The sequence below is a fragment of the Diceros bicornis genome, chromosome 5, assembly GCF_020826845.1.
Source record: "Diceros bicornis minor isolate mBicDic1 chromosome 5, mDicBic1.mat.cur, whole genome shotgun sequence".
Lineage (NCBI taxonomy): Eukaryota > Metazoa > Chordata > Mammalia > Perissodactyla > Rhinocerotidae > Diceros > Diceros bicornis.
The window spans coordinates 9,125,131-9,413,488 of NC_080744.1; the positions used below are offsets into that span (position 1 = coordinate 9,125,131).

The following is a 288,358-nucleotide window of genomic DNA, read 5'->3' on the forward strand; positions in this document are numbered from 1 at the left end:
GTTGCTGGAAGGGGTAATTGAGAGGGCAAGAGGCTGAGGGGATTTTGATGATTTTGAAAAACTAAAGTGACCAAAATTGATGTCCAGGGCTTATCAAGGGTGGAGAAAAACCTGGTGAACCCTCTATGCTTTAGGTTGGGTACCTAAATCTAGGAATTTGGGTCTGCAATCTAGGAGGAAGGATCAACCAGAATAGGTTTTTCATAGCCTGTACCTCATGTTTGAATATGTAAATCTATGAAATTACATAAAGGCGATCCTAGATTACAGGTGCCAATAGACACCTGGAGGAAGCACACTGAAATACTCCATGGAAGAAGATAATACTATCCTAGTTCTCAAAGTTACTTCTACAAATATTTTACAATAAATGTTGGACACATATACAAAAATTATCAGAACCACAAAGAGAAAAGAGAGCAGGGACAAAAAAACAAAAGAAACAACAGAAAATAGATGGCAGAAACAATAGACAATAAATAAAAACAACAATTGAAACAGAAAAGGGAAGAGATATTGGATACCTCACATACACTTAAAATAGTGATATTTACTATGTTCAATGAAATAAAAGACAAGAAAGAGAATTTAAGTAGAAAACTGGAAAATATAAAAAAATAAATAAATAGAAATCCTAAACTTGACATATTCAAGAACCAAATCAAGAATCAAATCAGTTGATTAAACAAAAGATTGGATAAATGGAGAGGAATTAAGTCAGAAGAAAATATACTTAAGCAGGGAGGTTGGGAGTGGAGACATAAACATTAGAAGAAAAAAATAAGAGTCATAGGGGATAGAAGGAAAAGATTTAATATTTGTTATTCAGAGTACCAGAAAGAGAAAAAAGGGAGAAGAGGGCAGAAGAAACACTATGTGAAAATACAATGTGTGAACATTTTCCTAAACTGTTCAAAGATATTGTATCTCAGATTGAGGAACCTCTACAAACCCCAAGCAGTGAAATTATAAAGAAAACCAACCTAGGAACATCACACTATATGCCACACTGTGGTGTAACAAATTACCACAAACATAACAGCTTAAAATAGCATCAATTTGCTAACTCCCAGTTCTGTAGGTCTGAGGTCCAACACTGCTTAGCTGGGTTCTCAGGGCATCACAGGACTGAAATCAAAGTGTTAGCAGGGCTGAGTTTTTATCTCAGGGAAGTATGCTTCCAAGCTTATTCTTTTTGTTGCTTTTCTTGTAGTTGTAGGACTGAAGTTTTTATTTCCTTACTCACTCTCGGTTGGGGATCTCTCTAGAAGCCCCCTCCATTTTCGAGCAAGCAATGATGCATGACCTTCCTGGTACCTCAACTCTCTGACCTCCTGTTCTGCTACAAGCTCGAGACTCTCTCTGCTTTTAAAGGGTTCATGTGATTAGATCCAGGCTCACCCCTCCCTAGAGATCAACTAATGAGACCTCAATTACATTTGCAAAATCTCCTATAGGAGTACCTAGTTTAGTGTTTAATTGAATAACTGAGACAGGTGTGTATATATCAGAGACCGGGAATCAAACTGTTGAGAGAGGGAAACAAAAAGACAAAGAGAAAATATTAAAAGCAGCCAAAAAAATCAAATTATCTTCAAAACACAGCTCAACCTAGTATTCTATACTATGTGAAAATATCTTTTGGGAATTTATTGAAATAAAGATAATTTCAGACAAGTAAAAACGGAGAAAACTTATTATTGTCAGATATGTAATACAAAAAATACTAAATGGTGTTCTTCAGGCAGAAGAAACAAAGAAACATAACCATAGATGAAAGTTCAGGAATTCAGGAAGGAATGAAATAAAACAGCTACATCTGAATGAATATTGAATAAATAATAATAAAGTGTCCTGTGTGTTAAACAGTCATAGAATTGAAATATACGGAAATAATGTCAAATAATTCAAAAGGAGGTAAATTAAGTGTTTTGATGTCCCTTGCATTATCTGGGAAGAGAGTAAAGTACCAATTAATATTAGATTTTGATAAGTGAAGGATGCAGGCTGTAATTGCAAAGGTAATCATTAAAAGAAATGGTAAAAAGTACATACCAAGTTAACATTCGAAAAAGTGGAATAAAAAAATAATACAAAAGATTACAAGAAAAAAGAGAAACTTAAGACAGGCGGGACAGACAGAAAGCACATATTAAGATGTTAGATTTAAACCTAAATACATCTGTGATCATATTGCATAGAAATTGGTTAAAGAGGCCTTAAAAGACAAACTTGATCAGACTGGATTTTTGAAATCCGCAATATATGCTACCTACATGAGACACATCTAACGTATAAGTTTACAGAAAATCTGAAAGCAAAAGGTGAGAAAAAGTGTACCATGTAAACAACTAACAAAAGACAGCTGGTGTAACTATATTAATGTCAAGCAAAGTAGAGGTTCAAAAAGAAAGAAGACACATGACAGTAATAAAATAATAAACTACCAGGAAATATAAAAATTCTAAATCTGTCTTCAGCTAATGACATATGCTCAAAATTTATAAAGTAAAAATTAACAAAACTACAAAAAAGAAATGAACAAATTCACAATATCACTGAGGGAAATTTTTAATAGACCTCTCTCAGTAGACAAGTAAATAAGTAAGTAAAAATAGATTGCATGAACAATGTGTTTAGTCTAGTAAGACATTTAAAAAGGAGGAAATTAGAATGGATTTAACAATTGATGTATTTTACTACATTAACAGAATAAAGGAGAAAAATCAGGTTTATCTCAATAGCTTGAGAAAAAGTGGTACAATTCAAATTCATTTATGATTAAAAACTCTTTGCAGGGGCCGGCCCGGTGGCGCAAGCGGTTAAGTGCGCGCGCTCCGCTGTGGCGGCCCGGGGTTCGCTGGTTCGGATCCCGGGCGCGTACCGACGCACTGCTTGGCAAGCCATGCTGTGGCGGCGTCCCATATAAAGTGGAGGAAGATGGGCACAGATGTTAGCCCAGGGCCGTCTTCCTCAGCAAAAAAAAAAAAGAGGAGGATTGGTGGATGTTAGCACAGGGCTGATCTCCTCACAAAAAAAAAAAAAAAAAAAAAACTCTTTGCAAATTAAGAATAGATGGGACTTTTATACATCTTATAGAAGGTGTCTACAAAAATCACAGACTACTCGGGGCCGGCCCGGTGGCGCAAGCGGTTAAGTGCGCGCGCTCCGCTGCGGCGGCCCGGGGTTCGCTGGTTCGGATCCCGGGCGCGCACCGACGCACTGCTTGGTAAGCCATGCTGTGGCGGCGTCCCATATAAAGTGGAGGAAGATAGGCACCGATGTTAGCCCAGGGCCGTCTTCCTCAGCAAAAAAAAAAAAAAAAAAAAAAGGAGGAGGATTGGCGGATGTTAGCTCAGGGCTGATCTCCTCACAAAAAAAAAAAAAAAAAAAAAAAAAATCACAGACTACTCATCACACTTAATGAAACTTTTTTTTTTTTTTGTGAGATCAGCCCTGTGTTAACATCTGCCAATCCTCCTCTTTTTTTTGCTGAGGAAGACTGGCCCTGGGCTAACATCTGTGCCCATCTTCGTCCACTTTATATGGGACGCCACCTCAGCATGGCTTGCCAAGGGGTGCGTCTGTGCACGCCAGCGAATCCCGGGCCCCCACAGCGAAGTCCGCGCATTAAACCGCTTGCGCCACCTGGCCGGCCTCTTAATGAAACTTTTAAAGCGTTCCTTTAGAGGTCAGAGTCAAGACAAGGATACCTGTTCTCACTCATTATGTTCAACATGACGCTGGAGGCTCTTGGCAAGTCATTAAGGCAATAAAAAAAACCCCAAACTGCAGGTTGTAAGCATTGGAAAGAAGAAATAAAACTATCATTATTTTATGGTTATGTACGTAGAAGATGAAAAGAATATTCAGATATAATATTAGAATTAATAAATGAGTTCACTTAAACAATTAGTTGCACTCATGCTAAATGTAGTGGATTCTTTATTCAGTATGCCTAAAGCAGTGATAAGTGTTCCTCCATTGTTACACACTATCCAGTTCTTTGGATGTCATAAGTGAGATTGACTTTTAAAAACGTCCTCTTTCTGATTATAAAATAATACATATTTTTAGAGAGAAAAGATTAGTGCCCATACATTTTTCTCAAACCCTCATATGCTTCATTTAAAATATTTTGGGGGGGTGGCCAGGGGGCGCAAGCGGTTAAGTGCGCTTGCTGAGCTGCAGCCGCCCAGGGTTCGCCAGTTCGGATCCTGGGGGCGCACATACGCATCGCTTGTCGAGCCATGCTGTGGCGGCATCCCATATGAAGTGGAGGAAGATGGGCATGGATGTTAGCCCAGGGCCAATATTCCTCAGAAAAAAGAGGAGGATTGGCATCAGATGTTAGCTCAGGGCTGATCTTCCTCACAAAAAAAATAAAAAAATAAAATAATTTTTGGACAATAATTATATGAATTAAAATCTTTTTACTTTAATCATAAAAAAGATTTTAGTCAAACCAGTTAAGAAATTAGTTTAATATCTGGTGGTTGACAATAAAACCAGACGTTGAAATTGATGTATTTGGCTACTTTGTGTTTTTCACTTATTTTTTTAAATCTTAAAATTCCTAAGAAATTTCATGTAAAATCTCTGAACAGAAAACTTACAACAGAATTGAGAAATTTAATGTGGACTTGAAAAATTGGCAGGCTGTGCCCTGCTCATGATTTGTACGACTCAATCCTTACAATTAAAGATGTCAATTCTCCCCAAATTGAGCTATATATTCAATGCCATCACTGTTAAAATTCCAATAGAAATTTCGATATTGGCAAACATTCTCTAAAATGGCAATTTCCAGCAGAGCCAAGGCATTCTTCAAAAAGGGAAACAAAGCGGGAAAACTTTCATTATTGGCTAACATAACTTATTATAAAAGTCTGGTAATCAGGCAACATGCTATTTACACAAAGACAGACTAATAGAATTGAATAGAAGAGTGAGCCCTAAGATATACCCATGGATATCTGGACTTTTGATTTATGAAAATTGTGCTAGTATAGGGCAGTGGGGAAAGGAAATGGTGTTGGAGCAATTGGCTATACAGGTGGGAAAAGATTAAAACTTGACCCTGTCTCACATCATCCCCCAGAAGAATTGTTTCTGGGGTGAAAAATGATAAATTTCCCCGAGTATAATATAGAATACACATAATGACCTTGATACAGGTAAAAAGTAACATACACTTTATAAAAAAGATTAGCCACAAAAAGTTCTATATATTGGACTAGGATTGAAACAAGAACTTCTGTGTCTCAGAAGATACCATTTAGAAATTGAAAACTTAAGCCACAATGTGGGAAATTACATTTGAAACACATATTAAGAACTTCTAAAATTAATGAGAGAAGGTCAAAAATGCAAAAGAAAAATAATGGCAAGAACTTTAAATAAGCATAAAAGAGGATATCCAAGTGATCAGTAAACATAAGACAGGGCATTGAATCTCCTTAGCGATCAGGGAAAAGCAAATTAAAATCACAGTGTGAAACTACCGAAAGCCCATCAAAATGGTTCAGATTTAACAAGAACACTGTGTAGATTTATTGAGTAGATGGAGCAATAGGAACTCACACGCACTGCTGATGGAAGAGTGCATTGTATGCATGAGCAGCCACAGAACAGGCAAGAAGTTTGAAATCCCAAATCCCCTCGAGCCATTCTTGCAAATTGATGAAGCAACATACCCTTTTTCGCCTCTTGAAGATTTCAGCTATGGCTGAGTTGTCTCACAAGAGGCTGCCAATTTTCCCTAAAACCAATCTTCATCTCCTCCAGGTTCATGAAGAGTTAAATCCCAACATAGACAAAGGCAAAGTACCCAGAACAGTATGGGAAAATCTAACTGCTATACCAAAAGAGGTGTAAGACTTGAGCAATTCCTATTGGTAGGAGGCTGCAGAGTGTTATGGGTTGAATTGTGTCCCCCCCAAAAGATACGTTAAAGTCCTAACCCAGTACCTCAGAATGTGACCTTATTCAGGAATAGTCTATACAGCAGTAATCAAGTTAAAATGAGGTCATTAGGGTAGGTCCTAATCCAATATGACAGGTATCCTTATAAAAAAAAGAAATTTGTACACAGAAGCAGACACGCACAGAGGAAAGATAATGTGATGACACACAAAGAGAAGATGCCCGTATCACCCATGTGATGTAGCTAAAACCCAAGGAACACCAAGAATTGCAGGCAAAGACCAGAAGCTAGAAGAAATAAGGAAGGACTATCCCCTAGAGCCATCAGACGGTATGGCTCTGTTGACACCTTGATTCTGAGCTTTTAGCCTCCAGATTGTGAGACAATAAACGTCTGTTTTTTAAATCTCCCCAGGTTTGGTGGCCTTTCTACAACAGCCCTGGGAAAGTAATACAGGTAGTGTATATCGGGTGGATTCTATGGACATTAGATGAGGGAAATTGAAATACAAGATTAAATGGAGTCAAATTCATGGGTGCACTCACTTGGGATTCAGGATTTAACACAGTATCTTGTGCATTTGGGAGTGATATTAATAATCTACTAAACTGGTTAATTCATACCTGGACTCATTGGCGCCCTTATAGTTAATGAGGGTGAAATGCCAGAGTTTCTCTGGAATGCTATAAAAGGAATCTTAATGTTTAGGAAGATGATAATTTTGGAATGAATTATGAGCAAATTGTTCAACTATTCCCTCATCACACTCTTCAGTAGGGCCCAGAGGATATGCTCTTTTGCTAAGATATGAAATGCAATCATGAAGGGGCCTTGATGTGTTCTGTTGTGGCTGTCATGGGAAGCCAGAGTTGACTGTGATAGATTCCCTGACCTTATGGAAATAATGAGACTCATAAGAATAGAATTAGATGGGGGCATAATTATCAAAGTGAGCAGGGAGTAGAATAATAAACAGACTATTTTGACTCTTTGGCATTTTTGGCAATGGCAAATTAATCATTAATCTCTAAGAAAGAATAGACAATCCTTAACATACATAGGCCATATACTAATTATCTTTTGCTTCATAACAAATTATCCCAACATTTAGCAGCTTAAAACAATACATATTTATTAAGTCACAGTGTCTGAGAATCAGGAATTTAGGAGCAGCTTAGTTGGGTGGCTCTGATTTCAGGGTTTCTCCTGAGGTTGCTGTAAATATGTCAGGCAGGGCTTCATTCATCTGAAAGCTTGAGTGGGGCTGGAGAATCTGCTCGCATGCTGTTGGCAGAAGGTCGAAGTTCCTTGATGTCTGTTGGCAAGAGGCTTCAGTTCCTTGCCACAAAGACCTCTCCCTAGGGCTGCTTGAGTTTCTTTTATGACATGGTAGCTGACTTCCCCCAGCAAGAGTGATCCAAGAAAATGAGCAAGGAGGAAACCCAAATCCTTTTATGATCTAGTCACAGAAGTTATGCAGCATCATTTCTGCCATATTCTTTTCATTAGAAGTAGAGTGGCTGTATTTAACAGCCCACAGCTAAGGGGAGGAGAATTAGTCTTTACCTCTTGATGGGAGTCCTTATACATCTATTTGCTAGGAAGATACTTAACTTGAATCACCATAGTGGAAATGCAAAGATTTTTGCTGAGCTTTGTACATACATTTGTTCACAGACTTGAGGCTTTTCAAATGGTAGGAAGGTCAGAGTCCTTTGAGTAAGAACCTTGAAACATAGCCAAAAGCATACACTGTGACTTTTTTCTCAAGTCTTTTCCATTTACTAAGGTGACTGTGCACCGGAGAAAGGGAAATGCCTAGATTTCTGGAAGATATTAGGTACTGGTTCTGAGCTACTGCTAATCCCTAGACACATGAAGTGCCATCATGGTCTACTGTTCAAAGTGCCAGCAAAGGAAGTCTGGTGATGCTAGACTCTGTGTTCCAATTCTACCTCATAGTAAGAGGCTGGTGAATCAGTAGATAGCTGGGTCATGAATTTTTTCATTGTGGAGGTTGGTATTTTCATTCAGACAAATGACAAGAATAGGTATTGACAGGCAAAAATGTTAGACTCTGCTAGACACTCCCTGATTGTCTCTCGAGATCCACACCTTACCCTGTCTCACCCTGCTTTGTGCCTGGGAAGGCTCGACTTTAGAGACTGCATCAACAGGGTACCTTGTCCTATGTATCCCAGTTAGGTTTAGCCAATGGTAAGCACTGGTAGAAAATCAGAGGGTAGGAGGAGAGTGAAGTTTAGGTATTTATTCCCTTGAATCCATGTTTATTCTTCCTTCTCCTTTTTTCCTTAGACAGGCAGTGGCTACTTTTCTCTGTTGAAGGCCATGGCTACTATAATGACAGCTCTTTCGCTGAGTAACTATAGCAACTATTCTCTTTGGATGATTCTTTCCATTAGGATATGTTGAATTCGAAATATGACTATATCAAGCAGGTAGTTGGATATATGGCTTTGAATCTCAGGTATGATATAAGAATCATAGAAAAAGATATGAGAATCATCAGTTTAATGATGATAGCTCAAGTCATACACGGTGATGGAGCATACTCTCAGACAGTGTACACAGTGATAAAAGAATAAGGCTGATGAGTTTTCCTGGGGGGGAAAACTCATGGGGTGTTTTACTGATAGTCTCAGGAGAAGGACTTGCAACAGAGACGAAAAAGACGTGGCCAGAGTAGAATAAGAATGACCGGTGTCAACAGATGCCAAAGAACATTTCTAAACTAACGTTATAAAATGATGTGAGATCAAGTAAGATAAGAACTCAAAGATATTCAATGAATTTAGAAGTAAGGAAGATCTAGTGAACTTGCAAGAACAATTTCAATGGATTAGCGGTGGCAGAATACAGATTCCAATAGTTTGGGGTCAGGAGAAAATAGTGAAGAAGTAAAAACTGGGAACGTTTATTTCATGAATCTAGCTTGTGAAGGGGAGGAGGAAAGAGGATTGGAAGACTGTTTAGTGGGGGTGGCAGGAGGATGAAGAATAATTTTCCCTCTACCCTTCTAGGTTCTTGGGTGAGACTCCTCTATAATAAAAAGATGAGTAAAAGAAAAAGAGAAGTTTAGTAACACGTTTACATCCTGCATACATGGGAGATATCCAGGAAAAACTGAGTAACTCCCCAAAATGGCCCAAGCTACCACCTCAAATACCATCTCCAGCTAAAGACAAAAGAAAATGTTGGAGGGTAAGGAAGCCAGTTATGGGAGGCTATCAGGAAAAACACAGTAAACAAGGGTAAGGTTATTATGCAAATCTAAATCATTGCCTTCTCCATCTGCAAGAGTTTCTAGAATTTTAGTCATCCTTCTCTTCCTGATACAGAGAGGGGAGACACCCTTACAAATGGAGATTTCCCTTATAAATGTCAATGTCACTTACAAAAGGGTAACTTCTACTCAGTTTTCAGAGATTTTCCCATGTCTGCTGTTTCTTAAAAGCAATCAGCCTAAAATAATCTTTGTGCCAACCTGGCATATTTTGGGGTGGTAAATTCTGCTCTCCTTCAAATACATATGTCTATAAGATAGATGAAAAAAGAAATACAGAGAAAAAATTCTGAGATAAAAGACATGGAACTGTTAATTGACTTTCCTGCCCTCCACTTTGAAGAAACACGCATCTTAGATTCTGTTTGGACCTTCGATTCACAGTACATATATCAGGTAACTGTTGTTTTTTTTTAGGCCATTTGTCTGTATTTTGACTTTCAACTTCCTTCCCTGTTTTTACTATCCCTTTATTACCTAGACCTTCAGGTTTGCTTGGTACTTCTATACTAAATTAGTTTAATGATGTATTTATTATCTCTATATTTTTGGTGAAGTAATCCTAAATTTCCGTTCTAAGCCAGAAAAGGTGGCTAGAGGAAAGAGATTCTATAACCCTTCTACAAATTCTATCACTTTTAACAGTGGCAACCAATGTCTCCTTTTCTCACCTGAACTCTAAGTGATACCTGTAATCCAATTATTCGTTACAACAGAAATCAGGCATTCACAATGCTAAAGAGAGAATTATTCTGACACTTGTTAAAATGGTAAGCAAGACTTTGTTCAAGACTATTGCAATAATGGTCAACACTACTGCAATAGGGAAGAGAGGTTGTGCTTAACTACAAATACAGCAAAGACAACTGGAGATTTACAGCCAAGAGCAGAGTAAGGGGGTCAGTGGATAGAAAATAACTAAGAGAAGACTTCAAGGGTGGGAAGTTTCTTGCTAAACTGACAACAGAATTCTTGCTGAAGTCAAGCCAAGGTGATCAAACATGGAGGGTGGGGGAATTCTTGATAACCAACTTAGCAGCATTCTTTGCTGAAGGTAGGCCCAGGTCAAAGCCTAGATGAGAAGAGGGCTCAGAGGAGCCTAAGTTTAGCCAAGGAAGAAGTTTTATCAATGTTTATGGTGAGACAAACTAGTCAGATTGACTTGAATCTGATTAAAAACACATTTGCTAATGGAAGCCAGACAATTTCATGCTAATATTTTATGATTGAACAATGTAAAAAATTATCTTTTGTAAAAATATTTTTTAAGCATTTTTTTTTTTGAGAAAGATTGGCCTTGAGCTAACATCAGTTGCCAGTCTTCCTCCTTTTTTCCTTTTTTCTCCCCAAAGCCCCAGTAGATAGTTATATGTCATAGCTGTACATCCTTCTGGTTGCTCTATGTGGGATGCCACCTCAGCATGGCTTGATGAGTGGTGCATAGGTCCTCGCCCAAGATCCGAAGCAGCGAACACTGGGCCGCCTAAGCTGAGTGCAGGAACTTAACCACTACACCACCGGGCTCGCCCCAAAACCTATCTTATTGTATTGAGTACTATAGCATTATGCTGGAAGGAGTTCATGCTACCAAAGAAACAAGGAAATAAAAATAACGTAACATCCAATGTAATTACCTTTTATTATTTACTAGATAAAATAGAACTGTTTGAAAAATCACTCAGAAACACATTTTTTCCCATAAGAAATTTCCCCCTTCATATTAGCTACATAAATAAGCTGTTTGTACATGAACTTGTTCAGGGAACTATTTAGTCAAAGTTATAACTTTCTTTTTCTTGTTTGTCTATTGTTTACTATTGTGAACAATAAGATAGAAGTAAACTATGAGAGTTAAGTCACAAAAGAAAGAAGTGCAAAACTCCAGTCAACTAAAATGAATTTTTCTGGTTCCTATAGAATGTTATTTCTTTCCAATACATTATTGGAAATAATGGTGGTACAGTCTATGCAAATCAGCTTTTTAAATAGTTTCGTATTTTCTGTGCATATCCTACCGCTTAGAGTCAATGAGAAAGAGGGCCTCAAAAGCAAAGTAGCAACAGAACTTAGTAGTTTTTAGTATTGTTCTGTTTCTGTTAGACTTAAGAGAATACACATTTTAATAACTTATTTATTTGCCTGTCAAATGCTGAAGGCATAAAAATGTTATAGTTTTTTTCCAAAGCATTGCACGGTAGACATCATTGTACTTAAATTTTTTTTCATATTATATTCATTAATTGCTTTCAAATGGGAAGATAATAAGAATGTAATTAATCTTTCCAATTCTGATTAAGGAAATAACCATTCATTAAAGTCAGCTTAGGGGCCGGCCTGGTGGTGCAAGCAGTTAAGTGCGCGTGCTCCGCTGCAGCGGCCCAGGGTTCGCCGGTTCAGATCCCGGGTGCACACCAACGCACCGCTTGGCAAGCCATGCTGTGACGGCGTCCCATATAAAGTGGAAGAAGATGGGCACGGATGTTAGCCCAGGGCCAGTCTTCCTCAGCAAAAAAGGAGGAGGATTGGCAGATGTTAGCACAGGGCTGATCTTCCTCACAAAAAAAAAACTAAAGTCAGTTTAGTTCTAACATTTATGAGTATTTTGCTACTTACTCATATATTCAAACATTTACGTACTTCAGTGTAAGCAAACCAGTTAGTGAAAAATACTGAGGGATCTTTTATAGAGAACTCTACAAAATCTGTCAACTTTTTACATTTTACAAGTTAAAAAAAAATCCCCTCTGGTACTTTCCGTTTCTTTTTGTCGTGGAGACGACATTGCATTTTGCAGAATTAAACCAGATGGCTGGTAAAAGGAATTTATCACCGAATTTAACTAGTGCGTTTCATAGAAGTCTTTCAACCTATACACGGAAATTTTGTGAAATATTTCTTCTCCAGACACTTATGTAAATTAGCACAGGCCCTGAGGCCCAAAGTTTGAAAAAAGTTAGGCCAGACTTGAAAAGCACCAGGCTGTGGAGAGATAAGAAGCATCAAGTGAAGCCACAGCACTAAGCTACACTGAGGCCTTCAACTGACATTAACTGTTCTGGCTCACACTCGGTCTGGTCGTGATTATGCACAGAAGTAGTTACAGAAGGTTGTAGACGGAGTGAGAGGATTAAAAAATAATCTTGTCGGAGTAACCAGCCTAAAGCCTTGTTATCCTTTATTGTCATCGCTTTTTCATGTAAATAGATGATTTCCATAGTTAGCCTTGTTAGCTAGTTCCCCAGACTTGGCCTTTTCTCCCCATTGCTAGTCACTGATGTTTTCTCTTCCTCCATGTTTCCTTGGAATTAATATTTATAGCCTTGATGGTATGAGCGCTCTGATGAGATTCGGCTATTTCCAATCTTCATTTTGTTGCAGGGTGCAGCTTCAGAGGGCGAGGAGTTGATCAGGTTAGCGTTTTCTCTGCCAGGAATTTTTATTCAGAGACTTTAAGAATAGGATGTGAGAAAGATGTTAATAATGAAATACATTGTCCCTTTGTATTTAAGGATGATATTGTGACTGGTATTGTCCCAGGTTTTTGGGTGTGGCTGAAAACCCGGAGCCTTTGTAGCAGCTTTTTCTATGTTGTTAGAATGTTAAAGACAGCCCTTTGGTCTGCAGCTGCTGATACAATTCACTAAGCCCCGATGCAGCTTGGAATTGTTTCCATTTCTTTTTCAGAAATTAATTCAGAACATAGAAGGCTTTTAGAATGAGCATATGTCAGCAGAGCACACATGGTAATAATGTATCAGAGAAAAGCCTCTGGTGGTAAGTAACAGAATATGACTCAGGCTAAATTAGAATAAATTTATTATCAGGACACTAGGAATCACAAAGAATTTTTTAAGTCTGAAATACCTATATAGTGATGAGGATAACCCAGATTGAAAGTCAGGAACTGATAACTAGTCTCTCCCACATTGATTTTGGAAAGACAGATGAATGGCCTGTTGTCTTTTTACCATGATGCTTGAGATTCAAATTCTAGGAAGAGAGAGAATTTGATTGGCCTGTTTGGAGTCACAGTGAATGACCACTCCACCAGAATACCGTGGAGTTGTGTGGGGGGAAACTCAGGATTAATTGATACTGAAAGAAAATAGAAGACTATTGGTCTTATTATTACACTACTGCTACTGCTCTTTGGATAATATGGTCAATTATTTAAGATTTGTTTTTGGATTCTGGTTCTCAACGACTTTCCAAAACATATCAAGCATTGGACCTACACCCACCAAAAATATTACTAAATCTGAAATAGAGCACTATCCTACATGGGTAAGGGAGTAAAATGCATGTAAGAAATAATACAGAGAACCAACATTTCATTCTATACTGATGTAGAATTTGGGATAAATATACGATATAGGAAAACTAAAAGTGGTTTTGAGGGCCTCTACTAAACAATAACATTCCCAAATATAGTGATACTTGATATATATCATATTGAAAACGCTTAAACATTTGTGGGAAAATAAACTATTTATTTGATTTGTCAAATTTTTACAGACAAAGCTGATGAGTTTTGACATTTCCCATTTAAAAATGGGAAGTGCTACACTGTGGGCATTTGTGCCACTGCAGTCATGAAAACGGTCTATCTTTCCACTGTGACTCATTGCATTTTTCAGTGATGAGAACATATGTAGTGTTATGCTGCTGAATCGAAAAGATTTTTTCTTATTTTTATATATACCAAATGTCCACAAATAATCTTCTTAAATGCTCTGGTAACCATACTAATAAGAATAATAGCAATGATGACTAACATATTCAATGTTAGGTGTATGCCAAAACTTTAAAACTATTATCTTATTTCATCTTCACAGCAATCAAATGAAGTAAATCAGTTTTCTCAACCTCAGCACTATTGACATTTTGGACCAGATAATTCTTTGTTGTGTTATGGGGAGAGGGGGATATCTGGTACATTAAGATGTTTAACAATATCCGTGGCCTTACCCACTAGATGCCATAGATGCTGATAGGACCTCCTCCCCCAAGTTGTGACAACAAAAAAGTCTCCAGTCATTACCAAATGTGCCATTTGAGAACCAGTGAAATAAATACCATGTAGTCTGCCCCCAGAAAAATCTGTAGATCGAGAAAAGTTCACTTCATTAAATTTACTGCAGTAAGGGAGAATATCATTTTGATAGTATTATCTCAACAGATAGAAGTTTAGGCAAATTTATTTTTGGATTTTTCTTGCTTGGGCTCAAGAAGTTAAGGTGAACCTTTTAAAGTAGAGAATTGATTAGGACCGGGTAAAGTTCACATAAAACAGTTCAGGACTGGAGGACACAAGGAGAAGGTGTGAAGGTGAGTCTTGATGAGTAAATTGTTTTATTAACAAGAGAGCTGTTTCCTGAGATGAGCAAACTGTTTGCCCAGGTATATTGATTTTCAATAATTTCCTAACATAAACAGTAAAGTTATTCATAGATTTGAAGTCTCATCTTTCTGGGCAAGAATTTCCTGGTGCAAATCATTAACTTATATTGATACAGGTAGTCTCAGTTTTCAGTACCACTAGTTTAGTTATGTTGGTACAAATGATCTCAATTTGCAGACCTTCATTTTAACCCTTCTCCAGCCTGAGCTGGAGGATAGATAATTACTATGTGGGACCTGATTGATCTGGATCTGTACTGCTGTTTGAGGCATTATCATCATGTATCATGTTTTGTAGAATGGTTGTTTTAATCTCTATCAAGTTTTTCTGTTCTCTCTTTCCTTCTCTCTGTCTCAATGATCATTTGGTGGAACAACTTCTGTGCACCATTTTGATCACTATAACTATTATGGACTGAATGTTTGTGTCCTTCCAAAACTCATTTGTTGAAGCCCTAACATCCCCTCATGTGGTGGTATTAGGAGGTGGGGCCTTTGGGTGATAATTAGATTTAGATTAAGTTAACCTCCCATCATGAGGTTGGGATTAATGAATCTGCCAGCACCTTGATCTTGGACTACTCGGTCTCCAGAACAGAGAAATAAATGTTGCTGTGTAAGCTACCCAGTCTATGGTATTTTGTTACAGCAGCCTGAGCTAAGACAGTAACATTGACAAATTCTAATAAAAGGATTATGATTATAGTTTGTTGTGTACTTTAAATTAGCAGACTAACATGCCCAAACTAATCCAAGACAATGGATCCAACTCCCAATTTGAACAGCCTAGAGGAAAGTAGTTTAAGGGTATTAGCTAAATTACTCATTTTATTGATTTCTTTATTTGTCTTTCTGGATCTTTTTAGTAATATTAAAGATACTAGAATGTCTCTAAGGATTAGGTACAACATTCTTTGCCTAAGATCACACATATTTTACCTTGAAAGAACAATATTATTTTAGGACTCCTCTCCTCTGAAACACCACCTGTCCAATCTCGTGAATTTCAAGGGCAAGAAAATTTATAGTCTTAGTAGCATTGTCTATATTCCATGCAATTCTCACATAGGATTTTTTTCCCCTAATTTTTAGGCCTCTTATAAGCATTAAAGGGTCTGGAAGACAGAAGAAATTTACACCAAGTTCCTTTTTAGTGGCTGTGATTTTTGGTCTCAAATTGAGACCTATTTTCTCTTTCTTTAATTACGTTATCTTTGGATCATTTTTGTTAAGAGGGAAAATTGATAGGCCAAAGTGGACTCTAGGTGAAATCAGAATTGAATTGAACACACACATCAGCTTACTGAGAAGACAAATCCCTGACCTCCTTGTAGAGTTTAGCCAATAGGCTTTTGTGGAACAAATCTAATACTATTTAACTGAGTGGGGGTCCCCAATCATCTGATTTCAGCCACAATACCTTTATAGGGTTGCTGGATCATATTATAGAGATAGGGTGCTGCGGAAGAGTGGACTGACACACAAGTGGTGAGATTTATAGTACAGAGATTATCAAGTGGATCAAAGCAGAACATGAGGTTGAGCTTAAGTAAGGGGACTTCCTTGTAAAGTCTGTAAAATGAGACAGCTTTCACATATAAACCAGTTTCCTAAGGACACTTTCTAATCTCCATTTCTGTGAAAGTCAGTGGCAAAGTCTACAAAGTCTAAAAGGTACCCAAGCATGATTTTAATGGAGATATCAACCTCTCTTTTTAGGTGTGACATGATAGGAGATTTTAAAATTTTGGATGTCTGGCCTATTGTGGTGTTTTCACATAAAAATCACATTTGAGGTAAGTCCAATTGCCTAGGAAACATACTTATTTTTAAAAGGAACTTGTACTAAAGAGAGCTAGGTGGACCCTAAAAGAAAGTAGTACAAATCCATTATTTGGTTTGATTGTGTTCTTTAGCCAGTCATAAGAGAATCTGTCTCCAAGACATTAACCAACAAAGAGAAAAGAAAATAACTATAAAAATAAACATGTTCATGCTTATTAAACCTGACAATCTGTGGTTCCATTCATCTCTGTCTTATTCTGTAAGTCTGTGGTGGAAGTTGTCTCCTTGTCAAAGAAAATCTGCTTCTGATTCCTAAAAATCTTCAGCTTAAGGTGTCTAATTGAGGTACTATTTCAGTGATCTGAGGGTGGCTTATGTCTCCTTTATCGAGAATCATGGACCCAAGGAACAACTTTCTAGAGTTTTCCTGATATTCTAATTGTTAACATTATCTGATATGGTCCTTTCAACTGTGTTTCAAGAGCTGTCTTTATCTGGTATCTCTTCTAGAAGACTAGATCTTTAAGACTCAGATCATGTAAGAGTTATTTGGGAGGATGTTGAAGAAAGGCTGATGATCAGACATGTTGTATATCATAATACCAATATACCAACTTGATAGCTGATGCCAAAGAATGCAATTTATTGCCTTGCAATATTCAGTCATGTCTGCTTCATGGGTTGGCTTATTACTTAACCATGAGGAGGAAATCAATGTATCCCAGAAGAAGTTGAGCTTGTTGTCATTAAAGCCAATGGCATTACCTTTCACCACAGAAATTTGAGTGTCTCTGAGTGTTGATAAATTTAGTTTGACAATTCTATTTGTTCTTTCATCTTTCCCAATGATTGGGAGTAATATGGAAGTGAAGTTTCTGAATTGGTCATTACAAAGCTGTTAATGACCATCTCTCTAAGAGAGAGAAGTTGTATACTAATGGAATTAAAGATGGTATTGTAGTCTCATTAACAATATAATTAAAATGTGAAATGTTTTCTTCAATATTTAGAGATATTTCTCCTCATTAGCTTAAGGGCAAAGTTAGAAATTTGGTTCTGGATTCCTCCTCAGAATATTTTTATTATTTCCTCCACAATATATGTTGTGTTGTATATATATGTTATAACTATCATAATATATAATATTGTGAGGAAAAGTAAAGATATGTATACATACATATATTCACACACACAGATATATAATATTATATATATTTCTTAGTCACATAGCTAGCTAGCAAGGGCTAATTGTTTTGTCAATGTCCTTTAGGCTTATTATTATTTATAGGTGACTTTTTCTCCTGATGATATGGGAGTATCTATTTATTTTATTTGCCAAGCCCTTAGTGTTTTCTGGATCTTAATCTGTGTTTGTTTCAAAATTTTCAGTGTGGTTTTTGATGAGGCAATTTCTCATTCCTGTCTTTGATTGCATATTAAATTGCTTCATTTTAGCTTTAGGCAATTCACAGAAAGTGAGGAGAGAACCAGGATCACATTTGCTTAAGGATGTACACCTGAATTCTGTCTAAATTTGTTCAATAATTTATCCTTTAATTCTCCAATGGATTTATCTTTTTTCTCATTGCACAACTGTATTGGAATATAATGTAATCCTAAGAATATCATTGAGATTACCCTCCAAAAGATCTCACCTAACATCTATAGCTCTTCTAAACCCCTCTGGCTTCTTTTATATGTGGGGTCTTTTAGATCACGGGGTCTTTTGGATTTTCCCAGTCTGCCTTTACATAGTATATACAACCTGAGTTATGTTTAGCTCTCTCCTTCACTCTGAAAATTTTCCTAGTTTGAATAATAAAATACACATTCATTCTCTCTCCCTCTCATTTAAACAGTTCCCAGTCTGCTGTCTGGTTCTCTTTATCTTTATCACACCAACTCAGATCTAAGCCGTGAACGTGTTTTGTGCAGATCACTGAAATAAACTCCTGTTTGGTTACTTGACTGCTCCTGCCACCTCCACCTCTCGACACGTGCTCCATCCCACTCCACAATAAGGATTACCTTATCTATTCTGTATCCAAAGAAACCTTTTCAGATGACAAGTCTGATTAAGGACCTACCTATGTCCTCTGGTTTATGTGAAAAACCTCTCCCTGTACTCTATGATAGCATTATCTGAACTGACATTCTTTCCTTTTATCAATGTATGGTGCTCTCTCCCGTAATAGACTATTTTCGTATTCTCTCCCTTTTCCTCTTGCTGTGATTAACATCTTATCCACCAGATCTAAGATCAAGGATCATTCCCAGGGGGAAATTTTCTCTTACCTGCTGTGATCGGCTGAAAATAGTCCCCTAAATACATCCACATCCTAATCTCCAGAACCTGTAAATGTTACCTTGTATGACAAAAGGGACTTTGTAAATATGAATAAATTGAAGATCATGAAATGGGGAGATTATCCTGGATTATCCATGTGAGTCTGATGTAACAAAAATGGTCCTTCTAAGAGTTAAAAAGGAGGAGTCAGAGTCATGGGGAAGGCAATGTGATGACAGGGGCAGAGACTGCAGTTACTGGTTTTGAAAATGGAGGAAGGAGCCATATCCAAGGAAGACAGGAGGCCTCAGGAAACTAAAAAAGGCAAAGAAATGAATTCTCCCCTTAGAGCCTCCAGCAAAAAAAAACCCTGATGAAACTTTGAAATTGACTTTGGACTTCTGACCTCCAGAACTACATGAGAATAAATTTTTGTTGTTGTAAGCCACTAAATTTGTGGTCATTTGTTATAGCAGCAATACATCTCCATATATTAGATCTTATAATTAGAAGTACTATGGCATCACCCAATTCTCCTTTATCACTGTGGAGGATCAGAATTTGCCACCTCAACATGTGTCTCTTTGTCTTGATTATTATTATTTTTTTTTTGAGGAAGATCGGCCCTGAGCTAACATCCATGCTAATCCTCTTCTTTTTGCTGAGGAAGACTGTCTCTGAGCTAACATCCTTTGCCAATCCTCCTCGTTTTGTTTCTCCCCAAAGCCCCAGTAGATAGTTGTATGTCATAGTTGCACGTCCTTCTAGTTGCTGTATGTGGGACGTGGCCTCAGCACGGCTGGAGAAGCGGTGCGTCGGTGCGTGCCCGGGATCCGAAGCCGGGCCACCAGTAGTGGAGCGCACACACTTAACCGCGAAGCCATGGGGCCAGCTCCTGATTATTTTTAAGAACAAAAGACTCAGAAAGAAACTTTGACCTTCTCCATAACTGCCTAAATAATTTAAAATAGAAGGCCTGTTCCAGGAAGGAGCTATCACCATAGACAACTGCAGTATCATATGAATTAGGTGTGGTAGACAGGGAGGAACCTAGCAAGGCCCATTTGATCAAATTCTTATCCATGTCCCATTGTCTCTGCAAGGCATGGCAAACATTTGTTAACCAAACATTTGCTTTTCCCTCTGTGTATGAATTGTCTTCCTCCCCTATGAAGTCCCCAACCACTACCCCCAACATTCTCCTTTGTCTTTAGCTGAAGATGGTATTTAAGGTGGTGGCTTCAGCCATTTTAGTGAGTTACTCAGTTTTCCTTGGTTTCTCCCATGTATACATGTTATTAAATTTGTTTGATTTTCTCCTGTTATTCTGTCTCATGTCAATTTCATTCTTAGACCAGCCAGAAGAATTTAGAGGATAGAGGAATAGTTCTTCCTCCCCAACATAACACTCAAAATCAGCACTTTTACATTTGATTAAGTATTTATTTTTTAAATACTATCTGTTTCATAATCTATAAACTATATAAATTATAAACTCCAAGAAGATAGGACTTTTAAAAACTTGCTTTTGTATCTTCAGTGTCCAGCAAAACTCCTGGCATATAGCAGACATACAATAAATATTTTTGTTGTGAATGGATAAATTGATAAATTTTACTTTCTAGAAATTTCTTTAATATATAAATGTAATGGGGGACCAGCCCCGTGGCTTAGCAGTTAAGTGCGTGCACTCCGCTACTGGCAGCCCAGGTTTGGATCCCGGGCGTGCACCGACGCACCGCTTGTCCGGCCATGCTGAGACCGTGTCCCACATACAGCAACTAGAAGGGTGTGCAACTATGACATACAACTATCTACTGGGGCTTTGGGGGTGAAAAAAAAAGGAGGAGGATTGGCAATAGATGTTAGCTCGGAGCCAGTCTTCCTCAGCAAAAAGAGGAGGATTAGCATGGATGTTAGCTCAGGGCTGATCTTCCTCACAATAAATAAATAAATAAACAAACAAACAAACAAATAAATAAATAAATAAAGGTAATGGGCAGTCTCATAATAACGTGAAATGTCTCATTTATTCTATGTCTTTTTCTTCGGCTTTTTAAGCAATGGTTGTTTCCCTATAGACCGAAATAGAAGTACAACTATTTCCATCCATCAGAACTGTTCTCCCCCTTCCCCCCACCTTCGGTTTTATAACCAAGTTTATGGAAACTTTCCTACCAAACAAAGATTTCTGTTGGTTAGTCCTGAATCATATATTTCAGGGCCATTAATAAATCTTTGCTATGCATAAAACTTCTCTCTAGTTTTGAATGATTAAAAGAGAGATTAGAAGTATTAACTATATGGAAGATATTTTTTGAAAAATTCCTGTCACACACCATTGACTATGCTGTTTAACTTATATATTTAATATATTTCCCTTGATTGGGGCTTTCAAACTTTGTCATCTTGTTTAATTTGAGTAACTACTTGAATGATTCAAAAATTTATCTAGAGTTTAATGCATGCCATTCTTTTAATGAGCAAGTTTCACATTTCCCACCAAAACATATTTTCATTAATTCCATTGGGCATTATTTCTAAACTTTTTTCCAATTTCCTCCTCATCAAACTGTGATCATGGATTTCTCACACTGAGATATATCTCAGAGATATTATCTCACACAATGAGATAATAAACTAGCAGACATTTTTATGTTTGATTATTGCACAGCTGACTGTAGTACTCTCTACATTGTATAAAAATGTGCTAAGAATAACATAATATTTTTTGCAGCAGAAGGGGAGCAGAATTTGCCACCCTAAAATATGCCTCTTCAGCATAAGGATTATCTTGAGTTGATTATTTTTAAGAAACAATAGACGTGGGAGGAGCTCTGAAAACTGACTAGAGGTTACCCTTTTGTAAGCTTTGTAAGGGAAATCTCCATTTGTAAGGGTGTCTCCCTCTTTGTGCTGGAAGAGGAGGATGACCAAATCTCTAGAAACTCCTATCAATGGAGAAGGCCCGAATTAAATCTGCATAACAACCTTATGTACTTTTCCTGGTAACCTCCCATAACTGGCCTCCCCCGACCCCCAACATCTTTTGTCTTGAGCTGGAGATGGTATTTAAGGTGGTAGCTTGGGCCATTTCAGGGGAGTTACTCAGTTTTCCTGGGTATCTCCCACATATACAGGAGGTGTACATATTATTAAACTTCTGTTTGGTTTTCTCCTGTTAATCTGTCTTTTATTACAAGGCACTCTCAGCCAAGACCCTGGAAGGGTAGAGGGAAAATTATTTTTCCTGCCCTACATAGCTTTTATTGACTTTGAATCTGTGGACATGAACCAGACATGAGCTGAGATGAATGAGCTCAGCGAGAAACCCTCATTACTTCTCGCGAGATGTCCAGAAACTTCACCTAAAGACAATAAGGTGGAGGTACAGTCTCCTGACAGATCAGCTGGCAATGAACTCTGTCACTTTGGGAATAGTGTTTTGGATCTTTTTCTCTTAGATTTTTATTTTAAATATTTACAGCCATTTTTTAAATTGAGTGAACTGAATGTTTGTCCCCTGCCATTGAGAATAGAATTATGAGTAAATTCCTATATTGATGGTTTTAATGACATAACATCCTAATTATCATATCTATGCTCTCGCGGCTATTTTGTATGACGTTTCAGTTTTAAATGGACATGGAAAAGGAGGTAATGATGGGGACTGGAGGATTACAATAGAGTTTTCATGCATTAGGGCTGGCTGATTATCTTCTGTTTGGTAAGGAGCCATGCTCCTCTGGAAAATACACATAGGACAGATGGATGTTTCTTCCACATTTGTCCCTTTCTGTATCTGCTATTTAATTTCAGAGCATATGTACATATGCATTGAATATTAAAATTTTCTCTAATTATATTTTGTATGTTCTGTATTTAATAGTAATGTTGTGACTTTGCTTTTCTCTATCTTAAATCATGCGTCCTTCATGGTTGGTTCAAGAACCCTTAAAGATTTGATCCTTTATCTGTTCTGAAACTTTCATGAGTTTTTCACAGCAGGAGTGACAATGTGTATCACTGTGTCTCATATAACCACTTATCAAATTGAATTTTAATTATTTGCTCATTTATCTGCCTATGGTCTTCTTGGGGCCAACTGTACCTTGAATATCTTTTAGTCTGCCCCCTTTACCCACTTCCAAGTCATCTCAACAATACACACAGTGACTGCAAATAAGTGGCAAGATCAATTCTTCCAATTCCTGTTTATGTCCTTTTTTTCTTCCCCATTCTAAGGAGACCATCTTTGATCAGACAGAGAAAAGATACATATACTTTGTTAAAGTATACATCAAATTCAGATGTGGTCCATATTACCAAGCAAGAGATTGACTTGTAAGATATTTTACCTGGAAGAATGAGAGAGACTAACACCCCTTCCATTAACAGACCCAAATTGAACCTACTCTCTGAAAGCTAAGATCCAGTGGGTTGAGTGGGGATATGTAAAATGAACAAATAATTTCACGAGCAGACAGAGGAAGAGATCAGAGAGATGGTCATTTAAGGTTGACTTGATAGAAAATTTAAGGAACAGGCATGGAACAACTTCTATACATCAAGTATATTTTTAAAAATAAGTTAATGATAATACTTTCTTTCTGGTAATGGTGTTTTTCATCTCACCCTTCTAGATATAATAGACAAAACTAATAGGTCACACAAAGAAGGCACTTCCTAAATTTTTATGAAATAAAAAGTTAGTTTTACTTTCAGAAAACTATGTACAAATGTGCTTTGTTTGTCACAAAATATGTACTCCTAAAAAAGTAGTTTGTAAATAAAACATCTATTAACAAATATTTCTTGGTTTAAGAAATATTATGGAGTTCTTTTGTAAGAGCAAATATTCATGCTTTTTACGTTTTGCAAATACTAACTATTATTGTTCTTCGTGGCTTGCTTTTAAAAATATTCTATGCTTGGTGCCGGCCCCGTGGCATAGCGGTTAAGTGCACGCGCTCCGCAGCTGGTGACCCTGGTTCGGATCCCAGGTGCGCACAGACGCACCGCTTGTCAGGCCATGCTGTGGTGGCAATCCACATAAAGTGGAGGAAGATGGGCACTGATGTTAGCCCAGGGCCAGTCTTCCTCAACAAAAAGAGGAGGATTGGCATAGATGTTAGCTCAGGCCTGATCTTCCTCACAAAAAAAAAAAAAATTCTATGCTTAAAATGCACATAAACTATAGATGGGAGCAGGAAGGTTCAGAGCGTTTGCTTATGAAAAAGTGTTCATTTTCTAGAAGTTTTCAGAGTGGTATTATTTTACAAAGCCATCTCTTCTAATGCATTTAAAATTATGTGCTTGATTTTAAAAACCTAATTTATACGATTTTATAAAAAGCACATCTGGTATACAAAGACTAAATATTTTAGTCTTATTTGTTACTATTTTACTTTAGTAGATATTTTCACCAGTTTATATGAATATGTTTTCACTATTCACTGACCTTTAATTTTGCCATAACCTTTAATGGATTGATTATGGCAAAGAAAAATCTCAGATTATTATTCTGTGTAATACTGAAGGGGAACGGGTAGGGCTATCTGTCTTTTATTTTTTGAATTACAATATTTGAAATATTATAGAAACACCAAAATAGCCTAATAATGATGCTTACAGAGTTCATGAAAGCCTAACTATGGTTCACGCACTTTGAATTTTCAATTTTTCTCTGAGAAATTGAGGTCTGCTCAACGGTGTGTATTGAATTGAATCTTTTATCTCTTTGCTATCAAATATATCTAATTTTTGTTTTTAAAAAATGCCTCTTGGCTATATGATTATTAAACATAATTATATGCCAAGAGATCCATTCAAAGATTTAAAATGAGTGTTCTTGTGTTAAATCACACTTTTAAAAGAAATAAGGGCTCACTTTCTAGTCTAAGCAAATAAAGTCCACTTTTTCTTCTATGTGTTAATTTTTCTGGTTTGCGTTTCAAGACAGTTCAACTTCATAATTTGTTAACCAGCAGCTTGGCAATATGGCCATATTATAGTATTTACTAAATCTAGAGGAAATGCTAACCTCTGATACTCATATAAATGATCCCAGTACCAGAGTTACTCATTGGTACCTGGGTTTTATTTTTAAGGTCATCATCAAAACTAGAAATTGTGATCATATTGTGTTATTTCCTGTCTTTCAAAATCATTTCAGCAAAATATGGCTACCAATAAATCACAGCATCTGGCCCAGGATTACCTCAATATAAGAGGAGAATTTGATTTTTATATTATTCCCAAAATTGAAGCTCATTCTTTATATAACTCAATTCTATTATTCTTTTAAAATTCTTTGATAGGAAGATATATGTATGATTTGGATGATAATTAACATAATAACTACTGATTCCAAACTAGACCACTGTGCTTTATGATCATACTGTATTATCTGTGTTATTGAATTTTATATCATGTTACTTTGGGAGGTGTTTATACATTCTTAAATTTATCATCTTCTCATATTATAGAAGAACTCTAACTATTTTAATGTGCTAAAGACAAGACAACAGGCCCAAAATGGAGTTGCTTATGCTAAGCCTCACATCACCGAAACTTAACTTAATTACGGTTTTGGCTCTCCCAGAAATGGAATCTTAAACCAGTCAGTCAGAAATTGCCTGATCAGGCTTAGATAGGTAATCTGCCTGATAGACTCCCACCATAGCCTATAAGGAAAGTAACTTTGCTATGACCAACTCACTTTTTTGTCATGGACAGCTTCTTTGTTCCTGCTCCCATCTGCCTATAAAATCTCTGACCTTGCACAGCTCTTTGGAGCTCCTTTCTATCTGCTGGATTGAGAGCTGCCTGATTCATGAATCACTGAACAAAGCTAACAAGATCTTTAAAATTCAATCAGTTGAATTTCGTTTTTAACAAATGGAAGACAGTTAAGTCTAAGAGAGGATTACGACAGGTATTTATAACAAGGTTTCTTATTTTGGGGTTGATTGATCTTTCATAAATGTAATTTAGGCAGTTTGTGAAGCCTTTGAAACTATCTGCAGATTTTTATGTGCATGTACATTTTTTCTGAAAAATTTATAATCTCAAAATGTTAAGAACTGTGTTCTTTAAGTTAATGATCTTTACAGCCAAAAAGAAAGTAAGCAAGTTAGGTACCTATAAAGGTTTTATATATATATATATATATATATATATATATTTGTTTGGACGGACAGTAGAGAATCCTTAGTTTTATTTACTACGCTAGGTCGTTTTATGTAGTAAATACGTTGAAGTTGAAGAAAAGTGGAATCTTTTAATAAGAATCACAATTTAGTCTAATGCACTGAATGAATTGCATACCTAAATGTTATAGGCATTCTAGAACAGTAAACGTTACATTTTCATTAGTAGGAATGTTTTCCGTTGATCAGAAGGATCTGAGCAAATGCAAAATCTTTCTTTCTCTGCTTCCAATCTTGCTAACACCCCATCTAGTCTATTCTTCACATAGCCGCTGGAGAAAAATTGTAAAACCCTCAAGCAGATCATCACCCTCCCCTACTTAAAGGCCTCTGGTTGCTTCCCATTCCAATTTAGAATAAAATCTAGATCCGTAAGTATGTCTTGCAAAGCTATATGTGCCCCCTGTCTATTTCTCTAACTGCATCATGTACAGATCGCCCTGTATGCTTCAGTGGGAGGAGCCTCTCCAGCTTGCCCTCCTTTGAGCCTTTGTACCATCTATTTACTCCGCCTGAAATACACCTTCTCCAGATCTTTGCACGGTCTACTCCCTCGGCATTCAAGTCTCTCTGAATGTCATTTCCTAGGAGAGGCTCTTCTTGACTACCAAATGTAAAGTTGTCTCCTTGTCTACTCTATCACTTCTCTTGATTTATTTTCTTCCTGGCACTTATTGTTGGTCATAAAAAGCTCGTGTATTTGTTCGTTTGCTCACAGTCTGCTTGTGGACACTTGAAAGTAAACTCCACGAGAGCAGGAGTCTTGTCTTCTTCAGTTTACCTCTGTATCTTCAGCGCTTGGAATGTGCCTGGAACATAAGAGAAACTCAATACGTATTTCTGAAGTGAACAAATAAAATAAAGTTTCATTGAATAAAAGATTATACTTATCTCCTAATTGGGATGGTTACAGAAGATTGGGGACAGGGAATAAGAAACGGTTAAGCCTTTGACAATAATGTGCTCAGCTTTGGTCATATCAGAGGGACATTTATTACACGAGAACTGCTTGGCGGTTCTTGTTCATATCCTACATCTTTATCTCTCTCTCCAATCTGATGTCTGTAATAAAATAAAAACAAGTATGAACCATATAAGGAAAAGAATAAACCGTCTACTTTTCTCTGAATGACTTTGAAAATGGCACGGATATTTGACACTTCTTAGTCTCCTCCTTCACTCTCTCTCTCTCTCTCTGTATGTGGAAGTGTGCCTGGTATTATAATTTGATATTTGATAAATGACTGAAAATCTTGTCATTTGACAATAAATAAAACTTACCTGGATTTGAAGACTGATATTTTTGTACTCTTTGTACAAAGGTTGATAAACTTTAAACATAAATATTTCAAACTGCTTATGAAATGCAACCTCAATTCCTAAGAAGGTAGTTATCAAAACATAACGTTTTTGGGGCCGGCCAGGTGGCACAAGCAGTTAAGTGTGTACACTCCACTTCAGTGGCCCAGGGTTCGCAGGTTTGGATCCTGGGCAGGCACCAATGAACCGCTTGTCAAGCCATGTTGTGGCGGCGTCCCATAAAAAGTAGAGGAAGATGGGCATGGATGTTAGCCCAGGGCCAGTCTTCCTCAGCAAAAAGAGGAGGATTGGCAAAGGATGTTATCTTAGGGCTGATCTTCCTCACCAAAAAAAAAAATAATAAAAAAAATAAAACTTTTTTGATAACAATGACTAAGCTGCCTACTTCACAGGAAAGCCCATCTAGTTTCTAAGCATCTTTAATTTGTTAAGAGTTTACGCCAACACTGGGAGTAAAGTGGCTTTTCTCTAGATTTGGTTAATTGAAAATTGATGTTAAGTTCTTGCTAAATTGCAAATGGTTTGAATGCTAGATTTACAATTTTTATTCTTTCACTTAGCAAATATTTATTGAGCCTCTTAATGTCAGTATTGTGGATATAGCATTTAAAAAAATTGACAAAAGACTTGCTGTCAGGGAACTTATTCTTTAATAATATCTGACACACAATTTCCATTCAAGTGAACCTAGGTTTCACTTCTAGTAATAGTGAACTATTTAATTAATCAAACTTTCACTAAAAAAAGTTTAAAACTTGAAAGAAATAATTATTTTATAAAACTATCAAAGAGCTAATAAGACAGAGCAGCATTATTTGGCCAAAGTTCCAGGAGAAGGTGGAAATCCAGTGACGTGAACGTGGCATTTGAGGCCACTTTTGCCTTGAGAGAGTTTGCTAACCTACAAAAGGTGTCTGGGGACCTTAGCACAGCTTTGAAAGCCTTATGATACAAGGAAATAAAAGATGGAGTCCGAATGCCACCAAGAGTAGGGACTGTGCCTAGTTACTCCATGGTTGGACTGAGACCTGGGAAGATGAAGTGCAAGAATAAAACAGGACTTGCAGAGTAGTCAGAGACTGCAACCCAGCCTGGCTTTGTGTTTTCTGGGTGGCCCAGAACATCTTGAGATCTGTACTTGGATTACTGTTACCCCAGGTTCTCAGTGCTTCTGGGTGACGGTCAAAACAAAAATTCTCTTTGGGGAAAATAACTCCATTCTAGACCCCAAATTATTTTTACAAATGTGTGCATGTGTCTGTGTATGAATATATACATATCCCAGCACACAATCAATGATAATCAGGCAATATAAAAAAGATAGAAGATGACATAAAAGAGAAAGGGCAGACAACAGAAACACATTCCTTAGGTCTCCAGATGATAGAATTATCAAATTAAACTGTAAAACAACTATGTCTACTGGGTTCAAGTAGATAAAAGGCAAACTAAAAAATTTCAGCAAAGAACTAGAACCCATACACAGTGACATGGCAGATTGGAAAAAAAAATCAAATAGATATTCTAGAACTGGAAATTAAAATGACTGATATTAATAGGATGGGCTGCACAGAGATAGTTGTGTAATTCCAATTTTGGTAGATAACTTGAAACTGTTTTCCAAGGTAGTTCTACAAAATTACACTCTTAACAGCAATATGCCTAGGTTTCTACCCACAAAAATGTGTGCAAATGCCTTACTAGGAAGCACATACAAGGGTGTTTATAGTAGTGTCATTTGTAATAGCTAAAAATTGTAAAAATTGCAAATGTTGATTAAGAGAAGAGATAGTTAACTGTGGTATCATTATTATAATAAAATATTAGATAACCATGACAGGACACAAACTATAGCATAAACAACAACATGGATGAATTTCACAAATATAAATTTGGGTGAAAGATACCAGACATAAAATAGTTTATAGACTGCGATTCAAAAAGCAGGCCTAACTTACTGGCATATTTATAAATGCAGATTTATCGGAAAACTATGAAGAAAATAGGAAAGTGTTAACCATAAACGTCAGTATAGGTAAGTAAGTAAAGGAAGGGTGCTGTGATTTTAAAGGCACATACCAGGGTGTTCAGGGGTGGTGACCATATCCTATTTCTTGACCTGGATTGTGACTACAGAGATTTTAATTTTATAGTAATTTTTAATTTGTACAATTATATTTTATACTATTTTCTTTTTGTCTTTGATATTTCAAAATTAAAACAACCTAATCCTGAACACTGAATAAATATTAGATATAATATTACATACACCCTATAATATAAATATTTAATGGAATATAATGCACAAATATCCCTAGATATATACTTAGATAATATAAAAGTATAATATTTTTTATACATTATATCCCTTAAAATATTTGAAGATTTTTCTGATGTCCTCCTGAACATCTTATCTTCTTTGGTCACTGAACAAGTTCCTCACAAAGTGCCTTAACGTTCTTATCACCCTCTTCTGGATAAACTCCAAGTTTTTTATTAGCTGTTGCAACAGTGACCTGAAAATACTGTCACCACTGTGTGATATCTAGTATTAAAGAACAGAGTGCCTAGTGAACGCATACAGTTTCCTCTATCAAACATAACTTACACATCTCCTTATGAAGATTAAACTCTTAAGAGATTTAGCAAACCATTATTTTATTTGAAGATGATCAGGTAGGGTACACTAGCCAATTAACAATATATCCATAGAGTTTATCAGTAGTTTGAAATGATGGAATTTGATCTCATCCCAGGAAACAGTCTAGTGTGGGTATTCTTGGTCTTTGTGTGGCTTTTCCCCAAGTGACGATTCAGGGACCAAGACTCCTTCCAGTTTGCAGCCTTGTCATCCTATAGGGATGGACATTTTTGATGCACCACTTGCTGTGTCTGACACAAGGGGATGCCATTAAAGAGAGGAATTGTAATCATGATTTGTTTTGATTTGGGGTTAAATAAAACCTTGGATCCACTTGAGATCGATCGATCGATCTATCTATCTATCATCATCTTCTGTCAGCATTGGAATGTAAATGTCCTCTAAATGCTTCTTTCTCCACTTGTTGAGAAGAAAAATGTAACAAAACTTTTAAGTGTGTGTTTGTATGTATATATATTAAGTATATATGTCAACGAGATTATTCTATTCTGTTTTTCATTAATATAATTGAAACATATTTGTATATCTAAATGCATAATTTCTAATTACCTGAAAGATAAAGCAAAAACACGTTAAGAATAGGAATGTCAGGATATAATTGAACCAATTCCAACTAAATTCATTTATAAATTAAACGAAAAGTGCTACTAATTTTTCTGTTGGCAAATGGGGAAAGTTGACTATGAGTAAATCTTAATTGTCTCGAAAATGTAACTCCAATGACCCCTTTGTTGTACAAGCATAAACATAGTGCAGGCGTCTACTGCCTTGAATAAGTAAACCCTTTGCTCTGTGGAGCCACTCAGAGCTGAGGTTTCTCTTGGTTTAGGGATCTAGAAAAGAGGGTAGACTGCTTTGCATTTGGTTCTTTCGTCTACCGGTTAAGCACATGGCTCTGGAGTCAGAGCCTGATTCAATTCTTGGTTCCATCTCTTCCTAGCTGGGTGAGAAGGAGCGAGTTTCTTAATTTCCACATGCTCAGTTTCTTCATCTGAAAAATAAGAGAGTAAATGAGAGAATACTCATAAAATGCTAAGGATAACTTCTGGCATGTAGTAGTGTTCAGTACATTCTGGCTTTGTTAACTGGTATTATTTTAAGGTCAGGATTTTCTCTTCCAGGAGGACTTTCTCTGAAAGGAATGAGGCCGCAAATTTTCACATCATGATAGGTTACATTAGGGGAATCTAACGTATAATGATGGTTTGATCCAGGTCTAGAGATAAGTAAAAACCTCAAAGCCTCTGATGAGATGGTGAATCTAGTCTGGGACTCCGGTTTAAAACAAAGACCTAAGAGTTTACATCAGAAGGTTGTCTTCAGCACAACGCAGACAATGCTGGAAGCTCCTCAATACCAAGCCAATTCGCCACAGTGGGACTGTGGAAGAACATACATATGTAAATTAAAAACAGTTTTAAACTTGGCAAGCAACACAGGGCACTGCTACAAGCTGAGTAGGGAGGGAACTGGACGAGCTACTATAGAAACACTTGTCTGTAGATCTGGGCTTGACTGTACAGCACCATAGATCAGTAAGAAGGAAGGTCACCAGCACTAATGACAACAATGGGCTCCCATTTGCTCTCCTAGCTTGCTGTTTGCAAACAGATTTAATTCCCATTGGATCCAGTAAGCTTCTTAATATCATAGGTCAAGACTTCAAAGAGGAGATGTGAGACTTCCAGCTAGTAGGCTCGGTAAACACAAATAATGCTGTATATATATACGCACATACATATAAATATACATATATAATATATGTACCAGATTTGTACTCTGAATTAGTAAACAGGCTTATCAATTATGCATTTCATTATGCAAATTCCAAAATTATTTTTGAAACAGCTGCTCAGTGAAAAGGGTAATATGGATAACGTTACATTAGAGAGTAAAGTGTAGGAGTAAAAGGATATTGAACCATGTTACTCTGAACAGTAGTATTTATAAGAATGTATATTGAAGAATGTTTTGAAAAGAGTAGCAGTAAACTCCTGGCATGTCCTTCCAAACATTGAGTACCATGTCAGCATGAAGTAATTAGATGTCCAAACACAGGAAATGAGGTAAACAAGAAGGAAGTACACACTACGAGACAAAGCAAGATGACAGATATAGACAACTGTTTATTATAAAAAGGTAGTACTTTGAATATTAAAAAGGACAAGTACGGGGCCAGCCTGGTGGCACAGTGGTTGGGTGCACGTGCTCTGCTTCAATGGCCCAGGGGTTCACAAGTTCGGATCCCGGGCGCACACCAACGCACTGCTTGTTGAGCCATGCTGTGGCGACGCCTCATACAAAGTAGAGGAAGATGGGTGTGGATGTTAGCCCAGGGCCAATCTTCCTCAGCAAAAAGAGGATGACTGGCATCGGATGTTAGTTCAGGGCTAATCTTCTTCACACACACACACAAAAAGGACAAGTAGGTGAGAACATAGAGAAAAATAAATATAAAAAAATTTAAATGAACATACACCTAAATAAGTTAGAGGGAGAGCAAATATGTAAAAGGAAACAGGAGAGATAAATTGATGAAAGCAGAAATAAATGAATTAGAAAATATTATTATAGCATAAATTTGATAAGTAAATTCAAAGAGTAATGTATTAACTATTTTAAAGTAGCCAAATTACTGTTAAAATTAATTTAAGGAATAAAAAAATAAATCACTTAGAAGTCATGAAGTAGATAATATCATAATTGTGGGTGAGGTTAAAAATAATAAACTAGGGCCGGCCCTGTGGCTTAGCGGTTAAGTGCACACGCTCTGCTGCTGGCGGCCCGGGTTCAGATCCCAGGCGCGCACCAACGTACCGCTTCTCTGGCCATACTGAGGCCGCGTCCCACATACAGCAACTAGAAGGATGTGCAGTTATGACATACAACTATCTACTAGGGCTTTGGGGGAAAAAAAATAAATAAAATTAAAAAAAAAAAACAGATATAGTCCTTATACTTATGGAATTTAAAATTTATTAGATGAATGAGACAATAACAAAAAATATTAATTATACATATTGCAAATTGTGACAAGTACACTAGAGAAAACAAACAGGATACAGGAAAAGAATATTAGACTGTATCAGATTTACAGAGGTCTATCTGAGGAGGTGTATTTAGGCTGATAGCTAAAAGATGAAGGAAGGGAGTAAGGCCACAGACAAAGAAAATAGCACGTTCAAAGGCCCTGAGACAGGCAAAAACTTGGAATGTTTGGAAAACATCAAAGTCAGCATGACAGAAGAAGGGGCCATGTTTACTTCTCTAATAAATTTGAACAGATTCAAGATTGTCTTTATAATAATATCATTTTCACAGACTTGGATACTAATATTTCTTATGTATATGAAAATGATAAGGGCCAGCCCTGTGGCTTAGCGGTTAAGTGCGCACGCTCTGCTACTGGCAGCCCGGGTTCGGATTGTGAGCATGCACCGACACACCGCTTCTCCAGCCATGCTGAGGCTGCATCCCACATACAGCAACTAGAAGGATGTGCAACTATGACACACAACTATCTACTGGGGCTTTGGGGGGAAAAAGGAGGAGGATTGGCAATAGATGTTAGCTCAGAGCCGGTCTTCCTCAGCAAAAAGAGGAGGATTAGCACGATGTTAGCTCAGGGCTGATCTTCCTCACAAAAAAAAAAAAAATTCCTCTTTACCTTTGTGTTATGATTTGTAATTAGCCCTTAACGATGTGTTTTTATGATCCTGTTATTTATTTATATTTGTGTCCTTGTCATGAGTTTCCCTTATAGGGTGATCTGTATCTGTGCTTGAAAGAAAATAAAGAATGCTTTCAGTCTTTTTGTACTTTTAGTATTCCTTCAACCTGAAAAGAATCACGATATAGTGGAGACAACACGATCTTTAGAGATTGTCAAAGGTGGACTTAAATCCTGTTTTTTTTCCCTTTTGATGTTGATGTATGTGTGCGATGTATAAAATGTTAAGAACATTTTTAATGATGAAATTTAAAAGTCACTACGTCAGTGAAATAGTTTTTTGATCAGGAAATACTATGAGCTCCTCTGATATCTCACGATTCATCAACCTGCCTATACGACCCTTTGAAAATGGCTCGTGTGTGTGTCTTCAGCATTCTTTTGCTTTCCTTTCTTCCATGTCTCTTATATTCCTATTGAAAGAGACTAATCTAGTCTGCACTTTTAATATATCTCCTTTTGCTACCGCTGTTCAGTCTTTTTTCAAGAAGCCTAACTTCTTCTGGTCTTATTTCTGCCCATCAAAATTGTGTTATTTTTTCGAGGTTTATCTCAAATTTATAATCCTAAATAAAGACTTCCTGGGTCCCCGATTAGCTTCTCTTGTGAATGTCCACAGACCTTATCCAAGACACTGTGATTCTTTTTCAAGTGTAAAAAACAAAGTGCTTAAATGTCTAGTAAGTTCCTTCAGAGTTGGCCTTGTTAAGCTTATCTGCCCGACCTACACTTGTGGTTCTTCACCAAATACTTTTTTGCTCTTTCTCAATTTGAGGCTCTTCTGATGTTATTCTTCACTCCTGGAACGCTCATCATTCCTCATTGCTTCTATCTGGCATTTCTAAGTCGTCCTTAGACACCCCTGTCCCCGGGAAAGACTTCTATGTACTTGGTGTGTCCCAGGCTCTCTCAGATCCTTCTACTTACTTTACACAAATGACTCCCTGAGAGCTTTTGTCACATTGCAATGTATTTCCTCACTTATCTGGCCATCTCCTCCGCCATAATGTAAGCTTTTCTAGGAAACAGCATTTGTCCTGTTTTCCATGGCATGCTTGAATGCCTGGCATAGTTCTGGGTACACAGGAATATTGTGTAAGCACCCAATATGTATGTTTTAAATAAACAATTAATTACTATTTAATAAAGTGATGACTTTTTGTATTCTTATTTGAGACGTTTTTATTTACTCTACTATTATAAGTTCCTTAAAGTCAAGGGATTTTTAAAAATCTTAATTTATTTTTTCCAATCTAGCCTAGTGAACAATTGACATCTTTTGAATTTATGTTCTAGGAGTTTATAAATAAGATTTTTGTAGTTACAGAAAATATTGTTTCATAATCTTTTGAATTGTGAGAAGCTGATGTCAGTGCTCTTAAAATGGGTATAAAGAATGTACCTTTTTGATGCTATGGTAGCAGGCTGAGCAGTTGACATACAAAGAGAGAGAATAAACTCCATGACTAAAGTTTTTCTCTTACTACTGAGAGAATAAAGATGTTTGTTTCATAATATTGATGCCTGAATTAAGATGAGGAAATGCTTCTGTTGAATTATTTGGAAGAACTTATTTAAAAAAATTAGATAGATTTGCATGGTTTTTTAATCACTTAAATAAAACTGGATTTATAAGTAAATATTAAACTTCAGAGAACAGTAAACCAGAAGTTTGTAACCGGGTTCTAGTCCTGGCTCTACTAGTAACTGTAGAATCTGCAGCGAGACATTTAACTGTTCTCCGTATCTGCAAGAATGATCTCAAAGCAGATGATCTTTAAAATCCTTTTCAGCTCTAAAATTATGACTCGACATGAGAAATCAAAGGATGAGCATACGATGAGCTCTTAAATCATACAGTTTAATTTTACCTCTGTGTTTCATTTTAAGTCGACTAAAGTCTTTTTTAGTAGTTAGAGGAAATAGGTGGAATTTAATTATTAAAAGCATAATAAATATAGAATAATAATGATTTAATGATACTTGCATGCAATTTAACGACTGAAAAACTCTCTCTCATATATTCCTAGAAATTTATTTATTCTTACTCAATTTTTTACTACCCTCTTCACATACCCTGGAGAAAGTGTCAGATTAAATTGGTTATCACCTGCAGGGTATAAAAGCTTTAATAAATAAGATGTCCTAGAGCTTACTTATTTATTGAACCATTCTATATTTTTATAATATCTGCGTAGTGACTACACAGGAAGAATCTTTTATTCTTCATTTCTCCATGGGGTGTGTGTGTGTATGTTTGTGTGTGCGTATATACATATAATTTTTTAAAACTCCATCTATAGCTACAAAAACATTATTGTCATGAGATAAGAGAACAAAATATGCTAGGAGCAAAATTCTCTGAAAAGCAATTCAATAACAGTGATGCCACTCCTAAGAATGTTACAAATTTTATCAGATGTCCATTTCTGCTAATGTAATCAACTAACAAAGAAACAAAATTATTCAGCCTTATTCAATTTCTAGGAGGGAAGAAAAACAAAACCTTGATGCTTAAATATTTCATAACAACTCTTAATAAGGGCAGCCAGCCTTTTTGAAGATGGCATTATGATGATGTAACAGAAAACTCTTTGTTTCTCTATTTGTATTTATATGACATAAAACATTTTACAAACTATAGACAAATAAAATATGTTTTTAGTGGATCATTAAGGGCAGATAATTCCTGTTCACAGTCATGTATTAGTTTGTTTTGTCTCTGTTCGCAATAGAAAATAATCTAGTGATCTATTCAATCAGATCTATTCAATCGGTGTTAACTTCCTCTGTTGAAAACGATCAACAATCTCAAAAATATTTTTTTGTGATACTATTCCTCTGGAAAGGTCTCTGCTGAGTGACTTTGTTTTCACTTGGAAAAATAGCAATCCACATGTTTTAAGCTAGGATGCATCAGGATGCCTTTGGTAAGTAATGTTGTCAAAATATTGGCCCAACTCAGAGGCCTTTCTTATTTGCCCCTCAGAACTGAGCCAGGGATCAATGAGCTCTGTGATCTGCTCCAAGGTTTTTAAGGCTGTTCTCTCAAAAGAGTCAGTAGCAACGGTGGCTTCAGAGATCGGTGTCACTGCCTAGAATCCAACTGAAGAGAAGAGAATCTTGACACAGCTTTTTTACCACTTTGAAATTTTTTTCAGTACCATTAACTGATTATCCTAACAAACAATCATAAAATTCTCAATTTATTTTATGGACAAGTCATGTGTATAATTTAAACTCTCAAACTCACTAGGGATTTTAATTTTTTTCTTGATTTATGAGAAATATTAGAGATGAGATGAATGGTGGGACAATGATGTGGGCACATTAATTGATTATTAAAATAAGGTGGAATTTTTTTATTGTTATATTTAATATATAGTTAAATTCACAGATTTTAAATGCATTATTTGATCAACTTTTACAAATGTATACAGTCATGTAGCCATCCTCCAAAGATGAAGACATAGAATATTTCTCTTACTCTGACATTCTCTGATGTTTTTTACCTAGTCAGTTTCACACTCCTAGGACCAAGCCATCATGGTCAGAGCAGTGGATTTTCTTGAACTGCATATAACTGAAATCATACTGTATACTTTTTGTGTGTGTCTGACTTATTTTGCTCAACATGATGTTTTGAGATTTATCCATATTTTTGCTGTATCAGCAATTTTCTCTTTTTATAAGTGAAGTATTATCCTATTGTGTGACGGTAAAACCCTTTGTCCAATCATTCTCCATTTTAGAGACATTCCAGTTGGTTCCAGTTTTTGTGTATTATGAATAAAGCTGATATGAATGTTCTTGTAAAATAGTTTTATCAGGAAGCCTCTGGTGAACAATTGTAATTCAGACAAATTAAAGGAAATTATAGTTCATGCCAATAATCAGAAAATTGACTTGGGCGAAGCCAAATATTTATTTGCAATAACATGCAATTTGTTTTCAGATAGCGTTAGATTAACACATTTATGTACTATTTAGAAGCTACTTGACATTGGTCAACCCACTTTAACTCTCTGATCTTCAGTTTTATTTTTGTTTTTTAAATGAGGATAATAATACCGACAGTGCAGGGTCCTCGTCATGCTTTGAGATGTAATATGTAGAGTGCGTAGCAAGTTCTAATTAATAGTATGTGTTACAATGCTCGTGAGGAGCACGCTGCTTTCTTGCTCTCAAAGTTGTAAGCAGTGTTCTAGTGGAAGGGGATGACAGGGAGAGGCTCTTTTAACAAACCGCACAGAAGTTCCTCTAGCGAGTTGGCAACAGAGGGATCTGGAGTCAGCTTCCGTTCCTCAGGAAGGCATGCAAGCTTCCGAGTGTATAAAATCTCAGTACCAGATCAAGTAGTTTTATTTGGGAATACAAGCAATAATATCCATGCCTGTGTTCAAACTGAACGTTTGTTAACCTTGCTGTGTGCCAAATAGAGGGAAATGGCACGGGGGTGTGACCTCTGCACACTAACAAATCTACAGGTGCACACTCTGAATGTAGGTGCACGTGAAAACGCTCACGCTTTGCAGCCAAATGTGAAGATTTATAACACAGATCCTTTAGAGTACGAATAAAAATTTAAAAGAGAAAAAAACCTAGGTTGGTTTGTTCCTAGATAAAGAGTATATTTTGATGACTGCTTATACCGTTTTTTTTCCAACAGTTTTTTAATGAGAAAGCTACACTGAAAGTAATGTGAATTTTTAATGTAAATTTTTATTATATGACTTATATACCTGGACTTATATAACGACATTTACTGCAGTACATTTTAAAAATAAAAATTGCTTCCTCTACTCTTTCCTTTCATTTTTTATCATCAGAAACCCCTTATGGACTCAACAATGCCACAACCGCCTATCTGCTTATTTTAAAACAAACACATAACGACAGTAAAACAATCCAGAATAGTTCATGTAATGTAACAAGAACAAAAATTGATCATCTAATTTATTATTATTTTTAATTGTAAAGCTTATTTTATGCTTTTGAAGGTACAAATTCAACTTTCTTGTTCCTTCTTCAAACTATTTCTGATGGAAAAAATACGCTGGGAAGATCATCTAGATGTCAAGATCCGTAGTTTCAGTTCTTCTGCCGTCTTCTGGGAGATCAGAAAAGCCTGCAGCATGTGTATGCTTCACATTTTTCTGTTTCCTCGTTCTAAATGAGGAATTTAAAACATTGTGCCACTGGGGTGTTGAGATAATGTTTTCCAAAGCATTTTAAGTCTTAAATCTGAAAATTGCATGGACAGGAAAATTGCTTTGTATAACCATGGCTTTAACCTTTTTTTATTCTAGGAGAAATTACAAAAATATTATTCTTTCATCAAGAACTAAATATATTCTTTTATTTTTCCAAAGCGTAGTCCCTATGGCCAAGGACAATTGAACACAGTTAAAAAGGAAGCAGCTTTTAATTTATTTTCATCCGGCACCCACAAGAATGGGTTCTTTCTCTTATTTATTTTTTTTATTTTTTAAAGATTTTATTTATTTATTTTTTCCCCCCAAAGCCCCAGTAGATAGTTGTATGTCATAGCCGCACATCCTTCTAGTTGCTGTATGTGGGACGCGGCCTCAGCATGGCCAGAGAAGCGGTGCGTCGGTGCGCGCCCGGGATCCGAACCCGGGCCGCCAGCAGCGGAGCGCGCGCACTTAACCGCTAAGCCACGGGGCCGGCCCGTCTTATTTATTTTTATTTAATCTATGAAGCTGATGGCTCCCTAGTGAGAGGATAATATGAATTCAGCAATCAGGACACTATTTTAACGTACCTTACATGCCATATTAGGTTTCTACATAGCGTTGCCTGTTGCAGGCAGAAGATAGAATGAAGAAAAGTCTTTTGCAGCATGACTTTTGAATGTTTGCTCCTTCTTTGGATACATCAGAGGCTCCAAGATGACCTGAAAATACAACCAATCAGGTAACATGTGTTCCAGAGAAGTTAAGTGGCACTGGCACTGTGTCGAATGTGGAATTATACAGGTATATTTACTGCATTTCATGATATCAGAGAATCTTGGGCATATAAGAGCAGCAAGATTATGAAAATCCTCGCATGTTATTAAGGAGTTTTGCTTTTATTTTAAGTACAGTGGGAAGTCATTGGAGAGTAAAAACATTAATCCAAGGGTATATATTTTTAAAAAGTTATTCTAGTGGCTTTATACAATTAAATTAGAACAGAAAAGAGATATTTATTTCACTCCAAATTCTGTTTGTTAAACTTATTTCATTTCAGCTTTCCTGATGAATTATTCTAGGCATATTACTTTTCTTAAGACAAGGGAAAATAATTCTTAGAGTCACCATATTCATATTCATTTCTAAGATACATATTTCTTAATTATAATAAACATGGAAATACTTGAATTTGTCAATATATAATGCCTGTGAATTATTTTCAATTATATTTAAGTGCAGCAAACATTATATTACCTAATTATTCTAAAATAAACCAAGTAAAATCTGGCTTTTTCTGTGTTAATTTCCCTACTGCTTTCTGAAACATCTTGTAACTATTTATTTGTCTCTATATCTACAGTAAGACTGCCAAAATTCAGTGTAGAAGGAAAGGATTTATTCTTCAGTTCAAGAAGCTATTATTGAATACATAGTTCATTCAAAAGTCTCTGAAGACCTAGACCAGAAAATCTGGAGAGGGGCCTATAACCTTTATTTCACTATGGTTGGTGCTGAGCTGCTCTTTGGTCAGTCCAAGTAGTCTGTTTGAAGGTGGGTAGCTATACTTCTATGGACAACCATTTATAACGCATAACTTTTGCGCTTCTAAAAGTATGACCATTTAGAAATATCCCATGTATGAGAAAGAAGGACTTACGGGTCAATTATAAATCATAAAATCTATCTATAGAGAATAATCTTCATCCTTAAGTATCCACTCAATAATGAACTAAAAATCTTAGGCTGAGTTCCTCCATAAGCAGACCCTAAAACAAGGATTTGAGTACAGGTAGATTATTTAGGGTGATTCCATGGAATATTCAGTTGAACAAGAAGTGGGACTGAAATGGTAGAAGCCAATCAATGCATGTTAATGAGTAGGCTACCACTATTTTCAACTGGGGTTAATTCCTGCTGGGGCCTTTGGGAGATATTTGGTTTGTTAATAAGGAAACTGCAGTAATTATCCACCAATTTCTGCTCATCATTGATTGAGGTTTCTTCCTGAGACTGTTAATTCTTGGCAATTCCAGCCTGCTCTGCATGAAACTAAGCATGCTCTTATGACATTGAAAGCTCCTGGGCAGAGACCCATATGCTTACAGTAACATTGAACGCTGAGAAGAAAAGTGCAGGGCATGCACAGCATCTGTTCTAGTGTTATTTAAAAAGTCAACACATCTACCTCAGAAGCCAAGAGAAAGTATTTAATCATACCTTGGGTAAACTGGAGTATAAATCCTGTCCTACCTGGATCTGTGTATCATAAACTGACAGGAAGCACGAGGAAGGAGAGACCAGGTGTGAGGCAGAATGGGGATAGGACCAACTGCTTCAGAACTGTAGACAGTTAAATTTCCAAGCCTTTACATCTTCACCTCTAAAATGGGGACAAAGATGTCTGTCCCATAGATTTGTTGGGAGAAATAGAGACCGTTGCTGGCATATAGCAAGTTCTTCTAACTGATTAATGTTTGCTAAGTTGAATTTTTGCTGGAAGAACAAAATTGACACAAAAAGTTAAAGAGAAAGCTTTGCCACATTCAAAAACCTTAAAAATTTATTATTTATCAAAAAGATATTAATTTTGTAATATATATTTTTCTCTGGTCAATTGCTACTGGTCTAGAGAATTCTAAGGATTCAATCTGAAACCTTCTTGTTATTTTAAGAAATAAGTTTAAAAAATGTACTTTAGATAGACTGAGCTGTAAAATCCAAATCAACATACTCTGAGGAGTTTGTATTATGCACATTTAAAAAACATTTTTAGGAAAATCGGTCACATAGCTATAAGTGACCATTTTCTTTTGACTATTTTCCTCATATAAAGAGAAGTAAGCCAGAGCCCAGGAGAGTTAAGAGGTTTATTCCAGGTAATATAGAAATTTGACAGGAGATATTAGGTGTCTATTTTCAGGTATTTTCTATTGTTGTTGATAAATTCAGCAAACATGTATTATTACTAACACCTGTTAAGACTTTGGGATCTGTTCTGCCCTTCACAGAACCTAAGCAAGACCCCCTGAACTCCACGGTAACATCAATTGTTCTCAAGTTCTATTTTCCTTAGGAGTGTTGTTCTGAGTGATAGTTTCTGAGACCTTTTACTAAGTAACAATAAAGAAATATCTTATCGTGTGTTATGTCTCTGTTTACCTTAGTCTTGGTCCTTAGGCATTCATCACTCAGATTTATTCCCATATTGCTCTATATATCCTCTTATCTGATTCAATCTCTCACCAAACTGCCTCCTTCCCCTGGTAAATGTTTCCACTGTGCCTCTTGGACCTAATGGTATGTTCAAAAAATTTTCCACACCTCGCTTCCCTGAATGTTCACCAGATCCTTTTCTCTAAATGAAACCTAGATCTCCCCTGGGGACACTTCTTCCTCATTCAGTGATCTCAAATAGCGACTGCTTTAACATTTTTCCCCATATTCAATGTACACTGGACCTGGAAGTGAACATAGGATTATATTTGCCCCTCATGGTCACTTGTAGACCATTCTCTATCCACCTCCCTCAAAACTCTCAATATTTTTGAAGTACACTTGAATATAGCACGTAAAGAAACGAGAACCATGAATAAAAGTCAGCAGAAACAACAGTAGAACAAAAACAAAAACAGCAAAACACAATAGATTTAATTTCCAATAATTTAAGAAAATAGAATTCAAGTGGTGAGAGTGGGCATCCTTGTCTTGTTCCCGATTTTAGAGGAAAAACTCAGCTCCTCACCACTGAGTGTAATATTAGCTGGAGACTTGTCATATATGGCCTTTATTATGTGGAGGTACATTCTCTCTATACCCACTTTGCTGAGAGTTTTTATCAGGAACAGGTGTTGAATTTGGTCAAATGCTTTTTCTGCTTCTATTGAGATGATCATATAATTTTTATCCTTCATTTTGTTAATGTGGTGTATCACATTGATTGATTTGTGGATATTGAACCATTATCCCTGCATCCCTGGGATAAATCCCACTTGGTTGTGGTGTATGATCCTTTTGATATATTGTTGAATTTGGCTCACTAATTTTTTTTGAAGATTTTTGCATCTATATTGGAGATATTGCTTGTAATTTTTTTTTTTGTGGTGTCTTTGTCTGATTTTAGTATCAGAGTAATGCTGGTTTTGTAAAATGAGTTTGGAATTGTGCCCTTTTCTTCTATTTTTGAAAGAGTTTGAGAAGGGTTGGTATTAATTCTTCATTAAATATTTGGTAGAATTCACCAGTGAAGCCATCTGGTCCTGAAATTTTGTTTGTTGAGAGGTTTTTGACTATTGATTCTATTTCCTTACTAGTAATTGGTCTGTTCAGATTTTCTATTTCTCCATGATTCAGTTTTGGTATGTTGTCTGTTTCTAGGAAGTCATCCATTTCTTCTAGGTCATCTACCTTGTTGGTGTATATTTTTTCATAGTAGTCTCTCATCATCCTTTGTATTTCTCTGATATCAGTTGTAATGTCCCCTCTTTCATTTCCAATTTTATTTCTTTGAGTCCTCTCTCTTTTTTTCTTGGTAAGTCTAACTAAAATTTTTTCTATTATTTTGTTTACTTTTCAAAAAAACAGTGCTGTTTCATTGTTCTTTTCTATGTCTTTCTTGACTCCATTTTATTTCTCCTCGGATCTTTGTTATTTCCTTCACAAAAAAAGGAGGAAAAAAAGCTCTCCTTTAAAATCAGGAACAAGACGACAGTGCCCACTCTCGCATTTTTATTCCACACAGTACTGGAAGTCCTAGCCTGAGCAATTAGACAACAAAAGGAAATAAAAGACATTTAAATTAGAGGGGAAGAAATAAAGCTGTCTATATTTGCAGATGACAGAATATTACATATAGAAAACCTTAAAAACGCCACCAAAAAACTATTAAAACTAATAAATTTATTCAGTAAAGTAGCAGGACACAAAATCAATATACAAAAATCAATTATATTTCTATACACTAATAATAGTAGTAAACTATTAGAAAGAGAAATCCAGAAAACAATCCAAATTACAATTGTACCAAAAACTAAAATACCTAGGAATAAATTTAATCAAGGAGGTAAAAGATCAGTGCACTGAAAACTATAAGCATTGATGAAAGAAATTGAAGAAGATACAAGTAAATGGAAAAATACTCCGTGCTCATGGATTGAAAGAATTTATATTGTTAAAATGTCCATCCTATCCAAAGCAACCTACAGATTCAATGCAATCCCTATTGAAATTCCAATGGCATTTTTCACAAAAATAGGAAAAACAATCCTAAAATTTGTATGGAACTCTGGATAGCCAAAGCAATCTTGAGAAAAAAGAACAAAGCCAGAGACTTCCTAATTTCAAACTATATTATAAAGCTATAATAATCAGAACAGTATAGTTCTGGTATAAAAACACACACTGAGATCAATGGAACAGAATAGAAAGCCAATAAATAAACCCATGCATATATGGTCAATTAATTCACAACAAAGGAGCAAAGAATATAAAATGGGGAAAGGACAGTCTCTTTAATAAATGGTGCTGGGAAAACTGGACAGCCAAATGCAAAAGAAGGAAACTAGACCTCTATCTTACACCATAAACAAAAAATCAACTCAAAATGGATTAAAGATTTAAATGTCAGACCTGAAACCATAAATGTCCTAGAAGAAAACATAGGAGGTATGCTCTTTGATATTAATCTTGACAATGATTTTTTGGATTTGACAAAAAAAGCAAAGACAACCGAAGCAAAAATAAACAAGTGGAACTACGTCAAACTAAAAAGCTTCCGCACAGCAAAGGGAACCATCAACAAAACGAAAAGGCAACCTACAGAATGGGAGAAAATATTTGCAAATCGTATATCTGATAAGGGGCTCATATCCAAAATATGTAAAGAACTCATACAACTCAATAGAAAAATAAAACAATCCAATTAAAAGATGGGCAGAAGAATTGAATAGACATTTTTACGAAGAAGACATACAAATGCCCAATGGGTACATGAAAAGATGCTCAACATCATTAATCATCAGGGAAATGCAAATCAAAACCAAAATGAGATATCATTTCACGCCTATTAGAGTGGCTCTCATCAAAAACACAAGAAATAACAAATGTTGGCAAGAATATAGAGAAAAGGGAACCCTAATGAATTGTTTTTGGAAACATAAATTGGTGCAACCACTATGGAAATCAGTGTGAAGATTCGATTCCTCAATAAATAAAAAATAAAACTGCCATATGATTCAGCAAGTCCATTTCTGGGTATATACCTGAAAGAACTGAAATCACTATCTCGAAGAGATATCAGCACCTCCATGTTCATTGTAGCATTATTTATAATAGCCAAGATGTGGAAACAACCTAAATGTCCAATAGATGAATGAATAAATAAAATGTGATATGTATATATATATCTTCATATATATATATGAATACTATTCAGCCATAAAAAGAAGGAAATCCTGCCATTTGCAACAACATGGGTGGACTTTGAGGGCATTATGCTAAGTGAAATAAGTCAGACAAAGAAAGACAAATATTGCATGATATCGCTTATATGTGGAATATGAAAATTCTGAACTCATAGAAACAGAACAGATTGGTATTTGCCAGAGGTGGGGAGTGGAATTTGGGTGAAATGACTGAAGGTGGTCAAAAGGTAAAAATACAGGTTTAGGATAAATAAGGTCTGAGAGTGTAATGTGCAGCATAGTGGGTATAATTAACAGTACTGTATTATAGACTTGAAAGTTGCTAATAGAGTAGATTTTAAAAGATCTCATTACAAGAAAAAATTTGTAACTATGTGAGGTGATGGATGGTAACTAAATTCATTGTGGTAATCATTTTGCAATGTATACATATATCAAATCATGATGTTGTACATTTTAAACTAATACAAAGTTATATGTCAATTGCATCTCAGTGAAACTGGATAAAAGAAAATAGAATTATCAGATATATGAAATGTTCAAGAAAATTGGGAGGTGAACCTAAAAATAGTGAGTAAAAAACAAGCATGTATTCAAATCACTAGGAAGATCTGAAAAAGAACAAAACTTTTAAAACTAAAAATATTTGAACCTGGAATTAAATACCACACAATGAATGGGTAATTGATAATTATGGATAGATGGAAAAAGAATTTGTAAGCTAGAGGAAAGAATTACATGAAGAATCTCCTCAGAATGCAGACCAGAGAGAAAACAAAATGTAAAATACGAAAAAGAGTTTAATGGATTTGATGGATAAAATTAAATAGCCATTTTCAGAAGTAGAAAACATGAAGAATGGTTGAGAATTTTCCAGAATGGATGAAAGATATGCATTCAATAATCAAGAGAGAATAATTAGATCAACTCCAAAGGAAAGACAATTATGTTGCCAATAGACTTCTCAAATGCAGCAATGGAAGCTAGAAAAGTAACACAATATCTTACAGGTGCAGATAGAAAGTTCAACCTTGAATCAAGTGCCAAGCAAATCTATCTTTCTCAAACAAGATCAACATTTTTAGATAAATAAGAACTGAGAGAGTACTATCAACAGATGCTCAGCAAAAAAGTATCAAAAATATACTTCAGGAAGAAAGGAAGTTAACCATAAGGTAGGTTTGAGGTGAAGAAAAAAAATGATAAATAAAGAAATTTGTCAACATATGCAAACAAATCCCAATAAACATTGTTATAAAGCAATAATAAGATATCTAATTTGTGGACTGAAAAAGAAAAAAATCTTGGGGCCGGCCTGGTGGTGCAGCGGTTAGTTGCACATTCTGCTTCGGCAGCCTGGGGTTTGCGGTTTGGATCCCGAGTGCACACCGCCGCACAGCTTGTCAAGCCATGCTGTGGTGGTGTCCTATATAAAGTAGAAGAAGATGGGCATGGATGTTAGCCCAGGGCCAATCTTCCTCAGCAGAAAAAAAAAAAAAGAGGAAGATTGGCATAGGATGTTAGCTCAAGGCTGATCTTCCTCACACACACACACAAAATCTTATAAAGTGGTTTAACTAAAATTACAGCCTACTATAACTAGAGCGAACGACAAAGGATGGAGATTATTAGATTTAATTGTGTTTTACTGCTTCGGGGAGGAGTGTTAGAATAGTAATTAAACATAAAATCTGTTTAACATTATCATGAATTGTTTTTGGCTTCCTGTAACAGAGATCCAAAGTAACTGCCTTAAATGGGTTAAGGATTTATTTTCCATCATTTAAATAAGACAAAAGGTACACAAGTCTAAGACAGAGATGGTCACTCCATATGGTTATCAGAAATGAATCCACTGTCTTTTGTATTCAGTTGGAAGTCGGTGACTGCACCTTTTCCCATCATGGCCAATTGTCAGGTATCCAGACAATGAGATAAGGTAATAAGAAGTGTCAAGGAAATGGGCCTCCCCGTTAACTCCTACCTTTCTTTCTTTTTTTTTTTTTTGTGAGGAAGATCAGCCCTGAGCTAACATCCATGCCAATCCTCCTCTTTTTGCTGAGGAAGAACTGCCCTGAGCTAACATCTATTGCCAATCCACCTCCTTTTTCTTTCCTTTTTCTCCCCAAAGCCCCTGCAGGTAGTTGTATGTCATAGTTGCACATCCTTCTAGTTGCTGTATGTGGAAGCCGCCTCAGCATGGCTGGACAAGAGGTGCGTTGGTGCAGGAGCGGGATCTGGAACCGGGCCGCCAGCAGCGGAGCACACGCACTTAACCGCTAAGCCACGGGGCTGGCCCCCCGACCCTTCTTTAAAGGAAGTTTTCATGGAAGCCCAAACCCCAAATTTCCACCTATTGGCTGTATACTTACCTATAATTGCTAAAATTTAACAGGAAATTGAAGAGTGGAGTTTTCAAACAGTCTTCAACTAAATCAAATTTCTTTTAGAAACAGAAAATTAAAAAGATGAATATTGGTTAGAAATGCAGCAGTCTCTGTTTCTGGAAAATAGAGTAAAATATCTAGAGCTATCACTAAGATATAAATGAGAAGAAACAACTTCCAGACCAGCAGAGGGAGGGAAATGTTCCAACTGTTGAAAACACTATTCTTTCCCCAATGAATTACATTGGGCCCTTTGTCGAAATCAATTATCCATAAATGTAAGGGTTTATTTCAGGAATGTCAGTTCTATTCCAATGATCTATGTATCTATCCTCATGCCAGTATGACACTGTCTTGATTTCCATAGCTTTGTAGTAAGCTTGAAATCAAGGAGTGCAAGTCCTTCAACTTTGTTCTTTTTCAAGACTGTTTTGAATTTTCTGGGTCCTCTACCTTACCTCTATGTTTTAGTATCAGATTGTCCATTTTGGTAAAAATATTTGCAATGATTTTGATAGGGACTACATTGAATCTTTTGGAGGAGAATTGCCATCTTAATAATATTGAATCTTCCAATCCATGAACATGAAATGATTCTTCTTTTCTTTAGATCCTTTTTTTCCCTTCACAGCAGTGTTTGCTAGTTGTCAGTGTATGAACTTTCACTTCTTCTGTATATTGATCTTGTATGCTGCAACCTTGCTAAGCTTGTTTATTAGTTTGTGTTTAGTGTGTGTGTGTGTGTATTCCTTTGGATTTTCTATGTACAGAATCATGTCATCCATGAATAAAAACAATTTTCATCCTTCTTTTATAATCTACGTTACTTTTATTTCTTTTTCTTGTCTGATTGCATTGGATAGAATCTCCAGTACATACAGAATTAAAAAAAAGCAAGAGTGGACATCTTGCCTTATTCTCAATATTAGAGAGAAAGCATTCATTATTTCACCATTAAGTATGATATGACATGTACACTTTTTTGTAGCTATCTTTTATCAGGTTGAAGAAGTTCCCTTCTATTCCTAGTGTGTTGAGAATTCCCCCCATTTAAAAAAATCAAGAATCAGTGTGATTCTGCTTCTATGATTGCATTCTCACTGATAGAAGCAGAAATGACTTTTTCCTACTTGTTTGTCTTTAAAAATGAGTAAACTTTCCAAGAACCACCCCAGCACACTTTTCCTCATAATGTCTCAGGGTATTGTTTACAATTCATCAAAACCCACTTTCTGGGATGGGATCAGTCTGTCTAAAGCACATAGCTGCATGGAGTAAGTGTGGATACCTATCACTGAGTCTAATGACTCTGAGATCCAGGTAGCCATCTCTTAAATATTCTTTCTGTCTGTTTGCTCTCCTTATTTTTGGATTTAGCCTAAGTCTACCCTCACTTTGTAGTTAAAAGATAGTTGCCAGTGGCAGTTAGAACCACATGCTTCTTTCTTCATGTTCAATTGATGAAAGAGAGAAAGAAAAGAGAGAAAGAGAGGTGGGGAGAGAGATAGAGAAATGGAGTTAATATCTCTTTAATAAATAGAGATATTTATTGCTGCTTAAAATATTTTAAATGAGTCATTATTTACAAATGCGAATCTTGACAGACACTTAGATAGAAAAATAATTAGGTGGACTAGAGGGCCAGAAATAGAGGGTGTTCGTGATTTTATGACTTCCTAATCAAGTATGAGGTAAAAATGTGGAGAGTTAAGGCTGCATGAATGGTGGAGGGGCTTTCGAGAAACTGAAATAACTCTTGTTGGAAATGGGAGAGGGAGCTGAGTGAAACTATGGCTTGGAGAATGATATTCTCATAAATAAATGAAAGAATGAACCTGCTAAATTGCTGCCAAGTTATTTGAAAGTGTTCTAATGTCCTGAGAGAAGTTTTCAAACTAATTTCCACAATTTCATTGATTTTGAAGGAGTATTCTGACCTAGAATATTGTCCATTTCAGTTTTAGGATCAATACCACAGACTGCTTGTTGAAAATAGTTGCTTTGAGTAATGTGGTGTTGAACATGATAAGGTTTCTGAAATTGCTAGATTATCTTGAGTTTTGTGCCCTAAGGACCAAAATCTTAAATTATTTTCAGAATTTGATCAGTATCAGTTCAGGCCAGGAAGTACTGATGTGATGTGACCTCAGTGTTCTTGCCCTCTCAAAGAACTGTAATTGCCCCAGAAACATCTGCTTGTGGTGGAATTGGAAGTATGTGACTAATCTAAACTAGAGGCAAAGGTGAATGCGTTAGCTAAAAATCTAAATTATAGCAGGAGTTGACAATGTACACTTAGAATCAGAGATTAAAGATGACATTTGTTTTTTTAAATTAAGCACTATTTCTGTGTAGAAATGGAGAAATTCATCTTTCAACTGCCCAAGAATGTGCGTCACCTTGACCATCTGTGCACCGCTTCCCTCAGTCAAGGGTGAGGAAATATTTCTTGTCAGAATTTCGAATTCTGTTCCCTAGTCACTTAGCAACAATTTGGATTTTTATCATAATTGAGTATGAGCCAGCTGGATTTCAGTGAGATTGTTAAAATGAAATAGTTTGAAGACCGGTTGTGGAGAAGATGTCAGTCAGCTAGAGATCATTTCAATTTAAGTGGCTTTGCCAAAAGGAACCTGAGGAGAATCCTGACATTCATAAGGAAAATCGCTTATAATCTTTTTAAGACCTCACATTTGTGAATTGCCACTTAAGCATACATGGAGTTGTGAAATCATGTTAAAATAAATTGTGCCATGATGCAAATGTTTTCATAGACTGTCTGAATGGAAGACTAGAGTTTTCTTTTTTTTTGGTCATGAATTAGATTAACTTGATTGGACAGCAGGCACAGCTCAAGCATTCCACATTGCCACAATGTGAGAATCAGTATGCGCTTCACTGCATTTAATCATAATGCTCGCTTTTCATAGACATTTTGTTATAAAACTAGGTGAATTTTATAAGCGTTGAACTCTTGCTCCTGCTTACAGCCCTTCTTTTCTGACTCCTTGCCTCCACCCCCGCCGGCCCCTCAGGAAGAAACACTAATGCTGTCTTTCTTCTCTCCTGCACTGTCGCAGATGAAAAGAACTCTTTGAAACAGACCATGTTTCCTGGGACTATATAGCTTCAAAGGATGAGTTACCTGCTTTTCAAATTTCGTGAAAGTTCTATCTCTGCTATTGGACAACTATTGCAGTGGTGGTAAAACTCCATAAACTGTTTTTATTGAGTGAATATATAAAATGATCTTGAATGTCATAGATCTGGACCCTTTGAGAGTTGGCTATTCTACTCTTTATTCCAAATTTTTTTCTGGATAAGAAACATTTTAGTCTCTTAAAGTTATATCCAAAACATTATTAAGTGTTTTCTTTTTAGCCTATAAAAATAAGATTTTATTTTTATTTTCATGATTTATTTTCATGATTTCATGATTTCCTACATAAAGATAGGAAGAGAATGAGGAAACCAGATTGAAAGCTGGGTACTGGATGGGAGGCCAGGCTTCCTCCCAGATATAGGCCTCTGTTCCATGTCAGCCTAATGCCTTATATGTTTCAGCAGTTTTATCACTATTACAAATTATTGCACTCATGGACTTTCTGAGTGCTTTATAATTTCCTAAATCCACCAATTCTTTACCAAAGTCTCAGTTTTCTTAAAGATTTTTAGAGCCAGCAATACACACGCTACTCTCTTCAATACTGTCAGCTATAAATTCAAGGTCTTAGAACTTATTCTCAGGTTTGTTTCAACCTTTAACTTAATTTGACCTAGACTTTAGGATAATATTGCTCTATTACCACCTTTAGTAGAAAGGGAAACAGCATAAAAAAGTGGAAAAAACTATGATTTCTAGAGTTAGGTAAATGTTTATATATTCTTTACTTATTTTTGAGTGCCTTTACATGTTACTTAATTTGTCTTTTCTCTGTAAAATATAAATAATTAAAACAGTTATATTTAAGATTAAGTGATATAGTGCTTTATATTTTGATTGACTGTGTACTTTTCTATCTGCTTGTTCTAGGAAAGATGTCAGGTGGCTTATAATGCACATAAAGTATCTAGAATAAATGAAAAGTGGAGTGAAGAGAGAAAAACAAAGTTGTAGTGAAATGCAGCTTTGAATAAAGTAAGATACTTACAAAAATGACATACATTTTCTATAAGTGAAGCATAAATTTGTCACAACTTGCAAACACTCAATTTGAAAAAAAGGAAACTTTATTATTCACACGATTTATTACATTCTTGAGAGAAAGACAAATTTCTGAGAAGACGTAACATCACAAGGTGCTATGATCATTTCTCTTGGGAGAAATTAATGCATAGTATGATAACGATGTAATGAATAAACAACCTCAACAATATATTTATAATAGATTTAATTAAAAATCTCATAAGACCATTTCTCACAAGAATCTTCAATATAAGCAGATGTCATTATTTAAAAAGAGAATTAAAGAAAACTATTTTTCAGGGGACCAACCACATGCAGTTTTGATATTTGTGGAAGTTTCTACTTTCTATCAGAAAAAGAGAGAATGGATGTTTGCTCTGACACAATGTGTCTTTTTGAACACCCAACTCTCCGTGCATTCCTGCCAGGTCATTCCTTCTTTAAGACAGACAAAGTTCCACCCAAAGTCCTCTAATAGATGTGTAATCTTTCCCTTCAGTCTGATACAGTTATCATTAGTCTAGAAACACTCATTTGCTCTTAGCATGCTCAATATAAAATGATGACATAGACCAGAGGTCAGTAAAGTTTTTTTGTAAAGGGCCAGATGGTATATGTTTTCAGCTTTGTAGGTTGTACTGTCTCTGTTGCAACTATTTAACTGCCACTGAAGGGTGAAAGCAACCAGATACGAAAATGAATGGGAACTGGGGCTGTGTTCCAATAAAACTTTACTTACAAAAACAAGCAGCAAACCAGATTTGGCTTGTGGGTCATAGTTTTCCTATCCCAGCACATACACAAAATAAGCATGAGATTCTCATTTGGGGAAAAAGAGAATGGGAAATACATAGTAATTATAGGTCCATAGTAATGATCAAATCTTACTGTACATGAATAATAAAGTATAACTTTGGCTAGTCCACCTGGACTGGGAATTTCTTCTTTGACTATTTTCTACCATGGTCATATCTTAAGTGAATGTTGTCAAGAATGTCCTTTTTGAGGACAGCACAGCTTTCATAGCCAGCATCCTGGTGATGCAGTTAGTATGCATGTAGGGGGTTGAGGGGAGGGCTGTTAGTCTTGGTAACTCTAGGAATTGAACAATTACTGTCTTTTGCAAGCCAAGATTGGTTCTCTGTCAAAGTGATTCTCTGAAAACTTAGTTTTAGGACTGTATGTAAAGTAATTGAAGTTAAAGGTCTTTCCTAGTTGTAATGTTTGAGTCTAAAGACTGTGATCTTTTCTTACTGATGTGTTCTCTCCAGTGCCCTCCATCCCAGTCCTTCCTCTTCCCCAAAATAGTAACAGTTATTTGGAGCCATCTGGTAAAAAAGTCTCAAGTGAGATGGCACCATGTTATTCCAATCTTTAACTGCAGGCTTGGGTTCTTGTATGCCTAGGTAACTGTTTATTCTTCCAAGACTACCACTAAGAATGCCTCTATCACACAAGCACACTAGTGCCAAGAGAATAGAAATTACAGTATTTATCCTGGATGGTGATGTGTCCAGCTGAAAGTCAGGGGTTTTTGTTTTTTGTTTTTTTGGATTTTTGGTGATTGGGTAGAATGATTAACAGAGAATGAGTGGTCACTGTCAGTGTTGTATTCATTGTGATATGGCTTGATCTAGGGTATATTTTAGAATACTAAAAGGCAGATATGATACATATATTTTTATGTAACATGAATATTGTTTCTATTAACTGAGATTTTATTAGATTGTTAGTGAGCTCAAAATCATACTCCCTAACAGCCACCTGGAAAGACTTATTCTGTGTTACTAGTTGTACAGACACGCACACTTGAACAATCAAGCTGAAAGTAGGTTACTGCCATGGCATTTGTTTTGTTGTTAATGGAAGAAGAGGCAGCTCCTAACATAGGTACCACAGTAGAAGTTGTTTCTTCTTTTAGTCTTAGGTGAGCTTAGGGCACAGTCACGGAAAGAGCCTTGATTCTTTTAGATAATTGTTTTGACTCTGTTCCAGTTTATTGAAGGATGAGCAAGTGACACTCTAAAGTTTTTTTCCATTCAACATTGCTGACATGGTTTTGTTCAGAAGATTTTTAAGCCAGGGGTGATCCAATATCATCTGAGCCTAAACAAAATCTACGTAAAGTATCCATCGAGAGAGTGTGTCACTTTGGGCAATATTATTTTACAACAAAAATTCTGGGTGTACTTTTGGGAAATATACACCAAGGAATACAAATGAGTTATCTTATTGTAATAGAATGTGGTATTTATAATCCTATTAAATATTTTAAATGTGCAACACGATTTATTTTGGTTTTGGAATAGTTGATCCATAGCCCTTGTCTGCCAATTGTTAGAAAACAAATTGTTAGTTTTCTTTTCAGATTACATTTATTTCTAGAAAATAATCTTTCATTATTACTTTGATTAGACAGACTTGGAATTAAAGGGCACAATTTCAATAATTCACTAGAAAACTCACAAAACTCATGGAAAATGACTATACTCATGGAAAAAGATACACTAAAATCAGCTAAGGGAACAGATGCATAGGAATCTTCCAAACTCAAAGCTTTCTTTATCCTCAGAATTGCGTTACCCTCGGTATTGACAAGTGATAATGCACACAGAGCATTGTCAACCCAGGAAGCTCACTGAGCTTCAGTGTCCAAAGTTTATATTGAAGCTTCAGTACTGAGGTGTGACTGATTGATTAATTGCCCACGTTGTTGAACTCAATCTCTAGGTCCCTCCTTCCCCTTAGGTGAGATGATCTCACATAATCCATAGCCCTCACCCTAAACTATATGGTTGGTTACTCTGATATGGCCAGCCTCCATCCTAAAACTATCAGATGTGGCCAATCTCACCTACAGTCATCTCATTAGCATAAAAAATAAAATTTTATTAGCATAAAAATAACATAACATATATTAGCGTAAAATTAGCGTGAAGAAAAAAGACACTCCTATCACCAGAGAAATTCCAGCGGCTTAGAGGTTACCTCCAAAGAGCCAGGAAAAAAGCATGACTTCTCTTTGGGTAAGGCCAAATTTTTTACTATACAACTATCTATACATACTGACCTGCGTGTAAATGATGATATATTGATCTATGATCTGTAACAGGTGAGCCTTATACAAATTGGTCAAAAGATAGTTCACATATAACTTTTAAGAAATAAAGAGGAGAATAAGAATCTCTTTTACATCTCTTGACATTTCTACCTGCTCCATCTAAGTGATGTTCCTACCAAATCTGATTCTGCAAGATAGTAATATGACGCAGTTTGGGAGTGTTGGCAATGATCATGGTCTTCTTTGAGCTTGGGCAGACTGAGCTGCCCCTGAGGCTTCATTTACCAGATCGGTGCTTCAACCCACTGATATCTCAGCACCTGCTCTCCACGCCAGGACTCAGAGCTCCAATTCCCAGTTGCCATGAAGTTTTTATTTTCAAAGAGAATTTGTAAATATACCTAAAATTTAATATGTAAAGTTAGAAAATATTTCAAATATTCCAAAACTTAGAGGCAATTATACTGATTAGAGATTATAGAGACATCAGCATTTTGCAATATTTGTTTAAAATCTCTCTTTTTCTATCAAAAAATAAAACATTAAAGATAAAATTAAGACCCACATAAGCATCTTTTTCACTTCCTCCCTCGCTAGACATAAGTCCTATCCTGAGGTTTGGTAATACTCGCACGCATATTTTTGTATTTTACTAAAACTAAACTTAGTTGATCCTCATTCTCCATGGACTATCTATTTGCAAATTCGCCTGCTCCCTAAAATTTATTTGTAATGCCAAAATCAAAACTTTCAACACTTTTGTGGTTATTCATGGACTTACAAAGAGGCACAAAAGATATGAGTTGCCCAGTGCGCCTGTTTCCTGCTGAGGTTGAGAAAGGTCGTGCTCAGTCTTCCCGTTTCAGCTCTCATACTGTAAATAAGTGTCCTTTTTGCAGTTTATTTAGTGCCATGTTTTTTACATTTTTGTTCCTTTTTACATTTTTGGTGAGTTTGCTGCTTAAAATGGCTCCCAGGCGTAGTACTGAAGTGCTGTCTAGTGTTCCCAAGTGCAAGAAGGCTGGGATGTGCATTACAGAGAAAATACACGTGTTAAATAAGCCTCGTTCGGGCATGAGTTACCATGCTGTTGGCCACGAGTTCAGTGTTAACGAATCAATAATATGGTATATCCAGAAAAAGGAAAGGGAAATTTGCTGATTGTACGTGAGACAACTTTGGAAATTGCTAAAGTAACATCTATAGTGTGTTATGAAAAAATTGATATGTGGCTAAATTTATGGATTCACGAGATGGCAACCTATTAAAAACAAAGTGTAGTGGACAGCATTGTGAGGCTGAAAGCCAAAGAAATTTATGGTCACATTATCGAGGGTCAGAAAAATGGTAACCACTCTCAGCTAGTGCTGGCTGGCTCACATGTTTCAAAAGGTAATATAGCATAAATAATGTGAAACTTGCAGGTGACGCACGTTCTGCAGACAAATAGTACTGCCATGAGCATTGTTTTACATATCTCCTTATTCACATGTGTGTGGGTTTGTCTAGGATAGACATAAACAGACTTCCCAGGTCATAGAGTATGTACATCTTCCACTTAAGAAATTATATTGACTAATTCCACTCATTTCCACAACAATGATGTGTAACAAGTCATTGCAGAATTCAGCGGCATACAGCGGAAGACATTTATTTTTCACATATGTGTCTGCAAGTTGCTTGCTCTACAGCGATCTAGGCTACACTGGCGGGGCTTTGCTCTAAGCTGAGGGGTGGGTCAAAGTCCTCACCGCATTTATTTTATCCTCCTTGGACCAGCAGCTGCCTTAGACATGTTCTTCTCATGGTAGAAGTAAGGAACACTAGAGGACAAGCGCATTTGAACTCTGCCCACGTCACATTTGCTAACTTCTCATTAACTATAGCAAACCACTGGCCAAGACTGATATCAAAGTTATGGTGAAACATACTCCTTCTATGGACATTGGAGGGGAAGGAGAAATAAATATTTGCTAAACAATAATCTAATCTATCACATTAGTTAGTTCCCTTTGTTTCTATTCAAATGAATGTGAACATTCCAAATTACATTCTCAATATATAATCTATAACAGCAATACATCTGAGTTTCTTTTGCCTATGTCTGTGCCAATAATAAATGTTATTGGTATTTTAATTTTCACTCATATTTTGTTATTGGATGATACACATTATTTTATTTTGCACATTTTCATGCAAGTGTGAGAGTGAGAGGGCTTGCTTGGCAGCATTGCAAGAGATTCCTCTCCAGCATCTGGATAGCAGACAGAGCTGAATATTAATTTTAGGAGTGGCAGAATTTCAAAAAAGGCTTATAATTTAGCTATATATATCAGGGACCTAAGAGAAAGGTGATTGGATGTGAGATTTGGGATAGGGATCCCGGAAAATGCAATTAAGAACCTTGAACCTTCAAATTCCCACAACTGGATAAATTCTTGGCAGAACCCAAAAGGAGTATTTCTGGGCTTATGAAAGGAAGAAAGTCTTATGTTATAGAAGCCGTAGGATCTGGCTAACATCACCAGCAGGAACTGTGAGAATATGCCTGAGAATCTGAGCATGGATCTTGAGAGGCCTGGATGAAACAGAAAAAAAAAAGATAGGAAGGTGTTTGTTTATAACTCCAGTTGGGCTATGTTAAGATTTTTCTCTAATTTGTGAGTTTGCTTATACGGGGGCTCTTTCTTGTGACATAGGATTTAAATCCTGGAAAGGACCTAGGAGATTGTTCTAATACACTGCTTGGATGGATCTTGGAATCTCGATAAAAGTGATGGCAAACATTAAATGATGCCAGAACTGCTGTGATAGACTTTAGAGGAAGAGGTGAAAGGGTTGGAGAATCAGGCATGCTGGAATGGGTATACTCTACAGGACCCCAAACTCCCCAGCTGATTATATTCCACAGGAGGGCTGGAGGACACTGTACTTACCAAGTCAATAAGGAATGCCCTGATAAGAGAGGCACAAGCATTACTGAGAAGCTCATTAGTTGTTGCCCTCTGTAGGTCAAGTTGATGGCAGGAAATACTATTAAAGAATTGAGTTTTCTAGTAACAATAGGGATAATAGGATTCCAGACTTGTGGGGATTAGTGGAAGCACTTAACTCTTAGAAGCAATGTGGTTGTAATTACTAAACAAGTAGAAAGGTTGAATGGCAGCAAGAGAGCCTTGCTCTATGGGAATCTTTGGAGCTGGTTAAGAGAATCTGGTATTTATAGGGGCAAACTATATGGGCAGCCAGCAAGGATATCTATATCTGTATCTCTCTCTATATATCCATATCTACACCTGTATCTATATCTGTGTCTATATCTATATACCTATATATTTCTATATCTCTCTATATTTGTCTATTTACATGCCTATGTATATACACACACACACATATGTTCTTGATCTTTTATACATTTCATATATGTGCATACATATGTATATATGTACATATATGTGTGTATGTGCACACAAACAGAGAAAGCTTACCTCAGCCTTTGGCTCATCCATTCTTGATCTTTTCTGTACCTACAGAATATATGTGTTCTGTATATATTTATTGTGTATGTATGTTCTATATATACAGAAAAGATCAAGAATGGTTGGGAAATAAAACACCTAGACTTTTGAAGGTTACTGCATACAAGGTCTGAGTTGATACTGATACCCAGGTAGTTAGTATAATCATAGCCCCATGTTGGCTAAGAGTTTTTGGGGGTCAGGTAACATTTGGAGTTCTAACAGAAGCCCATCTCAAAGGGTCCATTGTATCTTTGGCACACCAGTTGTCATTTTTTCGGATCATGATGATATAATCGCAATGGGCTTAGCATTTGGCAGGGCCGTTACATTGGTTTCTCAATCAGTAGAGTCAGTACTAACGTAATGGAAAAGACCAAGTAGAAACTCTGGTACTTCCCTCTGCAGCGGCAGTGGGCAAAACACCATAGGACATGTTGGTTCCACATACTGCACCATTCTGAACTTGCCGTCAAATAGTGCTACTGAAATACCTATTTTAGATGTAGTGGAGATGCCAGATTGAAGATGACACCCTGTGTGAATGTGGCATTATCCTTCAAGATGCAATGGACATCTTGCCACAGTCATTTTATGTTGTGTGTCTGTCCCTAAGTAGAATACATGGTTCTGGAAGCCAGGTGGTAAGAAGTAGTTTCCCTACTTACCATTACTTCCAAAGACCAGCAAAGCTGATTTGTACTCCTGTCCCTGGAACTTGAGGATCGTGGGTCTAGTGGTGCTAAATCCCAAGGGAGTGATACTTTTCCTTTGAGGTAAGGAGGAAAAATAAGAAGACCACTAAACTTAAAGCCTTAGCCTCCATCTGTTCAAGTAGGGCTTCTTGTGACAGTAAACCATCAGGGACAGAAAGGAGTTATGACATTGTCAGAGATAACTGACTTTGGTCATCATGAGAGGTAGGATGCTGCCCCATAATGGGGCCAAGGAGGAATATTTTTGGTGCTTAGGTGATCTACTGGGTCCTCTTCTGGTATCTCCTCCTCTATTGGTTTGTTCTTGGTTTTGCACAACAGAGCATCCTCTTTATTACGGGCTCAAATACAGAACACACCTCAAACACACATGCCCACACCCGTGCACATTTCCCTCAGCATTTCCACGTGAGGGATTTAATGTTATTCTAATTTGCCCTAACAGAACCACAGCTTTATGATTTACAGATCAGAGGTTGTCACATTTAAATTTTGTAATAACTCACTAAATTTACTATGGGTTTTTTCATACCTAATCTTCAAATATCAAGCAAATGGGGACTATATTTTCTATGAAATTTCACAATTACTCCTGGCATTAAGTTACTCTTGATCTGTTGGTAATGAGGAATATGTCCCGAAAAACACCTGTGACAGGGCATTTAACAATCCTCATAGAATAATAACACAGCTTGAATGTACTCCAATGCAGGTTCACTTTCACAACACCCCATACTCTCAAGACGAGCCCTGTATTCTGGAATGTAGTCTCAGGTTAAGAATCAAGAGCAAGGAATTTCCATCAGATCCAGAGCACTGATTCTAAGAATGGTAGGTGCCCAGAGATAGGGAGAAGATGATGAGTGAACATGGAAAATGGTAATCTACGGTATTGGCCGCCTGTTTGAATCCAAGGGTGGCTTTATAAACATGCTCATAATAAATGTTATCAAGTTCTATTTCTAAGCAGGTTTCTTCAATATTTTTACTTTAGATGAATATATTCCCCTTTGAGGGCCAAGCAAACTTCCCATTTATCAATAACTGCAATTGGCATCTGAATAAATAACTACAAATGTTTAGATCTTCCATGGGGTAGTAAGAATTAATGTATTCTAAATTTTCACAAAATGAACCCAGGTATGTATCTAAACAAAATAAATACCTCCTGCAGAGGAAAACACCTAGAGTAAGTCAAACTAAATCAACCTTGCTAGGGATCTGAATCAAAATAAGAAAAGATCCTTGTCTGAGGTAAGGAGCAGGCCAAGAGAGATAAGGGAAGTCAATAGAAATTGAACTGGGACAAAGCTTTTCCTGATTGCCAAAGAGCTTGCACTCCTAAATTTCTGAAGATAGGGAAGTAAATACTTTAAAACTCAGGGTTTTTGCAGACACATCCTATTTTAATCTATTAGTGATTACTTAAAGTTAAGAATGATAATATGTATTTAAACCTACATTTTTCTAATTACCTATACAAAAACTGAAACAGTATCATTCTTACATCAAAAATTTAGCACAATTTTTCCTTCTTCCTTTTCTTCTTCTATTTAATTTTCCTATTAAAAACATAATCTCAACTTTTAGATGCAGAATAATTTTATTAACTTTGATTCTACAATGTTTCTCAAAGTTGCTTTGATATTTGTATTAAAATTTCACAATGATTATTTTAGAATTGATTCTACATTTTATATTTTTTAATATCCTTTTTTGTTAGTCACCACTACTTTTGTACCCTGATTTCTCTATTCTTGAATCGTATATCTGATTAAAAGGAGTATACCTTTCAGTATTTTTTCCACCTGCAAGTCTGCATGGAAAGTCTGTTTTCTGAAATATGGATATATATATCTATCTCTTCTCGTGCTTGAATAGGAAGAACAATTTGCTGAAGATACATTGTTGAGTCTCAACTTTATTCACACAAAACACTGCAGAGGCACTAGTCGAAGATCCAGACTTTGAAGACAGACAAGGGCATCCTGGCTCTGCCACTCATAACTGGAACTTTAGAAAACACTCCCTACCTTTGAGTAGCAGTTGTTCCCAGAGATAACAGAGGCAAAGGGTTACTCTGAAGGTTATTTTTATTATTATGCACTCTTCTTTATTATGACCTTTTTACTTGCTGAGAAGACCGAGGGCAAAATGCTCTCTTGTTTTCTTTCTGTTGCTCTGGCTCTTCAGAGGACTTTTTAAAATCGAATCCTTGAAATTAAAAATTTACAGCATGATATGTCGAGGTATCACCAGTACTATCCGTATGTTCACTAACGAATGTTGCCAACACGCAAAATAACCTTTCTTGCTTTAGCAATTTTTTTCTGAATCTTCAACAACTTCGAACTCTAGTACCACAGGTGACATTCCCTCTTATCTTGTTGGGATTACAAATTAAATGTTTTATACAATGATTTCCTACAACTTTGCAATAACTCTATTGCATAGGAAAGAGCTTATTCTGATTATCCATGTATAGACATCTTAAATTTATGTATATTTTTCCCGCTCATCCAGAGAGTGAAAAGACTGGGCTTATCAGGAGCTGAGACAAGAGTTTGTAAATCCTGATCGGTGAAGGAGAAAAGGCTACAATGAAGAGGAAGAGAGTTCAGATTTGTTGTTATGTGACTGCTCGTTCAGCACTAAGAGCAGCCCTAGTAGAGAAGAAGTGTACCACGTGGAGGCAGCCGTATCACTCAGCTTTGGCACTGCAGTGAAGAAATGTTCTTCTCTGTCTCAAGTAGTCAGCAGTTGGTTGCCCGGCATAGCCTCCCTCATTAGAGTCAGCAATAGTAATGGTTTGTGCTTGGCACATCCATCTAAATCAGTGGTCTTTGACCTGTGATGTCCTTTCTAGAATAACTGGTTCTACCCAAAAGCGCTTTCTGACTGCCCCACATTTTGTCTTTGTTTTTCAGGTTAGGAGGAATTACGGAGATTTCGTGAGGTTATGGTCTCTCCCATTTAACACATAGGCAAGCTATTCCTTCACAGATAGGATGTTACATTTAAGTCACCCTTCCTTTACTATGGTCAATTTAAAAAACTTGTATAGCTTAAATTATTTCACTCTTCCAGCAAGTGGTTGCTATCCATCTCTGTTTTCTAGAACGAGTGAAGAAACTATCAGAATGAATGGTGGTTCCTTTTTTGAAATTGCCCTTGTGAAAGTACTTTGTGCCGGGGAATACATATACCTGTGGTAATTTTTGTTGAAGTAGAAGTCAGTAAGTAATTTCAAATACCAGCTAATTAACCCAAAAAGTTGAACTTAAACTGTCAGCTAATCAGCCTGTGAGGCTGAGCTATAGACCCCTGAGAAAGGATCTGAAGGACACAGGCTGTAAGAAGAGGTGTCCTTCTGCGACAAGTAAGGGCTTTGACTGGGTATTGAGGTGGGGTCTGGTACTCTTTCTTTGACAATAATACAGTTGAGTAAGCTGAAGGATAATTGATAATTATGATTTTGTTTACGAATATGTTTATTTAAAATCAGGAGTTATTCACTTTTCCTCTTTTATGAATCCCTTGTATATATCTTTTACCCATTTTTCCACTGGGTTTGTTATCTTTTCTTTATTGATATGTAGGTGTTCTGAAAATTGCTCTCACCTATGTGAGTGGCAAATATATTTTTCTAGACCGTTGTTTGTCTATTAACATTTTTTATGAAGTCTTTTCTGAACAGAGGTTTTAAATTTTCTTGTAGCTCAGTTTATCTATTGCTTCCCTTTATGGTAAGTACTTTCTTTTTCTTCATTAGGAAAGACTTCTCTATCTCAAGATCATAAAGTTGTTTTACTTTATTTTCTTTTAATTGTTATAAAATTTTACTTTCCACATTTAGGTCTTTGATCCATCTGGAATTACTTTTAGTGTAGGAGGTAGTGATCTAGGTTTATTTGTTTTCCCCTAAGGAGACAATTTTGTAAAATATGATGTACTATATGTCTGTTTTCCCATAAATGACTAACCTGTCCTGTACCGAATATTCACAGATAACATAGGTCTGTGTAGTAGCGAATGCAGCCTTGACCAAAGAGAGGTTTGGCGTTAGCCCTGGCTCCTGGGAGGTAACCTCTACACTCTTAGATTTCTCCAGTGATGGGAGTGTCTTTGTTCTTCATGGTGGACCCCTCCAGCCACACCTTATAGCTTATGCTAATGAGATGTTGAGCAACCATCTGATATCAGCCTGACTCTGGGGAGGGGACTGCTGGAAACTGATTTCAATCCATGGGCAATCAATTAATCACCAGTGTCTACGTAATAAAGGCCCAATAAAATCTCTAGACACCTGAGCTCATGTGAGCTTCCCTGGTTGGCAATACTTTGTGATTATCGTCATCTTGGCCGGGAGGAGGTAATGCAGCTCATGATCGCTTGGAGAGAGGATGACCTGACGCTCTGCATTTGAACCCCCTCCCAGACTCTGCCCTACACACCTTTTCTTTGGCTGGTTCTGATTTGTATCCTTTCACTGTAATAAACCTTGTAACCATGAGTATAATAGCTTTCCGTAAGTTCTTTGAAAACTTCCAGCAAATTATCTAACCAAAGGGTAGTTTGGAGAAACCCCTAAACTTGCAGTTGGTGTCAGAAATGAGAACAGTGAGAACAGTTGGGGACTGTACCCTCCAATCTCAAAGTTTGTCTAACTCTGCTGATGGTCTTTTTGTGGACCTTGTATTCTGCTTCAATACCTACTTTTCTGTTTCTGCACCAATATCAAACTGATTTAATCAGTTTAAATTTGATATAATCAAATGTAAAATATCTTGATATATGATAGAATGATTCACCCACTCTTTGTTCCTTTTTCAAAATTGTTTTAACTATTTATATAAGCTTAGTCTTCTACATAAAATTTAGCATCAGTGTTTTTCTCAAAAAGTCTTCTGTTTGTGTTTGTGTGTGTGTGTGGTGGGATTATATCAAATTTACACATTAATTTGATAAACCAACTAACTCCTAATTACCATGTAAAACTTGGAAATTAGTTCAATCTTTATGGTGTTGAATCATACCATCTGTAAACATTATTACTTATAAAGTATACATTTATATATTTATATCTGAATATTAATTAATTCAGCAAAAATATATTGTATACTTAGTATTTTTTTTAGGCACAGTCCATACCCTTGGAATAAAGAAACGATCAAAACAAACTGAGAGCTTATCTTCGGCAGGAAGAGACAGTAAACATATAAATATCTGCAATAATTTCAGGTAATGGATTAGTGCTGTGAAGAAAAGAAAAGCAAGGGAAATGGAAGTAGCTGACAAGGAGAGTGAGCCTTTTATAGATGCTATGCTTAGGGAAGTTCTTTCTAATAAACTGATATTTGATCAGAGTTCTGAATGAACTCAGGGAAGAAGGTAATTCCATGTGCAAGAAAAAGCAAAATCAAAGACTTTGAGGCAAGAAAGAGTCTGTTATGACCCACAGACACAGAGGGTGGCTGAAGCCAAGTCAGTGAGTGGCATGAAAGTGAGCCAGGTGAAAGACGAGGAGGAGAGCTCAGGGACTCAGTGTGGAGGGCCGAGTCTCAGTGTGACCTTAACTGTCATAAGAGACCATTGGGGATTTTTGGACGGGAGAGGGATGTGATCTGTGTATTGTTTAAAAAGGAAAGTGTGACTCTGAAAAATAGATGACCTTTAGAAACTGGAGACATGCGGGCCAGCCCCGTGGCTTAGCGGTTAAGTGCGTGGGCTCCGCTGCTGGCGACCCGGGTTCGGATCCCGGGCACACACTGACGCACTGCTTCTCCGGCCATGCTGAGGCCGCGTCCCACATACAGCAACTAGAAGGATGTGCAACTATGACATACAACTATCTACTGGGGCTTTGGGGGAAAAAAATAAATAAATAAAATTAAAAAAAAAAAAAAGAAACTGGAGACATGCAAACAAACTCATTTTTATACAAATGAATGAATTATTACAAGTAAAAATATTTTATTTGTAATAAAATCATAAATATTTCCTCGATATTTCAAAGCTTTGCCCAACAGGTTTTCCTTCATCAATTCATTCATTCTTTAACTTACTCATCTATTCATGTATTAAAAAATATTAAAGCTCTGTTCTGGTCTTGCACTCTGCTGGATGCCAGAAAATCCACAGAAAGAAAGAGAGATGTGATTTAGATGGAGAAAATGACAAATAGGCAGTTATATTAACAACAAAAGCATGATAACAGTGCAAGTCAACAAATGGAACTAAACAAATAACAAAAGAAAGACAAGGTTACTAAATTTTTATTTTTATTAACTTGTGTTTTTCTAGTCAAGCTCCCTCACTCTCTCCTTCTGGATGGAACTTTGACAGTCTCCGCCCAGTCTTAGGCATTTTGCCTTTATTTCATGTTTCCTGCTTTGTCTTCTCCGATCTGTTTGGGCTTGCTGCAGCTGTTTGGGGGGCTTTAGAGCCTTATTAAAAGGACTTAACTATGTGTTTGCAGTTTATTAGAGAGAAAGTGTTAATTCACTTCTTAGCATTTTTAATTAGCTCTGGAAACCTCTAGGCAACTTCACAGTAATTCCAGGGAAAACTTGGGCTTTGCAGTGAAGAGAATGATCTTCTAATTACCCTTTCAGACTTTCTGACCTGATTGGCCTTGTAAGGTAAAAATAAAAAATGAAAAAAAAAATCAGGGTTCTCCTATGCTTGTTTGCATTTACAGTTTTGTTTTATCCCACTCAAGGGAGAATTCTCTTGATAATAAGAGTTATATCACCCCAGATACCTTCAGCCATCTGATCTTCAAGACTTGGTTTTGTTGTAAAAGTGATTATTTTTGAAATACTGAGGATTATTCTTTAAGTAGGCTATACATTCTCAACAGTTTATGAGCTTATTCTCTGTGTGTCTGAGCAAAATAGAAATTTTATAATAAAGTCATTATAATTAACTAAATCATATTTAAAATATGATGTCCAATTTGTAATTTCTATTTAGTTGCATTTATTATGTTAAAGACTAATTGTTAAAATAGGGCATAATCATGGTTCTTGTACTTGCATAAAGTGAACATATGCCAAAAATTTTATTTAACTTATTTATTAAGAAGGAAACTGGTAATAGATAACATACCATTAGTGCAAAGGAGAATTTGAGGAGCAGAACCATATAGTGGGAATAAGGAACTCTGAAGTAAACTTACAAATAGATGCAAAATGGATATCCACAGGGCAATAATCGATTTCATTCCACAGGACACAATTGATTTGAAGTTCTACAATCAAGAAAAGTTTGCATTAAGTTTGCTACAATTTATAGAATTATAAAATGGCTAAAGACAATGAAATGCAGAGATAATGAAAGGATAATCTGGACAACACACCTACTAGTCTTATTTTACACATTTCAAAGTCTTTAACAACCCACCCATCCCCATCTTGTGATTATAATAATCCCAAAGAAATACAACTCTTGATCACAAAATAAGGCTCGTCATGTTAGGTTTGGCCTGATTAATTACACAGGTATAGAAAGAGTTTAATTTACCATATACGCCTCCTTAAGTTTGCTTTGTAAACTCTAGAGCCATACAGTATTGAACAATGACTAAGACCACAAAGTTAACTTCCATTTGGAAGTTTTCATAAGGAATCCCAGATTGGACTGTTAAAAGCTTCTATTATTTGATATCCTGAGGCTAGGAAACTAAGCCCAAAAGACTCTCTCCATCACATTTCACTATTACAGAGTCTATAAGTAAAGTCAACTAAGTTACTTAAAAGTGGCTTATCATACCTGATTAAAGGAGCATGATTCTCAAATATGACATTCCAGGTCAAGCCTCTCTTGTATAATTTGTTTAATTATAATCTGGTGAAAGGAAAACAGATTCTTATTGAACATATATGTACAAATATATTGCATGAAAAGTAAAAAAAGACTCAGTTTAAATTTTGGAGAATAAGATACGATTTTCAAATGTTTCCTTGTAGTTTATAAAAGCAGAATCTACTAAATTGTAATGAGTTAAAGAATAGCTTAAGAAGAAACAGAAAGGGCTTACAAATCTGGAAAACAAAACATTAGAACCACATCAAAATATTTCAAACAAATTGACACAATAAAATTTCCTTCATCAGTTAATTCAGTCTTTTGTAATTAGTTATGTTCCACTGGATCTTTGGTTAGCAATCTCAGGAAGCTGTCTATTTCTTGAAATAAAGAAAAAAAATGGGTCCTGAAAATCCTGACTCCACATATTAGTATGGACTGAATGTCTCTAGGCAACATCAACCCAAAGCCCATACCCAAGAATCTGTTCTTTGAAATGTCAACAGTTGAAGGTACCAGGTCCAGTTGTCTCCACAAGGCTATGAGACTGTTTTTGCTGAAGAGACCAACTGTCGCCTATAGCACAGCATTTAGTAAAACATTAGAATAAAACGAAAACTATTTGTGGATAGCAGAAATGTAATGGTAATTGTTATTTTGTTATTGAAATTTTTCAAATGTGAAGTCTGTTGAGAGTTCGTGGTAAGAATAATGCAACTGACAAGGAAATTTGTCCCCCCTCATCCCCAGTGGAATGCAAAACAAAGAGAAGAAGCCATTCAAATAAAAAAATATAGACAAAATATTTCTAACAATAATGATTAAAATGATTGTCCATTTTCAAAGCAAAGAATGTTATATGTGATTTATAGAAATGAATTAGTAATATATTATGAACACGACATTTTTGTACTATGATAATTTTCTGATTAATACAGTTACAAGTTATATTTGTATTTGGTTATTTTTTAACGATCTTTTAGAAAGAAATAAATTTGATTCCCTTTTTCATTCACAAACTTCAATTTCTAAAGAAGATATTTTTACCTTATTCTTAAAAGGAGCTAACCATCATTCTTAAACCAGTATAAGCTGTTGCCTTTATCATCATCATTTTTTTGGTTTTAAAAATATTTTCTTCATATCCAACTACAGATATTTTCTTAAGTTTCAAATACAGCTTCTGATTCCTAGAAACCAAATATGAATCACGAATACTCCATATTACACTTTATGTAATGAATATATATACAAAATCTTTTAAATATCTGGTTACATATATCTATACTTTATTTTAATCTTTTATTGAATTTATGATAGTTATAAATAACTCTAAATGTTGAAGAATACATCTTCATAGTGCATTAGAATTTTACATACGGTTTGTGATTCTCCCTATACCAATATAACTTATTTTATAAAATGAATGTGTTTCTGAAAACTAAATTAACTTTCAGAAATAAAATGATATTTCAAATATTGTTTGAATCTCATTAATTACATGACTGATAGAGTGAATTTTGGGGTGAAATGAATGATCCTTATACAGACCAAAAAATTTCAAGCCAATATTTGTGCCTTAAGAATTTGTATTTTCAGATAAAGAAAAAAACCTGCTTATAGTGGAGAACACCTAGAAAGTTCTTTGTAAGTTACAAATCTTTTGAGATTGTTAAGGCTTTATGATAATTAATCATATAAAATGGTGTTGATTTAACTTCTAAATAGTTGCCAAAATGTACTTTGCTTAATTGCTTAACTTTTTTTTTTTTTTTTCATGAGGAAGATCAGCCCTGAGCTAACATCCGTGCTAATCCTCCTCTTTTAGTTGAGGAAGACCAGCTCTGAGCTAATATCTATTGCCAATCCTCCTCCTTTTTTTTTTTTCCCCAAAGCCCCAGTAGATAGTTGCATGTCATAGTTGCACATCCTTCTAGTTGCTGTATTTGGGACGCGACCTCAGCATGGCAGTTGAAGCGGTGCTTCGGTGCATGCCTGGGATCTGAACCCCGGCAGCCAATAGCGGAGCGCGAGCACATAACTGCTAAGCCACGGGGCCGCCCAATTGCTTAACCTAAAACCAGAAACTCATTTAAATATTGGTAGAAACTTTTTAGCAAAGCACAATGATAAAAATTTTGATAAAGGCTATGATTTATTTTTAAATCTACATTAACATCAAATCATATCTGTGATGATACATTTTACATTTTGTATGTCATAATATATGTATTATATAATATATATATATATGTATAGACACACACACACACAGACACACACCCCTTGGGAATATATTTATACATATTCCACAGAAAACTCACTTTCAAATTGAGTTTTAAAAATTAAAACCACTAGAGGGAATTAAATTTAAATGATTGTTGTATAACACATCAGTTGATTAATCTTTATTTTATGTAAGCAAAACCTATAAAATTCAGGAAATGTTGAGGTGAAACAGGAAAACCAATATGATTACTAAACTCAAACCTTAATCGCTAAACAATGACCTCATTGTTGTGACATTCAATGTACCTATCCCCTTTATGGGCTTTTAGAAAATTATGTCAATATACTCAAGGAAAATGGTACCACAAAAGCTATGCACTAAGATTTAATTTGCTGAAGTAGTTCTAATGGTTTTCAATTTTAGCTGTCAAAAATCGGTAAACTGTGTCCCTTGTTTAGAAACCTCCCATGGCTCTGGCCTTGCATGAGTGCTAGAGATTAAATCATTAAAATAAGGATAATGTTAGACTAAACCACGTGGTGATTATGGTTTCTCCTTTTTAATTTCTGCTTGAAATAGATAACCCATTTGAAATCAATTCTGGTGGTAAGAATTCTGTTTCTACCTACTGTCTCAAGTTGTTCTCTAACCTGGAGAGAGTCTGCAGTGCAGTGAAATATGCTAGCTCCAAACTGTGGGTCCTCGTCCAATATTGTCAGCTCACCAGCTGGGCAACCCTGGCAAACTTACTTCACTTGTTTAACCTCAATTTCCTCAACTGTAAATGCAGAATGATCATCATGATACTTTCCTTGTAGATTTTTTATGGAGATTAAATAAATCATGCATTTAAAATTGACAGCCCAGGGCCTGGCATGTGTAAGTACTCAATTACTATTATCATTATTTTTATTATTATTTGGTTCTCTGTTCGTTGGTTGTTACATGAAGTTGGTAACACAAACTCACTCTCATACTTTTCTAGCTGTTGTCAAACAAATATGATTGATTTGTATAAATACCACTACATCATGTAAAAAATTCTCTCTAGGGGCTGAGAGGCACACTTGAGAGAGCACTGTCAAAATCAAAGGTATAATTGATGGTCAGGGAAAAGAGAACACTTATTAACAACTATGCTAACCCCTACAGAGTACATTTCTTGAATATATTATTTTAACCTTCAGATCTTGACTCTATTTGCAGAACTTTCTGTTTCTATATGAACACAATAAATCTGTTGTTTTCACTGACTTGATGGGTATCATTCGGGCCCATGTCAATTTAACTTGGCTAAACACATGGTCTTGTTAAATTGGCACAGTCAAGACAAAAATCTCAGAGTCTATCTCTCAGTGTTTTACTTAAATAGAGAAGAATCATCTTCCAAATGCAAGAAAAAGCAACACTGGGAAAGGCCATCTTAAAATGCGGCCAGGGACAGACGCCGGCGCTTGTCTGGACTGGTGGCTGGGATCACGTCGCTTAGGTTACTTGCTGCAGATGTGCTGGAGCAGGGATGTTGGAACATCTCTGTATTCTATACAAAAACATCTCCTTGTGTGTACAATTCCATTCAATAATTTTAAAAGTAGAGAATTTTCCCCAAACTTTTCATCGTATTTTCTACTGAATAGGGAGTGATACAGTATCTTGTGACACTGCTAACCTAAACTTACAGTTTGTTTATCATTTACAAAGAGGGATGACTAGTCTTGAGCACTTGTTAGAATAAAGCCATGTTCTTCCCTTTTTTCCACTGAATTTTGTGCAAGTATGAAGACAAACTGGAAACTAGCTCTGGAGTGCCCTATAAAGAATATGTAAATTTAATAGCAATAATCGTGGACAAGTGCCCTCATGTGAGACTTGAAGTTATGACAATTGCATTTATTTTCTTCTAAGAGTAACAACAAGTCCATTTCCGACAGGCTAGTGTTTAGTTAGGCATGTAGGATAACCTTTTTGGTAGGCTGAATGACAGCCTCCAAAGTGTCCATGTCTTTATCACCAAGACCTATGAATGTCACCCTACACGACAAAAGGGACGTTTCAGGTATGATTAAGTTACAGATCTTGAGTGGGGAGACTTTCCTGGATTATCCAGGTGAGCACAAAGTGGTCGCAGGGTCCTTACAAGGGAAAGAGGAAGCAGGAGAATTAGAGAAAGAGATGGGATGATGGAAGCAGAGATTGAAAGCAGAAAATTATGGCTGGAAGGAGGCCTTGAGCCAAGCAAAGTTGGCAAGATCTAGAAGCCAGAGAAGACGAGGAAACCAGTTCTCTCCAAGAGCCTGCACGAGGAACCCAGCTCTGCCGACAGCAGACTTTAGCTCAGTGAGACCCATTTTGGACTTCTGACCTCCAGAACATGTGGCAATAAATTTGCGTTGTCACTAAATTTGAGGTAATTTGTTACACAACAATGAAAGCTAATGCAGTCTTCTTGATTGAACTCTAGTGTTTTTCATTCAGCAGGTTGTTGAATTATGTCTGTCCCTGGTTTAAATTAGCCTTTGCTGTATCATGACTTGTAAATTTATCAGTCAGATTTTTTTGACCTATGTTTGTTCCTCATCCTTTCCCATTTTATATTGAATAATTCAGGTATTTTTTTTAAATGAACACAATATTTAACATACTACTGATAAGGTTTAATAAGGGTAATCACTTTCTAAGTTGATGAGAATCAGAATTATTTAAACGCTCTTTCTCTTCCGTATTTTTACTAAAGAGGAGTCAGTGCTACCTCAGGAGCCTGGGATTAGTGTCACAGGAGGTGTCACTCACTCTTTAGGCTCTGCTCTTAATAAATCTACTTCTTCCATGTTGCCTTTACTTTGCAGTTTGCCAGGAAGGCAGTGTGGAAGAATTCACAGTGAGGTCATAGCAATAGCAACTTAAATTCAGTGTTCCCTCCCAGTGTTCTGCCCTCCTCCAGTTTTATCTTCTGTATTAAAGGAGCAGAAAGAAGTAAGCATAAAACACTGCCAACTTACAAATTAGAGGGCAATTTCTTTTATTGCATTAGGTAGTCCTTTGAAGAAGGTTAACAATGAAAGAAGGTAACCAGCAGGAAAGGACATGCTAGCTGTGTGCTCAGGAGTCTCACCAGAGTCATTATTTTATTGAACTTCCCAAGGGACGGATTCTGGCCACAAGCATTACCAGCTGAATAAATTTGGCTGCCCTATAATTTTTCTAAAGGAGAGATTTTGAGGGAGCAATCTCTGGTGGACTGGAAGAGTCTATAGGACTTATTTATAAGCTAAGGTTTGCATGGCAAAAACACTGAGTTCACTTAGATTTTATGTTTACTTGGGATGACAAAGATGGAAAATTTTGAAGAATGAGCAAGAAATAGAACCAACCCTCACTATACTAACCCTGTTTGTAACTGCAGATCAAATATCTCAAACTGTTAAATTGAGAATGTATTCCCTGCTTGGATGTAAATTCAGACTTAGCAGTCTCACACAACTGATTTTAAAACCAAAACAAATCTTTGTTACCAGAAGTATACAGAATATAATAGTCTGGTTTTAGACAAATCTTGGTGGCTTGAGATCCTTCTGTCTTTTCAAGGTGACTATATGTTTGTGACAAAGTTCGATAATGTGTATACATGGGAGAAACCCAGGAAAACTGAATAACTCACCAAAATGGCCAACGCCACCACTTTTTTTTTTAATTTTTTGTTTATTGCAGTAACATTGGTTTATAACATTGTAAAAATTTCAGGTGTACATCATTATATTTCTATTTCTGCATAGATTACATCATGTTCACCACCAAAATACTAATTACAACCCATCACCACACACATGTACCAAATTATCCCTTTCACCCTCCTCTCTCCCCTCTTCCCCTCTGGTAACCACCAATCCAATCTCTGTCCCTATGTGTTTGTTTATTGTTGTTATTATCTACTACTTAATGAAGGAAATCATACGGTATTTGACCTTCTCCCTCTGACTTATTTCACTTTGCATTATACCCTCAATGTCCATCCATGTTGTCACAAATGGTTGGATTTCATCGTTTCTTATGGCTGAGTAGTATTCCATTGTGTATATATACCACAGCTTCTTTATCCATTCGTCCCTTGATGGGCACTTAGGTTGCTTCCAAGTCTTGGCTATTGTGAATAACGCTGCAATGAACACAGGGGTGCATGTACCTTTACAAATTGGTGTTTTCAAGTTCTTTGGATAAATAAACAGCAGTGGAATAGCTGGATCATATGGGAGTTCTATCCTTGATTTTTTGAGGACTCTCCATACTGTTTTCCATAGGGGCTGCACCAGTTTGCACTCCCACCAACAGTGTATGAGAGTTCCCTTCTCTCCACATCCTCTCCAACACATATTGTTTCCTGTCTTGTTAATTATAGCCATTCTGACGGGCGTGAGGTGATATCTCATTGTAGTTTGGATTTGCATTTCCCTGATAGTTAGTGATTTTGAATATCTTTTCATGTGTCTGTTGGCCATCTGTATATCTTCTTTGGAGAAGTGTCTGTTCAGGTCTTTTGCCCGTTTTTTAATTGGGTTGGTAGTTTTTTTGTTGTTGAGATGCATGAGTTCTTTATATATTTTGGAGATTAAGCCCTTATCAGATGTATGGTTTGCAAATATCTTCTCCCAATTGTTAGGTTGTCTTTTCGTTTTGTTGATGGTTTCCTTTGCTGTGCAGAAGCTTTTTAGTTTGATGTAGTGCCATTTGTTTATTTTTTCTATTGTTTCTCTTGCCCGGTCAGACATGGTGCTTGAAAATATGTTGCTAAGACCGATGTCGAAGAGCATACTGCCTATGTTTTCTTCTAGAAGTTTCATAGTTTCAGGTCTGACATTTAATTCTTTAATCCATTTGGAATTAATTTTTGTGTATGGTGTAAGGTAAGGGTCTACTTTCATTTTTTTGCATGTGGCTATCCACTTTTGCCAATACCATTTGTTGAAGAGACTTTCATTTCTCCATTGTATGTTCTTGGCTCCTTTGTCAAAGATTAGCTGTCCATAGATGTGTGGGTTTATTTCTGGGCTTTCGATTCTATTCCATTGATCTGTGTGTCTGTTTTTGTGCCAGTACCATGCTGTTTTGGTTGCTATAGCTTTGTAGTATATTTTGAAATCTGGGAGTGTGATACCTCCAGCTTTGTTCTTTTTTCTCAGGACTGCTTTAGCTATTCGGGGTTTTTTGTTGTTTCATATAAATTTTAGGATTCTTTGTTCTATTTCTGTGAAAAATATTGTTGGAACTTTGATAGGGATTGCATTGAATCTATAGATGGCTTTAGGAAGTATGGATATCTTAACTATGTTAATTCTTCCTATCCAAGAGCACGGAATATCTTTCCATTTCCTTGTGTCTTCTTCAATTTCTTTCAGCAGTGTTTTATAGTTTTCGGTGTACGGATCTTTCACCTCTTTGGTTAAGTTTATTCCTAGGTATTTTATTCTTTTTGTTGCCAATGTAAATGGGATGGCATTCTTAATTTCTCTTTCTGCTACTTCACCAATGGCACCACTTTAAATGCCGTCTTCAGCTAAAGACGAAGGAGGATGTTGGGAGTAGTGGTTTGGGACTTCAAAAGGGAGGAAGGTAATTTACACGGAGAGTGAAAAGCAGATGTTTGTTAAACAAGTGTTTGCCATGCCTTGCAGAGATAATGGGGCATAGGGAGGACTGATCAAATGGGCCTTGCAGGGTTCTTCCCTGTCTACCACACCTGGTTCATATTCTACTATAGTTATCATGGAGATAGCTCCTTCCTGGAACAGGCCTTCTGTCTTAAATTCTTTTAGGCTGTTAGGAGGAAGGTCAAAGTTTCTTCCTGAGTCTTTTGTTCTTAAAAATAATCAAGCCAAAGAGATACGTTTTGAGGTGTCAAATTCTGTTCCCTTACATGACCTTGTGTTACCACTTTATGATAATTCTCTATTTTAAATCTCAGAGCAGTTTTACTTCCTTTATTTTGCACTTATTTGAAGAGAACACATGGTAGATTCTATATATCAGCTGTAAGTTTCTTTTGGGTCACTAGCACAGTAAAATAACGAATCTAATTATTTATCATTATCTAGTGTTTAAAACCAGCAGAAGTTGGCTTGACCACCAAATGATATTCCATCTCAGATATGTTTTTCCTCCAGGATTGACTCAGGGAAGATTGTGATGGCAAATAAATACAGTAGCATCTAAAGAGGAAGCTGCTGTTGTTCACCTCTGATATATCCAATTACTGGCAAAACCTTAATATCTCTCCAAACTATGCTTCTCTCCCATCCCTGCTGCCATGGCATAACTCAGGCCTCGTTATTTCTTATCTGGATTAATGCAACAACCTCCTAATTGGCCTTGCCTGTCATCAATCTTGTCCCTCCTCCTCTAATCACCAGTGATCCTTCTTACATAGCACATGCAACAGCATCACTTCTTTTCTTAAAATTCTCCAGTGCCTCCCAAAGTCTTCAGCATAAAAGTTCAGACTCTGAGACATGTTGTACAGTCCCTGGCTCACATAGTAACCCTAATGGGTTACTCTCTGATCTCCATATATGCTATTCTTGAAGTTCTTTAATTACTCTCAGTTTTTGGAAAGTGTCTTGCTCTTTCTATTTTTGTTTGTTTGTTTGACCTTCACACTTGTATCACTCACTGTCTGGAATGCCCTTTCCATCCAAGCCCTCCAGACTCATCTTGGATATCACCTAGCTCCGATTTTCAGCTTTTCTCTTCCCTAAGATTTACTTTTCCTCTCATAGACCTTAGCACGATGTATTGCGTTTACCTGTTTGGTCACCTTTCTGCCTGTCTAGTTTGATTGCAAGATCATTGTCTGTGGAAGTTTTGTCTTCAGCCTCAAGAAAGTGTGAGGCTCATTTTATTTACTTTGAGAGTAATAAAGAGATATTTGAATATTTGAGACTTCTATAAATATGTCAAAACCACAAAATCAAAGTAACCTCCCATATATCAGATACCTGTACACTTGTAGACATTCTCCTTCCTCATATTTCCACCAAAGTGGTATATGGTAGTTAGGAGAGATTGGACTCAGGAAAGAAATGTATCCCAACATTTCAATAGCTTAATATAATAAGTTGTTTCCTGTCCACAGTCTCAGTTGAGTGGTCAGGACAGAGGCACGACTTACCTTCACGCGGTGATTTGGGAACCAAAGCTTCTTATATTTTGTGGCTATGTCATCCCCTAGGAACACATAATTCTTTGCATGCAGCTGGTGGAAGGCAGAAGAGATTGAGGAACTATGTATTAGATTTTTAATATGCCAGAAATTGGTTTCCGTAACTACCAATCACATTCCATTGGAGAGAATTCCATATGGCCATACCTAACTGCAAAGGAGGCTGGGAGATTTCTAGCTATATGCCCAGGGATTGGAGATGGATTTCAGTGGATGACATAGCTGTCTTTCACAAGAGGACCAACAGATATTACCCATATATTCTATTTCTCTGGGGTTGGCCCTTTCTTTTAATATGTGTATATAAAATAACATGAGCTTCCATCCCAGGTGCTTGCTCGAAGCCCAGGCTTTCCCTAATGGTTCCTAGAATTCACACATTCTTGTTTTGTAACTATTTACTCACTCCTGTTGGTCACCTGTCACATATTGTTCTGAAAGTTCGCTTCAGGCTCATTTATCAATCACTTTGGATTCTCCTGTTCTATCTCGCCCTCTTTACCAGGCTGCGAATGAGGACTGCACGCCATCTTCCAAGTCACCATTAAACAATGTGTTGTGTGGTACAAAATTTTCATGAAATTTTGGCTATAATGGAAAGAAATTAAAGCACAGAACAGTAACCATTTTGAACAAACATCATCACAAGTTTTCCTAAAATTCTTGGGTACATCCATCTTTACTGATAGCCAATTATTTAGGTCCCTACCTCATTTCCTGGCCCTGAGAAAAACTTCCCAAATGTTTTATTCATCCCTGACTCCCTTTATCCATTCAGATCTCCCCAAGGCAACAAACTAAAACATAAACATAAAACTCAGAATTCCTTTCCTCTAATACGTAGATCAATCCAGCTCAATCAACCTGTCCTCGTAAGATTATTGTGCAATAAGAGAAAATCCTCCCCTGTTACAGAATGCTGAATGGCTGTAGTGAGTGTTTTTTAAATAGCGTTACTTTTTCCCACTTTTCTTACAGTGCTGGAAGATTATTGTGAAGCTCTGTAGAGACTTGATTAGAACAAGAATTTGCTCTACTGGCCATGCAGTTACGCTAGTCTCCTGTTCTTCCAGTTCTCAGAGAGATGATGAACTCCATGAGCCAGATGCTGGAGAAGTGCTGCTCAGACAGCAATTGCATCGGAGCGACTTGCCCTTCTCTTTGATTTTCTTGCATTTATATTACAAAAAGACAGATTTAAATTAGTGTAATTTGACGTTAATCTGAATGGTATGTCTGCATTTTTCTGAGTTCTCATCATCTCTTTGAGAATTTAGGAATTGCTCCTGTGCCTGCTTTTATGTGTTTACTTTCCAGCCTGTACAACACTCCCCAGCACAGACCTCTGCAGCTTTTGTAGGGGAAGGCTTCCTCTCCCAACAAAGCACATGGTATAATAAATAGAAAATTAAGCAAGGAATGGAGAGGGAACAATGACAGCAACTGAAATAACAAGATCGTTGGGGCCACTTTTGTTACAATGGTAGCTGGCAGGCATGGAAGATTCACAGTCCATTCGTATATTCTGATATATTCAGAGAAATTACTTCAAGATCATACAACACAGGCATTCTTTTCTCCATCAACTAATTCAATAAAATTTGGGTTGCTGTGAGCTCCAGGGAATGGATTATCATAGACATCTGCACCTCTGTGATCCTCAGGATTAACTGTGTTATTTTGATGTGCCCACTTCTACCACACCAGAAAGAAGAATGCTTCATCAAGAACAGAAGTAGATGGCCAGCCCCATGGCCAAGTGGCTAAGTTCAATGCACTCTACTTTGGCAGCCCAGGTTCATTTCCCAGTCATGGACATACACCACTCATTGGTGGCCATGCTGTGGCAGCGACCCACATACAAAAATAGAGGAGATTGGCACAGATGTTAGGTCAGAATGAATCTTCCTCAAGCAAAAAGAAGAAGATTGGCACAAATATTAGCTCAGGAAGAATCTTCCTTAGCAAAATATATATATATGTGTGTGTGTGTGTGTGTGTGCAGAAAAACACACATTAGGGGTATTGTACACACTTAGAAAACAAGATATTTTTTTCACAGTAGAAGGAAAGAGAACCTGAATCATAGTCATGACTGGTCTTAGAAAAATAGGTTTTAAGTTATTTTCTCACATTCCCCTTCGCCATCTATTGCACTCCCGTGCTCCTCCATTTACCTGTAGAAGTCTCTGTGTAGGTGTTCATGTGTACTCACATGGGTATCTGAACCAGGGGAACTGCCATATGAGTTAACAATCTTCTATAATTGAAGCATTTAGTTATGCTAGACAATATGCTATGATACAGTGGTTCAAATTTAGGCTTCTTTTTCCTCCTAATTTAGTCTAAGTCTTTGATGCCTTTTTTTTAAAATTACATGTCATTTCCCCCATCCAAGCAGACTTCACAATGTCCTCTTTCTTGCTTGCTTTCTTCTCTCTCTCTGACCATCAACACCCTCTCAATTTCTCTCCCCTGAGAGAGGGCAGAAGATAAATATTAAGGTTTGGGCAAAATACATAGTTGGTTCAATGATCATGGCTCTCATAATTCTTTTTTCTTTTCTAATATTTTCTGACTCTTTGGTCAGATGGTAGAGATAAAATATGATTTCAGTAAACTTCTTTAGAATAAAGATGTCTATATCCAAAAGTCCATGATTACATTTTTAAAACTATGTATCCATAAATCCACAAAAACAAATATCTAATAACAGAGGTTAATATTTTAAACTTAATATTTGGAATAATTTCTTAAGACCTAAATTTTTTTGCAATAACTCTTAATGCTAAAGTGATTTATAAGTCATTTATGAAGTTAAGAGCTAATTTAATGATTTCATTATTTTATTGTAACACTTTCACCAACTTTAGAAGTAAATAACCATTTTTCTTTGAGAAATAAAAACTATTGGAAGAGAATTAACTTTTTCTGTACAAAAATCTTATAAATAAATATTGTACTCAGGATACTTTGAAGAGAACGTTAAAAAATTATGTTTTAAAGCAAAAGCATATATAACAATATGTAAACATGAAATTGAATTATTTTTGTAGGTGTTAGGAAACAACAAAATTTTCTTTTTAACACAAATGGGCAACAAAGAAAGAATGCTAAATAACTATGATGCTTTATACATGCCTGTGCTAGTGATGTAAAGTTTGTTGATTTCACAATTCTGAGTGCGTGTGGTATGTGTGAGGGTGGGATAGGAGACATCTATGTGAGAGTGGTGAGCAGCGTGTGTGATGTGTGTACGGTGATATGGGTGGGTGTGTGGTATGTTGGGGGTGTGGGTTTTGTGTAGTTATGTGTGGTGTGTTTGATACAGGTGTATGTGGATGGTGTTTATGTGTCTGTGTGTGTCTGGGCATGCTGTGTTAGTGTGTATACACTCATATCCCATATATACACATACACCCTGTGGTGTACTTAATATCCTTAGCTATTTGTTACTTTTGATAAAATATTACTGTGTTATATTTACATGTCTGTGATGGGAAGAGACAATAATTGCAGCCAGAGTATTGGAGTATTGGAGATACATGTGAAATTTGAATAGCACATTATCACCTCTCCTCTTGCCTGGTGGAATGTCGCTTATCCGTGTCCTAATGTCCAGTCGTGTCCTAAGCCACTCTTTCTCCTGGATGCACTGTTTTCTGTCTATTCCATCCTGCCAGCCACCCTTCTCCCATGTCTGGCTTTACCTACAATCAAGATTGCACACTATGTTAACAGATGAGAACAGAGAGCTGAGGTATAGGAAGACATTTAATATTTACAAGCACAAAACTAATAGAAGTCCCCAAAGTACAGAACAAGTGTGATAAACACGAGGATAGAAGTTAGAATGAGGCAATAGACAGGTAAGTAAAAATCATTTAAGATAAAAATGAATTGTGCTGATATCAGGCAGAATATATTTCCACACCATTTTCAAAAATAAACATGAATAAGTAAGTTACATATCGCTTTGGCAGCTGACTTTTAGTGCAAAGCTGGACTTCAAGTGACAGCAGGTTGAATTTTAGAGTGAACTAATTATTAGTGAGAGGACATGACAGCTGTGCAGTAACAACATCCATGAAAATTTCTTCCTCAAAAAAGAAAGGAAGAATGATGATCCATCAGAAAATGATTAGAAGGAGACACATTTAAATAAACAAATATGGCTCCTTTTAGAAGTCTTGACACCAGGGGTCTTTAAGCTGACCATAATGTGTTCTAGCTTTTTCAGTCCATATTACCTTTCACTTATTAATAAAAAATCAATTAAAAAGCTGAGTAATAGATTTTTTAGATATAAAATGACCATTGGCTTGTTAGATATTAAATTGATAGTTATTAAAACTTAAAAAAACTCTAAACTTCACAAAAAATTTTATGTTTGTTGGGGAGGGGCATTAACATCCAGAATCTAATTCTGATTTTTGTCAGAGTCCATCGGACCTTAGTTAGCTATAGACATAAATATATATTTTTTTCTGCCTGAATAATGACTCCTAGGGCAGTGGACATCAAATTGTAATCATTGGTGTCATAGCTATAAATCGCAGGAAATATTAATGTATGTGAATAGGAGAAAAATTTCTTTGGTGGAGAAAAAACCTTTAGAGCAGTTGCATCATTCCTACTCCACGCTACTCCTCAATCTTTTTACAGGAGAGGCTATGTCTGCTATTAGTACTTCCAAGTTCTAACACCCTCAGTACAAATTAGGTCGCATTTACAATATCTCGCTGCTTGATACTTTGCATTAGAGACTTCCACTGCTCAGCCATGACTTCTCGTTGTAGTTAGATGGTGTCATGTGAGTAGAATTGGCAAAGGCTTTGTGGATGGAAGTAATGTGCCATTTCAGGACCAAAGCCTTTAATTACTGCAGGGAGACAATTCCAGCACTGTCTTTCTCTTCCACGTAGACTGGGAGACTATGCGTTCCAGATAGAGCAGCTAGGGAGTGGTGGAGACCTCATTATCCTGGATTGCTGAGTTGTCGCAAAGAGAACAGTTGCCCTGGAGAGTTGCTTAAAGCCTCAGCCAACTTTGCATAAACTAAAAATAAACTTTTATTGTATTAACTCAATAAGACTTGTAAGACTTGGGGGTTGCTTACTATCTCAGCATATCTTCTAGGTTATCCTAACTAATAAATGCTCCAAGTCCTCTATCTTGACCAGCAGGAATTCCAGGCATTTTCTAGGATTTCCAAGCATGTCTAGAGTTTTGCTTACACATCTTTTGTAACTGTTCTGGTTTTATATAACCACATCTGATGAGATGGGAATCCTTGAGGGCATATTCTGTAACTTCTGCCCTTCTGCAAGTCTTGAGAAGGAAATCTCTCAATCTGTTCATCCCCATCTTTCGATCTGGTTTTGTCAAGCGTGGCTCAGCAGAGAGTTCGAGATCAGATGCCACTAATTCTTCCGCCTTGCCAAAAATAAAGAAATAAATTTGTCAAGGGTAATGCCTTATAGTCCAAGATTTTATGGATTAAACTGGAAGAGACGAAAAAGGAAGCTGTTTCGGTCATTTTCCATACCTACTGGCTTTAATGTAAGTGTAGATTTCAGCGGATTTGCCCAGGCAGTAGCTGCTCCGTGAAAGGAGAAGGGTGCTCTCCCTCATCCCCAGTTATCAGTTGAGGAACGTGCCATAATCAAGTGGCTTGCGGCATTAAATGTTGCAGCTATTAGTAGAAGTAGCTCTTTCCATTCCTACAGGGAGTTATTTCCCCAAAGCATTTTTTTGAGTCCTACAGTATTTAAAACAAGCATCTTACCGGGGTTGGAATCACCATAACCTATACAAACTTTTCTCAGACTTATCTTAAAGTGTCCCCAGAATCTTACCGGTGTGCAGAACATTTTCAGTCAAGTTCTTCAGCTGCTGACTGGGGGCTTCCTATGATCTCTGCTGTACCAATATCCTCTTTCTTGGAGCCCTTAATAAGAATAATGATCCTCTGGGTGCTAGTTTGATGACCATCTTCATTTATAGTTTGCCAGACTGTAGGGGGTAAAAAAAAGTCTCTTGCATATCTATGATTCACTTGTCTCCTGGAACCTGAAGCATAATTATTGTTCCCAGGGCATCACACAATCTTTGGTGACCAGAACTTCTATGAGTCTGGCTCCAGGCCACAATCCTATGCATGACCTTTCACGCCTGACGGTAGGTGATCACAAAAGCTTTGCCTGATGGGCCTCATGAGAGAAAGCTGCCTTCCCCACACCAGACTTGGTGCACAGCAGGTGCACTGCAGTCTCTGGAGGGAAGTGCAGTCAAGGGCTCAGGCGGCTGTCTTCCCTCAGGCCAGAAAGTCTCACACACATGTATGTGTTTCCACCTCATTTGAAAGCTTCCTTTATCTGGAAGGCGTTGCCTGAGGCCCTTTTCAGCAACCCTGACTAGATCTTCTTGTTGAGTAGCCTTGACACATTTTTATCCACTCTGACTTAATACTTTTCCACTCCTAGGCCTCCCCCTGGCAGTCTCCCCCACCTCTCCAGGTCCATAAAACAGCAGGAACATTTTGTTCAGGGCTCTGCTGCAGTGAGACATTTTCCACGTCTGCACTGCATGTCATCCAACTGACCCACCCCTGATGCTGTTTGGTGGGGAAAAATGGAAAATTTCTTTTTCTTTGCCTCTTACCTGCACCATCACAGTAAGTGCACAAAGGCTTGATTGTTGCTTTTAGATTTTGGATTGTCCTAATTGTCTTAATCAATCACTTTGACACTTGGCAGCTCAGCAAACTTTTTCAGTGTTTTCTTCCAATCTTTCTCCTCTAGTGATACAAAACCAGAAGGCTGATTGTGTTTGGGAAGAGGAGGATTGAATGCTCTATCCAGTCCATTGTTCTTTTATCCTCTCCCTTACTGTTTTTTTGATGTAGAACAAAAACAAACATAAACAGAAAGAGCCAATAGTTATATTCCTCATTAGCAAAAACACAAGATCTCTACAAAATAACAGACTGCAAATAGCTATAACTATTATACTGTATATAAAAAGACCCCTACCTGCCAACGGACCCTATTATTTTTTCAGAGAATCAATTGTAATGTTGCTATCTGTTGTGAATTCATTAGTGTTTGTTATTTCTTTGTGAACCTCATCAATTAACCATTTAAATTTGGGTGAATATTTTCCATCAAAGGAATCTGTCTCTACAATTACCAGGGCAGAATTATTTATCATCTTTAGCTAAAATCAGCTCTACCTTTTTAGGACTCTCTATAAATAGATACTTACATTAACAAATTCAGGTGAGAATAAACGATAGCTTAAAGAGATATAAAGCCTGCAAACCCAATCTATTGCAACCAAAAATTTATTGGGGTGAACTTATATTCAAAGCCAAGGGAAGCTCTTGGAAGTAGCAGGGTGAGGTTAGAAAGCATACCTCTCTGGATGTTATTGCTCAGTTGCCATCTTACTAATGTCAGTTACATAGTTTATGTTCAATTAATATTTTTAAAAAATGAAGGAATGAAAAGAGGAATAGGTACATATTGAAATCATGATAGCCAAAGGTGAATGCTCCTCTTAGCATTAGGAATTTTTTTCTTGACATAAAAATCATTCCCTATTGTTCCTCTGAAAAGAATATTGAAAAATAAAACACTATTTTCATATCAAGTAATATGGTTATACTACAGAATCTCATATTCAAAAAACACTATGAAACATTATTTGTTATAAACTATTACTTGCAAAATTGGCTCAAAAAAGAGCAATGCAATGAGATTTAAAGATCTATAGAAATATATATTGATGGTTTGAATTATATTCTCTTTAATTTAAAAGAATAAGTTTGAATTATTAATGACAGAAGAAAATATATATTAATAGTTTTAGCATATAGACTCATATTCAAATAGACTATTTACTTTCAAATGTCAATTGTGACAGGAAACACGTTTAATTAAAAAACAAAATCCTCACCTATTGAGCATTAATTACTTTCTCTAAAGATACGGAACAAACTAAAATTTCTACTGAAGACTTACTCTACGAACAACATGCTTACCTTTAATTTGGACATTTTAGAGCATCAACATACAGACAAACTATATATATATATATATCATGGTTTATTACTCTAAAAGAGAAATAAAAATATAGCTGAAATGAAAATTACTAGCACAGAATAGGAACACATTTAAAACCTAAAAAAAAAAAAAAAAAAAAACAGAGATGGATAAGTCAAGTGAAGAATAAAAACAACAAAAAAACCCCCAGATGTGTGCAGGTAACGGTAACATAACTAAGAGACCACTAAAGATACGAATTACTTAATTTAAATACAATTATGGAGATTAAAATCAGCCTATCCGGCTGACAGACAGCACACACACAAATACACACAGAGTAAAATCAAAATAATTCAATGCAAATCTTCACCAGTTATGGAACGACTTCAATGTGGCAAGTCTCTTTGAGAATGCTCACTTCATTAAAAAAATCAACTAATCCTTTAAAAAAAATTTACTCAGTTTATATGGAACGAATTGCAGATTATGTAGAACGATGTTGCGTAAGTAATATGTTTTTATCTTAAAATTATAAATCTGATCATTTAATCATCTCATTGGCTTTGGAGTCTGAGTACCTTACCAGATAGACCATATTATTTTCTTTATCAAAATATCTCATACTTTACATGATAAATTTATTTATTTATTTTCTTGACAAAAATTTATAAATAGACGTGAATTTTGCGATAAGAAAGCAAGCCTAGGAGCTGAGAGGTAGCCGTTATCTTTGCTTCACTGATTGCTTCAGTGCAAACTTCTCAGGTATTACACGACTCTTATGCTCCATTTCAGGTACTTTGGGTTCCCTCTCTCCAGGACGTTAGGTCATGTGTTCTATACACGGGTAACACTGCAGTAACAAAGTCTGCATATGCTCCAGATAACTACATGAAGGCACAACCCTGTAATAGTTCACCTCATACCATGACACACTTCTTGCTTCCTGCTCCGGGCCCTCTAGTACGTATTGAGATGCCATGAAATCTACTAGTCTCAAAGTATCAGAAAGTGCAGGGGAATTAGTGCTCTATGGAGAAAACCACTGATCAACAGGAAATGAGAGCTAGTAAATAAAAGTCTTTCACCCATTTCTCCAACAGACTGTCCAGAGAAGCAACCTTTATATAGTTTAAGCGATGACGTAGGGCGAACGTGATGTTTAGGTACACGTGTGTGGTGATGGATTGTAATTAGTCTTTGGGTAGTGAACATGATGTAATCTAGGCAGAAATAGAAATATAATGATGTACACCTGAAATTTATACAATGTTATAAACCATTGTTATTGCAATAAAAAAATTATACCGCAAAAATCATAAAATAAAATAAAAATAAGGATGATGGTCCTGATATTTAAGCAGTTGGTTGCACTTGATGCTAAACAGTGTCCAGCTTGATAAAACTCCCTGGTGTTGTCTTTTCCTCTTTTCTGTTTTGCTTCCCTTTTTTCTCATTTCTGTTCTTTGGGACTGCAAGTGCTAAGAGAGCAGAAAAGCCTCTGCCTCAGGCGCTACGGACATGGAAACTAAGGCTACGAGGGTTGGAACCTGGATGACCCTAGAAAGCAGTCCCTGGGGATAAGATTTAGAGCCAGATTTTTCACTAGTATGGCGAGTAGGACCTTATCTCTGGTGATAATACTTTGCATGTAGTGGCGTCACAGTTACCAAGACTTCAACTTGTGGTTGATTGGGACAGTCTGCAGGTACAAGAAGTGTTGAGAAACGCTATGGACATGGTAACTGAAAGTATTGAGGTAATGATAATTAGGACACTATGGATCAGGATGGCTGCTGTTGTCAATACCAGAAGCTTTGAAAAACTAACAAGGTGGGCCCAGTGCAGCCAACTGTCAACTCTAAGATCTTATAAAAGCCGTGGGCTACAATGGAGTATTTGAAAGGCAGACTGTGCCAAAAAATAGGGTCCAAGATCTCATTGTAAAGATGGCAGAACTACAAAGGAGACTAAATGTATATTTCCGAGATCTGAGACAGGAACAATTGGGTTCACGAGCCTGAAAATTTAACACCAAGTGTTTCCCTGAAACCAATGGAAAGAAAGAAGAAAGTGAGACTAAAGCAGGAAGGGTCAAGAGGAAAATCCTGAAACTGACCTTTCCACTCCAGCCAGTATAGTAATTAGAAACAGCATTGCAAGAGGGAAGGAATTCAGAGATTAGTGTTGCCATAAAATACTTAAAGGTGTAGGAGGTGGTCCCTATCATATCCTTATTTAATCACCTATTTTGGCCAAGAGAAACTAGATGGATCTTGAAAAAGGGACGTGGACTGCCATAAACATAACCCTGTGGTAGCCCCAAATGTAGCTGCTTTGTTGAGTTTGATATGTTTATCTGAGCAGGTAAAACACAAAACTTCTAGTTCTTGATATACGGCCATTGATGTGGCAAATAATTTCTTCTCAAACTCCATCAGTGGGGGGGATCAAACACATTTTGCATTTACATGTCAATGACAGCAATGTAAAATCAATGCTATTTGTAGATAATTTGCTCATAAATTACCTAGCAAAGGACAGGGATTATAGTGAGTGCTAAATAGAGTGACTGTTTTCTTATTTTCCTTTTTAAACACATTTGTATAACATTTTCTAATTATTTCATGATATCATGAAAGGTCCTAGTTCGTTATTTCTTTGATGGAAAGCATTATATTAACAATTTTGGATTTCCATAGAACTTCTTCCATAGTTGTAGCCACATATAAAACTTCTGGTAAAATTGAATTTTAACTTTAAGAATTTTTGTGTTTTCCTTCAAGATTTTCTTCAAAAATTTTATTTTCATTCAGAAACACTTTTCTAGTCAGAATTAACTTTGTGCCTAATCTCTCTTCCTTCCATCTCGTAAGGATCACACATCTAAACCAGGTTTAGAACATAACGCCATTTTGGGCCCTTGAGAATGAATCTTACATTCCTTTCAGAAGGCGCTCTCTGATCCCAACCCCGTCTGATCAAAGAACTTTATGTGTATTTGCAACTCAATCTATCACTGTAATAATCACTATCCTTTTTCAAAACCTATTGCTGCTGAAGTTATACACGTGTTAGTATGATTAAAAAGTTTTCTTTACCAGTTACACTTAGCACACTAGAGAAGTATCCCATTAATTAATATTTATTTATTTTTATACATATTATTTTTAGCAATAATCAATGTACTGAAGATTCTCCAGGTTTGTTTCCCAAAGAGTTCAAGCCTAAAATGAATTAAACAATGAGCTACACCCTAAAGCGTACTTCTTTTTTAAAAGTTTGGGTTTGGTTGAAACGAACTTGAATGTACACCTGAGGGAGAAACAAAAGGCAAAACACTTCAGCGTAAAGGTAGGAATGGAAAGGAAAGTGTGGTGAACATAAAAGAAATGTGGAATTTAAAATATCTGGGTTCAAGTCTGGACCATGATATTTTCTAGCTGTGGAACTTGGGAAAACTACTTTAACTCTATGAAAGTTGGCTTTCTAATCTATAAAAAATATATAATATTTTACATATTATTACATAATATTTATTTACATATTATTACATATTATTTATTTACATATTATTACATATTATTACATAATATTTAGTTATATGGAATTTAAATAAGGCTTGTGGGATGCATAGTAAACTGAAAACTTCTTCAGATACCAGCTTTAAACTGGCCTTGGTAACTGGCAATTTTTTTTTTAGGCATTGGCTAGCTGTAGCTGCCATGATTTTTGATTATTGTTTTCACCTGTAACACCAGATGTGTTTAATGCCTGTGTGGGAGGTAAATTATAGATGATGTATTTATGTCATGAGAGCACTCTCAATATAACCACAGTAGTTGCTCATCTAATTGACATTCTCTCTTTTCCTATGAAGAAGAGCTCTAGTTTTCTTTGGGTGAAGATATGCTAATGAGAAATATTTATCTTCTCACATTAATTTGAGTCTATAGAAGGCCATTATGACGCTGTTTTGGCCAGTGGACTTCAAGAAGTTGCTGGGTCAGACTTCCAGGGAAGTTTTGATAAAAGGAAGGACAGCTTGTGTGCTCACTCTTTATTTGCTCTTTGCCTTTTCCCTTTTCTCCTTTCCTTTTTTGAAATGAAAACTGGATGCTGGAAGTGTGCCTGCCATCTTGTGAACGTTGGAATGAAAGCCACAAGCCAGAAGTAATAGAGCAGGACAATGGAAAGGGCACAGGTGCCCAGTGACGTGGACGAGCTTCCACACCAATATAGACTGCCCACCCCTGGCCTTCTTGTTGTGTAAGACAAATAAACTCATTTGTTCTAAGCCACTTTTGTAGTATTTTCTGTTATTTGTGGCTGAACGTACCTTAATTAATTATAACATTTATGTGGTATAGCATCTGACTAGGTAATACATCATTGACCCTATGAGAATAAGCATGTACAGGGAATCATTCTTTCAGGCAATTTATGACAAGGATAGTTAAATTTATCCTTTAGGAACAAATGAATTAAATTTAAGAGTTACCTATATAGATGTATTAAGAAATAATTTAGACAATTTATAAACTGTATACATATAGAAATGCATAGAGATTTAAGGAGTTGTTAGGGAAAAACTCTACCTTGAACTTACAAGTCAGTATATCAATCTTGTTTCTTTTCTGCCTTAACTCACCTTGTTCTCTTTATTACTCTGATTGTCTTTCATTTCATGATCCTTATTCTTATAAGTTACACTGTTTTTTCACTGCATATGGTTTGATGGATAGGAATATAATCCATTGTTGAACATTAGCATAAAAAGGGATTTCAACCCTAATATATACATTTATATTAATATATGCTAATATATATAATAGACAATATTTTATGCTCCTATTACGGTATATATTTTCTCCTGCTTATTGGTACTAGTAATTTACACCCTGAGGAACTGAGTCTCTTTTCAGACCAAACTTTCCTTCTATTGGAGGGTAAAAACATAGATTACTGATCACTCACAGTGATAGTCAAATGAGCCAAACCTGGGACATTTGTAGTGTTTCAAATACATGGTTTTATTAAATTAATCCATTTTAGGGCAGTTAGAAACTTTCTTTAGAAGTTTTAATACTGAGACGGGTGTTTCTCCCATGTAATGTTGTAGAAATAGTTGATCCCAGGACTGTGCGTAAGCATATTTCTAGTTCTATGGTGAAAACTGAATTTAAAATATGAGATTGACAAATGGAGAGACAGACAGACCGCAAACAAAAACAGAAAACTAGACTCAGTAGTGTTCTTGTCTCTCTCTCCAGTGGTAGCTGGAACTAGACTATTTTGACATAGCCAATTCCAAAGTTACTTCATTGGATTTTAGCTGCTTAAAACAAAACCAACTCCTATTTCCTTAACTGGAATTGTTTCTTTTTTAGTTAGTTATATTTGGTGTTTGTCTTTATTTTATGATGCTAGAATTGCTCTCACTTTTACATAGGAAACACAACCTGTACATAAATATAAAAAGGAATATTCCTCTCTAAGAGGCATTTTTATCTAATCTTGAAGGAATAGTTTTCATTTCTGAAATAGGCCATTTAGAAAGCTCTCCACCCAGGATAACCTCAGAGAGTGTCTCTGAATGGTTCTTTATGTTTTGATGGACCTTTAAGATCAAAGAGGGCTCTCTGACATGAGACTGGAATTGCTAAACTAGCCTCATTTATATTATTATTTAAACTATCTTCATGTCCATTTTAATCATCATAATCAATTAAAAATCACCAGGAGCGATGTTATATACTTTGTAAAATTAGCTTTAATCCACCCACCAAGCTTGCATCATTGGAAGAATGATGAAACTAGAAGACAAGCAACATAAACTATAGTCACAGTGTCAGAGCTCTAGTAAGAAATCAGCAGAGCACAAAACTGAACCCAGGGCAGTCCAATTTCAAGACTGAGTATTTTCAGGTCACCTAAAATATGAGAGGTGGGGAATGACTGACCCTGATTTTCCATATTTCTGCCACAGAATATTCACTTGGCAATGCTTCATAGAGTAGTCTTTCAGTTTCCTTAGAGTGTAATCTCTTAACAGTTCCACCATGTGGAGTTTGCTCCTCTGTCTGTTTGCAGTTCATAACCTTGATGCTTTTTCTCCATCAATTTCACCATTAAATTACTCAGAACATCGGCTTCCTCTGAAGAGATAAAATCCCTCTGGCTTTGTGAAACTATAAAGCAACGTTTAGATTCAGGTTTGAAGTTGACCCACGTTTGTTTCATCCTCACTGTTTATTGATGCTTTTGGATAATTCAGCAAATTTGCTTTTAGATGTGGGATTCTTTCGGAAAATAATTACTTGACATATGTATCTTATTGCACATCATTAATCAGAACAGGAAAGACCTTTTTTATTTTCCTGATAAATGCAATTTTGAGCAGTGATGTTCAGGCATAGTAAGTGCTGATCATATAACAACGTCGCTGAGGTAACTAACGGGGGAAGACACTCTTTCTGCCGTATTGTGATAAATATCGACAGGAAAGTGATCATGAGCCAATGCCACACAAGGTTCATCACAGAACCCTTTTGAGCTTGACAAGAGGACATGCTTTATAGCAGAGGAAACAATAAAAATTGAATATCGGCGCTATGACATTGAAAGCTAAAATATGAATCAGTCTTTATTGTAGCAAAAATGAAAAAATAGTATTAACTCCTTTCAGAGAGGAAAGTTAGCTTCAATCTACTTTACCACTTTAATTGAAGAAAATCGTACATATGGAATTTGTCTGATACAGTTTATTAACTTTTAGGACACTGTATAAAAAGGATTAATGTGAAAGATGCTGATTTTGATTTACTAATTTTTATTTTGATGGTATTATTGCTACAATTTTAAAGTTCATTAATATCTTTGACTACAGAAAAACCTACATGATCTCACAATCTCAAACTATAGTCAATTCATTCAAATAGATGCTTTAGAAAATTGAAACAGTCAAATGTCCATTGTCCATTGATTATTTAGTCCTACAAATATATCTCTCTCAAACAGATTAAATGTTGTCGAGATGTCTCAGCTTCTATCTGCTTAAATTCCATTTTTAAAAATGTTTTCTAGGAAAAATAAAATTATTTTAATTATTTTGATAAAGATGGATCTTTTCTTTAACATATTTTTGTGTTGTTGTTAAAATAATACACAGGCATGCTCTCACTTTCCATCTGTGGTTGGTAGTACAGATAAACCAGGTTCTAGTTTAAATATTGTCACTGAGATTTTATTGCTTTGCCTTACCATTTAGCTTAATTTTACTAACTAGGATTAAATTTTCCAGAGATTTTCTTTCCCTTGCAGATACAGATGTGTTAAATCAGAAATCACTAAATTATGGGGAATGAATGAACTGAGATATTGCTGTGACTCTTTGGAAGGACATGTAGAAGTGACAGGGTCAAATAATTTTCACTATGCTTTTTCATTAAAACTGAACATTATTCATTGGGTAATCCATTATACCATGACCCATTCTAGGCAGTCATTATTATAGATGTGTGAAGGTCATTTTATAATGTATTATCAACTTACACTATATTTTCATATGTGAAGGGAGACATAAAAAGGAAAAGAGTGATCAAAAGTTTTCCTAATGTGTCAAAGACATTTTCATTTCAATATTAGGCTATCTTTTACAGAGAGTGCCTCTTCAATGTTAACTCTGAGATGTTTAATTTAGCTTTTAATCAGAAATATTGTAATATACAATTTCTCACATAAGTACTTTATCACTGCACTAAGAAATAGTATAGAAGTGTATATACTGTATAATCAACTTAGAGATATGTCAATACACATTTTTCCTTTCAATAGACCAAAACATAGTCAATTAGTTATCCTATTAAGCTCTGCAGAAATAGTTCCTTCCTCATGAGAGACTTCCTCCTTGTTTCTAACATTAAGTAGTATCTATATAACACATTAATGAATTAAATGAGTGGTGAGAACGTAAATATAGCTTACTGTTTCAAGAAAATGTGGAATCAAAGAGAAGGTGTGTTTTTTGCATTTTTACTATTTGAGAGAACTGAAGTTGTTTGTAATCTGAATGAAAAGAACAAGTTGAATTGCAGAAGCTGATATTACTTAGAACTGTCAAAACCACCAAAGGTTGGGGGCAGCTTGTGTTCCGCGTCATCTGTCCAGACCGGGGTCTTTGGACATGCCTCAGGACCCGGTCCACAAGGTCCTTTTGGGTCTAGCAACATTCTGTACATCTTCTGCGTATTCTTGCCTGCTCAGAAATGATTCTGCGCTCTGCTGTCATGTGGGAGCACAGAGAACCTCAGGAAGGCTGTCTGAGTCTCTATCTTATAAACACACCAAGCTGCATTTTTTGTTTCTGGAATATTGCTGCTTCCCTAGTTCCCTACCCAGGAAGTGAGGTTACCTGCCTTTATTTTGGCGATTTGTACAGAATAGGTTTTTGCATGAATGGGGACAAGATTTGGGGAGAAAAAGATATGAGGAAAATTGTTAATATTTTAAAATATTCTTTGGCAAAATGGTTCTCCTTCTTAAGAAGCTACAATAGTCCACATGGCAGAGTGTACAATGCTTTTCATGATCTACCTTCTGCCTACCTATTCAGCCTTCTCTCTCGCCATGTCTAAGCAGTTCCTAAGCTTCAGTCTGGTTATTTTTGAGACTCAGGTCTAATATTAAGGCCTCAATGAAGACTTTTCTTATTGAAAACAGTTTTTTCACAGTATCTGCACACTTCAGTGCACCGATTTGGCTACATAGCTATTTCTACCTACAATAAGAGTAGCTGATTCTCTCCAATTAGGATACCCTTGAGGGCAGTAAACTTGCTTTATTTCCATTGCCTACTGTGTCTTTCAAATAGAGGGCACAGTACTTTTTGAGTGCCCTTTGCATGCTGCGGTGCTAACCTTTCATCTGGAAGAGCCCCTGCTCTGCTCTCATGGAGTTTCAATAGACACGTTTTGAATAAATGAAAAACGTGTACTCTCTGGTACTCCATATTGCCCAGGTTAGTTTTCTATCCAAAGCCCTTTTTTCAAACTTCCTATGCATTGATCTTTCTACAACTGTTATCCCTATTGATCAGACTCTCCTTCCTGGAACTCTCTCTTCCCTTAGCTTGCCTGATGCTGTGTTCTCTTTTCCTGTGATTGCTGCTGTGTTTTCGCCTATATCAATGCCTCCTTTTTTTTTTTTTTTCCAAATGCAGTTACTCTGCAGGATTCTACCTTCAATGCACTTGTTCTAACACACTTTCTCTAGAGGACCTTTTCCATTTATGGAGCATCCACCATCAGCTTTAGTAACTTCCTAATTTTTGTCTCTTGCATGACTTCTTCCTTAAATATCAGAATTACTTTTCTGATTGCCTGCAGAATTGTTTTTACAGAGGTGTTAACTGATAACTTAAATGTGAGAGAAAACGAACTCATCCTTTTTCCCATTGGCGTGTTCTTTTCCTATTCAGCCAGAGTGAATATTTAAGCACTGTACTTAGTCCTTCTTTCCTTTTTTCTCCCATTCCAGTATTCATGAACCATCATATATTGTGTTTTGTTTTTGTGTGTGTGTGTGTGTGTGTGAGGAAGATCAGCCCCTGAGCTAACATCCATTGCCAATCCTCCTCTTTTTGCTGAGGAAGATCGGCCCTAGGCTAACATCTGTGCCCATCTTCCTCTACTTTATGTGTGGGATGCCTGCCGCAGCATGGCTTGATAAGCAGTGTGTAGGTCTGTGCCAGGGATCCGAACCTGTGAACCCCAGGCTGCCTAAGCAGAGCGCATGAACTTAACCACTACGCCACCAGGTGGGCCGCCATATATTGTGTTTTATAAACTCTTTAGAATCATTCCTCTCTTTACATTGCACTTTTGCCATCCCATTTTAGGCCATTGATTCCTTATGCTAATTTCTTATCCTAATGGTTCCTCATCTCTATTCTCTTCTCTCTAATTCATCTACCGTAAAGTGATACATTACTTTCTCTAAAGCATATTATTCATCAAGTCAGTATGTTTTTCAGAAAACATTTGATGATTTTTTGTTACCTATGAAGTAGAGTTCAAATTGCTTTGCTGGCACAATCTGCCATAATCTGACACCAAACTTTATTTCCTTATTTTTCTTTCAAATTTTTCTCCATCACAAATATAAAGTAGTCCTGCAAACGGGTTATTAATTCTTTGTCAAATAAACAACATTTGGAAGATAGGACTAAGCCAGAAGTGTGGATTTAGGAGTCATTAGAATGTAGATAAGAGTTTACATAATGAAATTATATCAACAAAAAAGTGTGTATAAAATGAGATACTCTAAGACAGAATAAATAAAATTTGATTAGAGGGTGTTAACAGTGGTGGTGCTGCTAAGGGGGAGGAAACTAACATAATAGTGTTATTTCAAAAGCCATGCGAAGGGAAAATATCAAAATATCAATGTTTCAGAGGACTTTCTTGATGAGAACCTACCAATGCATTGGATTTGGAAGTAGAGAAATATAGCTAAATTGGACTAAACCATTTCAGTGTTTCATTTTTTTTAAAACAGTTTTATTTATTTATTTATTTATTTATTTATTTATTTTTTTGTGAGGAAGATCAGCCCTGAGCTAACATCCGTGCTAATCCTCCTCTTTTTGCTGAGGAAGACCGGCTCTGAGCTAACATCTATTGCTAATCCTCCTCTTTTTTTCCCCCAAAGCCCCAGTAGATAGTTGTACGTCATAGTTGCACATCCTTCTAGTTGCTGTATGTGTGACGCGGTCTCAGCATGGCGGGAGAAGCGGTGCGTTGGTTCGGGCCTGGGATCCGAACCTGGGCCACCAGTAGCCGAGCGCACGCACTTAACCACTAAGCCACGGGGCTGGGCCGGCTTTGCTCATTTTTTTTAAATATAAGCTTAGATTCTGTAGGATTGAGAGATGATATCCCGTGGATGTGAAGGAGCTTGTCTGTGAGGGGAGAGGAGATATTAGGGAGTAGAGAAGATGGTAGGAGCTGTGAGTCACTGGAGGGTTGTAGAGGACCTGCGACATTGGTACATTTTCTTATCCCGCTGGGAAAGAGGTGAGTTAGAGAGGGAGAAGCTAAACACACAAGAGGAAGCAGGGTGGGCAGCTACAGGAGAACATCTCTGGGACGCAGAGGATTTGCATCAGGAACACAGGTAGAAGGGTTAGCGTCAACGAAAGACAAGATACATATTTGGTGTCCAGATGAAGAGATGATGATGGGTAGGGATGTAAATAGACTAGTATTTATGCAAAATGAGTGATCGAGGCAATCCATGTTTTAGAGTCTATTTGTTTTCAGTGAAATCTGAAACACGTTCTTGTACTAGGAAGTTTAATAAGAATTGATGTAAGAGTTTCATAGTTTCAATTTTGCTCACAGCTATAGGCTAGTTCAAGCCTGGAGGATAGTCCAGAACTCACCGCTCAAATGCTGAGACTAGTCAGACTAAAATATCGTTATTCTTTGGAGCTTTTAGTAGAGAAATTGAGCTTAAATATGTCAAAATATTCCAAACTAAAACAATATTGGATTAACAATGTTAATTTTATGTAAAGTAGTATTTAAGGTAAAAAGGGCAATAAATATAAATAGAACACAGTATAATAATAAACACTACTGCAAGAAGATGGGACCCTATGAACTTGCATAGTCTCACATTATAAAAAGCAAAAATGGAGAGAATTACAGGAAAAAATTGAAAAAATGCATAACTGTAGTAAAAGTTTTAACACGTATTTTTTCATAAAATGAAGATTAGGAAGACAAAAGCTCATAAGAATACAGAATATGTTGACAAGTTTTATCTAAAAGATGTATAGAGGACTCTATCTGTAATAAATACAGAATATACATTGATTTTAAGTAATCTATTCGATATTTCTAAAAATTGACCCTATAGTAGATTGCAAAGGAAGTTTCAACAAATTTCAAACAACTTACATTATATTGTCCATATTCTCTGACCACAATACAAAAAATATTTTTAAAATAGTTATAAAATCTCATATTTTATACCTGTACGTAATATATATTATATATATTATATATAAATAATCACAAATAACTCATGGTTAAGAAAGCGTTATAATGGAAATAATACAATATTTAGAACTGAATGAATATAAACTTACCATATATCAAAATTCTGGAATGGAATAAAGTGGTGATTAGATTTAAATTTAAGACATTAATGTGATTTGGTTAAAAAAATTTGAAAATAAATGAGTTCAGCATTCATCTCAAAAAACTAGATGCATTTTAATAGAATAAAGCTAAAGAAAGTAAGAGGAAAAAGAATTTAATTCTCAATGAGATAAACCAGGAATCACAGCTTTTGATAATCAAAATCAAAAGCTTCTTGGGGCTGGCCCAGTGGCACAAGTGGTTGGGTGCCCGCGCTCTGCTGCGGCGGCCCGGGGTTCGCCGGTTCGGATCCCAGGTGCGCACCGACGCACCGCTTGTCAAGCCGTGGCGGCGTCCCATATAAAGTAGAGGAAGATGGGCACGCATGTTAGCCCAGGGCCAGTCTTCCTCAGCAAAAAAAAAAAAAAAAAAGGCAGAGGATTGGCAGATGTTGGCACAGGGCTGATCTTCCTCACAAAAAAAAAAAAATCAAAAGCATCTTAAAAAAATAGTAATAAAATTGATTTGCTTCTAATAAGAATGATTAAGAATGTGGGGCCGGCCCTGTGGCTTAGCGGTTAAGTGCACGCGCTCCGCTGCTGGCGGCCTGGGTTCGGATCCCGGGCGCGCACCAACGCACCGCTTCTCCAGCCATGCTGAGGCCGTGTCCCACATACAGCAACTAGAAGGATGTGCAACTATGACATACAACTATCTACTGGGGCTTTGGGGGAAAAAAATAAAAAATAAGTAAAAATTATAAAAAAAAAAGAATGATTAAGAACAAAATGAGAAAAATAATCATAAAAATTAGATTTAAAAATATGAAATGACCATGGTTAGCTAAGAACATTAAATTATTAAAAAATGCAATTTCTGAATAAACTAATAATCATAGAAGAATTTGAATTAGTAAATAAATATATCTGCACCAATAACTCATGTCCTAGCTGGTATTACAGGTGGGTTTACAAAGTTCGTAAGGAAAAACTAAACTCTGTGTGGTTATACAAACCTTCCTAAGACTGGTATTAAGAAGGAAAGCTCTCCAATACAATACTGAAGACCAGAATAAGCTTGATCAAAATGATCAAACTATCAAAACTAGGAGAGGACGTATCAAAGAGGAACCTTTTAGACCAATCTCTGTGTTAGTATTATATGCTGCTGTAACAGACTACCACAAGTTTAGCAGCTTAACATAATTTAGTATCTGACAGTTCTGGAGGTCACACGGGTCTCACTGAGCTAAAATCAAGGTGTGTCAGGACTGTCTTCCTTTCTGGAGGCACTAGAAGATAATCTGTGTCCTTGCCTTTTCCTGCTTCTAGAGGTCACCCCCGTTCTTTGGCTCTTAATCCCCCTCGTCCATTTATAAAGCCAGCACGTTGCTCCTTTTCTGACCCTTCTATACGCACAATTTACTCTCACTTCCACTTTTAAGGGCCCATTTGATTAGACTGAGCCCACCTGGATAATTCAGGATGATCTCCCCATTTCAAGATCCTTACTCTAATCACACCCACAAAGGCCCTGTGGTATTACAGGGGAGGAAAAATTTTCTCTTCTTCCCTCCCAGGTTCTGCGGCTGGTCTAATGATTATTAAATTGACATTAATCGGATTAAGAAGAGAACAACAAATTTAATTTCATATGCATATATATGTATGGGAGCCCCACAAAGATATAAGACTCAAAAGGCAGCCAGTGGTTGCAACAGCTCTATAAATTAGAGATTAAAATTATTCCCATTTTAGACCTGAGCAATCTGGGGCTCAGGGAGGTTATGAAATTTTCTCACAACCACAGGGTTGACAAGTGGTAAATTTGCTACTCAAACCCTGAGATTTTGACTCCAAAGACCTTGTTTAAAAAAAGAAAAGAAAGGGGAAACTGGCTTTGATCCAATTTATAAGTAGGGGTTCTGAGCTGCCAATCACAGCAACCGGCTCTGCTAGTCCAAACAGAAATGGAATTGACTGGAGGTTGTTAGGTAACGTGTACAATTTCCAGAAGGGCCAGAGAATGAGGTTTGTAGGCTCTACAACCAGGAACAATGTCCAAAATCATACCTCACAACTAGTTACTTCTTTCTCCACTAGGCACAGATCCCATGGCTTGCACCATCGATACTGACACTCACACTTCTAAAAAATAAAGGAAAGGTAGCCAGGCAAATGAGACTTATATACCATCCTAAACTGAGGAACAAATAGCGGTCTGGGGCTTTAAAGGAGAGGATGACAATTCACAGGAAGAGGAAAAGAGGAAATGTTTGGTAACCGAATGTTTGCCTGCCATGCAGACAAGTCTCTCAGATGAAAAAGTTACCTTTGGTAATAGCTCTCTTCCTGGTACAGGCCCTCTTTTTAAATTATTTTAGGAAGTTAGGGGAGGTAAAAAGCTTTTCCTGAGTCTGCAGTTTCTCAAAATAATTAGCTCAAAATAATCCTTATGCCAAAGAGGCATATTTTGTGGCAGCATATTCTGCCACCCTTCAGTATGAAGTAACATATTTACAGGTTCTGAGGATTAGGATGTGGTTACCTTTGGGTGTCTATGGGGGTTATTCTGCCTACTATAGTCTAATTTTTGAACAGTGGTGTGCAAAAATCCTTTAAAAATTTTATCAATCCTCCTACAACTGTGTGTGCATGTGTGTGTATCAAAAAATTAGGTTCAACCTAGGAATACAAGCAGATTATGACATGAGAAAATCTATAATTGTAACGCAGCACACCAAAAGACTGAAGAAAAAAGCATAAAAATTTCTGTTGGCACAGAATTTTAAAAAATTCCTATCAAAAAAATCATCATTATTTTTTGGAAAAAAGAAAATCATTCCTAGCAAACCAGGAACAGAAGGAAATCTTATATTATGTAGCATGTCCACCAAAAATCATGTTATAAATGTGTCAGACATCTCTGGTGCTCTGCCTGCTAGCCCCGTGATCACAACCCTAACCCCACTGGAGATGGGGTAACAGTTCTGGGTCAGCTTTGATTCATTGTGCTGTGATGGTGTCTTGCCTCAAGAACATGCCAGATGTCATAATTTTCCACTCAGGCTTCCTCTAAAATTACAAATGCTAGCGAGACTGTGCCCAGCCCTTGCATTGTTGCAGGTTGATGAAAGAATTAACACCCCTGGGCAATCTTGACCCATGGCAGATGAGGGTCAAACAACTATTGAAGACATTTTGTAAGCTTCTAGAGGTCCCAGCAAAAATTAAGTCTCATTGCCCACAGTGGTGAGCTCAAAACCTAATCTGTATTTTGATTTCTTTCCTTTCCTGTTTTACTCTCCACAGTCTCTTACTCTAGTTTCCTGGGCTCACCTCTTAAATAAACCAGCTGTATAAATCCTCATCTTATGTTCTGCCTTTTAGGAATCTAAGCTAAGCTAACAAGCAAGCAAGGTGCCATCTGAATCAGTCAAGGGTCAGTAGGAAAATAGATTGTATCTCTATGCTAGTTACCTCTATAAAGGGAATTTAAAAAGGTGAAAAATCACAAACTTGCAGAAAGAACGGAAACATTTAAATCAAAATAAACAAGCAAGCAAACAAAACATGGTGAAGCAACCCAGAAATTAGCAACAGTAGACAGATGCTCCCACTCCTGAAGCCTATGACTTGAGGGACAAGGGAGGAGACGGTGTTTCTCAAGACAAAGATCTGGGAGCATCTGGTGAGACTTGGACGCAAGGTAGGATCTGTGGGAGCTGGACTGCAGAGAAAGAAGCTGCCTTGGAGAAGCTGGAACTGCAGAGGAGAGGCAGTTGCTGGTGAAGACACGGTGTAAACCAGAGAGAAAAGGAGCTATGTCCTAGCTTCTCTCTTACTCAGCTCAGGGTCTCACTTTTGCTCAAAGAAGATAATAGCCAGCTGACAAAGAAGCCTGCAAAATGTAGTTTGCAGAGATTCCTGCGTACAAAATAGAGAAGAAGAGGAACCAGTGAATGGATCCGAAAGCAAACAAGCAAATTGGACTTAGCCAAGCAAGAGTCTAAGAGCGGAAAAGAAAGGACCTAACTCCTCGCTTCTATCTATGTAGAAGATCCAAGAGAATCTGCAGACAAAAACCACTGTTAGAATTACTGAGAGTGTAGCAATTTTGCTAAAGAGAAGAACACCGTAAGAAAAGGAATGAAATTTTTATAAATGTGCAGAGAATATAACAGAGAAAAGAGCCCATACACAATATAAACAGTAGAGATAAGACACCCATGGGTAAATCTAACAAAATTCTATAAAGGAATCAATGGGAAAAAGAATCACAAAGTATTATTCAAGGATAATTATATTAGATAACAATATTTAAGCTAGCGTGAGGATGTTTGGTGTATATACCTCAACAAAGAAGCTATTTAAAAAAACAATAATCATTTCCTCCCACAAAGTTCGTTCAGTGCCACTACTAGGAACAGATATTCCAGAGAAGCTGGACAATAAGTCCAACTCAGGAAGGATTTTGTCAAACGTTATAAATATTGGTGGGCCTAGAAGTATGAATCAACAGGACTCTAAGTAGGTAGTTTGGAAGAAGAGAAAAATTAATTAAAAGTAAGGTGAAGGAATCATTAGTAAGCTCTGGGATGTGATTTTGTACTCTGTTATAGAACTAAGATAATAGATCAGTAGATAGATATTTTTTATTAAATCTTAACTAACAATAAGCCTAAATGAATTTTAGTCTTTTGATGATTTCCGCAAATATTTGAATTTTGACCTTGATCATTGATGTGGAATAAAAAAATGTTTTCGCTCTCTTACACGGATTTTTTAATGCTACACAACTGCTACTCATAAAGTCAGTAGAGAGATTAGCCATATTTATTTTTGTGGGATGTTGGACTTTTTTTTTTGGTAAGTCTAAAAGATGTTCAAAGTAGACTAAAAGCAGTTAAAGAAAAAAGAGAGAGAGAGAACAATCTGTGTTACCACTTCAGGGAGTCAGAATAAACAAAGAAACTATTTAGAAGCAAGAAAGGAAGGAGAGAAAGAAGGAGAAAAGAAAGAAAAATAGAGCAAAGAGAAAAATAAAAAATAAAAGAGCTTTCAGGCAAAGTTTTCCGATCCTTGTAAAGATAACTGTGCTGGATGGCCCTGTATTCTACACAGCATGCTCACCACTTTGGCTAATCTTATCTTCTTCACAATGCTCCCTCTGCTAATTCCTCTATTCCTATGAAGGAAATCAAGGCATGGTTCTTCAGCTGTGGACAGTGGATGACGAGGGGCTTTGCTGGTCCATTCTTCAGTGAATAAAGGGACTGTCATACTCATAGATCAGAGATCATTACAGATTACCCATGAATAAAATGTCAGAGAATAAAATCAGAGTGCGTACTTAGGAAGCATGAGACAAAGAAGATCTGCTCAAAAGTGAAGCAGAGGAGAATAAAAACAGGAGAAACCTTGGGAGAAAATGTTATTGGAGTAAGATTTGTTAAAGAGGATGAGTTAGAGAAAAGAGGGAAAAATAAGATTGACACCACAACACCGTGATTTCTGCGTTTGGATACAGAGGACATGGTGACCTTGACTTTTCAGATGATAGAATGTTTTAGACTCAATATGTGGATACTCTCATTCATTCTACAAGTGTTTATTGAGCATCACACTCTGTTCTAGGACATGGGAAGTACAATGATGAAATAGACAGACAAGATCTAAGTTCTCATAGGTTTCAGTTTAGCAATGTGCTTTATTTTTCAATAATGCAGAGAGGCAATATAACATAGTAGTTAAGATAGACAGACACAGCTTTGAATACCAAATCTGTCAATTATTAGTTTTGTGACCTTGAGCAAGTTACTCAACTTCTCTAAGCCTTATCTACTTATTTATAAAATAGGGATAATAATATTTAGCTCACAATGCTGTTATGAGTATTAAAATTGAGTGATGAATATATAGCAGTTCACACAGTGCCTGGAGCTTAACAGTCATTAAATGTTAGGTGATTGTTATTGAAATTTTCAGTATTATGATTTAGTGCATATTGTGATGACTGGCCTTATTGAGTAAGCCAGAAACATTCAGGCATAATCCAAAGGTGACAAATAGTACCCGCCTTGGTTGGAGCTGTGTGGAGGGAGGGAGGTAGAGGGATAAAGGACAAGTTTTTGTAAGCCTACAAAGGAAAACAAAAGAAAACAACAGGGCTTTTGATTTCAAGAAGAAAGAGGTCTTAGGATTTTTTTTTTACTTGTAGTTGTGTCATTTTTTGTATAAGCTTAACTTAATTATGAGCCCGATATGTCCGTATTTTGCTCATTTTTAGAAGATGGTGTTACATAAGGTAATGAAATATCAAACTATGCTTGTATTTTGACTTATGAATTAACAAATAATTAATTTGAAATATAATTTTTAATTGCTGAAATATAATAATTAGCTATGGCTGACTGTCAATTTAGATATATCCAGAATTCATTCATATTCAGTAGTAACATATTTGTTTTCGGTAGCAACATATCACAGACTTACTATTATTATTAATGATTCTTTTAAAAATGTAAGAACTATGACAACACTTCATGTGAGATGCAGTCTTATTTGACTTAATTGAAGATATTGAAAAATTCAAAAGTATTCAAACAAATCAAACTTTCAGTGTAAAATTTCATTTATTATTTTCTATCCATGAAACAAAAATAGTCTAAACATTTTCAACTTTTCTCTCTGAGGATCTTGTACTTTCAAAGGATTAACTGAGATATTGGGCACTGTCTTCTCTCTCCCTAATGAGATTAGTGCCTCAGGGTAAGATAGAAGCCTGAAACACTGAGTTAGTTTTATCTACAGATGAATTACACTAACCACCTCCTTAAGAGCTTTTGTTTGGTCCCAAATAGAAACTGTTTCCCAAACAGAACTGTCTATCTTCAAAATTTTCTTTTAGTTTATTTTTAAACTCTTGAATATTTGTGCTTCTTGTTTAAAGAGCAAGTACAAACACTTATAATAAATTAGCTAGTTCATGCTCAATGAAGTTATATCTCTTTTTAGAAATTCCACCATATACGTGTATGTATAATTTAAGTTAAATGTTTTAAGATTATTTTTTCTTTAAAATAAAAATGTAAGAAGGGAATTATTTTGATCTGCCCCATTGCTGCTAAATATCTCAGATGTTGTGTGATGTAGTATCTGTGAGGCCCTAGGAGAAGATGATAGAAGCATCAGTCATTCAAATATAATTATTATCATCATCAAATCAAGTCTTCCAAATTTAATTAACCCATTTGGAATGTGAGACATTATTATGCTATTTCAGATATTCCTAGGGGTTTCAGAATGGAAAGCAAATTGTCACATAAATAATTCTTCATCTTCCTTGGAAGACTTGCCCCAAATGTCTTCATGACAATCTCGGGCATCAGCGGAGTAAGCTTTGTTGGTTCCAAAGTATCAAATCTCCCTGGAGAGTATAGAGAAACTCACACCTGAAGAGGGGTATAAATGAAGGAAGCAGAGGGATAAATTAATCATCTTCCAAGGAAGCAGAGAGTATCCAGTTTGACTGCAACAGGAATTTATAAAAGAGATAAAGAGAACTTAGCTTAGCGTTATGTACCTGATTTATTTGGTAAATACTAATTATAGACCTGTATGAGGTAGTATAAAAACACGAAAGAGATTGGAAGGTAAATGTGACTAAAAATATTTCTAGTGAGTAAGAGCTATGTATCCAGAATTTCTAATATTCCCAAATCAACTAAAGTAGAACATAATAGTTTGGTGACTGACCACTGATGCTCAATCATTAGAGAGTTAATGATATCTTGGACTAGGGTGAGGGCAGTGCAAATCAAAAGTGGAGTTAATTAGAGCTACAGTAGTCGCCCTTATCCGAAGTTTCACTTTCCAAGGTTTCAGTTACATGGGGTCAACTGGGGTCCGAAAATATTACACGGAAAATTCCAGAAATAAACAACTCATAAGTTTTAAATTGTGTGCCACTCTGAGTAGTGTGATGAAATCTCGCACTGTTTCACTTCTTTGAGCCCAGGATATGAATCCTCCCTTCGTGCATGCTGTATACACTACCCGCCCCTTAGTCACTTAGTAGCCCTCTCCTTATTAGATCCACTGTCGAGGTATTGCAGTTCTGTGTTCAATTAACCCTTATTTTACATAATAATGGCCCCGAAAAGCAACAGTAGTGATGCTGGCGATTCAAATACGCCAAAGAGAAGCGGGAAAGTGCTTCCTTTAAGTGAAAAGGTGAAAGTTCTTGACTTAATGAGGGAAGAAAAAAATCATATGCTGAGGTTGTTAAGATCTCCAGTAACTTTTATCACAGTATATTGTTATAATTGTTCTATTTTATTATTAGTTATTGTTGTTAATCTTTTACTGTGCCTAATTTATAAATTAAACTTTATCATAGGTATTTACATATAGGAAAAACAGTATATGTACAACTTATTTGGTAGATACGTAAGGATAGGGTACTATCCTTGGTTTCCGGCATCCACTGTGGGTCCTTGGAATGTAATCCCTGCAGATAAGGGGGGACTCCTGTATATTTTAAAGAGAAAAAGAACTGTTCATCAAAACATTAGTAGAAAGTAGATATAAATATAATAACTCATGTTTGTGTAATGTTCAGTATACCGAAGTTTTAGTACATACACTTTTTTTTCTGTACAGCTATCATATGAGACTTCCGTTACTACTGTTATCTTTTTCAGATAACTGAAAGTTAGATAGTTATGTGATGTGTTCAGGAAAGTTTTTTATAAATACACTTTTTGATATCGAGTAGTTTTTTTAACATCATATTTACATTTTCATGTATTTATTCCTTCATTCAAAAACATCTGTATGCACCACACCCTATACTGCATGCTGGATGTACAAAACCCAACAGTTCATAAAAGGAGATGACTATCTAGGAATGGGAGATAGACATCTAAACAAATAAACACAATAAGATATTATAGGTACTTTGGTATAAGCAAATATAGATCATAGTAGGGACAACATTTTATGATGGACAGAGTTAAATAATCTGAGGAAAAAAGAATAATTTGACATTAGCTTTTGAAAGACATAATTTAATGTTAGTGTAAAATTAAAGAGGCTCTCATGTCCAGGATTCAACATTTTGGAGTGAAGAAAGATCTCTCATTTGGAATAGAGAATAAATCAGTACTTGTCTTTGTCATTGATCTTTGTTTGATCTCCCTTATGGAATGGAGGCTATAAGCAATTGCTTTAAAAGTGCTTCTTAGTAATCACTGGGGAGTCTATTTTGGTGCTGATGCAGCCGCCAATTTGGGTGTTAGCTACGTCATTAATAACATAGGGAAATAACAGGTAGTTCAGGACATAAATGTATAAAAGTCCAACACCATAAACGCAGGGCTGTGTGTGTGTGTGTGTGTGTGTGTGTGTGGGAGGGGACATTTGTGCTTGTACATGTGTGTATATGTGTGCGTGCACACGTGTTGTGTGCTGTGTACCTTTTCACTGGGACGTTAGTGGGGTTGTGGTATAGGTTAATAGAGAAGTCTGTAGCTTAATGGAAAAAGGCACAGAAGTTGACATCAGGAATATGTCCACGTTGGCGCCATCAGGAAGACTGCACAAACTGCGTCAACTTGCTGGGCCCTGGTTTCCTTTTTCCATGACCTCGGTCGTGATTAAAGTACCCAAAGCCTGACTGGTATCGGGTCAAATAACTGAATTCATAGTAGATTTTTCACTGTTTTTCGTATGTTAGTCAGTTTTCTGTATTAGTTAAAATTATCTTTTTTGTTATTAGAAGCACTTTGTGAATAATTTATTTTACAAACATTTAGGAAACATTTAAGAAACAAAAACACAGCAACATATAATTAGTTTGAGCATAATCAGCCTGTAAGTTATAAACTTCAATTTGAATATTGTTTTTAAACTATCTTGTTCTAGTATGCACCTTGGATAAATAATTTAGTCTTTCCGTTTTTGGGTTTTATCTTCAAAACCATAGCTACATTTATTGATCTCTTACTATGTGCTAAGCGACACTTGAGGAAATTTACGTTTATTAACTAATTTACTCCTTAAAATCATCCTAAAAAATAGATCTCATTCCTACTTTATGAATGAGAAATTGAGGGCACAGAGGTTCAAGAACTTAGCCAGGGTTGCATAACTATTATATAGTGAAGCCCTAGAGAAAGGAAACTTACTTAATTTATGCAGAAATGTTTAAAAAGTTGTAAATCACTCACAGCCTCTAACAAAATGTAAAATTTTTAATAGTAACATTCTTCATGAACACACTGTTCAAATTCCATATTTTTATGAAATGAAAATTTCCACAATGATGAGCCACCTCTTCTATTCAGGTTTTACCTCTGATATAAGATAATTTTACATATATATATATATAATATATATGAAGTCAATGTATTATACATATAATATATATATAATCAATGCAAAAGCTTCTTATAAAAATAAAGATAGATAAACATGTTGCATGAATGGATGTTCTATTTATTTTACAAAATGTCTTCAAGGCAGGTTTAAAATTTGGTTTGTTGTGTTATGATTAAACATGATTGCTCATATCTATGCAGAAGAGAGTAGTAACTCCTGGACAGATAATTAAAGTTAAGATATTCTTTCTTGAGGGCAGCACCCCAAATTATAATTACAATGATTTAATTGGGCATCAAATATACTCGTGATACTCGTAAAGCATGCAGCAGGTGTGCAGCTCTTTGGCCGTTGTAATGCATGAACCCCCGAACCCCATCCTTTGCACTGCTGCTTTAATGACTGAAAACCTGGCTTTCACTGTTTTCCTTATGCACTCCAATTCACACCTGTGACTAATCTTTTTAATTATGAAAAACACTGCAGTCGACACAGTTTGGTTCCATATGACAACATTCATCATATCTCCCTGAAAAACTCCTGTCAAATGGCTTTACCACAGATGCCAGGCTACATGGATAGCTGAAATTGTCTACTCTTTGCTTTCAATTTTGGACGTTCATATTAGGCAAGAGAATCACTTTGAGAAACAATAACAGAGCATTGATATAATGAAAATCTTCAAGTTATTAAAATGTTTTGTTCATTCTGTTCCAATTTCCATAAAATAAAATTCTTCTGTGTAGTGGAATTTGCTTATTGTTTGCTGAAATGGGAAATAGCTGGGTACGGGAGGCGATTTATGGTAGCATAGGTGAACACCTGAAGTTTCAGAACTGCTGAAAATGTAGGCTACGGCAACCAGCTTGGTGTTTTCTTCTCCGGCTATAAGATTACTCCTGGATAGATGCTAGATCAGTGGGAATACGAGTGGGTCAGTGTTTACGGATGAAAACTGTCTGTTTCATCTGCAGGAGATTACCTTATTCATTGTAGCAATTGCTTTAGAATTCTTCTCTGTATGGATCTATGGATAGGCTTAATTCAAAAACTGATACAGAGGGCCGGCCCCGTGGCTTAGCGGTTAAGTGTGCGCGCTCTGCTGCTGGTGGCCCGGGTTCGGATCCCGGGCGTGCACCGTCGCACCGCTTCTCCGGCCATGCTGAGGCCGCGTCCCACATACAGCAACTAGAAGGGTGTGCAACTGTGCCATACAACTATCTACTGGGGTTTTGGGGGAAAAAAATAAATAAATAAAATTATAAAAAAAAAAACTGATACAGAGAAGGGCTTTAAGTAAAATTATAAACGAACAAAATATATATATATATAAAATATATAAATGCGACAAAATAATTTTTCACATATTTTCAAGGTCAAGGACACATATGAGATATTAATCGTGCATCAAACAGCAAATATTATTTTTATCATTGTAAGTAAAAACTAAACCCCAAAGTATTTTATGTTACTTATAAAAGTAACATCTATATGAACATTCTAAAACACAATACAAAGAAAATATAATTAAACTACAAGTAAGGTGACCTGTAATTTATAGTCCAAACTGGGGTACTTTGATCATAAAATGGGGACCACTGTTCATCCTGAGACAACAAGCATAAACCGGGACTGTCTTGGCCAAATTGGGATGTATGGTCCCCTAATTATATATATTAATTAATATATATATTATATATATATATAATTAATATATATATTTAAGATATAATTAACATGAGTTAAAAGTGTGAGTGCTGTGAAACACTCACGCTGATGACAATGAGTCCTTTATTTTTGTATGTAAATGTATAAATAATTACTTTAAAATTATGTACTGATATTCACGGCAAGTTGAGTCTCTCCTTGCATCTCCTTAAGTGCTCTGTCATTGATGTCTATATGCAACAGATGGTTCACATCTTTTCACGGCAGCAGGCGAGAGTCATTTCCTCCTGGGCTGTTCTCTGGGCTTCAGACGATCCACACTGGTGCGGCTGCTCTCATCTGACCCTGGCTTTCCTGTGTTGGCGTCCACTGAACTTTCTCCGTTGTCTCATTTCTGGGGATAGTGCCCAGAAGAATGGGGATTTTTCTTGTGCTTCAGACCAAATGAGCCTCACACTTGACAGATGAAGCCCACCGTCTTCTCAGCCCCTCTTTGCTGCCACGTCCCCAGGAAACACTGACATGCTCTTTTGCTCTCAGGCCATTTATCTCAGGTCTGCCACCTAGCGGACAGCTTTCTGAGGAAGGCGTTCCACCTTCCCAGGTAAACTTGGTTTCTCCTTCAATTTGTCTAGGGTTTCTACCTAGGTGTTTATTGTCTCACCCAATTTGGAATGAAAAAAAATAATAATAAAAGTTTTCAGAAACAAACAGCATTGAGTTTAAAACTCCATTGAAAGTATCAGCGACTCATCTGAACTTTCAAACCTGTCATGAAATGTGGTTATGTAAAAAAGGAAAAAATCAGTGGCACATCAACAGACATGCACGTGTGAATGTAGCAAAATAGTCATACTTTTAATAGTTTTGCCTAACTAGAACTATAAATGTTTCCATTCAAATGAATATATTCTGAAAAATTAAAGTTAGAATTTCTGTCCAAATAAAAATTGTATTTATATATTTTATAGATTATAAGAAAAAAGAGACTAATTTACAGATAGATATAAATAGATATAGACTCCTAGGTAATAGGAGTTAATTATTCATATTAACAAATTAATTTGTACTTTTTTCTAGAAATTAATCGATAATTTATCTATGAAAAAATTTTAAATAACACACAAGGATGTAGTGTAGCAAATAAACTTGTAACAATGGGTGATCATTTATTGAGAACCTGTGGTGTTCTGTGCACATTATAGATTCATTACTCACAGTATCTCCAATCCTCACTAGAACTCTAGGGAGTTTTCAGTACCTGAGTTTACACCTGAGGAGATGTGGAATGAGAGGATCCATGTAATTTGCCTAAATTAACATAGTAGTTTTTAAGTGGTACATCATAGGTTCAAATTCAGATTTATCTCATTTCAAACCTCAGAATCCTCTTGTTTCTCTATTATCTCTTCACTTCAATATATACAGTATAGACATTTTCTAAATTTTAATTGTAACTTCAGATTCACATTTTATATAATGCAAAATATGCCCATACCAAAAAATGTGCTATCAGGAATACAAATAGGGAAATGTAGAAATCAGATAACGATTAGTTCATTTCAACCAAACCAGCATGTTATTTATGAGACAAGGCACAGCCAAGAAAACTGGTGCATATTAGCTTTAAAACTCATGATTTCCATTTTGAAAATTTTAAAACAATTAGCTAATATTTTTGGTCACATCATACAAAATAAAATTTCCTATTTCTTTCATTTTCATTTTTGACAGTAATTTTGGTATTAATGGTAATGGGGCCTTTGCTAGTAATACATTAGTAGAGTATAGTCATTAAAAAGAGCACTTCAAGGCACCACTTGGTAAGGTTCATACTTTTTATTCTCTGACATATTTGAGGAATCAGAGATTTGCATATAAAGGGCAATAAATGAAAGGAAATATAAAATATGACAGACACTTCTACTTTCTTCCTTTGTGAATACATGCTGAGTTCTAAAATACCCGCATCATCTCTTCAGAATATGAGTGTCACGTGATGTGCAGAGCTGAATGCCACTAATAAGTGATTAATAATGTATGAGTGGTACATCTAGAGCACAAAAGGCTTCTGGTATTTCATGTATATTTAAACTGAAGGAGATAGAAAACGAAACAGAATAATTCCTCAACATGATCTAATATTTGTATGCTTTACAAAATCATAATACCTTAAATAGTAAAGCTTTGCTTTTATAAGGTTATACACCTAGATCTTAAAAAATAAAAATTCTACATCCCTGATATTGTCATTTCTAATCCAGAGTTCAATTCTATTGTGAAGTCATCAACAAATGTGCCTTAGATATTGGAAGAAAAATTAATTTTTCATTTGGCACAGATATTTTTATATGTAATCTCTAGTTATCTGAGCATTTCCTGAAACAGCTGGACACTTGGATGCTTAATCAAGATGGGCCAAAAGCCAGCAGGAAGAACACAATTCTATAATGCACTTCATTTTCTGAAGTTATTGCATAGGAATTTATGCACAGATATCCAGAATTCTATGCTCAAACAAAGCATACTCAAGAGCTGGACGGTCAAATTGGGTTGGTGCAAACCTTTTAAATTATAATTTGTCCCAAATACTTAATTAAGGTAAATTGCAAGATTGGAATGAAACCATTGGAATGAAAAAGCAGCTCATTAACTGATGTTATACTCAAGCCAATATAATTTTTTAAATGCATGATTGTTATTCTCCTAACCATAACCTGAACGTGAATGGTGTCTCATTAAATCCTATACAATGAGTCCTCAGTGAATAGTACCCAGTTACACTGAGTTAATTAAAACAATATTTTCTGATTGAAGAAAAAGAATGTTCAATTGATTTCTTTTATGTACTACACTGGATTTGAATTAGGTATTTGAGAAATTTTCTTTCCTTTCTTTTTTTTTTTTTTTGTGGGGAAGATCAGCCCTGAGCTAACATCTGGTGCCAATCCTCCTCTCTTTGCTGAGGAAGATCGGCTCTGGGCTAACATCAATGCCCATCTTCCTCTACTTTATATGGGACGCCACCACAGCATGGCTCGACAAGCAGTGCGCCAGTGCTCACCCAGGATCGGAACCCACAAACCCTGGGCCTCCGAAGTGGAGCGCGCACACTCAACCGCTACGCCACTGGGCTGGCCCCTGAGAAATTTTCTTTTTTAACCATTACATAAAAACGGGGTGCCTGAGAATAAAGGCCCTTAGATAGTTTGCGGAATTTCAAAACAGAGGTGGTATCTGCCTTTTTACTCACTGGGAATTCTATGAATAAAGGTAATTGGAAGTGTGCCCATGACAACAAGGAATCTTCTCGATGGAATAGAATTCAGGAGAGGGCTTGAGATAGCCTTCTGAGAGACAGCACCTCTCACCCGCTCCCTGCCCCTGCATCCTCATAGCTTGGTATGGAGAACATCCAAAAGGTCCAATGGGCCCCCAAAGTGCTGAGAGGCTCGTGGACTGGAAGAGATTTAGCATTTGGACGAGAAGATTGCAGAGTAAGTGAATTTTGTATCTAGAGGTCTTGTATTGTGCATAGATACGTATGTCCTGGGCCAAGCAGGCTGAACTACCTAAATGGAAATCAGGGAGTTTAAAGTGCTTTACATGGAATTGAAGTTTCACCCCAAAATGCCGTTATGATGTATAAACTACTCCACCACCCCATGATGTATAAACTACTCCACCACCCCGTGCATCTAGGTGCCACCAGAGGAGAAGGTGAGGAGAAGGGGCATGAGGAAAAAACTGAAAGACTAAGTATTGATCCAGAAAAAACTAAATTAATGTGAGAAAGGTCAAGTTTCAACTAGAAGTGATCACATCACCATGAATGGGCAAGTTTATGCTTGTTCGGAAAATAAGATATTGTTAGACTGAGTTCAGTTCAGAACAATAGAATTACATATGGTGCATATCAGAACTGTGATGGTACAGTGTCAAGCAGCCAAGATGGTTGTACACACTATCTTAATATTTTAGTCTTATTTCGTATTTATATGAATTTCTTTGAGTGTATTTTTGCACTAAAATCTAATCAGTCCTAGAATTAGAGGCAATTGATGATTGCGACAACGGCAATGACTTTGGTGGCTGGAGGTGAATGTGGACTCCCAGAGGTTAATGTGCGTTTGTTGGATCCAGTGAAACCGTGATAAAGGAGGAATTCAAGAGGCACTTTAAGCTGTTTACAATTTTCTGGGATGAAATTAAATGCTTGTTAAAATCTTTAAGAGGAAAAAAATATGAATGGAAACTAACAAGGGTTTTCTGAAAATGATAGTAACTATAATTTCTATGCAGATATCAGGAAAAGCAGATGTACGCAAAATGATTCTACGTTTCTTCACCTCAGATCTTTAGTTGCAAAAGACTGTCTTACCAGAAAAAGTGTCAAACAATGTCAAACAAAGTCAGACAGAACCTTTGATTATGTGTTTTCTTGGACATCCGCCTGAGTCAGGGGTCCAAAAGAAAGAAGGCTAATTCGCCTGTTGTATAAACAAGAAAAACACCACAGAGGGGGTATGTTCAGGGGATGCTGCCCCACTAGCAGAAGAAAGACCACTGGACGCCTGACTGTGGCACACTCCTCGTATTCTTTAAGGAGTGAGAAGGAGGCAAACAGAAGGCCTTGGAAACCTGATATTCCCGAGGCCTGATGCTTTAGGTTGCTTGTGAGTCATAGGGTGGACCAGGCCAGATGTCACGTCACTTACTACAGAGTGGAGAAGAGGCGTTGCTCTAACACTAACATTGGCTATTCTAACACTGCTAATAGAGTAAGGGAAAATAGCAGGATCTTCGCTAAGGTGAACTCGGACAGTCATTGTTGAAAAGAGTATTTCAGCTCAAGTACGGCTGCCATTCCAAACTCCTTCTAAATCCCGGAACTACTTTTAGGATGGGTCAAGAAGAAAGAGGAGATAGTGGACCAATCAATGAGAAAGGGAAGCCGAGGAAAACTGCGGGGACTATAGAAACATCGGAAAACATCCTGGTGACAAATGCAGATGAGTTAGCTCTTGACACAGTGTCTTAGGCCAGACTTGTCCTTTGGGAAAAGGGAATGGAGGGCAAGCCCTTAAAGTGCAGGCATCAGAGGAAATCAGCATCCCAAAGAGAATGCCAGTCTGCTCAGTAACCTCAAAAAGATGTAGGGTGGGTAGGAATTATTTGGAAAAAAAGGAGGGAGGAGCCAGCCCTGTGGCCTAATGGTTGAGTTCTGTGAGCTCTGCTTCGGCAGCCTGGGTTCGGTTCCCTGGCATGCACCAACACCACTGGGTGGCAGCCTGCTGTGGCAGCAACCCAAATACAAAATAGAGGAAGATTGGCACAGATCTTAGCTCAGAGTGAATCTTCCTTAGCAAAAAAAAAAAACAAAAAACAATGGTACCCAAGTACTAAACTCATTGAAATGAGGTTCAATGCTGGGATCCTTAGTTGAGGCTGGGGTAAGATTTAAGTGATCCAAGCCCTTTTAAAAGAGGCTCATGCAGAGAAAGGCTACAGGCCTCATCTCACAGGAATTTGTGGGATGTGGGATAATGGTTCAGATAATGGGAGGGATTTAGGGCTCAGTGATACCACAGTATGGTCAACAGTTAATGTTTTTTTATTCCAAGCAATATAAATATAATAGAAATATTCTCTGACTAGTTATAAGCCCAGAAAAGTGGCTTAGGAAACCAAATGCAGAAAGAGCACGTGCAGAGCCAGTGTTAGTGATAATGGGTGTTATTTATGTTGACTCCTTTAAAAATTGTAGCACTGATCACTATTGAGTTTTTCTTGTTTATTTTTATCTTCTCTCTCCACTTAATAGAGAATAAACACCATGTGGTCAGAAATATCCCTGGATTGTTTATTGCTGCATCTCTCGCACCTAGAACAATGGAAGCGGTATATGCTAAATAAATACTTCAATATTTGGTATACTGAATGAGAGAATGAACGGGTAAACAAAATCACTTGCCAAGAAAATATGATACTTTGGTCTTTTATGTGTTCTGTTTAAGGGAAAATATTCTGTTACAAGAAAGGTGAGGGAAAGATATGACAGGCAAAAACAATCTCCATCATGATTTTCAAAGTTTTAAGCAATGTAAAGAACAAAATTGATCTACCTTTTAGTAAATGAATGAACCATTAAGTGCTTTGAGTGTTGATGTTTATTACTGTGTCGAATATATGATTATAAAGGTTGAGTTTTTTTAAGGTATATGGAATTCAGGCCAGTAATGTGAAAAAATGATGAACACAAAATATTTTTCACTGACACAAGTAAGAACTCAGCTCCAACTCTTTCTGGATACACTTCTTGCTAAACCAAAATTGCCAACTAACAATTGCTAAACCACGACCCCAGTCTTTCTGCCTCTACATGCCATCTCATGACTAACACAACTTCAGTTTCCCTACACTCTCTGAGAATTTTAATAATGAACAATTCTCAGAATTTTGAGTTACTACCCCCTATAAATTCTTCCAGCTTCTTGCTTCCCTTATAACTGTCATTTTAGAGCTGTTCTTGTTGGTAGCCTTTTAACAAAGTCTTGAGCCGATGACTTTTGGTTGGTTTTTCTTCTGAAGAAGAAGAGATGTAATGAAGAAGACTATTGATCGGGGCAGTTATATTTTCAAAATGTGTGCTCAAAGTCATACCCAACATACTTTAACAGAACATCTTAACATCTTTCCCACTCAATGACTGCATCCAGAAGCCTACTAAAAACACAGAAGTAGAAAAAAAAATCCAAATATTTTAACCCCATTCTTTCATTTCATTTTTTTCAAGTTTTTTAATTTATTTATTTTTAGTTGAGGTAACATTAGTTTATAACATTATATAAATTTCAGGTGTACATCATTATATTTCAAGTTCTGTGTGGACTACACCATGTTCACCACCCAAAGACTAATTACCATCCATCACCATACACATGTATCCTGCCTCCTCCTCCCTCCCCCAGACTATCCCAAACAGGTTTGTCAAATTCAATCCACATGGCTTTGACTGGGGACATCCCTTAGGACCTGAAAAGTGACAACAGGTATTGAAAATGCTCTAACCTAGAGTGGTTTTCACTCATCATATACTGAATGTGAACCGTGCCCAGCTTTCTCTCATTAATGACTTAGGGAGCATTTTAAAAGTTACTTTTAACAATATCTTCTGTGAATCCCTTAACAGATTTTTCTCATGTTATTCGTGAGAAAATATTGGGCAAATGCAGATGTACATGGGTTCCTTTACTCTGAATAGATACACAGTATCACCTTCGGCTACATGGTCAAGAAGCTCTAGGGCAGTGGTGTTGGATAAACTTTCTGCAGCGGTGTAAATGTTCTATATCTGTGCTGTCCATTCTGGTAGCATAGAGCATGTGTTGCTGAAGAACTGAAGTTTTTTTGCCTTATGTAATTTATATTAAATTTAAATAGCCATATGTATAGTATGGTAATTAGCTTCACCAAAGAGCATATTAAAAATGAAGACTCTCATGCTCCACTCCAGACTAGCAGTATCAGAATCTACATTTTAACAGCATCCTCAGGTGACCCCTATGCACGTTACTATTGGAGAAGGACTGGTCATAGCAATGGCTCTCAGGCCTAAGCATACATCAGCATCATGTGAAGGCTTGTGGAACAGAGATTGAGAGGCTTCAGCTCTAGATTTCTGATTCAGTAGTTGAGAACTGAAGTCCAGGTTTGAGGGTGGTGCTGACACTGCTGATCTGGAGATGACATTTTGATAACCACCAGGGCACCGGTTTCTCTCAAACCAATAAGAAGATCAGTGCTGGGCTGTCTGGCTTACAATCACTTGTAGACCTTGTTAAAAAGATAGATTCTTATGCCTTAAAATTGTAGATTCTGATTCATTAGGTTTAGGATGGGACTTAGGAATCTGTATTTGTGATAAAGTCTTCATGTTTTAATAACGTGCAGGTAGATTTGGGAACTATTATGGTAAGATTCTTTTCTAGGGACAGTGTTTTTCAGTGCTGGATCTTAGAAGTATTTGTTATCAAATCCTGTTGGTTAGAGAGAAAGAGAAAACATGGCATTCACATGTTAAGAGGACAGATTGTCATTTGAAAACACTCCTTCCATGGAGGTTAATGATCCTTCTATCTTCAAAAAGTCTGTAATTTTGAGCCGGCCCCGTGCCTTAACGGTTAAGTTTGCATGCTCCGTTACTGGCGGCCCAGGTTCGGATCCCGGGTGCGCACCAACGCACCGCTTCTCCGGCCATGCTGAGGCCGAGTCCCACATACAGCAACTAGAAGGATGTGCAGCTATGACATACAACTATCTACTGGGGCTTTGGGGAAAAAAAACGGAGGAGGATTGGCAATAGATGTTAGCTCAGAGCCGGTCTTCCTCAACAAAAAGAGGAGGATTAGCATGGATGTTAGTTAGCTCAGGGCTGATCTTCCTCACACACACAAAAAAAGTCTGTAATTTTAAATACGTGCAGTCCAGAATGGCTACTTTGTATAGACGATATTTTGAGTTCCATGAATGACCACTCAAAGTCTTCAGCAGTCTGAAAACTTCAGGCATGAATTGTTACTCAGCAAATATCACTGGATCACTAACATAATTGAAGCACATAGAATCACAAACTGGGGAAAATCAGACCGAAAAAGGGTATCTCCTCTCTTTAACTGTATGAAATTAGTTGAGTTACTTAGCTCCTTAAAATCTTCATCTATAAAATGGGTATAGTAATAGAACATGCTGGGAGATTAAATGAGGTAATAAATTTTAAAGGCTTAAACCAGTTATTATTGTTATCATCATGATCATTATTACTACCACTGATTGGGCCACTTGTGCCAATTATAAGGAATTTAAATATTTGTTATGGTTTGATATGTACTGTAGGTGGTTTTTAGAAAATGAGTTGAACCAAAATATCATTTGTCCACTCAATCCAGTGTTATCTGGTCAAAACTGAGGTATAAATAAGAAACACACAATGCCAAGATCACAGGGAACGAGGGCAGCCTGCTCTCTCGCCTCCTTTCTCCCTTTATGGTTCAGTGAGAGGGCTTTTAGAATTGTTTATTTCAGGTTTCTGGACTACTAGAAAAGCTTATTTATTCACAGATGGCAGTTTGGAGGAACTCAGAAGCAATCAGGATGGTGCAGCTCAGAAGCGTTGTAGTTAAGTTAAGGCCAGAGAAGCACGCCTGCTAGGGAAATGTCAGACCCCATTCACAGATGACGTGTCGAGGCTTTCTGAGCAACGCTACATTGCACGATGCTGAAAAGCCTTCTTGTAGTTTCTGGAATTGCATTTTTTTTTTTTTTTTTTTGTGAGGAGATCAGCTCTGAGCTAACATCCGCCAATGCTCCTCTTTTTCTTCGCTGAGGAAGACGGCCCTGGGCTAACATCGGTGCCCATCTTCCTCCACTTTATATGGGACGCCGCCACAGCACGGCTTACCAAGCAGTGCGTCGGTGCGCGCCCGGGATCCGAACCAGCGAACCTCGGGCCGCCGCAGCGGAGCGCGCGCACCCAACCGCTTGCGCCACCGGGCCGGCCCCTGGAATTGCATTTACACATCTACAAGCAGTAATTTCTTTCTCTGAAAATAAGGATAATTGCAGTACCATATAGGCTTGCTCTGAGAAATTAGAGTCAAACCCTTTAAATCAGTTAGAGCAGTGCCTGGAATATAACAAACACTAACAAAAAATATTAACTAACAATTATTATTTGTTAGGATAGCATATTCCGATTCACGCTTTTTAACATACAGCAGGCTGCAGCAATGGTTGCCTGGTGAAGTTACTGCATATTGGAAGGAATTCTCCCAAAGCTCAGTCCCCTGAAGATTCTGAAATTAAAGGCACTTGGAGTTTCCACGCAAAATTCCATTCTTGGTCACATGAATTCCACGATGTAGCAACAATGCTACATTGCCTCTTTTGCTCAGGTCTTAGGGTTTTCGCTATCTTGACCAAAAATGGGGTTGAATATCTCAGGTTGATGGAAACATGGAGATGCTGGATGGAGAGTAGTTTTAGACGTTTTTCATACCAGTGAACCATGTGGAGAGTTTGATTTTCCTAGTAGCTGGAGGTCTCTCCATTCTTTTGTCCTCCTCTTCTTTGCTAAAATCTGTTTTTATCTGGAGCAAATATTTGTATAAGCTTCTTGGAGATGCGTAGATGGTGGCAAGCACTGAGATTCATCTAGCATAAGCTCAAGTAGTAATAGATGCTCCTTGGATTGTTTCTATGAGGGGGAGGAAGACCTAATTCCCGGGCTTTAGGGCTTTATAAAAGGTAAAGATTGTGGGTTGATAATAGTGACCTTAAAGGTAAATAATGGATATAGACATGGAGTTGAACAGCTGGCACTAAAATGAAGAACTTGAGGGAAAGGACAGATATATTTAAAGGGAGATATATCGATATATTGTTGTTTGGCATATGATACAATTTCTCTTCCCCATTTCCTTGCTAATTAGTACATTTTACCTCACCTGGTAAGCACCTCATAGAGCTAGAACTACTGAGGTGGGGAGGTAAACTTTCCACATCCGGAATTTTTTAGATAACAGGAAATTATGTAATAAATACCTATCAAAAGTCCATTTCCTGATTTTTGTGTTCAGCAGAAATACTATATTCTAAGGGATTTCTGTTCATAACACCTAGGCAAGTGTGGAAAACTCCTGGTTCCAAAAAAAGAAGGAAACGTGCATTTTTATGTGAATTTATTGACCACCAAATATGAACCATCATATTCTAAGACATATAATCTTTGGGTACTAACTCTATAGTAATGAGTAGAATACTGGGGAATTTAAAAAATCCCAAAGCCTAGACCACACCCCAAAGGATTCAGTCAGATTTTCTGAGCATTAGTGGAGTCCTTAGTATGTTTTTAAAGCTCACCAGGAGATTCCAATGTGCAACAAGATTCAATATCACTTCTAGGCATTTTGTCACTGTACGTGGTCTCCAAGCAAGCTGCAATTTTTGAAAGATTTCTAGGGAACAAAATTGATATGTGTCTTATTTGAACTTCTCATGCCCTCAGCCAAATTAGTCAAAATCACTATTTTGCTTTATTTAATTGTACCAGGAAACTGATTTGACAATTGTTACAATAAAGTACAACAGTTTATTTTTTGTACCTTTTATCTCCATATTAAGATAACCCAGGGTGAAATCTACGATGTATAGAATCACCATTAGCTAAAAAGATACTGATTCAAAGTACTGAGAAATTTATATGTAAATTTACATTCTGATTTTTAATAAAACTCTTCTCATCTATTTATATTCAGAATCAATCCTGTTAAGCAGCTCTTTATATTTTCAGGGGAGCCATTTTACTGTTTACAGTTGTCTTTAATGGAGATACATAATCTACTTAATTCTTCTATAGTATTGATGATTGGAAATAACAGGGAACATCAACATATCAAGTATTTATGGTACATCTGGAAGGAACCACCAGTCTCTGAAAATTACTTCTCAATTATTAATTTTGCACAATATAATGAAGTGTAATTTTAGTGAAATAGAGATTTTTATTTTCAGGAAATACAAGCCAAGTGTGTGTGTGTGTGTGTGTGTGTGTGTGTGTGTGTGTGTGTGTGTATTTATTTATTTATTTAATTTATTTATTGATGAGAATTGTGAGGGCTTACTGTGGATTGTACTAAATTACCAATAAAGAGCTCTTGCCCGAATTACACACACATCACCTCTTGTACTCCATCCCATTCCCCTCAGGCCTTTCCGTTCTCAGTCTTGGTGGCAGTTGGAATCACCCGATGAGTTTGAACAGATATTGATGCCTGGGTCCCACTGCCAGAGATTCATACCTAATTGGTCTGCCAGTCAGTCTAGGCATCAGGATTTTTAAAAGCCCCCTGGTGATAGTACTGGGGTGTCAGAATTGAGAACCACAGAACTAGGCCAAGGAATAGTGCATTAACTATTAAACACTCAAAAAAATAAAAGTTTCTGGCAAGTGCACTTCTTAAGTTTCATACCTGGTTAAAATATGTTTTCTTCAAGATACTGTTTACTGAGATTCCATATGTAGGGAAAGTTTTTCTGACAAAATGAAAGGTTTATATTTTTTTTCTTGTAGGTCTATAAATGAAATAATTTTAAATGGTATTAAAAATAAGACTTTTCTACATTGAGAATAGTGTGTAAATATGCATATGTATGTGTATTTACAAACACATATGCATACACATGTACTATGTATGTGTGTAAATATATATGTAATTATATGCACACACAAAGATATATACATGTGTATATACACACACCTATATATATGTGTGTGTTTGTGTATGTGTATAAATCCTCACATACTACACACATGAGCTTTTCAAATATTTGGCTCAGAAAAAAATGGTTTGAAAACAGAGGAAGAATTTACAATGTTGTGCTTGAAGCCTCACATGTACAAAAGGTATAAAGCTTTATATTTACTGGCTCTGTGAATCCACCAGGTTCAGACCTGGTCAGAGAAAGAACAGACAAGCTGCTGGAGTGAAGATGCGAGGGACGAGGAGAACGGCTGCAGGTGAGCTCACACGTCAGGACTCAACGGCGATGTAAGTTCCGTCTTCTGAAGTTTAAAAGAAATGTGCACTGGTGAGGGTTTCCATTCGTTTATTACCAGGGAATGTAAGTCCTTCAAATCTTGTGATTTCTTTTTCTTTTTTTTTTTAATTTTTTTGCTTATTGCAGTAACATTGGTTTATAACATTGTATAAATTTCAGGTGTACATCATTATACTTCTATTTCTGCATAGATTACATCATGTTCACCACCCAAATACTAACTACAACCCATCGCCACACACATGTGCCTAATTATCCCTTTCGCCCTCCTCCCTCCCCCCTTCCCCTCTGGTAACCACCAATCCAATCTCTGTCTCTATGTGTTTGATTATTGTTGTTATTATCTAGTACTTAATGAAGGAAATCATACGGTATTTGACCTTCTCCCTCTGACTTATTTCACTTCGCATAATACCCTCAGTGTCCATCCATGTTGTCACAATGCCTGGATTTTTCTTTTGATTATTCCCACACATCTGTTTTCTTCCAGAAATCCTAATAGTCACATATTGAGCTTCTTGGAATTATCCTCTATTTATCATTCTTTTTGCCTTTCTGGTCTTTCTCATTATGTCTTGTTGTTCTCTTTTCTTGGAGATTTTATCAATTTATCTCTCAATGCTTTTGTTGCATCTTTTTCAATTTCAACACATACATTTTTCTTTTCCGAGGTACCTTTTCCCTCTGATTTTAGCAGTTCAATTTTTTTCTACTGCAAAAAGATAGGAAGCCCAGGTCTGGCGTGGCAGCAGGCACGAGTCTACTTCTCTTGTCCTAGTTCACATATCCTTAGCGTGTGGCTGTTGTCCTCAAGCTTGACATCTCGCAGTTTCAATAAACCTGGTCCTCCTGCTCTACTCCAGGCAGGAAAACAGACGGAGAGCAGGAAAAAGACATGTGATGTGCCATAGGGTCTGCTCCTCTTTAAAATTTTATCTGAAATGCTGCTCACATCATTGGCCAAAATTGTGGCATTTGTTCATAGTTCTGTAAGGAAGCTGAGATATTTAGATAATTTTCTGCATACATTAGAGCCCTAAACAAAATAAATTTTTCCTTAATAAACAGAAAGGAGAGAATGGATACCAGGTAAATCATCAACATTGTATACCACAGCCAAATTTATTTTGTACCCAAAGAAGCTGTACTCACCATCAGAAATCTTCACAGGGGCAGTAAATAAATTACAATAATGCAAAAATGAACTACGATTAACTGAAGCATAACAGTATATTGACCCATTCAATATCAGTCACTCTTCTACTGAACAAGGTAGATAAAAATCTCCATTTTCATGGAATGTCAACTCTATTGGCTGAAGACAGAAAGTAAATCAATCAATCAGTAAATTAACATATAAGAATCAGATGGGACCAGAATGTGTAGAAATTGAAAGTCATGGCAGAGACTTTTGACTTTATTCTAAATGGGAACTTTTCTTGCCTGTGTTTGGCTTTATTTGTGTTCATCACTAGCATCATTCTTGTCAGCTGCACGTTACACATTCGTTTCCACTACTGTTTAATAATTCTTTGCTTAAGTAAACGATAATTTATTAACTTATCCATAGATACTTGGATAACTTCTGGTTTTTTTACTTTAAAGACTTGTACTGCTACCAATATTCTTGAGCATATGTCTTAGTTCATATGTGGAAGAGATTTATAGTGCATCCCTTAAAGTTCAATGAAATGACGTAGTTTTACATGATAATGACATGTAGTTTCCAAAATCGTAGTTGTGTTTTACACTTCGGATAAGTATAAGAGTCTCATTTTTTTAAAAATCCTCACCGACATTAGTTATTGTCAGTATTCTAAATTTTAGTCAAATTTATGTGCGTAATATGGTATTTCACTGGAGGATTTAATTTGCTTTCCCTTGTTACTAGTGAGGTTGAACCATCTTTTTTCATGTGTTTGTCATTTTGAAAGAATTTGTTTTCTTCTGTGAAATGTCTCTTTTTGTCTTTGTCTATTTTTGTTTATTAGATTATGTCTTTTACTTGTAGATTTTCAGGAGTTGTCTATATAAGCTGGGTATTAATTATTTCCAGCTATTTGTTTTGTGGCTTTGCATTTTTGCTTTATTGTGGTGTATCCTTATCAAAAGGAGTTCTTAACAAAATCAAACGTATTATTCTCTTCTATTACATTCAGTAAAATTTTAAAATTACTTAACAAATCCTTTCTTATCCTGAGATTATGAAGCTATTCTCTTATAGTTCTTCTACAGTTTTAAGATTTTGTCTTCCAGGATTAACACTAAACCATTCGTTTTGATTTTGGGGGAGTGCAATGTTTAGTAAGAATTAAATTTCATGGGTTTTTTTTTTCTATATAGATAATCAATTAATTCAGAAATATTTCTTGAATAGACATTTGTCTTTTCAACTCTTTCACGTCTAACATTTTAAATAGAACTAGGTTTATTTCTGCATAATCCGTTCTGTTCCTTTAGTCCATTTGCCCATTCCTATGCAAATACTATAATGTATTAATTACTGTAGTTCTTACTAAATTTTACTGTCTTGCAGGACAGTTTTCCTCACCTTACTCTTATTCAGAGTGTTTTGCTCTTCCTTGTCCTTACCCCTTCCTTATAAAACTTTAAATTAGCTTGTAAAATGGAAAACTTTCAAGAGTCATCACTAAGATAATAGAAATAGGGTATAAAATTCCCAGACCAGTAGGAGAAAAATAGTAATGAGAAAAAGAAAGTTCATTGACAACCTATATGCTTTACATCTTTACCAAAAATTAGTTACTAGCTGTCTTTGATAAGGTAGCTCTTTGGCATGGCACTATATCAATACCCATTTCCCTGATGATGACTAGTGAAGTTGAGCACCTTTTAATGTGTTTACTAGTCATTTGTTTTTTTGGTCATTCTTTGAGAATTGTCTGTTCAAATATTTTGCTCATTTTTAAAAATTGGGCTTATGATTTTTCTTATTGATGCATAGGAATTCTTAACATATTCTGTGTAAAACTCCTTTTTCAGGTATATTTAGGGCAAACATCTGCTCTGTGGCTTGCCTTTTCACACTTTTCAACGGATAGTTTGATAAACTTCGTTATCAAGTGAATGATAAAATTCTTCATTTCATGTGGTCCAATTTATCAATTCTTCATCAATTTTTCATTAATGCTTTTGATGCCCCATTTAGGAAATGACTATAAGCAAAGTCATAAAGATATTTTACTATGTATGTATCTTTTAAAAACATTATTGATTTTACCTCCCACATTTAGATTTATAATTTATTTAGATTTGTAGATTTATCCCCTCTGGGATGTTCCTGTTTATGGTGAGGGTCATAACTAACTTTTTCATGTGGAAATCCAATTAATTCAACATTTTCTGTTGAAAATCCCAACTCTTCCTCACATTTGTGCTGCTTAAACTTTGTCATAAATCGTATGACTGGGTTTGGGTCTAGGCTCTGTTCTATAGGTCTATTGAACTATTTTTGGACCAAAGCCCCACCTTCTTATTTACTGTAGCTTTAATAAACATTTAGATCTGGTCATGTAGTCCTACTCTTCTCTTCTCTTTCTTCTTCAAGATTAAGTTGGCTATTCTCTAACCTTTTCATGTCATATAAGTTTTGGAATCAACTTACCAATTGCCTTCCCAAATCATTCTTGATCTTTTGATTGCAATGTCAAAAAAATCTATAGATCAACTTGGAGAGAATTAACAGTTTGTAATCATGCTCATGATCTATTCTTCCATAATTAGCTTGGTGGGAGAAATGGGTAAAGTGGGTCAAAAAAAATTTACTTTTCTAAGTAGAAGTCTTACATACTGTTTGTCGCATCTTTTCTGGTTATCTGATTTATTATGCTATTGAAAATGGCCCCCATGTTAATGATATTTTCTATTACTACTGGCATAGAGAAATAGAATAGATTTTTATTTACTAACCATACTTCTAGCAAACTTGCTACTAATTTATTCATTCTAATAGTATCTGCATATTTTTTTTCTGTATTCACAATCATGTTTTTTCCAAATAATCATAGCTTTTAAAAAAATATCCAGTTCTTGAGCTTTTTATTGCTTTTTCTTCCTTTACTGCACTGGCTAGGAACTTCAGTCCTGGGCAGCATTGAATTATTTATTTCAGATGTCCTTGTCTTGTTCCAAAACTTGAGAGAAAACTTTTCATAAGTGACAACTGATATTTGTGGTAAGTTTATCAGACATATTATTTAACATGTTAAGAAACTTCTCTTCTGTCTAGATAGTTAAGTATTTTTACTAAATGTTCTTTTTCTTCATGTAGTGAAATGATCATTTGGTTATTTCCTTTTCTATATAATGTTGATTAATTAATTTTTATTTATTTTTAAGGTGAACAACATGATGATTTAATAATATGCATAATATTATGAAATAATTACCAAAATCAAATTAATAAATCTATCACCTCACATGGTTGTATTTTTATTTATTTATTTTTTGTGATGAGAACACTTAAGATTTACTCTCTCAGCAAATTTCAAGTATACAACATAGTATTATTAACTATAATCACCATGCTGTACATTAAATACTCATAATTTATTCATCTTATAACTGAAATTTTGTACCCTTTGACCAATATCTCTCCCATTCCTCAACACCAGTAACCACTTTTCTACTCTCTGCTTCTATGAATTTGACATTTTTAGATTCCACATATAAGTAAGATCACACAGTTCTTGTCTTTCTGTGTCTGACATTTCACTTTGCATAATGTCCTCCAGGATCATCCATGTTGTCAGAATTGGCAAGATATCCTCCTTTTTTATGGCTGAATAATATGTCATTTTATATATAAACAACCTAAGTGTTCATTGATAGATGAATGGATAAGAAAATGTGATATATATATGGTATATGGATATACATATATATAAATATAAATAATGTGAAACATGCATATAATGTTTTTTATATATATATATATATATATATATATATATATAGATCACATTTTCTTTATCCATTCATCCATCAATGGACACTTAAGTTGTTTCTGTATCTTGGCTATTGTGAATAATGCTGTAATGAACATAGCATTGCAGATATCTCTTCAAGATACTGATTTTTAACAATTTTGACAATATTAATTTCTCCAATCCGTGAATACAGGATATCTTTCCACTTATTTGTGTCTTCTTCAGTTTCTTTCGTCGGTTATTATAGTTTTCAGTGTACAAATCTTTTACCTCCTTGGTTAAATTTGTTTCTAAGTATTTTATTTTTTTGATGCTATTTTAAATGGTATTGTTTTCTTAATTTCTTTTTTGGATATTTCATTGTTTGTGTATAGAACACAACTGATTTTTGTATATTGATTTTGCATCCTGAAACTTCACTGAATTCCTTTATCAATTCTAACAATTTTTTGGTGGAGTCTTCAGGGTTTTCTATTTATAAGATCATGTCACCTGCAAACAGAGACAATTCAACTTCTTTCTTTCTGATTTAGATGGCTTTTATTTCTTTTTCTTGCCCAATTGCAATGGCTAGGTTTTCCAGTACTATGTTAAATAGAAGTGGTAAGAGTAGGCACCATTGTCTTGTTCCTGATCTTAGAGGAACAGATTTCGGCTTTTCACTGTTGAGTGTGATATTAGCTGTGGACTTGTCATCTATGGCCTTTATGATGTTGAATGCATCCCTTCTATATCTAATTTATTGAGTGTTTTATCATGAAAGGATGTTGAATTTTGTCAAATGCTTTTTCTGTGTGTATTGAGATGATCATATGGTTTTTAAGCCTCCATTCTGTTGATGTGGTGTATCACACTTATTGATTTGCTTATGTTGAACTATCTTTGCATCCTAGGGATAAATTACACTTGATCATGTTGTATGATCCTTTTAATGTACTATTGATTTAGGTTTGCTAGTATTTTGTTGAGGACTTTTGCATGTATGTTCATCAGGGATATTGATCTGTAATTTTCTTTTCTTGTAGTATCCTTACCTGCCTTTGGTATGAGGGTAATGCTGGCCTCATAAAATGAGTTTGAAAGAGTTTCATTTTCAGTTTTTTGAACAAGTTTGTGAGGGATTGGCATTAATTATTCTTTAAATATTTGATAGGACTCATCTGCGAAGCCATCTGGTCCTGGGCTTTTCTTTGTTGGTGAGTTTTTGATTACTGCTTCAATCTCTTTACTCATTATTGATCTTTTCAGATTTTCTATTTCTTTATGATTCAGTCTTGGTTGATCATGTTTCTAGAAATTTCTCCATTTCTTCTAGGTTATCCAGTTTGTTGGCATTTAAATGTTCATAGTAGTCTCCTAGGATCTTTTGTATTTTTTCGGTATCAGTTATAATATCTCCTCTTTCACTTATAATTTTATTGATATGAGTTCTCTTTCTTATTTTATTGGTAAGTTTAGCTAAAAGTTTGTCAATTTTGTTTATATTTTCAAAAATCCAACACAGTTTCATTGATTTTTTCTATTGTTTTTCTAGTCTCTATTTCATTTGTTTCTTCTCTAGTCTTTATTATTTCCTTCTTTCTGCTAACTTTGGGCTTAGTTGGTTCTTCTTTTTCTAGTTCTTTGAGGTGTAAATTTAGGTTATTCATTTGAGATATTCCTTGTTTTTTAATGTAGGCATTTATCCTTATAAACCTTCCTCTTAGAACATCTTTTGTTGCATCCCATAAATTTTGGTATGTTGTGTTTCCATTTATGTTTGTTTCAAGATACTTTTTGATTTCTTCTTTGACCCATTGGTTGTTCTGAAGTGTGTTTTTAATTTCCACATATTTGTGAATTTTCCCATACTCCACTTGTTATTGATTTCTAGTTTCTTACCATTGTGTGGGAAAAGATATTTGATTTCAGTCTTCTTATATTTGTTAAGACTTGTTTTGTGGCCCAGCATATGATCTTTCCTGGAGAATGTTCTGTGTTCGTTTGAGAAGAATGTGCATTCTGCTGCTGTTGGATGGAATGTTCCATATATATTGGTTAGGTCCATTTGGTCTATAAAGTTATTCAAATTTGCTGTTTCTTTACGGATATTTTGTCTGGATGATATGTCTATTTATGAAAGTGAGGTTTTGAAGTCCCCTACTATTGTTATATTGCTGTCTATTTCTCCCTTCAGTTCTGTTAATATTTACTTTATGTATTTTGGTGTTGATAATTTTTGATGTTAAAATACTGTAGCATATCTGGAATCAACTGAAATATCTTATGATATACTACCTTTTATATGATGTTTTTTTCCCTTTGTAAGTAATATGTAAAAAAATTATTTTCAAGCTGTTGGTTCTTCGTAGATAGAAATAAAATTGTTGTATAAATATTTATTTTCTATCCAATTTTAAGGATTAAAATTTCTAGGTCACATAACAGTGCATGTTATGGCTGCTTTAGTCTCAATTTGCTTCCAATTCTGTTTTTCAGCCTTTTGAGGTCACTATCTAAAACACAGGAGTGTTTGCCAGAGTTCTCATTCTTGGAGGCCCAGTGGTTTCCAAAATATGACACTTTAGCCTTAAGAGGCTGCCTATGTGCTGCTCACCCTCCTAGTTTCCTCTTTCTTATCAACCCATCCCCATAAGCCCCAAGTGATCCCAAATTATAAGCTCACCTTTCTAGATTTATCTTTTTTGCTAAGGTTGGCTCAGGAACGCTTCACTACTGTACTGCCATTCTGATGTCCTTAAGCATTTGTTTGTTTTTATGATTTTTCTAGATTATTTATCCTTAGCAGCAGGGATGGTCAAAATTCTTTTTTTTTTAATCACTTTTCCAGATGGACATTGGATGGCTTGGCTTTTTACTATCAATTATTGTATTTTTAAATTTTAGTGTACTATTTTTCTAATCTATAAGGCCAATATTTACGGTCCTATCTTCCTTGCACTTTTTTGTTTCATCGTTCTTGCTTGTACATAGTTATTATATATTCTTTTTCTAAAAATTCCAATAAATTAAGTATCTGGGGGTGGTACTAAATCTGTTGCTTCTTTATGCTTACTTTCTTTAAAGTTTTTTCCTTGTGTATTTGGTAAATTTTTATTTTGGTGATGTAATCTCTGGGAATCCAGCAGTCCTAAATCTGTTTTTTAGGTGTTTTTTCCAAGAGAGACTATTGTTTACTGCTATTGAAAGACAGAGAATATTCCTAACCCAGAAACAACTATCCTTCATGGAGGACTCCTAGCTTAATATACGACTATCAAGTTCATTTCTCCCGTGAATTTGAATGGAGGAATGTAGTCTCCTGATTTTAGTAACTCATTGGTATTTGTACCCAGTTCAATCCCATTTTTTCTTATTGATCTCTAAACTTCTTAGTGACTTATTTCCCATTTCTCTCTTGTCATACCTATTAGCAATCTCAATAATTCATGAAAAGTGTTCTTTATGGTAAAATAGAATGTGCTTTTATTGAGCATGACAGCCTATCTACATATCTAGCCCAGAGCAGAAATTAAAATTCTTGTTCTTTCAAAAAATTTATGTCTCTTCACGTAATCTATTATTATTAAATACTGAATAATGTATCTCAAGGATTAAGAGTATCTTAGTAGAAGGTCTTTCCCTGTCATTATGGAAATGTATGGGCTGTGGTATTAATGAAGTGTTCGTATATTATTTCTTCTTTTAAAATCTTACTCAAAAAATTGAACAGAAAATTGAAGAATGAAGACTCAAAATGAATACTGCTTTTGTCATACTGAGTGGCACGGTATGTTCAGTTACTTTTAGTTTATTTGAATCATAAGCAGAAATCTTAATGGCATATATTTTTTCGCTCTGAATCTGAAAGAATGACCAATAGAACATTTTAAAACCTTTATCTGTGGCATTTATCAAATACATGTTAAAATTTAAGATGAAAGGAAGCATTTTCCTTTAGATTTGGGAGTTGGGAGTTATTATGATTCTTTTACTAACATATTAAGTGATATTGATTGAGTTAGTCTCTGGAACATTACTCCTCAGGAGAGAAAAACTTTAAAAAAAAAGGTTTTTTTATTATAAGGCTTTTTGGAATATTAAGAACAGAAAACCGCTCATGTAGTTAGACCACCTAATTTAATCGAGTTGTGACTTTTTGGAGAAGATCATGTAATTGGAACTGATAATGTCCAATTTTATTAACTGAGCACACACGATTATTTGGTACCAGTCAGGAAGTCTTTTGTGATGTTTCGTGGGAGCCAGATGTGTCCTGTGTATATTTTCAAGAGCCCCAGTGCTATAGATGGAATGTTTGTGTCCCCCGAAAGTCATATGCTAAAATCCTAACCCCTAAGGTGATGGCATTAGGAGGCAAAGCCCTCATGAATAGAATTAGTACCCTTATAAAAGCGGCCCAAGATAGCTCCCTCACCATCTTCTGCCATGTAAGGTTGCAGTAAGAAGACCACTGCCAATGAAGAAGCCAGCTCTTACCAGACACCAAATCTGTCGGCGCCTTGATCTTGGACTTCCCAGCCTCCAGAACTATAGAAATAATTTTTTGTCGTTTATAAGCCACTCAATCTATGGCATTTTGTTATAGCATCCTAAACAGCCTACGACACCCAGTAATGTCAGTTCCTTATGGTAAAGTTAGGAAATAACTTTGACAAGCAGAGTGGCATATTGGTTAGGAGGAGAAGATGGAGAAAAAGCAGATGGAAGTAATGAAGAACAAGGTTTTCTCTCTTTTTTTTTTTTTTTGGTTAGGAAGACTGGCTCTGAGCTAACATCTGTCACCAGTCTTCCTCTATTTTGTATGTGGGATGCCACCACAGCATGGCTTGACAAGCAGTGTGCAGGTCCATGCCTGAGATCCGAACCCCAAACCCCAGGCCACTGAAGCGGAGCACCCACACTTAACTACTATGCCACCAGGCTGGCCCCAAGAACAGGTTTTTTAAAATGAAGTTTTGAGCAGTAACAAGAAAGATGCAAAAATAGACACTAGGCCCTGGAATTGTGTTCCAGTGATCCCTCTGTGGATGGATCTATCATGAAGACCATGGCAAAGGCACCTAAGATCTGTGCAGTAGCCGCTAACTGAAGAGCTACTTGAATAGCATGAATAAACTCCCAGGGAGTCCAGTGGAGGTGGCAACTGACTTTGAGAGTCAGAAGAGATTACAGTTCAGAGGAGGCTTTAAAAATGTGTACAACTCTTCATGTGGAAGGATAAGCATTTCAGGCAGAGGGAAATAAAAAGTCAAGGCGTGGGCTTAAGCCTCAAAAGCAAAATAAGTGTATGTATGGAGTGGGGGGGAAGCAGCAAAAGATGACAAATAAAGGGGAGATTGAGGCTAATTAGAAAACGGACTAAGAAGTTCAGAATTTATTCTGAAGATTTCAGTTTTAGATGATAGTCAATTTGACTGCCACTATTAACCTTTCCCTTCTTGTATTAACCTCTCCCAGGGTAGAGGGAGGAGCTGCAGTGGATATGTCTCTGACCCAAACAGCTAAAAGTTGGATCGGGGTCGATGCATGACTGAACAGTATAGAAATCCTTAGACTGTGCTGAGCTAAATATTTCTGACAAATAGAATCGGGACATTAGAAGACTAAATCGGTCATGATAAGATAGAAAGAAGCGGATTAGAGAATGTAGCTGAAGACAGGTCACCGGGATGCATTGCGACCCTCTTTGATGAGAAGCTTCATCTTTGCAAACAAAGGAAATATTTTCATACTGTGAAATTTAGATACGGATTTTGTTATTTCTCGCTAGAACTGGTATAAAATGGTTTTGGTGGTCTTTAAGACTGGCTTTATATCATTAGGCAAAATACAAGGATTTTCTCTATTTCACTTACTTCATATGAAGATGAAGAATTAGCCAAAATAATTTCAAAGAAATGCTAAATCTGGTAATGGTTTTAGGAAATTTTAGTTACAACTAGACATCATTTTGCAAGTAAAATATTGAAATGATTATTTGAAATTTCAATTTTATTCAGTCAAGTAGCCTTGACATTACCAAATCTTAAGTCAGTCAGAGAATACAACATCTAGCCATTCCATATAACAGTCAAGAGAACACTTTAAATCAATGTTATATAAAATGTTCATCATAATCAAATTCTAGGTATTTGAAGTCCTCTTATCAATTGTGAAGAGTGAGTAATCACTAGCATATAAAAAGCTTGTGGAAGCTTTATTTCCAAGAATAAGTATCTTTTTTTATTTGGTTTAGATATCAGAATGTTTTTCAGGGTTTGTGATACTAGGAGGATTTGATAGGGAAAAAAAAGACTTTTATTAGTCCCTTTCCAGAACACTAGAAATACTTTTACATGTCTACTTCATTGATATTATCTCTTTTACATGAGGATTCATTTTAAATATCAGTTAGTTTTTCTCTAGTATAGATTAAAGCCAGTTTTTCAAACAATAAAATTTAGCAAAGAACTTGGTTATCACTTATTGTCATATAGGTTTAATTCCAGCATTGAAAATTCCTTCATCTAGATATCCATGGGAATAGTTATTGTAATCATTAATTGAGTTCTTTCCTCTTATATACTTTTCAAATTTCCTTAAAAAAGGGTATATTAATTCAACAAGCTTTTGTATTAATTCTTTCTCAAGTATATGCTGTTGGTTTTTGGTAATATAATGCTATTCAAAAGCTATGTGCATGTATATTTTATTTTCTTCTCCTAGAATTCTTCTTATATTACTCAGAAACTTTTCCATAAGTTGGATTTTCAACTCTCGAGTGCCAGGCCCTAGTTCATTTCACTTTGGGTTATTCTTGCTTGACATTAATTAGAGGTTTCACACAGGTATTTTGCAACTGGCTTCAACACCAAGTCTTCAATTCTTTGTGAATAATCTATTGCTTTCTATAAGCTTCTGTTATATTTCACAGAGACATTTATTGATCTTTTACAATGTGCAAGTGAAATGCAACCTTTCTCCTAAAATGATGTACCTTTTACAGTAATTAGAGTTTTTGTGTTTACAAAATGAATATTATGCTTTCATGAAAATGCAAGAATCTTACATGCATATATTTATATTTACTTTATAGACTTTTCATTTCATAAGTGACAAAATCAATTTTACATTTACTATTTCAACTAACAACTTTTGAGAAAGTAGAAAATGTATAGGATGTGAAAGTAGGCCACCTCTATGATTAGGTACAAGATTTTTTTGCCCTAACTTATTAGGCACCAGTATTGTGATGTGGTAAGCTATAAATTTCCTTCACTAAATCTATTGTATTTCAGTTTCTGGTAACACATTTTATGGATTAAATAGATAACTGTCTATATTCTATTTTTAAATTTTTCCTAAATCAGAACATCATCACTGGTATATTACAAGCAAAAATAACTTTGTTAGTAAGATTGATTTATGTTTGTTAATTAAATGAAACTTCTCTACCTTTTGCTAAGCCTTTAGTGCTGGGTACTGAGTCACTCTAATAGGGAGTTGAGCTGCTTTGGGGCATGTTGTTGCTGTGGTTACCCTTGTTTACCATAGGCTCAAATACTACCAGTGGCACTTGTGTGTGGAGTGGTGGCTGGTGTGCAAGGAGATTTCTTTCAATGGAATCTGTGAATGTTACTTAATATAGCAAAAAAAAAAAAAAGACTTTGAAGATGTGATTAGAGATGTTGAGATGGGGTGATTATTCTCGATTATCAGGACAGGCACTAAACACAATCATATGTATCCTTATAAGAGAGAGGGAAGCAGAGTGAGGTTTGCCACAGACAGAAGAGGAGAAAGCAATGTGACCACGGAGGCAGAGATTGGAGTGATGTGACCACAAGCCAAGGAATGCCATAAGCCAACAGCACCTAGAAGAGGCAAGGAACGAATTCTTCCTTGGAGTCTCTAGAGGGAGTGCTGCCCTGCCAGCATCTTGATTTTGGCTCATTGAAACTGATTTCAGACTTCTGGCCTCCAAAACTGCGACAGAATGCATTTCTGTTGTTTAAGGTCTTTTGTTACAGCAGCCATAGAAAACTAATACTCGCGGAAGCAAGTGATCATGTCTCATCTTTTCTTTTAGGATCCTATCTTTCCTTATATTTCGGATTAGCTGGGGGTCCTGTGACCTCAACTCTTTGGTTGGTTCAATAAAGTTATGATTTCAAGGATTATCTAACATTATTCTCGTTGTTGTAAAGATGGGAGCAACACTCCAGCTTTTTACTTTGTAGAGGTTTGTCAGCAACAATGCTATTGTAATTTTGGTAGAGGGGGCTATTCTGTGTATTGTAGGATGTTTAGCAGCATTCCTAGCCTCTATCCACTACATCCCAGGAGTATTGACTCAATTATGACAGCTAAAAGTGTCTCTAGACATTTCCCAATGTCCCCTGGGGTCTAAATTGCTCCCACTTGATAACCACTGTTAGAAGCTGGAAGACCCACTAAGCAGAAGCTGGAAGGTGTATACTCTTCTGTGCATGTCTTCTTTCACTCAATGCTATGTTTGCGAGATTCATCCCTGAGAACACAACTAATTTATCAGTTCTGTTGTTGATGGACACTTGGATAATTTCTTGTTTTTGCTGTTACACGTAATTCTATGATATTCTACTTTATGCCTTTTGCTGAACAGACATATACATTTCTACTGGGCATGTAGCTAATGGTGGAACTGCCAGGCCCGATGGCATGCAATCTTACGACTGTAGTGGACAGTACTGAATAAATTTCCAAAGCAATTTTACAAGTTTACCCTCCCTCCAGCAGGTTATTAGAGTTCTGTTTACTCCAAATCCTACTTGATATTTGGTATTTTCTATATTTTTCATTTTACCCATTTTGGTGTGTATAGTACTGTTATATAGATTACATTTCCCTTGTGACAAATTGAGCACCTAAGTGAGAGAAGCTAGACTCAAAATGCTACATAATATACGACATTCTGGAAAAATAAAAAGCAACAGAGACAGAAAAAAATCAAATCTGTGGTTGCTGGGGGCTGGGAGTGGTGAATGGGCTTAATTACAACAAGAGATTTTTGTGTGTGTGTGTGTGTGTGAGATCAGCCCTGTGCTAACATCTGCCAATCCTCTTTTTTTTTTTTTTGCTGAGGAAGACTGGCCCTGGGCTAACATCCATGCCCACCTTCCTCCACTTTATATGGGACGCCACCACAGCATGGTTTGCCAAGCAGTGCGTCAGTGCATGCCCAGGATCCGAACCGGCGAACCCCGGGCGGCCGCAGCGGAGCGCACGCACTTAACCGCTTGCGCCACCAGGCCGGCCCCCAAAAAGAGATTTTTGAGGGTGAAGAAATGGGTCTATATTTTGATTATGATGGTGGTTATATGACTATTGCATCTTTATAAATTCACAGAGCTGTATACTACTTTTGATGGATTTTCCTGTACATGAGCAAAATTTCTTCCCCAAGTTGTACCTAAGCTGCTTCAGAGAACAAACTCTTCTTTGATTCTCAAGATAATTAAAAAGTATCCTTTTAGGGGCTGGCCCGGTGGCGCAAGCGGTTAAGTGCTGGTGCTCCCCTGCGGTGACCACTGACGCACCACTTGTCAGGCCATGCTGTGGCGGCGTCCCATGTAAAGTAGAGGAAGATGGGCAAGGATGTTAGCCCAGGGCCAGTCCTCCTCAGCCAAAAAAAGAGGAGGATTGGCAGATGTTAGCTCAGGGCCGATCTTCCTCACAAAAAAATTAAAAAATAAAAAAATAAATAAAATTCAAATTAAAAAAATATCCTTTTAGATTAAAAATATATAGATGTTAATTTACCATAATTCTCTTCAATAAAGCAGGTTTTCTGAATTGTAAAAAACAATTATAAATTACATATAAACCTACTATATAAGATCATTGAGCAACTGGGGTTTCTCTGCAGTTTCACTCAACTTTCTTGCTCCACAGAAAAAGAATTCAATGTCATTAAGTCATATAAAACTTGTTGCACAGAATTTTCATCCATCAAACCTCTGTCTTATGACCAGGCATCAAGATCATAATGCAATTAGATATCAGGAAGAATATTAATAAAGATTCTAGAATAGAATTTTTTAAAATTGTTTTAACAAATATTGCAAATAAGAGACAAGCGTATTATGTATTCTGTATATATATAAACTTCTACGGGCTCTCTTTCTCTCTTTTTATATATATATATTTATATTTTTGAGTGAATATTTTTCCAGTTACAACTAATAGCTGAAGAGAAAGTAATTGGATAAATTAAACATTTTTGTTTAAATAATGTGTTACTAAATAATATACGCTCTATATTTTATGACATCAAATTTCTAATATAAGAATAGGTATTTCCAAGCTCTTTGACATAGAATTATAATGGTTTTACTTATTTCATGTAAAAAGTCCTCTTTTCCTTATGACTTTAGCAAGGACTCAGGAGACACTTTGCGGCTGCTTGAGTGATTGCAGCCCCCAAACTCAGCAGAGCTAAAAGAAAACCCATTCCTTTTCTTCTCCAACCCATTTCTTCCAAGGCTTGCTGATTTTTGTCAGTGACAGCCTTATTCTACCTAGGTCATGACTTTCTGTAATCCTTGACTCATTTTACTTTTACCTTAACCTCTAATCAGTCTTCAAATTCCTTCATTTTCCTCAACGCCTCCTTCGTACATTCATCTTGTTTTATTGTCTGATATTATTCCAGACTTTTGTTATTTCGCACTTCTTATGGCTTCCTACTAGTCTCTTTCCTCTGATCTCTCCCATCACATTGGTCACGGCTAGATTAATTGTCTTAACAGGATACGAAGAACATGCCTTAGGAGATGCATTTTATCCCTAGTTCATGGATGCAAATAAGGTAACTAGTGCTCTCTCGTGGTCCCCCTCTTACTGCTCCCTCAACTCAATCTCAGAAGACTAGATATACTCATTAGTAAATGCACTATATTTCTCAGCACTTTTTCTACACATCACTTAGTACACTTTGCAATTTTACATTTGCATGACTATTTAATTGATGTCTAGTTCTCCTTTAATAGATTTATTATAAGCTCCAAGAAGGCAGGGGCAGTGTATTCTTTGTTTACCATTATATAGTTAGCATTTAGCAGTGTCTAGACAAAGAGGATGCTAAATAAATATTTATTTTGGGGAAGGAATGAATGGATGACTGAATAAATGGGATATGTAAGTATTTTTATTAAAAATCTTTCTAAAATATTTTAATGTGTTTATGATACTCTGTGCAACAAATGAGCTCCTTGTACGTTGCTTTCTTCCATTGTTTAAAATTTTCATAATTAGAGTAAGTCTTTTACATTTCTTATTTCCAAAGTTATAATGCAGGTTTCAGAAATTGACACTTTTCTTTGAAAGGATAAATATTTTTTATTTCCCACTCTCAAATTGCTTTGAAAAATTTTTGCAATAATATGAACTTTCACCTTCATATGGTGTGCGGCACGTAGTAAATGTCTAAATTGTTGTAAAATATTACAGTTTTCTTTATGATTTTGTTGAAGTTTCTATTTCTTCCTCATTTATTTGTGACACTGCTATATATTTTTCATTTTGAAATGAGCGGGACACAGTTGAAAAATACTTCAAAAAAATAAGGTACTAACAATGATAAGCAGTTACTATTTATCAGGTATGGTTTGGTATACATCAGGGGGTGCAAATTTTTTCTTTAAAGGGAAAGATAGGAAATAGAGACATATCTAGTTTTATTGTGCTTCGTAGATATTGCTCTTTTTACAAATTGAAGGTTTGGGGCAACCCTGAGTTGAGCAAGTGTATCAGCACAATTTTTCCAACAGCGTTTGCTCACTTCGTGTTTCTGTGTTACATTTTGGTAATTCTTGCAATATTTCAAACTTTTTCATTATTATTATTATATTTGTTATAGTGATCTTTGATTAGTGATCTTTGATGTTACTATCATAATTTTGGTTTGGGTGCCACAAACCACTCCCATATAAGACAGCAAATGTGTGTGTCAGCGATAAATGTGTGTGTCCTGACTGCTCCACTAACTGATCAGTCTCCCATCTCTCCCTCTTCTTAGGACTCCCTTATCCCAAGACACAACAAGATTGAAATTAGGCCAATTAATAACCCTACAATGGCCTCTAAGTGTTCACATGAAAAAAAGAGTTGCACGTTGCTCACTTCAAATCAAAAGCTAGAATTGATTAAGCCTAGTGAGTAAGGCTTGTTGAAAGCAGAGATAAGGCAAAAGCTAGGCCTCTTGCACCAAACAATTAGCCTAGTTGTGAATGCAAAGGAAAAGTTCTTGACGGAAATTAAGTGAACATACGAATGATAAGAAAGTGAAACAGACTTATTGCTGATATGGAGAAAGTTTTAGTGGTCTGGGTAGAGGATCAAACCAGCCACAGCATTCGCTTAAGCTAGAGCCTAATCCAGAGCAACGCCCTAATTCTCTTCAATTTTATGAAGGCTGAGAGAGGTGAAGCGGCTACAGAAGAAAATTTTGAAGCTAGCAGAGTTTAGTTCATGAGGTTTAAGGAAAGAAGCCGTCTCCATAACATAAAAGTACAAGGTGAAGCAGCCAGTGCTGATGTAAAAGCTACAGCAAAAGTTTTCCAAGAGATCTAGCTAAGATAATTAATGAAGGTGGCCACACTAAACAACAGATTTTCAATATAAACAAAACAGCCTTATGTTGGAAGGAGATGCCATCTAAGACTTTCATAGCTAGAGAAGAGAAGTCAGTGCCTGGCTTCAAAGCTTCAAAGGACAGGCTGACTCTCTTGTTAGGGGCTAATGCAGCCGGTGACTTTACGTTGAAGCCAATGCTCATTTACCATTCCAAAAATCCTAGGGCCCTTAGGAATTATGTTAAATCTACTCTGCCTGTATTCTATAAATGAAACAAAAAGGCCTGGATGACACCACATCTGTTTACAACATGGTTTACTGAACATTTTAAGCCCAGTGTTGAGACCTACTGCTCAGAAAAAAAGATTCCTTTCAAAATATTACTGCTCATTGACAGTGCACCTGGTCACCCAAGAGCTCTGATGGAGATGTACAACAAGATTAATGTTGTTTTCCTGCCTGCCAAAACAACATCCATTCTGTAGCCATGAATCAAGGAGTAATTTCAATTTTCAAAGCTTATTGTTTAAGAAATACATTTTTGTAAGGCTATAGCTGCCAGAGATAGTGATTCCTCTGATGAATCTGGGCAAAATAAGTTGAAAACCTTCTGGAAAGTATTCACCTTTCTAGATGCCACTAAGAGCATTCATTATTCACGGGAAGAAGTCAAAATATCAACATTAACAGGAGTTTGGAAGAAGTTGGCTCCAAACCTTATAGATGACTTTGAGGGGTTCTAGACTTTAGTGGATGATGTAACTGCAGATGTAGTGGAAATAGCAAGAGAACTAGAATTAGAAATGGAGCCTGAAGATGTGACCAAAGTGCTACAAGCTCATGATAAAATTTTAACAGATGAGAAGTTGCTTCCTATGGATGAAAATAAAGTGGTTTCTTGAGATAGAATCTACTCATGGTGAAGATGCTGTGAAGATTGTTGAAATGATGACAGAGGATTTAGAATATACATAAACATAGTTGATAAAGCAGGGGAAGGGTTTGAGAAGATTGACTCCAATTTTGAAAGAAGTTCTACTGTGGGTAAAATGCTATCAAATAGCACTGCATACTACAGAGAAATCATTCATAAAATGGGTCAATTGATGCAACAAACTTTGCTGTTGTCTTATTCTAAGAAACTGTCACAGCCATCCCAACCTTCAGCAACCACCACCCTCATCAGTCAACAGCCATCAACTACAAGGCAAGACCCTCCACCAGCAAAAAGATTATGACTCAACGAAGGTTCAGATGATGGTTAGCAGTTTTGGCAATAAAATATTTTTTATTTAAGATATGTACATTGTTTTTTAGACATAATGCTATTGCACACTTAATATACTACAGTGAAGTATAAATATAACTCTTATATGCACTGGGAAATCAAAAAAATTCTTGTGACTCACTTTATTGTGATATGCGCTGTATCGCGGTGTTCTGGAACCGAACCCACAATATCTCTAAGGTATGCCTGCCTGTATTCTAGGCTTCATGGGTCATATGGTCCTTGTTACAAGTACTCAAATCTAGCATTGTAGTTTGAAAGCAGACATGAACGGTATGGAAAGGATGGATGGAACATTGATCCAATAAAACTTTATTTACTTATTTACTTTATCTAATTGTACAATTTTCTCTTTCCTAACTTTTCAATTTTCTTCCCTTTTTAAATCAAATATATCTTCAGTTATTTGTGCTATTCCCTACATATTATCAGATCTATAAATGTTAATCTTAGAATTTTTTGTTTCTAAATTTCTTCGTTATTGTCTCTGTTCCTTTTTTTCCTTTAGAATCTTACGCTAAATGACTATTTCTCATCTTCATTCATTTTTCTCGGTCCTTTTTAGTCAAAATCTTTATTCATTGTTTTCATCTCTTTTTGCTTTCCCTAATTCTGTGAGTACTTATGAAATTTACTTGTCATTTCATTAATCAGTTAACTTATTGAATTTAATGCTGTTTTAATTTTTCTAGTCAATTATAGTTTTTTTGTGGTCCTTACCTTTGATTCTTTGCCTTTTATCTTGCCATTTTTGCTTGCATTTCATATTTTTATAACTTCTAATTTTTAGCGATATTCTGGAAAAAAAACATATCTCTAAATTTCATTAAGGATTCCCTCCATATTTGAACTTTCTTCTTGGTCCTTTGAATGAGTGACTTTTAAAGGTACGGTATGTTCTCAGCATGTTTAGGATAGTTATTTCTTTGCTTTTCTTCAGTATTTTCTCGTGGATTTCTAGTACTTATTCTGTACTTCTCAAATACTGTTTATACACATTATCTTTTCATCCACAGAACTTTAGTGATTTGTTATTTTATTGGTACACTGTGTTATTTATATATATTTAAAATATACAACACGATGATTTGATGTACCTATACATTGTGAAATGATTACCACAATCAAGTTAATTAACACATCCATCACCTCACAAAATTATTCTTTTGGTGAGAATGCTTCAGATCTACTCTCTTAGAAAATTTCAAATATACAATACAGTATTATTAACTATAGTCACCATGCTGTACATTAGATCCTCAGAATTTATTCTTATAAATAAAAGTTTGTACTCTTTGACCAATGTCTCCCCATTTTCCCCACACCTCCCAGCCCCTGGCAATTATCAATTTACTCTATTTCTATCAGTTCAACTTTTTTTTTTTTAGATTCCACATATAAGTGATATCATACAGTATTTGTCTTGCTGTACTGACTTATTTCACTTAGTATAATACCTTTGGTATATATATATATAGTATAGTACCCTCCAGGTACATCCATACACTGAAAAGCTTTGGCACAGCAAAAGAAAAAATCAGCAAAATGAAAAGGCAATCTACAGAATGGGAGAAAACATTTGCAAATCACATATCTGATAAAGAGCTAATATCTAAAATATATAAAGGACTCATACAACTCAATAGCAAAATGCCAAATAACTCAATTAAAAATCAGCAAAACATGTGTACTTGGATAAGGAAAATAAAAGAAAAAATAAACAAGTGAGACTTCACCAGACTAAAGAGCTTCTGCAAGGCAAACGAAACCAGGATCAAAACGAAAAGACAACCCACCAACTGGGAGAAAATATTTGCAAACTGCATGTCCAACAAGGGGTTAATCTCTATAATATATAAAGAACTCATAACTGAACAACAACAACAAAAAACTCAATCAAAAAATGGGCAGAGGATATGAAGAGACGTTTTTCCAAGGAAGATATACAGATGGCCAACAGGCATATGAAAAGATGTTCAACATTACTAATCATCAGGGAAATGCAAATCAAAACTACACTAAGATATCATCTTACACCCGTGAGAATGGGTATAATCACCAAGATAAAAAACAACAAGTGTTGGAGAGGATGTGGAGAAACAGGAACCCTCATACACAGCTTGTGGGAATGCAAACTGGTGCAGCCTCTATGGAAAACAATGTGGAGATTCCTCAAAAAATTGAAAATAGAAATACCTTATGATCCAGCTATCCCACTACTGGGTATCTACACAACGAACTTGAAATCAACAATCCAAAGAGGCTTATGCACCCCTATATTCAACACAGCATTATTTAGTATAGCCAAGAAGTGGAAGCAACCCAAATATCCATCAACAGATGATTGGATAAAGAAGATGTGGTATATATATACAATGGAATACTACTCATCCATAAAAAAGACAAAATTGTCCCATTTGCAACAACATGGATAGAACTGGAGGGTATTATGTTAAGTGAAATAAGCCAGACAGAGAAAGATAAACACTGTATGACTTCACTCATATATGGAATATAAACTAACATGGACAGAGAGAACTGTTTGGTGGTCACCAGGGGGAACGAAGTTAGGGGGTGGGCACAAGGGGTGAAGGGAGGCATTTATATGGTGACTGACAAATAATAATGTACAACTGGACTCTTAATGTTATAAACTGTTATGACATCAATAAAAAAAATGGGCAAAAGACCTGACTAGGCCTATTTCTAAAGTAGATATATAAATGGCCAACTGGTACATGAAAAGGTGCTCAACATCACTAGTCATCAGGAAATGCAAATCAAAACCGCAATAAGATGTCAGCTCATACCTGTTAGGATGGCTACTATCAAAAAGACAAGATATAGAGGGCCAACCCAGTGGTGTAGTGGTTAAGTTTGGGTGCTCTCTTTGGTGGCCCATGGTTCACAGGTTTGGATCCCAGGAGCAGACCTACACACTGCTCATCAAGCCATGCTGTGGCAGCGTCCCACATATAAAATAAAGATGGAGGAAGATTGGCTCAGATGTTAGCTCAGGCCCAATATTCCTCACCAAAAAAAAACAAAGGACAAGATATAATAAATCTTGGCAAGGGTGTGGAGATAAGGGAACACTTGGGCACTGTTGGTTGAAATGTAAATTAGTGCAGCACTGTGGAAAACAGTATGGAAGTTCCTCAAAAAGTTAAAAAGAGAACTACCATATGATTCAATAATCCCACTTCTGGGAATATATATGAAGGAAACAAAATTAGCATCTCAAAGAGATATTTGCACTACCGTGTTCATTGTGACATTATTCACAGTAACCAAGAAATGGAAACAACCTAAGTGTCCACTGAAGGACCAATGGGTAAAGAAAATGTGGTATATATACAAAATGGAATATAATTTAGCCATAAAGTGAAGGAAACCTTGCCATTTGTGACAACATGGATGAACTTGGAGGGAATTATGTTGACTTATGAGAATCTTCATAACTGGATCACTCTAGCTATTTCTTAAATTTGATTCCTGTGCTCATTGCCTATACAAACGAGCTTATATATTCAGTTGTTAAGATTTCAACATTTATGTGTCTGTTTCCAGAACTGGCTATCCCTGGATTGCCTTTTTACTTTCTCGAGAACTATATAATTCCTAAAATGTTTCTCTATGTACAGCTCAAGTTATAGCCTGTTGGGAAAGTTTTCCTTTTAGCTTTAGCCTGTATTAGCGCTCTCGATTTCCTGAAGCAATTGTTCTATGTTACCTTCCTTCTAAAACCCATATTCATCATAAACCTGCAGAAAGCCAGTAATTAACCAAGGCCCAATGAACACAGCAGTGGATCCAAAATCTACTGCCCTTTTCCTCATAAAATAATGACATCTGCCACTATTATTATTGCTTATTGTGACATGTTTTATGTATATTATTTAATTTTATTCCCATTGAGCCTAATTTTACAAATGTGCAATTACAGAATTTGTGGAATTAAGAAAGTTGCCCTTGTTAAGAGAGGATTCAACTAAGATTTCAGATTCCAAATTCCCATGTTACCTGTCTGTTTAACTAGCTGTTAGTCATTTTCATCTAGCCAACCAGCCACTTAGTTTTTTCCATGATTTATCCTGTCCCATACCCAATTTTGAGAACAGGGACTGTATCTTTTCATTATAATATCTAGCACAATTTGCAGCACATATCAAGGCACAGTAAATGTTTGCTGCTGAAAATGAAAATAATCTATGTTTATGGAAATGCGTTTATTGAAAACTGTACATCACTTAAATTATGTAAACTTTTTGAAAACCAAACAGGGAACATCTGTTCTGGTGCAGGGCTTATTTAGCATAGTTTCTTTACATTTTCAACTGAAAACTTGGTAAATTACAGGCCACTTCCTTGTAAGTGTGATAGCTATTGTTATCAAAAACACTGTTTATTCATGTTCTTGAAAACTCATGTTTAAGCAATATATAACAAGGCATATCTGGCAGCTGCAAAGTAACAAATCCAAATGTCGCCCAACAATAATGCTTAGTAATATGCACAGAGGAGAGGTGCATTTCACCACGTGGTTATCCATGTTGAGTGATTAAACTGAACCAGCTGTGATAAAAAGGACTTAGCATTTATAACTCAGGCTCAGCAGTCTCTCTAAAAAGTTTGTCTTCAATGGAAAAATGCTTACAACGCCAATGTAAAAGAAATTACGTCCATAGACACTATAAAATGCTGGCTATGGTAGTTAATATTCTGCACCATTTTAAGTAAATCTAAAAAATTAAACAGGCTTGTAAACCTTTTAAGGCCAATTGGCATGAACATACATTTTGAGAAAGTGCTTCTTGAGAGGCATCAGTCTTCAAGTTTATTAAAACAAAATGGCTCAATAGATTTGGATACTATGAATGAAAGTAGCAGAATAATTTTATTTTTGGGTGGTTTTATAAATGCTAATTTGGTTTTTGAGCAAAGCCTATTTTAACATGCAACAAATTACTACCAACTAGTCAATTTATAAAGCAGATAAAATTTACATAGCCATTATGAATGGGAGTATAACATATTAGTTAATACCACGTACTCTAGAATCCCAGCTCTATCACCAAGAATCTTTGTCATTAGATAAATTACTTAGTTACTTAGTGTTCCATACCTCAGTTTCTCCATTATAAAACACGCATGATGATAGAACCTGCTTCAGTAGGGTTGCTATAAGGATTAAATAAGTTAATATTTTTAAATTTATTGTTCATATATATATAATATCTCCTCTCAACCTAAATACAACATAAAAATAATTTAAAACATAAAAATTTAGCATATTTCTCTGTCATTATCTAGTGTTATCATAATTAATTGTTTTCTAAATTTTTTGTTATAAAAGTGATTTATAGCAAAAAAACAAAATGCAGAGAAATTCCAGGTAAAGGTAAAATAAATCATCCATAATTCCCTGATAGAGATAATCAATACATGACATCGTCGTGTTATTCTCTATTTTTTCTATGCATATGTTATTACATTTTTAGGTCATATATGATATACAATTTTGTGTCCTTTTTCTTATTTAGTGCTATATCAAAGGCATTTTATGTTGTCTTAAATATCTTCAATGTCTTAATAAACAACATTTTAATGAAAGTGTGCATTACATAATAAAAATGCATCATGATTTACTTGATCATTCCTATTTGGGGGCATATCAAGTTTTATTTCAATCTATTACATATAATATAAAGTTTGTGCCTACATCTTAGTTCATATATCAGATTATTCCATCAGAATAGATTATGAGTCAAATACAGATTCAAGTGGTCTTTCCTCAATATCTTAGTCATAAGTGTACTCATACTGAGGTAGCTCCACCTTTACTGTTCATCTGTCTACAAATTTGGTAGAAAGCCTAAGACTCCTTAAGAGAATGATCAAATATGACAATGAAGTTGGTAAAATGACAAGGTGGTTCCTCGAATGTGCTTGGTTCTTGAGTAAACTGAAGTCCAAAATTAAACTTGTCTCTATTGATATCTCTTTGTGGTAATTTTGGAACAGAGAGTGCCGTGTATCCTAACAAAAAGACTTTGTCATAACCACCATACAGGACACTTTATATCTGACTCTTCAAACTGGATTGTTGAATTTGAAAGTGGATTCTAAGGAAATTGGAGGTTATATTTACAATGCCTTTCTTGTATACATGGAAGCAAAATATCTGATTATACTATCAAAATAAATTCCCCATTTTACAACCATAAAAGGTGTAGGGAAACTATCAAGTAATTAGTACCAGCATTAAGAATATTTTTATAGCCTGAAAAAATTGTGACAGCATTTAGAATGATCCCAGGCAATTTTGGGGCTTCAGTGTCAAGAATGCATCATTTATCTGGGCAGTGTCACTGGTGACAATACTTTCCCTACAATGAAAGTGCTGAATGCCCTGAATAGGTCGTCATTCCAAACCATCCATGTCATCTTTCAGGCTTGGCATCTGTGTGGGATCTCAGATTGTTTGTGTTGCTTGCAAATGTACCAAACTCAAGTTATGATTAATTATCATCTTAATAAATCTGGAAGATAGCCTCCGATTCTTAAAATCTGTTGATTTGCCATTTCTGACATGATCGCATCAAGCTCATGCTTGTAGAATACTTCTGAGACCCTCTTTCCTTGTGATGCTTGGCTCTTCATTGTATGAGGTAAACTCAAGCTATGGGTGACATCTAGGCAGGTCAGAAGGCTGCTGGGTAGGGCAAAGTCAAAAGATCTTTTCAAGAAGAAAATTGAATGTGACATATATCTGTCACAACAGGGTAAATGAATTATGAAAGAATGGTCTTAGAACTAGTTTTTCCTAGCTGTTCATTTAAATCTAGAAAAATATCTGGTTAATTTTTTATATTTCTGCTGTCTGATAACCTGTCATTTTAAAAATTTCTTTCTCATGATTAAAATAATTACACAAAAATATTTTGAACAGAAAAGGAATACCTTTTTTTAAAAGCGATAGATTGTTAAATGAGGGCTCCTTGGTGAAACACTATTGTTGTAAAATAGATTTAAGGAATACAACATTAAAAAATATGACACTTTTAATTCTGCTAATTTAAAAAGATCTTGACTTAATTTGAGATGAATATTTTCCTACTAATTTATAAGCATGATGTAACACCAAAATTTAAATAGTTACTGCTTCAATATATTAGCATATTTGACTATCGCTAGCCTAGGTCACCATGTATGGCCTGCACAATGCAAAGGGATGGGATCTCATTCATGTATCCATATATTCCAGGATGCAAATCATGACTCTATAAAATGTATAGTACATTTCCGTCACCGTATGCAGTAATCCTAAAGTTAGTTTTAGCTATAAATAATACTAAAAAATTCTTAAAAGCTCAGTAAAAATATTCTTAATTGTTGTTTACAATGAGAGATTTTTCTACTCTAAAAAGTACAAAGTCTCCACTGACATACTTTTCTGTTCCTTTGACCAATTTAATCAATTCATATTTATTGCTTGCCGCAGGTAGTATGTTAACCTTTGGGGATACAAAGATAGGAAAAACGCTACACTTTTGCTGAGAAACTTATAGTCTAATGGAAGAATTTTAATGAATGTTGATGCAGTGAGAGTTTATGAGCATAGGGCAGGTGTTGTTTGCCTAGATCAAGGAGCTGAGGAGTTTTTCAGAAGGACTGAATTTCTGAAATAAATCTCAAAGGATGATCCCAAAAAAGAAAGAAAGGAAGGACATTTCAAGCAGAAGGAACAGCTCGGGCATAAGCAAAGATACACAACATTTCATGTCGTGTTATGACACTACAACCAGTTTGATGGTTCCTGAACATAGATTGTGTGGTGACAGTGGCAAGAGATGATGCTCGTTGGTGAGCAGGAGAAAAGTGGTGAAGGACACTGAAGGGCAAGGCACAGAGCTGGTGCTCCATCTTGCTTGATAGGCAAGCATTGAAAAGACTTAGCAGGTGAGTGAGATTCTGTTGCTGGCCTGAAAAGAAATTTGAGAAGAGCAATCACAGAAAGAGAGATAGCACTCGGGAAACTATTTAATAACCCAGGTGGAAAATGATGAAGCCAGACTGCTAATATGAGGGAAAGTGAGTAGAGGGTGAGCTTGAGAAATATTTAGGAGGTAAATTGACAAGGATTTGCATTTGATTGATAGTGGATGTTTTTATAGGGCAAATACAACTCAACAGAATGTAAATGAAAGGATTTAAAGGAATTAAACATAATATAGTCAGACAATAACATTTGAAGTGTTTCTTAATAAGTAGGTCTCAAACCTGGCTGCACATAAGAATCACGTGGGGAAATTAAAAAAAAAAAAAAATGAGGCTTCATTTCCTCCCAAGACCAATTATATAAGAATCCCTAGTGATGGGATTCAGGCATCTGTATTTTTAAAAAGCTTCCCTAGTGATTCTAATGTGTATGCAGTATTGAGCACCACTGTTGCCTAAATCATTTTCCAGATGTGCTTTTGACTTATAAAACAAAAGAAGAGTAAGTGGGAAATGAAAATAGCATTAAGAACTAACTTGTATCCTGTAGTTATTACAGGAAGAACGTGAAGCCCAGTGCATACTTTATTACGCTAATCCTATGGGGTAGACATTATTATCCAAATTGTGTAGTTAGAGAAACCAAAGTACGGATGTTGAAGTGAATTTCTCAAGGTCATCCAAGTATTAAATAGCACAGGCTGGTCTTGAACCAGAGTCTGAGTCCACATTCCACATCCTAAAATTGCCTCTCTACTATATCTAAAGCCAGATGGTTCTTTTACTCTACAATGTATTCTTGTAATCATTTTTTAAAAGTATATGTTTTTGAAGTGTTATTCTTTTCTCCTTCTAGGATTTTGGAAGTTCTATGTAAATATTTAATAACATGTTCCAGCACATTTACAGTAAACAGAAAGTAGTCTTGGGAGAAACAAAAATTTGGTTGATAAGGGAGTTAGTAAAAGCGAATGCCAGCTCGTGGATTTTTTTTTCAGAAACTTTAGAAATAGAAGATCAAAGAAGAACATAGAAAATACCTTGTTCAAATCATCTAGAATTAACTCTGTCACTGACTTGGCACATTTTATGCTGTATTTCCAAAAGAATGAAAGCTCTGTGAAATAAGGAATCTTTTTCTGTTTTGCTCACTGATTTCTTTATAGTCGAGGAATAACTTATGTACGATGTATCGTGTACTGAACATTCTGCATCAAACGTCCCTGGAGCAGAGTGCTTCATATTATCAAAACTCAATTTTTAAATTCCTCCAATTTAATGGAAATTCTTTTGGAGCATATTGTTGAATAAATCTTCTTTACCATCTGTTGACTTTTCTGCTTCAGAAATGTGGGTTATAGTTTATGTTGAATTTCCTTTGTCTTTCATTTATATTACTTTATATATAACTGCTTAATCAATTTGTCATTTTTCATTAATATTCACTATGGTTTTTAAAGCCCTGTTTACGATAATTCAGTTTTCTGTATTGTTGTACTAATCCTTGCTATTTCTAATTAATTTGCTAAGTCTTTAATGATATTTCCTTGGTTCTCAATATGTTTTCTTAAGTTTAGAATTTTACTTTTCATATGGATTTTTGTTGTTGTTGTTTTATCATGTCATCTTTAAGACCTTGTCTTAAAAATGCTCGATCTACGACATTTTCTTGGGTTCCTTAAATTTTCCTGTTATGATGGGCTTTTTCTGTGTATCTGTTGTTTCTTCCTTCTTTTCTTTCATGCTGCAGTGTTTTAAACATTTTCTGCATTATATCTTTTCATCTGGTTTGCACATGGGTGTCTCTGTCCATATGTAATTTTTCATGATTTTTTGATTCTCTTTCCTCTTTTATCTCAGAGTGGTTTGATTTTCCCTCAAATATGTTGTGAGGGCAAGGAATTTTGTGTTCCCTGACATTTCTGTAGCCAAAGAAAAAGGTAAGGGAGGGATTTGTTTAGTAAGGATGTGGGCAGGCTTTGTTACAATGCCTGGACTCCCCTCCCTTCTCTTATTAGGTTAATTTTTTTACACAATAGTGGACATCGCAAACTTATTATATAACATACCCTTATGATGTGGGTAGTTTTGCAGAGAAGATTCGGTTCCTTCTTAGAGAATCAGACTCATCGCCTGCTTTCCCAACTTCACTGTTTTCTCGCCAGCAGCCAGTTTCAATAGTCCAAACATATATAGACTTTCATCTAATTGGTTTATCTGAAATTTCTGGCATATTACTAAAACTTCACAGATTCGGTCATCTTAACAGTGTGGATTCTGGGGAGGCGATGTAACGTAGGGAAGAAATCTTCCTCTGGTTCTCTGTGCCAATCTGAAAGCATTTCCTCAGTTCTTTGACCTCCAGTTTTTGAAATTAAATAAATTATACTTTGCACCTTTTTTCTTTCTTTCTTCCTGGTTTGGTAACTGTTGGTATAGATATTTTCTATTCTTTTTAGTCTTTCTTTTTTTTACTAACTTTGTTCCATTTGAGGGGAAGGAAATTCTATGAGACTTCTACTTTTTAATTTACTTTTTTTTTAAAGACATGAACATATATTACTAGTTTTAAGAGAAAGGACTAATTTGTGAGACTGAGAGGTTGAGCTGTTGAAGGCTACCAACAGGAGGCTACAAAAATACTGTATGAGCAGGAGAAGTTTGGAATAATAAATATAGATGAACAGAGTTGGCTTCATACCAGATGTGGATGTAAGTAAATTTCAAGGAAGGGGTGAGAAATATGAGGAATTTCATGCTTAATCACTACATTTTTAAAAAATAAGATAAGGAATTTGATGAGGAGAAAAATCAGATTTTAGTGGATGATGGAATGAATTGATGAAAAAGGAACCTGAGAGAAAATAATGCAAACTACTCTTTCCAGAAACTCCTTGATGTAGCTTTTATCTTTCCTTTCCCCTCCTATCTGCACAGGCTATACAAACGTTTTTCCTTTTTGTTTGTTGGTTGGTTTGATTGCCTTTCTTTCTATCTTGCTCCATTCTCTATTAGCATGCTCAATGCTATCTGGGGATTCAGAGTCAACAGCCTCTCTGCAAGTTGAGATAATCTTAAGTGACACTGAGGTATTGCACCATAAACTCAATTATTCAACTGAATGGAGGGGAAGCATTAGTGCAGTTATGAAAAAATAATTTGTATTTGGCGTGTGTCTATGATCTTGCCCAATGAAACAGTTATTCTCCAAAGTATGATTTTTTTACATTTATATAAAATTAATTCTTTTCACATGGGCATGCGTTCGATAACAGTAGAGGAGAGTAAAAATAAATTTAATTATGTTTAGAATTATTAAGAAAGCCAAGTATAAAATATTTTCACCTAAATATATATATCCAGGAAATGTTGTAAACCAGATAAATTTAGCTTTACGTATTAGAAAAAATAGTATTCAAAACTTTAAAAATGATTTATTAATATAAGGGATATAGGAAAAGGTGCTCTGACTTTGAGAAGTTTTAAATATTTCTTGTATTTTTCATGATAGGTAAAACTAATATAATCATTTGCTTTCAGTGTTACTGTGTGTGGGAAAGTAAGAATCCCATTTGCCTCAGCTATATATGTCAAAATTCAGAAGACTGAAAAATGATCGAGTGCATTCATTTATTTCCCTTTTTCTGTTGTCTGAATTCTGGCTTTATCCTACTTTTAGGATGACTGAAATTATGATTAAGAAGGGAGAGGCATCATTGGTCTAGTGGCCCTTTTCTTTTTTAATACCCTGAAGTGGATCTTTGCACCTAGATTTGTAAAGGACTGGTTTCCACAAGGGTGTATTTGTTTTCTACATTTTTATTCTAGCATCTGGATAGGCTGCGAGGCATTTAATGTGATCTCAAAGCCATTCATCCATTGAAACCCCCTGTTGTGACAAACAATGAGAATAGAAAGCTGTTTCTTAAGCTTGAGGCACATGTATAAACTGCTCGTCCTAAGTTTATTTGTGCACAACTTGAATGATTCATTTAAAAAATATTTGGTTAGTTTAAATTAATTCCCTGAATCAGATATGAGTGGAGTCTACTTTAAAAACACTATATTCCACAAACTGTGTGTGCACAGACTGTGAAATAACAGCCACAACATCAACTCATGTTTGTGTCAGTGTGGACACTATGTGAAAATGTACTGAAATCTGCTTAGATGTGCAGTGGGACTAGATTGATTATTTGTGGTTGAGATGATTTTGCATAGTTTCAGACAGTATCGATAATTGCCTTCTTTCCCTGGATACTGTACACATCAATGCCATGAAAAACAAAGAAATAATCGAAACAGCTTTGCTGAAGATTAGACACGAGAAGCTTTATCAGATAAATATGGAGGAAATACCATTTTTTAGTGTATTTGAATATTCTTTCACCATATTTCTGACATATCTACATATAGTTTTTGTTTTATAATGAAGGAATATTTTGCAAGTGAAAGTGATTAATAAGTTTTGTGTGTAGATTGTATGAAAGAAGTGATAGAAAATTATTTCAGAGAAGAAACTAGAGAAGATCATGAAGTGCCTGGAATTATGTGCTACAAAGTTTTATGAATTTTTTTTTTTTTTTTTTTAGCAAATGGAGATTCGCTGAAGAGTTTAAAAGCAGAAGAGGCACTTATCTGGCCCAATGTACATTTTTGGTAACTCATAAGATGATAGTGTGGAGGGCTGATAGCTTGCAGTGAGCCTGGGGGCAAAGAAACTAAGCTGTGATTGTGGCATCCAGATGAAGTAATGAGGAGCATAGGCAGCAGAGGCTCGAAGCAAAGGAAGACTAAAGAAATGGAATCAAGTCAACTTATTGCCCGTTAATTGAATGACAGAGGTGTTTAGAACAACTCCAGAGTTTTTGGTCTAGGTAGTAAAGAACGCTATTACCATTAGTCCAGATGAAAGACGGGAAGTTGCCTATCGAATATTATGTAGAGATATTTCCTGGTTGATATATAGAGGTATTTTATGGTTCAGATATGGATCTGAAACATAAAGGAGGATTTTGAGATGGGAACCAGCTTTGAGAACCATTCACCTATGGGTAGCGGTAGTTACATACTGTGTGTTGTTGAAAGGGCATATAGATCAAGAGAAAAATAAAACTAAATATGGACTCCGCTGATAAAGGAATCACAAATAGGAACACACGACTGGATTTATAAAAATCATAATATTGCTCTCTCCCATTCTAAATATCCATTTCCACTTAATTGTTACCTGTCACACTGTGATTTCCGAGATATCAATCTCCTTCTTTGCCCTCAGCTAAGGTCCACATTTCTCTACTTTCATTTGCAAAGGCATTTGTTTCCTTGCATTCTGTAAGTAGTGCTTCCCTGGGAGCCTCTTTATAATTTTGATAAGAAGGGGTACTTGTCTAAATGCAAGGACGAATATTTTCTCTCAAGTTCTTCTCTTATTCCTAAAGTGAGCTGTAGTGCTATGTGGAGTCTTTTTCAGTGCTGTTTAGCAAAAAGAAATCCACAATATTGCATAGGCTATATTACATTGCTATAACAAGTAACCTCCAAATTTCAGTGACTTAAAGTGAAAATGTTTACTTCTCGCTCATGCTCTGTGCTGATGCCCTGCCCCACGTCATCTTCACAGCAGAACCTTGGCTGTGGCTCTCACACATCATTTCTGTCCACTTTTATTGTCCAAAGCAAATCACATAGCTAAGCTTGATGTTAGTGGGCCAGGGACACATCCTTCCACAGGGAAAGGGGGCAACAGATATTTCAAACAATACAATTGGCCACATATACACTATGCTTATTTCCATTACACTATTAATAAGATCTCAACCACATCTCTTTTTTCTGCCTATTTTTCCCTCTCTGATCAACTTCCTCTCTTCTCAGGAACCAAAACATCCAATGATTTTTCTGGGAGGAATGCTATTTATCTTCTATCTACAACTCTGTTGTAGCTTTATGTACTGGTACTTTTTCCCTTCAATATGCAAATAAAGTTTAGAGACTCTGCCTCCTGGTAGACCTTGCAAACAGAATCACATCACATATTTAATCCTTTCCCTGAGTTTCAGCAGTGATTCACTTTAGTTAAGTCTGCTTCCAAGAAGGAATACAATTTCTGTGAGCTAGAGTCTGCCTAACCTTTGAAAATATCATTGTCACAATGCTGGTTCAACTTTTCCACTATTTGGTTTTGTTGTGAGACAGTTTTTACCACATATATGGTGCCTAAAAGCCCCCGCTATGTTTAGCATGCAAGTAATGATTCATATTGCCCTTTGCTTGTTTATTTCTTTTGCACGTGAATGTCAACATCCTTTCCACTTCACAGTTTCTCCTTAAATATTAAAATAATGTCAGTGTTCAGTTCATATCCTGTCATATTAGATAACAAAGGATACTATTGACCAATCGAGCCTTTTCCATCATGCCATGAAAATTTCGAGTAGATCAAATATGCTTATGTTTATTTCTCAAGATAGAAAATATTTAATTGAAATATATTTTTAAAAATATCATTGACCCTGTCTCTCACTACTTCAATAAAATATCTAATTAAGTAGGTATCTGTCTATATAGTACCCTCAAAATGATATTGTTGCATCATTAATTTGAATCCAGTGGCCTCTTTTTGGTCCAGTTCAGACTTTGTCTACCGACACGACATGGTCCCTCCCTGATCCAGCCCGATGTCTCTTACAATCTACTTAAAACAATTTGCCTTTCTGCCTTTATAGTATCGAATTCCCAACTGGTTTCCCTTTTCTTTTTCTAAACCTGTCTCTAAGCAAAGTGATTCCCTGCTTAACTAAAATGGAAGATCTATTTACTATTTCAGCACTGAAATCGTTTTGTATTTACATGTAACCATATTTCCTTCAGCCTCATGAGTCAATGGATTCCTACTCCTCTCTGAAGCTTTTATTCTGTGCCTTGATCTCAGCCCTCCTGACTCGTGACCTATTCAATCACGTTTTACGCTTCAGATATCTCTCATACTTCCCCATTTATTACACTTGTACTTGTGCAAACCCACTATTTCTGATGGTCTTTTCATCTCCACTTTTTTAACCCTGCCCCCTTTCTCAATGAATATGAGTCAGATAATCAAAATTGGAAGCTGATAATAAAATATATGGGTTAGACAATTGCCCACAGGCTTGTAGTATAAAGACGATATCATGATAATAGATACTATGTTGCAAAATAATTAATACAGAAGTTTTTGCATATTCTATTTGTATATACTTCATAGAAATTACAATCAACATGGTTTCAAAACATATATGTATTACCACCAAAAAAGTTTGTTTAGAAACACTCTACTACCCTTTGACAATGAAATATTGCTAAAGCAATATTGATACAGTATTTTGAAAAGCATTTTTGATACATCCATATATTAATAATTTAAGGAATTATGAGTATTATAAAACTTAAATGTTCTTCCAAGTCAAGAACAACTTCAACAGGCAGAATTTTTATATGATTTCCTATTTGAATTAATTTTTAGTAAAGATTTATAACTGAGAATATGATATTATCAAGATGATTATTCCAATTTTAGAAAATATAAAATATTTTATTAAGAAAATTAAGTGGGGGCCGGCCCGGTGGCGCAAGCGGTTAAGTGCGCGCGCTCCGCTGCGGCGGCCCGGGGTTCGCTGGTTCGGATCCCGGGCGCGCACCGACGCACTGCTTGGTAAGCCATGCTGTGGCGGCGTCCCATATAAAGTGGAGGAAGATGGGCACAGATGTTAGCCCAGGGCCGTCTTCCTCAGCGGAAAAAAAAAAAAAAAAAAAAAAAAAAGAGGAAGATTGGCGGATGTTAGCTCAGGGCTGATCTCCTCACAAAAAAAAAAAAAAAAAAAAAAAAAAAAAAAAAAAAGAAAATTAAGTGACTGTACAGTAGAGAACTATTTAGGCTCAATTCATTCTCCAGACTCAGTGAAAATATTGAAGCTGAAATGTTCATGGGATTCTAAATGATGTAGTAACTGATTATTCATCAAATTTCAGATGATTAGGAGAGAAGGGATATGTTGGGTGGTTGAAAAGAGAAGCTTTGTGTTCATAGGAGGTATAAGTTATTACTTTGAACAGAAGATAGTTAAGGACTTGTTACTTGTTCTTTCAGCATCTATTATTAAGACATTACTAAGTACCAAGTGTTGAGGATACAAAAACAGCATCAAGTTGTGTGATGCTAGCCAATGTGAGGTAAACCACAAAATCTTACTAGTTGATACAATAGAAGTTTGTATTAATTTTTCTCTAGTGAGAAGTCCAAAACTATGTTTCTAATCTGCAGGAAGGACCTCTTTTTCAGTGGTGATTTAGGCAATCCACCTTCTTCCATCATTCAAGTCACCATGGTCATCTACGTCAAGCTAGCGGAAACGAAAACAGCATAGAGAATGACAAGTGAAACTTTGTATGGACAAGACCTTCAAAGCGTGTATATCGTTTCTGCCCCTACCCCATTGGTTAGAACTTAGAGCTACACCCAATTACAAGGAAGGCTGGAAAAGATATTATCCAACTGTATGCTCAGGAACTGAAGAAAATAGGTTTTGTGAATGACTAGCCCATCTCTGCCGCAAAGATAAATAAGACATAGTGTTTTATCTTTAAGGAAGGCACAATCTGTTTGGATATGCTGGCATATGGTATTGTACAGAGAGATAAGAACTTTAAGAAATATATGTAGATGAAGATGGAACAACAGAGAACAGGTTCAATTTGTTGTTGGGAAGTCTGGAAAGTTGGGCAGGGGTGGATGCATTATTTGAAAGAGGTCATAGAGAAGGTGATTCTTGAACTAAATTTTGGTGAAAAATAGATGTTCACCAATCAGATGACGCCAGAGACAAGAGAATTTGAAATCAATGAAAACTTAAGAAAAAGGTGTCGGGGGCATGGCATTATACACTAGGACACATGGAATTGTTCATGTGTTTGAATAATATGCAACACAGCTCTCTGCTTTGGATTATTTTTTGATTGCAAATAATATTGCTGCCCTCATTTAATTTGGGGATGAATTCACTTGACATATTTTTTTGTCATCTTTTATTTTTAACTATTCTGAGTTATTTTAAGCGAAACAATGGTAAACAGCATATAGCTGGAAGTTATTGTTTCAATTTAATCTCAAGGTTTTTTCTTATTAAACTGAATTAGTTGTTACTACAAGTTAAATACTTGGAAATATACTGCCTTGTTTTGTGTTTTATGCATTCTGATAATTTGCATTGGTTCATATGAACCAAGTTGAATTTTCTATTTGCTAGTGATTTGAAAAGTAGTGATTATCTATAAGCAATCACATTGGTTTTTTATTTTATATATATAAACTATGAAAGGATGAAACCAAATTATATCATCTGACTTTCCCTTATATGAAACAAATAATTTAGCATCTCTTTTATTTTTTTACAACCTACAACTCAAGATTCATTAAATTAAAATGGGATTAATGACTAGATATTTAGACATACCATCATTTTTACTACCAATATGATATTTTCAAATATTCCCTTTTGACTTTTTAATTTAATTTAAATTTATAATAATCTTTATAAAATTTGTTATACCAGTTTCTACATATTAGTGTGTTCCATGTTCATTTCACCTCTTGTATACTTCTATTTTTCCCATCTTCTAGTTCCTAACTTTACTTTTCCAACTTTAATATTTTATTTTAGAACAAAAATAACATTTAAAATGTTGGTTTTGGGATATAAACACAAAAATCAAAGTTTGAGATTCTGTCATTCTGAAAACAGTTTTCTAGATGTTATCTACTTTCCTTAGTTCCTTAGGTTTTCTTTTTTTTTTTTTTCAGTTTTAGCTCATGTTCAATGTCTTATCCAAAACATATATCATATAGTGTCAGATAAAGTAACTTTCTTTATCTGAGTCATCACTTTCCTTTTGGAAAGCAGCCATGAATTTACAAACATGGAGCACAGGAAAACAGAGGACAATCCCTGGGCTAGAGCAGAAAGAAGCTCACTAATTGCAGGTATGTTTTTTGTTAAGGTAGTTGTACCAGTCATTACCCAAAGGTTTATGTACTTTTTTCATCTTGTGGGTGCCTGAGCTTCTGTACATGAAATAAAATGGTATTGTTGGATGACTTTCTTCTGCTACTAGCTGTTTGTTTCTTTGAACTGAATTTCATCTCTTTGAACATTCAGTCCAAAGTTTCTTCTGGAGACTTTCATCTGAATGTCAATAAACTGTGAGTTTTGTAAGTAAAACTGTGATCTGTTCTTTGGCAAACTTCTGATGTAAATGATTCAGAGATATCCCCAGGATCAAACTCTTTCCAGTGCATTTCCTCTTTGGAGATATTCTTTTGAATACAAAATGGCCTTTCTCACTGGATTTAAATACAAACAAATTTAATCTTTTGAAGACCAAGATATTGTAGCAATATTCTCCAAATTAGGATCAAGTTCTACCACTCTAACATTTAATTTTGCACTCTATCCCAATGCAAAACTGGGCAGATTCCAATAGCAAAGAATGCCATTTTCAGAAGTCCCAAGAAGATACTTAGACACATTAATCTCCCAAAGGTTCCTTATTTTCTCAGTTTATGGACGGAGCGTATATTTAAACTCCCATGCCTCTGAATGTAATATTGTGACTTTTTTTCCTCAAAACTAACAAGTAAAGAATCATCTTCTAAGAAACAACAAATAGTTGCCTGGTATTTGTGGTAACTGCCCATAAAGTCATAGTTTCCACCAATAACGTTTTTGCATGTATCAGAATTATCTGTTAATATTCACATTTTGAAGTGATAATCTTTACTAACTGGAACAAAGCTGGGGGTTTCATATTCTTCCGTATGACAGAAACAGAAGGATGTGTTACCATATTTAGGTAGCAAATTAAGCTTTTGTTAAGAAAGGACAGAACTCTTGTGTGTTCTTTTTATGTGTCCCTGGTTTCATATGCAATTCAAGCTGAATTTCCATTTTTTATTGTTACAGTACTGCGAGGAAGTTACATTGACAACCAAATAAAGCTCGTGTTAGCTCCATTTGGATTAGACTAGAATAATTGATATATTTTGCTGTATATCTATCTTGTATATAATTTAGTTTTCACTCTGGAAAGAATAAAACTGCAGGCAGCAGGTGTGTTGTTTATCACCAATTCTTTAATTATTGGATAAATTATAAAGCTATTAAAGATATCTCTGTCTTCCACTATCATAATAAAGTATAGAACCAATACCCTGCAGATAAGACTAAGAGATGGTCAACAGTATCTCCAAAGTGGGAGATAAACTCTCCCTTGTCTGTAGTATCTTGCCACTCCATGGGTACAAATTTACAATGGCCACTCGTCAGACTGATGCTTGGTGCTGAAAAATCAAGATCCATGACCATATCATGGCATCAATGTAAACATGGGTACGTGTGCTTCTTATCAACATCAAAATTCCTCCGGTTATGATATCGGCCATTTATATGACCCACTTCTATGCAGTCTCCCATAGTCTCTCATAGGAAAGAGCAAAGAAGGCACGAAATTTATGTTCAATATGAAAATCTTTATAAGAATGTCATCTATATAGTCTCACAGTTTAATTTTGACATCACAGGAACAAGAGTACAGCTGTAAATGGCTTTTGGGTTAAGCTGGAATCCAATTACCAAATTGTTGTGTCTGTGCAATAGGTGTACACATTCTTCATAGCTTTGCCTTTGTTGAAAGGACCCAAGAGATATACTTGGATTTTAGCCTTAAGTGACAGACTATTGGGTACCCATGGAAATATTAATTTTCTCCTCTGGTTCATTAGATAGAATTAACTAAGACCCTTTTATAACCTACACAGAACATCACCTCGGTGTTCTGCCTGCTACCACCACAAAAGAACACGCAAAAGCTCTCATCCTCCACTATATTTGCTCAGACACATCTATTTCCAATCTTAATTTTGATCTGGTTAATTCATTTGTTCACTAAAGAACATTATTAAATATTTAATCCTTCATTTTGGGACAAATATTCAGTAGAGTACTTCCTAAAATCCTATATATCTATCATTGTTTTTCCTTTGTCTGTTCACAGAGACAACAATTTATTTAAGGCATAGAATCTTTGGGACGTTACCCTTTCTGCTCCAAACATTGTAGATACTGATGATACTGTTTGAATATCTTCTGGAATCTGAGGATGTAGATAGAAATTCTGAAGCTGTTATGATTCTGTTTTTGTGTTACCCATGTAGTTTTGGGGGGTAGATGTAAGACTTTGTTGTTTAGCCCTGAAATCATAATTGTCCAGTGCAGGAAGATTTTCTTCTATTTTAGCTTTGATTATCAATGTGTTTAATTTGTTCTGGCTTTTTCTTTGGGAAGACTTTTCAACTTGAATGTTTTTTCTTTAATCTCTCTTTATTCTTCATAATATTTTTGCCACTCTTTGGTTTTTCCTTACATTCTGAGAAATTTTCTCAATTTTGTATTAGAAAATTTTTCAATCAGTGATTTAGTTTTCATTTGCCAACATTTTCTCAAAGCAGATTTTAACTTTGCTATTGTGATTTTTGGATTATTTTTTGGATATTTTTTTATTTGTCAATTTCTACATTATGTCTGTCCTCTTACCATATTCCTATTGCATAGAGACCATTACTGCTTGAACTGTATTGGGAATATGGGAAAATAAAATATAAAAATTTCTTTTAATGTCTACTAACTTATATTCAGAGTTATGATTTCTTTAAAAACTTTAGGATTTTTTTTTTCATTTTTGGTTTCAGCTCTAAATTTGTTGTTGTCCTTCCCCATAATTCTCATTATGCTCCCCTTTTTCTCATCAATGGAGGACAATCTTTGTAGATTCTTCTGCCAACAGAATGGAAAGTCATTGACCCTCTTAATGTTTACTTACATATATGTGGATTTGCCTACTTGGATATAAAGCTGGAGGGCAAATTAACGGTCATACATACTAGCTTTTATCCAAAGACAAGCATTACAGTGATCTTGTGCAGCGCTATTAAGGTACTGCCTTCAGTTAGAGCTGTCTAGTTCTTCTTTACTGGAAAGAATACTGCTGTCTACATTTATTGTATGTCCAGGAGCAATATATAAAAGACAATACCCTCACACAAGACCATACCCAACATGAACTTTTCTCAGTACTTTTCTTTCCTTTTTCCTGGTGTCTGCAATTCTGCATCTTAGGATGCAATGTTTTCCCAACCATCTCTCCTTTACCCTATTTATGATGTATACCAAGAGCTACGATTGACAATGGAGAGGAAAGAAAATGGCTTTGGACACCTCAGAGTAAAGTCTATATGGACAAAAGAAGGTACCTAATTATCAATTATTGGAATATCTACATACCCTATCTATAGATAGATGGTGAAGCAAAATCTAAGTCTAATTTTTTTTCCTCCATTCTTCTTGGTTGGCAGACTTATGCTAAATCCAGACGCCCTATTGGGTTCCTCACTCTACTCTCTAAGAGCTGCACATTGTGCCTGGAGTCTCTGGACCTTGATCTTCTATATTCCTTGAATCAAGAGTTACTGTTTTTTAAAAATGTTTCATGAGTTTTTTAAAATAAAATTTGGACAATGGTGATGTTAGTCAATAGCAACTACCTAGTTGATGTTATGATTACATGTTTTATGTTGTTATGATTATTATGTTATAGCTAGTATGATGTTATGATTATACTTTATATTGAAACATATGATCCATTTAGTCTGTTTCTTTTAGGAAACCCCTATGGAACTTTAAAAATAAGTTCCATGCAAGTTATCTTACCTTCATTATTTACATGTATTAGATAAATACATGCTTGATCTAGATTGATTTTTTTCCTTAATGATTTCTTTTTCAGTGTAACAATTGCCTAAAATGTAGACTTTATTTTTTCTATTATATCTTTCATACTTCTTTTATCTCAACCTGTTTTATTATCTGTTCTTTTCTTTTTTAATAAGGAAAATATTATTTTGTATTTTACTGAGAAGATAACTTTTTTCATGTATGTGTAGTTAGTTTATTTCAGAACCATAGTTTTCTTCATAAAATTCAGGCCATTTTTCTTTTCTAGTATTTCAGATGATATTGATAAACCGTTCTAATTGTCGTGTTAAATACTCATATTTGAAGAATATTTACAAGCCCAATCTTGGAGGTATCTGCATTTCCTTTCTCTCCTTCCTATTACATAAGAATACTTGCAGATTTCCTTAGAACCTCTGATAAGATTGTTGGATGATGTGTCCAGCTAAATTTCTGTTATTTGGCAGTATTTGCTAGAGAAAAAAAAATTAATTACTCTTTGTACAGGTAAAAGGTCTGTCTAAATTTTCCAAGCAAATCAAAGAATACACTAAGGTTGAATTTTGAGGAAAAGTCTCTGTGATTTGGTTTCTGCTACAAAGATCAAGGTAAGCCAAATGTTTTTTCTACTTTAAGGTAAACTTTAAGCACTTCTCACCCTCTACTGAGCATTTCTTCCTTGTTTCAGTCAATGTTTGCTCTAAGGAACCCAGTCTTCTATCCTGACAAAGCTAGAAGTTGGCCCTCTATGGACACTTGGCAATCAGTTATCAACGATAGTAGCTGGAAGGAGGCCAATTCCTCAAAATTCATCTCCTAAAAGTCAATTTCCTGAATGGCTGCTTCATCTTTTGATAAAACCAATTTGCTAAATTTAACTAGCTTAAAGATTTACCAACATTATACCATTAACTGTTCATAGGGCAATTTGGATATATTACAACAGTTTCTCTCTCTGTCCTTTGGTCTCCCGTCTTTTTAGAATCTATACTCAGATATTTAGAGGAAAAAAATAAAATCAACTAAAACTTCACAGAAACCTCTAGTATCCCATTGAATAACTATGTTAATTAATATGAATTACAGTCTATTTTATAATTAATATGAGTTACGGGAAACCTTATAAATAATTAAAAGTAATAAGTAAGTTAATTGAATTGGCTATTTGGCAATTGGGTTTCTATGAATTGGCTTTGGCTAATTGGGTTTTGCTAAATTAACTATATTTAAGAGTGGCTCAACTCGCTAATCCTGAACTCATCATCAAGTTCTGCTGGATTCCCTCTCCCCCACAGGTAAGGCCCACAGCATCCTGATGGGCAAACACCTCCAAGTTAGAGAAGTTCACTGGTTTTAACTAAGATCAAATTGTAGTCACATACAAGTTATGTATTTTTGGTTTAAGATATAAATCTCACAGGCAACTGTTCTATTTCTAAATATTTTTACATTCTTGAAGAACTTTGTAAAATCCTTGTTTGGATACTGGAATATCCAAAATTCTTATAATTAACTAGAATTCTTTCTGTATTTTTTTTTCTATTTAGATATTACCATGGACATATTAATGAGAAATGAAGAAAGAGAATATTTATAATTTTCGAGTATTACTTCTATTTAATACTAACTTTTCACATTATAATATTTGCATTTCTCTTAATTTTTCTTTATGTTCTTCATCATGTTTTGTTAAACATAATGTATTTTTTTACTGAGGAATGTTCAGATAAAGCAAAATATACGTTCATATTTTGAACCTAAAGGCATGCATTAAAATTTAATGAAAATATAAAATTTACCCTTGAGAAAAGATAATATTTGATCAAATATTAGCTGGCAAATTTACTGTACCAAAATATTAGTTGACTGACTTATTCTCAAATTGGTGATTTCTATTAGGTGGACAAAACATTATGACATTTTGAAAGGCTGCCTTATATTTGTTACTGTTACCAGGACAACCTCTCACTATTTATGGTGCTTGGAGTTGACAAGTTAATTAGTAAAGGAAAAGATCTGAATGGCTTGTTGTAATTTAGGAGATTTCATTATCTCCATAAGCTAATCTCTTTCACAGAAAACATGCTTCCTGATCATGCTCATTCCAAAGATGTACATTTATTTTTCAAATTTAGGATTAGTAAAATGATACACACAAATACATAAAAACATATACATAAACCAGATGCAATTTCTTCCACACTTGATCTCTTTTAAGCTAAATTCTGGAAATAGTCTTTGGAAATCCTGTCTTCTAACAGGAAAAGTCGCTTTGCTGCCTGGCATGTGCGCTCTTCAGTGCTGTCTTAGTCAGCTCTGGCTGCCGTAACAAAATATTACAGACTGGGTGACTTTAGTAACAGACATTTATTTTCTCCCAGTTCTGGAGGCTGGAAGTCCAAGATTAGTGTGTCAGCATGTCGGGTTCTGGTGAGGGCTCTCTTCCTGGTTTGCAGATAGCTGCTGTCTCACCGTGTCCTCACACGGTTGAGAAAGAGAGTAAGCTCTCCAGTATGTCTTCTTATAAGGATACTATTCCCATAATAAGGGCCATATTCTCATGAACTTGTCTAACCCTAATTACCTCCCAAAGGTCCCATCTCCAAGTATTGGGGGTTAGGGCTTCAATATGCGACTTTTGGGGTACACAAACATTAAGTCCATAACAAGTACCTACCTTAAGTAATGTAGTATCTAAACTAGATACAAGTAGATATTCTAACACTGAATCCTTGTCCATATTATCATTGACTAATAGAATTTATGTAATGGTGGAAATATTCTGAATCTGCACTGTCCAATAGGATAACAACTAGGCACGTGTGGCTATTGAACACTTGGAATGGGGCTAGGAAATGAATTTCAATTTTGTGTAATTTAAATCTAAATTTAAATAGCTTTGTGTGTGGCTAGTGACTACACCATTGGATAGCACACTCTTAGTCTATTCTGTGACCAACATCAATATACCAGATATATAGGTACAGATACAGATATAAATAAATATAGAGAATACAGACCAAATATGAAATTTAATATATAAAAAGAGAGAATTTTAACGTTACTTAATGAATTAAAAGAAGAAGAAAACAATACTTAATTGTGAGAAAAAAACTGTCATAATAGCAGTAGGGTAAACAGTACTGTAAATATTGATCTTGAAAATACAATTTTAAGTGTTTATGAGTTATCAAAAAATGTAAATATAACTTAATAGATAGCCTAAAATATATTTTTAGAAGCATAAGAACAATATTTTTCAATGGCAACTATTTTTACTAGTTGTTTATTAACACAGATGTATTTATATGTATATACAAATGTTCATTTTTAATTAAATGTAAAGCATAGTTAAAATACCAATTCATTTTACAAGCATGATGCTTTGTCTACATTTTGGAAAGCTACTCTGGGTTAACTTTGATTCATCGTTGAGTTGAATGATATCACAACTCTGAGGAAAAAAAAACAAAGAAATTTATAATCCTAAATTTGTAGAGTTGTGCATATATTTTATGCCAATTAAATCATTTTGGAAATATGGAGCAATTTATACATTTCAGATGTGGTGTTATTTCCTAAGAATATAATGATGAACAAGAATCACTTCTTGAATTCAAAAAAATCATAATCCAGCTGAGGAAATATACATGTAAGCAAAGAGTTGATAAATACAGAATTGTGATTGAAATTATAAGGCTATTCCCAGGGTTCAGTAGTGGTGCAAATAAAGAGGGATTAGTATATTCTATGAATGAGATGCGGGGAAGGTTTTCAGAGAAAAAGTTGTAAAATTGCTTATTTTACCAATCACTGGTTGAGTATTTCTGTTGGAGTTCCCAGGCAGAATTAATTACCCCTGTTTTTGTACCCCTGATTTTAATCAGACCCTTAGTATAATAGTCTTCATTCTGTGCAATATATCATTGATTGTCTGTTGTCCTGTTTGAATAATAAATTCCTCGAGGTAGTATAGCATTTCCTTTTCATTTGTGTACGTCCAACAACTAAGATTGATGGAAAGTATCAGTGTTTGATATATATATTCAATATTCAAGTGAATGATATATATGAATATATTCAGCATGTATACTTAGCAAAATATATGTTTTTATTTTAGTTTCAGAAAACATCACTAATTAAAAGAGGACAAATTATTAAAATATGACTCATGAAAATAGATATATTTAAATTGCACTGTTTTACATTTTATTATTATTTAAAATTTTTGAAGCATTTTCACATTATTTATGAGATTTACTGCAGTACAAATTAATGAGATTTTACTAGCTTGTATTTTGTGGGAAATACTTTTATTCTATTTTACCCATCAAATAAATGGTTTTTATCTTCAAAATATTAAATATGTACATAGTTTTTTCTTATCTTATGACAGACTTCAAAATTATGTGAAATAAGGATAAACATTCTTCATCAAACATTATGAATATAAGTAAGTTTTACAGATGAGAATATACTTATTAAAAGCTTTATATATACAGATAGATGTATGGAAAAAATAAATAAAACAATCACCCCCAACAAACAAAACAAATCCTTTCAGAAAATGCATGGAAAAACACCACCACATATAAAAATGAAGCCAATAAATTTCATGTGTGGTAAAGTTGTACTCAATGAAAGCATTATTATCTTCTCAAAGATTGGCATTTTAATATTAGCATAAGTATATGTTTAAACCTAGTAGTACAAATTATTATTATTTTTTTATTTTTGGTGAGGAAAATTGACCCTAAGCTAACATCCATTGCCAAACTTCCTCTTTTTGCTTGAGGAAGATTGTCCCTGAGCTACCATCTGTTCCCATCTTCCTCTATTTTGTACGTAGGATGCCTTCACAGCATGGCCTGATGAGCGGTGTATAGGTCCATGCCTGGGATCCGAACCCATGAACTCCACGCTGCTGAAGCAGAGTGTGTGAACTTAACCACTATGCCACTGGGCCAGCCCCTAGTACTATGAATTTTAAAAATCACTTTAATATGGGCTTGATAATTCTTCAGTTCTCACTTAATTCAGTACTCAGATACAACAAGAGAATGCGGAGGCTTTGTAACTGAGGTGGGAAAGGTGCAACAGTGGTCCTTGAAATTACCTTTGAAATAAGAACTATCTGTAAGCAAGAGTAAATATATAAACTGGTTTTATTCAGCTACTGAATATAAGCAACTGACCATTTTAAATCTCAATATCTCAACATTTTAATTTTGTCTTTTTATAGACCCACATAAAGCACATTCTCCGGTCATTAGCTAATAGCCTGAACCATTTTACCATTGTTCATTTTGAGTTATAGGCACATAAAATACACAGCACATAACAGTGCAGGTGCTCAAAATGTAAATATAGAAAGTCCCTTAAATATAAAGTTAACACAGCAGACTATAAATGCTTTTTATACAACCTTTCTTTAAGGTAATCAGTTCTTCCTATGCCATGTGCTATGGTAATAAAAACTTAACTGGTATCCCTTGTCTAGAATCCTAAGAAAACTGCAGCTGTTCATCAAGAGCGTTTTAGTTTTCACCAGAGCTGCAGCTGTAAGGCACATAATTCATGTAGTATATTGGAGCTGTCCATCTGCTGGGTGCTGAATTCACGGTTGACTAATCATCTGTAATAGAATTCCTGTCTAGTTGTTTGTGCATAATACCATATTCTAATGACTCCAGACCACTTATCCTGCATGGATTTAGAGCAAAACATCATGCTATTTCCTCTGGAGAAATGTTCTGAAAACAATATTAGAAAATAATTTCATTAGAAGCAGAAATAAAATCCCAGACATTTCAAAGCATTTATCTTTGTATCAATCAATTATCAAATTATTAACGTGGACTTACACAACTTTAGATCCATACGAAGTTGTAGTGTACCAGAGGTCTTCCAATACAACTTAATTTTGTTGATAATAGATAATGGTAACTCCTAACATTTATTGAGTGCTCACTATGGATCAGGGACATTCTAAGAACATATAGGTATCAATTTATGTAAGACTTATAACAAATTTATTATTACAGTAGTGTTATTATATCAATTATATAATTATATTAATTTATAAAACTAATTTAAATACTAATATATAATAATTTAGACCACTAATACAATTATCCTAATTACAATACTACTACTATAAAATTCAAGAGGAAATTGCAACTGGAAAAAAGGAACCATTATTTGCCCTATCTAATTATTCACTCATTCAGCAAACACTTAATTTTAATTCACAGATTCTATACTCCAGCTACTTTGATGTATGCTTGGATAACGATAATGAACAAGTTTAACTCGGGTTCTTTTGCTCTCATGTAGTAAGGCAATTACAATATAATGTGATAGCAAAAGTAGAGGATATTGTGTAAGCATCCAACAAGAAATCAACCCAATACACTGCACTGGAAAACATTTGCTTGTTTTTTTTTTTTTTTTTTTTTCGCTAACTCAGTGTGTCGATTTCTGTTCTTTTGGTAACAACATTTCACTGTGTTTAGGGAACCACTCCTTTAGTACTGTCAGTCTACACAGTTTGAAAGCAACACATCTATCTTCCAACATCAGAGATAAACATGTAAACTATGCCTGGCCGATCAGAACATTCTCTTCTTCTGGCCAGGGTTATTTATTCAGGTGTATAAGCCAAGTCAATCCAACAAGACATAATCTTCGCATTGTGTTAAAATCAAGAGGAAAGGAAAGTTCACTTTTCCTTTGGACCAGAAACAGAGAGGATACTAAGCTGGAACTGCTGGAGTCCTTAACACTGAGAGAGCTGCGGAGGAGAACAGCCAGCACAGAAGATATGAGCATAAATACGAGACAGACTAGATCCTAGTGACATTATTGAAGGATTGGATCCAGCTGTGCTTTAAGCCATTTCTGGTCCTGAATTTTCAGTGATATTAGTAGGAAAAAACCTTTATTTTCTCTGAAGCACTTTATTCTGGTTCTCTGCCCCTTGCAACCAAAAACTCTGAGAATTACACACACACACATAGCCAAGGCCTGGAGAATCAAGAAAGACATTGAATCTTATACATAAAAACACATGTAATTAAGCAGATGAAAAAAAGAGGGAGGAGTTCAGAAGAAAGGAAGAGGGTGCAAAAACGAAACACATTTTTGAAACCTCAGATATGAGAAAGAGAATAAACTATAAACACTCATCAAATCTTTTATAACTATGCAGTGCCATTTATGGGCTGAATTTGTTAGGTGCTGGCTTAAGAATGCTAATCAGGAGAAAGCCCTAGTCTCATGGGGCTCAACATTCATCAGGTGAGCTTGAAATCATGCAATACATTACATCCTTCAAACTAAGTTTCATTATTACTCTAGCTTAGAATTTGAAAGAACAATGGAAAGAAATTAAGTTGGATGCAAATTTCAAATGCTGAAGTGACTGGTAAGTTCTGTTTTGGTGGTTAGTTGTATGGATCTGATTTCCAGAAGATAGTTATTGACCACAAACACAATCAGTGACTCAGCTAGACAGAAAACAAACTTCCTGACTCCCAGTTTTGTTTTCTTTGCACAACATCATTCATAAGCATATCAGAATTAATAAACATTATTTACTCTTGCAAGCTTTGGAAAATGCCAGCAATAATTTAGAAACTCAGATGTTTCACTTTTTAATTGATAATCAGCCTAAAATCTCTTTGTACTAAATGAAAAAAAATGTGAATCCACCTTCTTAGTGCTCTCTCTCTGTCTCTTTCTCATATATATATATTTCTCCTTTGCATGGCTCTCCTTTTTCCTAATATTTATTCAATTACCCTAACTTCTTTAAATTTGTGATTAATAACAATAATCCACTTTTTAAGGTAAAATTCAAACCATCCATGTAAACCATCCATGGAATTATGGAACTAGTCATAATAATATAAAAATTGCATTTCCTCTTCAATTGATCTTGATTTCCTGGTTATACAGAGATAGCAGTAGTTTTAATTGGTGACACATGACTATAGTCAGGTAAAAGTCTAAAATAAAATTTAGGAAACTAAGCAAACCTATACTAATAATAATGTCTTATAAGTTATTAAACAAGAGCACAAGTTTGTTCCACTGACAAGAAATCCCTGGAACTTTCAGAAACATTATTATTAATTTAGTTAAATTTGTCACAAACCAGTCCAAAAACACAGTTTATAGTACTTTACAATTATTCTTTACCTTACTCCTCAAAATGTTAACTTATGGTAAAAATGTTTAAAATTTAAACAAATTTGCTTTACCACCATTTTTCTAGAGACATCCAAATAGCACTAATGGAAACAAATCTATCCTATATATTTTTACAAGTTTTCCAGGATTTCATTTAGCAGATTTATACTCAGAATGTGGAGGATAGCTTGGGTTTGCCTAGATAGCATTTAGCTTCTGTTTAAAATATGCTTTGGGAGTTAAATATTTGGGAGGAGATCTTGTGTTCAGTTTTCAACAAAACTTTACAGGACATAGTTAGCACAACATTGACATTTATTTTTATTACTTTCCAAAAGTAGTATCTTTGAGTGCACATTTACCTATTTAAGGATTTTTAGATTACCGATAAACTTTCCTACACTGCATTAATTCATTTCAGTAATTAATTATAGTTAATATTGTATTAACACTAATATGAGTCAGGTGGCTTCTGTGAAAAACAAAATAAAACAAAATCTCTCTGCCTGTTTGCTCTCTCATCATCACTCTCCTTGCATGTTTCTTCCAATCTATCAGATGAGGGAATAATATGAAATAGCAAGGTTCTTCTCTGAAAGACCTTCTCTTCTCATTCTACAGTTTCTCCCTAAGTAATATAATCTCACCACAGCTTAAAACACCTCAAATCTAAGCTCCAATCTTAGCCTCTCTACTAAGATAAAGACTTGACTCTCCAGTCCTCTACTGGAGTGTTACATAGCACCTCAAATTTGAAATCTGCAAAGTAAAACTTAAGTTCTTTCTCACTGAAATGTGTTCCTCATCCAAAGAGCAGCATCATTCATCTTTTTGCATGGCCCGAAACTGAGGAGTTACCATCAATATCTATGTTTCCCATAACTACTCTATCCAATCTTTTCCCACTTTTTATTTTATCTCCTAAATGTCTCTCAAATCCAATTAGTTTCATCTCTGCTCTCACTACCCTACACATCATCAACTGTCAGCGAGATGACTTCTTGTAATATCCTTTGATTTGATAATCCTGAATATTCTTGTCTCCTCAAATCCATCCTCTACCCTTCATGTCTAATTTTGCCTTAAAACGTTAAAATGGCATTTACTGCTTTTAGAAAAAATAAAGCAAAATCTTTACAGAGTGTTGGCCTGGTCTCTCCAGTTCTTTTTTATTTTTTTTTCTTTTTTCCAGTTACTGTGCAAAACTGTACATTCCACAATGGCTAGAACAATATCTCCCATACCATATGATCTTACAATGTGATGTACATTCCTGCCATCCAGAGGCATCATCTATGTTTGCTCCCATTAGATCTAGTCAGGTCTCTGACCACAATCTTAGTTTTCTGGTTACTGTGACAGATTCTATACTCTGCAATGGCCACAACCTCTCATTCTGCTTGCCCCCAAATCCCCAGCCCAAATAGTAAATTAAAACAAATATTGCTTCCTCTGGTTGGATGGTAGAGATTACAGCCACAAAGCTAAAGGATGTAGAGATGGAGGTCCCTATCATATATCCTTTTAACACACTAGTCAGGCCTCTGCAGAAACTGGATAGATCCTGGAGAATGACCATAAACTCTCCTAGACTCAGATAAATAGTAGCCCTGATTGCAGATGCTGTGTGGACTTGGTATTGTTGCTAGAGCAGATTAATAAGGACTTAGGTGCCTAATATGCCATCAATTTGGTAAATTTATTCTTTTCCATTCCTATTAGAAAAAAATGATCAGAACAGCTTACGCTTATATAGGAACATTAAAAGTATTCATTTGCATTTTTTTTCTCAGAGGTAAATTATACATCCCACTGTCTGTCAGAAGTAGATCATTTGAGAGACAAGTCTTGATGGTCTAGTGGTAAAAGTTTGGTGCTCTCACTGCTTTGGCAGCCTGGGTTTGTTCCCGGTTGTGGACCCACACCACCCGTCTGTCAGTTGCCATGCTGTGGTCGAGGCTCACTTAGAAGAACTAGAAGGACTTACAACTAGAATATACAACTATGTACTGGGGCTTTGGGGAGAAAAAAAAAAAGAAGTGGATCATTTGGATATCCCACAGAACATCGTGTTGACGATGTCAAATTGATTGGACAGGACCAGCAAGAGGCAGCAAGTACACTGGAGGCCTTGATAAGACAAATGCACCCCAGAGATGAGAAATAACTCTATGGGGATTGAGGGACCTGCCATTTCTGTGCAGTTTCTAGGGGTCCATTGGTCAGGAGTGTAAGGAATATGTCCCTCAAATTAGAAAACAAGTTACTGCATCTTGCATCTTCTACCAGAAAGAAGGCTACCTTAACCAATTTACTTAAAAATACGGGCCTATATTAAATTTCCAGCTCTCTAGACTAATCTTATGCTACCCAAAATTTGCCTTTGTCCATGGTACTTTCCACTTTTCTAACGTGCTAAAGAATTTACATATTTTACTGTATCTATTGAATACTGTCTGTTTTCTCCTGCTAGAGTGTAAGGTCCACAAGGAGAGGGATCTGTAAAACGTGTCCCATATATCTGTATCGGTGCTCGGAATACTATGAGTGGTTAATCAACATTCGTTGAATGAATGAATTAATGATTTTTATATTTTTTAAAATAATTATTATTGTTTGTCTAGGTAAATAGATTAAAATAACCTAGCCTGCCGTTACCAGATTGGGGGTATCTAATTTATTTTATCTGCACTAGCAAGGAATAGAGAGAGATGTATATATTTATAATTAAATTTTAAATTTAATATAGCAGAAAAGAGTGGGTCAGTTAAATGCTATTTTTAACCAGCTAATTCAGAAGTGTTGATATTATGTAGCTTTTTGACAATGGTAATAGGTAATGTTTCATTACTATTTAAACATGTTTTCCAACTTTGAACCACAATGCTCAGATATTTAACACAAATATTTCACCAATGAAATTTTCCAAATTATCCATTAAGCATACTGGATTTCCTCTTCCTCGCTACCCCAGGGCTTGTCTTTGTTTACCATCATCCACCTCTCATCATCACCCCCTTTACTGCTGACATCTTGTACTCTACCAAGCTCCTGCTGGGCCACACTTTTATTCCTGTCCAAAGTCCCTTATCTTCTATAGACAAATGTATTTTCTGGTAAGCACTGGTCATTTGTAAAGTTTTTAAGAAAACAAAAAGCTTAATGATCTTCTTTTTCTTATGGGCAGACTGAGGTTGGAGAGGAATGGGATATTATTCTGCACTAGAAAATCCCGGAAGTATAACCAAATGGACTGTATATTTCATAAAGATTTTCGCACTTCTCCCAGTCCCAGACAGGGCTTTGCTGTCTCTTCCACTTCCTTAGGTTAATATCAGGCTGAAGAAAAGTCTCCAGTCAAGAATCCACAGCATCACACTCTATTGCCTCTTTCATTGTGCGTGTTTTCTGGGAGGGAAATTAGACCACACATTGTCTTTCTCACTACTGATTCTTAATTTTCCTTTCTGCCACCCTGTTTCCCCTTCTACCTCTCCTTTACCCTCATCTTCCTTCCCCTTTCTCCTCACTTTTTCTTCGTCTAGGCTGTTCCTCAATCTTTAATATTTTGGCTTAATAACAAAATTTCACTGATGCTTTGCATAAAAATGTTTCATTGTTTAAAATCATTTGGGAAACAATTCATTTCATGACAGATAATTGTTAATTCATATTAAAATTTTAAAGCCTTTGAGTGTGTATTTTATTTTTTTGTAACTCACTGTTTGCAAATACTTTTACTTGTTCCCCATTTTTCACATAATGTATTCTGCATTTGTTCATGCACATACAAAACACACACATATCTGTGCTGGTTAAAATACACTGTAGAAATTAGAACATTGTGTGCATATTTTCTATTATCTGATTTTTACTCAACATTATTATTTTTCAGTGCCAACACATATAATGTAACCATGATTTTAATGGATCTTCATTATCAATTTAACACTTCAGAATTTATTGGACATTTAAGTTAGTTTTAACTTATCTACATAATATTTACCTATATGAAAGGGTGATGTCATATACAAACACATTTCTTCTTACATCTTTGTACACTTTTCAAATTATTCCCTAAGGATATATTTATATTAAATGAATTGATATACATTTTCAATTATAGCATGGCTAAGGAAATAAATAATGATGATATAATACTGAAAATAATTTTATTCTGTCAAGTTACTAGTGCAACATTCTAACTTCATTTTTTATTATATGAAACAAAAGTTATGAAAAGTAGTCTTATACTTGCCATAAAGTAGGAGTTGTTGTTAAGACAGCCATGAATTTCTATAGTATGATCTGCTGCACAACTAATAACACATGAACGAGACATCAACCTAGAATCGATGATATTACACATAACCTATGAAAACAAAGGAATTATAGCGTAACGAGTGGAAGGGTAAGATAGAGCAATTGACAACATCATTCATATAAGGATAGAATATGTAATCTGTACAATAAAATAGGTAAGGCTGTAATATTACTGTTAGGCTTAAAATTTCATTAGCAGTTTCTGCTCTACCTCAGAAATGTACTGTTCTAAAGAAAGGTAATCTGGACAAAGTGTAAACTAATAAATGAAAATTTGGTCATAATATGCCAACAACAACTCCAGTCCCTTGCAGTGAGCATTCAAAAGTCAGAGATCTTGTACAGTGAATGACCGCAAATATTTTTCTGTACTTAACAAGGCATCTATCAAGTTGATTTAAAGATTTTATATGAAAAATAGTGAGGGTGAGGTAGATTCTACTTTTTCCTTCACCCCTATTGTGTCTTAATTTCTGTCTCATTTCACTCTGAAATACTTCACCAGAAATAATTCCTACCAGGAGCAACTCATTCAGTAATCTCTGAATCTGTACTCAATTTAGATGTGTAATATAAATGAAGACAGGGACACACCCATCTGAATTAAACCCCTTAATTGGTTTATGGATCGACAGTCCCCAAGTGTATATCCCAAATCTGTGATATTCCTGGACCTTCTTTTACATTTAGAATTCAGAATTGGATGAAAGATGAGTATAATTACATGGAGCCAGATGGCTCTCTTGTGACTACACATTTACAGAAGCTTTTGCAGGTTGTTTATTCCAATAAAATTTGGAATATTTCAACCTCACATGAGGTCTTTCTGATGTTTTAACTAAAAAACATAGGAAGAAGTACTTTTGTTTACTTAAAATAGGGCATTTTTGAGCATAGAATATGTATATTTGTAGTTATTACACATCAAATGCTTTCTGGACAAATTTAAGTAGGACTACAGTTTTGTGTACAGATTGTTTCCATTTTTATTAATTAATCTATTACTAAGCACTTATGAGTTTGTACTCTGCTATTAAACTGAAATATTAATTGTTAAGTAGGATCAAACTATACAGTTTCTGAATGTATGGTTAAACATGAAGAAGGCATTCATGATGAGACCAACTTATCCATATTACGATTAAATCTCAAGTACTTTTGCTATTGGAACACATAATTAAAATCAAAATAATCCAAATTGTTTATATTTTATTTTGGAATATATCTTCTTTAGTGTGACTTTGAGGTTAAATTTTACTTTTCTGATTATTTTTGGATTATGCTAATATTTTAATCATCTTGTATTCATTATGTTTGATTACATACATAGCAAGAGTTTCCTTAGCTGTAATGTTACCAGGTGACAGAGGAATGTGACCAGAAATAATAAAATATGCACACAAAATATGTCTTCCTCTAAATCTAATATTGTTCTCTCTAAGGATTTACCATTTTAAAAAATGATTCTGTATGAATTTTTTTGTAAATCCTGGCCTTCAGGTTTCCATGGATGAAAATTTGCGTATTGGGTTTCATCCTGATGGGAAATATGACTGAAAGATATGCTGATCTAAATATTGAATTACATTTTTTTCAGTCATTCTTTTGATTTCATCTCACTTAGCAATCTGTAGTCTCTAACTATTTTGTTTTTCAACGGGAGAAAATACTGACTTTGTGAAAGAGGAAGTGAAATATGAAGGTTTATGTTAATCTCAGTGGAAATTGTTGATGATCCCTGTTTCTTTCCTATGCCAGCTACTGTCAACTCACCTTGTTGGCCAGTACAACCTTAACCCAGACGCTCTGCTGGGAACAGCCTTTGCAGAGACACCCATTGGTAGTACAGGAAACAGAGCAACTCAGTCTTGTAACTTTGATTAATTTACACTGGGTCAGTGCGAGAATAAGAAGGTAGTATGCATAATGTCAAACATCAATGATTGACTTTATATTCGTCTTAAAATCGTCTCCCTCCTTTCTTTAGGCCCTCTTTTGGCTCTATTTTAAACTACCACTCAGTCCCTCTCCCAAGTTGCTCTGTACCAACTCTTCAGTGATATCCTTCAGTGTTGCTGACTTCTATGCCCGTATTAAGCCTGAGTCTCTAGCTCCTTGAAGAATGATCATTATACTTTGTAAAGTAAGTTCGTTCCTAAACTATCTTTCATGTGTCTGTCCAGTTACTATTTGTGTGCATAACTCTGGAGCTAGTTGATTTTCCTCAAAATGTAGGGAAACCATATTTTGCTTTCATAATCAAAACTAAGAATAAAAATTTTCCTTTCTATTAGATCTTGTACAAAATAATTGATGTTACTCTAACCTACCAGTATTTTTTCCTGCTCTCCATATGTTTTTACATCTGTTTTTTTTTTTTTTTTTTTTGGAGCAAGCCTGTTTTTCCTCACTGACAAGTAGTTATTTATTTTAAAAAAACATAGACACACTTCATAACTCATTCTACCATCCATTAGATACTAAACATATACTAGTTTGTTACTTTTCAATATTTTTAAGATTAACATCTGGAATGGATTATATTTTAATGTAGAGAAGAAAATCCTCTGCTTTATTCTAAGATAGTCCAGATCTGACTATGTAATCTCTTATTTTCCTTGCATGTACTTGCCATTGTCTTCTCTCTTTAGGTCATATATGAAAAGGAGAGGAAGTCCCAATTTAATTTTGTTTCTTGAGATCAATTCTGGTAAGAGATTGGCAGAAAGGACATTAAAATATGTAAAAGTTAAATAATATTTTACAGTATAAATAAATTTCATTCTCCTTGTATCCTTTAGGAGTATGATCATTTTACTGACTGTGAACATTTATTCAGTATTTGCAGCCTTTCCTATTAGCCACTAAAATGACTTTATAGATTATAAGGATAATATAAAAAAGTATGATATAATATTTAACCACCTTATAAATAGCAACTTCATTTACTGGTCATATTTCAAAGTAAAATAATGGATAAAAAGTAACGTAATATAAAATTGTATACCAAAATTGGACATTCATTTATTCAAAATAATTATTGGCTTTTTACTTGGAACATATAATGCACCAGATAGGATTATAAACATTTATTTTTCCAGCAGTAGTGGTGTTTTTAATTGAATCATGACTACCATTTAATAGTAAACATTGTTGTCATATTTCAATTTCTGGCCCTTTAAATAATTAACAGTGAGTTGGAAGTTAGGGTACTGCTGTTATGATAGAGTCACCTATATTAGCTTAATATTTATTGAGTGCTCTGAGCTAGCACTCATGTATCTATGAAATATACTGTATCTATGGGTCCCTTTTTTTAGATTCCACGTATAAGTGAAATCATATAATATTTGTCTTTCTCTGACTTATTTCTCTACAAACAGTTTTTTTGTTGTTGTTGTGAGGAGGATCAGTTCTGAGCTAACATCCATGCCAATCCTCCTCTTTTTGCTGAGGAAGATTGTCCCTGGGCTAACAACATCTGTGCCCATCTTTCTCCACTTTATATAGGATGCCGCCACAGCATGGCCTGACAAGTGGTGCGTCAGTGAGCACCCGGGATCTGAACCCAGGCTGCCAGCAGTGGAGTGCACACACTTAACTGCTACGCCATGGGGCTGGCCCCTACAAACACTTTTTTAAGCCACTAAATTTGTGATAATTTGTTACGTAGAATGGAAAACTAACATAACCCCAAGTTCTGACATCAACTTACAAATGATATGCATACTCATAAAGATAACCTCTTCAAAATTACATCTATATATTAACTACCTCAATTATAATGACTTTCCATTTCATTTCACTGGCCCTGGGCAATATAATTACAGATTACAATCTAAATGTTATAATAACTAGAATGAAATATACTAATAATCTAATAACCTGTCAATTTTTTTTACATACTATTCTGTTACTTCCACACAAACTCATCTTTGACCACATTTAAACTTCTTTTGAGAACTCATGGTGTCTGTATCAGCCAATTCAGGACTCATTTTCTTCTTTATCCAACCTACATGTTATTACCATCACGTGAGCAAGTGCAACCAGCAGCGTAATTCTCCCTTGTCTCCCACTCTATTGCAGCTTCCAAGAAAAGGCCAAAACCTGAAAAATGTAAATTTTATATTTTTATAATCAAATTGAACACAGTTAAAGGATATTTTTCCTAATAAAAAATGCATTCTGTGAGAAGACAACATCTAATCCCTAGGAAAGATAGATGACACGTAGCCCATCGATTTTGAAATGTCTCAGTTTTCTCCTCCCCTCTCCGCCTCCCCATCACTGATCGTCAGCATCTCCCATGCTCACGTCACGACTGTGACTAGAGGGGAGGATGGAATTCTTTTGGTCGTGGACTGGTTTTGTTATCTGTTTTCCTGGACAAATTTCCTCTGGTTTATTCCTTTCATTATTCCTTCTCACTCCTGTATCTTTGACAACTATCTCTCCACTGACATCATGCCTAACTTTCCTACATATGCAAGTTAAAAAGAAACAGAATATCCTCCATCGAGTCTGAGTCCCCATAATTGTGCTTCTTCCTTTTACCGTCTAACCTCCAAATGTAGATTGAAAGAGAGACTTTTGCAATATCTTTACTGAGTCTTCCAACATTAGGGGAGAGACCAAGTTTCCTTCCTTACTCCCTCCACCTTTACTGCACCAGATATGTCAGCAGGATTATTACTACCTTGATAAGGAAAAGGAAGTAATACAAATTAAATAAAGCTTCTGCCACAGGAAAAATGGATATTCTACCCACTCCATGCTAAGAAACTTTTTGGCAGGAGAAGGAGTAGTGAGTTCTTAAACGTGTTTGACTTTACTCTCTTCCTCTGGACCCTAATCCTGGCAGAAAACTGTCAGATAGACTTTTTCTCTTCTCTCTTTTAAAATCTTGGTTTTGAGACCACACTAAAATTAGTGGCAATAGTTAAGAAGTAACATAGCGTGGCTAAATAGAATAGCCTAAGGCATTTCTGCTGCAAACCTACAACCTGGATGTGACATGGAAGGGACCCAGAAGTTCCCCCATGTCCCAGTGGGGGATGCAGATGGTAGCTGAGAGTCAAGACAAGCTTGCCAGTCAGCACACCATAAGAGCTGCACTGGGATAAAATGGCTTTAAACTTTGAGTGTGCTAGGTGATGTGATTGGCCCTGGAGGAGGTGGATTTACCACGAAGCTAATGAAGTTGAAACTTAAGGCCCCTTAGAGTATGGGCTCCTTCAAAGGCTGTATACCTAATTTGGTATTCAAAATTATTTTGTTCTTTTTTTCTGAAAAAGTACCTAATATTTCACAAGCTCTGGAACCACAAAACCTGAATCCAGCCCTGGGTCTGGGGATAAAATGTGAATCATTGCCAGATATCAGGTGTAGAGGTGAGGAGGGAATCTACAGTTTCTGGGGAGACCAAAGCAAAACCACTAAGACCTAATCAAGAGATCATATCATTAACTTACTCTGACTGCAGCAGTAGACACTAGAATGTTATATATGAACAAGACTAATCAAAACTTAGAAACTTAATGAATATCCATCAGCTTAGAACCAAACCAAGATGCCCTGTTGTGAAGGCAGCATAATACCAAAAGGCTTCTTTCCATTCAAATACCATGATGACTATAAAATTTCCCTTATACTCACGTATAATCTCTGAGAAGGGACGAAGCAGACTCGATTATGGAGCTGAAATTTGAACTAACAGAATATGTACTCAATGTAATTTTCATAGATCTAAATGTTTATTGGGGGAAACAATGGAATTGCAATAGTATAAATTGACCAGATAATTCAATTTCTGAAGACTTCAATTCAAGACTAGGACCAAAATATAAAATACAATAATATAAATATAAAAAGGACTTACAAAAAAGCCTCCTTTTTGGAAAATAACTAGGGGTGCCCACAATAAAACTTTCTTCTTTCAACTAGAGCCTCATATGATTTGGAAATCTATTAATGAGTTAGGAAAAGTCCAACCAATAAAGTTTTAAATCTTTGAAGACACAACTAACTACCATGTCCTAAACAACTCAGCTGGTCATCATTGACTAGTGCATCATGTTAGTTTTCTATGGCTACTATAGCAAACTACCACAAACTAATGGCTTAAAAAACAACACAAATTTGTTCTCTTACAGTTGTGTAGGTTGGAAGTCCACACAGATCTCACAGGGCTAAAATCAAGGTATCAGCAGGGCTGCATTCCATCCTGGAGGCGCTAGAGGAGAATCCATTTCTTTGATTTTTCCAGCTTTTAGAGAACACTCACATCCTTTGGCTCATGGTCTCCTTCCATTTTCAAAGCCAGAGACAGAGACTAGAGTCTTTCTCACATCACCTCACTCTGACTTTGTCTATCTACTTCTTCGACTTTTAAAGCCCCCTGCGATTACATCGGGCCCACTGAGAGGATCCAGGACAATGTCCCTATTCTAAAATCCTCGTATTAATTTATGTCAGCAGCAATTGACACAACTACTACTCCATCATTCTTAATATATTTTTTTCACTTGGTTCCAAAAATACCACATTCTCTGGTTTTCCTCCTACCTCCTGCCCCTTTCTCCCTCCTACCACCACTCCGTCTTATCTTCCTTTGCTATTACATTCTGTTTTTTCCACGCTGTAAAATGTGTTGAGTCCTAGAGCACCTATTTGTACCTCTTTATTTCTCTCTCTACATTCACTCTTACAGTGATCTCATCCATTGTCATGTTTTTAAATACTATTTATGCACTGAAGACTTCCAAATTTGTATCTTCTCCCTGAATCTCACCTCCGAACTCCAGATTCATGTATCTATCAGTCTACTTGACTTTCCCACTTGGATGATAACAAGAATCTCAAAATTAGTATGTCGAAATTGGAAAACGTGAGCTCCAAAGCACTGCTAAAATCTTTTTCACCCACTCTCTTTTTCATGTCAATTAATGGTCACTCCTTCCAGTTGCTCAGGATAACTGGAATCCATATAGATTCATCTCATTTTCTCATACTCTTTACTGTTTCTGCTGATCTTATTGCGTCTGTTTCCAAAATATAGCCAGCATGTGACCACATCTCCGAGACTGCATTACTTCAATCCTTGTTGAAAACACCATTATCTCACCTGAGTTTTTTAAGAAGGCTCCTATATGGTCTCCATTCTTCCACCCTGGCCTCCAATAGCTAATATCAACCCATTCTTTGATGAATCATACTTTAACGTAAGCTGGATCAGACCACTTCTTTACTGAATTTCCAATGTACCCCTGTTCTTTCAGGTCTAGCCCCACCTTCCATCCTTCTAATTATCCCTTGATCCATCTGCTTCAGCCATAGTGGCATCCTCACTGTTATGTAAACATGCACAGTTCTGTCTGTTTGAAACACTCTTCCTCCAAGTGAGCACATGTTTAACTCCCTCACCTGCATCAAGTCTTTGCTCCAGTGACATATTCTCAATACTGAAGTATAATTATCACTCTACAAATTACTTGAAATGACTTAGGCTTCTCTATAGTTTGTGTTTGTTTGATTTATCTTTCTGTTTAGAGAAAAGTGTGCTTTTAAAATTTTATTAAATTTGGATTGTTCAAGAGATTTTATTTATTTTAGTAATTGCCATTGTCTAATTCACAAAGTATATTGTAGACTGAAAATTTTACCAGGTTATTATATTATTTGTATGTCTAGAGTTGGTATATACAGCTTTTCCATTTCTTCATTAATTGTGGGCATATCCTGTTGTGTTACTATGTTCACGACCACTAACACTGGTGTGATAGAGTGCTTTATAAGAAATATATTTTGGTCATCCGAATGACCAAATATATATATTTCTTATATATATTTGGTCTTCATCCGGTGTCTGGCTCACAGCTCCCAAAGCCCTTGAATTTCCTGAGCAATAGGAGCATCTTTGGTTAGAATATTTGTTCTCTTTTCCTCAGTTCCTAAAAATGCTTCAGAACCATAAGAGTGAAATGAATGCCTTGTTATTCATAACAAGTCCCTTTCCACCACAACTGCGTTTATGTTAACGAAGGTGACTTTTGGAAAGCACCTAAGAATAAGGCTGATTGCCAGGGGAAACAATCATGAACAGAGATTTGGAACTTTCAGTTCCATCCCCTGATTTCTGGGAAGGGGAGAAGGGATAGAGGTTAAATCAATTACCAGTGGCCAACGAGTTAATCAGTCATGCCTGTGTAATGAAGTCTCTATAAAAACCCGAAAGGACTGGGTTCAGAGAGCTTCCAGGTTGGGGAACCAGAACATTTCCATGTGCCACCATCCCAGGCCCCAAGCTCCACGAGGACAGAAGCTCCTCTGTTCAGGACCTCACCTGTGTATCACTTTATCTGACTGTTGGGTCATAGCCTTTAATACTTAATGCCCTTTGTAATAAATTGGTAATCTAGTGAGGAAATGGACTTCCTGAATTCTGTGAGTCATTCTAGCAAATTAATCGAACTCAAGGAGGGGGTCATGGGAAGCTCTGATTTATGGCCACTCGGTCAGAAGCACAGTAACGATGCGGGCTTTAGATTGGCATCTGAAGTGGAGGGTGGTCCTTGTGGGACTAAGCCCTTTTCCTGTGGAATCTGATGCCATCTCTGAGTAGATAGTGTCAGAACCGAGTTGAATGAAGTTGAATTCCCTGGCAGAGTGTCTGAGAATTGCTTGTTGGTGTGAGAAACCTCTATACACACACATGTTGAAATTGGGTCTATAAACCCAAAAGACCTGGTTTCAGATTTAGATTAAATATCAACCTGAAAAAATACAATATTCTTTAGACTAGCATTAAGTATACTTAGCATTTTGAAAGGATACAGGTTAAGAAATATAGCACATACAGCTTCACCATTTTTTTTTTGGAAGCTCTGAAAAATCCCAGTCACATCTTCCAAACCCACTACTGCATGGAATATACTAACTTATTTAAATGACAACAAAATGACAACAGAGTACAGTCATGTTCCAAGAGGCATCCATTTTCTTACGACTGCCTAATGGAACTTTTAAGGAAAGAATCAGTGGAATTCCTCTGCTCCCACCATTTCCTCAAGTAAGACCAATATGTTCATGTGGGATTTGATTTATATTGACTACAGAAGAGGGTTTGGAAAATTATAAGGACTTACATCACTGGAGAGAGAGCCTGGCATTTGGCTATACACCAATAATGAGAAGAGTCTCTAATCATGAATAATCCCTTTAAATTATACAACGAGGTACAGTAAATACTGTTACTGAGTTTCTAGTACTTTCTCTCTTCCCTATTTTCAGCTTTACGATTACTCTGCTACCATCTACCAAAGCATTGCCAGACCTCTTAAGTCGTGATATTGATGATACACAAATATTGTCCCATATTTTCCAATACCAAGTAATCTCTAAAAGCTTAGTCCATCACCTCTAGGCCTCTCACTAATTATGGGATGAGGCCTTGGTGGTAGTCAGGCAAGGGAATTCCTGCCTTCAAGTAAAATCATCTTTTATTTTACCTGCCTAAGTAAATAAATTAAATTAGCACCCTAATTAACATCATATTTGCTTATTCACTTTAATCATCAGTGAAGTCAAATCACAGCTACCATTTAATTGGAAAGACTTGCAATAGCACAGGTGGTTTCCCTATACTTAGGTGCCTCCCTGCATACAAGCTTCACGTCTAGTAGCCAAGAGTACCACATTCGGGGTAGGAACTAGGAGCTGCTCTGGGACTCAGGGAAGACCTTGACGCTGTAGATGCTGCATTTCCTGTCCTACACTCTTTCTCAAGTAAACCTAGTGCTGGGATGAAGCTTATCACGTCCTGTAAATTGGTTTGCCACTGCGAACCTGATATCGCTGTTGGTCGTTGTTTACTATATGAATGCTATGTTCAAATTGTTATTTCTGTGATATTTGTGAATCATTTTATTTTTATTTCTGCTTTACTTAATATTGCTTTACCTATTAACCATCTTGTATTTCATATTTTCTTTATTCTAAATTTTAATTACTGCTTCTCGAAGAATTACCTGATAATACAAAGAAACATTAATTATTCGTTTCCTAAATTTATTTTTAAACTTTTATTTTCCAGTTTTAACTTTTAAATTTCCGCATCAATATTTTAGGTGTTATTCTTCTTGATTTTTAATTTAATCTCATTGCATTTAATCTCATTTATTTCAAATTTTATTTAATAAATCTCTTAGAATTTAGGTGTACTTTATTATTTTATTGCTATGTGATATACATTGTTTCCTATAAGCATAAATTTATTGAAAAAATGGAAAACTAGAAAAATATAAAAAACAAAAATCAAGGTGGGCCTGGTGGTGTAGCAGCTAAGTTTATGCATTCTGTTTTGGCGGCCCAGGATTTGCTGGTTTGGATCTTGGGCATGGACCTACGCACCGCTCATCAAGCCATGTTGAGGCAGCATCCCATATAGAAGAGCTATAACTCTACAACTATGATACACAACTATGTATTGGGGCTTCAGAGAGAAAAAATAAAAAGAGGAGGATTAGCAACAGATGTTAGCGCAGGGCCATTCTTCCTCAAAAAAAAAAAAGAAAAAAAAATCAGACCTCATCTTCTGCCATGTTTCTTTTTTTTTTTATAATTTTATTTATTTATTTTTTTCCCCCAAAGCCCCAGTAGATAGTGGTATGTCATAGCTGCACATCCTTCTAGTTGCTGTATGTGGGACGTGGCCTCAGCATGGCCGGAGAAGCAGTGCATCAGTGTGTGCCCGGGATCCGAACCTGGGCCGCCAACAGCTGAGCGTGTACACTTAACCACTAAGCCATGGGGCTGGCCCCCAGACCTCATCTTCTACCTCTCTGTTGTCTCTAAGTACAACAGTTGTTTTTTCCCAAGAAAGAACTGATTTTAAAGTATATAGACTTATTAATTTTGTTTTTCTACGTACTAAATATTTTTTGAATATGATCTTTTATGGATGAATATTTTAAAATATAGCTTCTACTAATAATATGTTTAATCTTTCACCAAATTTTGGAAGTTTATGTCATTTCCAGCTTTTGCTGTTATAGAAATATTATTATAATGTTCTGTCCCACACACAAATTATATTGTATAAAGTTAATTAGTTTCTAAGTATATCTGAACTATTATCCGTCTTCCATGAATTACTGTTTATAAGGTCTCTTCTTTCTCCCAGATTCTGCTAGTGCAAAAGAATCAATCTAAATGTCATGTTAGACTTTAACATTTATAGATAAATATCTCTAAGTTTCATGTGTAAATAAATATGTCTTTTTAAAAGCCCAAGTTTGTAATATTTTGTGTTTTTAGATTCAATTACAGATAAACTTAGTGATAGGATAAAATATGGAGTTGTTGTATTGAGTTTTTTATTATTTTTATGAAAAGAATAAGAGGAATCCTATTTTCTTCATTTTTGAAAGATAGTTAAGCTTTGAGTTCTGAGTCTGTCTAAGCTTGGTAAGTCACTAAGAGTTTTCCGTTTTGTTTTAAATTTAAGGGCCACCAAATAGAAATTGTCAGATATTCAAGTAAAAGCTTTCTCTTTTTTTTTTTTTTTTTTTTTGCTGCTGAGGAATATTTGCCCTGAGCTAACTCTGTTGCCAATCTTCCTCTATTTTGTATGTGGGACACCACCATAGCATGGCTGATGAGTGGTGTAGGTCCACGCCTAGGATCCGAACCCTCAAACCCAGGCTGCTGAAGCAGAGTGTGCCTAACTTAACCACTTTGCCAGGGGGCCAGCTCCCTCCACATTTTTTGTTTGTTTATTTTGAGTGGGTGTTTACTAAGGAAAAAAAAGCTTTTACAGTTGTTTTCAGAATTTTTCCTGGGAAAAAGATTTTTATTTTTCAGCCTTCCAGAGAACTAGAGAACAGAGAACAACCTCCACTTCGATGCATGGTGCAGTGGAAGTGCCAGTACTGAAAATGGGAATGTCTACAAGCGATGGCCAGAGAAGCTTGACCTTGGAGTCAGGCTCCACCTAGCAAAGACACTTGAGTTTTTAAACAACCAACTTTGCCAAAAAATACTTGCATTTTAAAGATGAGCATAAGAGTTGTGGCCCGGGTGGACTAAGGCGAGAGTATCTTTTCTGAATAATTAAGACTGCTGAAGAACCCCGAGACTATCGAGCAATCCTAGGTAGGTGAGGTCCCACCATCTCCTGAACATTGAGATGTAATTCCTGCCCACTAGGAAGGTACGGGTTCAAAATAGTTTTATTTGATTGAGGCCAATAAAGAAATGTGCAATTGATTGATAATCACTTCTGATAAATCTGCTGATATATTTTGCATGTGATAACACTGGCAATAATATCCCTGGAAAAGTTGAATTTCTGCTGGCCATACCTGCTATCCCCACCCAAGGAATTTATGGGAGACCTCCGTGTTAGACATTTACACTAAAAATGAAACCCTGCCCTTAATATCTCAATTATCTCCCTTCTCCTTAGAAAATCCTTATCCTTACTGCAAAGGAAATTTTAAGAAATAATTAGCAGATATGTAAATTTTATCATACTACGTAGCTGTGAGTTTCTTTTGAACCTCTGATGTCTAGTCTTTTGTTGATATTTATCTTTTCACCTCAGTACTGTAATGGATCTCTTTCTGAGTTGCCTAGTATTTGAGGAAACAACACTTTAGCTTACTTGTTCTAGAAGTAACAACTTTGGACTCTGGCAAAAATTTCCTAGTTAATCTCTGGTACCATAAATATGTTTTTCCAGCTTCCCTGTTTTACTATGTCAGAAGTTATTCTTCATTTTATCTTAAATATCTATTTAACTTTTTTAAACATTCTTTTATTGCCTCTTCCTTGATTAGATTCCCTCATTGTGTTCTGTTCTCCCTGATCATTTCAGAACTCTTTGTGGTCAACTCTGTGGGATGACTATCTTCTATTCTGTTACTGCTCTATTTGTTTTATCTCTGTTCAGAGAATATCTGTGTGAAGCAATCTGCTTTTCTATTACATATACATAAAGAGCATTCCTGTGGATTCAGCAGAAGTCTCTGTCTACTGGAAAAAGTTTGCCTATAATTCACATGTAATTGGGGAGTGGATTATTCATCACATTCTTGGTACATGATGGTTTTTAGTAAATTATGAGGCCGTGTCTCAACTCTTTAAGTTCATGGGCTGAGGTTTGCATCAATACAAATTCACAATATCTGGTACCAAGTTATAAAGAAACGTCTCTGTTAATGTCATCACTAAATCACTCACCACAACAAATCTCTTATAGGTATATATGTTATGTTTGAAAGTTTTGAGAGTTTTGTTTCACTATGAACATTTAACTTTTAAAAGGCTATTTTTGTTTTCAGCAGCAAAAGAAAGACCTGGACTTCGGAGAAACTTTGTAGCTACTACTTTACAGAGCTTTATTCACTGCTAATACAAGTTTGGAGTAACCCAGTGATCAAGTAGTGAATGACACATCAAGGGTAGATACACTCAGACGATACTTTCTATTTGGGAAATGTGACTCTCAAGTCTTAGCCAAAAGGAAAGAATAGCAACTTATTGCCCTTTGATTTCATTTTTATGGTTCCTAAATAAGCAGATATTCAGAGATGAACATCAGGGAAAAGAAATTTGAGGCCTCACCTTATGAAAACATGTAATGGCAAAAAACAAGCAAATAACTACCAGTCTATCAAATACAGCAGAGTGTTGTGACTTTATTAGATTGTTTCCTAATGAATTTTATATTTCAGCCTCTTCTTATGCTGTATAATTTAATTTATTCTTTTAATAAGGGGTTCTACTTTGTTAAAATGTTTTATTTAATTTACTAACATCTTCATTCTGCAAACAGTGACTGCATATCAGGCATCAGTCTATGTTGTTGGGAATAGAAAGTCAAACAGGCCACCGTCCTGGCTCTTAAATGTGTTTCCAGTATAATATAGGGCACTGACTAATAAGCCTTTACAACATATTATAAGTGCTATCACTAAGGAATGCACAGAGTATTATTGTAGTATCGAAGTGGGCATGCAGGGACCAGCCCCGTGGCTTAGCCGTTAAGTGCGCGCGCTCTGCTACTGGCGGCCCGGGTTTGGATCCGGGCGCCCATTGATGCACCACTTGTCCGGCCATGCTGAGGCAGCGTCCCACATACAGCAACTAGAAGGATGTGCAACTATGACAGACAACTATCTACTGGGGCTTTGGGGAAAAAAAAGGAGGAGGATTGGCAATAGATGTTAGCTCAGATCTGGTCTTTCTCAGCAAAAAGAGGAGGATTGGCATGGATGTTAGCTCAGGGCTGATCTTCCTCACACACACAAAAAAGAAGTGGGCATGCAGATCCAAATTTTAGATTGTAGAATACTTCCTGGAAGAGGTGATATTTGGGCTGAGTTTTGAAGGATGACATAATAATTTCATTCAACAAATACTTTGCATGTAGTATAAGTAAACTCTAGCTTGGATATATTCCTAACGCTCTGATCTGAAGCTACCTTGTCTCCTTCTGTGTGCCGCAAGGCACCATTGCCCCCTGGTGGAATTTACTTCACACTGTTGGCATGGGGTCCATGGAGAAAGTAATTTCAGAGTCTATGATTGATCAATGTAATTTCATTTCAATTCTCAAATTCTGAACTTGTTTCCTTTATCCAGATAATGTTGTTAGATTTGCCCTACATGCCTTATAGTCTAGCAAGTTAAATTATTTTTTCCATTGTTCTTAAAGTTGAATATCCAAGACCCAAGCAACAACAGTGTCAGGTTACCTTTGATAACAATTCAGATGTTCTCGTCTTAGACCTGGCATGCCCAGAGATTAGTGGGTGAATAAATATCAAATAATGATTTCCTTCTTTTTTTACTAACTCCCAGTATATAGCTGGTTTATATTTCAAAGGTTTAGTAAATTCCAAATATGTTAGATTGACAATAATGTCTTTATCTGCTAATCTTCTAACAGCAAGCAGTAGTTCTTAACCAAGGACAATTTTGTTCCTCTCCCACCTCTACACACACACACCAGGAGACAGTTGTTAATGTCTGAAGACGTTTTTGGCTGTCACAACTGGGAGTGGGTATGCTAATATCATCCGGAGGGTAAAGACCAGGGATGCTGCTAATCATCCTGCAATACACAAGGAGGCCCCTCAGAACAAAGACGTCTCCAGCCCCACACTCAGTAGTGCTAAATTTGAGCAAACGTTCAACAAAGTAATAAAGTTTTTCTTTTGTGTTTCAAAGCATGTCTCTGCACTTTATCTTTTTCATGTAACATCATTAGCATAAAGATATATATATTCTTTTCATTAGTAAAAACTAAGTTATAACACATTTATAATTTGTAAGATGAAAGAAGCAAGTTTATAAGAGAAGAAACCTACAGTGTCAATTTTTAAACTTATCATGACAGATGAAGTTAAAGATTCTAACTTTTCGATTAACCCAAAGTTTTTTGCTACATGATCTAAAATACCATGAGACTCTTGGCTGGTTGCCTAACATGAAATGAAGGTGCTTGTAAGCATTCATATGAGTTCAGACTGTGTAGACAACAGTGCAATATATAGCACTGACAGACACAAATAGTCTTTACTGAGGTGGCTCTTTTTACAGGGTCCTCCGTATATACATAACATGTCTTCTCTGGGTATCAAAAAACCCAAATGAAATAGTCATTTGAGACCCATCTTGTACAGCAACAATAATTTTCATGGTTATTTAATTTGAAACTTATTAAAGAGAAATTGCACAGGATACTTTTTAAAATGCCAAGGAAGGCTTTATTTAAGACTATTGTAATAGAAGTTGAGACTATTGCAATAGGGGAGGGAGATTGAACTCAATTTCACAGAAACAAAAAATCGGAGAATTTTTAAACATTGGGGTGAACTGATGGAAAAGTACTGAAAGACATTAGGAAGGAGGTTAGCGAATGTGATTAGGCGTCTGTGTTTGCTAGTTGTCACTTATTGAAGTTAGGCTCCTACCCTCCCACAGGAACTGGGAAATAGGAATGTTATCTCCTTTGATGACTACATTCCAAAGGGATGGCCCCCATGTTCTGGAGAAAGACATTTCTGGGTTGTAGAGATTTACATCTCAAAGGTGCAAAGAAAGAATTTACAATTGCAAGTTTTCTAAAGTAAATGCTCTAAGAAAAGTGAGATCAGGGGCCTATGGTCAGGAAGAAACCTGTCTAAATTTTAGTTCAGCTGAGGGGAAGACAATCTTGGTCAGACTTCAGGAAAACAAAATTATTAGTTAGGAAGGATTGAACTAGCAACATGGACTCCTATTAATTATAAACAATATATTCAAAATTATATGAAGAAAACTTTTAATACGAATACCAATAGCTATTTTTGAATGTTTAAAAGGTTCAATATATTTAGAATTTTAAAGTAAGATATATGCATTTTATAAAAGGAAAAGATATCTACAGGGTGAAAAGTTGAGACTTTGATGAAATGTGACGTAAACCTTAATTTGAAAACCTACCTTTTTTATTATCTGCCTTTGGGTAACAGAATTTTTTCCCTCCTGGCTTTACATTGAGCTTTACAGATTTTGCTGAGCCTTTTCCATGTTCCCAGGCCTTTCTTATTCCAACCTGTGATAAAATGCAAGGTTGTTCTTTAGTGTGGTTGGCAGAATCCTACAATGGTCTCCAGGATTCCCATGTCCTGATGTATTCAATGCTGTACCTTCTCCTCCCCCTGAGGCTGGATGGGACCTATGAATATAATGGAACACGTGTTGCCTTTATTAGGTTACGTCATATAGCAAAGGTGATGGAATAGTCAATCCTACAATTATATTGCATTTTATAAGACTGTTGTAGCAGACAAAAGAAAAATTTTCCCGCTGGCTTTAATGAAGTTAACTACATGAGATTACCACATGAGATTAACTATGTAAATTATCTTACATGGGTAGGATCTGAGGATGGCCTCTAAGTGTTGAGAACCACCCCTTGCCAACAACCAGCAGGAAACCAGGGCCCTCATTCCTATACCGCTGAGGGAACTGGATTCTGCCAACAAGTTCCAATTCCAAGCTTACCTTGGAAGAAAACACTGAGCCTCAGGTGAGACCATAGCCACAGTCAACATCTTGATTTCAGTCTGATGAAATCCTAATCAGAGAACCCAAGTAACCCACGTTCTAATACATAGAAACTGTAAAATCATAAATTTGTGTTGTTTTAATCTACTAAGATCATGATAATTCCTATGCAGCAATATAAAATTAATATATCTAGTTATATTTTTACTGCACAATAATTTTTCAGTCTCTGCATACTGAATATCAACATTCAGGTTTTAAACAGCATCGCCTTTATCAGCTATTTTTCTAATAACAGTTGTTTTGCCCCATGAGGTCCACGAAATATATCCTACAGTAGTTATTATGCAGGTGAGGATAGTCCTTTCTCTTTTCATGGCCATACTTAATTAGCATATCTGTCTATTTGTCTCTGGCCCAGATGATTCTGTTCAGCATTCTAGCCACACTAGTATGGTGATAGGAGTCTTTACAGATGTGTTTCTCTGACAAGAATAACATACACATTGTGGACCAAGCTAAAATTGGATTTTCCCCTTTGGACAGAAACATGGGTCCAATTATAAGTCTTATAAAATGCTATTCAGTGTTCAATCGGGCATTTCAGTAACTCAGAATTTTCTTGTTCAAACAGTTTATGGTAAAGTCATGAGTAAAAATAATACAAGTTTCACAAGATAGGAAATGATTTACTATTAAGCCAGTTTAGTATTTCGTATTAGAAAAAAATATATTTTGGATTGTTAAAATACTTCCTCTTTCTATCAAAAGAGAATGAGGAAATGAGACTGAAATTTTCTCTTTTGGGAAAACAGACTTCTATTAACCTGCAGTTATGTGAATTACATTATATTTGCTAGGAAAAATAAAGACAGTTACAAACATAAGAATGATTTAAGAATGGACCAAAACAAATAATTTTATCTGATATCTGGAAGCACTTTCTGAATAACACTGAATTGAGTTACTAAACTGAAAAGGAAGGCCATTTTCTTAGTCATGTGTCTCCTTTTTCTGTTCCACTGCCATTCTGTTTATGGTCCCCTCAGTTTATATTTGACAGAATTAATATCTGACACATTGAATGAATCAATTTTGTAGACTTGAGGTTTGTCCTCTAGGTTTTAATGATATAATCTAGCCCACTTCAGAGAAGCCCTTGCTGTACTCTGTAGAGCTATCTATTTCCCTGCTAAATGACATCCAAATGTAGTGTGTTTAAAATGACCCCCTTACCTAGGGTAATTCATATGCTGCCAGTGCTCTTTCTCAATGCTTCTTAAGGTGTACATAAATAAATAAATATAAATATTCAGGTACATACACATGTGTAAGACTCATAGAGACATAAACATGTATATCAATAGAGACATAAATATACATATATACACACACATGAGATTATTAATGTGTGAATAAATACACACACACATATAGATCATCTTTAAAAGTAAATATAACAACATTTAGATATCCTTCAAATTACTCATATTGGGACACAGGACATTCATTCCAATAACAAAAAACACAGTGTGGGATAGAAAATGAAGTAGATTGAGAATAAAGGGATTTGAATTGTTGTCTCATTTTTGTCACTACTTTACTATATGATTTGGGGTAATTATCTAACTTATCGGGAGTTATTATCTAACTTAACTAGGTCCTAAATATCCCCAGCTATAAAATGAGAGGATTGAATAAGACCAGTATGTGTCCCGATAGTTCCTGTGGAGCATATATTCTCCTTGAGATGGTAGCAGGGTTCTGTAGGAAAGAAAACAGTGTCCTGTGGTCAAATAAGTTTGGAAATGCTGAGTTAAAGTAAAAAAAGAGCTTTCTTTAGAGCAAGATAGCTTAGAGTCTTTAAAATGCTAATGTGCATTGAAACTCTGTGAGAGAATTTCACTATTCAGTGATTCTCCAACTCATTTTACCAACTTATTTTAGCACTTTCTTCTTGAATAAAATCCAGTGGGGTCAGTGTTCTCTGTAATGCATTTTGGGAGAAATTGCTCCAGAAATCTTATAGGTAAAGAGCAAAAGAAATATTATATCCTGAAAGTAAATAAAACAATTACTATATTACTCAGTGAACGGATTCTTGCAGGTAAAATAAAAGATAAACTGTGTGTATTCAGAAAATGTTTTAATGTTCTTAAATATAAAATATATCTGCCATGATTACTCTAATTTACTTTTTAGTGTATTTGAATATATCTCTACACTGAAGTAGGACCTAAGCCTTTAAAATTTCTTAGTTAAAGGAGGGTTCTCTAACATTTCTGAGTTCTTCAAATAATCAATTGATCAGCTGACCTGTATACTTTAACTCCCTCTTTGTGTATATATATATATATATATATATCTTTTCCATTTAAGGAGCACAATTGAACATTCTGATTTTCAACTGTTTAATCACTGTTGACACTAAGAGAATCTTCAGCCTGAAAATTATATAATTCTTCAAAAATGTGTCTTTCTTTCAGTACAAACCCAATTATCTACGACATTCTTAAGAAGTGTTAACTGACGAAACAGAAATAGAATAAGGATAATTTATAGCAATCAATTTTTTTAAATTAGTAGAATCAAGAGCACATTCCAGATTTACAGGAAAATTGGGCAGAAAGTACAAAGTTCTTACATGCTCTCTTTCCCTGGCCCTATTTCCCCTTTTATTAATATCTTGCATGGATGTGGTACATTTTTACAATTGATGAACCAATATTGATACATTATTATTAACTGAATTACATAGTTTACTTGAGGCTTCACTCTCTTTGTTGTACAGTTCTATGGGTTTTGCCACATTACACTATCTTTACAACTCAACCCAATCATCAGGGGGATCCTTTTAAATTGTGAGATAAATCATGTCAGTGCTTTGCTCATAACCCTGCAATCTTTCCATTTTTATCAGAGTAAAAATTAAAAGAGATGCTTTAGATTTACTAACATAAATAGGATGAAATTAAATGTATGAAAAAAATATACACCATGCAAAGACAAAAAATAACGAAATGAGCACTGGAACATCTCTTAAAATACAATTTAAAAGAAAAACTGTTATTGGGGCAATTTCAATTATTTTATATATATATATATATATATATATAGCAATAGAGCTTCAAAATACATAAAACAAACATATAATATAAAGGAGTAATAGACAATTCAATGATAATAGTTGGAAGTTTCAATATCCCACTTTCAACAATGGATAGAATGCCTAGGCAGTTGGTCAACAGGAAATAAAACATTTGAACACTATAAACCTACTAGAGCTAACAGATATTTATAGAACACTTTACCCGATAACAGATGAATAAATATTCTTATCAAGTGTACACAGAACATTCTCCTGGATAGACCATGTACTAGGCCATAATGTAAGTTTTAATAAATGTAAGAGAAGTGAGTGCATACAAAATATATTCTATGATCACAAGGGAAATAAATTAGAAGCCAATTGTAGAAGGAAATTTAGGTAATTCATAAATTTGTGGATATTTAATAACAGACCTCTAAATATCCAATGGGTCAAAGAAGAAATCACAAAAGAAAATGAAATGTAGTCTGAGATAAATAAAAATGAAAATACAATATAACAAAACTTATGGGATACAGCTAAAGCAGTGCTTAGAGGAAATTTATGGCTGTACATACCTACATTAAAAAAGACATAAAATCAATAACCTAGCCTTTCATCTTAAAAAAAAAAAAAAAGAAAAAAAGAGCAACTAAACTGAAAGCCTGTAGAAAGAAGTAAGTAATAAATGTTAGAGAAGAAATAAAAGAAAAGAAACAGTGAATAGAAAACCGATAGAGAAAATCAACAAACTAAAAATTCAGTTCTTTGAAATGATCAAGAAAATTGGCAAATCTTTAGCTAGACTGATGAAGAAAAAATCAGAATAGACTCAAATTATTAAATCGGAAATGAAAGAAGGCACAACACTACCAACTTTACAGAAATAAAAAGGATTATAGAAAACGCTATGAGAAAATATATATCAATAAATTAGGTAGCTAAAGTGAAATGGAAAATTCTTAGGAAAACATAGTAAAAACTGACTCAAATGGAAATAGAAAATCTCAATAGGCCTATATAAATTAAGAGATTGAATTACCAATTTAAAAATTTCCCTGAAAGATAATCCCAAGACCATATGGCTCTATTGGTAAATTTGACCAAACATTTGAAAAGAAAGAATACCAATCTTTCATAGGCTCTTCCAAAAACTCAAAGACAAGAGAACACTTCCCAATTCATTCTATGAAATTGCTATTATGACTTTAAAAATCACAAGAAAATATAGCACAAGAAAAGGAAACTACAGACCAATATCCTTTATGAATTAAATTCAAAATTACTCAGCAAAATACTGGCAAATAAAATGCAACAAATGCAGAAAGGACTAGAGACCATGACCAAGTGGGATTTATCTCAATAATGCAAGATTGGTTTATCATTCAAAAATCAATCAATTCAATATACTACATTAATAGAATAAAGGATAAAAGAATAATACCATATGATTATCTGAATAGATGCAGAAAAAGATATTTTACAAATCCAACATCTTTTCATGATAATAAGACAAAACAACCTAGAAATAGAAGAGAAGATCCTTAACTTCAGTGCATCTGCTAAACACCCACAGCTAACATCATACTTAACGATGAAAGACTGAATTTTTTTAAGACACAATCAGGAAGAAGAAAAGGATGTATGTTCTTACATTTATATTCAACATTGTAGTGAAGATTTTAGTCAGGACAAGTAGGCAAGAAAAATAAATAAAAGGCATTCAGATTGGAAAGAAAGTAGTAAAATTATCTGTATTTGAGGATGACATGATCTCTTATATAGAAAATCCTAAAGAATCCACTAAAAGCTATCACAACTAATATACAAGTTTAGCAATATTTCAGGATACAAATAAATATACAAAAATGAATTGTATTTCTATGTACTAATGATGAAGAGTCCAAATTTTCTGTTAAGAAGGCAATTCTATTTACGATAGCATCAAAAAGAATAAAATGCTTAGAATAAATTTAACAAAATAAGTGTGAGACTTGTATATTGAAAACTAAAAAAAAAGTTGAAAAAAATTTAAGAAGACAAATAAATAGAAAGACATCTTTGTTCATGGATCAATATACTTAATATTGTTCAGATATCATTACTCTCCAAATTGATCTATAAATTCAATGAAATCTCTATCAAAATCCCATCTTTTTTTGTTGGCAGAAGTTGCCAAGCTGATTCTAAAATTCATATGGACTTGAATAGAAAACCAACTTGAATATTCAACCCAGAAGAGCCAAAATAACCTTGACAAAGAACAAAATTGGAGGACTCAAATTTCTTCATTTCAAAACTACTATAAATCTATAGTCCTGAAGACAGTATGGTATTGGCATAAAGATAAACTGACAGATTACTGAAATAGAATTGAAATTCCAGAAATAAACTAATATTTATGGTCCATTGGCATTCAACAATTGTTCCTAGACAATTCAATTGAGGAAAGAATAGTGCTTTCAACAAATGGTGCTGAGACAACTGGATATCCATATGCAAGAGAAGGATGTTTGACCCCTACCTCACACCATACACAAAAACCAGCTGAAAATTGATCATAGACCTAAATGTAAGATCTAAAACTATAAAACCCTTAGAAAAAAACATAGGAGTAAATTTTTATATTTTGAGTTTGGCATGATTTCTTAGATATGACACCAAAAGTACAAGTGATAAAAAAAAGATAAATTTCATCAAAATGGAAAAAAATCACCAACAAAGTTGTGTTGCAAGTGATGTCAATGATACCATCAAGAAAAAGAAAGTAAAAAGACAACAGAATGGAAGAAATAAATACAAATCATATAGCTGAAGAGGAACTTGTATGCAGAATATATAAAGAACACTTGCAACAAATAACCCAATTAAAAATGTGCAATAAAAAGAAATGAAACATTGAGAATGCTAAAACATGGATGCATCTTTAAAGATTATGCTAAATGAAAGAAACTAGTCACAAAAGTCAACACATTGTATGATTCCATTTATATGAAATATTCAGAATAGGAAAATCCAAGTGGAAAGAATGTAAATCGGATGTTCCACAGAACTGATGGGAGTGGGAGAAGGGAGTGGCTACTAATGTATATGCAGTTTCTTTTTAGGGTAAAGGAAACGTTATAAAATTAGATTGGAGTGATATTGCGGGGCTTTGCAAATACACAACAGATAAACCTCACTGAATCTTATACTTTAAATAACTGAATTTTACGATAAGTGAATTATATCTCAAAACAATAATAATTAAAAAAAACTACAAGGTCTTAACCTTCAGTATCTCCTGACCTCATCTCCCTCTATTCTCTTTCTATCTCATTCTTCTCTAGCCTTACTGCCTTCTTGCTTTTCTTGAGTACACACACATGCACATAACAACAAAGCACCTCACACTTCTTTTTTTTATTTTATTTATTTATTTATTTATTTTTGCTTATTGCAGTAACATTGGTTTATAATTGCAGCATTATTCACAATAGTCACACTTCTGATCTAACAGTTTTTTTCTTAGATATCTTCAAGGCTTGCTCTTATACCTCCTTCGAATTTTACCATATCAACGAGGGCGTCATGTACACCTCATTTTTAGTAAAAAATACTCACCACTCTCTCATTTTATTTTTCTTCATATTGCTTATTATCATCTGACATACTATAGATGTTTGTTACTATAGATGTTTGTCTTGCTTGTTATTATTTTTTATCCTTGGTCCTGCCCCACTGGAATGCAAGCTTCACTGGGGGCAGAGATTTTTGTTAGCTTTTTTCATTTCTGTCTATTCAAAACCTGCAACAGTGTCTGGCATGTAGCATTTGCTCAGTAAATTTTGTTTTTTAAATAATGGGGAAATGAATGAAAGGATCTTGAGTGACCATTTTAAATAGCACAATTTAGATCATTTAAATAGCACAATAAACATGAAGAGGTAATGCTGAATAAACGTCATGGTCAGTCTTGGCTGACCACATTTCTAAGTGTTAGGTAGAGCAGTCTACGCAGAATAAAAACGCCTCTCTCTTGTCATCCCCATTGGGAGCAGTAGGCTTTTACAGATTATAGCTTCCAACAGAACTGATTATCCACCAGCAGTTGGTAGACCTGCAGTTATTTTTTTTCCCCAACAGTTTTCTGCGATTCATGCATGTTACCCTGCTTTTTAATCCTCCTACATACAGTTAGGACGTAGATAACTGGTGTTGAGTTGGGCATAGAACACAGCCAAACTAGGGGACTTTGAGAGGATCAGATCCTGACATTGGGACCAGACTCATGCTAGTACTAGCACAACTAAACAGTGAAATTACTAGCCAGGGACGAATCTTATCCTTCAAAAAGTGACCACCAATATGGATACCTAACGATAAGGATATTTTTACTAGTGACATGACAGTTAAAAATCTTCAACTAATCTATTTTCACATAAAGGATGTGCAGACATTTCAGGATTTTGAAACCCATCTGCATATTATTTCACACAACCAAAAGTTTCAATCAACAGCTATTATTAGACAATGAGTCTCTGTAGTTAAATTATCAAGTTGCACTCAGAAAGCAGACACTAGAAGATATTCTAGTGGTGTGGGCAGAGAACCAGGAAAGGTGAGTATTTTAGAACAGAGTTAGAAAATATTAAAACAACAAAGTGCTGTTATAGAACAGATGTTGTATAACGTCTTCAGTTGATCTTCAGAATAGTAATATCTGTAAATGTGTAACACGCTCCACTTAGAACAATGATACATGCAGTAACGATTTTGTCTACAGGGCTTTCAGTGCAACGTGGTATTTTTATAATGGTCAATGTAGTCTTGGACTTGATATAAATTAGTTGAAGTGACTCACTCAGGGCTATTTGGTGCACAGATACAGACTTGGCTTTATTTATTCCCTTTACACACTTTTGTTGTCCTTCAATGTGTGCTGTTTGTAGTGGAATTCTAAAAACAATGTCTTGAAGGAGGACAAAATATAATATGGTAGAAAAATAAATATACATAACCATAATCCAGGACAAACTATGTTAAATGCCTTAAGAGGCAAAATGCTATGGTTTCATGGAGAGAATATTGAAAGAAATTGATTCCACCATCGGAAATATAGTGTGCCTCTGAGCCTCACATAATAAAAACAAACTTTTGCTGAGAATGACATATGTTTATAGGCTTGTACTGTTATCTTTATTACCAATGATAAGTTTTATGGTTATAAAATTGCAGTAAGATTTTGAGAATAAATTTCAATGCTATGATTTTTAAAATAAACAAGAATAACTCCATTAATCATTGAAAATAGAACTAATATTATTAATAAATTCTACTGCTTCAAGTTTAGAAGAAACTGAAGAAAATGAAATTTTGCTGTAGTTATGTTGGGAATACATGTTATTGCAATAACAAAAGTAGAAGTGAAAATAATAATCCTTAAAAATGTTAAGAAAATACTGGTTTCTATCCACCATGGTTGTTCCTCTCACCTGAAGAAACTGCTTTATTTAAAGAGTTTTGGCTGAGTTTCTTAAACTATTCTCTTAGAAAAACTTGAGTGACAACTTTGCTGTCCGTAAAGGTGTTAGCAGAGGCCAACTTGTAAGGGTATTACAGTCATACGTCCCTTAACGATGGGGATACATTTTGGGAAACGCATTGTTAGGTGATTTCGTCGTTGTCAGAATATCATAGAATGTACTTATACAAACCTAGACGATATAGCCTTTTACACGTCTAGGTTATACGGTACTAATTTTATGGGACCACCTTTGTATATGCAGTCTGTCGTCATACGAAACATCCTTACGCGGTACATGACTGTACTGGGATTGTAACTGGGGCACTGAGGGACACCAGGATTTTTCTAGAAGGTAATGACTACTTAACCCATTGAAAATTCTTGTCCATATCCATTCTGGGACTATTGCTACCATTATAGACTGCCCTTAAAACTGTTTGAAATCTTGAAGGAACTGAAAACAAGTAGAGCCTTACTACTGATGAGTACAGATCTAAGGGCTCCTCAGAGCTTCCAGCCGTTAACCTCAGGAAGAGAATGAGACAAGAAACGCTGGAGGAGTTAAAGCAACCTGGTGCATAGGAGAAGTCTACAGAGGATGGAGACCTTGTTATTTGAAGATTCTAAAAGCCTGACTATCTAATCAGGCAAAAATAAACTTTGTAATAAAGATACAATCTCCAAGATGATCTCTGGCATCTACATGTATTATTTTGTTTCTTTTTCTCCCGCGTTTCCAATGAGGTTGTAAGAATAATATATATATTTTTTTTCTGATTTACCTAACCCTGTATAGAGGTCCCTATATGTGGACATGGGCCTGTGTTTACTTTAGACAGCTTCAATAGCAAGCTGACCTCCAGATTACCATAATACTTCACTTATAAAGTATTTGTGTGAACACAACTATATAACATGCATAATATTATTATATAGAAAATTTATTTATAATTCAAAACCCAAGTATTCTATCAGACATTTTTAACAACTATAACATGAAAGGTAACCAACCTATGGAAATTATTGCAAAATTAATGTTGTTCTAAGTCCACAATGATTTTTGTCTCACTGAAACTAGTTCTTCAGTGGAAGTCTTTAGATATTGACATCAATGTTCATACTCACAATATTTTATTTTTGAAATGTTGTATAAATTTATGTTAGTAAATGATGAGCCTTGAACCTGGGCCTTCTTTAAAGTGTACATTCAATCATTAAATATTTTTTAATACCTCTCCTTTTTTAGATGCTAAGGTTACAAAGTTGAAAAATATTTGTTCCTTCCTTCAGCTTTTAGCTAGAAGGAGAAGGCAAAGATATACATGCATAATTGGCAGTTTAGTGCAATAAATACAATAATAGATGCAAATATAGGGAGATTTGGGGCCAGAGAAGAGAGAACTCTGATTTTTACCGAAAAAAAATTTTTTGAGATAGAATAGCTATTACTTTGGGCCTTAAAAACTAAGTAAAACGTTCAACCAAAGGAAAGGTTTGTAAGAAATGATCATAGCGCTTGTTGAAAGTGTGGAGGAACAAGAATGACCATAACATATAATCTTTACTATTATTATTTTTTTGTACACTTGATAGACATATTGAAGCCTAAATGTTATAAAAAAAATATAAATTTTAGAAGCAGTTCTGTATTTCTTAGAAAATATAAATGTTTAACCTTTTGTTTTCAAGTGTAGTCTCTAGAAATATCACTATACATGTCATGTTATTAAGATTTTAACTTTTACAACTACTGTGTCCAATAAAAATGTGACTGTTCTAAGACCTTTAGACTAGATGAAGTGCTGAAATTATATTTCTATTGAGTCATTATTTTGCACTTTATAAATGGTCCAAGAATATAATATAATACATATTAGGAAGGTATTTTGAACATACTGAAGATATTATAGAATTTGAGGGAAAAAATCATATATCAGCATAGACAGTAAAGAGAGGCAGAAAGAATTTAAATTGTATAGAATTTTTAAAAATTATTTTACTTCAAAATTTATTAATTTTAATAGTATTTTCATAATATGTTATTTTAAATAACATTAAAATAAATTCATAACATTAAAAATTCTAAAAGTGCTAGACTAAAAAATTTCTAGTGTCCAATATATCTATCAAGGGTCCAAAAAGAATAAAAAGAATACCTGTCTTTTAAATTTTTTTGAATGATTTTATTATTTTTTTTCTTTTTATAAAAGTGCAAAATTAATTCTTTGGGGAAAATTGAAAATTATGGTGAACAAAAAGAGAATAAGATGTGTTTATTTAAATTTTAATGTTTTCTACCGTAACTTTATTTTTACAAAAGTAACGCATATTCTCTTTGGAAAATATAAGTTAAGTAAAATCTAAATTAAAGAAAAATACTTCTAATCCCATCATTTACAGATAATCCTTGTTAGTCTTTGGGTACAGTCTTCTAGTATTTTCTCAGAGTTAAATTTAATGTTTAATTGCAATTATCATTTTATTTTAGGGTCTTGGATTCTCATTCTCTCTCTGTTGTATAACAAAATTTGCATAACCATTTTAATACTAATTAAGTGGCATTAATTACACTCACAAAGTTATGCAATTGTCACCACTATCTATTTGCAAAATTATTTTATCATTCCAAACAGAATTTTATACCCATTAGGCAATAATTCCCCATTTTCCCCTTCCTCAGCCCCTGGTAACCTCTAATCTACTTTCTATGTCAATGAATTTTCCTATTCTAGATATTTCATATGAGTGGAATCATACAATATTTGTCATTTTGTGTCTGGCTGACTTCACCTAGCATAACGTCTTCAAGGTTTACCCGTGGTGAAGCATGTGTCAGAATTTCATTCCTTTTTAAGACTGAATAATATTTCATTGTTTTTATGTACCATATTTGTTTATCGATTTGTTCGTTGATGGACATTCATGTTGCTTCTACCTGTTGGCTACAGTGAATTATGTTGCTATGAACATTGGCATACAAATATCTGTTTGAGTCCCTGCTTTAAATTCATTTGGTTTTTACTTAGAAGTGAATTTGCTGTGTCACATCACAATTCTATGTTCAACTTTTTGAGATACTGCTAAATTCTTTTCCCAGTGGCTGCGCCATTCTACATTCCCACTAGCAATATATGAGTTTTCTATTTTCTCCATATGCTTGTCAGCCTTTATTATTTTCTGTTGTTATTATCTCAATCTTACTGGGTGTGATGTGTCATCTCATTGTGGTTTTGATTTGCTTTTCCCTAATAGATAATAATGTCGAGGATTTTTTCGTGTCCTTCTTGGTTATTTTATATCTTCTTTGGAGAGATGTCACAAGTGACATTAGTCTGTAGATTTATTTTGGTAAAGCTTTTAGTTAGGTTTTGTTTTTAATAACTGCTATAGTAATTCATAAATAATAATCTGATAGTTCTTCTTCTTTTTTATAATTAAATAGCATTAAGTTATCTGCTTTTTAGATTTATCAGAGTAAACTCATGACCATATAATTTCTTGGAGGGGATATATTTTTGACAACTTACTCTACTTATTCTATAAATATTGTCTGTTAAACATCCTATTAGTTCTTGAGTGAATTTTGTTAAATTATATTTTCTAAGAATATGTTATTCATACAGTTTTTATATTTATTCACATAGTGGAGATGTCAGAAACATTAAGAGAGTCATCACTGAAAATACTTTGTTTTGTGTATTTGAATTTGGAATTATATGAATATTTTACATAATTAAAAAACAAAATTAAAATTAAATTAATTTTTTAAAAACCCTAACAATTGAGAGTAAAATAGAATGAAAGAATCTTCCTTTATATTGAACTATTGACAAAACAATTTTGAAAAGAACTATCCCCAGAGATTTAAAATATATTAATTAATTAGACCTAAATCTTAGTGAGATATGTGCTAGAAACAAAGAAACTGCAAGAATGAAAAAACAACTATATTTAATAATCAGATTGTTTGTAAGACTGTTGATATTGTTATTTTGAGGCTGTAGTGTATACATTTGATACATTTGATGCTAATGATTAAGTCAGAGTTATTGAGAGCAGAATTTTTAGCATTTTTGAAAGGAGATATAGATTCAAGATCAATGAAGTTAAATAAACACCTTGTATAGCCCTACTTTTGTATTGTAAGTCTTCGTATAAACTCATGATATATTTAATCTTTAACAATATTGCATAAATCTTTCCAAAAAAGACGTAGAAACAGTAATGAATCCGATAACGTTGTGTGCTCAGTATAAGGTCTCAAAATACAGGTTTCCAGGAACCAGTGCTGCTTGAATAAATTGTTAACTCCAGATATGGGGTAGGAAATAAACAAGATGAGCTTGGAAGAGAATATTATATCAAAAAACTGTGAAACTAAAAACCAATAGACTTGTATCAGAAGGACTCAGGAGCCAATTGTCCAAAGATTAAACAATTTAAATATATATATTTATATGTAAAATATATAATTATTTACATATAAATACACATACTCACATACATGTCTATATATACTTGCTTTATGTATACATACACATATATCTATATACTTAAAATTATTGGAACACATGAAATGTTTACATCTGTGATTAAATAATGACACTCTAAAAGGAAGAAAAATAAAAGAAATGAAACTTCATTTGAAAGATTCTAGGGAAGTTACACAATTTTGAAACTAGTTAAAAAAAAAAAAGGATACAAATATTTTCCTTCCTTTTCTAAACAATTGGTTCTTGAGATTAAAAAGTTAGTTCATAAGGAGAAGTTTCCTTTCGTTAAAGTGATATAGCATATAAATGAAGAAGAAATAGTAGAACTAAAACATTGTCATATTGAAATTCCTAATGATTTAACGTGCCTGGGCAGTATTATAAACAGATGGCAACAGCATGAAGAAAGAGAGACACCCAGACATTATGGGCCTACTAACAGAAGCACACAACATAACATAACTGTGAAATTCCAAAGAAAACAGAATCACTTATGCCTAAGGGCTTTGAAATGGAACCGGAAAGCCAATAAGGAAATTGGTCTTATGAACATCCTCTTTGGGCAGAACGTAAACTTTTGAACTGAGTGAAGACACAAAAATTCTGAGACCACAGAAGGAGACCTGCAACTCATCACTGTGACAGACTTTTATCTCCCTTTAGCTATAGTCCTAGCAATCATTTATGTTATCCAAGATTAGCTTTCCGCTGCCAACTCTAATGAACATTCTTTGTAATGCAAACTTCCCTCTTTTGCCTTTAAAAGCTGCTGCCTCTTACTCCCTAGAGGGACACTATTTGGGGAGCTACCTGAAACTGTGTACCCCAAATTGCAATTATTTGATCCCAAAATAAAGGCCTCTCTGCCTCTCATTTTGGTTCTTTGTATTTAGATTAACATAACATAATTAAGAATCATACCAAAAGAGGAAAATATATCTTAAATCTGGTCAAGCCTTTAGATCTAATTACTAATTTACAAGAAATACAGGAGATAAACAGGTTCAATTACATTAAGAGGGAGCAATCAGCAAAATCCATGTAATGGAAAACTATCAGAGAATAATCTATTTTCTTCAACAAATATAAAGAAAGAAGAGAGAATTCATAAAAATTCTAAGACAAGAAGAAAAAGAAGACAGAATATCAATGAATCTGAAGACTAACATTAGAGAAACATTAAAGAAAGAAGGCACAGATAAATAATGTTAAGTATGAAAAAGGTATATAATTCTTCCTAGAGAGGTGAAAATGTTAAACACAAATGCCGTATAAAAAATTAATACGAAAATTCTGAATCTTAGACAAATTTATATCCCTAAAAATATGTGCTTAAAAGGAAATAGACTATGAAAAATTCACTTGTCTACATTTTCCCAGCACAAGATATTTTTAGTTTTCAAGTCACTGCAAATTTGATAGATAAAAAATAGCATTTCATCTTAACAAATATTTCTCTTGCTACAGAAGAGAGAGGATATCTTCATATATATGCATCATCCTCTTTTATTTAATCTCTTATGAATTGGTTGTTATATACTTTGCTAAGTTTTATTTGTAATAGCTCTTTATGGATTAAGACTGTTAACATTTATTATAGATATTGCTAATATTTTGTTCTAATCTCTCATTTGCCTTATTAGAGGACTCACAAAGGGCAGTATAAAAAACATCCTAACTAAATGTTAATGTTAATCAGTTCACTTAGTATAACGCAATCATTTAAATGTTCTCTTTAGTTAAACAGTCAATGTCTTCATGGTTTAAATTTCCAATGTTGGTGTGATATTTATAAGACACAATGGGATTACTTTTGAGAATTTAGGAGGGAAAATGTAAATCAATTCTTATTTTTTCTTTTCTGGTGTGAGTCTCTTTGGCTGCTTGTAGGGTAGTTCTTGTAGGATTATGGTGGTGAGGTGGGATGAAGAAGGACAGGACTTTTCAGAAAGAGGAAGAAATCTGTTGGCCCCCCCTTAAATTCTAAAGTCCTTTGTGTCTGATGAGAAGGCTGGCTTGGGAGTTGCAGACTAGGAGTCTTACCCAGAGGAAGAGGTAGGAGAATTGGGTATTGACTGACTGATTCAAATTCCTTTTGAATGCGCAACAGCATATGAATCAGCCTTTTTTTATTTTTAAGTGTTTGGTGAACCGAGTTCTAGGTAAATCAAATGTGCAGATGGAATAGGGAAAAATGAAATATGCTATCTAAAATTACCCAAGCTAACTTAGAAATCATTCCGCCATAGCAACAAATACAGAATGACAGCCAAATGGGCCAGTCTTTGTGAATAACTATGTTTTGCACCTGGGTTCAGGAAACTATGAAGGATACGAATTGTTATAGCTAGTTAATATTACCAATAATATTCACGTAAACTTATAAAAATAATTTCGGTTTTTAATGTTTATGGTATGTGTTGCAAATTTAATGAACATCAGCGTTAATATGTAAGATATTCAGCTCTATCACAAATAATTGATGGGGGCCAGCCCGGTGGCACAAGTGGTTAAATGCACACGATCTGCCACGGCAGCCCGGGGTTCGCCGGTTCGGATCCTGGGCGCGCACCGATGCACTGCTTGGCAAGCCACGCTGTGGCTGCATCCCATATAAAGTGGGGGAACATGGGCACAGATGTTAGCCCAGGGTCTGTCTTCCTCAGCAAAAAAAAAAAGAGGAGGATTAGCAGATGTTAGCTCAGGGCTGATCTTCCTCACAAAAAAAAAAATAAATAAAATAATTGAAATCATGATACAGTTTTGATTTAAAATCTAGACACCAAGTAAGATTTCCCCAAACTTTCCCCTTTCCCTTCCCTAAGAAATGCGTTTTTTTTCTCCTGAGGAAGATTTGCCCTGAGCTAACATCTGTGCCAACCTTAATCTATTTCATATGTGGGTCACAGCCACAGCATGGCTGACAAATGGTGTAGGTCCACACCTGGGATCTGAACCCATGAATCCAGGCCACAGAAGCAGAGTGTGCCAAACTTAACTACTAGGTATTTTTTTGTTTAACTATGCATGGATACCTATGACTGCAATTAACCCTTTTAAATTGACAAGATTATTTGAAACTAGTGGAGTATGACATGGATGTATGTATGGATTTAGATGTATGTGTTGTGTGCATGATATGCATGTGTATATGTGCATGTGTGTGTATGATAGCATACATGCTTTCTTATGCACTTTTGTACACATGTGTGATTGTGTATGTTAATTTAAATCCCATCAACTTGGCTACCTTCAGTGCACATTGAAACCAACAGAAGTATCTGCTTGCCATAATCTCTGCTCAAGAGAACCTGACGCTGAGTGAACAGTTGTTACAACCAGGGTGTATCACAGTTACATGCAAAGATTAATCCTCATATGATACTTCAACCTCAATGGGCTGATACTCTGTCTTTTAACAGCTGCACATGGATAATGCATTTTCCACTTGAAATTCTTAACATATGAAAATAATGTCCCAAAAGTCACTTGATAATCACTAGAAAATAATGAGAAATAATTTTTCATTGTTAAAACATATTAATACTAATTTAATTAATTGACATTTTAATACTTAAGTTTTTAAAAAATTCTTGTTCTGATACTAAACTGTTAATATCACAAAGTGCAGAGTTTTATTTTTACTTGTGTTTTTTTTATATTATGATAAAAAAATACCAAAAAGAAAATCTGTCATATGGAAATTAGGTTTACTCTGTCAAGATTTTTCTATTTTAACATCTTTAGATCTGTCCAGTCTTCCTATTGCAAAAATAATCCACTTTACCTGTAGTTCAATCAAAATTATTCCAATACAATTTTAAGTTTTTACTTCTACTTACATAGGCATAACGTTTTCCTAATATTCCTTTTAGAAATGTAGTTAGATAAATCCTGCTATTTATCTGATTATAGCTAAAGAAGACAGGGCTCAAAATGAGCTGTCAGTAATTTAATGTGTGAATATATTCTAATTTTGGCAAATATTCTTAAACTATTAAAAGATAGAAGTATATGTTGTTTTGTTGCATAACTATTGATAACTTTCTTTCAGTATAGGGAAAAATGCAAACTTTGAATATCGACTAAAATCTACTCTTCCTAAAACACATTAGAATACATATTATAATACTTTTAAAGATATTTTAAGGATATTTTAAAAATTCTAAACCCATATTTAATGTATAGGAAAAGTCTAATGAGTTTATGCAAGCTTTATGTAAGAAAGGAGGGGCAAGATTGGAAGAAAGAGTTATTAGTGTTAAACACCAGAGATCAAGTTGAGTGTTTGGGAGTTGGTCCCTCTGTCATGATGGTCAAAGCAGTGTAGGTTTATGTTCGTATAGTGAAAGAGACTTTGAACACATGTTCGGGCACAGCTGTGGGAAACTGGTAGCATTCACCCTTAAAAACCATTTGCCTAAGTTCCATATAAATTGCAAATGCCCCATATTGCTTCCTGCTCCATATGAAAAGCAAGCAATTCCCAATACAAGATTTGGTCCAATAGCAGCTCTGATAAAATATTTCTTGCAACAGTGAAAAGCAGTCACTAAGAGTGTTATCCACAATGTAAATCAGACAGAAACTTATGTAAAATTCTACCATTGAAATATGTATGCATGCATGTTACACTACTAACTTAAGTAATGTATAACAGTCATTCAAGGGATGAATGTGGTTCTTTTTACCTGGCTAAAGCCAACTCTAGGCTCCCAGCTCAGGGAATGAAGGGTGAAGACAGCTTTGCAATCCTAGGAGGAAGATGCCAACAAAGTATTTCTAGTATTTCATTATTAATAGCTAGTATTTTTATGCATTTCATTATTAGTAGCTTTGAAACTGTTCTTTATATCCTTTACCAATATGTATGCGATGGATTAGATCTACCATGGAATGTCTTGGTTCAAACAGAATCTAAATAAGATGAACGATTCTCACAAAAGAAGTATTCTTGTCTCTGAACTATAATAGCACATCATGAAAATCCTACATGAAATCACGTCACACAATGTCGTCAAATCATTTATTTGTTTCCATGGTTTGAGATGTCCTAATTGAGAAGAAAATATTATGTATGAAACTTCCATTCCACATGTGATTTTTTTCACTTTCCAATTTATGAGGTAGATCACTTCAGTTCAAACATTTATTGAATGTCTAATATGTGCCCAGGACCATGTGGCAATTAGGAACACAACTGCAATTATATAGTCCTGATCTCTAGGAAATTACTTCCTAGTGGAACCAATAGTGGATGTCAACACAATGTGTCAAATGTAGTGGGTGCTATAGGATCACAAGGGAGAGAAGTATTTGAAGATATATCTATGTGGGAGGAGGTTTGAGAGAAGAGTGGAGGCCTGAGAGGGTATCAAAGAAAGTTTGTAGGTGTTGTTTTGCTTACCTCGAGTTTCATTGCATAAATAGAAGAGAAACAGATAGTGGTTGTGGGTAGGGGTCATGATCAAGTGCTAATGAAATGCCACAGTCTTTTGTAGACCATCTGGTCATACCTTTTAATGTCATCTAAATGACACTGATTAAAATGTCCATTTTTATGGGACTATAGCAGACTAAAAAGCTTATTCAAGGTAAAGGAAACCATGAACAAAAAGAAAAGACAACCCACCAACTGGGAGAAAATATTTGCAAATTATATATTCCACAAGGGGTTAATTTCCAAAATACATAAAGAACTCATACAACTCAACAACAGAAAGGAAACAATCCAATCGAAAAATGGGCGGGGGATATGAACAAACATTTTTCCAAAGAAGACATACAGATGGCCAACAGACACATGAAAAGATGTTCAACATTACTATTTGGGAAATGCAAATTAAAACCACAATGAGATATTACCTCATGTCCATCAGAATGGCTATAATTAACAAGACAAGAAATTACAAATGGTGGAGACGATGTGGAGAAAAGGGACCCCTCCTACACTGCTGGTGGGAATGCAAACTGTGCAACCACTATGGAAAATAGTATGGAGATTTCTCAAAAAATTAAAAATAGAAATACCGCAGCTGGATGTACATGATATAGCAATGTATTTTGTAAATAACAGCAATCAAAAGGAGAGAATGGAATGCTATATTCAAAATACTAAAAGACAAAAACTATCAGCCAAGGATACTCTATCCAAATATGACAGACGAATAAAAGCTTTCCCAGATAAACAAAAGCTGAGGGAGTTCATCACCACTAGACCTGCCTTACAAGAAATGATGAAGGGACCCCTTCTATCCGAAACGAAAAAGGAAAGATTTACAAATCTTTGAACAAGGAGATAAATAGACAAAATCAGAAAATTGCAGCTCTCTATCAGAATAGGTTAGCAAACAATTATAACATAAAATATAAAGGGAAAGAAAGTATTAAAAATAACTATAAACACTTCAATTTAGTCATAAACTCACAACACAAAAAAGAGTAATCTGTGACAACAATAACACAGAAGGGGAAAAAGAAAGAGATGCAATCTACTTTGGCTAATGGAGATAAGAAGCTATCAGAAAATGGACTACCTCATCTGTGAGATCTTTTATACAAACCTCCTGGTAACCATTAAACAAAAAATCAGAGCAGAATCACAAATCAGGAATAAAAAGAAAACTGAGAAAATTATCACAGAAAACCACCAAACTGAAATGGCAGTCAGAAATACAAGGGAATGGAAACAATGGAAATATAGAACTGCTGAAAAACAAGAGATAAAATGACAGTATTAAGTCCTCATATATCTGTAACCACTCTAACTGTAAGTGGATTGAATTTACCAATCAAAAGACACAGAGTGGCTGGATGGATTAAAAAACAAGACCCAACCATACGCTGCCTCCAGGAAGCACATCTCAGCTTTAAAGACAAAAAGATAAGGAGAGACAAAGTGGGACAGTATATAATGATAAAATATTATAAAATATCAAAATATTAAATATTAAAAAATTTTAAAATAAAATTTTAATTTATTTAATAATAAAATATTAATATTAATATTAAAATAATATCAATTTTTAATTATTTTAATATTAATTTAAAATTAATTTAAAATTAATTTAATATTAAAATAAAATTTATTTAATAATAAAAAATTTAAAATATTAAAATATTAAATATAATGATAAAATATTAAAAAATATCAAAAATACATATATTGATATCTATATATATATTATATCAATATAATTTGGTGGACATTCCACCAAAAGGAATTAACAGTTATCAATATATACGCACCTAACACAGAAACACCAAATTATATAAAGCAAACATTAACAGATCTAAAGAGAGAAATTGACAGCAACACAATAATAGTAGGGGACCTCAACACCCCATCTACATCAATGGATAGATCATCAGAAAGTCAACAAAGAAACAGTGCCCTTAAATGAAACACTAGACCAGTTGGACTTAATAGACATATATAGAGTATTCCACCCAAAAACAGCAGAATACACATTCTTCTCAAGTGCACATAGAACATTCTCAAAGATAGACTACATGGTGTAAAACAAGGCAAGTCTCAATAAATTTAAGAAGATTGAAATCATATCAAGCATCTTTTCTGACTACAATGTTATTAAACTAGAAATCAACTACAAGAAAAAGGCTAGGAAAGTCACAATTATGTGGAGACTAAACAACATTCTACTGAACAAGGAAGAAATCAAAGGAAAAATCAAAAAGTACCTGGAGAGAAATGAAAATGAAAACACAACATACCAACTCTTATGGATGCAGCAAAAGTGGTACTAAGGGGGAAATTTATAGCAATACAGGCCTACCTCAACAAACAAGAAAAATCTCATATAAGTAATCTTAAATTACACCTAAACGAACTAGAAAAAGAACAAACAGAGCCCAAAGTCAGCAGAAGGAGGGAAATAATAAAAATTAGAGCAGAAATAAATGAAAAAGAGACTAAAAAACAATAGAAAGGATCAATGAAACTAAGAACTGGTTCTTTGAGAAGATAAACAAAATTGAGAAACCCTTAGCCAGACTTACTAAGAAAAAAAGAGAGAAGGCTCAAAGGAATAAAACTAGAAATGAAAGAGGAGAAATTACAATGGATGCCACAGAAATACAAAGGATTATTAGAGAATACTATGAAAAACTATATGCCAACAAATTGGATAACCTAGAAGAAATGGATAAAGTCTCAGAATCATACAACCTCCCAGAACTGAATCAAGAAGAAATAGAGAACCTGAATCAACCAATCGCAAGTAAAGTAAAGAGATTGAAATAGTAATCAAAAACCTGACCAAAAAACACAAGTCCAGAACCAAATGGCTTCTCTGCAGAATTATACCAAACATTCAAAGATTTAATACCTATCCTTCTCAAACTATTTCAAAAAGTTGAAGAAGATGAGATGCTTCCTAACTCATTCTATGAGGCCAACATTACGCTAATACCAAAACTAGACGAAGACAATAAAAGAAAGGAAAAGAGCAGGCCAATATCGCTGATAAACATAGATGCAACAATCCTCAACAAAATATTAGCAAATTGAATACAGCAATACATTAAAAGGATCATACACCATGATCAACAGGATTTATTCCAGGGATGCAAGGATGATTCAACAACCACAAATCAATCAGTGAGATACATTACATTAATAAAATGAGGAATAAAAATCATATGATCATCTCAATAGATGCAGAGAAAGCATTTGACAAGATCCAACATCCATTTATGATAAAAACTCTCAATAAAATGGGTATAGAAGAAAAGTATCTCAACATAATAAAGGCTATGCATGACAAACCCACAGCCAATATCATACATAATGGTGAAAAATTGAAAGCCATTCCTCTGAGAACAGGAACAAGACAAAGGTCCCCACTCTTGCCACTCTTATTCAACATAGTACTGGAAGTTTTGGCCAGAACAATTAGGCAAGAAAAAGAGAAAAAAAGTCATCCAAATTGGAAAGGAAGAAGTAAAACTGACTGTTTGCAGATGACTTGATTCTATATACATAGAAAACCCTAAAGAATCCACCAGAAAACTATTAGAAATAATCAACAACTACAGCAAATTTTCAGGGTACAAAATCAACTTACAAAAATCAGTTGCATTTCTATACACTAATAATGAACTAGCAGAAAGAGAAGTCACAAATAAATCCCATTTGCAATAAAAATATAAAATATCTAGGAATAAATTTAACCAAGGAGGTGAAAGACCTATACACTGAAAACTATAAGACACTATTGAAAGAAATCAAAGAAGACATAAAGAAATGGAAAGATATTCCATGTGCTTGGATTGGAAGAATTAACATAGTTAAAATTTCCATACTACCTAAAGAAATCTACAGATTCAATGCAATCCTAATCAGAATCCCAATGGCATTTTTTCATGTAAACAGAAAAAAGAATCCTAAAATTTATATGGAGCAGCAAAAGACTCTGAATAGCTAAAGCAATCATGAGAAAAAAGACAAAGCTGGAGGTATCACAATCTATGACTTCAAAATATACTACACAAAGCTATCATAATCCAAACAGCATGGTACTGGCAGAAAAATAGACACACAGATCAACAAAACAGAATTGAGACCACAGAAATAAAACCACACATCTATGGACAGCTAATCTTCAACATAGGAGCAAAGAACATGCAATGGAGAAAGGAAAGTTTCTTCAATAAATGGTGTTGGGACAACTGGACAGTCACGTGCAAAAGAATGAAAGTAGATCATTTTCTCACACCACACACAAAAATTAATTCAAAATGGATTAAAGACTTGCATGCAAGACCTTAAATCATAAACTCCTAGAAGAAAATATAGGCAGTACACTCTTTGACCTTGGTCTCAGAGGGATCTTTTCGAATACCATGTCTACTCAGGCAAGGGAAACTAATGGGACTCCATCAGACTAAAAAGCTTCTGCAAGGCAAAGGAAACCATGAACAAAATGAAAAGACAACCCACCAACTGGGAGAAGGTATTTGCAAGTCATATTTTTGACACAGAGTTAATTCCCAAAATTTATAAAAAACTCATACAACTCAACAACAAAAAAACAAACAACTTGATCAAAAAATGGGCAGAGGATATGAGCAGACATTTTTCCAAAGAAAATATACAGACAGCCAACAGGCACATGAAAAGATCTTCAACATCACCAATTATTAGGGAAATGCAAATCAAAACTACAATGAGATATCACCTTACTCCAGTCAGAATGGCTATAATTACCAAGACAAAAAATAACAAATGTTGGAGACGATGTGGAGAAAAGGGAACCCTCATACACTGCTGGTGGGAATGCAAGCTGGTGTAGCCACTATGGAAAACAGTAAGGAGATTTCTGAAAAAATTAAAAATAGAAATACCATACGATCTAGCTATCCCACTACTGGGTATTTATCCAAAGAACATGAAATCCACAATTCAAGGAGATTTATGCAACCCCATGTTCATTGCAGCATTACTCACAATAGCCAAGATGTGGAAGCAACCCAAGTGCCCATTAATGGATGATTGGATAAAGAGAATGTGGTATATATACAGTGGAATACTGCTCAGTCACAAAAAAAAGACAAAATCGAGCCATTTGCAACAACATAGATGGACATCGAAGGTATTATGCTAAGCAAAATAAGCCAGACAGAGAAAGACAAACACCATATGATTTCACTCATATATAGAAGATAAACAAACACATGGATGCGGGAACAGATTAGTGGTTACCAAAGGGGAATGGGGTGAGAGGAGGGTAAGAGGAGTAAAGGGGCACATATGTTTGGTGACAGATAAAAACTAGACTATTGGTGGTGAACACAATGCAGTCTATTCGGAAATTGATACATAATAATATACACTGAAATTCACACAATGTTATAAGCCAATATGACCTTAATAAAATAATTTTCTAAAAAGTCCATTTTTACATATTTATGATTCAATTCTACACCTACTATTAAGCACTATGCTGTAGATATTGTGTTTATTTTGAAGAGTGTTGATACGTTTTCTCTGCAATCTGACAGCTTCTCAAAAAAACTGAATTGAAAATGTGGGTTATTTAGTTTGTCACATTATCTCTTTTATAAAAAAAAATAAATAAATAAAATAAATCCAGTTTTGAAGTATTAACTGGGGAGATATTTTTAATTTAATTTTTTTTTAATTTTTTGTTTATTGCAGTAACATTGGTTTATAACATTGTATAAATTTAAGATGTACATCATTATACTTCTATTTCTGCATAGATTACATCATGTTCACCACCCAAATACTAATTACAACCCATCACCACACTATCTCTTCAATTCTTCCTGAATTTACATGTCATTTTTCAAAGGAAAGCATTGTATATCTGCTGTGTTTTAATTTAAGTCATTGAGGCAAGGCATAATGTTATTAGATAATTAAAATTTTATATATCCAAAATTCACAAAAATATATTTGAATATGCATTTACTTGAAAAGAAAAAAATTTAATAGAAAACAGAATTCATTAAGAAAAAACAGCATATCTATTTTCATTTCAAATCTAAATTCACTAACATTCAAATTATTAATAACATACATATATTATCGATATTATGTTATTGATGTTGATGCCATTTATATTGATTATATTCATGTGAAAAAATGTGATATTTCTTGTAAAATATTCACATAATCCCTCATTTTAATTACTAGATTTGATATTTTGGTTTAAAGGTACATTTAACATCAAATGATGCAATTAAGAAATTGACACAATAGAGTTGCCTTAAAGATACTACATCATGTTGGGAATTAGAAGGAAAGAGATGGACCATTTTTAGATATATATAGATTTTTAAATACAGATTTTAATTCACAATATTTGAAGCATATTTGATTAGCCTACATATAATTATGCAATGATTATGTAGAGTGCTATCTATTTTTGGTGAATGAAGGACAATAAAAAAATGAAGAAAACACTCATTTTGTTTTAATTTATCCATAATATTTCCCTGAGACGCTTGGAAATATGTCTTCTTTAATCTGTGTCTTCTCTAATCTCTTTCAACAATGTTGTAGTTTTCATTGTACAAGACTTTCATCTCCTTGGTTAAGCTAATTCCTAAGTATTTTATTCTTTTTGATGCCACTGAAAATGGAATTGTGTTTGTAATTTCCTTTTCAGATTATTAACTTTCCCACGCAAGTATGTATACAGATGACATTCTCTGAATTCTATTTCTTTTATTTATTTGTTGCAGGAAAGATCTTCCAATTACTTAAAATTTTTTTTAATTGTAGTAAAATACATGTAACATAAAATTTACCATCTTAACTATTTTTAAGCATATAATTCATTGGTATTACATAAAATCACAATCTTGTTCAATTGTCACCACCATTCATCTCTGTAGTTCTTTTCACCTTGCAAAACTGAAACTCTATACATATTAAACAATAACTCTCCATTTTTACCTTCCCCTTAGGCCCTGACAACCACCATCCTACTTTCTGTCTCTATGATTTGAACTACTCTAAGTATCTCACGTAAGTAGAATCATACAGTATTTGTCTTTTTGTGACTGATTTATTTCGCTTAGCTTAATGTCCTTAAGGCTCATCCATGTTGTAGCTTATTGCCGAATTTCCTTTCTTTTTAGAGCTCAGTAATATTCCATTGTGTGCATATATCGCATTTTGCTTATACACTCATCTGTCAATGGACACTTGGGTTGCTTCCATGTTTTAGATAGTGTGACTAATGCTACTATTAACGTGAGTGTACAAATATCTCTTTGAGACCCTGTTTTCAATTTTTTTGGGCATATACTCAGAAGTGGACTTGCTGGATTGTATGGCAATTCTATTTTTAGTTTTTTAAACTTCCATATTGTTTTTACAGCAGATGTACCATTTTACATTCCCACCAACAGCGCACAGGGTTCCAATTTCTCCAAATCTTCACCAATGTTTGGTGTTTTTTGTTTTTTTGATAGTAACCATTCTAATGGTAGTGAGGTAGTATCTCATTGTGGTGTTGATTTGCATTTCCCTAATGATTAGCAATGTTGAGCATCTTTTCACGTGTTTATTGTCCATTTGTGTATCTTCTTTGGAGAAATGTCTATTCAAGTCCTTTGCCCATTTTTGAATCAGATTTTTTTGTTGTTGTTGGTTTTGGGGAGATATCTGTATATTCTGAATATTAATCCCTTATTAATCATAGACACATGATCCATAAATGTTTTCTCTCATCCTGTGGGTTGACCTTTTTTTTACTCTGTGGATAGTCTTTTGAGGCACAAATGTTTTAATTTTCAGGAAGTTCATTTGTCTATTTTTTCTTTTGTTACCTATACCTTTGGTGTCATATCCAAGAAATCATTGCCCAGCTAGTCTTGCAAGCCACTTCAGCTGGAGGGGTAGGGGCTTGCAACATGCAAGAGGTGCCAAACAATGACTGCCCACCTCTTGGTCTGCTCCTTTGTGATCAAAAGCAAGAATTAGCTATGAGAGCATAGATCCCCAGGATTTGGAGGACAGGATTCTTTTTGCCCGCTCTGGCTCATGCAAGCTGTGTGTAAGCTACTCCAGGAACCTGTGCACGACTGCCTGCCATGGGGCTGGGGATGGGTAATGTGTAGCTCCTACTGTGCTAAGTGCTGAAATTGATCAGTTAACTGCAATTTGCTGTCAACATCTTCCCCTGGAAGTTGCAAGCCTTCAACAGACTCCAGAGTTCCAAAATAATCATATCAGACAGAATGTGCCAGTGCAATTGTTGTCTATGTGGAGACACAGATTACTCGTGCTTCATATTCTGCCATCTTCCCAGAATCTTCTCTTCCTTCCAATTACCTTTGAATTTTAATTTGAAACTTATTGAAAACCTAGCATATTACTGGAACTGTGATAGACGCTAGGAACTAAAAGTTGATTAAGGCCTATCTTTGCTCTCAAATAGCTCAGGGGAAAGTGTATACATGTGTGTGGCAAGAGGATGGGTACCATATCATTCATCCACTAAGAATAGTATAATTTGATGACTACCACAGTAAATTTACGACAGACACAACGTTATGACTGTTTAGGAAAGGTGTGAATAGTCTGCAGGTCAGAGTAATGTGGTACACAGCAATGAAGAAGATGTCTGAGTTGAACTTTTACCCACCAAACACACACTGAATGTCCAAAATATTGCAGACGCTATGCTAGGGGCTAGGTTTATGTGGTCTCATACGACATGAACTCAACCCTTCTGGAGCCTGCTACAGTCTAGGAAGCACCTCGAAGGGTAAATTTCTGCACCCTATTCCACTCATGATCACCAATTCTGACTCTCACCCTAACTAATGTTTCTGACACCCAATTCTAATGTGGAGGGAGGAAGATTTTTCCCACATCGCCAAGCAATTCTTCAATACTAGGTGGGTGCTCTACAATTTAACTCAATTCTGACACTATCTACCTGGAGATAGAGTCAGATCCCACAGGTTAAGGACTAAGTCCTACAAGACTGCAACGCCCCACTTCAGACATCAATCACAAGCCCAGGTTGTCACCTGTGCTTCAGACCCACTGGCTATAGATTGGAGGTTCCAAAGACCCCCTCCTTGGGTTTGATTAATTTGTTAGAGAAGCTCGCAGAACTCAGAGAAACATTTTACTTACTAGATTATCAATTTATTATAAAATGATATAATTTAGGATCATCCAGATGGAAGAGATGCATAGGGCAAGGTATGGGGAAAGGTCTCAGAGCTTCCATGCCCTCCCTGGGTGCACCGTTCTCCCAACACCTCCAGATGTTCACCAATCTGGAAGCTCTCTGAACTCCGTCCTTTGGGTTTTCATGGAGGCTTCATTACATAAGCACAGTTGATGAAATCATTGGCCACTGATGATTGATTCAATCGCCACAATCTCCAGCCCCTCTCCCCTCCCCAGGGGTGGGGATAGGAAGGTTGATGGGTGGGACTGAAAGTTCCAACCCTCTAATCACACAGTTGGTTCTCCTGACAACCAGCCCCATCCTTTGGTTACCTAGGGTCTTTCCAAAAGTCACCTCATTGACATAACAAAAGACACCTTTATCAATCCCCATCTCATCAGTTAGGGAATTTCAAGAGTTTTAGGAGCTCTGTGCCAGAAATGGGGACTAAAACCAAATACATATTTCTTATTATAAATCACAGGGTCACAAAGGGTGAGTAGAATTTCATCAAGATTGAGACTAATAAAAGGGAAGAAAAGCATGCCACGTGAAGGATCCTGCTAGAGGAGAGGCACGAAGGCACCAGTCTGTTGTTTATTAACTGCCCTTTGTTGATGATGCTGAGGGCTGCAAGGCATGGAACCTTACCATTTCACATCTTTGCCTTAGGACAAAATTTTCTAACTTAGGAAATAGTGGTTGTGAGTATATTTATATTTCATTCTGCTGTAAAGAGCACAGCTTTTAAGCCTCTGTAAAGGCCTTTTACATTTTTCTGACTGAATTGAGATCATTTGAACTAAATGAAAGATAACGCACTTTGTGTTCAGTAAAAAGCCTAATTGCCTAAGAGTTGTTTTTTCTTTTCATATTTGCTTTTGCTTCTCTCAAACTCTTCCCCGTTTCCTTACCCCAAATCTGCAATTATCTGGTGGCCTTTGCTTCTGTGGCCTTTCTATCATAGTTTTTCTGAGCAACTGAAGGAGAGATTCACAAAATAACCTTGTGCAGTAATAATTCTGAAATTAGATTGAAATAAATGGGAAATTAGTAATTTATAAAAATACATTTCAAGAATTAAAATTACTCATGCTTGAGCCATCAGAGAATTCTTCTATGACTACTGGGAAAATCCTTACACTTTACCTATCTTCTGGCATGTATATTTTAGAACTAATTTGCATCAGCAAAAGCTAGGGATTTGATAGATGACTGATGCCTGTGAAAATGAGATTTCTCTCCTGAACCTGCCTTAATTAAAATGCTGTAAGTAAGGGAAAATTTTAATGTGCCAATCTCCATGTTTCATTTGGCTGGCTTTCTAGAAACGCGGCTTTAGTTTGCACACCAAAGAACTCTCCTGCACAGGTTCCGTGCTGTTTATACCCTCGCTGTTTAACGCTCCAGGTAATTTGTTATTGAATAGTGTTGCATAGATGATGGCCAAAATGAATAAGAGCTTTTAGTTAATTACATAGCTTTTCTTGTTTTTGTTTTTTGTTGCCTCATTTTTGATATTATATAAAGTACTTAACTTGGTAATGATAAACTTATGTACCAAGGAACTTTAAATTGAATATAGCCTAGACTTGAAGATCCAGGAAAGCTGTATTTGAACTGACTTTTCACTTCTTTTTCATAGGAACCAGAACTTGGATAAGAAGCATGTCATCTTGCTCATGGTGACAGAAAATTTTTTTCTCCTCAGGTTATTTGCCCTATAGTTTCAGATCACAGGAATGTTCATGGGCAGTTTGATCAAGGTTATCTAGCAATAACCAAGAGGGAACATTTTATCATCTTGTAGTAATTACTTGTGGACAAAATCAATAAACATTGTAGGCACCCACATTCAGTCCTCTTAACGTATTACTGGTATATGTGCAACTATGCGTACCCTTTTTTGGCTAAAATCTATGCTCATCTTCTCTCCATCACAATTAAATTATAATATAAATATAATTATATTTATATATAAATATATAGATATATTATAAAATATAAATATAATATAATTATAAATAATTAAATTGAGATCATTCACTGATCTTAAATAATTTCAAAAGTGGTAGCTTACTTAAATTTCCTGAAATGTGAAAATACAAAGAAAACAAATATGTCTACAGCACTATGAGCTTCAATTTCTCTGTATTTTGTTTTTAATTTCTGTGACTAGAGAGATCATTTCTATGATTCTATAGAATGTCCATGCACAGTATTGTTTAAAAAAGCAAATAATATATGTCACATATTTCATGTTTAGGACTGTTCTAAACGCTTCAATGTATTAGTTTTTGGAACCTACAGAGTAAACTTATGAGGTAGATATTTTAATTGTTCTTATTTTAAAAATAAGAAAAATGAGGCACTTATAAGTTACGTAACTTCTCTATGGACATGGCTAATCTGTAGCTAAGCCAAGATACGAATCCAGACACGCTGCCTCCAGAGCCTCTGCTCTTATGGCCTTATTCTTATGTTTACAAATTGATTATTTATTTTTCTGTTTATCTATTTGTTTATTCCTCTACTCCCCCCTCCCTCAAAAAAATAAGTATCAGAGTCAGGATGTCTCAAGAGTTGCGGTTCTTAGCCATCCTGGTCTAGCGTCTACCAGATATAACAGTGAAATGGGGGCTGTAACGGGAAAGGTTGCCATTAGAATGGGAACAACTCCTAAACGGGGTTGTGTGGAGCTCCTAGAGATACACGGCTTCTTAGTAAGCCCCGCCTTCTGTCTCTCTTTCTCAATATTTTATTGTGTAGTATAAAACATGTAAGAAATGTGCATACTCTTTCTATATATATGCTTATTATGCATACATATACATGCGTATACATGTGAGTGTGTATATAAATGCATCTATCTATCTATCTATCTTTATGAAGAATTCTATTGGGAATCATAGCATAGGTCAATTAATTAAACATTTGTGGCACTGCAGAGGCCGCCTGCTTCTCTGTGATTGAACTTGCTCATTCTGACATTTGTGACAATTATTTTCTTGATTTTCTTTGCAGTTTTATTAGCTATACATGCATTTCTAAACAACATAGTTTAATTTTGTTTTAAACTTTATATGAATAGAATTTTCTTTTAGTATGTGTGTGACTTTAAATTTTTATTTTACTTCTAATTTATGCATACATTTCAATTTTTATGAGCTTATAATATTCTTTACATGCTATTTTCATCCAGTTATATCAGGATTCTGTCACATATTTAAAATCAACAGAAAAAATTTCTACCTTATTTATTTTGTTTAGAATGTTTTAAATAGTACTATCTATATTTGTTTCTTAAGTAATTAAAAAGACTTTGTGCATTGAATGTTATGGGGAATAGTTCTATAAAAACAATTTTCATCTTTTTCTATGTTTATGTTGATAATTTTATGTCTAGTTTCGATGTGGATCAATTTTTATTTTCTATAATATTACTCATTTGTTATCATATTCATATGAAATTCTAAATACTCATCTGTTAAATGTTTTCATCAACTCTCTATTTGTGATTTTTACATTTTTCATACTTAATTTGTGATCTTGTGGCTGAAATGTTTTCTTTTGTTTTTAAAATTCTTTGCTTAAATTATCCAGTGATTCAAGTTTTAGATATATTAATCTAACAAAATTTTATACTTTATTATTTAGTTTATTTTGAGTTCCTTTTAATTTAATTTAATTTATTACTTTTTTTCTGAGGAAGACTAAGCCTGAGCTAACATCTGTGCCAGTCTTCCTCTACTTTGTATGTGGGACACCTTCACAGCATGGCTGACGAGCAGACTAGGTCCCGAACCTGCAAACCCAGGCTGCCAAAGTAGAAGGCACGGAACTTGAACCACTTGGCCTCGGGGCTGGGCCCAAGTTCCTTTTAATTTTAAAACTGAATGTTGTTATTTTGTTGATATCAATATCTCTTAAAGTCATTCATATTATTACTTAATAAGTAAAGAGTGTAAGCTTTGGTTAACCCGTGAATAAAACTTTGATGACATTCCATAATATTGATAACATTGTTTTGAATATTGTTAATTTGTCTTTATTCTGTAATTGCAATCTTGATGTTTATTTTGGCAATAAAAATTATTTGGGAAATATTTTAATATTGCTACAGGACTGAAATGATTTCTTTATTTATCTTGTATTTATTTTTATTGCCTTGCAATAACAAAGTATGTCCTTTACTTTTCCTATTTTAAAATGTATTAACCTATATTTCTATATTTATTAAATCTTCTATCTCTATTTTTATTTAATGTTTTCTTTTTTTGATTTGTAGAAAACAAAAAGATAATATTTAAACACTGTTTAAAGTGAATTTATATTACTTTAAAGCATAAATGTTTTATTCCAATAGAGTAATACTATTGGTCATTATTAACAATATATTTGTCTAAATCATTAAGCTTTTGCAGCTTTGAGGAATACAATTCAAAAAATTGCAATATAATATTAAAACTAAAATATATCTATTTGAAAAATTTATTTTGATACAAAAACTATTTCTACCAAGTAATCGTCTTTCCTCTTTGACAATGTTGAAGACCAGAAACAAACAGGAAAACTGATATTCACATAGTTTCACAGTTGCTCTGTATATTACCTTATTACCAAAACTGTCACTTTTCAGGACTATTTTATATTAAAAATCGATTTATCTTCAGGAAAAAGTTAATCTCTAATGCCTTTTAAAAATAGGTGAAAATGACCCTCAATCTTATAAAACATTATAAAATTCTACTTAAAATACCCTTCACTCAACTGGCAAAAGTATCAGAGGACATATACTTTCCCAAAAGTTTAAAAACGTGACATCAAGAAGAATTGGATATAGGACTGGAAATTGTTTTATGACAGAAATTCTCACTAACTTGTTCACCAAATGTCCCCAGGGGACAAGCAAATCTAATTTTTCCTTGTGTGAAGGAAATGAGAGGTTCTTTTACATTTCTTTATGATAAAATGTGCTGGCTTCTACTATTATATATCTTTCTGTTCTCTTTCAGTACATGGAATAGAATTTATTTGTTGAGTAAACATTTATTCAATACTAAGTATATGCCTGACTTTGAGCCAGGAAGGGAGATAAAAAAGAAAGTTTATATATTTGAAGAAATAAATTTAGCAGGGAAGAGTTATTTTAAAATATAATAAGGTTTGGAATGCTAGTGGAACAACAAATGTATAGAGGAAAACTAGAAGGATAAGTTTGTTCTTCATATGCAAGAGTTTCCATTTCACATTTTAATTGTTTATTTGAGACGGAAAATAAAGGCAGTAATTTTCCAAGCCATCATACATGTTTTAAAAACTCAACTCTCAGTCCTATTAAAGAAGTTATTCTCATAAAATCGTCTCACAAAAAAATATAAAAGCATTGAGAAAGTAAATATATAGCATGCTTTGCATCTTAAGCTTTTACAGTGAATGAAATATTTATGTTCAATAATAATAGATAATATACACAATTTTCTACAAATTAGCAATGATGATTTACAATAAGTTAAAAGTGTATTATTTCAGAGCAATTGTTTTTGTTTAATAAAATTTAATATTTTATTTTTAATTAAAAATGAAAAAGTACTACTATTATTGTAAATATTTTTAAAATATAAGTGTAAAGAAAAATAATAAAGCATATCACACAGCCTAGCACCAATAGATGACCCCAGTTAATATGTTAAAATGTATTTTTCTAGTTTGTTGTGTGTTAATATTTGTGTGTGGAAGAAAGAGATAGAGATAGAAAAACAAACAGATTTTAATTTATTAATTTATAACCAATGATGTGTAATAATAGTGAGACTATTATGTTATCTCTGAAAACTAGGGAATGAAGGGATTAAAATACAAAAAACATTAACAGGTTTCTCATCTATATGAGGTATATAGGATAAGATTAATGAAGAATGAATAAAAATGATTAAAATCTCTACTGGCCAAGGAAAATACAAGGCCTTGAGAAAATAAGTGTTTGGATAACCCTATATCACTAAAACTCCGTGCTTGAATGGGCAAGGGTAAGGACATCAACATAGAAATTTCCTTTTGAAGGTATTTTCATTGCTTTTATAGGGAAAAATTCTGAAAGACTTGAAAGGAACCGAGGTTACTGGTATCTGCCCGTCTTGTCTTGGTCTCGGTTATCTGATTCAACGGGGACTTTGCAGCTTTCCTTGTCTTTGAGATATTTTACAACTCTAAATTGTAGATAACCTGCAGTAGCATGAATTATTTTTTTCCATAGAGTGTAAATTGGATGTTGGAACGCAATTGGTTACTGCCTTATGGATATAAAAAAGTTTAACAGTTTTTACTTCTCCTTTTAAATTGATTTCAGCATTTCATATTTGACTATATAATTCTACTCAAAATTTTCCTCTAAACTGGTTATAAGATCTTACAGTCTCCTTCATCAATCAATGAGTTAAATAGAATCTTTGGTGTGTGAACAATTTATATTTCTGTGAGAGTCATGATATTACCTTCTTAAAAAATCCTGTAACAGTTTTGGGTGTTATTAACTGAGATGCCCAATGGATTCACCTGAAGCCAGGTGAACTGTCCTGCTGGAGAAATGCACTACATGGGCAGCCAAAGCTCAGGCACTGCTTTTCTTGGATTCCGCAGATCAGTTCCAAGCTCGATGGAACTCTACCTTTGATGATTCCTTGTTTCTCTAGTACTCTTTACCCTCCTTTACTGATTTTGCTTTGTTTCTGTTTTTGCTTTGCTTATGTCTGATAAGTGATTCTGTAGTTGTGACAGCAATGACTGTGAATGTGGTTTTATAGTTTGATCATTTGATGATCTCCTAAATGGATTTATAGAGATTTATATGGATTTATAGAGATATATTCTCTATTGGGTTAGAGATGACAGAGAGTTTGTTAGTCTTGTGATTATTAATTCTTTGCATATTTGTCTATTTTGATCATACATCAACCCACTGGAAAGCAGAATCACTCTTTGATATCAGAACCAATGAATTTCTATATCTTGTGTCATTTGACTTGTGGCTAAAACTGTATAATTCAAGCTGTCTCTGTGCGTCTACATGTCTGTGATTCAGGAAGGCCTTTCTTTCTCATTATGCGATTATATAACATTGCCCTATCTTCAGAGAATATTAATAAATTATATTATAAAGGAATTATTTTTTTGATTGGCTTGTAGACGTAACTAAGCACTTATATACATTGTGTTCCTAAAATTATCAGAAAATAAGAAAATTTTACATAAAATGTACACTTGTAATATAATTAACACTGATAAATCAGAGGAGAAATAAAAGTTATGTTAAGCTAAAGTTAAATACATTTTATTCTACTTTGACTTACTTTTCCCAAACACATAGAGGTTTATTGATAAAATAGCTAACATAAATGTGTGCTCAATTAAATTGAATTATTAATTTCAACAAACATTTTTTTTATTTCAAAGGTAATTATGTTTCAGAATATATTAGATTGAAGATAATTTTCAAGATCTTTGGGTAATTTAAATCTTTGGATGCACATTGAGTAATTATTAATGATAGTCATCAGATATCTATCTATTTTCTAGTTAATATAAATAATGAGACATTAATTTCGAGTATAATTTTAAGCTTATATAATTTTCTTCATATACTTATGTGTTATAGAAAGTCTGTGACTTTGGTCCATGTCAATGAATGTGATCATTTTGCCACTTTAAGAAGCTGCATATGGATGTTTTTGGCTGTAGAAAGTCGTGCTATGTATATTTATGAACTCTACTAGAAAATCCAAATGCTCGTGAATGATGAAAGATGTAATTTATTCAACTCTAACTATTCAAACTCCCAATTTTATCTGTGCAATAAAAGTTACTTCATCTTATTAAAAGTTATAATCAATTTAGTGGTTGATACTCTGCTAGGAACAATAGTGAAAGAGAAACACAACTGTGAACGTACTTTAGATTTTTAAGAAAAAAGAGTAGTTTTGTCCTAAGATAGTATTTCTAAGCCCTCTTTTTTTTTCTTTTTTGTTTGGTCCTTGAGCCCTTTTAGACCTCTTAATTATTGAGAATTGAGGACCCCAAAGACTTTGTTGTTGTTGTTTATATGGATGTGGGTTATATCTATTGATATTTACTCTATTAGAAAGGAAAGCTGAGAAATGTTTAAATGTACTTATTTGTAGATTCACTTGAAGATATGAATAATTAACACATTGCATGTTAACAGGAAGAACATCATATTAGTAATAGAAATTTAATTTTTCTCTCACAGATCCTCTGAGATTTGTCATCAAAGTGTCAGATTGTACCAGAATGTGAGAAAGCATAATAATGAAGGACAAGACATGGAAAGTGATATTTTTGCTTTGGTTTATAATAGCTGAGTGTAAAAAGAAGCTATGAAACATATTAAAATATTAGCAAATTTTTCTTAATTTTTAATGAGCTTGCTTTCTTCATTTGTTGATGAATGCTTTTGCCTACAATAGATAGAAGAGATTCCATGTCTTATTAGAATAATGCTCTATGCTTTATGTTGACTGTATTATGCCATTGATTATTTAATGAAAAAAACAAAGAACTGAGGTTTCCTCACTTACGAAAGAATTGAGGTTCTTTACAATCAATTACCTTTTCTGTGTATTTGTCACTTAAACAGATTATCAAGTGTTATTTCTCAGGTACCCATGGTCCAAATATCCTGACAAACTTTTGATTTTTGCCTTCTCAAAATCTGATCTTAATTTGAAAAAAAAGTTCACAGAACATTCAGGGTATTTTTTACACGTAAAACTATCTTTGAAGTTTCCCAGAGGGTCCCTGGAAAATGACCATTTTTTCCCATCTTATGGAAAGAGATATAAGAAATAATTAGATTTGTTCGATTATTTGCATGGAAAGAGTTGTTAAGTAAGAAGAATGGCGTAGACATCCTAAATTTAAATTCTTATAGGTAAACTGTAATTAATATGCATATTTCAGAAATTTTATGCTTGACGGAAAGTTTCTAGGAGTTTGTCCTGCTCTTACTGTCCATACTATGTTTTCACCTTCAAGAAAAATATTGATCAAGACTTTCTGATATAATTCTGTTGAGTTTTCCTTTATTTGTCAGCTTCCTAGCAATGCTTCACTTGATATTAGGCAACAAAAGTATAATGTTTACAGTCATAATTTTTCTTATTATTAATAATGTCTACTTGGTTACAACCTTATTTCTTTAATTTGGATGTAGCATCTTCTAGCCTAGTGGTTCTCAATTTGGAAAGCACATTCGACTTTCCCATGCAGTTTTATAAAAGTATGGATGTCTCAGTCCTTCTCCAGAGTTACTGAATTTCTTCACCTAATATTATTTGTATATTTCAGAATTATTTCTGTTTTATCTCACTATCTTTTCTTTATTAAAATTATATTCATTTACTCTTACAAATCAGATATGTAACATTTCTTGACTTCATTGAAAATAGACTTATTCATTATCATTAGAGAGATTTTGTCTCAATTTTTTGGGAATAGTTTTATTATCCTTACTCTTCATGCCACGGGAACAACCAGATTTCCTTGTCAGTTGCATTAATCTTATTATGAATCCTAATCAGATTTTTCACATTTGAAACTTATCACTGAGAAAATAATTTAAAAAGCAATAGGCTTTTTGCCTCTAGCACCGTAATATTTGTTTTACTCTGATGTGTGCTAATACCCTGCTATCATCTGCTGACCTGAGTTTTATTCAACAAAGAAGGATAATCTCAAAGCCCCAAGGAAAAAGACAGTAGTAGGTACTTCAAACTATTGACACTTCAAAAATAGACTCTATAGCTTCTGAGCTGACATTGTTTAGACAATATTTAGACTGTATCAGTAGACTGATCCGAATTTTCATGATTCCTTTTAACCAAGAAGTAGACAGTTTTATATTGGATTCATGCTAAATCAAATGCAACAGAGCAAGAGTTAAATACATAGGATTGATTACACTGATGAAGAAAATTTTATTGTAGTTAATTGCTTGGAATATTGTTGATATTGTCTTAAAGTCCAATTTCCACACCTATAAGAAAGCTCTTTTTCTTTTTAAGCTGCCCTGTATCGATGCAGTGACTTTGCTTTTATAAACTGAAATGACTCACCCTGACATCCCAGGAATCATAAACTCTTATTAAATCTTTTTACTTGTTGTGGCAATATAGTTATTTGCATAAGTTCAGTAAGCATCTGTCTTTCTCTTCTCCATGATATAATTGGACAAATTGATCATGCAACTAAGGTCTTGTGGAGTATCATATTTAAAAATGATGTTCATTTAATCAGTTATGACAAGCACTTCAAGGAACCAGGGTTGGCTGTACTTACAGAGCAAAACAAAGCTTACGAAGCCCTCCTAGAAAAAGTGTGCTGACGCCTTGCTTACAGGAATGCCAGCCTGACAGGTGGAAAGGAAGGTCCCTTCTTGGGCCAGGAAATTTAGAATATTTTGAGAACCACTAGAATAGAGAAATTCACCCAAATTTAAAGGTAAATTAGGCAAAATTTGGTGGAATTTCTGGTCTCACTATTGCAAATAATACAGACTTTTTAAAAATCCAGTCTGAGATTCCTTATGGAAATTTATAGACAAAAGCTAACTTTGTGGACTTATTAATTGTTCAATACTATATGTCTCTGGATTTGCAAAACAATCTCAAGGAGGTCTATATGATTAATCAATACTCTTGCTGCTCCCATGTAAATAATCAGTCCAAATCAAGTGAGACCAGCGTGACTGATAAATAATTGTATATTTGAGATTATTATAATCACAGTGGGAGTGGGTGTTCTACAGAAAACAAAATGTCAAAGATTTTAAAACAGACAAAGGAATTCCTGGTTTGATTTCTTTTCTTCTGGGTCATCTGATTCCATGGAGATTCTGCATCTTTCTTTGCTTTTGAGTTATTCCACTGTCAGCTGTCTTACAAGCTAAACTACTATTGTTGTAGAAAACCGAGTAGGGCAAATGATTTTTTCCATAGAAATATATAAATTGTATCAGATCAGATGTCTTGTGGATGTTGACCAGTTTCATGAATTTTTGCATCTATTTGTAAATTCATTCCAGCATTCTTTATCTGACTGTGCAAGTGCTTACTTTGAATTCTACTCTAAACTGGTTGAAATATTAAAGAATTAAATAAAATCTTTGATACTTGAGCCACTTATATTTGTAGGAGAGTCATTGTGATGAACAGACTCTAAGGTGTCCCCACAATGATTTCCCACCTCCTAGGGTCCACGCCATTGTGTGATCCCCTCATATCGAGTGCAGGCTGTATGTGTGAATTGCTTCTAGTCAACAGAATGTGGCACTCCTATGGGGAGTCACTATGGGGATGACACTCCTTTGTTTATGTTATGACACGCAAGTCTTCATCTGAGCAGACTACAGTGAAAGATCATCCTTGCAGGTTTGAGGAAGTAGCCAGCTATGTTGAGGAAGCCCTTCTGGTGAGAAACTGAATGGGGCACAAGGAACTATGAGTGACCTTTAGGACCTAAAGGTGGCCTCTGGCCAACAGCCAGCAAAAAGCTGGAGACCTCAGTCATTCAAACCCAAAAGAATTACTTCTCCCCAAACCTGGATGCTTAGAACTGAATTCTTCCCCAGGCTAGCCTCCAGATGAAAACTCAGCCCAACCAATACCTTGATTGACACCTCATGAGACACTGAGCAGAGGACCCAGTCACACTCTGCCAAGACTGCTGATTCAGAAACTGTGAGATGATAAAAGTGTGTGTTATTTTAAGCCAGAAAATTTGTGGTAATTGGTTACATATGCAGCAATACTGAACAACTGATGTAGTCATGAGTTTACTTTTTATTTTTAGTTACTCTTTAACAGTGTGAATTGGTGGCATTAAGTTGTGGTTGCGACTGTACAAATAGTCAAAAGGAACAGAAAATATATGGTAGCTCTGTATTTCTGCACTGCAAAGCAAATGTCTCAAGGCAACATGGCTGTTCCTCTTTTACTAAGAAAGTAGCTGGCAAAACTGGAAGTAGGAAGCCCAGGCATATGTGGCTATGCCATGCAGTGAACAACAGAGTTTAGGATGATTGTAGCAATTCTGAGAAGAATTTTTCAAGGGAGTTATTTTCTTTTTTAACTTGTAGTTGAAAGAATTATATCCTGTACCAGGAAGGGGGAGAGACATAATCAATTGGCCATATGGTATATTGGCTTTAGCAGAAATAGAACAGAAACTGCTGAAGGCTAAAGTAATTCATAAATTATGTTCTCCTTCTAGGAATATCATGGATCTGATGTATTCCTTATTCACTTTCAGCTTTAAATTTAAGAGAAGATATACAAAACACTTAGAAGAAAAGATAAATAAATTTAAAAATTAATACACAGGTATTTTGTTCTATAGAAGGATAGTTGCTGAGTACTCTATAGAATTTATGTTGTTGTAGCATTTAAAACCTGTAAACATTTAATGATATAACATTTTTGAAATAAAATATATGCAATATAAAATGATACATCACCTCTAAAATATATCATATTTTTCAATATGAGGAAGAGATATAGAAGTTGTGAGGGGATCAAAAACATACTAATTGATTAACCCTAACAAGAGAGAGTAAATGGAATTAGATTTATTCCTAAATAGGTCATTAGAAAAACCTTTAAAGCAGAATATGGTGGAATTGAAACTCGGATATGTTCTCTAAATCCCTAGGTGAAGTTCATGAGGCATCAGCCACACACTAAAAGTTCATGACTCATAAAATCTTCCTAGCATGGAGTCAAGCTTTTTTGACATTCTTTCTAAAATTGTTTGAGCTTGGGATGGTTTCAGAGGACAATAAGCACTAAATGTAAAAAAGCTGTGAGAACTACCATAGGTACAATAGTCATCTGTTGGAGTAACAGAAGGAAGAAAACTAGACACCACACAAACTGAGAGAAAAATCATTCAAGACAGTTTGTGAAACATATTTTTTCAGCTGACTTATATAGTTCATTCCAATCATTTCTTAAATATTTTGTCTCCTTATGATTAATATTAAGTATTTACAGTGGAATATCTTTGCAAATTTACCTCATTAATATCTAGGAATAAATATGTGAACGTATTCTATACATGTATATGTTTTGCACTTGTAATACCAGTAATGATTTTTTAATCAGAAAATTAATATAAAGTACTAGGTAATTCTGACATCAATGCCCATGCATTTTTTTTCTGCTCACTGACATTAGTATTGTCAAACTGATCACTTTTTCTGACTCTCTCTTCACCTCTTCCTCTGTATTTCATGGCTTAACATTTCCTTCCCAGCACAGCACTCATCCAACCGCCCCTGCTGGTAACTAACCCCTGAGCCTGGCCTCGGGTCTTTCTTGTTAGACGCTATTGTTGAAGATTGCATCTTTTCTGAGTTCAGAGCAACCCTGATTTGCTCACTAAATGTTTGTTGAATTAATAAAACCATCTCGTGCTCCTGCCTCTTCCTTGGTCAGGCACCGTGGCAGCGCAGACAGTTTTATCTTCCCTAACCTGCTCTTTCTTCTCCAGCACGTCTTTCGTCATTCAGAGCCTATCTGCACGCAAGGTAGAGACTCGGTTCATGCAACCACACAGCTGGAACTAACTGTCCCACCTCGTTTTCTAAATTACGTAATTATTTTTGCTCCAAAATACCATGCTGCCTTTTTAAGACTTTGTTGATAGTTCTTTGCGTTCTTCTTTTCTTGCACTTTTGAATATAAGGACGATTTTAATGATAATGATTGCTCTTTCTCTCATCTACCCTAATAATGCATATTCTTTACCATCCTTATCTCAGGAACCAGGTTTATGAGTCCCAGGGAAGGACAGGACACCTACCTCTTGAGGACAGAATGGCAGCCCTCGTGATGACTTGCAAAGTATGGCGGGATGGGTGAATGTCTCTTCATTAACCCCGGGGCCATTTTGCTTCCAGATTATCAAGGTTTATATCAAATTTTATACAATGTTTGAAACAATGCAGGGAGCCGAACACTTTTCCATCTAATTAAATGCACGAAGGCTCAAAGAATTTACGTAACTGATGGTTTCTCTCTTTCCTTTTTTCCTGAGTTATTATTACAATTTTGTTACAAAATGTGATTTGACAGGATAAGTGCTAGTGTTCTGTCAGACAAAAGATCAGACTTGTTTTTATAACAAATAAAACTGGAACTGGAAGGGAAATCCTGGAAAAATGAATCCTCCAGGGATCAGAAATGTTCTGTCAGCTAAGAAAGGGAGAGAGGTGCGTTGCTGCATACCAGCAGGCACCGGAATCCCTCCTGTGAATGTTATCCGACCTCGTCATCATAATCATTATAGAAAGTGGATATTATTATTCCCATTTATTAACAAAGAAAAATGTCTCAACTTTGAGAAGAAATGCTTTTCCATATCTATTTTACTTAAAAATTGGTACAAATGGAATGGATAATGTACATTAGAATGTACAGAGAAAGGAGCAGTTTTTCAAAGAATAGAGAATAATAGGAATAAAGAAGCATCATTACGCTTTTGAAAATTTTTATTTTAGAAATTTCACACAACTACATTATTTTCGAGTACAATATAAAATACCCATTATCTTCATCAGCAATTATGAATATGTGGTCAATTTGTTTAATCTATACCACTTTTCATGTCTCCTCTTGGATTACTTTGAATCATATCCAATGAATCATCACTTTTAACTAAAAATATTTAATAGGTATCCCTAGATAATATACACCATTAAGAAAACAATCACAATATCACTATAAACCTAAAAATTAATACTAACTTCAAATATCAACTTTTTGTGGTTTTGTTTTTTTAATTTAATTTTAAATATTTTTAAAATTTTGGTAAAATAGACGTAAAATAAAATTTACCATTTTAAACATTTTTAAACATATAGTTAAGTAGCATTAAGCATATTTATATTGTTGGACAACCATTACCACCATCCATATGGGAAGCTTTTTCATCAAATATATATTTTTTAAAACTGCTTGTTTGAACAATTACCCAAACAATTTTCATATATTGTGACTTGGAAAAATAGCCCTTAAATATTGTTTAATGTTTCAAATTTCCTTATATCTCTTTTTTGTTTTCTTGAAATATTTTATTAAAGAAAACAGTTCACAAATCTTATAGAGAATCGTAGTCTGGACTCTGATGATTGCAGATGCAAAGTAATTTCTTATGACTCGGTAGTTAGATTTAGAGTTTTGATCATATTCACATTCGATTATTTTTGGCAAGACTGCTTCATATAAAAATCTGTGTACTTCTGTTCAGGGGTGTGATGGTTAATTTTATGTGTCAACTTGACTGGGTCACAGAGTGCCCAAATATTTGATCAATCATCAATCTGAGTGTGTTTGTGAGGGTATTTTCGGATGAAATTATGTTAGATTAAGTAAAGCAGATTGCCCACCTCAATGTGGGTGAGACTTATCCAATCTGTTGAAAGCCATAATAGAATAAAAAGGCTGACCCTCCCAAGGGAATGCCTCCTGCCTCACTGGTTGAGCTGGAATATTGGTCTTTTCCTGTCTCCAGACTTGAACCGAAATATTAACTCTTCTTGGAATCCAAGGCTGCTGGCTTTCAGACTGGAATTTACACCATTGGCTCTCCCGGTTCTTAGGCCTTTGGACTTAGACTAGAACTACATCGTCAGATCTCTCCTGAGACCTTGGGACTTCTCAACTTCCATAATCATGAGGGTTAAGCCCTTATAATAAATCTCTTTCTACATATACATCCTGTTGGTTCTGTTTCTCTAGAGAACCCTGACTAATACAAGGGGATATATATGTTTGGTTGCCTTTGTTTTTGTGAAATGGCCACTAATGATCATTGGTAGATCTGTTACTGAATTAAGGATTGCAAAAACACTGATATTCTAATTATCATTTATTTATTTATATAATATTTTTATAATTAGAAACTGTCACCCACCGAAAATTTATTTACCCTTATGTTCTAAACACATTGGAATGAAAAATAAACGCACAGCAAAGGACACCACCAATGAAATAAGAAGGCAACTTACAGAATGAGAGAAAGTATTTGCAAACCACATATCTGATAAGGAGTTAATATCCAAAATATGTAAAGAACTCGTACAACTCAATAGCAAATAAACAAACAACGTGACATTAAAAAATGGCAGAAGAACTGAATAGACACTTTCTCAAAGAAGGTATACAAATGAGCAACAGGTACATAAAAAGGTGCCCAACATGATGAATCATCAGGTATTATAAAAAGATGTAACTCATCTGGGAAATAAGTTTTCATAGAAAGGTTTTTGAGGAAGTAATGTGCTTGAAATTGGTCTTCAGAACTGACAACTGAGCATGGAAAAAAAGTCAAAGGCTAGGAGTGTGCAGATCAATTTGAAAGGTACTAGATTTGTCTAAATGAAAAGAAAAAAACTTGAAATGGCTAGAGATGGCTAGAGATGAAAAGGCACAAAGTTAGAGGAGATAGTTTTAGAAACTCATAAGACGTGGGTAGTAAAAGAGGGCATTACCTAAAATAACTTCAAGGTGGCAAAATAGGCTACTGAAAGAAATATGGTGATATCAAAATGAGTAAGAGGTTGTAATTAGTATTTTGGTGGTGAACATGTAATCTATGCAGAAATAGAAGTACAATGATGTACACCTGAAATTTTTACAATGTCATAAACCAATGTTACTGCAATAAACAAAAAAAGAAAAAAAAAGAAAAAAAAATGAGTAAGAAATGCATAAAACAGTACTAATTGAAATTGGGATACTATACACTCAACATTCAATTTTGAATGTATTTTGTTTTGTGATATATCTACCATATTGTCTAGTGGTTTGTGAAAATGAAAGATAAGACTTGAAGAGAGATCAGACTTGAAGACATACTAGTTCATTTTATTTACATAAAAGGGAGGGATCAATACAAGAGATGGGAGAGAATGCCAATGAAACTAGTGTAGAACATGGAGCAGACAGAGACACAAAAATGAGAGAGAGACACAAACCAACAAACAAAAAACAAACCAACAAAGAGCTATGATTGAATGCAAATAAGGAGAGAGAAGGAAGCAAGTATCAGACTGAAATATATTTTGATAAATGTTTGAATGTAATAAACAATAAAATAATTTTTAAATAATCTTTAGTCTATAGAAGTCAAGTGCCCATTTGATGTCAGTAGAATTTGTATTAGTTTGGCAATAAAATTCAGAAAACAAATTGTAGTTATTTGTGTGAATACAGAGAATTTACTTGTCAGTTAAATGAACTTTATCCTTTTTGATTGTTCTTAAGGTACTAAAATCCACAATGCTATAGAACGTATTTATACAACGAATATTATCACTTTATTTTTGTTTCTACACAAGTCTTGTAAGAACAAACTGTGCCTAACCACATATGGAAAATCTCGGTAACATATACCAGAATAATGGGAGAAAGCCAATTTGAAACAGAAGGAATATGACACTAAAAGTTTTTTACCTATGCTCCAGGGGGAGTGTAAAATTGTAGCTGAATCAATTAGAAATTTGTTACCTAGACATAAAATGCACAACAACTAAAAAGTACCTTTTAGTGTACAAATGATGCATAGGAATTTGCAGTTAAATATATTACTAGTTTTCTCCCTAAACTTAATTCCAGAACTAAATTCCTCGCAGATATGTATAACATGTTTAGATTAAATTGTAATTGTATTAGAAATATGTTCTCATTATTTAACTTGATATTTTAAAAAATATTTTATTTTTATGCTTACATATCCATGATAATTCCATGATATCTGCAAAACAATAATGGCTTACAATGATTTAAATATAATTTAACTTTATATCCAGGACATTACAGAAATATTCTATACAGAATATAGAAAGACTATATTTGTCTTATAGAATATTAAGCTAAAAATGACTCAATTTTATAATTTATTATCCTTAATTCCACTTGTGTTTCAGTTTTATAATTAGCATTAATGTTTTCTGGAGCTTGAGAATCTTTTTCCAAATGATTTTTGCATATACAGCTACTTAATTACGGGGTTTGTTCCGGTGAATGGTATCTTCTAAAATCTGTAGTGCTGCTATAAAGCAAAAGATATGCATAAACCTCCTATTTGTTTATAAGAAAGAGAGTGGGATAAAAAAAGATTTCAAATAACTATATAGTTCATATTAATTTCATCTGTTATATTTAAGTATCCACTTGCTAATTCAAAATTTTTTTGGTGTAAAATAAAGTTGTTAAATGAAAAATATACAGTATTCTTTCTTTCTTTTTTTTTTGTGAGGAAGATCCGCCCTGTGCTAATATCTGCCAATCCTCCTCTTTTTGCTGAGGGAGACTGGCCCTGGGCTAACATCCATGCCCATCTTCCTGCACTTTATATGGGACGCCGCCACAGCATGGCTTGACAAGTGGTGCGCCTGTGCGCGCCTGGGATCCGAACCTGAGAACCCCGGGCTGCCGCAGCGGAGCGCGCGCACTTAACGGCTTGCGCCACCAGCAGCCCCCAGCATTCTTTCTTAATGAAGGAAAAATAAATGATTAGTGAGGCTTAAAAATGCAACGTAGAAAAAGAAAACAGAAGGAATAACTTGAATAGCCAAAAAGTGCCTGGGCTGATATCCAGTAGGAGAATTGAATGAACCAGTCTCTGTGGCAGAGTGTCCTTAGGTTGTTTGCGTAATATTCATTGTGCTGAAGCTGAGCCTCTAGATGGAGGAATACATTTTTCTTATACATCTGCTCCAATGCACTAATGTTGACTGAGTTCTAACTTCCAAAAGTCAAATAAATGTCTCTAGATTAGAAGTCAACTACTAGCCAGAAACGTAAAAGCATGAGTGAATATTACACAGACCAAATCCTATATATAATATTTTTTGAAGAATTTTTAAATCAATGTCCCCAAATCAGACCATAAAAGAATAAAAAATATGTTCTTTGCTTACATTGGGATCTTAATTACCTTAGTAATTCCTCCGTATTTGTGTCTATTTCCTTATATTTTAAATGAGGTAAATGATGTCTGCTTCTGTTAATCTGCAAGGTGTTTGTGAGTCATTAATGAAATATCAAATTAGATACAATCTTAAAGAATAATGTTCTGTATGTATACAGATATAGTTACTATTATCCATAATGAACAGAAGACTAGTGTGAATGAAAACGGGTAAAAAACAATATAAAGAACAAGAAAATATTTCATTAATGTTAGTCATAAATTAAGAATTTATTCTGCTTGCACTGTTTTATTACTATATTGTGAACTTCATATGCTAAAAATGGGCCTTCTCATGCTATTACAGAATAAAAAAAGACTTTTGGTCTCATTATGAAACTATTTGACAAATACTATCCATCACTCACTATGTTCACAATAATTGATTTTATCTGCTCCCATAGAAAACACACAAATGTTTTAAGTTAAAGTTCGAGCATTTTCCCCAAATTGTGTATTGTGAAGCTCTTCTCCATTGATGATTAGAGTCAAATAATTTTGATATACTGCCTACAGTACACTCCATTTAGAAATTTGCAATGCATTGTACTTGTATGTTAAAGCTCAGAGATCTTTCTATATTAAAAATTCTGTTCATTTTTTAAACATTGTGTTTAAACAAACAGATATGAAATGCTTTTACTCACAGAATCTTTATAAATGTTTCAAGAACTAGTTCTTAGAATATAATTTGGAAAATATGGAGGTAGGAAATTACCCATGTTTCCAATTACCTTCTTAACCCAGATGCCAAACTATATTAATTTTTTGGGTAAATTTGTATTTACGATTTTCCTGAACTCTGAATGAACTTAGACTATGTCTCTTGCAGTGCTTTCCAAACTATCTTGTGCTTCCTGACTCTATCATTTCTATTCTGCCGAGTATCTTGTCTAGATCTTCTTCTTTTGTATGCTCTGACTTCAACTGGCCAAATGTTAATATCCTATGTTACTTGTTCTAGAGACTATATCCTCTCGACTCTATATATCTAGTTGCAGAAAGCTCTTCTCCCAACTATTCAGTTCAAAGTATTCTTGAATATTACACAAAATTATGTAGAATATTGTATAATCTAATTTTATCATGCTGACAGTAGAAATTTTATTTATAGTATATATTCTCAAAACATTAAGATATCTTTTGCTTTCTGCTTTTGCTTTTCTGATTTGTGTACTGAACAAAAAGCTATAAGGCGCTTAAAGCATTTTAGGAAAAAGGCACTTTATAAATAAGAATATTTGAAACAAAACTCATTTGTAGACTGTCAGGAAATGCATACTGTTATTTATGATGTATTTATAAAAGATATATCATTCTCCATAAAATTCACCTACTGACATATACTAAAACATACTTCAACAGATGAGAAAAATATTCCCATGACCAGCACATCTGAAAACTGAAGACAATCAAAAAATGAGGATGGGCCAAGTTCTGATAGAAACAAACAAAGAAGAAGAAAGAATATAGTGACAAATACTCTGAAATATAAATTTCATTTAAAATCTTGGCATTTTTAATGTATCAAGAAGAAGTAAATTTTATTTACAATGTTTAATACAATTATTGGTTATTTTAAATATAACAATTTTAGTTATTTCCTGTTATATTTTTAATATTTCCTAAATTATAACACTTTTTTAATATATGCACACACATTTTTTGGACAAAAAAATATCTTCTTATGGTAAAAAGGTCTAGTTTGAAGAAACTATTCCTTCAAATATTTCTTTGTAGATATATTTTTCCCATTTCTTTTAAAACTCTCAATGGTAAAATTTTCACATGCCTCAGCTACCAACACAGTTACTGAAAGAAATGTGTAAAACATTTATCCTTAATGGGCTATGGATGGAACACTTATCTTAAAGTCTCTGAGGAAAACAGATAATGGGGCTCATGTAATTTAATTGGTTCTAAAATTGATATCAGAATGCATAATCCACTGTTTTTAATAAACGCTATGTGAATTTGAGTCTTAAAGGAAACTTACTTTACATTATAAAATTTTATCATACTGAACAATGTATTATTTTTTTCCTTTCTCTCTGTGAACTTAGATTCTGCTGCTTCCCACTGAAGAATATTAAAATATATATATATAAAATTTATATTTTTAACAGAGAAAAATTTGCAATGGATTATCAGATTTTTCTCCAAAAAATAAATGGCACTTAAATATAAAATAACCAAAATTCAATGAATTTGTCACATAAATTTAAATATTAGAGAATTAATAACATATATTTGACAAAACTGTGAGCAGAAATTATAAAAATATTGTAAGCTTCTGTTCATAAGGCTAAATGAATATAACACAGTTGGCCAGAAATTTCAGGCACTAACATAACGAAGTATCTCTTAAAAATTCTGACACTGAAATCAGCAAGGTGCCACAAATAGAACTTTATACCTCTGATATTACTAAGTATTTTCAAAAGAAACCATCAATTCCTTACAATGAGGTAATGATAATCAATTATAGCAGCTATGGATGAAGTTCATCTTTCTTCTTTGTTTTTCAATTAGAAATATTATTCCAAAAGAAATATCTATGATTTAGAAATATCAAAAAAATCTTAAAGAAGTATTTTTTACATTAAAATAATTTATTTAACATTATCTAACCACTCATATATGGAACTTTTAGTCATTCAAGAAAGACTATCATTGACAAAGTTCTTTAGAATCCACTAGATCCTTATTCTGACTCAACTTTCAGGAAATATCATTCAGATTTCTTATATACATACATATATACATATGTAATCATATATATATATAGAGAGAGAGAGAGAGAGTCACTAGCCTTAAATAACTCACTATGTGGTGGCTAAGACAGACTGTATGATAGGACACTCAGATACCAGTGGAATAAATGCAACGTTACAGGAACAATTGGGTTGTAGCAAATAATTAAGACAGATTGGAAACCAAGACATTTGCTATAATTTTTTTAAAATTATAGCCATTTTTCAGTCCTTAAAATAGAATTTCTTTTATAGAAAAAGAATTGGACCTAAAAGGTGTATATTGTCCTTTAATGACTAATGACCAAAAAGGCCTTAACATTCCTCTCAGCTCGACCAAACTTTAGAGGCGCTTCTTCCTGACTCCAGGCCGCTGATCTCCTTTTCCTAGGTCCTTTACTTGAGAAAACTTGTGATTACAAGTTCTTTCTCCGCCCTTGGGGAGATTTAACTCTTTTTAAAAGCTTCTTGCTAGTTTTACAACCCAGGCCTGTCTCAAGGACCCTGGGGCCATCCCTTTGAAATGTAATCATTAAGGGAGATTGTGCCCAACCTCTCAGTTTGTGTGGGAGGGTAGGAGCCTAACCTCAGTGAGGGCCTTGCTCCAAGCTCCTGAAAAAGGAAGTAGTTTTCTACGTCATGAAGGTAGGAGAAAGATTACTTTTTCTTTGGGTAAAAACAATTAGCAAACACAGGTAGCCTATGATCCCTCCACCCCAGCTCTTCAAATTCTCCTGCCTTTTATTTCAGTGGAGCTGTTTCTAGACTTGGTCTATGCTAGCTTCCCTACCACTGGCAATAGTATCAAAAAAAAAATCAACTTTTGCTAGTCATCTTGTGTGGTACAATGTTTTCTTCAGCAATAGAATTAGCTAATAAGGTACCGAACATTTTCTTGTATACATCATCTTTAACTGTGAAGATGTTCATAGCTTAAACTTTTGAGTACAAGTTATGTCTCATCAAAGCAGAAATTAAAAGTGTGAACATGAATCTTGACAAAACTGTGTCAAAATTTTTGGTTTAAGCCCTCTGTTAAAAGTAATAATAGAGATGTAAAGGGAAGATAAAAAAATATTTTTAGACAAAGACAAAGGTTATAATCACTCCTGTTTTTCTAATTATGCATTTGTGTGTTTAACAAATAACTGTGTATATGCGAAGATATAAATTTAAAGTCCTTGCACACGTGAAGTCACCTTTCATTTAATATACAGTCATCCATAATAAGATAAGGTTAAATAGTCCTTTAAAGCAGCAGACAAAATGAATAATATAGGTCGTAACATTTTACAAATTTCAACACATGGTGTTAGAATTTGGAAAAAGATTTGTGAAAAAGTAGGAATTACCTAGGTCTTGAACTATGAGAACAAATTAAAAAAGTGAACAAAAGGGGAAGGTATATTCAAGAAGAATACAAATTAATAAAAATTTTTTAGTCAAGGCTGATCACAGTGCATTTTATGGTCAACCTACAAGAAGAAAGGGGAATGAGGAGCGATTTGGGAGGCTATGAAGAAAGTGGTTTTAGTGACATATAGTAGAATATAACAACCAGTAGACTTGAGGTACTGATGGAATCAGATTAGTTGTAGAGAGAGCACTGGACTACGTGATTTGGAAACATCAGAGATGGTGGAGTGCACCCAACAATGAGGATCTCAATGCGAGATGAGGGGGTTTGACTGCAGCCTGTACTATTTTGATATAATGTGAGGAAATCAATGTCAATAAAAGAGTAAATCAAACAATTTTAATTAATTTCTTACGTGGATATTTGTATATTAATCACAAATATTTAATTTCAGTGCCTTCCCTTTTTAAATAAAAGCATTACCAAGATGTGTTAGTAAATCATTCTGAGTAAAGGCAATTTTCGTATAAAGATTCATACTGTTTTTATAGCAATTACAGCGACACTTTTTATTAATAATGATTCATATAAACCTATATGATTCAATTTAAAATATAGCTAGGAATTAAAGAATTAGATAGACTACTTCAGATGATCACTATGGTTAGTGATCTCCACATAGGTCAATGAATGACAAAGATTTGAAATTATTAGTGCCTGTAATTCAGAGTGACATTCTCTGACATTAGTTCTTAGTCAACATCCACATTTTTTAATGCTTACTCAAACTGCTGTGACACCTCCAACCTCTAGAATTCATGAATAGAATTCCTCTGTGAGTTCACCACCACTCCCATCCCAGTGAAGTCTCTGGGTCTCCTAGTCTCAGGTAAACAGCCCCTCCAAGAGGCTGACATCGCACGGGAGATCATGACACCAGGGTAGTCCTTGTCCTCCCCAGAGGCTCCCACAGCAGTCTGGTTGGCAGTAGGCTCAAAACATCTTTCTAAAAACTATAATATACCATGATTACTCAATTTCCTGGACTACCAGACCCCAGACCTAGATCAACAGTCATCCTATAGATATTGTCTTCAATTGCCTCTGTCACACATTCCTCAATGTCTGCCCAAACCATTTCACTGCTTCTGCTGGAATTCATGATATATCATCAGTATATTTTTCTAAATCCTCAACTTCTCTTCCAATTGTTTGTTTCAGCTTTGTGTGCTGCTCAAACATGCTTGTCCCCAGAAGACACTGATTTCCCCCACATTATCTGAAGTGGACTTTGTATTTGCAGTGCATCTCAAGGCCACTTTGAACATATTTCTCTTTATTTCTCCAACGCTATCTTCTCACTTGAAAAGCAAATGTTATTAGACTCGAATGCCATTATTTCTGTCAACTATTGATTCTATGGCCACCCTTCCATAATTTTTTAATAATATTTTAACCTATGCTTGGTATTCCACTCTCTACTATTATTCGTGTGTTTATCCCCAGTCATTTATACAAGATCTGTTCAAAATACTCAACATTCTAGTTTCTCAGTCCTTTGTGCTCCTTCATTCCATCGTGTTTTCCTCCTCTAAGCTAAACTAACAATTTTCATGGTCATAAACTACACTTTCTCATCAACAATAACTACACTGTCTCAAGACTCTCACTTGGAAGCACCTTGGTTTCTAACCACTGTCTTCTGCCTTTCCAGGTCGTTGATCTACCGTGTTTTTCCATCATGCTGAAAGGATCTAGACAGCAGATATCAGCAAGCACCCTAGGCTAGGTATATGAGCAATAATCATGTTACAGAGAAGAGAAGTTGAATACCACCATTACATAGGGTTTTGCCTACTCAGTAAAGGTGTTGATGTGTGGGGCATAAAAGGCTCTCTCTTCCTAGAGTGAAGGACATGGAAGAAGCTTGCATTTTTTACCTCTAAATAGAAGGCCGAGTACTTAAGTTGGTTATTTAAAATAGGGAGCATATACTATATTTCTGCTTCTAGATTTGTGTGAAGGCAGAACAAATTAAGCTGTTCAATATCGCTTGCCTGTGTATAGTGCATATTTCTGTCGTTTGGTTCTTATATGTTACATGTAACAGTGTTCAGAGTGTGTGAACTTGATCGGGAGGCTATACCTGAACCTGTACTAGGCACTGTAGGAGAATCTCAATAGACTCCCTTAGGATTTGTAACAAAGTTGCCCTTTAGCAAGTAACTATTCTCCCACAGACAAATAGTTCCTGACTTTTTACTGGGCTGCTTTTGAGACTAAAGGACTGCAGAAAAGGTACCAGGTGATCATGCCACCTGAGCTGCACATCATGAAAAGCATCTATGTAACCATTAAGCCAGGCACGTCTAGCTGTCCTTTGCCACTCCACCATCAAGTGGAGGCATTATTCAGGAGATGAGACCGAGGTAGAACTTGACATAAATCATGAGTAGATTGCTGCCACACTCCCAACTCTCTCTCAAATTATATATCTTTTGCCTCATGAAGTCTTCCTCAAGTCTTGACTAAAGATTAAAAACTCAAATTTGATAGTATACTATTTGCATGTTATTTGTGTAATAGCATACACAAATATATATATACATATACACACTCATACATGTAGTGTATATTTGTAATCAGTGGGAGGGATGAGTTCTAGGGTTTTTGTATAAATTTTTTTCTGAGCTGTGTCTTTTTTCTATTTTCTATAGGACTTTTGCATTTTTTTAAACAAATATTGTTTTAGATTTCTTTCCATATTAGGAACATTAATGCTTTATTCGTGATATATAAAGCAAAATTTTCTCCTAATTAGTCATTTTCTTTGGACTTTGCTTTTGTTTGTTTATTTCTGGGTCATGTGGAAGTTTCTATTTTATTTTTATGTGACATAAAACAACAATAAAAAATTGGACCTAGGGGCAGTTAAGTTCGCACACCCCACTTCGGCGGCCCAGGGTTCACAAGTTTGGATCCTGGGCGCCCCCCAACGCACCGCTTGTCAAGCCATGCTGTGGTGGCGTCCCATGTAAAGTAGAGGAAGATAGGCACAGATGTTAGCCCAGGGCCAATCTTCTTCAGCAAAAAGAGAAGGATTGGCAACTGATGTTAGCTCAGGGCTAGTCTTCCTCACACACAAAAAATAAATAAATAAAAAATAAATAAAAATTGGCCCTAGATGTTTGGGCCAGAATTCAAAAGCTTTCACAATATTATGGATATAAATAAATATATCCATTTGTCTATAATTTCAAATCTATTTTAACATTTAGATCTTTGATCCAGTTTGTTCCATTTTGGGATATAAGCAGTTATATTTTGATTTAATTGTCATTGTGTTCAAATGGCTATATCATTGTTCTCAAACTTTTAGTAAAAAGATAATTGTCTCCAGTGACTTGAAAGGCCACCTTTATTGTACAGTAAATTTCCATGTACTTGTATTTGATGTTTTATTCTGTTCCAAATATATAACTTTTCACAGGTCAGCAACAAAATATTTTAATTATAGAGACTTTACAGTATGTTATGCAAATTCTCAACATTTATTTTTATTTTTAATGTGTCACCGTTATTACCGAATGTTTGCGTTTTCCACATGAGCTTTAGTTTAAATTTCTAAATTGTCTAGCTCCGGAAAAAAAATAGTTGGTGTTTCTATCAGTGTTGCTGTTGTTGTCATTGTTATTATTTCAACGCTACTGAGCCAAAATGTGTTTGTCTGAATCAAAATTCTTCTGGGTAGTGTTTGATTATTTTGTGAGTGAAGTTAATCAAATTTAGGATATAAGTAACTTAACAGTCCTCTACCATTTTAGTGTTGTCGTAGCATAATTCATAATATTGCCAGATTTCCATAATATAACCAGTTTCTGCCCCCTACCATGTTATCTTGGGATATGGAAAACAAAATGAATTGAGACTAAATTGGGCTACAAATCAAGAACTTTTCAAGATACAGGAAATATATTTTTAAAAGAAGCTACTTTGTCTATGCCAGACAATATTTTTTTAATGTTCTGAAATATGAATAATAATATACCCTAAGAAATTTGAGGAGCATAATATGATTTCCAACATAAAAGTACTTTGGGGAAAACAAAATATTACAAAAATGTATGGGATTATTACTATTTTAAATTCTTCAAACACTACATCTCCCTAATTTACTAATGAAATGATACACTGTTGAAATGATTTCATCTTTGATAATGCCTCACAAAGTATGAATGCCTTTGCTTTCATTAGGCGATCATTCAAACTATTGGGCCAACTGCTCGCAGATGAGTGACCAAGCAGGAGTCCAACTCCCTTTTTTCATGTTTACCTGCTGACTGCTTTTAAGCATCATCCCTCCCTCATCTGCTGTGCCCACATCTGGGCTAGCTGATAAGAAAACCTGGGTTCTTTCTCCTTTGGTACCTGTGGGAAATTTAGGCCACCCAAGTCCCAAAGCCCTCACCTCACCCCCTCACCACAGTAAAAGCCCCCCACCCAATCTCCTTTCCTGGCTCTCCCAAGACATTTCAGACCTCCTTGAGACCTCTGCTCAGTGTGGTGTCATCACTCTAGACATCTGAACTGAATTTTAGTAGACACGCCCCTTGCTTTTGCAGGGTGACCATACGGGCTTGACTCGGGCAGGATCTGATTAATTCAAGACAACACAACAGCTACATAATTGGTAAATAACCAGAAATTGATCAGTTTTCTTCTTTAATTACCTCAGTCTCATATGATGTTTAAAAGTAATTCACACAATACCTAAAGTCATTTTTAATGTATTGCATAGAGGTAAATAGGTCTCAATAAAGCAGGTTATGAACAAAAAGATCTGTATAATGTAGAAAACATGAAAATGTTATTTAAGTACACGGACTATTAAATATATCGACTTGTATTAACTACCTTGATTTGTTTAAATAACTTTCATGTTAAATGTTTGCTAAGAAAGTTCTAGAAACAAGACACATCTAGTAATCAACCTTTCATTTACATAATGAATTCCTTCACACACTATTCTGTGTTTGTATCTTCATAATGCAAAGTAAGTAATGATTATTTCTATGATATATATCTCTAGTAGCAAGAAAATTTACCAAATATAATGGCCTCCATTTTTATGGAAATATTCCTTTCTGGGGTTTATGGAGTGGTAATAACAGTTACTAGGGTATAATATTCTTTTATAAAACTTTCAATATCTTTGAAAATAACCAATATCTTTGTAATGTTTAAGTATTAAAATAATAAAAATTGTATTCTTTTACATGTAAAAAGCTGTAAATTGCTGCTTTCAGAATATTTTTGGACTTTTGTGTAGACAGAATATGTCTTTCTGTCTTAAAAATTTCTTCTCATGGAAATGTCAGTTGTAGCACGTACTAGATAATAAGGTTTGGAGTAATAAACAATCCAAGTTAAATGAGAAATATCTAGAAGAATTCAGATAATCTGGGAGGAAAGATTTTTAACTTAAATGCCAAATAACTTTCTTTTAAATATTATATTTCAATGTTATTTTTTTTTACAGTTTTTTAATCTTAAAAGCCAAATGTAGAAATTCTAGAGTTGGAAAATGTATTTGAAAAAGAATTCTGTAACTTCACAAGACACAACAACACGCTTTTGACCACAGGGGAAAATAATCTCCCTTTTACTATTCTTCATCAAGAAATATCAGAATTCTTGCAATCTCCATGGACAGATAGCATCTAATTCTGGTTAGCACTGCTTGATCGACTTTCAAAACTCAAGTTACAGCAACTGGTGCATAAGTATTCTGCACTGGGTTCTCATCACAATCGGGCAGAAAGACAGCTTAGTATAAAGTGAAAAAATAAAGTTTTGAAGTTCTTTTACATATTTACTTAGCAGATGGTAGTTGTTATAAACTGAATTTTTTTGTCCCTCTCAAATTCATATGTTAAAATCCTAACTCCTGATTTGATGGTAGTTGGAGATGAGGCCCTGGGAGGAGATAAGGTGGAGCCTCCATGAATGAGATTAATGCCCTTATAAAGAGACCCTAGAGAGCTCCCTCATTCCTTGGACTGTGTGAGGACATAGCGAGAAGATGGCCATCTATGAACCAGGAAGCGGGACCTCACCAGACACTGAATCTGCCAGCATCTTGATCTTGGATTTTCCAGCTCCCCCCAGAACTGAAAGCTGTTTTTTGTAAGCCACTATTTCTGTTGTTCGTAAGCCACGAAGTCTATGGTATTTTTGTTACAGCAGCCCAAACAGACTAAAATTTTAACTGCTATGAGAAGTAGGGTGCTGCTGTAACAAATACCTAAAAATGTGGAAGTGGCTTTGGAACTAGGTAATTGACAGAAGCTGGAAGATTTCTGAGGTGCATGCTAGAAAAAGCCTACATTGCTGTGAACGGACAGTTAAGGGTGATTTGGTAAAGGTTCAGAAAGAAAAAGAGGAGAGCTGTAGAGAAAGCCTTAATCTTCTTAGAGAATACCTAAGTAATCATGAACAGACTGTTGGTAGAAATATGGGTCATCAAGGCCATGCCGATGGGGTCTCAGATGGAAATGAGGAATGTGTTACTTGGAATTGGAGGAAAGGTGATCCTTGTTATAAAATGGCAAAGAACTTGCCTGAATTGTGTTTGCATTCTAGTGTTTTGTGGAAGGTAGAAATTTATAGCTAGCAATGAAATTGTATATTTAGCTGAGAAGATCTCTAAGCAAAGTGTTGAAGGTGTGGTTTGGCCCCTCCTGACTGCTTATAGTAAGATGTAAGAAGAGAGAAATGACTTAAAGACAGAGTTGTTGAGCAAGAAGGAAGCAGAACTTAAAGATTTGGAAAATTCTCAGCTCACGAGCATTGCAAAAAATGAGAAGATTAAGGGTATGGCCAAGTTACTGTTTGATAAGGAGATTAGTATGGCTCAGCCATCTCAACAGAAGCCAGGAGCTATTTCCCAAGACAATGGAAGAATGATCCTGAAGGTAATTCAGAGATCATCAAGATTGCCACTCCCATCAGAGGCCTAGAGTGCAAGGGGAGACGGTTTCCCAGGGGAGGCCACATCTCCAGTTCAGGTGGGCCCAGATGACTCCAGCTAGTGTCCTAGGGTGGGGACCCCCACCCCCACCCCCACATCCACCCCTGGCAGATAACTGTGACATGGGCTGCATCTAGCAGAACTGTGGGGGCATGGCTGCTTCCACCTAGATTTCAAAGGACGGGGCTGAAGAGCCGTGGACTCCAGATCCCAGTCCAGCCCAAGAGAGCTGTGGGCATAGGGCCCCAGGCCAGTAGAGCCATGAGATCCAGGCAGGGAGCCACCTTGGGGGTAGAACCCAAGCAGAGAGCCACTGGAGGGCCTTCTCATCGAACCGTGATATGATGTTGCCACCCCGGTGAACCTGGAAGTCAGAGCATCAAGCCAAAGAGGATTATTCTCAAGGTTTAAGGCTTAATGCTGTTTGCCCTGATGAGTTTTGGACTTACTTGAGACCTATCCTTTCTTCTTTCCGATTTTTCTCTTTTGAAATGGGAATCTTTATCCTATGCCTGTCCCACTGTTGTATTTTGAAAACACATAACATATTTAGTTTCACAAAGAAATTTTTCTCGTTTATAAGCCACCTGGTCTGTGGTATTTTTGTTATAGCAGCCCAATGGATTAAGACAGTAGGATTAGTTTATATGAGTATAATATTCCACGTTCCATTCTGGCCTACCAATCCAGAAAATGGACTCAATTACATTTTTATTATTTGATGCTTTTTTTTCTAGAGTTGACACATAAACTACTTTCCATTATGCAGATCACACACATAAGCACAAATATACAAATTCTTATGTTGACTATTCTCAAATAAAGTCTTAAAAAGATAAGAATATTTCTCAAAACCTGGGCTCATAGTTTCCAAATATTTATCTCTAAAAGTCAAGGGTGCACATTCGTTTTATATATGTATATATTGTTTTCAGATATGCTTGACCTTATATACTAACTGTGTTACTAATGCGTTTTAAAGAATAGCCTTTTGTTTTACTTTGTTTAAAATAGACTCATATTATATAATAGCTGGACGTGGTAGCTACTTAATAAATGAGACTTAAGGAAAATGTTAAGGAAAAGGAAGAAAACATCTGAAGATAATGGGCTAAGTAATACACAAATACAATTTCTTGTTTGTGTTTTTCTATTGTAACCCTAATGGACTATTGGACCACCATAGGAATGTCTTACGCTAAACACTGAAGGAGGAATATTCTTGGAGTCTTAAATAATCCATTGTCTTATCCAACATTTAGGACAAATTTTAAAACCAGACATTAGTGATAGAACTTGTGTTCATGTATATTGAAAGAATGAGGTATTTGAGAACCAAAACATTTAATGATAGTGATTTGAAAATGTTGAATTATTTTTAGTTCATAGAAATTGCTGGGATAACCACGGAAATTTTAAGATACTAAGAATTTTTCTCAGTGGAAATTCTAGGACATTTTTCTGAATCAGATTTATTTAAAAATAAGCTTTGTGAATTATGATTTAGTAAATACTAGAGGTAAATACTATAAAATGATTTTCCATTTTCTTCAGACTATGAACATTTTAATTTTGTATTACAATTGATATATTAAAAAATAACACATGCAGAGCCTTATATAGCATAAACTATACCAGAAGCTTCATCTATCTTTTCTAGTTTAATCATTAAAAAACCTTGCGAGTAAGCATTATTGAACATTTTTCTTCAGATGAAGAAATTGAGATAAATATAAACTAAGTCATTATCCCAGTTTCACACAGATTTTAAAGGCCAGAAATGGGAATTGAATCTTATCTATATGGTTTTTGTTTGTTTTCTCTACTCATGAAATACTAAGAAATGATAAAACAGTTGGCTCTTATTCAGTTCATATATTGAAAAATGAAAAATGAGTTCATAGTGTTTTGTGTTACCCTGCAGAAATAGGATACAGCCCCATCTAAAATTTGGTTAGGATGTCCAGGCTTATGATACTCCATGCACCAAGAGAATTTCATAGAAAGTTTATTGCTCACAGAAAGGGCTCCAGGGAGAACTGGGAGGGCTCAAGCAGGTCCAGGCTGGCTTGGGCAAAGCGGAGGGTGTGTACTGCGTCTTGATAGTGGCTAGGAAGTGGGGCTGGGGAAAAGCAGCAGCAGGTTTAAATTTCCAGCCAAAAGGCGCCAAAGGATGAGGCACGTGAGAGCTTTCTTATCAGCCTGTCCTTATGTGGACAAAGGGGAAAGAGAGGGTGAGGCTTAGAAATAAGTCGAGAGTCAGTCATCAAAGATGGAGTCAGTCTGCTGGGGCCAGCCTGGTGGCATAGTGGTTAAGTTCACACAGTCCACTTCACATGGTGGTCCGGGATGGCCCAGGGTTTGCAGGTTTGGATACCAGGTGCAGACCAATGCATTGCTTATCAAACCATGCTGTGGTGGCGTCCCACATAAAATAGGGGAAGATGGGCACAGATGTTAACTCATGGCCAATCTTCCTCAGCAAAAAAGAGGAGGATTGGCTTTGGATGTTAGCTCAGGGCTAACCTTCCTCACACACACAAAAAAATATGGAGTCGGTGTCTTCATTACTCTTAGTGATACAATTTTCCATGTAATGCTCAATACCTTTCTTACAATACCAAGGCACAAAAGGCTGAAAAAATAATTTTTAGTTAGATAGTTTAAGACAAAGTTCCAGGACTTCTGAGAGAATGGCCAATTATGACACGTCCTGTCTCCTAAATACTCAATGAAATAATCCAAAATATTTAATTCAGAAAAACTCTCTATCACAATTAGAATGCAGAGAGGAGTTTTTCCAACATACCTGTAACTTTGAAGAATTTCTCCACAAAATTATGTAGGTGAAAGTTGAGTGAGGAGTATTCTGCTTTGGAGCACCATCTGGCTCTAAGGATAGACTGTGGAATGTTCTTGGAGGATGAAACTTTCTCCTGTTTTTGCCATGCTTCATCTCTTTAAGCAGCTTGCGGGTACAGAAATGTCGTTCTTTAGTCAAGAGCAGAAGGGAGTGCTGTGCTAATGTTGGTGTTGGCTGGAAAGATGGTCTCTTTCGTGACTAAATATGGATTTAACAAATGACTGTGGGAGGTGACTTGTATTCGTTTTCTAGGGCTGTTGTAACAAAGTACCACAGCCTGGGTGGATTAACCAACAAAAATCTATTTTCTCACAGTTCTGGAAGTTAAAAGATCAGGGTGTCAGCAGGGTTGATTTTTTATGAGGCCTCTCTCTTTGGCTTGGAGATGGGTCTTCATATGATCTTCCCACAGTCCATATCTGTGTCCAAATTTCCTCTTTGTGTGAGGACACCAGTCATATTGGATTAGGGCCCATCCTAATGACCTCATTTTAACTTAATTACCTCTTTAAAGACCCTGTCTCCAAATACAGTCACTTTCTGAGGTTTGGCATCCATACTATCTCTACCACAATTACACAAATCTCTCCTTTTAGTAAAAAGCAGCCCTGGACAATAAATAAATGATGATCATAGCTATATTCCAATAAGAATTAATTTATTGGGATTTAAATATTGTCCTTAATATTTGAACTTTATAAATTTCATATTATACAAAATTATTCTTCTTTTGATTTTTTTAACCATTTAAAAATATAAAACTCGTTTAACTTGTGAGCCATATAAAAATAGGTGGTGAGACAGATTCGTCACCAGGGCTGTAATTTACAACCCCAGCTCTAAGTCATAGTTCCCAAGTCTTGTGTCATATTACAGTCAACCAGGGACTTTTAAAACGTGTAGATACTTGGGATCCCAAACCAACTACATCATTAACTTTTTAGGAGCGAGGTTCAGGTAGTGACATGATTTTACAACTCCCCAGGGGAACCAGTGTACAGACAGTTGCATAGGAGGGGTGACCTATAAGCTGAGGTACTCTTTCTTGCTATTTCCCAAACATTCACCTGAACCATTGCTCTTTTGGAGTCATTGTCTGATCTTATTCCTCATCTTTGGCTTTCCCTGACTAGAAAAACTTCTGGAGCAACTCATTCTTTTTTTTTGCATTTTTCTGTTTTTTATTCAAAATTATGTTTTTGATGTATATTCTTATTGATACATATAGCAGTTATTCATTTATTTTTTAACAGCTTTATTGAGACATAATTGATATACAAAAAATGCACATATTTAACGCACACAATTTGATGAATTTGGACATAAGCTTACATCATGAAACCAGCACCACAGGCAAGGTAACAGACCTATCCATCACCTCCAAGAGTTTCTTTGTGCCTTTTTTTTTGGTGTGGTAAGAACGGTTAACATGAGATCGACCCTCGATAAATTTTTAAGTGCACAGGACTGCATTGTTCACTATAGGCACTGTGTTGTACAGCAGGTCTCTAGATCTCATTTGTCTTGCACAACCAAAACATTATACCCACTGAACAACAGCTTCCATTTCCCCCAACCCCTGGCTCCTGACAGCAACCATTCTGTTCTCTGCTTCTATAAGTCTGATTATTTTTAATACTTTATATGAGTGGAATCACACAATATTTGTCCTTCTGTGACTAGTCAACTCAAAATGGATTAAAGACTTAAATGTAAGACCAGTAGCAATTAATTTTTATGAATTTCATTGTATTATCTTATTTTTTCCAGTACACATATATATATTTGATTTCAGTTTGTTTTCTTCTTTGTAAATTTCATCACTATATTTTTTTTATTTTTGAAGACTTTCTCAAACTTTAGGGTCTCCTAATGCCATCTTTCCTGTTTTTCTTCATTGTTTTTGATTTACTATTTTTTCTTATAACACCTGTCTGTCGTTTCTTGGGATTATAGGTGTAGGTATTATAGACATCTATGTTCAGTCTTCACTTTTGATTCAGTTTTCATTGCTTTTTGTAAGATAAAGGGCAATAGTAAAAAGACATATTAAATTAAACAAATAAAATAATTATGAAAGAAATGTCTGTTTTACTTGTTTAGCAAGCTACTTATTCTTTTTGTTTTATTTTCGAAAATTAGCCAAAAGAATTCCTCTAATAAATATTTTATGCTTACAACACAACAGAGAGCAGAAAACATTACCGGAAATATTTTTAGATACATTACAATTATAGAAGAATACCACAGATTTTTAAAAAAAATGAAGTAATTTTGAGAATACAAAAGTAGTTACTCTCTAAAGTTTGCTTTAGTCCCTTGTGGTAAATCACTTTTGAAAGTGAAGCTTGCTCTGACATCTTCCCTATTACTCTCATGCTGCAAAATATTTTTAAAGAGCATAGGTACACGAGGAGACTTTTATCCCAAGATTTGCCAACAGAGAGGGAAGAGGGGTCCCTCTCCTCTTCAGTAAACGTTTCAGTGCAGTCAGACTTTGCATCTTAATCAGGCATCACCCCTAGGAAAATCTTTTAGGCATTTATCTCCTGAGTCTCTTCTCACGGAGGGGACATTTTATTTTTATTTCTTTTCCTTTTCCTGGAACTGAACATGTGGAAGGGAGTATATTTCTAGGAGGAGCGCTCTGTTATATTTACCACAATAAAATGGGTACACAAACACAGATACAAACAACAATAACAAAAACAAAAAACAAAAGCATGGCTTCATTAGATCTTTTTTCTTCTCCCCTGTGGTAATCTACAGTCACCTAAGGCTCCCTCCTGTGGGCTTTTTCTGCGTCCTTCTCTTTCAGTATTTCATTTCCCCAACACATATGGTAAGAGCTCCTCACTCTGTGCAACAGGATTGGCTTTTCCTCTAACAGCTGCTCTGGAATAGGCAGATGCAGGGCATGGCATGGGAGAGCAGGTGACACTGTGACTGTCAGCCTGTTTTCTACTCTAGTCCTGCTATTTGGCTTTATGAATCCATTCAATCTTTGATTAGTGGTGATTTCTCTATGTTTCTTGAAATAGTTGATTCATAACTGATTTCTCTATTGCGGTCACTCCATATTACTTTGTGCAAGTTCATGAATATTTCAAGGGAGAGATGGCAAAGAGGGAAGGAGACAGAATAAACTGTTGTTAGCTAGTTAATATCTTAATGTGACACAACAACTGTGTTTTATTTCTTACTTAATGGCAATGATGAGTCTTTCTAAGATAACAGATCACACAGAAAAAACACTCCGAGCTTAAGAATATGGGATTTCTCGTCAGTAATAATGCAAAAGGTTAGAAATATTCCACTCTTAAGATATACTGAATTCAAACAAAACTTCATATGATTCAATGGTATAGCACATTACAGTAAAACCAAGCATAAATATAGTCCTAAGTTTTCACCTACAGTTTCCCTAGAATGATCCTCATCATCCAAACAATTTAAAGCAGCAACTGTATCGTTTTCCTGGATGTATTTCTTCCTTAATTAAAACTGGGGTTCTTTTACTGAAGAGTATATTGAGAACACGTTTGAATATCCAACTATATTCTCTGCCACAGTCTGCCCTTGTAATTACCTGAACGTCTGTGGGCATCTTTCTTCTTATTAAAAGAATGTACTTTGCCAGTTCTCAAACAAGGTAAGCCTGAAGTATAATCCATTTTCTGCATCCAGTTCTGTATCTCTGTGGATGTGCAGCTCTCTCCAGCAGCAACTTTTCTGAGGTCCCAGGACCTAGAAACACTCTGGCAGGAACTGCCCTGCTGTTCTCTCTGGGCTCTGGTTCTGTGCTCTGAGAGCTTTTCCTTGTCACTCTCCATATGAAGTGGGCTATAGAGAATCTACCCTCCTGGAGACTGTGCAGTTTCCACAGGCTTCTTCTTGTGGCACAGCTTTAGAGGAATATGGGTTGCTTCATAGGAAAACAATCATGAGCTTTAATCCATATTTCAGTATGAAAACTTCTATACTTTTCTATGAGAAGAATAAGCATCAGTTTATTCATTATATTGAATGTAATAAAGCCTCTTTCTAAAGTAACCTGTTTCAATTGTTTCCTCCCTGGACTCTTGGTATTTTTTGTTAGTGTATATTATATTAAATTGACTGTGTGTCCCAGCCTTTTGCATGTGAGTATGTGTATACACAAAATACACACAGGTAGATATATTCTGTTGCATATATACATATAGTCATTTGTGTATATGTATAAAAAGATATAGACAGATATTAAGACTCGGGAAATTTAAAAATTTTTATCTTGATGTTTAATTCCAATTAAAATGTCTTGTTTCTTGTGTGACATTTAATGAGTCCTAGCACAGTGCTAAAGTGTCTGTGTAACGGAATGTTATTTAGTTCTTGACTAAGAGACTAAAGCTAGTGGTTCTAAGGTAACTTTTAGCACTAAAAAATGAGAACAGGTCGAAAAACTTCTTTTAAGTAAAAGTGAGCAAATGACAATTAAATAGTTCTGAAGTTTGACATATTATTCCATTCCCAAAGAAAAAATATTCTGAAAAGCATGGTGAATTTAGAACTGTGAAGAGTTTTGTCCAATCTAATTAAGAAGCTCAAAGAAAGCAGAAAAGCGGAAAATGGAATTAATGGTGTACTTAAATGGTAATTAATGCCTTCTTTCTAATTTAGAGAATAATGTATCATATTTATACGTGCCATCTTACATGAAGTACAGGGTATTTTAAAACATAAATTACTATGACTTCTCCCTAAAAATTTGGAGCTAAAATGGTAAGAAAATTTTTTTTAAGAAATCGGTGGGAGGGAGGCCGGCATGGTGGCTAACTTAAGCAGTTAAGTGCATGTGCTCTGCTGTGGTGGCCCCAGGGTTCGCCAGTTTGTATCCCGGGCGCACACCGACACACTGCTTGTAGAGCCATGCTGTAGCGGCGTCCCATATAAAGTAGAGGAAGATGGGCATGGATGTTAGCTCAGGGCTGATCTTCCTCACACACACACACAAAAAGAAATCGATAGGTGAAAGAATATATTACTCATCCACTATTAAAAAGAATAATGAAAGCCAACACAGGCACTAAATGAGTTGGTGTGGCTAAGATGGTTAGTTGTGTCACCATGCTTATTTTGCAGTTCTCACACGACCATCGGATAAGACTACATTTCACAGCCTTCCCTGCAGCCCAGTATGACCAAGTGACTAAGTGATGGCAAATGGAATGTTGGCCAGACGTGGTGTGTGCGACTCTGGTTTCTACACTTAAATGGAAGAAGCCTATCTTGTCATTACTCTGAACCCCTTCTTGTCAACTGGAATATTGATCAGGTGATGAGCCACTCTGACAATGTAGACAAGGAAGGAAGAGCAAAAGGACAGAAGGAATTTTGTGCCTTTCATATTCAATTTCTTCAATTTTAAATTAATACATATTTAATAAAAACATTAATTAAAATGGTATATAAAATAATAAATCTAATACATTTTCCAAAATGCATTTAAACTGTAATTTCCATTAAATTGAAACAGTTAAAAGACCATGACAACGTGCTTATCCAGTTTTATGAGAGTTAAATAAAAAACTATATTTACAACATTTCATTTTAGAGGTAATATTAATATTTTTCTAATATTTTTTCTGCTGATGTTTTCATATTTTTGCTATATACAATAATAATATCATGGAATAGATTGCAAATATGGAAAATAAGTGAAATGAAAATAAAAATATGCTGGTGGTTATGCACAGACAAGAAAAGTAAAATATTCATGAAGCAATGAAAATACGTTTGATAACATACTTACTCTTCATACATCTTTTAAAGTCCCTTGAAAGTTTGGGAATGATTCCATTCAGAACTTTTTTTGTTTTGTTTTGAGTGCTAACAAAGTCATCAGACAGAATGGAAAACACCCCACCAAGTTTTACAAGGAAACAAGAAAAGATAGGAAAAAAATGAAATTTAAATGGTGGAAATGATTCCAGACTCAAGTAACCAAGTGTTGGAAAAGCAGGCAAAGACATAAGCAAAAATAAAATTTGAAATTTTTTTGTGTGTGAGGAAGATGGGCCCTGAGCTAACATCTGCCAATCCTCCTCTTTCTGCTGAGGAAGACTGGCCCTGGGCTAACATCCATGCCCATCTTCCTCTACTTTATATGGGACGCCGCCACAACATGGCTTGATGAGCGGTGCGTCAGTGCGTGCCGGGGATTGGAACCTGTGAACCCTGGGCCACCGCAGCGGAGCACGCGCACTTAACCACCACTGGGTCTGCCCCTTGAAATATTTTAAACAGATAATTTTATTGTACAAAACTCGTTTACAAAACTATTTATACTTTCAAGCATTTAAAGCTGTTACTATATTTATCCCAATAGACAACGTTTCCTTAAGAGCATATTGTGACTCTTCAGTTCACCATTTTTATTAGTCCCACTCAAGCTTCTCTTTTCCCTTCTACACACTCTTCTTTACCTTATTAGTTAAGTTTATGAATATGATGGCAAAAAAGAATAAATCATTTGTATAAAAGTATTTTACATAGAGTTCCCGTAGGAAAAAGGGACAGCGTTTCCCATTGAACCATTTGATCTAAAATTCCAGACACTGTATTAAGCAAAGAATGATTGCTGTCAGGTATTGTTTAGACTCCCACTTCATAGCTGGGAAGTATTTAATTGTCACATATTCAATTGGGTGAGAGTATATCCATTGATAAACTTTGATGAGGAATTATTTTTTTCTGTAACGTCTTTACTTCAGATGCATTAAAGGTTAATATGAGAAGATATACGACGGACTTTAATTGATGAGTAATAGCGTGCAAAATTTCAGAAGAGCATAGAAACGTCAAACTCCACAAATGAGAACAGAGTGAAAGGGACTTACTGACTTGTGTTATACTTTCACCTTCATGCAGGCACCACAGTGGTATTTATGAAATATAACTATATGAAACTAAAATCTATTTTTTGAATAAATATAGGTTAAAACATTTCCAATGATAACAGAGCATTGTGTAAGTTTAATAGGCGGCATTCCTTTCTTCCTTAGCAATGCATAAAATAGTGATGATAATGATGGGCATTTCAAAGTAGATGAAATATGGCATACCTTGGACTTACTAATTATATTGGGCAGATCTTCAATGTCTGTGATTATTTTCAATCTGCTTGATGTATCACTTGTTTTAGAACCCTCCAGAAATTTATTTATCTTTTTCATGTAAAATATATTTTCATTTATAGAATGAAATTTTAATATATCTATTTATTTCTGTATGTTAATTGCATTATTCAAATTCTCTCTCTCTTCAATTATTTTTCTCTACTAAATCAGTTGAATTCTAAAAATGTTATCACTGTTGCCATTCTTGCTTCCTCTTTTCTTGCATTTGCCTGAATATCTATCATCTTAAGTGTTTTCATAAATTAGTGCTATATTTTAAGGGAATTTCCTTTATATAATGCATAGAAAAGTTGATTTTAACCCAATGTTAAAATTTGTTTTTTAAAGTGAATTTACATTTAGTATACATACATTAGTATACATACATAATGTAATCATGTCTACATACATGATTTTACTCCTTTCATTTTAGTTTATTTTAAAAATTAATTTTTACTGCATTATATTCTCTTTTATCTTTTGCTTATTTTTGTTGGTTTAATTTTTATTCTTCCTCACCTTAACTCCACTTAAATTGGAAGGTCCTTTAAGCCTTTCCATTTGTCAAGTGTTTTTTTTTCACATTCCCAATGTCAATAATTATTGAGTATATTTCCACCATATCTAAATATATCGACTCTGTCCTACAACCAAAGCACTCCATGGTTCCATGCTTCCCCTACCCAGAACAGAACACGACACTGTGTAGATCTTTAGTTGCTCCACCTCCGATGCTAGAAAACCTTTATAATGCTTCTATTTTCTCCTCCTCAGTACAACACCCAAATCCTAGATTTTGCCAAAATAGTTTGGTAACTTCAGTTGCATGTCGTTATTATATTTTTCCCTTGCAATTTGACTCTTTTATTTCACGGAAATATTTTCAAATAGCAATTCAAGTCTTCAATCCAGGAGAAGTTTATCCATTATTTCATTATTTACTTTCTTTTGTTTGTTCCTCAGAGAGAGTATCTGTGCTCTGAAATCTCTGCAGCAAAGATTCCTTACCTTTGCTCACCTCGGGGAAACACTATCATTTCCTTGGGATCAGGAACATCGGGCAGGTCACCTTTGGCAAGGCCTCCAAATGGCAAGGTACCACCCTACTCCAATAGGGTGAAATGTTTTCTGAGGGCTCACCTTTTCCTAGCAATATGGTACAGATCTTTACTGTAGACTGCTTCTTTCTGCTCCCGCCTCAGACGTTGCCTCATAGGAGAACAAAATCTCTTCATGTGCGCTCCTTTACAAATCATGACTTGCCTCTTGGCCAGTCTTATATTCTGCTGATGCATTCATTTTTCATGATTTGGAAGGAGAAATATGTATGAGAGAGTGTAAATAAATAGGACATCTCAATAGACAACAATCTGGTTAATGAAATTGCACTAAACCATGATTTTTTTTTAATTGATGTTTTAATGGTTTTTAACATTGTGGAATTTTGGGTTGTGCATTTTTGTTTGTCCATCACCATATATATGACTCCCTTCACCCCTTGTGCCCACCCCCCACCCCCACTGCCCCTGGTAACCACAATACAGTTTTCTCTGTCCATGTGTTGGTTTATATTCCACATATGAGTGAGATCATACAGTGTTTGTCTTTCTCTTTCTGGCTTATTTCACTTAACATAATACACTCCAGGCCCATCCCTGTTGTTGTAAATGGGACAATTTTGTCTTTTTTTATGGCTGAGTAGTATTCCTTTGTATATATATACCACATTTTCTTAATCCAATCGTCAGTTGAGGGACACTTAGGTTGCTTCCACTTCTTGGCTATGGTGAATAATGCTGCAATGAACATAGGGGTGCATAAGCCTCTTTGGATTTTTGATTTCAGGTTCGTTGGATAGATTCCCAGTAGTGGGATGGTTGGGTCATAGGGCATCTCTATTTTTAATTCTTTGAGGAATCTCCATACCGTTTTCCATAGAGGCTGCAGCAGTTTGCATTCCCACCAGCTGTGTATGACGGTTCCTGTTTCTCCACATCCTCTCCACCATTTATTGTTTTTTGTCTTGGTGATTATAGCCATTCTAACGGGCGTGAGGTGATATCTTAGTATTGTTTTGATTTGCATTTCCCTGATGATTAGTGATGTTGAACGTCTTTTCATGTGCCTATTGGCCATCTGTATATCTTCTTTGGAGAAGTGTCTGTTCATTTCCTCTGCCCATTTTTTGATCGGGTTGTTTGTTTTTTTTTGTTCAGTTGTGTGAGTTCTTTACATATTATGGAGATCAACCCCTTGTCAGATGTACGTTTTGCAAATATTCTCTCCCAGCTGATTGGTTGTCTGTTCATCTTGATTCTGGTTTCATTTGTCTTATAGAAGCTCTTTAATCTGATAAAGTCCCACTTGTTTATTTTTTCTTTAGTTTCCCTAGTCTGGGTAGGCATGTCATCTGAAAAGATTCCTTTATAACCACTGTCAAATAGTGTGTTGCCTATATTTTCTTCTATGAGTTTTATAGTTTCAGGTCTCACTTTCAGGGCTTTGATCCATTTTGAGATTATTTTTGTGAATGGCGATAGCAGATGGTCCACTTTCATTCTTTTGCATGTGGCTGTCCAGTTTTCCCAACACCATTTATTGAAGAGACTTTCCTTTCTCCATTGTATGTTCTTAGCACCTTTGTCGAAAATTAGCTGTCCGTATATGTGTGGTTTTATTTCTGGGCTTTCAATTCTGTTCCATTGATCTGTGTGTCTGTTTTTGTACCAGTACCATGCTGTTTTGATTACTATTGCTTTGTAGTATGTTTGGAAGTCAGGGATTGTGATGCCTCCTGCTTTGTTCTTTTTTCTTAGGATTTCTTTAGCTATTCGGGGTCTTTTGTTGCCTATATAAATTTTAGTATTCTTTTTTTCTATTTCTGTGAAGAATGTCATTGGGATTCTGATTGGGATTGCATTGAATCTGTAGATTGCTTTAGGTAATATAGACATTTTAACTATGTTTATTCTTCCAATCCACGTGCGTGGGATATTTTTCCATTTCTTTATGTCATCATGGATTTCTTTCAATAATGTCTTGTAGTTCTCATTGTATAGGTCCTTCACCTCCTTGGTAAGATTTATTCCTAGGTATTTTATTCTTTTTGATGCAATTGTAAATGGTATTATCTTTTTGAGCTCTCTTTCTGTTAGTTCATTATTAGCATACAGAAATGCAACTGATTTTTGTAGATTGATTTTGTACCCTGCTACTTTGCTGTAGTTGTTGATTGTTTCTAATAGATTTCCAACTATTCCTTAGGGTTTTCTATATGTACAATCATGTCATCTGCCAATAGTGAGAGTTTCACTTCTACGTTACCTATTTGGATTCCTTTTATTCCTTTTTCTTGCCTAATTGCTCTGGCCAAAACCTCCAGTACTATGTTGAACACGAGTGGTGAGAGTGGGCAGCCCTGCCTCATTCCTGTTCTCAGAGGAATGGCTTTCAGTCTTTCCCCGTTGAGTATGATGTTGCCTGGGGGTTTATCATAAATAGCCTTTATTATGTTGAGGTACTTTCCTTCTATTCCCATTTTGTTGAGAGTTTTTATCATAAATGGATGTTGTATCTTGTCAAATGCCTTCTCTGCGTCTATTGAGATGATCATGTGGTTTTTATTCTTTGTTTTGTTGATGTGATGTATCACATTGATTGATGTGCGGATGTTGAACCATCCCTGCATCCCTGGTATAAATCCCACTTGATCATGGTGTATGATCTTTTTAATGTATTGTTGTATTCGATTTGCCAATATTTTGTTGAGGATTTTTGCATCAATGTTCATCAGCGATAGTGGCCTGTAATTTTCCTTCTTTGTATTGTCTTTGTCTGGCTTTGGTATCAGGGTGATGTTGGCCTCATAGAATGATTTAGGGAGTGTTCCATCTTCCTCTATTTTTTGGAATAGTTTGAGAAGGATGGGTATTAAATCTTCTTTGAATGTTTGGTAAAATTCACTGGAGAAGCCATCTGGTCCTGGACTTTTATTTTTTGGGAGGTTTTTGATTACTATTTCAATCTCTTTACTTGTGATTGGTCTATTCAGATTCTCCATTTCTTCTTGATCCAGTTTTGGGAGGTTGTATGAGTCTAAAAATTTATCCATTTCTTCTAGATTGTCCAATTTGTTGGCATATAATTTCTCATAGTATTCTCTTATAATCCTCTGTATTTCCGTGGTATCCATTGTAATTTCTCCTCTTTCATTTCTAATTTTATTTACTTGAGCCTTTTTTCTTTTTTTCTTAGTAAGCCTGGCTAAGGGTTTGTCGATTTTGTTTATCTTCTCGAAGAACCAACTCTTTGTTTCATTAATCCTTTCTACTGTTTTTTTGGTCTCAATTTCATTTATTTCTGCTCCAATTTTTATTATTTCTCTCCTTCTGCTGGCTTTGGGCTTTGTTTGTTCTTCTTTTGCTAGTTCTGTTAGGTGTAATTTAAGGTTGCCTATTTGGGCTTTTTCTTGTTTGTTAAGGTGGGCTTGTATCGCTATGAGTTTCCCTCTCAGGACTGCTTTTGCTGCATCCCATATGGTTTGATATGGCATATTATCATTTTCGTTTGTTTCCAGATAGTTTTTGATTTCTCCTTTAATTTCATCAATGATCCATTGGTTGTTCAGTAGCATGTTGTTTAATCTCCACATTTTTGTCACTTTCCCAGTTATTTTTTCATGGTTCATTTCCAGTTTCAAAGCCTTATGGTCCAAACTAAGATGCTTGTTATGATTTCAATCTTCTTAAATTTATTGAGGCTTGCTTTGTTTCCCAACATATGGTCTATCCTAGAGAATGTTCCATGTGCACTTGAGAAGAATGTGTAGTCAGCTGTTTTTGGATGGAGTGCTCTGCATATGTCTACTAGGTCCATCTCGTCCAGTTTTTCATTTAAGTCTACTATTTCTTTATTGACTTTTTGTCTGGATGATCTATCCATTGATGTAAGTGGGGTGTTAAGATCCCCTACTACTATTGTGTTGTTGTTGATATCTCCTTTTAGATTTGTTAATAGTTGCTTTATGTACATTGGTGGTCCTATGTTGGGTGCATATATATTTATAAGTGATATGTCTTCTTGTTGGAGTGTCCCTTTTATCATTATATATTCCCCTTCTTTGTCTTTCTTAACCTGTTTTATCTTGAAGTCTACTTTGTCTGATATGAGTATGGCAACACCTGCTTTCTTTTGTTTGCCATTAGCTTGGAGTATTGTGTTCCATCCTTTCACTCTGAGCCTGTGCTTGTCTTTAGTGCTAAGATGTGTTTCCTGAAGGCAGCATATTGTTGGGTCTTGCTTTTTAATCCATCCTGCCACTCTGTATGTTTTGATTGGAGAGTTCAATCCATTTACACTTAGGGTAATTGTTGATATATGAGGGCTTAATGTTGCTGTTTTGTCACTTATTTTCTGGTTCTTTTGCATTTCCTTTGTTTCTTGTCCCATTTGTTTCGGACTGCCAGTTCAGTTTGGTTGTTCTGTCTTATGACTCTTCTAGTTTTCTCTTTGTTTATCATATGTGGTTTTGTTTTGATTATTTGTTTAGTGGTTACCTTGAGGTTTGGGTAAAAAATCTTGTGTATGAGATAGTCCATTATCTGATGGCCTCCTATTTCCTTATACTAAGTCAATTCAATCACTTTCCTCTTCCCCTTCTAAGTTGTTCTTGTTATACCTTATTCTATCTTGTGTTGTGGCTGTGTGTTTACAGTGATGAGGTTAAATTTATTTTTGGTGAGTTTCTTCCTTCTATCTTTGATTTTAGTATTTAAGTGGTTGCTAACCTATTCCGGTAAAGATCTACTATTTTTCTGAGTTTATCTACCTATTTTTCTCATTTCTCCAACCTTTGTATTCATTTTCTCTTCTTTTTTTCAGGCCTGAGGGCCTTCTTGAGTATTTCTTGTAGTGGGGGCCTTGTGGCCATGAACTCCCTTAGCTTTTGTTTATCTGGGAGAGTTACTATTTCTCCATCATATTTGAAGGATATTTTTGCTGGATAGAGTATTCTTGGCTGAAAGTTTTTGTCTTTCAGTATTTTGAATATATCATTCCAGTCTCTCCTAGCCTGTAAAGTTTCTGCTGAGAAATCCACTGAGAGCTTGATGGGAGTTCTTTTGTAAGTTATTTTTTGTTTTTGTCTAGCTGCCCTTAATATTGTTTCTTTGTCATTGACTCTGGCTAGCCTTACCACTAGGTGTCGTGGAGAGGGCCTTTGTCTGTTAATATATTTAGGTGACCTGTTGGCTTTGCTTACTGGTATTTCCTGCTCCTTCCCCAGATTTGGGAAATTCTCAGCTATTATTTCCTTAAATAGGCTCTCTGTTCCTCTTTCCCTCTCTTCTCCCTCAGGAATACCTATAATTCTTATGTTACATTTTCTAATAGAGTCAGATATTTCTTGGAGTCTTTCTTCATTTCTTTTTAGTCTTAGTTCTCTCTCCTCTTCCATCTGGAGCATATCTTATTCCTATCCTCTAAAGTGCTAATTCTTTCCTCCATATTGTCAGCTCTGTTCTTTAAAGCTTCCAGATTCTCCTTTATCTCCTCCATTGTGTTCTTCATCTCTGTCAGCACTGATTGGTTTTTCTTTATGATTTCAATCTCTTTTGTGAAGAAACTCCTAATCTCATTGAATTGTTTGTCTGTGTTGTCTCGTATTTCGTTTAGTGTTTTTATGATAGCTATTTTGAAAATCTCTGTCATTTAGATTATGGATTTCTGTGTCTTCGAGGTTGATTTCTGGGTATTTGTCATTTTGTTTCTGGTCTGGTGATTTCATATACCTTTGCATTGTGGTTCCTGTGTTGGTTTTGTTTTTCCTCATCCTGGAAATCTCTGGTTGCAATTTCCACCTGCCGCCACTGTGTGGTGGTAAACGGCTGTGTAATCTAAGCCCCCTGAGCTCTGCCGCAGTTTTTCTGCTGCAATCCCCAGTTCCCTTCCCCCGCTCCCCTGCGATCCGCGGGTCAGGTCGCTTGATCTGGTCTGCCGCGGATCGCTTGGTCTGGTCTGCTGCGGATCGCTTGGTCTGGTCTGCCACAGATCTCTTGGTCTGGTCTGGTCGGTTGAGCTGTACGGTCTGGTTTGCAGGGAGGGGGGGCTCTCTCTTTTGCCCTCTGGGTCCCTGACGTGGGGGGCTTCTCGTTGGCCCCTCTTTATCTGCTCTCTGGGGTGCTCAGATGTTGATGGTAGCCCTGTGGCTCTTCTGAGTCCTCTTTCTCCACTTCCTCCAGGGGCCCAGCAGGTTCCACTCTCACATGTGCGGCAGTGTGGATCTTTCCGATCTAGCTTTTCACTGTCTGGGATTCCGTTGTTGGTCTGTGACTGTTCCTTTTGTTGTATCTTATTGGGGGAAGAGTTCACGGGAAAGCTCACTCAGCCATGACGCTGATGTCACATCTAAATGATGCTTTTTAATATTAGGAAATTCATTTTATTTAACATTTATATTTGACATTCTTTTTTTGTGTGTGTGAGGAAGATCAGCCCTCTGCTAACATCTGCCAATCCTCCTCTCTTTTTGCTGAGCAAGACTGGCCCTGGGCTAACATCTGTGCCCATCTTCCTCCACTTTATATGGGACACCGCTGCAGCATGGCTTGCCAAGCAGTGCGTCAGTGCGCACCCGGGTTCCTAACCGGCGCACCCTGGGCCGCCGCAGCGGAGTGCGCACACTTAATGGCTTGCGCCACATGCTGGCCCCTGTATTTGACATTCTTGCACTCTGTTGCTCAAAGTGTAACTAGGCACAGAAGTTTTGGAAGAAAATTTTTGAATACCTATCTAAAGATTCAATATTTTACTATGCAAAATGCATTAATTTCACAGTTAAATTTGCAACAAAACCATCCATGTAATGCAAGTAGACTTTGATATTTTGAAACAAGTTGTGACTCTCATAGCATAAAAATATGACCTGTCTATCATCAGCTTACTCTTTACTTCCCCTGAAAGTAAGAAATGTGTCTTTTTTAAGACCTATTTTCACAATGTTATGTGAAATTAAGATAAAAAATATAACACTGTAATATATCCATATACTATTACTGAAAATCTTACAGATTAGCCTCTTAAAATTAAAATGTACTTTATTGATTATAATATCTTTACTGGTTGCTATCTCTATGAACCCACTGTGCATTCATAGTTATAGCGGTGAATTACCAACATTAATGTTGATAACTCTGTTAAAACTGTCTTAACCTGACCTTAATTTTGCATAAAAATAAATGGAAAATATGCAGGTTTTATCCAAAATGAACCAAGAAGCACCAGATTCTGTATAATTTAATTGCTCCATGAATTATTTTTAAGATTCTATATTGTGAAACTCTACTAGAATGAACCATATTGCTAGTGTGTGTACATAAAGATTAATAAACTTAGCATTTCTATTTTACTGTTATGAATACTTTTTGGAATATATATTCTAAATAATGTATTAAATATGATGATTCTTAAATGCATATATTGAATTCAAATTCAATGTAAAAGGTCAACTCTCAGTATTCCCACAGCAGGTTCATTCTAAATTAATAGTGTTAGGGATAAGTCCACACGATAAATATTATTCTCTTAAATTTTTAAAAACCAAATATAATACCAAAAGCAACATAAAAAAGGTAAAGGTACTCCTTCCTTCTTCTTTGTCAGTGTGGAGAATGATACACCTATTCATGATATACTGTAAAGGTCTAAATTACATGGCTGATGGGAGATGACCCATGCATATAGGGAAAAGTCAAGATGGCGGCATAGGCAGACTCTGAATTCACCTCCTCCTGCGGACACAGCCAATTTACAACTACTAGTGGAAAAATTACCCCTGAGACAAAGCTGAAAGCTGGATAAGAGGAACCCCTGCAATGAAGGACGGTCCTAATCGAGGTGGAAGAAGCAGAAACTCCCTTCTGTAGAGAAAAAACGCCGCCTTCGCAAGCCGCCAGCTTCACGGCCTCCCCGTAGCAGCCCAAAGGCATGCAGCCCTCCCTGGAGGAGCGGGGTCCTGAGCCAGGAGTGCCCCCTGCCGTGGGCATTTTGTGGAACCAGCACAATCGAGATGAGTGGCATAATATCTGACTTTGCCTGCTACTAAAACATCGGAGAGTACCCCCAAAAAAGCTGGTACACAAAGAAATTAAAACGGGCTCTGAAAGGGCCCATGTGCAAACTCACCCGGTTCAGAAAGCAACCTAAAATCACCAGAAAGAAAGGTGCACAGTGCTTTGGCAAAAAGAGACTCACCTAATAGGCCCTGAGTGCATTGCAGTGAGAGGTGAGACCTCTCCAGAGACTGGGACATTGGCGGTGGCCATTGTGGTGTCCTGGTATGGGTGTGCTGACACAGACGCCATTGGAGTTCTCCCTGGGGCCTGCTAGTCAGGGTCTGCCCCACCCGCTAGGGCACTGATTTAATCCAGCTCAGCCAGGGCAGGCAGCCCACCCTAGAGACTGGCCCCACCCAACAACAAGCCCTCAGGCAACTTGTGGGCCTGCATAGATTGGTGACTGGATTCTCTGCAGCCTGGCAACTGAGCCCACTTCAGTGGAGGAGGGTGTGCACAAGGGGTGGGTGGAGAGTGTGGGGCAGTGGTGGAGTGTGTGGAGCTCCCACAGTGGAGAGACTGGGTCCACATCAGGAGGTCGGGGTGCACACATGGGGCAGGACTGTGTTGACTGTGTGTGTGGACCTGTGGGTGGCAGGGCTTGTCAGTTGCAGAAGACTTGTGCTGCTGAAAGACCCACGTAGAGGGTTTGCCCCACCTTCCAAAGCCTGAAACAATTGGGTGCTCCCGTGCCTGAGGCCAGCCCCACACAGCTGCAATCCTCAGAGAGCTGACAAGAGACCTAAAGGCTGGAGGCTTATAGCAATTGTAAGCCCCTGAGGCTAACAACCTGCCATGCTGGAGGCCTACTCACTTAAAAGAAATACTGCAACACAAATGTGGTATTAGAACTTGCAGCCAACTGTGCTGGGGCTCCCCACGCCTGATAAAGAGACTGAAGGGCCCACAACAACTGCAAGCAGCTGAGCATTACAACAGCTGGCCAGGAGCATACCTCAGCCTCCCTGGGCACCTATAGGGGGAGCAAACAGGCCACAACAGCAGGACACACATAGCACACAAAGGAGTCACCTCTGGAATATTGAGAACTGAGGGAAGCACACTGCAGACCACCTAAGGCATCACTTATATACGGTCACCTATGCAAAAGCAGGAGACGTAGCTGACCTATCTAATATGTAGACACAAGCACAGGGAAAGAGACAAAATGAGGAGGCAAAGGAATGCATCCCAAGTAATGGAACAGGACAAAACCCCAGAAAAGCAACTAAGTGAAACAGAAATGAGCAACCTACCCAACAGAGAGTTCAAACAAAGAGTGTTAAGGGTGCTCACTGATCTGGGGAGAAGAATAGATGAACTCAGTGAGAATGTCAACAAAGAAATGGAAGATATAAAAAGGAACCAATCAGAAATGAAGAATACAATACTGGAAATGAAAAATTCACTAGAGGGACTCAAAAGCAGAGTAGAGAATACAGAAGAACGATCTGCAAGCTGGACGAAAGACTAGAAGAAATTACCCAAGCTGAACAGGTACAAGAGAAAAGAATTAAAAAGAGTGAGGACAGTCTAAGGGCCCTCTGGGATAGCATCAAGCACACTAACATCCGTGAGATAGGTGTCCCAGAAGGAGAAGAGTGAGACAAAGGGGCAGAGAATCTATTTCAAGAAATAATAGATGAAAACTTCCCTAACCTAAGGAGGGAAACAGACATCCAGGTACAGGAAGCACAGAGAGCCCCAAACAAGATAAACCCAAAGAGGCCCACACCAAGACACCTCATAATCAAAATGTCCAGAATTAAAGATAAAGAGAGAATCCTAAAAGCCACAAGAGAAAGACAAGTTACATACAAAGGAAACCCCATAAGGCTATCAGCTGACTTCTCAGCAGAAACCGTACAAGCTAGAAGAGAGTGGTACGACATATTTAAAGTGCTAAAAGGAAAAAGTCCAGCAAGGTTATCATTCAAAATGGAAGGAGAGATAAACAGTTTCCCAGACAAGCAAAATTAAAGGAGTTTGTCACCAAGAGACCAGTGCTACAAGAAGTGTTAAAGGGACTGATTTAAGGGGAAAAGAGAAGACCGCAAATAGGAAAAATTATCTATTTCCATGATAAGAGGGTAATGGATACAAATTCACAAGAGGTTAGATATGATATCAAAAACATAAAATGAGGGAAGAGGGGAGTTAAAGAGTAGAGCTTTCAGACAGAGGTCAAACTAAAGAGACCATTAATTCTGTATAGAAGGAGAAAGGAACAGAGAAGGACTAGTAAAACACTGATAAAAAAAAGTTAAAAAATGGTAGTAAGTACATACTTATCAATAGCCACGTTAAAAGTCAATGGACTAAATACTCCAATTAAAAGGCACAGGGTGGCTGATTGGATAAAACAACAAGACCCATATATATGCTGCATACAAGAGACACACTTCAGATCTAAAGACACTCACAAACGGAAAGTGAAGGAATGGAAAAAGACACACTACGCAAATGGCAATGAAAAGATAGCTGGAGTAGCAATGCTCATATCAGACAAAATAGACTTTAAAACAAAAACTGTAAAAAGAGACAAAGAAGAGCATTACATAATGATCAAGGGAACAATCCAACAAGAGGATATAACACTTGTACACATCTATGTACCCAACGTAGGTGCATCTACATACATAAAGCAATTATTAACAGACATAAAAAGAGAAATAGACGGTAACACAATAATAGTAGGGGACTTTAACACTCCACTTACACTAACGGATAGATCATCCAAACAGAAGATCAATAAGGAAACATTGGCCTTAAATGACACACTAGAACAGATGGACCTAGTAGATATATAAAGAGCATTCCATCCAAAAACCGAAGAATACATGTTCTTTTCAAATGCACATGGAACATTCTCCAGGATTGAGCACATCTTAGACCACAAAACAAGTCTCCGTAAATTTAGGAAGATTGAAATAATAGCAAGCATCTTTTCTGACCACAATGGTATGAAATTAGAAATCAATCATAGGAAGAAAACCAGAAAAGCCACAAATACGTGGAAATTAAACAAAATGCTACTGAACAACGATTGGGTCAATGAAGAAATCAAAGGAGAAATCAAAAAATACCTGGAGACAAATGAAAATGAAAATATGACATGCCAGAATTTATGTGATACATCAAAAGCAGTTCTAAGAGGGAAGTTTATAGCAATACAGGCCTATCTCAACAAACAAGAAAAATCTCAAATAAACAATCTAACAATTCACCTAAAGGAACTAGAAAAAGAAGAACAAACCAAGCCCCAAATCAGTAGAAGAAGGGAAATAATAAAAATCAGAGCAGAAATAAATGAAATAGAGACTAAAAAAACAATAGAAAAAATTAATAAAACCAACAGCTGGTTCTTTGAAAAGATAAACAAAATTGACAAACCTTTAGCTAGACTCACCAAGAAAAAAAGAGAGAAGGCACAAATAAGTAAAATCAGAAATGAAAGAGGAGAAATTACAACAGACACCTCAGAAATACAAAAGATTATAAGAGAATACTATGAAAAGCTATATGCCAACAAATTCGACAATCTGGAAGAAATGGATAAATTCTTAGAATCATACAACCTTCCAAAACTGGATCAAGAAGAAGTAGAGAATTTGAATAGACCAATCACCAGTAAGGAGATGAAAACAGTAATCAAAAACCTCCCCAAAAATAAACATCCAGGACCAGATGGCTTCTCTGGTGAATTCTACCAAACATTCAAAGAAGACTTAATACCTATCCTTCTCAAACTCTTCCAAAAAATTGAGGAGTGGGGGAAGCTCCCTAACTCATTCTATGAAGCCGACATTACCCTGATACCAAAACCAGACAACGACAACACAAAAAAAGAAAATTACAGGCCAATATCACTGATGAACATCCATGCAAAAATCCTCAACAAAATACTAGCAAATCGCATACAACAATACATTAAAAAGATTATACACCATGATCAAGTGGGATTTATTCCAGGTATGCAGGGATGGTTCAACATTGACAAATCAATCAACGTAATACACCACATTAATAAAATGAAGAATAAAAATCACATGATCATCTCAATAGATGCAGAGAAAGTATTTGACAGGATACAGCAGCCATTTATGATAAAAACTCTGAATAAAATGGGTATAGAAGGAAAGTACCTCAACATAATAAAGGCCATATATGACAAACCCACAGTTAATATCATCCTCAATGGTGAAAAACTGAAAGCTATCACTCTAAAAACAGGAACCAGACAAGGATGCCCACTCTCACTACTCCTATTTAACACGGTACTGGAAGTGCTAGCCAGAGCAATCAGGCAAGAAAAAGAAATAAAAGGAATCCAAATTGGAAAGGAAGAAGTGAAACTGTCACTATTTGCAGATGACATGATTTTATACACAGAAAACTGTAAAGAATCCACCAGAAAACTTTTAGAAGTAATAAACGAATATGGTGAAGTTGCAGGATACAAAATCAACATACAAAAATCAGTTGCTTTTCTATATACTAACAACGAAGTAGCAGAAAGAGAAATTAAGAATACAATCCCATTTACAATTGCAGCAAAAAGAATATAATGCCTAGGAATAAACTTAACCAAAGAGGTGAAAGATCTATCCACTGAAAACCATAAAACATTACTGAAAGAAATTGAAGATGACACAAGGGAATGGAAAGATATTCTGTGCTCTTGGATTGGAAGAATTAACATAGTTAAGATGTCCATACTTCCTAAAGCAATCTATAGATTGAATGCAATCCCTATCAAAGATCCAACAACATTTTTCACAGAAATAGAACAAAGAATCCTAAAATTTATATGGAACAACAAAAGACCCTGAATAGCTAAAGCAATCCTGAGAAAAAAGAACAAAGCTGGAGGTATCACACTCCCTGATTTCAAAATATACTACAAAGCTATAGTAACCAAAACAGCACGGCACTGGCACAAATATAGACAATCAGATCAATGGAATAGAATCGAAAGCCCGGAAATAAACCCACACATCTATGGACAGCTAATCTTTGACAAAGGAGCCAAGAACATACAATGGAGAAATGAAAGTCTCTTCAACAAATGGTATTGGCAAAACTGGATAGCCACATGCAAAAAAATGAAAGTAGACCCTTACCTTACACCATACACAAAAATTAACTCAAAATGGATTAAAGAATTGAATGTAAGACCTGAAACTATGAAACTTCCAGAAGAAAACATAGGCAATGCGCTCTTCGACATCGGTCTTAGCAACATATCTTCAAGCATCATGTCTGACAGGGCAAGAGAAACAATAGAAAAAATAAACAAATGGGACTACATCAAACTAAAAAGCTTCTGCACAGCAAAGTAAACCATCAACAAAATGAAAAGACAACCTAACAATTGGGAGAAGATATTTGCAAACCATACATCTGATAAGGGCTTAATCTCCAAAATATATAAAGAACTCATGCATCTCAACAACAAAAAAACTACCAACCCAATTAAAAAATGGGCAAAAGTCCTGAACAGACATTTCTCCAAAGAAGATAGACAGATGGCCAATAAATACATGAAAAGATGTTCAAAATCGTTAACTATCAGGGAAATGCAAATCAAAACTACAATGAGATATCACCTCACGCCCATCAGAATGGCTATAATTAACAAGACAGGAAGCAACGTGTGTTGGAGAGGATGTGGAGAGAAGGGAACTCTCATACACTGCTGGTGGGAGTGCAAACTGGTGCAGCCACTATGGAAAACAGTATGGAGATTCTTCAAAAAAGCAAGGATAGAACTACCATATGATCCAGCTATTCCACTGCTGGGTATTTATCCAATGAAGTTGAAAACACCAATGCATAAAGATACATGCACCCCTGTGTTCATTGCAGCGTTATTCACAATAGCCAAGACTTGGAAGTAACCTAAGTGCCCATCAAGGGACGAATGGATAAAGAAGCTGTGGTATATATACACAATGGAATACTACTCAGCCCTAAGAAACGATGAAATCCAGCCATTTGTGACAACATGGATGGACATTGAGGGTATAATGCAAAGTGAAATAAGTCAGAGGGAGAAGGTCAAATACCATATAATTTCCCTCATTAAGTAGTAGATAATAACAACAACAAACAAACACATAAAGACAGAGTTTGGAGCGGTGGTTACCAGAGGGGAAGGGGGGAGGGAGGAGTGCAACAGGGATAATTCAGCACATATGTGTGGTGATGGGTTGTTATTGGTATTTGGGTGGTGAACATGATGTAATCTATGCAGAAATAGAAGTATAAAGATGTACACCTGAAATTTATACAACGTTATAAACCAATGTTACTGCAATAAACAAAATAAAAAAAAATAAATTATACAAACAAAAAAAAAGAAAAAGAAATCTGGCAAATAGCATCAGGGATAGTTATTTGTTATTGGTAGATGTGACTACAAATTCCTAGAGGGCAGAGATTGTCAAAAGTATTTTGTAGCTCCCTTCATTGCCTGGCCAGGTGTTTTTTATATGGTAGATGCTTAATAAATATTTGTTTAGTAATTGGTTTCATGTCTCTTAAGATCAGATGTTCTTAATTGATTTAATAATAGAGGTGTTTTTTCTTGATGTAGCATACACGCAATGGGAAAATCTTTCTGGAATTAGGCTGGATATAAGTAAACAGTAATAAATTATTATAAGCCTCACCCCATAAAAATAAATTTACATTTTAAAATGTAACTATTATAAAATTCAGGAGTATTCATTAAACACACATTTTAGAATTTCAATGTGTATTCTGTTTTTAAATGGAAGTGTTGATAACAGGGTGGTGGAGGATTTGCAGTTGATATCAAGCCATTGGTTCTGTTATGCATTGATTTTATTCTTAGTAAAATCAATATTTGTTCCTGGCTTTCATTCTGCACGGAGAAAACAGACAGTGATGAATCACATAATGTCTTCCTGATTTATTTATATAACCACGGTGGGTATAGCTGGTAAGCTGTGCTAGTTGCCCTATTCGCCATCTAAATGTTTATGTTCTCTTTTCCGAAGGATTAAACCATACAGGTGAGAAATTGTTTTTTCCTCTGAAACCAAGCAGCTGGAAAATCTCCACAATTCTGAGGATGTGTCAGGGAGTGGAGTCAATGAGTTGATGCAGCAGAGCTCTGTTTCGCCACTTCATTCGGGGGTCTACCAGGAGACCGCTGTTTTTCAAGCACACACTCTCCAGTGGGACTCAGCAAATCTGAAGTCAGGGTCCTGACAGGCTTTAACTAGATTTCCTCCCCACCTACATACCCCGAAAATGACATTTATCACAAAGGAGACTTCGTCCCAAGGAATTGGGTCCTGGACTTTTGGGAGCTGCTATTCACAGAAATTTGGGCAAAAATCTTTCTTGAATGCATAAGCACAAATTTCCTTTCAAAATAGAAAGATTTTTAGAAAATATTACTATTATTAAGATTTAATTATGTAATAAAAATTCATAACTCTTTTTAATTAGATTTCATTAGGTACTCACCATATGAAATTAATTGTAATAGCCATTGTGTGAGATACAAAGAAGAAAATGAAACAAGAAATGAGAAAAAAGAGAATATTTCTCTTGTGAACACATTCTTGTGTTCAAATAATGCTTCCTTTATTTACTAGTTATGTAGACTTAGGCAAGTGGTTTAAGGATTTTGACTATTAATTTGCTCATTTCCCAGATGTATTGTGTAATATGTGAACTCCAGGGTTGTTATGAGAAATGGGCATGTGTGAAACATCCAACAGAGACCTGGCTGCAGATTTCAGATGAAGCCTGTAGAGCATTAAGATCTACCAATGGAGGCATACTTCCTGAGGGGTTAAACAGCAGTCTTGCTGAGAGCACCAGGGCAGGATACACAGGCTGGCCTTGGGAGCTTCTATGGAGACTGTGAGCTCCCAACACTAGTACGGGACAGAGGGTTGAACAAGAAAACACACAGACAATACACCATTGCTGGGGTTAAGGAGGTGAGAGGTACTGAATCGTGATCTGAAGTTCCTGATGTCTTTACACCAGTGAGCAGGAACTCTGAAGTCAATTTATGAGCATTCAGTCATGTTTCTTTTGAGTACGGATGGAAAATACCCACCAGCTTGGAACACTGCCATCATTTCTCCTATTCCTGGATCTGCAGCAAGGCCCAGGGAGAACTTGTCGTACTCAAACCTAAGGAATAATGAGAAATGAAACCACAGAGGATCTAAACAAAAAGAAGAAAATCAAACATAATATTTTTAAACATTTATTAAAGGATACCAGGTAAACTTAAACAAAGGAAATGTATACCATGTCCTTGAGCAAGAACTCCCAGTGTTATAGAGATTCAATTTCTCCCAAATTGTCTATTTCTTCAGGGCCCATTGAATGGGTACAACAAGTTAACAATTTAGTAGGACATAGAAAACCTCAAAGATTCTGAAAACTAAAAATAGTTCAGATAGTTCATTTTGCAATGGCACTAAGAAAAAAATAGAATTATTAGAAGAGAAGACAGCAAAAACAAAACGAACACAAAAGGTCTATCGTACAAGCTTGTCATGAAAAGCATAGTGGCTAATCTACACTCTTGGCTCAATAAGAATAAAAAATTCTACAGCATTTTCTGAACTTCAGAAGCAGATTTCAATTTTCCTGAGTAAAAAAATACATTTGCAGGGCTGGCCCGGTGGCGCAAGCGGTTAAGTGCGCATGCTCTGCTGTGGCGGCCCAGGGGTTCACTGGTTTGGATCCTGGATGTGCACTGACGCACTGCTTGGCAAGCCATGCTGTGGCGGCGTCCCATATAAAGTGGAGCAAGATGGGCACGGATGTTAGCCCAGGGCCAGTCTTCCTCAGCAAAAAAAGAGGAGGATCGGCAGATGTTAGCACAGAGCTGATCTCCTCACCAAAAAAAAAAAGAAAATACATTCGCAATAATAGCAAAGAATGTACTGAAATTGGAAAGAGACTAGCTATCAACATATATTAAAACTTGTATATACAATTTAATTAAAATAATGCAGTATTGTTAGATAAATAAACAGTTCAATGTAAAATAAGAGTCTACAAATATACTCAAATTCACATATAATAAAAGTCTTACTGCTTATCAGTGGGGGATAACGGATTGTTTTATAAACATTGTTTATTGAACTTGTCTTCTCAGAAAGATGCAAATTTAGAGGTCATGAGAGGATAAATTTATCTGCATATAAAGAGCACATTATTTTATAGTAAAAAGATTGCCTGGGGTTGGGCCTGAAAGGGCATATGTAGGATTTTGGCTTGAAGCCAGACTCCTCATATATATTTTGGCTTAAATTAGTGTGAAAACAATAATACCAGCATTTGTGTGACGTATTTTTTCAAAGTTTCACGTTGTGTTTTTATTTTTTTATTTTTATTTTTATTTTTTTTGAGGAAGATCAGCCCTGAGCTAACATCCATGCTAATCCTCCTCTTTTTGCTGAGGAAGACTGGCTCTGAGCTAACATCTATTGCCAATCTTCCTCCTTTTTTTTTCCCCAAAGCCCCAGTAGATAGTTGTATGTCATAGTTGCACGTCCTTCTAGTTGCTGTATGTGGGACACGGCCTCAGCATGGCCGGAGAAGCGGTGCGACGGTGCACGCCCGGATCCGAACCCAGGCTGCCAGTAGCGGAGCACGCACACTTAACCGCTAAGCCACGGGGCTGGCCCTCATGTTGTGTTTTTAATTACTTGCATTTTACTGATGTAGTCTTAAAGGGGGGTCTTTTTTATTAACTGTTTTAAAATGATGTCTCTATAATTAAATTTTTACCAGACATAGTATGGTAATGTTGAAATATTATGTTGATCTAGCAAGTGAATTAAGTATGTAATAAATGTACTGTTGACTGTTATTATACTTTAATATTAACATATATATATGCAAGTATAAAGTTACCTTTGATTTTATTAACCTGAAGGTCAAAAGTGACAAGATTGTTAGAGTATCACAGATAAATTTAATTTGGGGAGCTCCTTCAGAATGAGTCTATTTAAGAAGATAGGACTTTGGCTTTCCAGCCTTTACACACCTGTACAAAGTTAACATTTAAATGAATTTATAGAGGCTGGCCCCATGGCCTAGTGGTTAGCTTCTGTGCACGCTGCTTTGGTGGCATGGGTTTGGTTCCCTAGGCAAGGACCTACACCACTTGTCAGCGGCTGCGCTGTGGCAGCGACCCACATACAAAATAGAGGAAGATTGGCAGCAGGTGTTAGCTCAGGGTGAGTCTTCCTCAGCAAAATAAATAAAAGAATTTACAACCTCTGGGATGGAACAAGCATCTGGAAGATATGTTGAAACCTATTATTGAAGACTTCTTTCACCCACCTTACTGCACTCTATTGACCTGTGGAATAGGTTTTGACAAGAGCCACTGTTGGTTCATGGCCATATACTCCCATCATTCTACAAAATTTGAGTGCTAGAATCTACTTAGGTCAGTTAAGTTTTCATAAGTTTTTAACTAAAATATGGAGTTCACATTTTTGTTAAATTGCTACCCTGTGTGTAAGAACATTTTCTCTATAATGAGCAAACAAGAGTAGCAGGGCAGAGACGGATAAGGCTGAGGATTGGCCCTTCTTTCTGCACATACCTACATTCTAGTTTTGTCTTTCAGTTGTTTGTAACACTTGAAACAAAAAAAGGAAGGCAACATTGACAGAGCATTTCCAAGGACTCCACATGAGGCAAAGTGGGAACAAAATGCCAAGGGCTTAGCTGAGTTTTACTCCATCTTACCAAGATCCAAATCCCATGCCCAGAGTTGACTAACTAACCCTCTGGGGTGACAGTGTCTCAATTTCTCTAGAGTTAGATAACAGTGGAGAAAAATTTTAGTAGGAGAGCTTTTGAAAGCAGGTGATTTTCCAGCATCTAAGTCCATATCATCTGCCTTTGTAATAATAAACAGTAAATTGTGTTCAAATCATTGTAATTTGTATTAAGTTTGACAGTGTACTCTGAATTCCTTGTCCAAGAAATATCATGGGCAAAGTGGTGGTAAAATCAAATGCTGAGACATATGAGGCTTACCCACCGAGTCCGTTAGGAGAACATCATTGACACTAACCATCTACATTGCACATTCCTTTTCCCCAAAACTCACACACATGTTGATTGGTGGCGTGGAGTATGAAGTCAATAGCCATAATCAGGAGTATTTAGGCATCAGCCAGGAATGGATAGAATCCCATGCGTAAAAAATCTAGCCCAAAGTTTTACCATTTGAAGTAGTAAATGAGTGATTGTTGACCTTACTTGGTGACTCATTCATTATCAAGACTCTCTAGGAGAGCCAGCTCTAGGTGAGCCCACATGATGGATAGTAAATGATAATCGGTGCAGGACAAAGAGCCACATTCGCCATTCTAAGGTGATAATAGCACAAGGACAATTTCAATTGTATTGTAAAATATCTTACTCATCTTACCCTTTTCTTCTTTATTTTCTTTGCAATGTTCCTTCAGAGATGAGAATGTGAGGATAGGATACCCAAAATTTAAATTCAAGAAGAAATCAAGAAACTTACGTGTGTATTCAAACATGCCTGCTTTTTGGACCATCTGGTTTTCAAAAATTCCTTGTAAAGTAACTTGTCCTTAGTTTTCAGTCCTTACTAAAGGATAGGAAAAATACCTCATCAGAACATCACGGAAAATGTGTTTGCCATTCATCTGTCCCAACAGAATTTGTTCTTTTCCTGGCACATTGATAGGCACTTATGAGATGTTGAACAAGAAAGCGACACAAAAAATATAAATTATAATTATAAAATAATTAACTAAAAGGAAGGGCCCAGACATCTTTTGAAATCCTTAAGTACAATAAAGCAACATTTTAAGCTTAATTTTTGTGTGCAAAGTAATTTGAAGTGCTACTTTCTCTTCCTGCTGATACAGTAATGCTGCTATTTTTTTCTCAATAGTACTTAATCCAAAAGCATCCATTTAACCCTCTCTGTGTTCCGTATCATAGGTATGGCGTTACCATCCTTTAAACCATCTGAGTTAGGACCTCAATGTCATCATTCTCACTACTTTCATCCTCTTATTTCAGTATATTATCAATTCATCATCCTTTTCGTTTAACTGGTGAAATGTAACTTTTAGTTCCTCCTTTATACTAATCTCATCAATTCTTGATTTCAGGACATCTTTTTACTGCAATTATTAAAATTGCTTCTTTGATTGCTCTTTTTACCTGGTGTAATGTTTTCTGAACAGGAAAATTTTAGAATCCTTGTCTATATAAGACCAAACTTATGGAAGCACAGATCAGAATACCTCAATTCTTTTGACTCCAGCGTATACAACCACAATAAATATACTTTACATTCTTCCACTGACCACTGAATAAAGGACAACTCTATAGAACAGCATTTAATTTTCATTATTTTATTGTGGCAAAGACTTTCCAGATATCATCTTTTACCTACTTGAACCTAAACACAAATGCAAAATCCTTCTGTTCTCTACAGTATCCATCCTAGATGACTCATTTATCCCACACATTTTTTTTACTTTATGTAAGCATGACTTTTTAAAATTGAATTCTCATCTCTTCATCTCCACCTGAAACATAAGACTCTTCTTTCAGGAATCAATAAAAAGTCATTCCCTCTCCAGAGCCATTGAGAAAAACAACAAATATGAAAATATTACAAATATCTGATTGATATCGTATTTGTCTGCTATTGTTGCCATAATAAATTACCACAAATTTAGCAGCTTAAAGCAAGATGAACTTATCATCTCATAGTTCTGTAGCTCAGAAGTCTGGGTTGACTCAGCTGATTCCTAGCTCCAGGTTTCACAAAGTTGAGATCAAGTTTTGGGCAAGGCTATATGTATTCCTTTCTGACTGTTTCCACGCTTATTTTGATTGTTGGAAGAATTCAGTACCATCAGTTGTAGGACTAAGGTCCATATTTCCATGCTGGCTGTTGGTCTGGGATAGTTTTCAGCTTCTAGATGCCACCATGTTCCTTTTCTTCTGGCTGATTCCTCCATCTTCAAAGCCAGCAACTGTGGGCTTAGTCTTTCTCCTGCTTTGAATCTCTCTGCTCTCCCCTATGCTTCATCTCTCTTCTTTTTCAAGCTTGAGAAAGTTCTCCACATTTTTAAGAGTGCTGGTGATTAGATTGGGTGAACCCAGACAGTAGAGGATAATCTCCCTACTTCAAGGCTCATAACCTTAATCATATTTTCAAATTCCATTTTGCCATATAATGCAACAGATTCATAGATTCCATAAACATCTTTGGGATGCCACTATTTTGACTACGACAAACATATTCAAGAAACAAAAATTGAAAAATTGTTCAAAAGTAGAAAGAAAAGAGGTAGTATAATACACACACATACATATATATCTGGGTATATGAGTAACTCTTACTGCCTTTATTTCTGACTCCCGTTAGGTATTTCTATATGTGTTATTCCAGTAAGCTGATTTTAGGGATCAGTCCTTGCTTTAATGGAAAATTTTAAAGTGTTCTGGTTAAAAATATTAATATTCATATGTTTTAAAAAATTCCTGTTAATATCATTCTACATCTGTTCTCCTATCTTATTTCCTTCTAATCATATTATTCTTTTTATTTTTCAGAGTTTTGATCACCCATCCTGTTCTTTCTTCCTCTAATAGTTTCTTCCTAACTCTTGTCTATTTTTTTCTGGCACCTGATTTCTTGTCTTCATTTATACATTTTTCTTTTTCCTGTTAGCTTTCCAAGTACTGCTGAAGCTATGCATAGCTCCACTAGCTTATTCAAAAACACCAACTAAATTTTGTATTTTTATATTATAATATTGCAAATGATATCCAAATCACTCAAAGACATACTTTTATGTATAAAATTATTTTGCCCGTTTTGTTATTTCCTACCACGCTTTAATCTTTCTATAAAGTCACTACTCAAGCACATCTGATTGGTGAGTTTGGAAGGAAAAAACTGGAATGGATAGCTCGGCCCCTATTTTGTGTGTGTGTGTGTGTGGAAGACTGGCTCTGAGCTAACATCCATTGCCAATCCTCTTCTTTTTGCTGAGGAAGATTAGCCCTGAGCTAACATCTGTGCCCATCTTCCTCTGTTTTGTATGTGGGATGCTGCCACAGCATGGCTTTATGAGCAGTGCACAGGTCCACTCCCAGGATCCGAGCCTACAAACCCCCAGCCACCAAAGCAGAGCGCACAAACTGAACCACCACACGACCAGGCCGGCTCCACATGGCCCCTATTTTTCTTGCTTGTTCTGGAACTGGTTTGCCTGAAGAGAGCTTGTGGTCCCCTTGGCTGTTGGCCTCGGTAAGCTTGGCCCTGTCTCTGCAGGCCAGGCCTGAGGTTTTCTAGCTGGGCCTAAGTCAGTGAGAACGTCAGTCTGACTCTGAAATGCAGCAGCTGGAAAGCCGTAGATTGGATTCTTTCTCTACTGTCTCTAATTAAGTTGATATTTGACCTACATCAACTACGTTTTTTGTTTTATTTTTTAATTTAGTTATGAAACCGGAGAGGGAAGAATGGTACTATGTATTGAATCCCTTCAAATTCCTAATGTATAAATAGTTGTTGTGGAAGAGAGACAGAACATACATTCTCGGGTACCTTTGATGTGATCAGGCATTGAAATAGCTATTGTATGTGAACTAGAACAGTGAATCCTAAAAACGGCATTGGGAGTTAATTATATTGTCTATATTTTGTCATATTGTAATTTCACCTATATTTTAATGATGAAGACACAGACAATTTAGATAATTTGCCAACAGTCACAGATCTAGGAAGAACCAGGGCTCCAGTGAGAAGCCGTCTCTTCTTGACACAAAATACCTGCTATTTTTAATTCATCTTCTTCAAGAATTCACATATATCTCTATTTTGAATTTTTTAAAATGAGTAGGTACTATATTATTCATACAAACTGACTATCTGCTATTATTTGTAACTCAATTTATATTCATATAGCATTTCTCATTTAGTTTTTTCTCATAGACATTATCTAGCAATTTCCTTTAAATTTGTGTATTGATTAAAGTTATTTTAGTTGTAAAGAGCAAAACTAAGTCTGGACATTTTATGTATAAAAATGCGACTTTTGAAGTAAACATGGGATAATTTACAGAATCAAAGGAATAGCTGCAAGGTAAACCCTCAGAAGTGTAGGTACCAGGGAAGATTCTGGGACCTAAGCAATAACAATGTTTATGGTGGGGCTGGCCCCATGGCATTGTGGTTAATTACAGCGTGCTCTGCTTCAGTGGCCCGTGTTCGCAGGTTTGGATCCCGGGCACAGACCTACACCACTCACCAAGCCATGCTGTGGCGGTGACCCACATATAAAATAGAGGAAGACTGGCACAGATATTAGCCCAGGACTAATATGTTTATGGATCTCCTCTCAAGAGAGCTCTCAATAACAATATTTAGATTCAAGACTCCTAGATTTTTGTTTCTCTTTTTCATGTTTTAAAATTCTGGGGCATGGCATGTGATTGACCAAGCTTAAATCATATGTTTATTTGTCACTTGACTAGCAACCAAGGACGTGGGAAGTGAAATCATGTGTGCAATCTTGCCCAGGGGAGGTCCACTCATTTCTATGGAGGGCAATCTCCAGATAAGGAACAATTCACTACAAGCAAAATGGTTCCTTCAAGAACGCCTAGTACAACCTGCATTGACTAAAAGACCTACGTGAATTACAAGCCAGTTATTACTTCAGATATGTATAACTTATAACGTCATTCTTCACTTAAATACACATTAACATGAGAAAACAGTGCTATTTTGAAAATAAATTTAACCTACAATAGAAAGGATGCAGTGTTACAAATCTTTAAATGCAGGGTAAAATTCCTGATTTATGGGACAAATTGTCTACTTATGTCTTTAGAGAGGTCTATTTTCTACATTTTATTTTCCTTTTAAAAATTTATTGTGGTTTCAATATTACACTAAGAATAGCACTATAACTTATGAAAAACTCATTATCTAAGACAGTAAACATGACAGACCAAAGAAATCTGACCACTTACTTCAGATTTTCTGTGTTTTATTGTCCAAAGTCATGGTTTATATGATCTAATAATAAACACACATTAGGGTAGCTCATAAAATGAAAGAACAAGCAATGTTATTAGTCAAGGAAATATATGATGCTACTGACAACATTTTATTTCTTATCATAGTAAAGTCTATCTCTTTTATCTCCTATACCAACATTCAACATCCCATGTTGGCCATCTGGGTAAAGCAAATGAGATTATATAAATGACAGAAACTTTGTTACATATAGTCCATATGCTTTCCTTTAAGAATATTTCACATTCTTTATACTGTGCCATATGCTTTTCATTTTGATGAAAATTACTGCATTATTGGAGAATAAAGTATGATTATCTGAAATTCTCCATCTACATTTAAGTCATTCTTTTAAAATATTGGCAAAATTAAGAAGTTCCACAAAAATTACTGGAAAGCCAAAGATATTTTTCTACATGGCACAGAATGTCTTAATTACTGCTATTGTCTTTCTATACTTAGATCTTTTATAATAGAGAATTACTGAGAATTTAGCTATCTTGATAGAGAAGTACGCTTTACTATTTATTTTATTTGACAAGCATCTACGGAGCATTTACTATGTGCCGGGTGCTATTCTAAGTGTTTCTTAAGTATAAGGTTATTATATCTATTCTATAGGTGAGGAAACTAAATGCACAGAGAGAATAAATGATTTGCCCAAGTGCCAAAAAATGGCATTACCATTTATATTGCTGTATAATATGCAAATAAGCCATGCCAGGAGACTGGAAGAAGCTAAGCAGAGTGAGAATGAAACATTTTTGTTCTATTCATTTAAATTTATTCCTCTTTAGGCAAATTATTTTGTTACTTTACATAATATTTTTAGCATTGAAGTGCACTGTTATCCTCAATGAGATATTCCACTTAATATGAATTGATATATTTTGTTATTAAAGCTGTACTAAATTTTTATTATAACGAATGGTGCAAAATACTGATTCGTTTTTATGGTAATAAATATAATTTCCTTACTTACTATAATAGAAGAAAAAAGTACTGCCATTAACATATGTAATTGAAAAAATAATTGTTACATATTTAAATGATGCCTTAATTAAAAATTCCCTTGTATACATCTCTCATTGACCTCAAACTCACTACTACTTTTCTTTGCTTTTAAGTATCTATTTGATTTTTTTCTTTAATGTAGGCAACTTCATATCTAGATATAGTTTTCTCTTTTTCTTTTTTTCTTCTAAAAGAGTTCAACAGTGTTTACTTCCAAATTCATTTATGTTTAAGGACCAAGAAATGTAATGTATTTTAAATGTTCTCTATTCAGTTGTACTACTAAGAAACTGAATTTATATTTCTCAAGAATACCATAAACATTCTAAACTTTCTAATGTTTATTCATAAAATATATCCATTGTCTGATGAAAATGTGACTGTTTGCCTTTAGTATCTGAAGGCTTTGCATTATTAGTCTAACTTAAACAAGTCCTTTTTAAATAAAATAAAATAAAGTTTTGGACACCTCCTGGAATAGATAAGGTCAATATGTTATATAAAACCAGGAAATTTCTTGGTACTATTGTTAGAATGATATACTCTTGAAACTTCTAGTATTTACTTTAATTAAATGTTATCTTATGAATCTGTTTTTCTTCTCTTCTGATCACTGGAATTTGATATCCTTCATAGGAAAAACATTTCAATTCCAACCCTGCAATTAATAACATGTTAGAGCAAAGCTCAATAAATGTCAGACTTAAAAAAAAATAGACACCTTGAAGTCTCTAATTAAATAAAGCTAGCATAATTTACCAACAGATATACTGAATTTTAATTTTGCCAAGGGATGGCTTTAGAGCATCATTTAATCCAATAACTTGCCATCCAACAACTATCAAATCAAAGGCTATTAGCTAATACTCAGGAAACTGAAGGTTTGAAAATTTCCCTGAAACACCCTTGAGGTGAAGATTGATGATTATTTTATTTAAACAAATATGAGTGAGATTTATTTTCTTTTAGTGTCTTTGTGACCAGAACATCAAGGGCTGTGGATCCATTACTCTGTAGTTTGTTTTCAGTATGAGAGAGCTATAGTAAGGAAAACACTTCTAGAGAGAGAATTTAACTGCAGTTGAGATTCTATTACACTTCCAGATACAGAAATTTCTATCCAGGACTCATTATGTAAATATATTCATTATGTAAATCACTTAATTAAGGCGTATATGTACCCTTATTTTACCAAGTAAGCAACTCTACCCACTCAATAAACAACCTTGAGTGAAAACAATAAAAGCCAACATTTATTGAAAAAGTGTTATTATACATTAAAATGCATTTTAATGAACCATAAAGTTATGATATTATTGTCAAGGAACAATTTTCCTGATGACTTGCAGGATAACACAGAACTAGTTACTTAAGCATACTTTGAGCATGAATTCTTCGGTAACTACTTAGACTTTTAAAAACGGTTTAGTACCTTTAAAGCCTTGGGTAGTGCTCCCCACAATGATGGCACCTCTGACAGACTCTGTTGGCACCCTGTCCACTGAAACCATGTGATTTTTACTTTAATCAGACAAATAAGACAAATGTTTAAAACACAATAACGTATGAGTAAAGCAATAGAAGTTATTATTTATAAAATAAGATCTTAATTTTGTTATATATATAAATATAATGTATATATGTATATAGGATCAGCTTTACATCAACCACGTGAGTTGTGGCCCTCTATATTTGTGGAATTACATATGCATTTTTAAATTCTTTCCAACTTTCTCCACATTCTAAATGATATAAACTGAACAAGTATTACATTTTTAATCAGGAAAAAAACCCTCAGATATTAGAGATTCTAAAAAAATTATGATTTTCATAAAAAAGAAGAAAATTAACAAACATAGATATTTTTAGAGTCAGAGATTTTTATGATTATCAAACTAATTTGTGCTATTTAATAGCTTATTTACATTATAAGAGGCATGCTAGTTATTTTAAAATTATTGACATATGCTTTTTGATTAAGCACACAATTATGTTTCAATAATTTCTCAAATATATAAAGAAATAGAGGTCAGGGTCATGACATAGCAGAAAATCGAACTAATTATCGATTTACCAGCATGAAATTGTTTCAAATGATGCTTTTTAAAGTTAGAAAGTATTTTTAAGTGTATTTCAAAGTTTTCTTATAAAATATCATAAATAAGGAAATGAAGGCCAAAAGCAATGCCTGTATTGTGCTTTCTTTGTATATTTAACGTGCTTGGAATAAAAACTATTTCTGTTTAGCTGATCAAAGTTGTTTTGGGTTTCCTACTAAGGTGGCAGATCTTCACCTGTGAATTTTTATGGAAGCCTGGGGAAACACACAGCAGAATCTAACTTTTTGTTGTGGGTAAAAGGCATTTTCCCTTTATGTGAAAGTTTTCCCTTTGTTAGGCAAAAGCAATTCCCTGGTGAGGTGAGTTTTAGCAGAAAAAATACAATAAAACATACATCTTGAGAATGGAAGACATCAAAGAGAGGAACGCACAATTGAAGATTTATTCATTATCTATATTATCAAAAATAATGCTCTCTTTTTGAAGTAGATGATAGAGTTTTGCAAAATTCTACTTGAATATGAAACATTTAGCTTTGTCTTCATTTTATAGCAGTGTTTATGCTCTTATATAATGTCAAATTTAAAACTCCTGATTGCATTCTTTCTCCTATATCATATAATTAGTATAGTTAT

The 288,358-nt window shown here is 35.3% G+C and overlaps 1 pseudogene; it reads right to left on the reverse strand.

Moving 5' to 3' along the window:
* Positions 1-158,272: 158,272 nt before the first annotated feature.
* LOC131405262 (WD repeat-containing protein 75-like) lies at positions 158,273-159,279 on the reverse strand (annotated as a pseudogene).
* Between the last annotated feature and the right edge of the window lie 129,079 nt (positions 159,280-288,358).